At 48.8% G+C, this 243313-nt stretch overlaps 12 protein-coding genes and 3 long non-coding RNA genes across 27 annotated transcripts in view; 7 read left to right on the top strand and 8 right to left on the bottom strand.

Annotated features, from left to right (window-relative positions):
• Window positions 1–8372, bottom strand: part of Acads (acyl-Coenzyme A dehydrogenase, short chain) — a 9048-nt gene extending 676 nt beyond the window's left edge. Inside the window, exons 1-10 of the mRNA NM_007383.3 lie at window positions 8251–8372; window positions 6591–6754; window positions 2090–2239; window positions 1791–1902; window positions 1266–1417; window positions 883–1053; window positions 663–800; window positions 345–440; window positions 120–176; window positions 1–32 (exon numbers count right to left, since the gene is read on the bottom strand). The exon at window positions 1–32 is cut by the window's left edge and continues 676 nt beyond it. Of these exons, the coding sequence (NP_031409.2) occupies window positions 1–32; window positions 120–176; window positions 345–440; window positions 663–800; window positions 883–1053; window positions 1266–1417; window positions 1791–1902; window positions 2090–2239; window positions 6591–6754; window positions 8251–8296 (1118 nt within the window). The 5' untranslated portion in view covers window positions 8297–8372. The remainder of the gene's footprint in view (window positions 33–119; window positions 177–344; window positions 441–662; window positions 801–882; window positions 1054–1265; window positions 1418–1790; window positions 1903–2089; window positions 2240–6590; window positions 6755–8250) is intronic.
• A 3219-nt stretch (window positions 8373–11591) lies between these two features.
• On the bottom strand, window positions 11592–24001 carry Unc119b (unc-119 lipid binding chaperone B). Its single transcript, NM_175352.4, has 5 exons — window positions 23693–24001; window positions 19493–19606; window positions 16328–16439; window positions 16037–16209; window positions 11592–14526 (listed from the first exon to the last, which is right to left on the bottom strand). The coding sequence occupies exons 1-5, from the start codon at window positions 23934–23936 to the stop codon at window positions 14414–14416; spliced, it is 756 nt and encodes a 251-aa protein (NP_780561.1). The 5' UTR covers window positions 23937–24001; the 3' UTR covers window positions 11592–14413.
• Window positions 24002–32006: 8005 nt separating this feature from the next.
• Mlec (malectin) lies at window positions 32007–47202 on the bottom strand. Its single transcript, NM_175403.3, has 5 exons — window positions 46829–47202; window positions 39842–40020; window positions 39234–39410; window positions 39095–39152; window positions 32007–37170 (listed from the first exon to the last, which is right to left on the bottom strand). The coding sequence occupies exons 1-5, from the start codon at window positions 47058–47060 to the stop codon at window positions 36941–36943; spliced, it is 876 nt and encodes a 291-aa protein (NP_780612.2). The 5' UTR covers window positions 47061–47202; the 3' UTR covers window positions 32007–36940.
• Window positions 47203–48524: 1322 nt separating this feature from the next.
• Gm35465 lies at window positions 48525–54481 on the top strand. The gene is made up of 2 exons (XR_387598.3): window positions 48525–49879; window positions 54202–54481. It is a non-coding gene; the product is annotated as a predicted gene, 35465 (long non-coding RNA).
• Window positions 54482–57716: 3235 nt separating this feature from the next.
• Window positions 57717–83407, bottom strand: Cabp1 (calcium binding protein 1). 3 transcript variants are annotated; one of them, NM_013879.2, is made up of 7 exons: window positions 75038–75147; window positions 69818–69997; window positions 65266–65296; window positions 64405–64548; window positions 62141–62250; window positions 61785–61932; window positions 57717–58174 (listed from the first exon to the last, which is right to left on the bottom strand). In NM_013879.2, the coding sequence occupies exons 1-7, from the start codon at window positions 75080–75082 to the stop codon at window positions 58149–58151; spliced, it is 684 nt and encodes a 227-aa protein (NP_038907.1). In that variant the 5' UTR covers window positions 75083–75147; the 3' UTR covers window positions 57717–58148. The 3 variants fall into 3 exon arrangements, with proteins under 3 accessions (NP_038907.1, NP_001297641.1, NP_001297644.1); NM_001310712.1 differs by lacking the exons at window positions 69818–69997; window positions 75038–75147 and adding an exon at window positions 82680–83407; NM_001310715.1 differs by lacking the exon at window positions 69818–69997.
• On the top strand, window positions 83364–94282 carry Gm35515. The gene is made up of 3 exons (XR_387599.4): window positions 83364–83916; window positions 92895–93180; window positions 93715–94282. It is a non-coding gene; the product is annotated as a predicted gene, 35515 (long non-coding RNA).
• A 30331-nt stretch (window positions 94283–124613) lies between these two features.
• On the top strand, window positions 124614–129998 carry Pop5 (processing of precursor 5, ribonuclease P/MRP family (S. cerevisiae)). Of its 3 annotated transcripts, NM_026398.4 has the most exons (6): window positions 124877–124910; window positions 126850–127095; window positions 127161–127303; window positions 129188–129337; window positions 129499–129582; window positions 129665–129998. In NM_026398.4, the coding sequence occupies exons 2-6, from the start codon at window positions 127076–127078 to the stop codon at window positions 129775–129777; spliced, it is 510 nt and encodes a 169-aa protein (NP_080674.1). In that variant the 5' UTR covers window positions 124877–124910; window positions 126850–127075; the 3' UTR covers window positions 129778–129998. The 3 variants fall into 3 exon arrangements, with proteins under 3 accessions (XP_017176108.1, NP_080674.1, XP_030109934.1); XM_017320619.2 differs by lacking the exon at window positions 127161–127303 and having other exon boundaries at window positions 124614–124910; XM_030254074.1 differs by lacking the exon at window positions 124877–124910 and having other exon boundaries at window positions 126397–127095.
• A 797-nt stretch (window positions 129999–130795) lies between these two features.
• Window positions 130796–161947, bottom strand: Rnf10 (ring finger protein 10). 6 transcript variants are annotated; one of them, XM_017320970.2, is made up of 17 exons: window positions 161283–161947; window positions 149145–149341; window positions 146000–146199; window positions 144376–144466; window positions 140303–140487; window positions 140092–140228; window positions 138996–139156; window positions 138423–138548; window positions 137941–138199; window positions 137608–137741; window positions 136195–136312; window positions 135906–136007; window positions 134875–135030; window positions 133047–133147; window positions 131660–131717; window positions 131419–131577; window positions 130796–131084 (listed from the first exon to the last, which is right to left on the bottom strand). In XM_017320970.2, exons 1-17 carry the CDS (start codon window positions 161437–161439, stop codon window positions 131011–131013), a joined length of 2415 nt encoding a protein of 804 aa, XP_017176459.1. In that variant the 5' UTR covers window positions 161440–161947; the 3' UTR covers window positions 130796–131010. The 6 variants fall into 6 exon arrangements, with proteins under 6 accessions (XP_017176459.1, NP_001289378.1, NP_057907.2 ...); NM_001302449.1 differs by having other exon boundaries at window positions 137941–138196; window positions 161283–161921; NM_016698.2 differs by having other exon boundaries at window positions 130796–131087; window positions 137941–138196; window positions 161283–161921.
• A 6744-nt stretch (window positions 161948–168691) lies between these two features.
• Window positions 168692–186000, top strand: Coq5 (coenzyme Q5 methyltransferase). Of its 2 annotated transcripts, NM_026504.2 has the most exons (7): window positions 168728–168940; window positions 172592–172741; window positions 173417–173638; window positions 179960–180066; window positions 183853–183941; window positions 184692–184803; window positions 184891–185998. In NM_026504.2, exons 1-7 carry the CDS (start codon window positions 168739–168741, stop codon window positions 184990–184992), a joined length of 984 nt encoding a protein of 327 aa, NP_080780.1. In that variant the 5' UTR covers window positions 168728–168738; the 3' UTR covers window positions 184993–185998. The 2 variants fall into 2 exon arrangements, 1 of the variants encoding a protein (NP_080780.1); XR_387572.2 differs by lacking the exon at window positions 183853–183941 and having other exon boundaries at window positions 168692–168940; window positions 184891–186000.
• Window positions 186001–186135: 135 nt separating this feature from the next.
• On the bottom strand, window positions 186136–190016 carry Dynll1 (dynein light chain LC8-type 1). Its single transcript, NM_019682.4, has 3 exons — window positions 189858–190016; window positions 189539–189676; window positions 186136–187859 (listed from the first exon to the last, which is right to left on the bottom strand). The coding sequence occupies exons 2-3, from the start codon at window positions 189668–189670 to the stop codon at window positions 187722–187724; spliced, it is 270 nt and encodes an 89-aa protein (NP_062656.3). The 5' UTR covers window positions 189671–189676; window positions 189858–190016; the 3' UTR covers window positions 186136–187721.
• A 129-nt stretch (window positions 190017–190145) lies between these two features.
• Gm13830 (predicted gene 13830) lies at window positions 190146–209108 on the top strand. The gene is made up of 2 exons (NR_131932.1): window positions 190146–190259; window positions 206498–209108. It is a non-coding gene; the product is annotated as a predicted gene 13830 (long non-coding RNA).
• A 7080-nt stretch (window positions 209109–216188) lies between these two features.
• Window positions 216189–222869, top strand: Srsf9 (serine and arginine-rich splicing factor 9). Of its 3 annotated transcripts, none has more exons than XM_011248158.3 (5): window positions 216189–216525; window positions 219524–219684; window positions 221143–221315; window positions 221602–221650; window positions 221684–222869. In XM_011248158.3, the coding sequence occupies exons 1-5, from the start codon at window positions 216335–216337 to the stop codon at window positions 221743–221745; spliced, it is 636 nt and encodes a 211-aa protein (XP_011246460.1). In that variant the 5' UTR covers window positions 216189–216334; the 3' UTR covers window positions 221746–222869. The 3 variants fall into 3 exon arrangements, 2 of the variants coding, with proteins under 2 accessions (XP_011246460.1, NP_079849.1); NR_036616.1 differs by adding an exon at window positions 220476–220565 and having other exon boundaries at window positions 216203–216525; window positions 221602–222106; NM_025573.3 differs by having other exon boundaries at window positions 216203–216525; window positions 221602–222106.
• On the bottom strand, window positions 222268–230187 carry Gatc (glutamyl-tRNA(Gln) amidotransferase, subunit C). The gene is made up of 3 exons (NM_029645.3): window positions 229868–230187; window positions 224493–224596; window positions 222268–223620 (listed from the first exon to the last, which is right to left on the bottom strand). The coding sequence occupies exons 1-3, from the start codon at window positions 230173–230175 to the stop codon at window positions 223565–223567; spliced, it is 468 nt and encodes a 155-aa protein (NP_083921.1). The 5' UTR covers window positions 230176–230187; the 3' UTR covers window positions 222268–223564.
• Window positions 230188–230256: 69 nt separating this feature from the next.
• Window positions 230257–232579, top strand: Triap1 (TP53 regulated inhibitor of apoptosis 1). The gene is made up of 2 exons (NM_026933.3): window positions 230257–230443; window positions 231701–232579. The coding sequence occupies exons 1-2, from the start codon at window positions 230297–230299 to the stop codon at window positions 231782–231784; spliced, it is 231 nt and encodes a 76-aa protein (NP_081209.1). The 5' UTR covers window positions 230257–230296; the 3' UTR covers window positions 231785–232579.
• Window positions 232580–234677: 2098 nt separating this feature from the next.
• Window positions 234678–237984, bottom strand: Cox6a1 (cytochrome c oxidase subunit 6A1). The gene is made up of 3 exons (NM_007748.5): window positions 237865–237984; window positions 237591–237733; window positions 234678–234952 (listed from the first exon to the last, which is right to left on the bottom strand). Exons 1-3 carry the CDS (start codon window positions 237971–237973, stop codon window positions 234869–234871), a joined length of 336 nt encoding a protein of 111 aa, NP_031774.2. The 5' UTR covers window positions 237974–237984; the 3' UTR covers window positions 234678–234868.
• Between the last annotated feature and the right edge of the window lie 5329 nt (window positions 237985–243313).

Consider the following 243313-nt stretch of genomic DNA (forward strand, 5'->3'; position numbering starts at 1 on the left):
ACATACCCCATGCCGCCCAGGATCTGGATGGCCTGAGAGGGGAAAACAGGTACTAAGAGAGAAGCCCCCCACATCCACACTGGGGAAAGGGCTGCAGTGCCCAGGGGCTCAGTGCTCACCTGGTGGCTAATGGCGGTTGCAGCCTCCGATGCAGCCAGTTTGGCCATGGCGGACTCCTACCCGCCCCAAGAACGGCAAAGTCAATGCCTTCACTTTCAGAGGGACCCCCAGGCTCAACACCCTCCGTAAGCAGCATGCACAGCCTTCCCTGTCCCTTCAAAGTCCTGTGCTGCCCACTCCCCCCACCTCAGAGCGGGCCTTGGGAGTCCCCTCCCCACAGGCACCTTGGTGAAAGGTTTCTTGTTGTCTTTCAACATGGCAGCACGCCAGGTCAGCAGGCGGGCACTCTCCAGGGCCAGGGCCATGTCTGCCAGCTTGAACTGCAACAATCCAGCCCCACCCGTCAACCGATGCTCTCCCACCCAATGGTCAGGGATGGGGTAGGAGTGGGGGTGGGAGTGGGATATGTGAGGGTGGGAGTCAGGTGGGGGTGGGGTGGAGGTGGTAAGGTGTGGTAGGGGTGAGATAAGCAAGCCAAAAGCCAGCTTTCCTACCAAGACTCCGGTGCCCAGCTTCTAAAACCCCATCCTCCAAGCCCCTACCTGGATATTTTGGAGCTTGGTGAGCGGTGCCCCAAAGGCATTGCGGTTCTCGGCATACTTCACAGCACAATCCAGGGAGGCCTGGGCGATGCCCAGGGCCTGGGAGGCGATGCCAATGCGACCCATGTCCAGGGTTTGCTGTGGGGACCGCCCAGTCAGTAGCTGTAGGCTGGGCCCAGGGCCCGACCCCGGGTGCTTGCTGCCCTGTCACCAAGCTCACCATGGCTATTTTGAAGCCCATCCCAGGCTCCCCAAGCAGGTTCTCCTTGGGGATCCGGCAGTCCTCAAAGATGAGGTTAGCTGTGGAGGAGGCCCGGATGCCCAGCTTGTCTTCCTTCTTGCCCAGCGTGAGCCCAGGAGTTGGCATGGGAACCAGGAAGGCACTGATACCCTGGAAGGCCCCAAAAGCTAGGATGAGTCTGCAGAGCTGCGCCTATGCAGGCTCCAAGCTCCAGCCCCGCCCCCGCTCCAGCCCCTGTACCCTCTGCTGGCTTTGGGTAGGAGTGCAAACTCCATTGGGGAAAGAAAGACTGCTCATCAGCAGGAGCAGCTCCAGCAAGACCAAGAAATTGCAAGGACCACCCCAGGGGTCTGCTGGCCCACCTTGTTCTGCCGGGACCTGTCTGTGCTGGCAAATACCACCGTGGCGGAAGCCTCCCAGGAGTTGGTGATCCAAGCTTTGGTGCCGTTGAGGACCCATGAGTCACCCTCTTCCCGGGCAGTGGTGGAAGCGGCTCCAGCATCACTGCCATTGCCTGCCAGAAACAACAGACTCGGGACCTACCCCTCAAGCTGCGGGGCATCCAGCTTAGAGCCCTGGCTGCCAAGCATAAAGTCCCTGTGACTTGGGTTCTAAAGCTGGGACCTTGGACCAAACCTTCAAGGACTCGTCCACAAGGACAGGGGCATCAGAACAGGCCCGCATGGGACAGGACACATCTTCAAGCCAAACCTCCCTCTCCCCACGCGTGGCAGCCCATCCCAGCAAGCCACCCCGAGGCCTGCTCAGTGGTTCAAGACTCCAGGACAACAGGTCCGAAGCCTGCCACTTCGTCTGAGGACATGTAGCTTCTGCCTGTCACCCTGATTCTGAGGTAAGGAGACAGGGGATCCTGAACCGTGCAGTACCTGGCTCACTGAGGGCAAAACAGCCGATTTTGTCACCATTGGTGAAAGGGGTGATCCACTGTTGCTTCTGCTGTGCGGATCCAAACTTCAGAATGGGTCCCAAGTAGAGAGACTGACGGGACAGCGGAGAGCAGTTTGAGGCCACCCCAGGTCTTTACTCTCTCCAGAGGCCCTCCCTGAGGACCATAAGGAGACAAGTCCAGGAGCCGGGGCTGGCCGTGCTTGGCTGCAGAGATACATGGCCAACTTCCTCACAGAGCTGCTCCCCCGACCATGTCCCGTGACCCACAGAGACTCACATTGTTGACGCTCATGATAACTCCCGTGGAGGCGCAGGCACGGCTGATCTCCTCCAGGGCGATGGAGTAGGCCAGGTAATCCAAGCCTGCACCACTCAGCTCCTCTGGCACATCCATGGCCAGCAGCCCGAGCTCACCCATCTTCTTAACCTGGCCCCAGGGGGAGAGGTCACATCAGGGACAGCCACTTCCAGCCTACTCTCCGCAGCCCCTGAGGCAGAACCTGCAGGCTCCTGCCACAGACCCTAATCATCCACACAGATCTTACTCCCCCAGCGGGGTCCACGCCAGCCACACTGCATCCACACTTGACAAAGCTTGCATCTCAGCCTGCAGCTGCTGAAGGCAACAGGCAGAGGGTGCCCGCTGGGGAACTTTGAGGTAAGAAGCAGAAAGCTTTCTGCCACGCTAACTTTTCTTCAGTCCCTTACGTGCATATGCGCATGCACGCACGCATGCACGCACGAGTGCACACACGCATGCACACATGTGACCTCCTTCTTACAGCTTGTCTACTAACATGCTAGTTTTTTGGGTTTTTTTTTTGTTTTTTTGTTTTTTGGTTTTTTGAGACAGGGCTTCTCTGTCCTGGAACTCACTCTGTAGACCAGGCTGGCCTCGAACTCAGAAATCCGCCTGCCTCTGCCTCCTAAGTGCTGGGATTAAAGGCGTGCGCCACCACACCCAGCCTAACATGCTAGTTTGACTACTGTCTTTTTCCCTGACCAAGTGGGCAGACACCTTGTGGAGTTTTGTTTTTGTTTTCCCTTCCTGTTGTATACCCAGGGCCAGGGAGCGAAAGAATGCATGACAAGCACATTCTAGTGCGTGAGTGGTAAAGGGCATAAGTGGTCAGGACTGAACGGAACAAAGAGTTTTGTTTGTTTTGTTTTTTGTTTTTTGAGACAGGGTTTCTTTGTATAGCCCTGGTTATCCTGAAACTCACTCTATAGACCAGGCTGGCCTCGAACTCAGAAATCCGCCTGCCTCGGCCTCCCGAGTGCTGGGATTAAAGACGTGCGCCACCACTGCCTGGCTTTTTCCAATCACTCTGCATTAATAGTTTATTTAAAAACTATTTTACAGGCTGGAGAGATGGCTCAGTGGTTAAGAGCACTGACTGCTCTTCCAAAGGTCCTGAATTCAATTCCCAGCAACCACATGGTAGTTCACAACCATCTGCAATGGGGTCTGATGCCCTCTTCTGCTGTGTCTGAAGAGAGCAGTGGTGAAATAAATAAAATATTTTTAAAAAAAAACAACCTATTTTACTGTATTCTTAATAAAGATTTATTTATTATATGTAAGTACACTGTAGCTGCCTTCAGACACTCCAGAAGAGGGCATCAGATCCCATTACAGATGGTTGTGAGGCACCATGTGGACGCTGAGATTTGAACTCAGGACCATCGGAAAAGCAGTCTCCAGCCCCTAAAAAACTATTTTAAAACATTTTTTTCCTTTACTGAGAAGGAGCTGAGAGTGTCGGCCCCTGCAAGGCCTAGGACTGTAAACCCAGCACTGCCTCCACCCCAAAGAAAATTACCATTTCAAGGTTAAGGGCTCTGAAGCTGGCTGTAAACTCTGGTACTGTAAACTCATTTCTTTCTTCCCTTTGTTAGTTTAGGAGTAAAAAGACTGAAGTCCAGTTTGGTTGTGAAACAGCCAAAAGGCAGACATTGGTACCAGCCTTCTTCCTGAGTCTGGCCCACGTTCCTCACAGCGGCCGCCCCTCGGCCTTTCTGTAGATCGGCTGTTATGATCCTGCGAGGATAAAACCATTCCTTAGCGAGAGCTTAGGAATCTAAGCTTTGGGTCCTGCTGAGGTGGCTTGGAAGTGTGTTCCTGAGAATTCTGTCTCACAGAATCTTACCATTCTGTTCAAGCCAACCCCACGGGAGTGCACGAACATCAGCTGCAAGGGCTGCAAGGGCTGCAAGGGCTGTTGCTGGTGTTGTTGTTTTGCTTTTGCTTCTACTGATCTGGGGACTTTGTGGGGGGGTTGACTGTTTATTTTAAAGATTTATTTATTTATTATATGTAAGTACACTGTAGCTGTCTTCAGACACTCCAGAAGAGGGCATCAGATTTCGTTATGGATGGTTGTGAGCCATCATGTGGTTGCTAGGATTTGAACTCCGGACCTTTGGAAGAGCAGTCGGCGCTCTTAACCTCTGAGCCATCTCTCCAGCCCCTTGACTGTTTTTTTACCTCACTATATAGCTCAGGCTGACTTTGAACTTGGGATCTTCCTGCCTCAGCCTCCGTAATACATCACACTTTACCATCTAAATTCTTGTCGCCTTTTGTTTGTTTTCCAGACAGGGTGTTTTTGTGTAGCCCTGGCTAGCCCAGACCTCACTATGTAGACCAGGTTGGCCTCAAACTCTGGAGGCCTCAGCCTCCAGAGCTGTGGAATCAAGGGTGCACACCACCCCGCCCAGCTCTTTGTTCTTAGTAACTGCATCCCTCCTGCGAATACACCATTTTCCCCGCCTTCACTGTTAAAAAGGAAAGCTTATCCGGAATGCGGGAGAACGAGGGGACCCAACCTTGTCAGACATGTCTTCGGGATGGGATCTGAGGGTGACAGAAATACAGCTAGCAGGGGGAAATTATGAGCAGCTCGGGGAGGGACATCGAGGCAGCATCTGTGCCAGTGTAGTCAGCCACCTGAGCTAGGTGCTTGCCTGGTGGTCACAGAGTCTACAGGTCAGGGTTTGTGTCTCTTTGTCTGTGTGTGTGTGTGTGTGTGTGCGTGTGCGTGTTGTGTTTGTGTCTCTTAACTGAGGATGTGGTCTGCTTACTTCTTTAGTTGCTGTATAGCATTCTAAACTTCCAGGTACAGGATGGAATTTAAGGGCAAGGAAGACTCAAAATACTGGCCCATATCACAGTGTGCTGCTCTGTGCTTATAATCCTAGCACTCAGCAGGGAGGTGGGGGCAGGAAGGTCATGAGTTTGAGGCCGGGGCTACCTAGGGAGACCCTCTCTCGAACAACAAAATGCAAAACATTGGAGGGATTATAAAAACAGGAAAACAAATGAATTGTTCTATCAATATAGATTTTAACACATGGCCGGGTGGAGAGGTGGTGGCCTTCACATAGCTTAGACCTCAGAGTCTGAGTCTGACTGGCTCCAACACCCTTCACCATCTGCCATCCATGTAGCTGTCCCTGGTGCGCCACTGAAGCAGGGAAGCCACCATCACCTTGGAATGATATTGTCAAGCTTCCCCTGTCCCCACTCCCAAGACATGTTCCTCTATTTGGTCCAACTTGGAGCTGTGCCTCACATCCCACCACCTCAGTGGAAATGGAAAGACAAAGTGTGTGAGGGTCATGGCAAGCAGGCCCTCAGGGTCCATACACTAGCCAACCCAGGAAGCTGCAGGTCTCCAATCTCTGGCTGTCTTAGCTACAAGGACAAAGGGCTCTGTGGTTAAGAGCTCTGGCTGCTCTACCAGAGGTCCTGAGTTCAATTCCCAGCACCCACATCACAGCTACCTGTAACTCCAGCTCCGGGGGATCTGACGCCCTCTGCTGGCTTCTGAGGGCACCAGCACATACCTGACACTCTCACACACACATATACATAAATGAAACCAACTACAGGGTGATGCACCTGCCAAGCCTGATGACCCGAGGTTGACCCCTGGACTCCATGTAGAAGTGAAGGGGTAGAGAACCCAGTCCCACACAGTCCTACAGTTGTCCCCTGACATCCCCACTCAGGCCATGGCAGACACCATCCACAAGCATATCACACATACACACGCATGATAATGATACAGTTTACAAAAGAACGACCTCGGTATTTGTAAATACCGTAGTGCCAGGTGTGGTAGGGGGTGCCTTTATCAAAACACAAGAGGTGGGCTGGAGAGATGGCTCAGCGGTTAAGAGCACTGACTGCTCTTCCAGGGGTCCTGAGTTCAAATCCCAGCAACCACATGGTGGCTCACAACCATCTGTAATGAGATCTGATGCTATCTTCTTGGTGTGTCTGAAGACAGCTACAATGTACTTATATATAACAAATAAATAAATCTTTAGAAAAAAAACACACACACACAAGAGGCAAGGGCAGGGCGAGTTCAGTGTGTCTGAGGCCGGTCAGGGTTGCACACTCAGAGCCTGTCTCAGGAAAACCAAAGAGGGGCTGCAGAAACGGCGCGGAGGTTAAGAGCACTTGCTGCTTTTGCAGGGGACCAGGGTTCAATTCCCAGCACCCATAACTGCTTGTAACTCCAGTTTCAGGACATATGGTGACAGGCCAGGCATGCACATAAAATCCAGACAAACAGGCACACATAGATGCACTTAGTTAATAAATGCATCTTCTTAAAAAGTTGGCACATCTTGGCTAGGGGCCAGATGCTGAACATTCAGAGTATGTTCTGAGCTTCCTACCAGAGGTCGTGGCGCCCCTGGCTGCCGCCTCTGGACACTGTGAGCCACTCTGAGCCACACACTCACAGTGAGGCTGCTGCACTCACCTGAGCTGTGGGGAAGAGATGCTCCCTGTCCAGCTGGGCCGCAATGGGGACCAACTCCTTCTCGGCAAAGTCACGGCATGTCTGACGCAACATCTGGTGTGTCTCAGGCAGCTCCACAGACTGGTAAACAGTGTGTAACCGTCGCCAGTCCCGAACACCGAGAGCTATCAGAGGATGATCCGAGTTAGGGAAGGACAGTGTGAAAGATCTTAAGACTCCTTTCTCTTTATGTGTCTGTGAGTCTGTGTTTATGTATGTACACATGCATGCAGGTACCCACAGAGGCCAGAGGAGGGCGTCAGATCCCCTGGACCTTACAGGGGATTAGGAGCTGCCCAACATGGGCGCTGGGATCTGAACTCAGATCTTCTGTAAGAAGAACAAACGCTGAGGTAGCCTGGAGTTCAGGCTAGCCTATGCAATAAGTCAAGATTTCATTCATCCCAGGGTCTGGAGGAATGGTTCAGCAGTTAAGAGCACTTGTTGCTCTTTCAGAGGAACCAGGCTACAGAGTGGCTAATTGTCTGTAATGAAAGGTCCAGAGGATCCAACACACTCTTCTGGCCTCTGTGGGACACGGCACACTTATGCAGGCACACATGCAGGCAAAGCACTCATACAAATAAAAATAAAAATAAACTTTTAAGAAAAAAAAAGAGCACCACTCCACCCCCCCACCCCCCACCCCCCCACCCCTGTCTCAATAGAAAAAAAAAAAAATGTATTGATACAATGTCAACAGAGTGTTACAGAAAAGCCCAGGCTAACTGAATGCTTAACTGCTCGCTAAACACTTCCTCCATATAATCCCATTTACAACACCTCGGAAATGGATTTTAAGTTTCACTGGGTCTGGGGTCTGGGAGTTCTATAAAATGTGGACAAGAACAGAACTCAGCTCCCGGCAGTGGAAAGATTAAAGAAGTACTTAATGGCTTATTTAACACTGATCTAATTGTTAATGTGACTCTGGATTAGCCAAAGGAAGCGGTGGCCATAGTGTCAGGGCTGCTGCACAGGAGAGGAAACACTATTAAAAATAAGTATGCCGGGCGTGGTGGCTCACGCCTTTAATCCCAGCACTCAGGAGGCAGAGGCAGGCGGATTTCTGGCTGGTCTACAAAGTGAGTTCCAGGACAGCCAAGGCTATACAGAGAAACCCTGTCTCGAAAAACAAAACAAAAACAAACAAACAAAAAAGTAAATGCTAACGTTAAGAAAACACGTTAGATGCCAACCACGATGCATCCTGTGATTTAATAGAGCTCTGAGGATGGAAACAGTTGACACTTGGACCACTTGATGCAGAGAGGTTGAGAGTTATGTCCAAGGTCATAGGTCGGAGTTAAATGCCAAGCCCCTCCCCCCACCCCCCGCCATGAAGGACCAACTCACCCAGAACCTCAGCTAGGACTGAAATGGCGTAAGGGGTGTGGATAGGGCCGCATAAGGGGAGCTGGCGATGAGGGACCCGCGGGAAAAGCGCCGAGCAGGAGCCCGGATCCCTCAGAGTCTGGGCCTTGCACCGGCCAGAGGCTACCAAACTAGGACAAAGGCCACGCGCAGCCACTGGGTGCTGCCCACTCGTCTGCCCGGGGCCACAGCAGGACCGGCCGCCAGGATCTCCGCCCTGTGACCCGCCCTGGGGCTCCGCACTCACCTCTACGGAGAGGGCCACGGGCCCGGGCGAGCAAGGCGGCAGCCATGGGCACAGACCTCCAGGACCTCCTGCAGCAGCTCTGGAGTTCCGGACGGCAGGGGCAGGGCCTGGGCCACGCCCACACGGCTGCAGGGGCGGGGCCGGCGCCGAGCCCGGGCCACGCCCACCGGGCCGCAGGGGCAGGCCTGAGACAGGCTCACGACCTAGGGTCCGGGCCTCACCCAGGAAGTCAACTTAATTCCAGCGACTTCTGAGCCTGAGGCAGAATTGCAGGTTCTCCCTGTATTACGGAGTAAATTCAAGCCCAGCTTGGGCAACTTTGCAGTATCTTCAAAATGAAAGTTTAAAGAGGGCGTGAGGAGGTCCTCCCTGCCTAGCAGACATAAGGCGCTGGGTTCAGTTTTAGGGAGAGAAGAGAAGAGCTAGCACCTACTCCTGCCCACCCACTTCTGCATCCTGTCAGCTGTCAGCGTAATCCCTGGCTCCCTGACCATCTTTGCTCGGCCACACAAGGCAGGCAGCTTTTGCCCTCTTGCCTGGATTTCATGCTACCATTCCTAGCCCACAGTTTTACATCCAGCCTTTTATTTTACTTATTTATTTACTATTCATCTCTCACACTAGTCTGTGGATTCCAAAAGGGCTGGAAGGGGGCTGGTGAGATGGCTCAGTGGGTAAGAGCACCCGACTGCTCTTCCGAAGGTCCAGAGTTCAAATCCCAGCAACCACATGGTGGCTCACAACCATCCGTAATGAGATCTGACTCCCTCTTCTGGAGTGTATGAAGACAGCTACAGTGTATGTACATAAAATAATAAAATAAATCTTTAAAACAAAACAAAACAAAAAACAAAAAGCCTGGAAGGCTCAGTATCTAGCCCATTGCATGGGGATGCTGGGCAGGAAGATTCCCTCCAGCCCTCAGATGTGAATGTGAAACAGAGCTACTGTCTTCTGCACCTCGTGGGGGGGGGGGGGGCAGAGCCCTGCTGGGAGTAGGGGTACTGCCCATTAACTCCAAGGGTTGAGGGTTGAGTCCTAGCACCCTCAGAACAACTTCGCTCGGTCCCAGAGACTGTCAGTGTCATTAGCTCCCTGGTTTACATGCACCCTACATATCTGCTCACTGAACTTCACAGCCCACCACTACCTAGAAAACAATACACTGAAGAGAGGGTGGTAGTTTAGACTGCAAATGATCCCATCTGTCCATTTCTTCCCCCACCCCCAAAGTCTGGAACTGCCTTTAAAGGGGGGGGGGGGCTTTCAAATAACGTGCTGACTCTTTGCCCAATCCTCTGGTCATCCATCCGTCTTCCCTACCTGGTCACCAGACAGAACCGGATGGAAGACGAAAGAGAGACACTGGAGCCTGAGAGGTGGTGCAGAGGGTAGACTTCACATGTGAGCATGACCTGAGTTGGAACCCCAGCATCCATTTGACCTGGGTGCAGGATTCCATCCGATGGGGACTGCAAAGACAAGGATTCTGGGAGCTCACTGACATCCAGTCTAAAGGGGCTGGTGAGTTCCTGCTTCAGTAAGAAAAAACTGTCTCCAAAAACGAGACAGCTGCCAGGCTCTAATGGTGACATGACTTTAATCCTAGACCTGGAGGCAGAGGCGACTGGGTCTCTGTGAGTTCCAGGCCAGCCTGGTCTACAAAGTAAGTTCCAAAATAGCCAGGGCTACACAGAGAAATCATCTCTCAAAAAAACAAAAACAAAAAAAACCCAAAACAATAGATGACCAGGCCAGGTGGTCCACAGGGCCTGGCTAGCCTGGAACTTGCCATTAAAGACTAGAGACAAGCCTTGAACTCACAGAGTTGAGTGTGGGAATTACAGGCAGGTGCCACCACTCAAACCCATGTCTTTGAAGGTTTGTTTTGGTTTGGTTTGGTTTTGGTTTTGGTTTTTTAAGGGGCCTGGAAAATGGCTCAGTGAGCAAAGGCACTTGCTGCCAAGGCCGATGACGTCAGTTCTATCTCCAGAAGCTGCCTGGGGCCATCTGCAGCCTTCGACATGGTGGCCAGCTCTGACTGGCAGTCAGGCTGCCCCTTTATTTTTATAGGTTTCACAGAACAATGACCGGCTAGCAATTACCCAAGAAGGACAGATTACGTGTTTGATTTTTTTCATTATATGTCCAGGGTTACAAGTGCAGTCACAATTAGAAAGTACAAATAGAAGGGGCTGGAGAGATGGCTCAGCGGTTAAGAGCACTGACTGCTCTTTCAGAGGTCCTGAGTTAAAAATCCCAGCAACCACGTGGGGGCTCACAACCACCCATAATGAGATCTGACACCCTCTTCTGGTGTGTCTGAAGTCAGCTACAGTGTGCTTATTTATAATAATAAATCTTTGGGCCAGAGTGAGCAGGGACTGAGCAAGCAGAGGTCCTGAATTCAATTCTCAACAACCATGAAGGCTCACAACCATCTGCACAGATAGAGTGAGTGTACTCATATGCATAAATCTTTAAAAATAAATCTAAAAAAAAAAAGCTATCTGCCCAGCTTAGGCTTGCAGCTTAAGAAAAACCCAGGATGGGTGGGTGGGTATGGGGGACTTTTGGTATAGCATTGGAAATGTAAATGAGCTAAATACCTAATAAAAAATGGAAAAAAAAAAAAAAAAAAGAAAAACCCAGGTCTCTGTGCCTTTACTCAGGCGCTAACACGGCTAGAGTGGGCACAGGAGCCCTGCAGTTATTTACTCAGGCGCTAACACGGCTAGAGTGGGCACAGGAGCCCTGCAGTTATTTGGGAGCAAAAGGGGTAAATGAATCCCACACACACCCAAAAATCTGCAATGACAATGCAAAGCCACCGCTGCCTGGCTTGTTTTTGCTTTTGGAGACAGGGTCTCACTACGTGACCTTGCCTGTCCTGGAATAGTAAACCAGGCTGGCCTCAGAGACTGGCCTGCCTCTGCCTCCCAAGCCCTAAATTAAAGGTGTGGCACCATGCTTGCTCAGCTCAGACACGTACAGATAATCGAGGTCATTTTGTTATCACACACACACACACACACACACACACACACACACGCTGGTAAGCCTGTCTTAAGGGCTGGGGCAGTGGGGCGTATGCTGTTGGGAACATCCATCCCATAAATGTTCTCCATCCATAAATGTTTAACTCTTAGTCCCTGAGGAAAACCTTCAACAGAAAAACTTAAAAAAGAAACAGGTGACTCTCAGCTGTTCCTCAGTTATAAACCAGTGACACCCAAGTCAACAAAAACAGAAATGCCACAGCCAAGCAAAGGGACTGGGACCCTGCCCACCCTCCAAGCCCTCAAAGGCCCAATCAGGAGGCAAGTCAGAGTGAACATATTGTGAAAAATCTTTATTACTGTCTCTTGTGGTAAAATAATCTTATACAAATAGAATCACCTGATTTGTTTTGGACTGAGGATTTTAAGGACAGAGATGTTTCCTATTTCTGTGAAAAATAGATTTACAGGGAAAATGGACTTTCACAACTTGAGTGACAGCATCGTAAAGGCCATGATCCCTCACGAACAAGAATGCGCCCACCTCGTCCAGACTCCCTGTGGCTATGGTGCTCTGGACATGGAATGTGGATGTTTTCAGAATCTGAGTCTATGGCTCACCCCAGACACAGCAAAATGCTGTCCCTAGGAACTGGAAATCAGATGCCCAGGGCCAGGAGAAGCTTCAGGAGGCTCATATGAGCCAGCGTTGGGCTAACCTGAGACAAGAGCTTATGTCAGCCCAAGTACTGGCCATCTTTATTCCTGTATTTACGGTTCAGAAGGGCAGCTCATCCCCAAGACATGGGGCAAGGATGGAGATGGAGCAGAACTTTGCCTCATACCAGGAAGGGTTCAGCCCAGGGTGGGGACGAGGTCCCCAGGGGCTGCCATCCTCTCAGATTACTGTTATGGGCATGGGGCATGCATGCCCGACCCCCAAGCACTGATTCCCTCTTCCACTGCATCACAGGAAGCCACTGTAGCCACTGGTGTTCCTGGACAGTTTGACTTCTGACTCGGCTTCTGCTTGTTCAGTTATTTACAAAGTATGACTTCCAGTTTACTCAAGTCAGGCACAAAAGTTGGAATTTCAAACTCTCTAGCAAACAGCAAGCTGCTTCCCTAAGCAGTCAGACACGGACCGCTGGCCCTTCAGAAGCTAAAGACTGCTCCATCCTACCAGGATGACTGAGCACCCGGCCTCAGTGTGCTCTGAGAACAGGCTGAAGGGAAAGGGGATGCAGCCCTTCTCCAGCCAGTAGTGTGGGCTCTCCAAGCAAAGCCAGCATGACAGGCAGGAGACAGCGTGCCAGAAAACAGGAGCGTCCCAGGCTGTGAGCTACTGAGCTAAGGCCACGCAGCTCTCGGAAGCACACGCTAGGCAGTATTTACTGATACACCGGGTACCAAACACCTCTCAGACTCTGGAATAGAGCAAAGACTCTGAGGCTTGTCAAGAGCATGGAAAGCTCACCAGAGGAGCCACGTGAGGAAAGGCAGAGAGACACTCATGTCTGTATGCAGGTGAGGGAGATTGGCCCCGCAGCTCCCAGCAGCACATGGGGCAGAGCCACACTTAAGGCACCTAGAGTTGGAATGGACTCCAGTTCTGAGATCCACTGGAATGGTCAGGAGGTGCCCACCATAGGGCACCTGGGCCCCCATCTATCTCAGTGGGTAAACGCAGTGCAGCATGAAGGATAACTAGGTTTCCCAGTCCCGAAGCCTCCGGAGCACAGCATCACTGCACCATCAGGTGCTGGCCCGGTACAGGGCCTGGGTCCAAACCCAGAACCACTAACACCCTAGAAGCCAACAGCGACACGGCCAAAGCACATCCTTTCTCTCAAGTACTCTGGGGCCCTGGTCTCATTACAGGTGACATTACAGGTGACATGGTGCCTCAGAGACACTTCATGCACACCCACCCTTCCAGCACTTCATTCAGTGACAAATGAACCCCAGCCACAGTGTCCTAGAGCTGCCCACAGGGACAACCTAGGGAGCCAGAGAGGTGGGAGTCAGTCAGTGGGGATCTGAGGACCCCTGAGGCGCACCTAAGGACTGCTCTGACAGGCAACCTCGGCCTATGCTGCCCTTCCCAAACACTCACACATGCAGCAGTCTGGGGCAGGACCATGTGACTTTAGCAGAAAGGCAAACAGAGAGGAAAGCACTCCTAAACATCAGACTGCTCTAGAGGCAGTCCCCACCCAGAGCCTCTCTTCCAGGGTCACTGGAAACAGAGTCAGCTCTCTCTAAAGCCCCAACTGTGCCTCTCCCATGAGCCACATTAGCCTGGGAGCCGACCAGTCCTATCACGATCTATCAGCATCCTGGGCTCTAAATACTGACGTAAAAATCCCCGAAGAAGTCTGAGAAGGAAGAGAGCAAAGCACAGGGTGCACACTAAACTCAAGAGACACCGTTCTGTGAACAGAACTGCCCAGGGCCACGGCAGGACATGGTAAAAGTCACGGCCAGGGAAGCAGGAGGGAGGCTCATGGCTTCTAGAGCAAGAACAGAAGATGCCACCAGGCTGAGACCGTGGTCCCCCCAGGCCTGGCTGTGGCTTCTCAAAGGCAGTAAGAAGCCCCCTCAAAACCTTATCTTTGACTCTGGTGCCACCTCCCAACCCAGTGGCTTAGCCCGGGCTCTGCCTACCCCAGTCCCTCTTCAAGTTTCTTCCAGTTGGCCTAACTGCATAGGCGAGGACAGACTGTGCCAGTGGCACGGGACGGGGGAGAAGTGAGCTGCTCTCAGCTGCCCAAAGCACCCAGGAACCTGCAGGGGCTGGGAACCTGCAGCCCAGCCCAGCACAAGCCTTCTGGCAGACAAAGCTGTGCCTGGACAGTCAGGCTTGTCGGGATAAGCAGTGCACAGCTAAGACTATACAGAAATAATCTTTTATCTGGATCCCGGGAAGCTTACCCTAATCTTTTACTTCACTATAATACCTCTGTGAACTAGGGGGCAGGGAACAAACACTGGGAAGAGAAACTGCTGGCTGGCACCTCCTTGGAGCACAAAACCCCGCCGCCGCCGCCCCAGCTGCAGCTTCCTGGACCAGGTTCGAGGTGGGTGTTGACGGGCGACAGCTGCAATTCCTGCTCGGTGCTCGTGGTGGCGGCAGAGGACCTCCCTGTCCACTCCCGCAGCAGTTACTGGCCTCCATTATAGGCATAGTCCGCCTTGTTGTGCATCACCAGCTTGTTGTCAACAAAGTAGAAGCTGTCGGAGCGCGTCTCATAGGGATTTTCAATCATCAGACGAACTGTGAGGGAAGAGCAAGCTCTGTGAGTCTGCCCCACAGCCAGGCGGAAGCCGCTCAGCATCCCTCCAAAGACAGAGCAGCACTTTGCAAAGCTTGAGTGCAAAAGAATCCAGGGAGCCTGGAGGGCGCCAGATGGACTGTGACGTCCAGTCCAGTTCTACACCAGGATGCAATCAACTCTTTAGTCATCCCTAGCCTCATCTGTCTTGCCGTATCCTAGGAAACAAACTTCTCAGTCACGACCACTTCTTTCCTCCACGCTCCTGGCCGGCCCAGCAGTGAGCCCTGCTTTTGGCCTGCTGCCACCTCTGGATATTCCAGCAGAAACCCAGAGTAGCATGCCCCTCTGTACCTGCCTCTCTGGGTTGTCTGGTTTGTGGAGGAAGGATCTCACTGTACCACTCTGGCTGGCTCTGAACTCACAGAGATTTGCTGCCTTCTGCTTCCCAAGGGCCAGGGGGCACCACCATAACCAACTCACTTGTTAATTTTTTTTAAATTACTTATTTTATGTGTACAAGGTTTTGTTTTGTTTTGTTTTGCCTGCCTGTAGACATCTGTACACTACATGTGTGCTACTCTCAGATGCCAGAAGTGAGGCTAAAGCCCTGTGAGCAGCCCCGGTGTAGGCACTGGGAATGGAGCCCAGGTCCTCTGGGAGAAGAACCATGCTCTTCCCCACGTCTCCATCCTCCTACCGCTATGGGCCTGCAAGCCAAAAGAACCTTAGGTGCCCAGTCAGAGGAACAGAGGGAAGCCACTCTCTAGAGAGGCCCATTTGCCTAGGGAACTTCTGTCTGTCTGTCTGTCTAAGCCCTTGCCCTCCCCTCTTTCCACACTGGAAGAAGGTGAATACAATTCCGGTTCCCTCCACTTGGCTCTGATTTAAGAGCCCTGGGCCATCTCCTAGCCATAGGGAAAGGCATCTCAGGTGTAAGCAGTGTCAGCCATGCTCAGCTCTCTGTGCTCAGCCGGGCCACAGCAATGCAGTGTACACTCTGACTCAACTCCACACCCTTGGACGGTTTGCTTTCACCAGTTGATCTAACCCTGCAAGCATCTGCACCTCCAGGTCAGCTCAGGCCAGAATGAGATTCTGTCAGGACGCCCTGCCCGGCTCGAAGGCGCCCCACCTGGGTGCTGTTGTCACAAGAGTGGAGCGCCCACTCCAGAGCATGCAATCGCCAGGGACCTGAGACTGAGAGAACACACGTCATATTGCAGTAAGCAGGGCACAGTGGGGCTGTGAGCAACAGTGAGAGGCCTTAGTGACTCAGCCTGGGTCCTCAGAGGCAGAAGACAGGAACCTGAGGTCACATGACCTGACACACAGCAAGCCACACTTCGCTCTTGTGCAGTGAGGCCACTGGAGCAGGTGGTGGTCAGAATCTAGCTCAGAGGGAGGGAGGGAGGCACGGAGGGGTGTGTGTGTGTGTGTGTGTGTGTGTGTGTGTGTGTGTGTATGTGTGTGTGTGTGTGTGTGTGTGTGTGCGCGCGCGCGCATACGTACTGACGTCCTCGGAGAGCTGCGGGAACTCGTAGATGTGCTCACACGTGTTTCTGCTGCTAGGGATGCAGAAGCCAAAATCAAAGTCAAAGGTCTTCAGCAGCCGCTCCCGGAAGTAGTGCCGCTCGATCATCCGGAAACCTGTCACTGGCCTGTCACCCACAGTGAACTCTACCCTGTAAGAGAATCTCTATGAGATTCTTCATTTCCTCACAGCCAGCCTCAGCCCCACAGAGCGCATTCTTCCTTACGATAAGCCAAATGTTCTGCCCTCAGAAAAATAACAGCACTCACGTGGCACCAACGGTCCGGAGGCGAAGAAACGCCGGTGTGAACTGATATCGAACGAAACGGCCCACACTGATATCCACGTCGACGCTCTCCTCCTCCGCATCCTGGTCTTGGTCTGCAAGAGCACAGAGCTGAGCCGTGAGCACCCACGTACCCACCCAGCACGCCACCGACTGACAGATCACACTAGTTCCAACCCTACAGCCCTGCTTCCTGGGCACAGACTGGCAACAGGCTGTACCAGGCTTCAGGCAGCCCCGTAGGGAGGAGCCGCTCGTTCTGATTTCACAGATGGCTTCACAGAGAAGGACACTGAAGTTCAAAATGCTAAGTCACGCCCAAGCCCAAAGTTCCCAAACAGGTAAGGGATTGAGCAAAGTTCTGAATGCAGGTCCAGCTGACCAAAGTCTGTTCTTAAAACATGATGCGATTTGCCTTATATGATTTGGGGGGATGGGCACGTCCTGGGGTGAAATAATAAGAGGCAGGCTGAACACGGGCTATGACTTGTGTGACTCCAATCCTACAGCCGAGTCCACGCTGACTGGATCAGAGCACCAGACTCTAAGCAGGATGGGAGGCAGAGAGGGCTGGGCATGAGAGGCATCCTGGGAGCACCGTCTGATTTCCAACGACCCTGACTGACCAAACGCAGGACGCTCATGTCTATTGCAGGACACCCTGACCCACTTCTCTGACCACCTGGAACCAGCACGTGGACTGGCATGTGCTCCGTGCCATCCCCTGGTCCAGCCTACTGCTGATTCCACATAAAAGATCTACAATGGTCACAGTATGAACGTGGAGGGGAATTCTCTACACATCTGAGCACCCAGCATCTGTGCCTGTGATGTCCCAGGGGTACTGGCGCGCTGTCCTGGTTTGGGGCTTCTACCTACATGGTAAGGGCCCGGATCCACTGATGTGATTCAAGCCCATCAGAGCAACCCATGCAGGAGGGCACTCTGGTGTGAGCGAGTGCTCACGGACTAGGAGGGATGAAGACCACACACCTACAGCATCTGCAGCAGCCTTTCCGGAGGCTTCGGTGCCTTGAGCAGGACCAGAAGATGACGGGGGGAAATGCAAGGCCCGCTGAGCCAGGCCGGTGATCAAGTTGGGCTAACACTTTCCTAGCAAGTCTGCCTGTGTGTTTTAAGCCAGATAAGTGCTCCGTTCACGAGAGAACCGCAGCTCGGGACTGCCTTTTATTTCTCTGAGATGCTAATACCTATATTCTCAGAGAATCGCTGGCTCATTCTGAGCCACAAATCCAATGAGAAGAACTTTGCAAAGTAAGTTTTATTAGGGGCTGGAAAGATGGCTCAGGGTTAGGAACACCGGTTGTTCTTCCAGTGAACCTGGGTTCAATTCCCACCACCCACTTGGCAGCTCACAACTGTCTGTAACTCCAGGTCCAGGAGACTCAATACAGTCACTCAGACATACATGCAGGGAAAACACCAATTCACATAAAATAAAAATAAATAAATTATTTTTTAAAAAGAGTAAGTTTCATTAGAGATCCCAGTTGAAAGGCCCGTGGATGGCTACCCTGTAAAGGTCGTTGGAGACCAGAGCTCCCTCCTCATTACCCACGCAGAAGGAGAGAACCAACGCCCACAAGCTATCCCCACCTCATTTCTGCTCCAGCATGCACGCACACATGCACCCCATACTCACACAATCACAGTAAAACTTACACCCGCACCTCCACTTAAACAGCAAATGTGAGGCTAGCTCTAGCCACACGCGATTGTCTCAAAATGAGAAAATCAAGCAAACAGAGGGAAGTAAAAGAATCAGTTCTCCTCGTACCTCAGAGGGTGATGGTCACTGAGTCCCCAGGCTCATCTTTTGTCACACAGAGTCACAGAAATGCTCTCGTGGAGTCTGTCGTACACTTAAGAATAATCTTTCTTTCTTTTTTTGTTTTTAAAAATTTATTATTTTTATTTTATGTATGTGAGTGCACTGTAGCTGTCTTCAGACACCCCAGAAGAGGGCATTGGATCCCATTACAGATGGTTGTGAGCCACCATGAGGTTGCTGGGATTTGAACTCAGGACCTCTGGAAGAGCAGTCAGTGCTCTTAACCGCTGAGCCATCTCTCCAGCCCAAGAATAATCTTTTACTTAGAAAGAAAAGAGACAGACAGAGAGACAGGCAGACCACAGGGCTGGAACACTTAGTGTTCTTACAGAGGACTGTCAGGCAGCCGAGGGATCCAACACCCTCTTCTGGCCTCTAGAGGCTACTGTACTCATTGCACAAACCCCGGAGGGACACACTGGGGCACACACAGTTTTGGGGTTTTGTTTTTTGGTTTTTTTTAATCTTTGGAAACAAACAAAACAGAAAAGACAAGCCATTAAAGCAGGGCTTGGAAAGAAACGGAAAGCACTCGTTACAGACAGCTGGGGACGCTGCCTTGCCGCCTGCGGCAAGGGCTCAGGGCGGGCAGGGCTCACTTTCTTCCTACAGTTCAGTCCAGCCGCAGTGGGGTCAGTACACACTGCAGACAGCGTGCAGCACTGAACAAGCACAGAGGCTTAGGGGAGGGTCCCGTGGGAATTCTGGGGCTCAGCTCCCTCTCAGTAAAAAGTGGCTGAGCCACTCACAAGGACAAGATGACATAAGGCAATTCACTAAGGAGCCTGGATGGTGTCACAACACAAGAAATGTCAACTTCCTATGCTGGCTGCTGTGACTGTACCTGTAGCACATGGTGAAAGGCGCATGTCATAGCTCAGGAACATCCTCTGCTACATGGCAAGTTCTGGGCCAACATGGGCTACATAAGAACCCGGCCAGTATCGCTTCTCGGCCTTCTGGCTAAGATCAAGTGTAAGAACCTGGCCAGTGAGATAGCTCAATGCACAGAGGTGCCTGCCACATACTCTCTAGACCCCCCACAGATGTGGAAACAGAACCCCGACTCCACAAAATTGTCCCCTGGCCTCCACCTGGTACATTCTGGCACACACAGGCACTCAAACACACACACACACACACACCAGCCTTTTAACAAAGCCCTAAACTGGTGTGCAACTGGCAGGCATGCTGACAGGAAGTAATCATGAAAGTGGCACACACCAGCGTCCCAGAAACTCTGGGCTTCCCAAGGTCCTTTCCTCCCCGGCTTGTGACCACAATACCCAGGCCCACCTGAGATGCACGGCTTGGCAATCTCAAAGAGAACTGTCCCCGTCTCCAGATCTCGAATCTTGAAGCGGGTAAAGTCGATACTGTAGACATTGTCTTCAGGTTTACACAGGTAGTCTGAAAGGGAGAGACCAGTGTCATTAGGTAATCTTCCAGAGTCACCCTCTATTTCATTCCCTGGCTTTAAAACAAATATGGTCTTCTATGCAATTCACTGAAAATGTTCCCCAAACACCCCCTTGTTGTTTAAGGTTTATTTACTTCATATGTATGGGTGCTTTGCCTGCATGTAAGCACCACACTCATGCAGTGTCTGAAGAGGTCAGAAGGGAGTCAGGTCCTCCGTGTCAGTTACTGTTGGCTGTAGATGCCATTTGAGAGCTGGAACTAAACCAAGTCCCCTGAAAGAGCAGCCAGTGCTCTCAACCAATAAGCCATCTCTCAAGGCCCAAATGTTTTCTTTAAAATTTATTTAACACTAGTTTTTATGGTATGCATGTCTTAGTCACAGTTCTATTGCGGTGAAGAGACACCACGACCAAGGCAACGCTTAGGAAAGTATTAACTGGGAGATGGGTTAGTTTCAGAGGGCTAGCCTGCCCATCATGGCCGAGAGAGAACATGGCAGCACACAGAGGTAGAGTGGTGGTCCTTCCCTTCCTAAGTCTTCAACCTTTAACACAGTCCTCATGGCCTGCTGACCCTAACCAAAATATTGTTTTTGCTACTCCATTACTGTATCTTTGCTACTGTTATGAATCATAATGTAAATATCTGCTTTCTGATGGTCTTAGGTGATCCCTGTGAAAGGGTCGTTAGATACACACCCCACAAAGGAGTCTTGACCCACAGGTTGAGAATCACTGCGCCAGTGCAACAGCTGAGAGTCACATGCTGCCTTGTATGAACTGTTGGAAATCTCCAAGCCAACCCCAGCCACACACTCTCTCCAACAAGGCCACACCACCCAATCCTGTCAAATAGTTCCACCTCTGGTGACCAAACTTTTAAATATAAGAGCCCATGGGGGAGTCTTATTCAAAGCACCCCAATGTGTATGGTGCATGTTTGCCTCTATCGCATGGGTACACTGTCTGCAAGGAGGCCAGAAGAGGATGCCACATCCCCTATGGCAGAGTTATGAGCCACCATGTGATGCTGGGAATTGAACCCAGGTCCTCTGGAAGAGCAGCCAGTGCTCTTAACCATTAAGCCACTTCCACAGCCCCCAAACATCCTCTTGTATTATCAAAATGAGGAAATTCAAGAAAGGGCGAAAGGACAGAGAGAGTTCAGAGATACATTACACATGTATCAGATTGTCAAAGAATCATTTCTGTCATTGTTGCTACTGAAGATAAGGTTTCCCTGTGTGTAGCCCTGACTGTCAGACCAGGCTGGTCTCAACTCACAGAGCTCCACCTGCCTCTACCTCCTAAGTGCTAGGATTAAAGGTGTGCACAATCACTGTATGACATAGTTGGGTTTTGTTTGTTTATTTTAGTTTTTTTTCTTAAACTTGTTTATAACTTGTTTATTTGTATTTCATGTACAATGATGTTTTGCCTACATGTGTGTCTATCTGAGGGTGTTGGATGCCCTGGAACTGCAGTTACAGACAGTTGTGAGCTATCATAGCTGCTGGTATAGACAGGTTCTGGGAAGTGAACCTGGGTCCTCTGGAAGAGCAGTGCTCTTAACCACTGACCCATGTCTCCAGCCTGAAATTTTATTTTATTTTATTTTTTATTTTTTTGGCTTTTGAGACAGGGTTTCTCTGACTGTCCTGGAACTCGCTTTGTAGACCAGGCTGGCCTGGAACTCAGAAATCCGCCTGCCTCTGCCTCCCAAGTGCTGGGATTAAAGGTGTGTGCCATCACCGCCTGGCTCCAGCCTGAAATTTTAAAAAATATTTAACATATATTGACTAAGAAATAATATAGGGGCTGTTTGCCAGCTATATTAAAAACAGACCAACCTCTTCTGGAAAAAGCCAGGTTACAAGTAACTCGCAGGTCACAAGTAACTCGGTTCCTGCAGCCGTACAGCGTATGACGTTGAGTACTCCACTCTCACTGTACCCAAAGGGCTATGGACAGGAAATAAGCAAAGGAGCAGGTCTTTGCAACAGAACTGTCGGTGCGTACAGAGGCTAAGTTGGATAATCACATGTAACAAGGGTTTAACACCTACTTCAACCACTTAAAAGGTTAAACCCATTCTTAGTTTCTCTTCCTGCACAAAAGCATGCATATATTAGCAAGGCCAAAGCAGAGCCTCCAACAACCCAAGAAACCCTAGTCAAACCAAGTCACAAAGCTGCCGCTGGCTGGGCTGCTGGTCCCCACAGCATCTCTCCCAGCCCCTCTGCACCACCTTAGCTTGCTCTGCTGTGTCAGCTGCTTCCTGTTCCACAGGCAGGTTGGTCTCCAGTGAGGTGGCACACAGCTACCTGGCAATAGCCAGGTAGGCCTGGCCCACTATAAAAGGGGCTGCTTGACCCTTCCTCCCTCTCTTGCTCTCTCTTGATTCTTGCTCTAGCTCTCCCCTTCCCCAGTCCCTTCCCTCCCACCTCTCTCCACGTGCTCATGGCCATAGCCAGCCTCTACTTCTCTTCTCTTCTCTTCTCTTTTCCTCTTCTCTCTCTCTCTCTCTCTCTCTCTCTCTCTGCCTTTCTCTGCCTCTACCACCCTCTTAACTCTCCTCCCTATGCCCTGAATAAACTATGTTCTATACTATACCATTGTGTGGCAGGTCCCTCAAGGGGAAGGGATGCCTTGGCACAGGCCCGCTGAGACATCCCCTTCCCCCATACCTCACTACACCCTCAAAGGACCTATTCTATACCTCTTTATCTTTTTATAAACACATCACAGAAGAACTTAAGAATGATAAAATCCAAAGGCCACTAAGCTCTGGCTGTGGCTTTCTCTAAGGACTCTCAGAGATGGGAAAGGGACATACATCAGGGGAGACCCGAGTGTCCTTAGCATGTCTGTAGGGCCAGGCATTTGACAGTCCAAGACACCAGTGAGGCTCACAGGATGTTAGTGGTCAGGTACTAGCCATTTCTATACTTTCAAATCCCCCATGAAAACAGAGAACTGAAGCAGCTTTTTCACTGTTCCGGGACCGCGAGCATGACTATCTACAGTTGTTTTTGGGCAGAGGAAAGAGTGTCCCCACCCCAAACAGTGTTAGGAAACTGGGTCACCAAACATCCCAAATCAAATTGAAACTATTTTAGGAGATGGAGGCTTCCTTTTGCACAGGCTGAGCCAGTTAATAGCCACTTTCCCTCAAACTCCATTTCCATGAGCAACCTGAACTACACCTCACAGCCCCAGGGGCCCCAGTGAAGCAATCCAGCGGATACTCTGACATCCTTCAGGGAAACAGGGTTAGAAGTCTCCAGGGCAGGGAGGTGAAAAGGGCAAGCCAAGGCTAACCAGGTGACTGCAAACTCCTGGGGTGGGGGTGGGTGAGGAAAGGGTGTCAGGTCAGGGCTGGACTGGGCAGCTTCCAAAAGGCAGAGGTAGATCATCAGGGAGCAGACACGTCTCTCTTCCCACCATCCCTTACACCAGTCAAAAAAGACTTAAAAGATGTAAAAAATCGTACTTCTGAAACACCGACCAACTGTAAATTCACTAGAAAAGAAATTTTCAAGAGCAAGAAGATCCCCGTCTCGGTTTCTACAAACGCTCAAACTTTTAAACTTTTTTTTGGGGGGGAGAGTGGGGGGAGATGTGGAAAAAAAATGCAACCAAGTTTAAGTGTGCAAGGAACGCAACAGCCACGTGTTTGACGGAAGCACAAGCTACCTGGACACAAAGGGGTCCCCGACCCCAGAGGGGACCGAAAGCAAAGGTCGAGAGGGGGAGGGGCTGTCAGGAGCCGGGGTCCGCAGGTAGGGGCTCTGTCAGGCTGCGGGAAGCTGGGGTTGGTCAGATCAGCAGGATGGGTGGGCAGGAACCCGGCTAAGGGCTGGGGTCGCAAGGACGGGGACCCAAGGTGGGCAGGGTCGGTCGGACCAGGCCCAGAGACGCTCGCCGGGTCTGGGAAGCGGGGCCCTCAGCAGCACGGCCCGAGCAGACCCCCGGCGTCGGCAGCACTCGACCCGGCCCAGCCCGCCGAGCGCTCCCAGGCCCGGTGCCCAGGGAGGGCGCGGCTCGCCCGCCCGCCCGCCCGCTCGCCACTCACTCTCGGTGACCCGGTTGAGGCGTAGGACGTGCTCGGGGCGGATCGTGTCCAGGGCCAGCAGCTCCTGCTCCGTGACGGCGGCCCCGGAGCCGTCGTCGGGCGTGTGTGGGGGCCCCTGGCGTCGCGCCTTGAGCCGGTTCAGGACGCCGCCGCCGGCCTTCTTCTTCTCCTCCTTGCCAGCCACCAGCCCGCCGGGCCCAGCCTGCGAACCCGCAGTCGCAGCCTTCGGGTTCGACCCGCTCATCGCTCCACCACCAAGATGGCCGCCACCTCAGGGGCGCCGTAACTATGGAGAGCGGGGGCGGGACCCTGGCGCCCAGGGCGGGGCCTGAGCTCCTGGGGGGCGAGGCCCGGGCTCCTGGGGGCGGGGCCTGTGGAGGAGCCGCCTCCTGGAAGGTGCGAGGGTGCTGACCTGAGAATCTTCACACTCCAGTCACTCTGGATATTTAAAACACATGCTTTTTTTTTTTTTTTTTTAAATTATTAGATATTTTCTTTATATACATTTCAAATGCTATCCTGAAAGTTCCCTATACCCTCCCTCCGCCTTGCTCCCCTACCCACCCACTCCCGCTTCTTGGCCCTGCATTCCCCTGTACTGGGGCATATAAAGTTTGCAATACCAAGGGGCCTCTCTTCCCAGTGATGGCCGACTAGGCCATCTTCTGCTTCATATGCAGCTAGAGACATGAGCTCTGGGGGTACTGGTTAGTTCATATTGTGGTTCCACCTATAGGGTTGCAGACCCCTTCAGCTCCTTGGGTACATTCTCTAGCTTCTCCATTGGGGACCCTGTTTTCCATCTTATAGAAGACTGTGAGCATCCACTTCTGTATTTGCCAGGCACTAGCATAGCCTCACAAGAGACAGCTATATCAGGGTCCCTTCAGCAAAAAAAAAAAAAAAGATTTATTTAGTAAACTGTAGCTGTCTTCAGACACACCAGAAGAGGGCATCAGATCCTGTTACAGATGGTTGTGAGCCACCATGTGGTTGCTGGGATTTGAACTCAGGACCTCTGGAAGAGCAGTGCTCTTAACCGCTGAGCCATCTTTCCAGCCCAGGCCTCCTCCTCCTCCTCCTCCTCCTCCTCCTCCTCCTCCTCCTCCTCCTCCTCCTCCTCCTCCTCCTCCTCCTCCTCCTCCTCCTCCTCCTCCTCCTCTTCCTCCTCCTCCTCCTTCTTCTTTTTTTTTTTTCAATCAATTCATTATTTGAACATCCTACCTGCTCCCCAAAAGAGATTTCTGGTATAGTCCAAAGCTACATGGTCCATGATTGGTGAACACAGTTTTCATGGTTTTGTTTGTTTTTGATGTTCTAGTAATTCCTGAAAGCTCTGTATGGGGCTTGGAGTGATGATGTCATATATGTGAATGATAAGGCTCACACATGTGACTTGCTTCCCAGCTGACAGAACTGTTTGGAAAGAACTAGGAGGTGTGGTCTCAGAGGAGGTGTGTCACTGGGAGTGGGTTTCAAGGTAGCAAAAGCCCACATCAGGCCCTGTTAACCCTCTCTGCATCTGGTTTAGTGTCAAGATGTGAGCTCTCAGCTACTGCTCCAGTGTGGACTGCCTGCCTGCTTGCCTGCTACCATGTTCCCTGTCACAATGGTCATCAACTCCAACCCTCTAAAATTGTAAATCCCATTTTAACCCCTGCTTCTATAAGTTACCTTGGTCATGGGGTCTTGTAACAGCAAGATAAAGGTAAGAGAGTTCTCAGGAAAAAAAACACTTGGTGCATATGGGTGTGCAGTCTAGCAATTTGTACTGGCAAAAAAATGGGCTCTCAAGGTTCACAGTTCAATGGAGGTTAGGTAAATCACACAGCAATCTCATAGCTACTGGGCAGCCCTTTAAATGGAAGGCCTATATGCACTAATCTGTCTCTACAAACAGACTAAGAAATGTTTAAAGGAAAACAAAACAAAACAACCCCAAGATGCAGAATGGTGTGCATAGAATATCTACATTTATGTATGAATATGTTATGTTAGGCTTGCAAGATGGCTCAGTGGGTAAAGCCACTTGCCAAATCTGAGCACCTGACTTTAATACCTAGGACCAACATGGTAGGAAGAAAAAGCCATCTCCTGTAAATTGTCCTCTGATTACTGCATACATGCATGCTATGGCTAGTGTGTATGCATGAATGCTCATGTACATGTGTGTGCGCGCACACACATAATACACGCACACTAAGTGTAATTGAAAATTAAAATTAAAAATACTATCCGTGGGGCTGGTGAGATGGCTCAGTGGTTAAGAGCGCTGACTGCTCTTCCAAAGGTCCTGAGCTCAAATTCCAGCAACCACATGGTGGCTCACAGCCATCCGTAACGTAACGAAATCTGATGCTCTCTTCTTGAGTGGCTGAAGACAGCTACAGTGTACTTACATATAATAAATAAATTAAATTTAAAAAATACTATCCGTATACAATTACAAATACATAGCAGATAAGAGATGCTAATGAATCTGTCACCTGTGCTGTACTGTAGCCGTTAAGAGGGAAGGACGTAAATAGTGTTTGCTGGGGGTCGGGTATTGAAGATACAGCAGTGGTAAACACATTGTCTCATATGTGTGAGGTCTAAACACTAGTATCAATCAATCAATCAATCAATAAATCAATCAATCAATTGATTAATTAACTTTTTCTATTTTGTACCAATGTTGTTATAAAGTGGTTATCTGGATTTCTGTCTGTGGAGACCAGAGCTTGAAGCCAGGTAGGTATTTGAAGTGGAAACTTAAGGGTTCTTTGGAAAGTGTTGGGTGCTGTTTTCCTGAAGCGGCACAAGCGAAAGGATGTTTTTTCTAAAGCAAGCACATGAAGGCACGGGTGATGGAGGAGTCTTCGCTAACGCCATGCATACTTGAGCTGCATTTGTTGGGAGTCCATAGAGAGTCCTGCTTCCTCGGACTCCAGGCTGATTGGCAGAGTGATGTCAGCTGAGACAGACTCAGACTCACTGGAGTTTTCCTAAGTCAGACTCACGTGCTACGGCAAGACCCGTGGAGGAGATGTGATGTTTGGAGGAAGTGTAAGTAGGACTCAACGGGCCCTGAAGGAGCTGTGGTTGGCTGGCTTACATAGCTAAACACTTCTCAGTCTCACATCTTCACTGATCTTCCCTTTGCTGAGAGAGGCACAGCTGAGAACTTCCCCTGGCATCCCTCCATCCCTCCGGGTACCTCCTGCAGACTCCTGTGCGGAGACTGAGACCTGGCTGTCTCTGCTAAGTAGTGCCACCGCTGCTGATTTGTGTCTGCTATCCCGACACTACTGAACTGGACTGCTGGTGTATCCATGAAGTGTTTGCAAGTGGACCGAGCTGCTACTGCTGACCCGTGAACTGAATTGCTGATTTCTAGACAACACAGACAGGATTTGCTCCAAAGCACCTTTCTAAACAGGTCCACTTACCCCATATCTTTTCTTTGCCACTACTTCAGGTGGATGGTGGGCAAGAAGAAAGGTTAGAGTGTTTAAGAACCATCGTTAAAAGTGGGTTTTGAAAAAAATTAAAGTTACAGGTATCTTCTTCGATCTTGCTTCAGTTTTTCTGAGATGGGTCTTCCACTGAGCCTAGCTATTTCAGCCAGACTGGCTGACCAGCTCCTCTGGGACCCACCTGCCTGCAGCATGAGCACTGGCATTCCAGATGTGCGTCATCACCCCTGGCTTTTCACAGGGTGCTGGAGAATCTAAATCCAGGACCCTGTGTTCTCACAGGAAACACATTACCCACCGAGCCTTTCTCCCAGGCCCATATTTTGTAGTCTTATATCACTTTGTCTTAAAAGGTTAAGTTCTTTTATGTTTTTACATTTGGCTTACATGTGTGGGTGTTTGCCTACATGTATGTTTGGGGACCAGATCCTGTGGAATTGGAGTTACATATGGCTGTGAACTGCCAAATAGGTGCTGGAAACCAAACTTGTGCCCTCCAGAAGAGCAGCAGGTGCTTTAAACCTCTGAGCCATCTCCTGGCCAAGCTTACTCTCTAGTGGTGTCTTAGGGTTCCTATTGCTGTGAAGGGGCATGACCAAGGCAACTTTTTAAAAAAAGATTTATTTATTTATTATATATAAGTACACTGTAGCTGTCTTGAGACACACCAGAAAAGGGCATCAGATTCCATTACAATGGTTGTGAGCCACCATGTGGTTCCTGGGAATTGAACTCAGGACCTCTGGAAGAGCAGTCAGTGCTCTTAACTGCTGAGCCATCTCTCTAGCCCCCCAAGGCAACTCTTATAAAGGACAACTATAATTGGGGCTGCCTTATGGGGTTAGAGGTTCCATCCATTATCATCATGGTGGGAAGCATAGCAGCATCCAGGCAGACATGGTGCTGAAGAAGCAGAGAATTCTACATTTTTTTTTAATTTATTTATTTTATGAGTACACTGTTGCAGTCTTCAGACACACCAGAAAAGGGCACTGGATTCTATTACAGATGGTTATGAGCCACCATGTGGTTGCTCAGAATTGAACTCAGGACCTCCGAAAGAGCAGTGCTTTTAACCACTGAGGCAACTCTCCAGCTCTCGCTACAAACACACACACACACACACACACACACACACAAAGTCACTCCAGCCCAGCTCACTGTAGCTGTCTTCAGACATCCCAGAAGAGGGCATCAGATTTCATTCCAGATATTTGTGAGCATAGCGCCTCAAAGCCCACCTCCACAGTGACACAACTCCTCCAACAGGGCCACACCTCCTAATAGTGTCACTTCCAAGCCTTTTCACTACATTAGGTGAGAAAGAGAATATTTAGGAGGCTGAGGCAGGATTGCTGAGAATTTGAGGCTAGTTACGGATATAAGGCAAGTCCTAACCAGTTTGTTTAAAGTGTGTGTGTATATGTGTACCTCTCACAGCATGCACATAGAGATCAAAACAAAACTAGGGAAAATTGCTTCTCTCCTCTCATGTGGCTCCCAGGGAAGGTTTTCAGACTTGGAATGACATTAAAAGTACAATCTTGGGGTGGGCATGGTGTTAACACACCTATATAACCTAGCACTTGGGAGGTGAAGGCAGGACTACCACAAGTTCAAAGCCAGTCTGCTACACATTTCTGTCTTAAGAAATTAACAAGTTCAGCTCCCAAGTTCACTTGGCCAGTTAGCAGCTGTGGGAATTTGGGGTAGGCCATTCCTCCCCCAGAATGTGAGTCCCTGGATATGTCAGAAAGTAACAAAACAGAAACAGTAACAAAACAGTGCAGTGTGGACTCCAGCCAGGATCCTGAGAATGGTCCTATGTCAGCACTCATGAGTGGGCCTTCCCCAGGGGCCTCTGCAAGGGCAGAGGAAAGACATGGAGCTGCACGGGAGAACACAGGTACCGCCGTCAGTTAGAGGTAGGCAGGGACCAGGTGGGGTTTTGAAAACACAGCAGATATGACTGGAAGCAATAAAGCTCACTCAGGAATGCATCAGTTCTTTATTGTCTTGGTTTCTTTTTTTTGTTTGTTTTTTTGTTTGTTTGTTTGTTTTTTTTTTTGGTTTTTCGAGACAGGGTTTCTCTGTGTAGGCCTGGCTGTCCTGGAACTCACTCTGTAGACCAGGCTGGCCTCGAACTCAGAAATCCACCTGCCTCTGCCTCCCAAATTCTGGGATTAAAAGGCATGCGCCACCATGCCCGGCTCCGACTGGACTGGTTTCTTTAAAAACAACAACAAAAAAAAACAAACAAAAACAAACAAACAAAAAAAAAAACAATCATAGCCGGGCAGCGGTGGCACACACCTTTAATCCCAGCACTCGGGAGGCAGCGATTTCTGAGTTCGAGGCCAGCCTGGTCTACAGAGTGAGTTCCAGGACAGCCAGGACTACACAGAGAAACCCTGTCTTGAAAATAAAGAAATAAACAAACAAATAAATAAAAAACTAATTTATTTATTGCGGTCTCAATCATATAGCCCTATCTGGCCTAGAACTTGCTATGTGGACGAGGCTGGCCTCAAACCTCAAACTTGCAGAGATCCATCCATTTGCCTCTACCTCCTAGGTGCTGGAATCAAAGCCATCACACAGTCTCTAACATTTTTTTTTAGTACAAGGTCTGAGCCAAAGAGGAAGGGGGTTTGCTTTTTACTAGTCTAGGTGCCTAAGAACAAAGAAAACTAAGACTCTTGGGATTACCAACTCCAGAGCCTCCATGCTCCGCCCCTTTTGCCTTGACCCCCTCACCTTTGCTCCAAGCAGTTTCCAGTAAATGTGAGAATATCACCTCTCCCCCTCTATGGAGGATGGGGTGGGGAATAGGGGGTGGTGTTAAGTATGGAAGAAGATCTGGCACGCAGGCTCCAGCCAACCGGGAGCCTGATTTCCTAAGTAAGATTAATATCTAGACCTACAGAGTGGTCCAACCCAACAGCTGTGCTTGGCCCATCCTCTTCTGTCAGACAATTTCCCTCCCTGTAAGTCCCTAGAGCGGTGCCTTTTCAGGTCCCATCCCCATTTGGCCGGTCCCACTGCTCTGCTAAATAATAGTAACACCTACCTCTAAATTAGTAAAGAATTTTACCTTGGAGAGGGCTCAGCCAGAGTCTCTATGGGCCCTGAGAGCAGACTCCATCAACACTGGGCTTTAGTCTTTTTTTTTTTTTTTTTGGTTTTTCAAGTAGGCTTTATTCTTAAGAGTTAAGTGCTCGCCGGGCAGGGCACTTGGGAGGCAGAAACAGGCAGATTTCTGGGTTCGAGGCCAGCCTGGTCTACAAAGTGAGTTCCGGGACAGCCAGGGCTATACAGAGAAACCCTTTCACCAAAAAGAAAAAGGAAAAGGAAAAAAAAAAAAAAAAGAGTTAAATGCTCAATTCTGCCATTGATAGTGTAACCCAGCAGGCAGGGCAAACATCCATCACACAAAGCCAGAAACTTCCACTGCTGTAACAGTGGGTATGTTCTGGGGACATGGCACAACATTATGGTGGCCATAACTTTTAATCCCAGCATTTAGGAGGTGGAGACAGGCAGAGAGCACCAGGGGTTGGAGACCAGCCTGTTCTACATAAGTGAGTTCCAGGCCAACCAGGTGACTCAGTGAGACCCTGATACTAAAGTAGATGAATAAACCAAGAATCCAGTTTGTTGAGGTTTTTTCTTGCTATGTGGCCATAGGAAAACATGGTGACATCTGTAAAGTGCTTGGCTTTGTGACCAGCCCATTTCAAAGGTTCACTTGAGGATAGCTAGAGTTAGTCTAGCTGGAGGAAGTGTTTGGATACCAATGGCAGAAAAGACCGGCTTTAAGTCATGGCTTGACTATTTACTAACCAGCCCGAGGCAAATAACTGATATCTTGAGCTTCTTGTACCACAGCTTTAAAACAGGGTTGATACATTTTAAGGAGGGGGGAAAAATTCCTTCTTGCATTCTGGACTCCCACCTGCCACGGAAGGGGAAGGCAAGAGAAATATTATTATTATTATTATTATTTGGTTTTTCGAGACAGGGTTTCTGTATAGCCCCGGCTGTCCTGGAATTCACTTTGTAGACCAGGCTGGCCTCGAACTCAGAAATCTGCCTGCCTCTGCCTCCCAAGTGCTGGGATTAAAGGCATGCGCCACCACGCCCGGCAAGAGAAATATTCTATGGCTTCGCTTGCAGGTCGCCTCTCAGTAGAGGGTACAGGACACAAAGACATAGCTGGAGGCCTGGTGTGCCTCTGAACAGAGTCAAGGCTGGGCATTCCAATCAGATCCAAATAACACAGACTTGATTATTCCTGGAGTGCTGGCTGAAGTGGTCAGGCCAAGACTGGGGAGGAAGTGTGTACCCGTTTGTGACTGGACATCAGGTGACAACCATTCCTGTGGGAACGCTGGTTCTCTCCTTCCCCTTAGCTTGGTAGCAAGGACCTTTACTCGCTGAGCCATCTTGCCAGCCCCAAGAGAGACAAGAATGTCATGTCATTAGTCCTCCATGGCCTCTCTTCCCTCCCCTTCTCCTACATTGGTGTCTACTATTATTGTGGGGTGGGGAGGGGACACATTTACTTATCTGTTGGGGAGGGGAGGTACCACAGCATGTGTTAGCGCTTTCTCTCTTTCTCTCTCCACACTCTGGGGGTCAACCTCAGGCTTTGATCAGTTTTGGTAGCAGCTGAGCGACCTCCCTGGTCTTTCTTAGTGGTGGGGGTTGGGAGTCCAGACTGACAGTTTAACTGAGTACTTAATTGGATGTGGTCTTCAATTCCTGATCCTCCCAACCGTTGGAATGACAAGTGAGTGCCACTGCAGCCAGCTCACCATCTCTCTCTCTGAGTTCAATTCACTCTCAACACGGAGTATCACTGCAAATTGTTTATTAAAACACAAAGCAATGGACAGTGAAAAACATCCTGATTTTTTACTTTTTGGTGGGAGTGGGGTGGGGCATGAAAGGGGTATAGATGGATGGAGACAGCCCAGAAGGAACAACAGCTCTACCTACTCCTGCTGCTGCCCTGGCCAGCCAGGTTCAAGGTCCCTCCTACACCTTGCCACACTGCTGTAAATGCACGGTGTGGCCTTGCAGGGAAAGATGGGAAAGCTAAGAGCTACAGAGGCTAAGAACTTGATGCCTGTCCTCCAGGACTGGATCCCACAAGCAGCCAAGTTCAATACTGAGGGACAGGGCTGGTTTCCTCACAAGCCAGGCTGGGCCAACAGTGGTTGAAGAGGCTGCCCTGAGCTTAGACTGGACAGCCATTCTATCCCGGGGGAACTTTGTGAAAAAGCAGTGTTCCTCAGCGCCGACAAAGAAACTAATCCAGGGTCAAATTTCTTTTCATTCCCTGGATCATGGCACACCAGGAAAGAGAAGAGCCAAGAATGTCTCTTTTCCTAGTTTTGCCACGACATCTCTCCTTGCCAAGTCTCCCCTCCCACCTGGCACCTCAACTGTTTCCTGACAGTTGTCCTCTGAAAGGACGGAAAGCACACTTCGGTTTGTTGTTGTTTTTCCTCATACTGAAATAAAGCACTAAGCTCAAAATAGAGGTGAGGATGGAGTTCTGCTTCTCCCGATGCTATGTGCTCCCATCACACATGACTGCCTGGATGCGAGCATGCCAAGGCCTCCTCTGCCAACTTCCGCAGGCACTACTGTCTCCCTGGCTGCCAGCACAATCCTGGCCCCTTGCTTTTACACTCCGAGAGAAGCCCATCCCAAGAGATGCACTCTGTTCTTTTCCTGCCAATCCGATCAGTCCCCAGATCTGCTCTTATCAAGACAATCTGGCCACCTAGGACAACGACGCAAAAGCAGCCCGAGAAAGACAGAGTGGATCGGCAGCAGCCATCTGCATCCAGAGTAAGCGGCCTCCCTGGGCAACTGACCATCAGTGCCATGTCAATCGTCTATCCTTGCCCCTCTCCCGTGTCAGGGAAGCCCAACACAGATAGTTTTAGATAAACCTGGAAGATAAAGCTGCCCTGAGCTCTCTGGTGTAAGCAGTAAGGCTTCTTCGCAATTTTCTTAGCACTCTTTGATCCATAATTACATCTTCCCTATAAGAGAGGCCACGCTCTTCTGCAATCTCTGAGCAGATCCTGCGTGTCTGCGGTTTGTCGGTGTAGCCTCCATCAGTCTTACCTGAAGAGTCACCTTCTTCAGAGGCCACAGCAGGAGGCCTAAAGTCACCTCCCTAGTTCTGCCTTTTTAACAGCAGGAGCATCAGTTAGTCTCTTGTTTGAGAATGCTCACATGCTCTGCTAGGTCTTTATAGAGTCACGGAGAAGAGTCACATGTGGTGGCCACAATGCCATTAAGGTTCCTCAAGGCAAGAAGACACTTGTATTATGTCAGAGTAGGCCAGCAAGGAGGGGGGTGGATAGGGAAACAGCCCACAGTGGACCATCAGACCCCTGCCCAGACCTGGATCTAGAGGGGACGCCCACCTGACTCAGAGCAGGAGAAAAAAAGGCACTGTGCTGCCGGGGTGGGTTGGTCCCCAGTTCCCAGGGAGGAGAGAGAACCTGCTGACTCCCCGCTGACTCCTCCCTGGACTCGAAAGCTGAGCAGTCTCTAAGAGAGAGGGCCCTGTGCGCGAAGAGAAGGGAGTACTGTGGCTGTTTCTCAGCTCCTTAGCTAAGACTCTAGATCAGGGCCAGGCCCTTCCCAGGAAAGGCAGGAATGAGACAAGAAGGAGAAATTCCTTAAAACAGAAGCTTCTCAACAAAATGAAAGTCAAACCAGAGTTGTAACCTGCTCCCAGGCACACAGTGCGGCTCAGCTCTGCCCACTCACCGAGGTGAGGCGTGTGGGACCCTGGGATCTCCCACTCAGCAGGAGAAAAGGTCACACACTTCATCAACAGGCAGCGCCTCTCACACGATGGGCATCTGAAGGCTGCCTTTCAAAGGGCCAGATCTGTGGGTGTCCAGTGAGCAAGCCCTCCTCAGGACTGCAGACTTTCCAAACAATAGATTTAATGGTTTCGGGACATGAATCCCACAAATCGTTTCTTGGCACAATGTTTAAGAGAGTTTGAATACGACCTAAAGCAATGCAGTCAGAGGCCAGCTGGCCCCTGACTGACCTAAACCACACTGGACCTGCAGACTCAACCCAGCTGTCCTTGCTTGCTCCTCTGCTCTGCTCTTGTACCTTTCTCTCTAGTGGCTGGATCAGTGTGCTCTAACATCCTGGGTCAGAGTATAGCTCAAACAGAAAACCCGGGCCTCTCCTGGCCCACTCCCTGACTTGCACCACCCACAGCTCCCAATCCCAGGCAACTCCTTGTTCTAGCTCAAAACACAGCGGGGAACAAACAGTGCAAAAAGCAACACGAACAATGGAGTGATTCTTGACATACACAATACAAAAATAAAAATAAAGCGTGCCCCACCCAGCCCCTTTAACCCAAACCTCAAGTACCTACATCATCTTAGAGGGAGGGGAAAGCTTTCAAGTTCAACGTCAAACAGCTCATTAGCTGGGCAGGCTTGGCTTAGGGAATCCATCCCAGCCTCCGCCACACTCCTTCCCTTCTGCTTCCTCTTCCCTTTTAGTTTTTATTAGCTACAGAAAGATGTTCCTTCCGCTCAGATACAACTAGAGAGGAAAGCACCCGTCCCTATCCCTCCGGGAAGGGGTGGGCTTGGAAACAGAGGCAGAAGCCGAGCCACTTGGCTTACAGTACCATTAGGAAATGGCCCAGGAGTCAGGGTTTCCTTCTGAGAAGGACTCTGAGTCACCAAAGGGGTGAGCTGGGTGAGAAAGCAGGACCCCTCCTTCCTCAGAGACCCAGGCAGACAAGGTGACACGGAGGCAGCTACTCTCCCTCACCTTGTTTAATGTGCTGACAGTGGCCCATAGCTTTGTAAATAGGGATGGACCGGGAACCAGAAGCCAGATTAGTCAGGACATCTGTTGCCCTAGGCAGGCAGTTCCCGAGACCAGGGTAGTAAGTACCTCAGCGTCCTGTAGAAGCAGGACCTTTGCAAGTGCAACTTCAGGCCACAGCCATGCAGCTGCCACCTCAGTACCCTAGGGCTAGCCTAAGTCACAGAGAACACAGAAGACAGTTCTCAAATGACCAAGTGCTGGCCTGGAGTCACCATTAGGAGCCAGTCAAGACATGGCCCCAGAGCTACTTACTTGTCGCACAGCTCAGATATCTGATAAGGCAAACTTAAAATTCAAACACATTCAGAAATAAGGGCCTGGCCTGAGACTCACACGGCTCCAACTCAAGCTGAAGCAAAGCCTGCTGCTTCTGACATAGAAAATCCCTTTTATTGCAGCTGGGCTGTCCCTCACTGTGTCTTAACTGACACACAGATGAAGGTGACCAAAAGGAAGATGGGGGACATGGAAACTTCATCCCCTACAGAGGTGTTTACTGGGAATCTGAGACAGACACTTTGATGCTAAAGTTAGACATTCAGAGCCTCCAGAACTACAGCTGACTAGGAGTCTTTGAGTCCCACGTATTTGGATGGAACTTAACTGCTACTTGGATAGGGGAGGGGAGGGCAGTAGAGCCTACTATTATCATCAATGAGAAACACAGCTGGGCTGCTGCAGCCAGTCTCAGTTCTTTGGGGTGACTCTAGGCATAAGCCTAAACTAGCTGAAAGAGGACAGAAGACACAGGGACAGATGGACATCAGATTCTGGACATTCTAAACAGTGGTCAGTCACTTAGCAGGGCTCAAGTCTCTGAGGTTGCTAACATAAGCCTTTTCTAATCCAAAGACCAGAAGAGACTTTTAAGGTCAAGTGTTCTGTTGCTGCAGGCTGGAAAGCATCCCTGTCCCTGGCAGCAAGACCCTATGGAGGGGCCAGTAAGAGTTGCTGGCTCAGGAATTCAGGGAGGGAGGTACCAACAAGGTGAGGTGGTGGAGGGTCAGACACCCCAGCAGAGACCACTCCAATCTCCTGTCTCCTGCCCAGTTTTGACAATAACTTAGCTCTATGGTTAAGAAGTGAGAAATTTCAAATGAACCAGATTAAGAGAAAAATCAAGAAGAAATCAAGTCCTCAACAGGCACTAAAATCAAAACAATTTGTTGTAGTAACAAGCTGTTGGTGATTTGAGGACCTGACATACACTAGTCGTCTTGGATACCAGACAGTCCTCTAACTGGCACACATCAGGATGAGAGATGACAATGAAGATACATCAACAGATTAACCCAGACGACAGGCTTCCCAGGAAGGAAGCGCTGACTTTCTCTTCCACGCCTTTGTCTTTACCGTCCCACTTATCTACCTCCACACACACACTTGGAATACCATGACTGCTGAAATCACATCTGGACAGAAACTCAGAACACACCCAACTCCAGTGCGGTCTTTCCAGGTTATGTGACATTTTCCTGCTGTTTGTTAATGTCTAACCTAAAAAAACCAAGGAAGTGTGACTGCTCTGAGTTCAGAGTCCTTCCTACTAGGTATATAATGAGGATCCTCGGAGAGGAAGGATCCTCTCCCTAAGTACCCCAGAGAAAGAGAGCTGGGGTGGGGCCAGCTAGGCAGAGCAGGACTGAGCACTCTGCAACCTGTGTTGGTGGGGTGACCCCACTCTCTCTGCTTTTCTTATCTCTTTCCGTGTGTGTGTGAGCACATGTGTGTCTGTGTTTGTGTGTGTGTGTGTGTGTGTGTGTGTGTGTGTGTGTGTGTGCGCTGTTTGATTTGTTTTCTCTTTTCCTAAACACTGTGAAGATTACAGAAACCAAAGTGTCTGGTTTCTCGCACACTCCCTCCACCCTGCTGAGGATGGCCATTTGTCCTCTCACAAGCGGCAGAGGCAGAAGAGGGTTGGAATGAACACTCCGAAGGCCACCAGGATAGGGAACATGAGGCTGCTGTTGTCCGAGGCATAGGGGTTAGGCGTGCGGGGGCCTGACTGCACCCTGTTCTTGTTGGTCTGTCTTTTGAGATTAGACCCCTCATCATATTCCTCCTCCTCCTCCTCCTCTTCTTTCTTTTCCAATCCTGGATGAGGCTGCAGCTTTGGTACATCTAATAGAAAAAAAGAAAAACCCTTTAAGTACACTAAGACCCAGAGCATTTACATGAGAACATTCAGAGCCGTAAATGGGCCACACTAGAGAGACCTCTGTCATCTAACCAGGTCCACAGGGAGGGGTAGAAATGATCTCTAACCTAAACAGCAGGACACAGGAACAGTAGTCAGATTCAGGTTTTACCTAAAAAGCAATACAGGGCCTTCCCCAAAGGAAGGTTCTCTCTCCTTCCTGACTCACTTCTTCAAAGCTCCCAGAGGCCCACAATAGGCAGGGACAGTGATCTGACAGTTAAAACTTATTTCAAAGTCTTCGTCTTCCTTCTGATCCAGATACTGAAGGCTGCCCTACCAGGCTCTGGTTCCCAGCCTCACCACACCTCTGTCCTAACTCCTAAGGAACCCAAGTAGAGCCTGGTGTACAGTGTCACCTTCCTAGAAGATCCATGTCAGCACTGGGCGGGAGGGAAGGTGTTAGGACAAGAGGACGGGCAGAAGGTATGGCCCCACGCTTGAGAGCACTGGCTGCTCTTCCTCTTGGAAGACCTCGGCTCGGTCCCCAGCACCGAGCTGGTGGCTTACAGCCACCATGGCATAACCGCACTTCCAGTTTCTCTTCTGAGTTCTGAGAATACTACACATGTGGTGAATACACAACCCACACACACTAACACACTTGCACAAGTACACGCATACAGACAAAATACTTATACACATAAAATAAGTCTAAAAAAATTAAAGATATGACTTTCCATGTATTCAAGACAAGATGGGAAACAGCACAGAGAGAAGATGGAGGAGAAAACCCAGTAGGATACCAAGTTTTCCCTGCAAAAATCAGCTGGGAGGCTGCAGCAGAGCAATCTAAACCCTGAGCAAGAGATGACCAAGGCTGAACTCCAAGGTCAAGGAGCCACCTGTTATCTCAGGTACTGGAGCTGCACCTAACCAAACCCACAGGGACTCTTTTTTTTTTTTTTTTTTTTTTTTTTAAAGATTTATTTATTTATTATATGTAAGTACACTGTAGCTGTCTTCAGACACTCCAGAAGAGGGCGCCAGATCTTGTTAGGGATGGTTGTGAGCCACCATGTGGTTGCTGGGAATTGAACTCAGGACCTTCAGAAGAACAGTCGGGTGCTCTTATCTGTTGAGCCATCTCACCAGCCCCCCCACAGGGACTCTTATTTTTGTCTTTTTCTCCAAAGGACTAGAGCCCAAACCACAAATGGAACTTAAGACATATTTCAGGTAATTCTAGTACATTTACTGTGCATGCATGTGTGCGTATGTGTGTGCCCATGCATGCACACAAGCCATGGTGGAGGTCAGAGGACAAGTTGTGGGATCAGTTCTCTGTCTATCATGTGGTTCCTGGGATCATATTCAGGTCATCGGTCTTAGCAGCAGAGGTGACTTTCCTGCCAGTCCTCAGGTAATTCTAACTGAGTGAGATAACGGGGAAGGAACCCCAAAAGGGGTCATCACTAATCCCAACTCATAGAGCAGTTTCCACTTTGTCCCAGAGGCAGGGTGTAGGGGTGCACACCTTTACTGCCTGCACTAGGGAGACTGAGGCAGGAGAATCTCTGTGAGTAAAGGACAACAGCTTGGTCTACACAGTGAGTTCCAGGACAGCCAGGACTAGAGAGACTCGATCTCAAGAGGAAAAAAAAAAGATTTTGCCAAAGACTGACTGCTGATTAAACAGTAACAGGCAGGGATGAACACAGACCTGACTTTAACCCTTTGTGGCCAGAACCATGTGATACTTTGTCCTTGTATGTTTGACTGGGAGTTCCCTATGATGTGGCTTTAAATATTTCCCAAACAATGACCAGCTGTATTATCTATCGCAAGCACTCCGCAAGCATACCCTGCAGCACAAGTCACGGAGCAGAAGGTAAAATTCCAACTCACCGTCTACTGTCCCAGCCAGGATGTAGAGTGCACAGACTTTGGGATTGTCATAGTACCCCTAGAAAAGGGAAGGCACAGTCAGGCCACAGGCAGCACATCTTCTCCTCCCTCCCACAGGAGGAGGCCCAGCCGCCGTTACCTTGACAAACTCGATGTATAGCTTCCCTGTGAAGGTGGACACCTCCCCCCGCACACTCAGCTTCCCCTTCCTGATGCTCATCGGGATGATTTCATCATGGGCCGTGCTGTGCCCGACACGGTCAAAGATGTCCAAGTCCTTCACCACCACATGGCCATTCAACCGGACATCAAACACCTTCCCAGAGTAAAAGACAAGACACTGTTAACACCACCAGCTTCAGACCCCTCAAGACATCAGACATGTACCTGCTCGGGCTTCATAACTTAAATTATGACTCTGGACATACTCCAAGGTGACTGTAGTCCTCCACCAGAGCCAACACAGCCATGGCCCTTGGCTGCCAAGGTTTCATGCTGGCCTTACAGGGAGAAAGCAGACAGACTGAACCAGGGACGCCAACGCAGGGGACAAGCTGCTGAGAGTCTGGGAAGGAAGTGAGCAGGAGGTTCCTAAAAGGACCCAAGACAGGTACAGCCAATGGGCAGGGGGAGGACGCTTCTCCAGGGTGGGAGGATCCTCATGGTTTCTACGATGGCTTCAGAGTACTGAACTGTTCAAAAGCAGCAGTGTGCTACTGGCCAAACAGGAACCTCAACACCCCTCACCTTCTGCTGAGACTGTGCAAAGTAGACCTCAGCAAACTTCAACACCAGCACATAGTCGCCCTCCTCCTTGACGGGTACTTCGTAGCCAAAGGTCTCTTCATTGTACCGCTCTGTCTGATATAGGATCTGGTCCTCCGGGGTGGAGCGCAGGATCGGCAGTTTCATGCCATAGTCCGAGGCTAAGGAAAATACAAAGAGAAGGCACATCAGAGGCAGGATGAGGAAGAGTGGAGACCCGGTAGAGGCATTGCCAGGGCAACACTCTAGTAACTCTCCCAGCAGAAGGGGCCACTCCCTCTGCATCTGGTTCTAAAGAGTTCACACAGAGACAAGAATCAGATAGCTGCTGACATGGAAGAGAAACATCAAAGAAACCAAACAGGAATCACGTCAGCAGAACTTTAAATTTAGTTCCTGGGCATGCTGGGAAAGGGTGGGAACGAGCGTAAAGGGAATGAGGTGCTGCAGAGATCATCAAGGAGAGCCTCAGGGAAAACCTCCTGAGACCAGGGACCAACCAGCAACTCTCCTCAGTTGTAATGGGTTTTCGGTCTAAAGCAACCAGGCTATCTGTCAGGGAAGCCGCTTACTCTTACGTTTACTACATTACTCACAACAAAGAATAAACTAGCTGGAGTTTTTGTTGTTTTTCAAAAATTTTATTGAAAAAAGTTCCCAAGCTGGCAAAGAAAAACAGGCTCGTAAAAGAGGGGACGGTGTTCTGCAACTTCCTCCAGCTGCAACTATCTTACATGACTGAGTTCACCTCCGCTGCCCTTTCCACCACCGCCTCGCTCGATTAAACCAACCAGAGAAATGTTCTACCCAGGTTCCGCTCAGTAGCCACTCGGTGCAGCTCCTACTGACACAAGATTAAAGCACTGCACAGTGGTGGGGCCAGCGTGAGGAGCACAGCACCCTGCGTAAGAGTCCACCTTCAGAAGACCGACCAGCTTAAGAGCCGCCTCCCTCGTTTCTAGGACTGACACCAAGGATAAAGGAAGGACTGGAGAGGTGGCTCAGTGGTTAAGAGCACCCTCTGCTCTTCCAGACGTCCTGAGTTCAATTCCCAGCAACCGTATGATGGCTCACAGCTATTTGTAATGAGATCTAATGCCCTCTTCTGGTGTATCTGACAGCTACAGTGTACTCACATACGTAAAATAAATAAATCTTAAAAACAAACAAACAAAAAAAAAAAACAGAGAAATCCTCTACAGCCCCCAGTCTTCTTGGTAACGAGCTGTAAATGTGCTCCCCCCCCCCCCCAAAAAAAAAACCAAACAAACACTAAACTCCGGTCTTCCCAAACATATACCACCCTCCAGTCCCAGGCCATGAGTACTCATGCGTCCTGACAAGAATGTTGGGCTCTCTTTAGCACACACACAATGAGGCTTATCAACATTCCATAAAATCTCCCCTTCCCCCAACTGCTTTCTCAACTCCAACTGAAGATTTTAAGCCTACCTTCCCCCTGAAGATACCTGACACCTGGATCCTTTGACAGACGGGCAGATCAGCCAGGACCACACCACCCTGAACATGTCTGAGCTCATCTGACTCACTCCTAAGAACATAGCCCAAGAGCTCTGTCCTCCAAATCACCATCATTTCAAAGAAAAGGACCCGACAAAAGGTGAAAGATGAGCTAAAAGTTCCAGTGGCTAAGGTCAAGCCCTTAGAAAAATAAACATAACTGTTAACAGTTCCTGTAAGTGACATTAGCCTTGTGATCAGTTGCACAGGGGAGACAATGGGGCAGGAAACTCACTGTAGTTTTGTCTTCAGACTCTCCTCCCTGTATCTCCTCAGGAAATCAAAGACACATGGCTTCCAAAGGATGTGGGGCTAACACACTCTCGATCCTTCCCAAACTCAAAGGCTGCTCAGGACACACACACCTATGCAACCTGAAAGGCTATTTCTCCTCCAGCTGAGTGCTAAGAATTTCCTTCTCCCAGGAGGGCAGAGAGACGCTTGCAAATCTGGAACATCAGCTAGCTGTCGGTTATTGTTCGAGCCACAGAAAATGTTGTGCGTGTGTGGACTCCACCCCCATCCCCTCACTGAAAAGAAAACTTGAGAAACCAGAAGCAGTGTTGCCTGCAGCAGCCTCAGCCCCACAGTTCAGAAAACTGCCAAGTGAGCGAGACTTAAACAATCTGGGATTCACTTTTAAGCCCAAGTGGCTGTCCTAAGAGACCTGCCACAAAGTCCCAGGAGACAGAGTTGCAAAAACAGGATTTTTCTTCCCTTACTAGCCTTTACACACCAACAGCTAAGCAGGTTTCTTTAACATAGAATGAGTGGACAGTCAGCACACTGCTGAAGCCGGCACAGCACAGCTCACTTAACCAGAAGGAAGGAGGCCACAGGGCCTACATTTTATCTGCTCCTAGGGCAGCCAGGCTCACTGGAAAATTCAACCCAGCTCGGAGTAAGACAGGCCTGGATTCGAATCCTGACCCTATCATCTACTAAGTGATGCTGAACTAACTAGTTGTTTCTTTTAGGTCCATTTCCTCAACTGCAGTATGAGGTCATCACCCATCCACAGAACTGCAGAGGCGGTGAGCCACCTGGAAAAATCTTAGCAGATTGTCCCACATGGAGACAGACAAAAGATAAACATGTAGAAATGCCCACTGGGCAGACACAGGCAGTAAAGAAAATACCTCTGCTCTGGGAGTTAGAAACGGGGTAGCTGCGCCAGCAACAGCAGGCAGGCAGGGCAGAGTGCTAGGAGCTACAAGTCAGCCTGCACTGCAGAGCTAGCTTCAGGCAAGCAGGGCTGCACAGTGAGTTCCTGTCCACATACATACATACATACATACATACGAAAGCAGATCGAAAGGAGGCAAAGGAAATGAATTGGAAAGCTGTAGCTGAAATGAAAGTCTGGAACCAGCAGGAACACATGGGCAGGACCCACTATAGAGTGCCAAGTACACCTGTGACCCCAGCACTCAGGAGGCTGAGGTAGGAGGGTGCCACAAATTCAAGGCCAGTCTGGAGTAGAATGAAGCCTGCTTAAAAACAAATAAATGAATTGCTTCCTCTAGGCCCTCTGACCACTAGATTTTTTTTTTTCTCAATCATTTTGTTTGTTTGTTTTCGAGTCAGGGTTTCTCTGTGTAGCCCTGGCTGTCCTCGAACTCAGAGATCCGCCTGCCCCTGCCTCCCAAGTGCTGGGATTAAAGGCGTGTGCCACCGCTGTCCGGCTTCTCAATCATCTTTTTCAAGAGAGGTTAGTTTCTAATAAATTATAATGAACAATGGGGTCAAGGAACCTATGACCTAAATCATCTACCTGTACATTTCCAGTACTTAGGGCTCTCAGAAGCGTTGCCACTAATAGGAAACAACACAGAAACAGAACTCTACACAAACCTCCAGGCCATAAGCAAACCATGGCTCTCCCAACCCCCTTTTCCCTCACTCTCTCTACAAGGCTCTTAGCTCCTCAAGGCTAAATTCTTCCTTAGCCAAATGGCAGCCCCCAATGGGGTCCACTTTAGGGTTAAACAGTAAGTCACTTGACCGGCTCAGGTCTCCAGACAACATCTCTCCCCTCTGGACACACACTCTGACCTACTTTTAATTTCATGTAAAAGGCCATCAAGCAGGGAAGAAAAAAAAAAAAAAAAAAAAAAGACAGCACTCTACCCTGCTCTGGACAGCAGTCCTGTTGGAGGCTCCTAACATATGACAGTGTGACTGTCACGAAGGAAGACAAGGCTCAGGGCAGTAAGCAAGGCCCTCAAGCCATAAATTCTAGAGTGAATCTCCTTAGGAAAAGAAGGAGTGTCCCCCAAAACCAAGCCAAGTCCTCTGTGACCCTGACATACAACATATAGAATGGCAGGGTCTAGTCACCACAGGTCACCAAGTCAAGAACCTGGAAAGCCAGACCTGGGCCAAGCCTGTAATCCCAGCACTTGGGAGGTGAAGGCAGGATAATCAAGAGTTTAAGGTTATCCCAAAGCTACATGCTAAGTTTGGGGCTAACCTGGACAACCTGAAACCTTGTCTCAAAACAAACCAGCCAAGAGCAAAGCCACACCCCCCAGAACTCATGCTGGGCCACAGCACTTTCCACAGCAGTACATCTGTCTGTTGAACCGAGGCACACAGATATAAAATGCCTTTTCCAGGCTGTGACCATTAGTGATCCCAAGGCAGAAACAAGTCAATACACATGTTATCAAGTGCTGTTAGAAGCATAAGCCACTGGGTACCCAGGCCACTCAGTTACAAGAATGCTGAACTTACAAAGAAGGCAGAGAAATGGCAGGCAAGTTCAGAATCAGGCCAAACCCTTAGAAAATGTCCTCAGCACACGTGCTGCAAACAGTATCCCAGCCATGTGGGAAAAGAAATGAAGCACTGCCCTCCTGCAATCAGCATAAATAGCTGCATGAGACAAGGGTCTCCAAATAAGGGGCACACCCTGATCCCGAGAAGGCAAGGCAGCCTGAACAGCTGCTCTTCCCTGGGCAGGGCCGATGCCTCAGAACAGAACAAACTAGAAAGCTGACTGCTCAGTGGACGCTTAAACGTATCTGGGGCCCAGACCCAATGCCAGGGAGCTGCCTAGGGACTTAGTAAGTACTAACACTCGCCGGTCCACGCCACAGCACTATACCCAACTTTTCTTTCTATCCATGCCTTCGTGCCGGCCACACCCAGACAAGCAGACAGTCTGGGGCAGGGGACCTTCGGTTCTACTTCCCCCCAAATGCTATCGTCCAAAATCAGATTCCACGATGAAAGAGTCTGGCAGGTCTCACACACTGTGTATTTGCTACAATTACCCAGCCCAACCCCAACCCCTGACACACACACACACACACACACACACACACACACACACACATGAGTGTTCTGGCCCCCAGGAAACTACAATCCAAGGACGAGAGAGCCTAGCTGGCTACTGACCAGGCCAAAACTAAACCACCTGCACCAGCAACCTAAAAGCAGAGTATCAGAATAAGAGGAATACCAGAGGACTAAAGATGGCAGTCCTAGTTTCATCCTCTGTACCGGGGACCTAACAGGAGGACAATGGAACCAGTGTATAGCTGGATATCTGAATGAAGAAACCAGCTGTACACTGCCCTCACCACCATTATCTCAAGAGGCAAAGTCCACCAACTGTGCGGTTTCCTCAGGAGCTCCTTCCTCTCTGCCCACAAGCATGAAGAAAGAGGAACACCAGCAACAGAGGCAGTAACGACCTGCTGTTACAAAGTCTGGCTTTGGCTGCCACGACCTGGAGCCCTGACTCAGCGGAATCCAGGTTCCTGGGACCTGCATGCCAGGTCTAAATGAATTCCAGGACACAGAACTTCAGAGAACAGCCCCATGTGCCAAGACCCTTACATGTATAAAAGCAAAGAATTCTGGTTTCTTTTGTGAAACAAGCTCTCATAATGTAGCCCTGGATTGCTGGCTGACCTGGATCTCCCTAGATAAACCAGACTGGCTTTCATCAATCAGGGATCCTCCTGCCTCTGCCTTGATGGTACTGAGATTATAGGTGTGTGCCACAACATCCAGATAAGACACACACAATATAACTATCTCGACACAGAAACTGGGAGAAACTAAGTTGAAACCTTCAGTAAAGTTAAAAGAACCACACACAAACACTGAAAAAAGAGATTTCCTGTTGTCTGCAAAGGCAGCCTCTGCGCCCAGCATACAGCATCAATCTTCCAGAACATGAAACAAGAAAAACCTTTTCAAAAAACCTTTTCAAACAGTTTTGTGTAGTGTTCTGCCTGCATGTATGTCTCTCTGTGCACACGTGTGCCTGTGACTGTGGATGTCAGAAAGCCGCACTGGATCCCTGGGAAATGGAGTTATGGACAATCCTGAGCTATCATCTGGATGCTGGGAATCAAACGGGTTCTCTGAGAGAACAATCTGCACTCTTAACCACCGAGCCAGCTCTTCAGTCCCCGACTTTCCTTCTAAACCTGTTTTTCAATCCTACTTATGGAAGAATCTAGAGCGGTTTTCTCCAAAGAATGAATTGGGGGGGGGGGGGGTAAGGTAACCTATAACAGAAGTGCCTAGGGCAGAGACCCGAGTCCCAGCTAGTTAAGTTAAAAAAAAAAAAAAAAGTTTGTCTACTGTGTCTAGAGACTGCCCAGGAACCTGTATTTTTAACCATCTGTTCTCAAAAATTCTCATTTGGCCGTTGTGAACCTGTATTTTTAACCATCTGCCCTCAAAATTCTCATTTGGCCGTTGTGAACTGTGAAACTCTGTAAAACCCACTTTCCCCCTAAGCTGGGATCAAACGTCTTACGATCACCCGGGGGTCACACTCAAACCTTACACAGGTTGACCTCATAGGCAGGATGGGCTGCGATATACCGACACCCGTCGGGTGGCTTTGACTTTTAAGCATACAAATTCCAAAGGAGGGGAGGGGAGGGGTGCCACAGTCAAACTTTCCCGTACTATTCCCCCTTCGAAGACTCCCTGCCGTTCTGGCGAAGAATCAAGCCTCAGTCCCGGGCTTGGAAGGGGCACGGAAAACGGCGGGTGATCTGTAGGGTGGGCAAAGCATCTCCTGGAAACCGTCGCGATGGATGGCAGAGCAGCGGAGTCGATGACCTCCAACCTGCGAGGCCTCCAGGCGCCAGGCAAAAGGCCACCCTTGCCTTTTACATTCCCAGCTTGGGTGGGATGAGGGGCTGGGGCAAGGTAAAATGAGAAAGGGTCTAAATATAAACTTCTCGCCAACTCTATGCCTCGATGGCTCTTGGAAGCTTCCAGTCAGGGCTAGGCCCTGGGTCCTGGCCAGGTCCCTGGAGGGTGGGGGGTTGGGGGGCTGGGGGTAGGTTCACTGCAGAGAGAAACTTCGTTCCAAGGCTGTGGTCTCCCGGCTGGAGAGGAAGGGGTTCGAGGCCCGCAGCTGCGCCCTGCTCCCAGGCTGCGGACCCCCCCAGGCTCGGCCGGAGGGGCTCTCACCTCGGCCCACCCGGCCTTCCAGAGGGTCCTTGCGGAAGTGGATCCCGTGCACGTCCACATGCGCCTCGCCGCCTGCGTTCACTGCCCAGATGACGCTCTCCGGCAGTCCGGCCCCGGCGGCGCCGACCACGCCGAGCCCCGGACCCCGGAGCTTCGGTCCCAGCAGCAGCAGCAACAGAAGCAGCCGGAGAAGCGCCACAGCGGTTCCCTCGGCTCCCCGGGGCCTCAGCATGGCGGCCACCACGGCGGGGGCAGCCCCTGCCGACCCTCGTCCTCGGCCGGCCGCCCCCAACTCAGGAGAACAGCGCAGCGGACCGTTCTGCCTCGGCAACCCGGGACATGTCGCTCTCAGGGCCTCCTCCTCCTCCTCCTCCACCTCCTCGGCCTTGGGGCGCCGCCTCCCACCTCGGGAGCAACCTACCCCGACGCCCAGCCCTCAGCCCGGAGCGCCTCAGCCAATCAGAGGGAGGCCCTCATGAATTACCCACCACCCCGCCGAGAGCGGCCGCGCCATTGGCTGGTGCGTCCGGGGAGGGGAGTGGCCGCGCCTAGGCTCCGGCCCAACCACGGGGCACGAGAAGGAGCGCGCGCCCAGGGAGGGAGTTCGGTTGAAGCGGCGGTTCCATGCGGAAGTGGCGGGTGCAGCGCCCAGGCCGCCCCGGAATCCCACAGTCGACTGGGAAAGGTGGCCTGGGCCGGGGAAGGTTTAGAGAAGGGCGCACTGACACGTCGCCAACACTTCCGGTGCTCTAGAGCTGGGGACCGAGTCAGCTCAGAAGGGGGCGTTGCCGCCTTTTCCATCCCTCCTCCTTCAACTCAGAAAGCAAGAGCCCAGGCTCTTGCAAGCCGAGCGATGGTTTGTCCCCGGGTGGAGCATCGGGGCCCGTCTCTCCCTTGGATGCCATGTGAACAGGTGGCGGGACACGCGAGTCCCGCGAGGATACGGTCCCCACCGTCACCCCTTAGCAGGCGCTTGGTGTGTGGTAGCGTCCAGGAGGCCGTCCAATCAGAATGCTCCAACGCAGCGGAAACGCGTGGCTGTTAGGGGGAGGGGGCTCCAGGGTGCCTGCGTCTCCATGGCGACGGTCCCTGGCGGGCCTGGAAACCTAAGTGGAGCTAGGGGCTTCCTCCTCCTCCTCCTGCTGGGGACCACTGGCACGACCCGAGCTCCCTGCTTTGGCATTTCACACAGCGCTCTTCTGCGTTATTGTCCATGCCCTTGGGTATCTGCCTCAACTCCCATTTTTCCGACCCAGCCAAGCGGGGGAAGTGGAATCATTTGTTCCATAAGTACTTATCCTGTCCATACAGATAATGCGGACAAAACATGGAAAGCCCGGTTGAATTTGATTTTTGAGGTTCAGAAAAAGGAACATAAAACAACTCTGGGCGCGCTGACGCCAGGTGACGCGTGCCTGTATTCTCAGAGGTTAAAGCAGGATGATTACCGGGAGTTTTAAAAGGCCAGCTTGAGCTCCAAGAGTGCGATCCTGTCTCTATAACAATAAATAGGAGGCTGGAAAGATGGCTCGGTGTCTAGAGCGCTAGCTGCTTTGGCAGAGAACATGGGTTTTTTTACCCCCAGTCCCCTTAAGGCTGCTAAGGATGTGGGGGCCCAAAGGCCAGGAGGTCGTGGCACATGCCTTTAATCCCAGCACTTGGGAGGCAGAGGCAGGCGGATTTCTGAGTTCGAGGCCAGCCTGGTCTACAAAGTGAGTTCCAGAACAGCCAGGGCTATACAGAGAAAAACTAAAAAAAAAAGAAGGGGTCGCGGTTTTCTGACCTTCATTGTGTGTCCGTGACACGTAGACATACAGGTATTAAAGCCCCTGCTTGGGACTGCCAAGATCCAGGTCAAAGTTTTCTCTAAATCCGCAAAACTCTCTCAGGACAGGTGACCTTCATAGAGTGACAGGAGCTACAGTCTGGGGCTGAGCCCGAGATGGGCTCCGTTCCCCTCTCAGTGGCTTCCCAGTTCTATCATCCATTAGAGCTTTGAGCCTTTGCTGACCCAAACACCATCCATCTACTCAGAAAATTCTCTCCCTAGCCCTGCACCTCTCTCCTCTGGGAAACCAGGGTTGAGCTGAGCACGGTTCCTTCCTACCCTGGAGGTGCATTCCCAGACTTTGACTCTGTCTCTTGCTAAGTTGTCCAGACTGGCCTCAAATTTGTGATCCTCCTGCCTCAGCTTTCCGAGTAGCTAAAACAGCAGGCTGGTGCTACCTTGCCCAGCGAAAACAATATGCTTGTTATGGAAAAATGCAGGTAACACGGAAGAGAACTTGGAAAAAAAAAAAGAAGAAGAAGCCATCCAAAAGCCAAGCTTAGGACTGTAGCCAAGACAGGGCCCTGACAGCAGGTTCTCCACAGCCATCCGTTCCCACACACTTGAATCTCATATCCACCTCAGAAAGCTAAAAAACAGGAAATGTTCCCCCCGTTTTATGGATGAGAAACTTAAAAAGTTGAAGATGGTGAAGTAACCTGTATAGAACCACACAACAGTATTCAGCTTCCAGCCCACGTATGCTGTGAGGCTGGCTACCTGTGAGTGAGGCCATATTTGATGCAAATGAACGGTGTCTCTTATGTTACCCGGGTAAAGGAATTCACCTCTCTGTGCCTCAGTTTCCCCCTCTCTGATACAAAATATTTGTACATATGTCCTAAGACTGTGTGACATAAAAGAGATAAATTTTAAGGGAAGAGAATTTTTAAAAAAAGCTTTTGGAAAAGTCATTTCTTTGTAAGCAGAAGGTAGGGGGGAGGCACATAGGTACACGCCACAGCTTGGCTGTAGAGGTCAGAGGACAACACTAGTTAATGAGTTTCATCATCACCTTGGGTCGTCAGGCTCAGCAGCAAGCGCTTGTACACCCTAGGCTGTCTTACTGCCTCTTCTTTTTGTTTTAGTTTTAGATGAAGCCAGGCCAGATGAACTCAGGAAGTCTGTAGCTGAGGACGGCAGTCAGTCCCTGTGCCTGCTGGGCTACCGTGCCAGCCCAAGAGCATTCTGGGACTGCGGAGCACATGACTAAATGTCAATAAGTAAGTCTTAAGTGTTTGGGGGGTCACCGAGACTTGGATTCAAAGGCTGATTCTACTTTTTAGAGCTATGTGGAACTTGGGGAGCCCTTTCTCCCCTCGGAGCCCACAGCTTCCTCATCTGATAGATGTAATTAGAATACCCACATGTAGGACTCTCAGAATCCCTTAGCAGAGGGCCTGGCTCATAGATGGTGTTTAGTACACAGTAGCTATTAATCATACAAGAAGAAGTAATTATAACATGTCATGCTGGCAATCTAATAGTAGTGAACACCCCAGGCTAACGAGTTAGGGAAAAACCCTTCTACCCCAGGGAGGGAAAAGCCAACAGGAACCTGAGTTCAAAAGTGGAAAAGCAGAAAGCAGCTGTTCCTGAGTCCCCAGAGGCAACTTCACCTTGACCCACAAACCCGAAAAGAGGCGTGTCTTCCGGTCGAGATAAGAATCCCAAGAACAAAGCATGCTATTAATTAAGCACAGTCTATTTTAAGTTAGTGGCATAATTTCCCGCCGAAGGAATAAGGAATGGCTCACAATAAAAGCTCAAGAAGGAAAACACAGAAGGCTGGGGGGGGGGGCGGCTTTGCCTCCTGCCTGGAGCCCTCTGATGCAGAGGTGGGTGGTCTGCTCCGCTCCCAAAGCCAAGTTTCTTCACCTAGGTTCTCTTCGAGCCAGAGGGATCAGAGCCACCCAGAGAGGCTGAGGACCTGCCCATGGCACCTCAGCTTCCAGTCAGTGGGAAACTACCTGGGTCTTCAGCAGCAGCAGAAAGGAGGCTGGGCTGGCCGGCCTCTGCTGCCCTGCAGAGGATAGAACTCACAGAAGAGGCTGATAGGCCAGTGTGACTAGGGATGGGAACTTGGGCAAGTGGCTTCCCACCATGCCTGGTTTTCCTCTTCTGAGAAGTTAATTATCTCTAAGCTCACCACAGACTTCTGATAACCGATTTTAACTGTGTTAACTGATAAGAATGCATTGGATTTTTTTTTTTTTTTTTTTTTTTAAAGAAAGGATCCTAATTCCAGCACTTGGGAGGCAGAGGCAGATGAATTTCTGAGTTCGAGGCCAGCCTGGTCTACAGAGTGAGTTCCAGGACAGCCAGGACTACACAGAGAAACCCTGTCTCGAAAAACAACAACAACAACAAAAAAAAAAAAAAAAAAAAGAAAGAAAGAAAGAAAGAAAGAAAGAAAAAAAGAAAGGGTCCCATGTATCCCAGGCTGAGCTCAACTTGTTCTGCAGTTGAGGGTGACTTTGAACTCCTGCCTTTCACCTCTGGAGTGCTGGAACTGCAGACACACTCCACCACTGTCAGTTTCCAGAGTGCTGGGGATAGAACCCAGGGCTTTGTGAGTGTGAAGAAAACACCTCAACCTACCTAGCTGGGTCTGTGCACCCAGCACAGAGGGCAAGCTTGCTTGCTTTTTTTTTTTTTTTTTTTGTACTTGGGGGCAGGGTCTTGCCTGTAGCCCAGGCTGGCCTGGAACCTGTGACCTCCTGTCTCACAGCCTCCTATATGCTGAGATCAGAGGAGTTTGCTGTCACCTGTCCCTGTACCACAGGACACTCCCGTTAGGAGAGCTTAAAGCTGTGGTGTGGGCTTCAGTCCTTCTAAGACAAGAGGGAGACCTTTAAGCCTAGCTCAAAGAAAATCTCAGGCAGAGAGAACTGTATGTGTAAAGGTTTTGAGCCACACTCTCTAAGCACCATGCACGGGCTCGCTCTTTCTTTTCTTTTCTTTTCTTTTCTTTTCTTTTCTTTTCTTTTTTTCTTTTTGAGGGTATCACTATAAAGCCTTGGCTGGCTTTGAACTCACAGAGATCTGCCTGCCTCTGCCTCCCTAATGGCCCTTCCTTCCTTCCTTCCTTCCTTCCTTCCTTCCTTCCTTCTATCTGTATGCATAACTGTAGGTACATCATGTTTGCCTGGTGCCTTCAGAAGTCAGAAGAGGGTGTTGGATCCCCTGCAACCGGGGTTACAGACGGTTATGAGCCCTTATGTGGGTGCCAGATAACCCAAGCCCTGGCCCTGTACCCAGGGCCTGTACAAGAGCAGTAAGTGCTCTTAACTGTGGAGTCATCTGTCCAGCCCCTAAAGGAGCTAGTTCCTTGTAACTGCCCACCCATAAACTGGGTATGGCTAATAATCACGAATGAGGCTAAAGGAAGGCCTATTAGTTCTCCTGGCATAGCTGTGACCAAAATGCCAGATGGAGTAACGCCAAGTAGAAAAGGTATAATATAGTCTGGCTCGTGGTGATGGGGGTTAGCCATGGTTGCTTAGCCCCACAAATTTTGGGACACCATCATAGTCTAGGGAACGTGGTGTGTTGACAAGCTTCCTCACCCTGTGGTGGAAGCAGGAAGCAGGGAAAAAGAATACAGAATGGACTATGCGCCCCCCCCGCCCCGCCCCCCGCCCTGAACTACTTTCTATTGCCCCGCCCCCAATTCCCATCACTTCCAGAAGAAGGGCTGCCAGCAGGCAGGACCAAGTGTTGTATATCCTGTGGGGAGCATTTTCTATTCCAACCCAAACTCAGAACCCGGTCCTCATTCTACAAGCGATAGTGGGCCGGAAGCAGGATCAGGTGACAGACACCTCCGCAAGGAGTGCGGGGACAGCGCGCGTGTGCAATCTGAACCTGCCAGGTACCTTGCAGGACCCTGAGGTCTGAACTATTTCCAGACATTTGAGCCAGAGCCCAGATTTGAGTGAAGATGAGTTCGTCACTGCCAACGGGAGGTTCCTGTGCGGGTGTTAATCCCACTGGGGCTGGAGAGATGGGTCAGTGGTGAAAAGTTCTCGAGGCTCTTGCAGGGAGTTTTGGTCCTCAGCACCCAGGACAGACAACTCCCAGACAACTCCCAACCCACTGTTTAACTCCAGCTCCAGGGGATCTGATGCCCTCTTCTGGCCCCTGTGGGCACAGCACTCACAACATGCCCAGACACCCACCCACACCCCCACGCATGCGTGCATGTACACACATACATATAATTTTTGGGGGGAGGGGGTGTTTCGAGACAGGGTTTCTCTGTATAGCCCTGGCTGTCCTGGAAATCACTCTGTAGACCAGGCTGGCCTCGAACTCAGAAATTCACCTGCCTCTACCTCCCAAGTGCTGGGATTAAAGGCGTGCGCCACAACTGCCCGGCTATAATTTTTAAAATTTAAAAGTCGGGGCTGCAGAGGGTGGTTAAGACCTACTCTTGCAAGGTCTTTGGGTTTGCTTCCCAGCATCCACAACCCTCTATTTTCAGTCCCAGGGGATCCAACACCATCTTCTGGCCTCTGACAGTGCCAAGCATGCACGTGCTACTCATATATGCACACGGGCAGGCAAAGATTCATACGCATAAAATAAAATCTTTTTAAAAAAATATTTATTTTTTTTAAAGATTCATTTATTTATTATATGTAAGTACACTGTAGCTGTCTTCAGACACTCCAGAAGAGGGAGCCAGATCTTGTTATGGATGGTTGTGAGCCACCATGTGGTTGCTGGGATTTGAACTCCTGACCTTCGGAAGAGCAGTCGGGTGCTCTTACTCACTGAGCCATCTCACCAGCCCTTATTTATTTATTATATGTAAGTACACTGTAGCTGTCTTCAGATACCCCAGAAGAGAGCATCAGATCTCATTATGGATGAGCCATCATGTGGTTGCTGGGATTTGAACTCACAACCTTCAGAAAAGCAGTCGGCACTCTTAAACACTGAGCCATCTCTCCAGCCCAAATAAAATCTTTTTAAAAGGATAATAAATCTTGGGGGCTGGAGAGGTGACTTGGCGGTTAAGAGCACTGACTGATCTTCCAAAGGTCCCGAGTTCAATTCCCAGCAACCACATGGTGACTCACAATCATCTGTAATGGGATCCAACGTGCTTTTCTGATGTGTCTGAAGACAGCTACAGTGTACTCATATAAATAAAATAAATCTTGAAGAAGGAGAAGGAGGAGGAGGAGGAGGAGGAGGAGGAGGAGGAGGAGGAGGAGGAGGAGGAGAAGAAGAAGAAGAAGAAGAAGAAGAAGAAGAAGAAGAAGAAGAAGAAGAAGAAGAAGAAGAAACCTTTCAAAGTGAATTTCATGACTGTCTTTCCATCCTTTTTTTAAAAAAAGGTTATTTATTTTATTTATATGAGTACACTATTGCTCTCTTTAGACACACCAGAAGAGAGCATAAGATCCCATTACAGATGGTTGTGAGCCACCATGTGGTTGCTGGGGATTTAACTCAGGACCTCTGGAAGAGCAGTCGATGCTCTTAACCACTGAGCCATCTCTCTAGCCCTTTCCCATCCTTTTTCCTGCAACAGGAAATCACACTGAGGCAAGAAGACTCTCCGGAGAAGGCAAACATAACAGGAGGTACAGCATTAATAGTGAACACTGTGACAGGGGCCACCGGGTGTACTTACAGGCACAATCCCAAGGGCGTCCTGTATACATCTTCCCCCAGTACCCACGGGATAAGCTTCAGAACTTGCCGCTCCCATCACAGAATTCATGAAACCTCAAGATCCCCGCAGAAAACGACAACAGTTGCCCACATAACCTACGGACTTTTCCTAAGAGTTTTCAGTTTTGTTGTTTGTTTGTTTGTTTGTTTTTTTCTTCTTCAGCTTTGTGTATGTGTCTCCGTGTTGGTTTGTGCTCATGAATTCAGTGTCTGTGGAGGCCAGCAGGGGGCACCAGATCTCGCGGAGCTGCAGTTACAGGCAGTTGCGAGCCGTTTTTGGAATTTGAACTCAGGTCTTTTAGAAGGACAGTACCGACTCTTAATTACTAAGCAAGCCATCTCTCCAGCTCCTACATCTTTGTTTTAGTTATATTTTTAACCTGTGGTGGTGGTGGTGGTGGTGGTGGTGGTGGTGGTGGTGGTGGTGGTGGTGTGTGTGTGTGTGTGATTATGTAGTTTAGGCTGCCCTCCAATTCACAACCCTCCCTCCCTTCTCCATTTCCTGAGTGCTGGAATTATAAGCGTGTGCCACTAGGCCCAGCTCTAAGGTGACACTTGGAGCTGTCCCAGAAGGGGTATTAGAGGAGTGCCCTGGGTAGCAAAAGGAGCCCTTGCCTAGGAAAATGCATCTTGGTTCTAGAAGTCATGGAATTCTGATCCTTAAAATATCCAGGTGGGTGGGAGGAGCCAAAATGCAAGGGCGGAGCTAAGATGCAAGGGAAGGGCTTAAAGTGCAAGGGAGGGGCTAAAGTACAAGGGCGGAGCTAAAACGCAAGGGAGGAGCCAAAATGCAAAGGAGGAGAGAAGATCCAAGGAGAAGCTACATTGCAAAGGCGGAGCTAAGATGCAAGGGCAGGGCTAAAGTGAAAGGACAGAGCTAAGATGTAAAAGTGGAGCTAAGTGGCAAGGGCATAGCTAAGATGCAAGGGAGGGGCCCCAGGCTTCAGAGAAGAGACCTACTCCCTGGCTTCTTGCCTAAGTACTCAAAAGTCCTTTCAGCAGGACCGGACTGTTTTCTCTAGTCCCTTTGTCACAGCTGCTGTGTTTATGATTTTAAGAGGCCACACACTAGGCATGGAGCTGTCCTAGCTCACTGTGTGCTCTGCTCTCTCCTTGGCCGGTTTCTGGAGGGCTCCCCCTGCCTGCTCAGGGAGCTGTCTACAGAGGCCCTTTCTCTTCAAATCGCCTCACAAAGCCATTACATTTCTGAAATGCACTGATCTGGAGTCCCTGGGCAGAGTTAAGCCAGTACAGGAGAACTGTAGGCCCGAGTGAGGCACAGAGCCAAGGGCTTAGTGTCAGAATTGGATTATTAGAATTTGGAGCTTCCAGCCCTGCTGGCCTCTGGGACGTGGAGATTACCCAGGCGTGTTTGGCTGGGGGCCCACTGGCCTTGCCACGTTTCCTGCCAGGTCTAAGTGTCCTCCCTCAACTGTGACACCTGGGGCACAGAGTGCCCTCTCCCTCCCTCTCCCCACTCTCTCCTTTAGCCCTCCCTCCTGCCTCAGGTGCCTGGAAGCACACCTGTATCTACCTGGCTGGAACTTACCGTGGAGTTCGTGGCCCACGGTTAGCATTGGAATCTTCTGAGATTTGGTTAAGGACGGAAAATGACAGTCCTAACCCCTAGGATGGCATCAGAATCAGGGGTGGATTCCAAATGGGTGACTGAGTGAGTCCTCAGGTAGGCTGGTGAGCTGGCTCATTGGGTGAAGGCTCTTGCTGCCAATCCTAACAACCTGAGGGCCAGGAACCACATGGTAGTAAGAGAGCTGACTCTCAAACGCCATCCTCTGGCCTTCCTGCACACACCCACAGACATGCACACGAGATAAATAAACACATGTAACTAAAAAAACCCTTGCCGTGAGTCTTTAACATGCTGTAGGAGGGAAATAAAGACTTGCAGGACTCTAACTAATCCCCTGTCCACCCAAGTATGCTCCAAGCCTGTCCAAGATCCCAAACAACTCCCAAACATCTCTAAGATCCTTCAACCCATCAGTTGTGGACACTAAACCCACTGATTACAGTGGCTCTCTTTTGCCAGGTCGCAAAAGTCAGGGCACTCTGCAAATGACAGAAGCCAATGGTCCCCCATTGTAGACTCGCCTCATTAAACACAGGAAACAGGTTCCAAGAGGGCACACACTGGCACACGACTACCCAGAGTCACACAGTAAACAAACCCAAGGCCTAACTGCCAACAGAGCGGCTGCCTGTCTTGGATCATCACACACAGTGAGGTTTCCTCCAGGGCAAAGCCCTTGACACCACTTCCTCTCACCTCTCTGGGGCTGGCTAGGCCTCTTCATGCCCTGCTTCCTGTCTGTGCAGGGTCTGCTTCCGGTCTGCTTCCGGTCTGCTTCCCTCCATGCAGGGTCACGCTCTGTAATCAGCTCTGAATGTGTTTCCAGCATGTCTGTCTCCCTGACCAGCCTGGAGTCTCCTGGCACTCAGGAGGAGATATGGCCCCTGCTAGGTGCTTCCTTCCCCAGTACACACCTCCTCCTCAGACCACCTTGTCTTTCCTGCCCTCTGTTAGAAGGAAATAAGGGCGATCTATGGCAGAACGCTTGCTTGATCCACTCCACCGCATAACCAGGTGCCATTTTGCACTCGTGTAACACCAGCCCTCCTGAGATAGGGGCCTGTGTGTGAAGAATCAGAGGATTAAGGTCAAAGCTGGAGAGATGGCTCATAGGCTAAGAGCACTGGCTGCTCTTCCAGAGGACGTAGGTTCAATTCCTAGCACCCACATGGCAGCTTATAAATTATCTGGTAACTCCAGTAACATGGGACCCAGGGCCTCTTCTGGTCCCATGAGCACCAGGAATGTACACAGTGCAGAGTCATACACACAGGCAAAATGCCTGTCCTCATAAATAATAATAGTAGCAATAATAATAATCATAATAATAGTGAAGTTATTCGTTATTCATGGGTTGGTGAGAGGCCAGCTAGAGACTTAGCCAAGAAACAAAGAACTGGATCTTACTGGAAGAGCCGCCCAGCTTAATTGCCACAGCAGTCTTCTTAGAAGAGGCCACGTTTCCAGGGTGGTGGGCCTTTGATCACAGCACCCAGGAGGCAGAGGCAGGTGGATCTCTGAGTTTGAAATCAGCCTGGTCTGCAGAGCAAAATCCAGGACAGCCAGGGCAATGCAGAGAACCCTTATCTCGAAAACCCACCCACCCATACCCACAAAGATGCCACATTTCCAGCCTATGTAATATACTAGAGCGGAAGTCTCTGGATAAAGAGCACTCAGTCAATGTATGTGGCATGTAAGAAAACCCACCCAGTTCTGGGAGTGCAGGAGATTCTGGGAAAAGGTGAATATCGGGCACAAAGCAAGGACCACCCTCTCTGTCATTCTCGGTTTTTTTTTTATTGGTTCTGAGATCAAAGGGCTAGGCGAGCTGGGACGGGCATCAGGAAGGCGCTGAGAGGCTCTGCCCTGGGGCACACATGCTGTGTGGGGTCTGCTGGCCGGCTCCCTGGCCCACCCAGCCAGCCAGCAGCGGCTGGGCACATGGCACTTGGTGCCTTGCATGTCCTCTACCGGCTTGGCACTGTGGCCTCCTCGCCGGCGGGCGCCCCCTTTTTCCAGTTGCAAGAGTTGTGAGTCTTTCACAGTGCGGAGGGGTGGGGGGGTCCGGGGTGGGCACCTCCCCAGGGTGCAGGCAGGCCCCATCCGCCAGTACATCCTGGGCTTTCGGCAGCTACTGCGGGGGTGAGGCGAGCTCAGCTCTTCTCCCCGCCTGTGGGAGTTGGCAGACCTGGAGGAGCCCCTCGGGGGCCTCAGCGAGACATCATCCGGACAAACTCTGGGAGGGGACAGAAACGGGTGTAGAGAGTGGCAGTCAGAGCCAGCAAAGGACATTGGGGCCGGGCCCCTCCTCATCACCCTTGCTTCGAGGCTGCGCTGTCCCCACCTCCACACTCCATCTCTGTAAGGAAGCTCTGGGGGCTTCTGGTCTGCAAGTCTGACCCATGCAGACACCCCCCCGCAGCTCCTCCCTAGTGGGTGGCCTCACAGCCTGATATTTCCAGCACAGTCCCCTGGGTATATCACAGTTTTATGGGTTTTTGTTTATTTGGTTGAGTTTTTGTTTATGTGTGTGTGTGTGTTTTGTTTTGTTAATCCATTCACTTACAGAGGAACATCTTGGCTGTGTCCAGGTTTTGGCAACTGTTAATAAAGCAGCCACGAATATCTATATTCAGGCTTCTACACTGACATATACCTTCAACTCACTGGGATAAATATCCCCTCCTTTATTTTTATTTTTAAGGAGACTTTATTTATTTAATGTATGTGAGTACACTGTTGATCTCTTCAGACACAGCAGAAGAGGGCATCAGATCCCATTACAGATGGTTGTGAGCCACCATGTGGTTGCTGGGAATTGAACTCAGGACCTCTGGAAGAGCAGCCAGTGCTTTTTTAACAACAACAAAACAAAACAAATTGTTTTGTTTTTGTTTTTGTTTTGTTTTTCAAGACAGGGTTTCTCTGTCTAGCCCTGGCTGTTCTGGAACTCACTTTGTAGACCAGGCTGGCCTCTAACTCAGAAATCCGCCTGCCTCTGCCTCCTGAGTGCTGGAATTAAAGGCGCGTGCCACCACTGGCCGACTCAGACAGTGCTCTTAACCGACAAGCTATCCCTCCAGCCCTTATCTTTATTTTTAATTGTGAGTGTGCATGCGTGTGTGGTGGTGGTGGTGGTGGTGGTGTGTGTGTGTGTGTGTGTGTGTGTGTGTGTGTGTGTGTGTGTGTGTTGTGAAGGCAAAGGAGGCCACGAGGTGCCCTAGAGTTGGAGTTGCAGGCACCTGAGGGGCCTGGAATGTGGGTGCAACCTGAACCCTCTTCCAGGGCATCAGGTGCTGTTAAATCCCAGAGCATTTCCCCAGCGCTTAGCAGAGTTTCTAGATCGGACCATAGAGGCTCCTCTCCACCCAGTGTCACTCTCTCTTTCCCTTGACCCCCTGACCCCTGTGTTCTGGGCACGAGCCAGCATGCATCCATCCTGGCTCTCCACCCAGAAGTAAGTTCCTAGAGTATAAGATGAATGCTACTTTTCCGTTCTGTCTTCCACAGTGCCAAGAATGGGGCTGCGCGTGCGCAGCTGACTCCAACCTCTGTCTGCATCCCAACTCTGCTTTCCAACAGCTAGGCAACTGTGTCTGTCGTGAGACAGGGTCTCTCCATGTACCTACCCCACCCCGGTGTCCTGGAACCCTCTGTGTAGATCAAGTTGGCCTGGAGCTCACAGAGAGCCACATCTTTCCGCCTCCCCGGTGTCGGGATCAAAAGGGATCCGTGTGCCACCGCGCCTGGCTTTTATACGATTTTGAGCTTTATTACTAAGCAAGCCTCGGTGTTCTCACTGTTTAATATGAAGTGGTGGAAGTACAGGCCATAGCATTGTGAGAACAGAGAGGTATACACATTAAGCTACCTATGACAAGCGCTCGGTACACATAGGATAAAAGATTGCCAGTTTTATGGATTCCTTAAAAAAAAAAATGCCTGTATGATTAGGCAGGTGTATCGGCTCACATATTTAATCCCAGCACTTGGGAGGCAGAGGCAGGTAGATCTCCGATTCTGAGGCCAGCCTGGTCTATGCCAGTGATTCTCAAACTTCCTAACACCGCAGCCCTTTAAAATGGTTCCTTGTGTTCTGATGATCCCAGACCCTAAAACTATTTTTTGTTGCTACTTCATAATTGTAATTTTGCTACTGCGATGAATCAGAACGTAAATATCTGACCTGCAGGGTTCCTGATGTTCAACCTCTTTGAAAGGATCGTTCCAACCCCAGGCTGGGAGTTCCAGGCCATTTGGGGCTACAGAGTGAAACCCTGTCTCGAAAGAAAGAAAGAAAGAAAGAAAGAAAGAAAGAAAGAAAGAAAGGAAGGAAGGAAGGAAGGAAGGAAGGAAGGAAGGAAGGAAGGAAGGAAGAGCCGGGCAGTGGTGGTGCACACCTTTGATGCCAGCACTTGGGAGGCAGAAGCAGGAGGGTTTCTGAGTTTGAGGCCAGCCTGGTCTACAGAGTGAGTTCCAGGACAGCCTGGGCTACACAGAGAAACCCTGTCTCAAAAAAAAAAAAAAAAAAAAAAAAAAAGAAGGAAGATGTCTAGTGAATCTTATCTATATGTGAGGTGTGAGGTGTTTATTGTGTAAGAAATGTTGAGATAAAGAACACAAAGTTACTCTCCTCTCAAATTTCAAAGTCTATCAGGGCAGCATGGGGTACAGGGATGGACCTGTACAGAGGTCAGAAAAGAGGAGACTCAGTCTGCAGAAGGGGGGTCTACTACCGGGTCCTAGAAGAATAAGGGGGGGTCTACTACTGGGTCCTAGAAGAATAAGGGGGGTCTACTACCGGGTCCTAGAAGAATAAGGGGGGTCTACTACCGGGTCCTAGAAGAATAAGGGGGGGTCTACTACCGGGTCCTAGAAGAATAAGGGGGGGTCTACTACCGGGTCCTAGAAGAATAAGTAGAATTTCACTTAAGGGTGGGTGAGATGGCTCAGGAGGTAAAGGTGATTGCTGCAAAGATCGAAGGCCTAAGTTTGATCCCCAGGAGCCACCTCTTGCAGGTTGTCCTTCACACTCATGCCTTGGAATGTGTGTGGAAGCACACACACTGGATGGATGGATAGATAGATAGATAGATAGATAGATAGATAGATAGATAGATAAAATGCAGTTTAAATGATTCAACCCAAATGCAAAAAGGGCACCAGGCACAAAGGACAGCATATTTCCGGAAAGGTCTCACAGGGTCATTTGTCTTGGGCAGTTCAGAGTGAAGGAACAATAGATAGATGGCTGGAACAGTGACCTGTGGTCAGATGTCAGAGGCCTATGGTCAGGCTGAGGAGCTGTGATGCTCAGAGAACAGCATGAAGGGTGAACAGAGACAGTTGAGGCAGACTGACCACAAGGGTGGACGAATATATGAATGGCTGGATACAAACAGGAAGGGGAAATGACGGGACAGACAGATCAATGGCTGCGAGGAACAAACCAGGGACGCATAGGAGGAGAGATGTGGGTGGGAGCCCAGGTACCGAGACGTATGCATGGCTGGATGTATAGTCAAATGAGAATGGGTGCAGAATAAACCGATCAATGCACGGATCCATGCTGTACCGATGGCTTTTAGAGATGGTAACAAACTGAACAGACACCTGGACGGATGAAGAAATGAACGGGTGAAAAGTATGAATGATAGACAGGTAGATGGATACACGGACTGTGATGGGCATGGATTGGCATATACACAGATACGATGGAAGAAATGCAAGGCAGGGTGGGGAGCAAGGCACAGAAACTTAGGTGGGATTGGTGATTTCCTAGTGCGCCTGCGCTTAGAGGGCTCCGTGGCTGGCTCCCTTCGCACCGGTTTTCAAGCCCCACCTACCTTCAAAGTCCACTCGTCCATCTCCATTGAGGTCCACGTCTCGGATAATTTCCTCTATGTCCCGGTGTCCCACCTGATGACCCAGGAGCTTCCTCATGGCCTCTCGAAGCTCGCTCGTACTTATCTCCCCGTCACCGTTGGTATCAAACTGAAGAGTGTTACAGGGAGAGAATGTTGAATGGATGAGCGGCGGACCCCAACACGGAGCAGGGTTCCCCCCTATGTCAGGGCTCCTTCCCTATCCAAGACCCCCTCCCACGTTCTAGGACTAGGATCCAGGATTTAGAATCCTTTATAGTCATCCCGAGGTTGGGACTGAGCCCGTCTACTCCTGCTTGTCACCACCCATCACTCACCTCCCGAAAGGCGTCTCTCAGCTCCTTTACACCAATCATATCTGCCGTCTCCGCCAGGAGTTTAGGGCCCATCAGTTCCACAAAGTCATCAAAATCCACGTGGCCACCCACTGGAGCCAAAAGAAGAAGGGATTGAGCCACTCTCAACCCAAGAGCTGCCCACCTCTCACTAAGCAGCCTCCTCCATCTCCTCCACCTCCAGGTCCGGGTGTGACCGAGGTCAATGAGGTCAGACCTCAGACAAGGGGCTGGTCAGGAAACGACTCGAGGGGTGGTCAGGGAGCCAGAAAAGGGGAGAGTCACAAAGTGGGCAGGAGGAAGCACAGGAGAAAAAAGCATCGGGCAACAGACTCCGGTGAGGAATGTCAAAGATGAAGAAGCCAAGATGCTCTCAGAGGAAGAAAGGACAGAAGTTCCGTGGACCTGCGCCACACGCTCCAAGCCTTACTTACTCGAGCTGTGCTAATACAAACTCAACTTCCAAGCAACTAACAGCAGGTGGAAGGAAGTAGCGCACCCACCTGTCTGCTGGCTACAACTTTCTTTTCTTTCTTTTTTTAAAGATTTATTTATTATTATACATAACTAGACTGTAGCTGGCCAGACAACCCAGCAGAGGGCATCAGATCTCATTGTGAACCACCATGCGGTTGCTGGGATTTGAACTCAGGACCTCTGGAAGAGCAGTCAGTGCTCTTACCCGCTGAGCCATCTCACCAGCCCCTGGCTACAACTTTCAATGAGGACTGACTGCAGCAGGAGGAAATCCAGCAGGGGGTCTGGAGGGGTGGGGGTGGGGAGACCCCAGCATAGTGTTCATTTGTGTATGTGTGCATGCGCCTATGTGTATGCAGGCATATGTGCATCTATAGAGGCCAGAGGTCAATGTCAGGCACCACGACCCTCCACTGCTCTCCACCTTATTGTTTGAGGCAGGGTCTCTCACTAACCGGAAGTTCACTAACTGAGCTACAGTAGTAGGTCAGCAAACCCTTCCTTTTTCCATTGCCTAGTGCTGGAATCACAGATACATACTGTCGCGCTTGGCTTCCTCCTAGCACCCCACCCTCACGCCCCCGCTATCACCACCACCATCACCATCACCACCACCATCATCATCTTCCTTGAGACAGAGCCTTCTGTAGCCCAGGCTGGCCTCAAACTTGCTATGTATCTGAGGATGACCTTGAACTTGATTTTATGTGCATGGGTTTTTTTTAACCTACATGTTTGTCTGTGTCCCACATGCATGCCTGGTGCCCACAAAGCCAGAAGAAGAGCTCACACCATCCTGGAGATAGAAGTCTCCATGTGGGTGCTGTGAGAATCAGACCCATGTCCTCCTCTGGAAGAACAGCCAGTGCCCTTACCTGGGGACCAACTTGTCAGCCCCAATCTAGAATGTCTGCCCCTCCATCTCCCAGGTGTGCTCTCAGCACGGGGATTGGGGTGTGTGTGTGTGTGTGGTGGAGACAGGAGGGTCCCTGGAGCTTGCTGACCAAACTCCTCTTACCAAATCAGTGAGCTGTAGGCATGTACCACCAAGCCTGGTTTATGCATCTCTTAGGACCAAACCTGGGGCTTTGAGTATGTTAGGCCAGCGCTCAACCAACCAAGCTGTATCCCATCTCCATACCAACTCCATGAGTTGGCTTACACTCCAGTGCCCCCTGCAGGGGCTGCAGGGGTGCAGCAGTTAGTGTGACTCTATCCTGTGTGGGACCCTTCCCTTCCCTTCCCTTCCCTTCCCTTCCCTTCCCTTCCCTTCCCTTCCCTTCCCTTCCCTTCCCTTCCCTTCCCTTCCCTACCCTTCCCTTCCCTTCCCTTCCCTTCCCTTCCCTTCCCTTCCCCTTCCCCTTCCCCTTCCCCTTCCCCTTCCCCTTCCCCTTCCCCTTCCCCTTCCCTTCCCTTCCCTTTCTTTCCCATTTCCCTGTTCCCCCCTGCACTTTCCTTCCCTTATGTGACAAACGCCTCAAACTCAGATCCTCATTTCTGTAGAACCCAGATAAAGACACAGGACCTCGTGATACCAACAGCATCCTCTTTACTTCTTACTGTGAGCCCCGTTTTAGGGTGCTGCTGTTCACCTCACGCCCTAACTTACTCCTACCGTCTCCTTACACTCCTTACAACCCTGATTCACACGGGAAGAAACTGAGGCTCAGAAAAGACAAGCGGGTTTGTGTCGGGAAACACAGAACACGAGATACAAGAGCTGACCCCAGGCCCGTGTGACCAATCGGGAGGGGGCGGCGGCGACTCACGGTTCATGTTGATCTGCTGAGACAGCTCAATGAGCTCCATCTCGGTGGGCATGTAGCCCATGGTGCGCATGCAGTTCCCCAGGTCCCGGCAGTTGATGTAACCATCCTTGTCTTTGTCAAATTCTCGGAAGGCCTCTCGGAGCTCTGGGGGAAGGGAGCAGGGGCAGATGTGGTCGGAGATGGGACCCATCTTTAAAGCAAAGGCAGCCCAGGGCCAGCTCTGAGAGGTAGAGACCCCGGAGTCCCCTAGGCCTCTGGCATTGCCCAAGGCTCTCTACAAAATGATCCCTGTTTTGTGCTAGGGACTGTTCCAAGTGAACCTGCCTCTCTCCCCGCCAACACCTAGAGGCAGGTGGATCTTTTTAAGTTCAAAGCTGGACTATTCTATAAGGAGTAGGTAGCAAAATCCTGTCTCAAAAAAACCACACCACAGCCAGGCAGTGGTGGCAAATGCCCTTAATCCCAGCACCTGGGAGGCAGAGGCAGGTGGATTTCTGAGTTCGAGGCCAGCCTGGTCTACAGAATGAGTTCCAGGACAGCCAGGGCTACACAGAGAAACCCTGTCTTGAAAACACCAACAAAACAAAACAAAACAAACAAACAAACAAAAAAAAAACAGCTGGGTGTGGTGGTGCATATGCCATTAGCCCCAGCACCTGGGAGGCAGAGGCAGGTGGATCTCTAAGTTTGAGGCCAGCCTGGTCTACAGTGTGAGCTCCAGGATAGCCAAGGCTATGAAGAGAAACCCTGTCTAGGAAAACAAAACAAACAACCAAACCAAACCAAACCAAACCAAACCAAACCAAAAACCACACCCCACACAAAGAGTTGAGCAGCCCTTTTCTCTAAGCCTGACTTTACCTTCAATCTCCTCTGGTCGTAACGATCTGTCCTGAAACAAGAGAACATGTCACATTAGCAGCAGCAAGGGACCTAAAACTTGCAATATGCCCATCTAATGGGGGCATCCAAGTGGCAGCAGACAGTAGGGGGGAGGTGATAGGAGGGGAGCAGAGGTCTGTCTGGACCTTGAGGGAAAAATATGAAGTCCCCAAGTCTTAGAACAAGAGTGGCATTGGCAGAGATGTCCCACACCCGATAGTCCCTGCAAAGACTGGGCCACCAAGGAGCTTCTGCCTTCTCCAGACACAAGAATGAGTTGGGAACAGAGCCGGTCCAGAGACAGAAACCTGTAAATAAAATAGGGCCTGGGGAAGTCACCTAGTGACCACAGAGGGAAGAGACCACCCAGTGACACCAGGAGGAGCCTGGCAGCAGAGGCCTGCATGCCATGGGAGATGGGGGTTGCTAGAGGAGGAGAGCAGGCAGGGGCCACTCAGGCAACCCCAAGGGAAGAAAAGGGTCTCAGGGTATGCAAGGAAGAGCTGGAGCTGTGTCCATCTTCCTGGGCACTGCCCTCACCTTCCCTGATGTGATCCCCATGCCTGTACCAGGCCCATTATAAGACTCAGCATAGGACCTGGGGGCTGCCAGTGTCCAGAAGCTGCATGCCTGCAGCTGCCAGCAAGGCACATATCTCCACACGGAGCCAAAGAAACCCTGCACTCAGGCATTAAACCTGCTGCCAGAGAAGTTTCCAAAAAATAAAACAAATTAAGAGGAAGGGTAGGGTAGGCTCCTGGTGATGACGGCCATCACCCAGGCCTGCCTGGTAGGCCTTTGATAATGGCGACCATCACCCCAGGCCTGCCCAGGAACTCCCAGTTCAGCATAGGTATGGGTGCCATTGTTCCTGCTCTCTGCCTTAGGGTGGAGAGAGTATGGGGTAGGTCTGGCTACCCTAAGGAGGCTCCCAGCAGGCATTGGCTCCCATATCATTAACACAGGCAGGCATACTGGGAATGCCATAGTGAGTGTGGGCTATCTCAGCTGTGCACAAAGGTCATTTCAGTCAGTGTGGAGCCAAGAAGGGTGGAGGCCAGGGAGACTGGAGACAAAGGCACCCGGACACAGGCACCCAGTCTGAAGATCATGTCCAAAGGGGAGGTTGATGTTGATGTTCAGAATGGATGCGAGTTTGTAAGGAGCAGGCTACAGATAGCTCAGCTCTTCCCAGGGGGCAGTTCCAGTTGAGGAGCAAGAGTTGCTCTCTGTGATGTGACATGGCTGCAGAGATTTTCCCCTTCAAAGGCTGGCCCACTGTACACAGAACGAGGGTCACTCCTGCTCCCAGACAGAAATACAGGTTCCCGGACATGCCTGGGTGGCCAAAAAAGGTATATTTCCATATATTATATCACCAGTATGTGATAATAATTGTACAGTCATCCCTCATTATCAGCGAGGGATTGATTCCAGAAACCCCAGGCACGCCAGCATCCAGAAATGCTCAAGTCTTTTACATAAAATGGCATGCTGATTTGCATATAATTTACATACCTCCTCCAGTATACTTCAAATCACCTCGAGATGGCTTGTTCTATGTATGCAATGCAAATACTATGCAGATAGTTGGTACATTGTATTATTTGGGAAATGAGGACAAAAATAATAATAATTGTGCGTTTTCAGGGCAGATGCAGGGTTTGATTTTTTTTTTCACTTAAATGTTTTTAAAGACATTTTTATTTGATGTGTATGAGTGTTCTTCCTGCTCACGTGTATGTATGCGCACCACCTGCACATACGTGGTGCTTTAAGAAGCCAGAAGAGGACATCAGGTCCCCTGGGGCCTGAACTCACTGTCATCTGCAAGAACAGCAAGCACTCTTAACATCTGGGCTCTCTTTCCAGCCCCAGATGCAAAGTTTGAAAAAATTTATTGTGCGGTGGTGTGTGTGTGTGTGTGTGTGTGTGTGTAGATCAGAGGATAACTTGCAGGAGTCAGTTCTCCCCTTCCACCACGTGAGTCCTAGGGATTGAACTTAGGTCGTCAGACGTGGCAGCAAGCACCTTTACCTGCCAAGCCACCTCACCAGATTCAGATGCCAGTCTTTTTGATCCACTGTTTCGTGAATCCTCAAAGGTGGGAACACAAGGAAAAGGGGAGCAGACTGTATGCCTGTGTACACAAGTGCACAAAGTATACTCAGTGGGCTCAGCTACGGATATAACGAGAGTTAGTCCTTTCCCGCCCCCAGACCCTGAGCAGCTTGCCGCCCCTCCAGGGCTGAGTTCTGCAGGTCTGGGAAGGATGCGCACACTGCAGACCCTCCCCACAAACCCGTCCACCCCTGTTCCCAGATTCCGAGAAGAGGCAAAGCAACGTACTAAGTCACAGTGAGCCTGCGACAGCAGCCCTGGTGGCTGTTCCCAGGGTCACCCTCTGACCCCTAGCTATCCCCATGCAGGTCAGTGGTCAGGGTTGTGTTCTGGAGTAGTTAGGGTTATACACTGGTATATGTACCATCCCCTGGGGTGGGGGCAGGCAGCCTTGGGTACGTGTATGTTTTCTCCCCAGTTTGTGCAGTTAGGAGAAGCCCTGAGAACCTAGAGTCAGACAGACCCAGGTTTAAAGCTTGTAGCTGCTACCTCCTAGCTGACAGTCATTCCTGCTTCTGAAGTTGAAACGTGGTTGCATGCCAGTATGCACCTCGTAGGGACTTTGCGTGCATCCCTCAAAACATGCATTTAGCATGTGAAATTAAGTCAATGTGATCTACAAATATCTGTAGCCATAACAACCTCAATACTTGCTTCTCTGGGACAATTCGAGACACCTGTTAGAGGCTGTTCAGTACAGAAGCCACTAACCACCCGCAGCTACTTATATTTGAATTGGAGGGCTGGGTGGGGTACATAGTTCAGGATGGATCCCATGCTTAGCATATTCAAGACCCCATTCCAAGCTCAACCCTCAGCCAAAACAGCTTGCAATCAAAATGAAGTAAAATAAATAACTCCATTCATTAGTCACATCCCTAGAGGTCACATGTGATAGGTACCCCTGCACTGGCTATCACAGCGCAGGAGGACCAGGAGACTGTCTGAGAACACAGAGTTGCTCAGAGACCGCAGAATGAGGCTGTCTGCTTCTGACACTTGCTAGCATGACCTCAAATGTGTTACTGCATCAGACTTAGTCTCCCCACCAGGGAATGGAGGACGACCAAAGCCCCTGCCTCTGGGAGGAATCGGGACTTCTGAGAGACAATCCACCAAAACACTTCACATAGTGTTGACTTCCTTGGGTACGCGCATGTTTTCTCAGCCTACCGTGAGCACATTGTAAGGCTCTCACCAAATCGCAGATGCTTGTTGATCTACGCATGCGCAGGTGCGCGTGCAGGGGCGTGCGTGTGTGGAGGATGGGGGTCAGCCTTAGATGTTCCTTAGGGGCCTTCACCTTTTTTTTTTTTTTAATTATGGGTTGTGCGTATATAAGCTCATAAGTGAAGGACCCCTTGGGGCCAGAAGATGGCAGTAAATCTCCATACATAGTGCTGGACTGAGAGTCAAACGTGAGCTATCTGATAGGGGTATTGGGAACTGAACCCAGGTCCTCCCCCGACCCCGAAAGTGCAGTACCACTGAGCCACCTGGCCAGCCCATCCCTTGCCCCATCCACCTATGTTTTAAGACAAGGTGTCTCAGCTGTGGCGCACACCTATGATGCCAGCACTTGGGAGGTAGAGGCAGGTGGATTTCTAAGTTCAAGGCCAGCCTGGTCTACAGAGTGAGTTCCAGGACAGCCAGGGCTACACAGAGAAACCCTGTCTCAAAAAACAATTTATATATATATTCAGTGAGTCTCAGGGATTTTCCTGTCTCTGACTCCTCAGCGCTGGAATAATAAGCACCCGTCGCCATCTTCAGCTTTTTAGTGGGCGTTGGAAGCTAAACTCAGACCCTTTATCAAATACTATCTCTCCAGCCTCTGATTTTATTATTTCATTTTAAAAACTTTTTTAAAAAAGATTTATTTTATTTTGTATGTGTATGAATGTTTTGTCTGCATGAATATATGTGTATGGCATGCATGCCTGATCGCCAAGGAGGTCAAAAGAGACATCGGATCACCCTCCCCCACCCCACCCCCACCCCCGCCTGGTACCCCACCCCCGCCTGGTACCCATAGAGGTCAAAAGAGGGCATCGGCTCCCTGCCCAGACTGGAGTCACAGATGGTTGTTAGCCACCAAGTGTGTGCTAGGAGGCAAACCCAGGTCCTTTACAGGAACAGCCAGTGCCCTTAACCATTAAACCATCTCTCCAGTCCCCTGCTTTAATCATTTCCTGCTAGCTGATACAGACTCACTTTGGAGCCACAAGAAACTTCAAGAATCAGATTCACAAGTTGTGTGTGTGTGTGTGTGTGGGGGGGGTTGAGAGTTGGGGTTGCTAGGTTACAAAACCCCCTTTCTTCCCAGCACCTCCTCACGCCACGCCACGCCACGCCATGCCACGCCACGTGAAGCCAGGTTCGGCCGGCTGCACCGCGTCAACTTACGTACAGGTTGTCTGTTCTCAGCAAAACCCTTTCGGAGAAAAATGCAGGCGGGACCCAGCAGGTTGTGCATGACCGCACAGTTCTGGGCCAGCATCATGAGTGGTCCATGGAGCTCGCCGCCATCCGCCAGCCCGTCCTCGCTTGTCTGCACCGCCATGTAGCTGGTCTTCTCCTCCTGGCGCATCTTCAGCCGGCACCAAGCAAATAAGAGAGAGGTGAGGTGTCACCTCCCTGTCCACCTGGGCCCTCCCAGCCCCAGCCTGGCTGTTGATTCTAGAAGATCCTTGAGAGTCACGTGATGACGTTCTGAGCGCTTTGACACGGACAGGGTTGAATATGTAATTCATCCAACGGATGGAGATGCCAATCCTTGACTGAAGTGTCCCGTGGAGAGCTAGATGTGATTCTTGAGATAGGCTGTGCGCACGCGCAAACACACACACACACACACACACACACACACACACACGTATGCACAGAGAATCACACACTCCTGAGCATGACGCAGAGGGAGAGGCATCCTAATTCAGGAGTGTCACACGGAACCATATCCTTTCCCTAAATGTCCCCCACCCCCACCCCACAGTGTTCCAACTCAACCCTGGTACCTACATCCTGTCTCCCAGCCTTCTGATAGACTCAGGCCCTGCCCTAGCTGGATACACCCCTCCCCCTCCCCCACCGGAAGAGCGGTGCAGAGTTGGGGCGACACAGAGAACAAACAGCTTCCGCAAGTCCCCTAACTGGAGCTCATACACTGGTGTCATTGCTGACCAATAAGGCAGGTGAGTGGTGGGAGGGGGGAGGGGACAAAATGGACGCAGTGTGCTCGCTCTAAATGGGCCGCACTACTCAGTACACACCTGCCAACCGATGCCAAATCTGGTTTAAAAAGCATCAGTGGGTCAGACAAGCCCCACCTGTGCCCAGGCTCCACCTGTTCATGATGGCCTACTTGGGCAGTCTTCCAGCACTTTTCCTTTCCTACCCGCCCTCTTTCCCTGGCTCCATGCCCAGGCTGGCCTCCTTGAACTCCAGAGGCTGAGGCAGGGGCCTTGCCATCTGACCAAATATAGCTGTGCTCTCAGGCCCCGGCCAGCCTGAAGATTCCCACAGAGTTATAAAAAGTCAGCCTTGCCCCCACAGGCCTTCCCCCCTTAGGACAGTAGCACTATTCCAGACACAACATGTGGCCGGCTGGACCCAGGCCTCACAGAATTCCCAGCGCCTCTCCAGGTCCAGCACCATGCCCTGCAAGGGACAGCCTCTCTTCAGGGTGGGAGCCTGTAGCAGAACTTTCCCAAGGACGGCAGGAGAGCTGGACTCCCGAGAGAGCTGTCTGTCTGAGACACACAGAACTATATACTCGATGTCCCAACTGGCTGCCTCTAGCTAAGCACACACACAGGTATAGACAGGAGAAGCCTGTTCTCTTGGAGTCTCCCTCGCCCTGTCCTCTCATGCTCCTCTTCCAAGCCTGAGGGGATGGGGGTGGGATTTCTGTTGATGGAGACTCGATTCCAACCTCTTCCAACACCCTAAACCCCTTCCAGACCTAGAGGAAGAACAGCATATGGGTTCCTCAAAGGAGACACAGTGACTCAGACCAAGGCTGGAGGGTCACTTGTAAGAAATCTCTGAACACAAGGGATGGCCACAGACCAAGGCTCATTCTAGTTTGAAACTCTGCTCCACTTACACCTCTGAACCTGTGCTGGAAATGGCAAAGACCAGAGAGCCCTTCCCTCTAAGAAGGGGTCTGTGAGAAAAGAGCCCGGGACTGGATGCAAGACTAGCTCCAGGAAGTAACCTTACTGGAGATGTTTGTGGGAAAAGCAGACTTTCCGTTTCTGGCCGAATCTCACACGAGTTGGCTCGGGAGAAGCACAGGCCGAGGAGGGGAGGCAGCAGGGAGCACAGAATCCTCAGAGTGTTTAGTGTGCTGGCTCTGGACCCCATCTTGGGAGAAGCTCTGAATCTGCCACTTGCTCTCTGTGTGACCTTGTACAGCTCCCTTCATCCCCTATGTGCCCCAGCATCCTCCCTTACTCTTGGGTGTTAATCATCTGTATCCACAAGGCTCTTGTGAGCCAACGAAGAAAGCTACGGCCTATAGATCGTTTTTGCATAGTGTTTCAAACACATTAAGAGCCAAACAAATGAACTTGCCGTCGTTAAGGCAACAATGCAGACAATGATGTTGGTAGAGCAAGTGAAGAGATGTTGGGAGCCAGAAGGCATTTTTACTTCTGGCTCCAGGGGAAGTGGGGGAACATCTGCCAATCAGCAAAGAAACGAGAAGGATGGAGAGGAATTTGCACCCACGAAGAACGAGCCAGTGGTGGCTGGGAATTTCCACTGCATCTCTTGAGTATAACTCTGCCTGGCACCAAGTTGCCCCAGGAGACAGCCGTTCCTCCCCAGCCAGCGAGGATGGCACCTGACAGGCTGGTCCTGCCCGGCTCAGGGCTGGAAGCAGGGTACCTATCACCCTGTCCATTTTCCCAGCTTCTACTTAAGGAGCAGAGCCAGGGACCAGGAATGCCTGGCCTGGAACCAGGAGAAGCCAGAATATTAGAGAATGTAGTGACCTCCAGCTCTCTAACCAAACAAACTGCCTGAGGGCACACGGGTCAAAACTCCCGATCTACTCAGGCTCAAGGAGAACGTGAAGGGAGATAGGAGGGGGCGAGCTGCTCTACAGGGTAGGGAGTTGAACTCGACAATCTCGAAGGTCGTATTTTGGAATTTATGAATAACATTTCTGGCAGTGGGAGAAAGAAAAGCGTGCGTAGAATGCCAGCCAGCCCCGAGTTTACACAGTGCAGGCTCCAAATCCCAGGCTCTGCTAGCGACCAGATGACCTCAGAAATGCTTATCTCTGGGCCCAGCTTTCTTTCTCTGCAAACCTAGCCAGGGGAAGTGTTCAGAAGAAAAGAGGGAGTGTGATGGCAAATATGCTGTAAATAATCCAAAAGAAGAAATGATTCCTACGAATTATGATCACTTCCACCAGGGGACTAAGAACCTCGCCTGCTGTACTATGGCTTGGTGGTAGAGAGAGGCACAGGGTTCAGCACGCATGAGGCTCTGGGTAATAAAGTCTTCCTGGGTATGGTGGCTCAAGTCTATACTATATTTCTAATATGCAGCAGCTAAGGCAAGAGAATCTTGATTTCCAGGCCAGCCTGGGCTACAAACAGAAACCTCACCACAGAAGCAGCGGTAACGATCACCACTCTCTTCCGCTTTTATACTCCATCCTTTACCTCGGATGATAGTGAGCATCCTAACGCGTGTCTGGTACTGTTTACATCTGGCGCTGTGCACAGCACACGATCATTTTAAGAGTTAAATACTTGGGGCTGGGTGTGGTGATACACCTTTCATCCCAGGACTTTGGAGGCAGAAGCAGGAAAACTATGAGTTTGAGGCCAGTCTGGTCTGCATTGTGAATTCCAGGCCAGTCACGGCTATACGGTAAAACGTTGTCTCAACGCAAAGCAAAACATAACAAAACAACAACAACAAACCAAACCAGCCAGCTGCACTGGCTCATACATATAACCCCGATGCTGAAGGAAGCCCAGGTTTCAGAGTAAGCCCTTGTTTCTAGTAAGCAGAACAGAACAAACAAACAGACAAAGCTACACATCAGGCCTGGGCGGTGTGTAGCTCTGAGCTTGATCCCCATAGATCACAATGTACATAGGCATTAGCATTCCCAGCTGATGGGCAAAGGAACTAAGTCTCAGGACGTTAAGTAATTTGTCCAAAATCGAATGGCCAGAAAGAAGAGGCTCAAGCACTCATGAGAAGAGGGTAGGAGGCAGAGGACAGGCCTCGTTCTTCAATTCATATCCCTCTGCGTTGGCATTTGCCTGGGATCCTCTAATTTAGATCAGCTTCCGCTTCCCCAGATCCTCCCAGGCAGAAGCCTCCCCTAAGAGAATGGCAGACTCTGAGGCACAATGGAAACGTCAGACGCCCCCCCCCCCCCCGAGCCGCCCAAGGAACGGCCGAAGATTAAATGGAATTTGATGTCAACGGCTTAGCCACACGAGGAAGGCGACAGGGCGAAAAAGCCCCAAGTGTCCTAAATTGAGAGGTCAGAAGCAGAATGGGGAAGATGGGACCTGAGTGAAGGCTCCATTAGCCAATCCAAGACCTTCGGTGAGTCACCTGACCCTCCAATCCCCGCCCCCTCGATTGGCAATCCCATTTCTTATTTGGCAAATGAAAACACTGGAGGCAAAAATCTTTATCAGTCTACGACCTGACTCCAGCCAGCCTGCAATATACGCAGAGCCCAAGCAGAACACACTCTAAACATAACCCAGACCTTCCTGGAGAAGCCCGAGGGAGGGAACACTCGCTTTCTCCAAGGAATTCTTGCAAAAAAAAGTCCTAGCGTACAAGCAGTAAATCCACCCTGAAAAGTGACATGTACAATCCTGACCCACATATCTCTCAGGCACCGTGTTTCTCAAAAGAAGCCATCCTGGGTCCTAAGACCATATGGTCCTGACTCCCACCCCTGACTCAAGAGTTATTGTAAATATAATCAAAGGGGGACATTTCCTTGCTTAATACGGTTCCTTCGAAACTTAGATAATTGGTTCTCAACCTGTAGGTCATGACCCCTTTGGCAAACGTCACAAATCATAACAGTAGCAACATTACTGTTAAGGAGAACCAACAAAAATAATGTAATAGTTGGGGGTCACCACAGCACGAGGAGCCACATTAAAGGGCTGCCGCCTTAGGAAGTTTGAGAACCACTGGCTTAGAGATTACCAGTGAGGAGCACAGACCGGCTCAGCCCTGGGGTCTGCTCCTGAAGGGTCTCCGATGCTTTAGACTCTAAATATGTACACTGCCATCCTAAGAATCCACACGTTTCATCTTATAGCCATGAAGCCCCAAAGTCACATGGTTTCTTGCTTACCTCTTTCATGAATCCCAGATATGACCTTCCGGGACCCCATGACCTCTCACCCCTAACCCCAGGCACCTTTAAGCCCTAACTTTAGCTCAGAGCCTCCCTAGAACATAAGAATCTGCTGATGGAGGGTGTCTTGAAGTCAGAATAGGGACACAGTTTTGGACAGACACCCTGGGAAGCCTAATGAACATCAGATGCCCACCCACTTCATCCCCTCTGGGGTAGGCAACAAGATGTCCGCAACCCCAGTACCAAGACTCGGGGGCTCCCAAAACATACCTTTCTTGAGAGGTTTCTTAGTGGCGACTTGACGCAGTTGCCCATCCTACGCTGACACAGCCCCTTTGGCGGTCTCTGGGTCCATGAAGGAGGCTTCTGGGGGCGGGGGGGGGGGGCGCAGAAGACCTCAGTCTGGGTCACTGCCAACCCCAGCGACTCTCTCTGCTCCAGTCGCTCTTCCTCCAGGACAGAGCTGAGCCGGAGCGCGCGTGCTCGTCTGTCTGCCTGCCTGCCTGCCTGCCTGTCTGCTCCTGCTGATTTTTTTTTTTTTCCTGGTGGTTTGTATGTGCGTTTGTGTGTCTAGGTTTAACTTTCTAGTCAGTTTCTTAAGGAGCCGAAGGCAGAAGGAAAAAGTGCATAGCACCGGGGGAAAAAATCCCCTGGAGAGTAGATCACAGAGGGCACTGGCGCTGGGAAGCCTTTAGGATCATCAACAACAGATTACAGCATTAGGCTCAGTCCATTCTCTGTCTATCCCCTTGCCTCAGCCCCTCCTTCTTATGCTACCAAATATGCAGGGAGATTGCCTTGGGGAGGGGGACCCAAGGTGGCAGCTGCAACTGGGAATTAGGCCAGCAGATCCAGAAGGGGAAAGCTGGCTAGGGCCCCCAAAGCCAGGGTGCCTCACAGCCTGCGCACACGCACGCGTGGTTGAACACACAGGCACACACACACACACACACACACACACACACACACACACACTAACCACACACATGCATGCACACGCAGGACCCCAGGGAGATGTAAGCCGGGTCTGGAGAGCACTGAGCCGGGTGAGCATGCCTCATCAGCCACTGGCAATTCCAGCTGACTGAGCAGCAAGGTGGTTCTCAGTTGAGGGCCTGGGAGATCTTGTGACGTCTCTATTACGCTCCATTTTTCACACTTGCCTCATCGCTGACATGGAATGAGGCTCCAGGGCTGGCGGCACAGCTGAAGCCACAGCTGTCATCTGCTTCTTCCTTATGCTCCCTCTGCCGTGGAAAGGCTCTCTGACCCTCGGGAAGCCAAGCGATGGCCTTGAGGAGAGGAGAATGAAGGCAGCGCTGGCACAGAGGACGTGGCCAAGGTCTCTCTGGTCCTTCCCATCCTCTTCCCAATTCTGACCTAAAGGTCTTTTTCACTGGCTTCGCTGGAGTGCAGAACAGGGAGGTTTGCCTTTTAAAAATGGTCCTCCGAGTTCCCACAGTCGGAACTTTACAGATGACTCGGTGTTCCTTGTCCCTCCAAATTCTTGCTTTGGCAAGGGAATTCTCATGCCTCAGATGTCCGGGTCTGAGCGCGGCAGTGGTAGGCGGGTACCCAGAGAAGCATTCCTCTTATCCGTGTATCCAGCTTTTCCCCAGCAGGGGGCGCCAGAGATAGACCAGGAGGTTGACCTACTCCCTGGCCCCTGATGCAATCGCAGACACCAAGCCCAGACTGCTTCCTCTCCCAGGGACTTTTGTCCATTGGGATGTCTGGTCAGGAATTTCATTAGAGAAGATGGCTGGGTTCCTTGCCCAGTGGGTGGCACAGGCTTCCTCCTAGGAGGCTAAAAAGGAGGTCGCTGGCTAGTTCACTATGTCTCTGGTGCTGTGTGTCGCTGCAGACCAGGGAACGGTGTTGCCTAGGCAGTTTCTTGATGCCTTGCTTGGCCCATACTCCTGGAGGAGGGGAAAAGGAAGAAGCCACTCCCCGAACACAAAAGGAGGAGACTGGGTGGGAACAGCTAAAGGGCAGGAAAGAGGGTAAAGATGCCAGAGAGCTGGGGAGGGGCAGACCGCTAACGGAAATGCAAAGCAACTCAGAGGAAGCACTCCGCTGGTCCAGGGGTCTGGGTCAATGGCCTCTGATGAATGGGGAAGGATCTGGGGTCTAAGGTTGAGCCCCAGCTCTGCCTGTGATCACCTTCTATTCCTGAGCTTCAGTTTCCTCCGTTAGAAAATGGGACTTTCCCTGTCTGGCTAATACGGCGCATACAGGAAAGCCTGTGGTACATAATAGGCGCTGATAAGTAATTATTCAAGTGGAAGAAGGAAGTATCGTTTGCCCGGCATTTATGAGCCGGGTGCTGTGCTTGGCTCTGGAAACAATGAAGAGGAACAACAACAACGGGAGTTTACATCCTCGCAGGTGGGCAAGAGAGAGTGAGGAGTACAATTATTTAACTATAGTCCAGAATAACGCTAAGAAAGAGAAATACAGGCGGGCAGTGGTGCCGCATGCCTTTAATCCCAGCACTTGGGAGGCAGAGGCAGGCGGACTTCTGAGTTCGAGGCCAGCCTGGTCTACAAAGTGTGTTCTAGGACAGCCAGGGCTACACAGAGAAACCCTGTCTTGAAAACACACACACACACACACACACACACACACACACACCAAAAAAAAAAAAATGAGGGAGAGAGAGAGAGAGAGAAAAGAAAGAGAAACACAGAAACAGCTGGACCCTGCCCTGAAATCCCTGGTGCAGTGGGCATAGGGCGGCCAAGTGCAGAGTCTGTGGACTCTCTGGGGAGCTCTAACCTGTAGCTGGCATTAAGACCCACTGAGAGTGGCTGGGAAAATGATTCAGTGGTTGTGTGTGCTTGTTGTTTTTGCAGAGGCCCCGGGGTCGGTTCCCAGCACCCACGGGGATGCTCACAACCTTTTGTAACTCCAGTTCCAGAGGATCTAATGTACCACTTCTGAGCTCTGAAGGCATCAGGCACACATGTGGTACACATACAAACAGGGGGAAAACACACTCATACACATAAAATAAAAATAAGTCTTTTTAAAAATATGAAAGACGACGTACCAGGGATAGAATGCCGAGTCAGACGAATTGCGATGATCTGATTCACTTTGGACTTCTGGAGGTTGTCCCTTAGATACTAACAACACCTCCTTTGGGCTCTTATGGGTGGCTAACAAAACAATATCACAAAAGGTGCCGCCCAGTGTCTGGCACCAAAAACCTGTCCCATTCCTCTGCCTCGAACTGAAAGGGCTAAACGCAGCATCCACTCATCCAGTTATTCAGCCCTGGTGACTCCTGCCCCCTGCAGGCCAGTCTCAGGTATAGCAGGTCCTTGTCGACCTTGGCTTTGTATGCCTCTGTCCTTGGAAACTGGAGACAGAAGACAGCAAAACCAATCAAATGCTTAAAGAAAGCCCATCCTGCAACTCAGCAAGATTGTGCAGTTGGTCAAAGTACTTCCTGCTGAGCCTCACTACCTGATCAGGATTCCTGGGATCCAGATGGTACAAGGAGAGAGTCAACTTCTGAAAGCTATCTTCTGGCCTACACACACACACACACACACACACACACACACCCTTGAGCATACATACACACATACACACTTGTGCACATGTACACACACATATACCCATACCCATGTACATGTGCATGCACACACATTTGCATATACATGCACACCCATATACACACATATACATGCACACACACGTATGCCTGCCTCTGCCCACCAAGAGCTTGGATTAAAGGTGTGCACCACCACACTTGGCAAACACACATTTTAAATAAATAAATGTACAAAAATTCAAGGTCTTTTTCTGCTTTGGGGTAAGAATGTGGTGGACATTGTTGAGGCTTAAGGTCAGCTAGGGACCCAGAAGGACCAGATATGGGGGTTTTAAAGTCTCCTTAAACTAAACTGGGCAGGGGCGGGAGGTTTGACCTTCCCTTAAAAACGCAGCAAGGCTGACGCTTGGGAGTTTCCTCTAAGAAGTGAAGAACACTTTGTGACATACACTCTTCTTATTCTCTGCAAGTCCCTGGGCCTCTGGAGCCCTGCTTTGGATTCTGAACAGAATAATAGGATCAGAGGGTGAGAAGGCTGAGCCCATTGCTGGTTATCCCCGCTTAGGAGGGTGGCCGGTCTTAGGTCTCCACCAGATCAACCAACAGCATATGAACTTGGGTGACAACCCAGTGCCGGGACACTCAGGGAGAGGGCTGGGGTACACAGCATGTGAGGTACCCTGTGAACACCTCTGATAACTTCCATTCCTGGCCAGCCCAGTGCCACTCAGATGACAGGTGTTACCCATTTATTTACTATGTGACCTCTGACAGGCACTGCCCTCTCCAGAGCCTGTGTTCTCATTTCGAAAATGGGGGGTGGGGTGGGGATGGTGATGAAGCCAACCCTCCAAGGACAGACTCTGGCAATTTTGGATTCCAGACTGAGGGTTTTTGAGTAGCCCTGCCGATCACCGGGAACAGCCGAAGCCAAACGCAGACATCCAGACATCCCAGATGATGCTCTCGTCCACTGACTCAGCCTCTCCTAACATCATGATTGATGCCAACCACAGGCTGACCTTCTCCTTCCTCGTCCCGGGCCTCAAAGGAAAGGCAACGGAAAAGAGCAAGTAGCACAGGAATGGATATTCACAGTCCTGATCTTCAACTTCACACAGGCTGATGCGGTTGAACCCGCAGGGCCCGAGCCATCATGGCCCTGGCCCATCTCCTCCGTCTGTACCACAGGAACGAGGAAACCCAGGAGTCACTCATGAATACTGTGATGCTTTTTGCGTATTGCATGGACACTGGGCTGGTCCCTCCACATCAAGAGAGATGTTTCTCTAGGATGGTACCAGAGCTGGGGGCGTTACTTGCATTAGTCTCTTCTCAAGCTTTAAAACAAAAGCAGGTGTGTTCATATCATAGTCTTCCAAGGCCCAAGATCTCATATCCATATCGTGCTTATTCAAGGTCGTGTCTCACGCCCCACAGTCTGCCTGGGCACCTGGGTGTCCTTAGCTGGTAGAGCTAGGGACAGGTCGCTGACATTGCGCTCTGAGCCCATTCTTTTAAAAGCCTTTCTAGCCCAGCATGGAGGCAGCATCCCTTACCCTGCGCTTACTCAGACTGCGGCACTCTTTTAATGACTATTAATGAAGGCAGTCACAGGAATGCAGGCTGCTCTTTAGCCAGCGCTCACTATGAACCAGGCCCCTGATATCCTTCATCTCAGGCGAGCCTCATCACAACCCTGCAAGGCAGCTTTTCCCCACTCTCAATTCTGGAAGAAGAAACCACCGCCACAGAGAGAAAAATGATGCCAAGGTCACAGAGATACAAAGTGACAAAGTTGGAAGCTAGGGATCTGGTACCTTTCCCAGCCACCATCCCACACATCAGCCTTGAAGCCACAGTGTCTCCTCCCTACAGGCAGCAGAGACACTCCCGGTTGTCACTGGGGGGTGTGTGGAGGTGGGGGGTCTTACTTCCCATTTCCCCAAGTGTGGAGAGTCTATCTGGATACCTCTAGTGTGCCCAATCCTGGCTCTCTCTGCTGCTATTACAAGCAGAAGAAGTGCAGCCTTATAGTTAATCAGCATCAGCAACAGCAACATAGATGCCACCCTGGCTTGGTGATACCCAGTGGACCAAGCTCTCTATACCTAGGCCTGCAGAAACCATTTAACTTCCCCAATTCACTATAATTGATCTTTTCTCTCTCTCTCTCTCTCTCTCTCTCTCTCTCTCTCTCTCTCAATAAATAAAAGCCCTGATGAGATAAAAGCAATTCACCTAATTCACCTGAGGTTTAAAAAAAAAAAGTTAAAATTTTTGATAAATAAGTTAACGGCGTGAACAAAATACACTTTGCCCTAAGTGGATCCACCTAGAACTTTCTGTTTTCAGGGCTCCATTTTGCCTTCTCTTAGTCTCCACCCTATCTTTAAGGACAGAATGTTCAATGCAGGAGAGAGATAGCAAGGAGAAACTACTTCTTCCTAGTCAAAGGAGACAGGAGGCTCTGACACAAACCTCTTAGATGGGTTTGTGGTCCTGTCCCCACAAATCCCTTAGAGGAGTCGTCACCAGGAAACTCAAACTGAATGTGCTGAGGGGAGGGGGTGGAAGGGGAGAGAGTCTGCTGCTCTGAGAGGCAAGCGCTTCCAGAGAGAGGTAGTAAATATTTCATGGCACCTTCCAGCTCCTTGTGACTCAAGTGACCCCGTGACATTTCAGAACCCGGGGGCTGGAGAATCGTCTCCACTTAATGGCTGAGACATGGAAGAGGTCGTTGAAAGGTTCTGGGGCTTGGACAAAGGCCTCTGCCAGCAAATGTTGCAAATGTAGGGAGCAATGGTCCTTTTGCCAGATCACTGGCAAACTGACTAATCAGCCTGATGACTGGGCACCTTCCAAACGGCTGGGTCGAGAGCTCCAAAACAGCCCCAAATCCTAACTCTTCCCACCACTCGCTTCCTAGTGTACCACCAATGCCCCGGGAAAGTAGGTGTTCAAGAAATGCTTAGTAACTGAGTGAATTGCAGCTCCCCACTCACAACACAGCATTTGAATGACAACCCAGTCCAGACCCACAAATCACTCCTAACACGCTTAGGCTCCTTGGAGCACACAAACCACTGCAGTGAGCATCTCCCTTGGCACGTAGCCAGGCTCTCGCCCTCTCCCTCTCTCTCGCAGGGCCCTGCGTCCAAACCTCTACTCCTGAGCACCGCTAACAGGGCTCCCTGCAGGAACAAAGCCGTGTGCCTGCTGGCCCCGTCACACCATCACAGCGGTCCCGGTGCAACCCGAATCCACGTGCAGCTGCCTTCATGACAGAGCCCCGCCTGCATTAACCACTGCAGAGTAGTATTTTGAAAAGAAGCGAGCAGTTCTGAAGCAAAAAACACACGCGGCCTCCTGATCCCCGCACAGCCAGCGGGAGCTTGAGGTGGTTATCTTTGCGATAGATCCTACCAAAGAAACACTTAGACCCCTGTGTCTGAAACTATGCCAGCCTTTTGATTGCGCCTCTGCAGAACTGACTCCCTGAGTTTGATTCAATTACAGTCTCCCAACTAGAGGAAATCTTGGCTTTGCTCAGAAGTTCACGGGTTCCTGTCTCTCCTGCGACACAATACCACAATGTAGCCTTGAGCTGTTTGTAAATGCCCCGCTGACTGGAATCCTTGCGGGCAAAGGCGTGCGAGGGACAAAAATGAGTCACCAATGACCTCTTAGTGGCCTTCCTAACCCTAAAAGGCACACCAACCCAGGCTTGGATTTTCTGGGTCTTATCCCACAATTGCCTAACTGCCATTCAGATAGCATCCCTGGAATACCATCTTCCTTGAAAACACTCTCAAGTTCTAGATGGAGCCGTAGCTCTGGACAGACCCTTCATGCCTGTCCAGACATCTCTTCTCCTCCCCATTTTTCCAATCCCCTAACTTTCCCAGACCTTTGAGGACACTCTAAGTCACGGCTAGTATAAATCATCCACAAGCAACTCGCTGTACTCCCAGGCCCTCCCCCTTTGCCGCTCAGACTCCAAGCCCTTCGCTCCTCTGGGTCGCCAGAGGCCAGAGAGAGGAGAAGGTTGGCGCCGCCTGCTCCAAGCGCTGCTCACGACCCTGGAAAATCTCCCGGAGGATTGCGGAGGTCGCTCTTGCAGGTGCGAGGCAGGCTCAGCTGAGCGGCGCCCAGGAAGAGGCCCGAAGTGTGGACAGCGCACAGGGTGCTGAATCAGACACGGGGGTGGCGGAGCGCCAGGGCCGCGGGAGGACAGGATGAGCCAAGGTGCACCCCGACTGGGCAGAGCGAGCAGAACCGGGGACGCGCCGCCGCCGTAGGGTCCCGAGCGCCGGTGCCCGGAGCGCGGGCGAGGGGCGCGGCCCTTACCTGGCCGAAGGCGGAGCTGAGCATGGGGCGCAGCCGGTGGAGGAACGGGTCCGCCTCGGGGGTGCCAGCAGGAGCCGGGTCCCCGCGACCCCGCGATCGCAGGGAGCCCCGTAGACCGAGCGCTGGCGCCAGCCCCCGTTCCTCCCCATCGCGCCCGCGGGCCGGCGGTAGCGTCTCCCGGGGCCTGCAGTGCGCCTGGGGCAGCCCACGCCGGCTCCCGCGCGCGCCCTCGTCCCGCGGCACGGGCCGGCACAGGGGCCTCCGCGAGCTGGGGTCCCCGCACGGTGGAGGCGAGCCGGGGCAGGGACCGGGCAGCCGGCGGCCACGCAGCCCGGGGTCCCGCGCAGAGCTGTGGCGGGGAGCCCGGCTGCCCCCGCTCGCCGCCGCCGCCTTGAGCAGCGACGTCTTGGACTCGCTCTTGGCAATGTGCGAGCTCATCGCGGCGGGGCCCGCGCTCGCATGGCCCGGCGGGGGTGGTGCGGGGCCCCCGGAGGGCAGAGAGCGGGGCGCCCGGCGGGAGCCAAGCCCGAGGACGCGCTGCAGGCGGGCGCCGTCCCCTGGCCGCTTAAATGCGGCCCCGTCGCCGCCGCCCATGTGACAGCGCAGCCTCTGCGCCTGGAGCCTCGAGCTCCCGGCGGCCGGCGCTGCAGATCTGGGGGGGCAGCTGGTTGTCCCCCGAGAGCCCACCCCCGGCTCTCCCGCGGCCCAGGTGCCGCCGCGCCCCGCCCCTCGCCCCGCCCAGCGCTCGGGGAGTCCCGCTTCCGGGCGCCTCTGGTGGCCAAGGGGGCGCTGCGGCACTGAATGTGAGCACGAGGGAAGGGGCTGGCTAACCTCCCCCAAGGAGACTGGCGGAGCCCCTTATCACGCCCAGAGGATCCCTCCATGCCCAGGATCGGCCGGTCGCCCCCCCCTCACCCCAAAGTCAAGCAAGGGTGCACTTTCCAGAGAGAACAACTTTGGCAATAGGACCAAAGGGGTGCAGGACGCTAGAGACTCAGCTAGGATGCAGGCACTCTGTGACACCATCCAGACAAACGCAGGAGCCAGATGACCTGGAAGGATAAAGCTAGGAGTGTATCCATGCCTCGTCCATCCACCTTCCATAGAGTACACCGGACTAGGATTGCCCCGAGCAAGTCAGCCACGGAATTTACAGTTGACACAACAGAAGAGGAGCCAGGTGGCATCTGGCTGCAGCTACCTGTCCCGGAAGTGCCTGGTGGTGGTCAAGTTCCAGGTAGGACACGTTGGCTATGCTTGTTTCTCCATCGAACCACCTCCTGCCCTTCTAGTTGTTAGAGAGAGGACTCCTGCCCTTGGTAAGCATCCAGGAAGTCACACTGTGCTGGTTTCAATCTCAAATCCCAGCTCTGCAGCTTGCCATCTGGGAAGCTTGGGCAAGTGTCATCAGCCTCCCTGAGCCGGTTTCCCCTCTTCAGTGAAATGCAAATGATTCTTCCCAAACTGATTTCGTGGCGACACAAGATTTCCTGGTGCTCAAGAAAGACTCCAGCAGGAGGGAGCTGGCACAGGGCACACACTCATTTAGCAGCTTCTCTCCAGTCTGCACCTCCTGAGGCCCCCTTGTACCAAGGTGCTTAGTAGTAGGGACGTTAAGATTTGGAGGCGAGGGCCTCCCTGTTCTCTGCCCATCCTCTGTCCCTTACAACCTGCTCACTGCTTAGCCTCATTAGGATAGATGGGCAGACTCCCAATATCACGGGGCTTCGAGGAGGACCCTCTTTTTTGCATGGTGTATTTCTACCTATGCATGTGCAAAAAAAGAAAGATCTGGACGTGGTGGCATGGGCCTGCAATTCCAGCATGTGGTAGGTGGAGGAACCAGAATTGCTATAAACTTGAGGCTTCAGAGTAAGACTCTGTTTAACTATTCTAACTCGTGTGTGTGTGTGTGTGTGTGTGTGTGTGTGTGTGTGTTTTGGGGGGGGGATCTGGGTGTGGTGGCACATGTCTGAAATCCCTTGGGAGAAGCAAACAGGAGGGTTAGAATAACGAGTTCCAGGCCAGGCTGGGCTACATGAGACCCTGTCATATAAATAAATAAAGCTGGGCAGTAACGGTGCACACCTTTAATCCCAGCACTTGGGAGGCAGAGACAGGCGGATTTCTGAGTTCCAGGACAGCCAGAGCTATACAGAGAAATTCTGTCTCAAAAAACCAAACCCAAAATAAAAGAGTGTTTGCTTTGGGCTGAAGAGATAGCTCAGCCATTAAGAGCACTGACTGCTCTTCTGAAGGTCCTGAGTTCAAATCCCAGCAACCACATGATGGCTCACAACGATCCATAACAAGATCAGATGCCCTCTCTCTTCTGGTGTGTCTGAAAACAGCTACAGTGTACTCATAATAGATAGATAGATAGATAGATAGATAGATAGATAGATAGATAGATGTAACAGGCAAGGTGTCACATGTCTTTAATTCCAGTGCTCAGAAGACAGAGGCAGGCAGACAGATCTCTATGAGGCTGTCATAGTCTACAGAGTTATAGGCCACTCATGGCTACATAGTGAGACATGTCTCAAAGCAAGCAGGCAAGCACATCAACAAACAAAGACCCAGGATGGCCAGGGAAAGCAATTGCACAGAACAAAAATGATCAAGGAAATGAACCAGCATTTGGGGGATTAAAGACAATGTACACGCAACATAAACCTCAGGAGATGAAGACCTGAGCGGAATCCCTCAGGAGCCGATAAGCAGCAAGGGCTGACTGTAAATCCCGGCTGTGCCTGCCGCTCACCAACCTTCCTGAAGCCTACACACCCCTGAGACAAACCTCTGTCTGCCCGGCCGCCCATTTTGGAAACCCAAAGAAGCTGGTTATCTTGCACACAGTTAGTTATTAACGCAAATGAAATAAATCAGAATTACGCTCACAGGCTAAATGGATGAGACATCTGTATTCACATCCCTGATAATCCTGCGTGTGGGCTGGAATTCCTTTTCATTTGTAACTTTTGTATCCAATACATATGCATGCCACCAGGTGTTGTGCCTTGCATCTGCTGTACAAAGATGTGCCCATTCATTCAATAAATAGTTGTTTGTTCGTTAAGCTGTGCAAGGGTTTGAACTTGGGCCTAGCATATTCTGGGCAACCACTCTGCCAGTGCACTATGCCCCAGACCAGACAGTGCCACTGGGCAGCTATTAGAGGAATTATCTTTGCATATGAAGCAAAAGAATGAGTTATGTCTCCATCTGGGAAAAGATGGATCTGACAGAGCAGAGAGATTCAAATATCTAGAGGAGAAGAGAGCTTGCTGTGTTCAAGAGGCCACCAGACAAGGAGGGCTACAGCGAGCTTGGAGGTGGGGGAAGGGAAGGCAGGGGACAGATACTTAAAGACCTTGAGTCACAGGATTGTTCATAACTATACAGCTCCATCACGGTGGGCGCGAGGGTGCAAATACGGCAGCAGGCAGGCAGGTGTTGCCCCAAAGTACAGGTGAGAGGTGATGAGGTTGGGACTGGGGTGACAGTTGGTGGAGGTATCCGGAAGGGGTGAGATTCATGAGATGTTTCAAGAATGAATGGTAGCCAGGCGTGGTGTCGCAAGCCTTTAATCCCAGCACTTGGGAGGCAGAGGCAGGTGAATTTCTGAGTTCGAGGCCAGCCTGGTCTACAAAGTGAGTTCCAGGACAGCCAGGGCTATACAGAGAAACCCTGCCTCCCCGTCTCAAAACAAAAGAATGAATGGTAAGGTCCAGCCAGGCAGGGTGGCAGGTACCCCAAAATCCCAGCACTCTGGAGGCTGACCTTGGAGGACCTGGGGATCAAGGTCATCCTTGGCCACATAGAGTTCAAGACCAGCCTGAGTTAAGAGAAACCCTGACTCAAAGGCAGACAAACAAGATGTAAGACCCATTCTTTGTTCTTCAGGGATATATATATATATATATAATATCTCAAATCGAGGAGAAAGACTACCGTAGTAATATAAGGGAACCAGGCAATTAGAGAATTACAGGCTGGGTTCTGTGGAAGCCCAAAAGAGAACCTTCAGGGAGCCAGAGAAGGCTGCAGAGAGAAGTGACATTTGAAGGGCAATTGACTGAAGAGGGTCACGGGAAGGTCATTGCACATGAGGAGGTCAGGATGTCACCTATACGGATGCTGAGGGTACTTGGGACAGTGCCTGGCCACTGAGGAGGACGGCATAATAAAGGTTGTGACATAGGCCAGGAAAGGGGCTTGGAGTGTGACATTGGAGAGACTACATCATCCCACAAGCCATGGTGAATCCTTGAAGAAGCTGAGTCTGGGGTGGTGGTGGTGGTGGTGGTGGTGGTGGTGGTGGTGGTGGTGGTGGGAATAATGCTAGCAGAACTGCATTTTTTGTTTGTTTGTTGATTTATTTATTTTATCTATATGAATACACCATTGCTCTCTTCAGACACACCAGAAGAGGGCATCAGATCCCATTACAGATGGTTGTGAGCCACCATGTGGTTGCTGGGAATTGAACTCAGGACCTCTGGAAGAGCAATCAGTACCCTTAACCGCTGAGCCATCTCTCCAGCCCCTGGTTTGTTTGTTTTAAGCAGCCATTTGGGGGGAGTTGACTGGAAAGACAAGAAGACCAGGTCAGTTAGATCAACTAGGTTCACGCGACTAATGGGAGTTAAAGGACAGAGCTTCCTGGTCTTTGTCAGGGCTCATTGGGGTGAAAGGGAGAATGGGGGCAGGGATTCTGTATCGGCAGCTCTGCCTCACTGTCTGTGTAAGGGATAGTGGAGACAGACAGACAGACAGGCCCTGGCAGCTCATGGGCCAGACACCCCACCCACCCACAGTGTCCTCCAAAGCTAGATAAACTGGCATCAGGAGTTACATCACACAGAAGTGAGGTGGAGGAGGAAGAAATCCTAGAGGAGGGTCCAAAGGTTTGGAGTATGAGTTAGGAAAGAATAAGACGCGGGAAGCCTTGATTTGGGAGCCCAGGAAGAGGCTGATCTGAGCATCAAGTGTGACCCAAGCATTGGTGCCTATGGCCTGGACTTCAGTGTGGAGCTCAGGAGGCTAGGTTCATTACCACATAGAAGCAATACAGGATAAGCTGCACTGAGGACAAACAGAACCTACAAAGACAGCAATAGGCTGGTTCTGGCATGATAGGATCACTCTTCCCGAGAGGTAAAAAAAAAAAAAAAAAAAAAAAAGTTGTATTCCAAAAGGCCAATAAAGGGCTGGGGAGGTACCTCAGCCATTAAAGGTCAGCTCACACTTCCAAATGTCAAGTGTTTGGTTCCCAAAGAGGGGGGGAAAAATGTTTTCACTGAGATGCCCAAAACCCAGCCACAACAAAGCACTCACCTATGCCCACTGGGCACCAGGCAATAAATAAATATCATGGGCACCAGGAATAAATATCATGCATTTCCTCATAGATATTGTTTTGATTCTTACATTTAAAAACGTCTGGGGCTGGAGAGATGACTCAGTGGGTAAGAGCACTGACTGCTCTTCCGAGGGTCCTGAGTTCAAATCTCAGCAACAACATGGTGGCTCACAACCATCTGTAGTGAGATCTGACTCCCTCTTCTGGTATATCTGAAGACAGCTATAGTGTACTTATATATAATAATTAATAAATCTTTAAGCCGGGTGGTGGTGGCACACGCCTTTAATCCCAGCACTTGAGAGGCAGAGGCAGGTGGATTTCTGAGTTCGAGGCCAGCCTGGCCTACAAAGTGAGTTCCAGGACAGCCAGGGCTACACAGAGAGACCCTGTCTCAAAAAAACAAAATAAATAAATAAATAAATAAATAAATCTTTCAAAACGTCTATTTATTCCGTGTGTGTGCCTGAAGGTGTGTGCACCACATACATTCAGTAGTCTGCACAAGGAGGTCAGAAGTGGCATCAGGTCCCCTTGAATTGGAGTTTATAGGTGGTTGTTGGCCACCATGTGGGTGCTGGGAATCAAATCTGGGTCCCTCTGCAAGAACAAGCGTTCTTCTTCACTGCTAAGTCATCTCTCCAGCCCCCACAGTTTACTTATTTTATTTGAGGGGAGAGAACACAAGCCAGGATAGCCCACATGGAGGTCAAAGATCAAGCTGAAGGTGACCACCCGTGAGTCCTGGCTGTTGAACTCAGTTTTTCAGGATCAGAGGAGAGTGCTTTTATCCACCTGGCCAACTCACCCTTGGCTTACTTGCTTGCCTCCTTCCTTCCTTCCTTCCTTCCTTCCTTTCTTTCTTTCTTTCTTTCTTTCTTCCTTTCTTTCTTTCTTCTTTTCTTCCTTCCTTTCAAGAGATTTATTTATTTATTTATTTATTTATTTATTTATTTATTTTAGTATGTGAGTACACTGTAGCTGTACAGATGGTTGTGAGCCTTCATGTGGTTGCTGGGAATTGAATTTTAGGACCTCTGCTCACTCTGGTTGTCCCCACTCGCTCAGTCCCTGCTCACTCTGGCCCAAAGATTCATTTATTATTATACATAAGCACACTGTAGTTGTCTTCAGACACACCAGAAGAGAGCATCAGATCCCATTACAGGTAGTTGTGAGCCACCATGTGGTTGCTGAGATTTGAACTCAGGACTTTTGGAGGAGTAGTCAGTGCTCTTCCCCGCTGAGCCATCTCGCCAGCCCCCTTCCTTTGTTTCAATACAGCATCTCACCATAGGCAAGTTGGCCTGTTATTCCCTGAATTATAGCCCAGCCTGCTCTCAAACTTGTAGAAACCCCCCTGCCTCAGCCTCCAGAGAGCTGGGATTACAGTCAAGAACCACACTACAGTTAGCTTCTTCATGGATTAAAAAAATATATATATCTAACAGGCAAGTAATGTAGATTTAATAAGAAATTGAGCTCAGATTTAGGGAAGCCGCAGACATATTGTCATGGCATAGGAAAGTGTGGGTGTACAAATAAAGAGAAGATGACTTACCTCACCCATGGGGAGGTGAAATGAAAATGTCGTTACTATGAAGTACCCTACCATGTAGAAATCATTTTCTTTTTTCTTTTTTCTTTCTTTTTTTTGGTTTTTTTTTTTGAGACAGGGTTTCTCTGTGTAGCTCTGGCTGTCCTGGAACTCACTCTGTAGACCAGGCTGGCCTCAAACTCAGAAATCCGCCTGCCTCTGCCTCCCAAGTGCTGGGATTAAAGGCGTATGCAACCATGCCTGGCCCCTCTCCAGCTTTCAAAGTACTTTCCCATGAGGCCTTGCGTACTCCTTTAGGTGTTACCGTGTTATAACTGTTAACTGATTACATGTTGCTCTGCCATTTGACTGTGAGACCCACCAGGTGAGAAATGTGCAGAAGGAAAACTGCTTTAGGACTTCTGGAAAGAAACATCCTCACCATGCAAGGGCACTGAGACAGGGGAGAGAGGGGCAGGACCATGGCATCCATAGAGAAGAATTGCGTTTGGCGACTCAAGAAAACTTGCAAAGGAGTTTGGCAGGGAGAAGGCCCCATTTCCCGATGTGGTCATGTGCCCATCTCTCTTGGAACACCGCTGTGTGATGACCTGCAGCTAGCCAGTTCCTTCAGAGACGACCAGTGGCTGCTGCTATCTTGCAAGGCTGCCCAGCGCTTACACGGTGGGGCCTGGATTAATTCTCTGGGAGGCCTCATCTCTGCTTGCTTCTTTTCTGTTGTCAGAATCAAATTCTGGTCTTAATCTCCCCCTTGTTTTCAGATCACACAAATCTCTCTGTTAGGTTTCAGAAATCTGGGATTACAAACTGTTCTCAGGACTCTAAGTCCTCTGAGGTCATTTGATGAACACAGGACAATTTTCTCCTGGGAGGCGGAGGGGACGGTCGATGTACTAAATAGAGGATTCCTTCCAAAAATCTGCCATTGGCCATCAGCGTTCATTCCTTAAGAGGATTTCAAGATTTTCCAAGTAAAATGAAAAAGAGCGTGAGGCTATAAGAATGCATATTTGGGTCAAAACCAAATGGCGCATTTAAGGCCAAGCACACCACCATATGTAAATAATTCAATAGAAACCACAAAAAAGCAAGAGAGGTTGAGCAAAAATAATCGATACTGACAAGAACAGACTACTGAAACAGCCTAAGAATATAAACTATGATTTTCTCTTTTTAGTCTTTTTTTGAAATAGGAATTCTCTGTATAGCCCTGGCTGTCCTGGAACTCACTTTGTAGACCAGGCTGGCCTCGAACTCAGAAATCCACCTGCCTCTGCCTCCCAAGTGCTGGGATTAAAGGCGTGTGCCACCACTGCCCGGCTCAAACTATGGTTTTCAAAATGGCGGCATTAGAACTCATTTGTTACATGGATGAAGGAGAGAGAAGCCTGTTTTTTGTTTCCATGCTTAAGGAAAAAAGTCTTACTAAAGAGAGAGGAATTCCGTCACATGCTGAGTATTGATTGCTTTGCTTTCATTATATGTGAGTGTTTGTTTCTGCGTTTATTTATTTATCTTAGGGAGCATGGAGGTCTTTGTGTTTATACACACACACTAGAGGAACCCAGAATGTCATGCACCCAGGGTCGTTCCTTTGGTTGTTCCTTCAAGGGAAGGAATGAAAAACCCATTTTCTGCCCAGAGCTAGGGCAGATGTGCTTTGTAACCTGGCGACTTTTGGTGTTGTTGTTGTTGTTTTATACTTTAAAAAAAAAGATTTAGCCAGGCGTGGTGGCACACGCCCTTAATCCCAGCACTCGGGAGGCAGAGGCAGGCAGATTTCCGAGTTCGAGGCCAGCCTGGTCTACAAAGTGAGTTCCAGGACAGCCAGGGCTATACAGAGAAACCCTGTCTCAAAAACCAAAACCAAACCAAAACAACAACATCAAAAAAAGATTTATTTATTGTTATATCTAAGTACACTGTAGCTGTCTTCAGACACACCAGAAGAGGGCATCAGATCCCATTACAGATGGTTGTGAGCCACCACGTGGTTGCTGGGAATTGAACTCAGGACCTCTGGAAGAGCAGTCAGTGCTCTTAACCACTGAGCCATCGCTCCAGCCCCCTGGTGACTTTTGTATTTCATTTGTATTAGTGTTCTGTCTGTATGTGGGCAGGTGTGAGGGTCTCAGATCCCCTGGAGCTGGAGCCATAGACAGCTGTGAGCTGTTGTGAAGGTATTGGGAATTGAACCTGGGTCCTCTGGAAGAGCAGCCAGTGTTCTCAACTCCCAAGCCATTCTCCATCCCTAACACTCATTTTTAAATCTATTACGTTTATTTATTTAGTGTGTATGTGGTACGCACGAGCATGTGCCATGGTGTAGAGCGGTCAGAGGTCAACTTTCGCGGGCCGGTTCTCTCCACCATGAGTGTCTTGGGAATCAAACAGGTTGTTAAGCTTCTCTGCGGGTAGGTTTACTCTCTGAGCTGTCTTATCAGCTCTCACTAAGGAGTGAGAGAGTAACAAATAAAAAGAATCAAAATGAAAGTGGGGGTGGTAGGGCACACCTGTAAGGCCAGCATTTGGGAGGTAGAAGTGGGAGGATTGATAATCCAAGGTCATCCTTGGCTATATAACAAGTTCAAAGTCAGCCTGAGCTACATGAGAGACCCTGGTTTTTTGTTTTGTTTTGTGTTTTGGGGTTTTTTGTTTTTATTTGTTTGTTGTTTGTTTGTTTGTTTTAGAGACAGGGTTTCTCTGTGTAGCCCTGGCTATCCTGGAACTCACTTTATAGACCAGGCTGGCCTCGAACTCAGAAATCTACCTGCCTCTGCCTCCCAAGTGCTAGGATTAAAGGCGTGCGCCACCACGCCCGGCTCTGTTTTTGTTTTGTTTTGTTTTGTTTTGTTTTGTTTTGTTTTGTTTTGTTTAAGAGCTTTATTGAAAATTCTAATTATTCTTAGGGGTTGCAATGTAGCTCAGTAGGTAGAGTGAGTGCCTAGCATGCACTAAATCCTGGTGGGTTCAGCACCAGCCTATGTAAGTCTGGGTGTCATACTGTGCATGCCTGTAACCCCAACGTCCCTTACGAAGAGGCAGCAGGATCAGGAGTTCAAGATTATCCTTAAATGAAAAAGAATTCATCTCCGATGCGCAGATTCAGTAGAGGATGGATGGTCATTCGAAGACCAGCCTGCCTAGCCGTTTTTCTCCCTCAGACAGACCATTTCCTTTGTATACACAGCCAGGACCCTGAGTGGCCTGTAACGATCGATCAATGGACAGATGACCTTCAGGAACCAGCTACGGTTTGGTTTTTTTTTTTTTTTTTTTTTGTCCTGGTCAGGAGAGTTCTATCCTTTAATCACCGGAAGTTTCCGCCCATGATCAGAGTCAGCCAACATTGCGGTCTGGGAACAGGGCGGTTACATCTGTGGCGCTTGGAGCTGTGCCTGGCCCCGCATCAAGCAGTCCTACTTAGCGGTTCTGCATGGCTTGCAAACAAAGTGGGTTTGGTAACAAAGAAGCCCACGGCACCACACGGAAAAGCAGAGAGCCTTTAAATTTCCCAGAACGGGAGCCTCTCACCAGACTGAAGTAGCCACCAGGTGAGGCACCTGGAGTTCTCCAAGGTGGGTTTACCTCTGGGCAAGGACTATTTCGTATTCAAACTCGCACAAAGCTAAGCGCCTTTGCTTCTGAGAGCCGGCATAAACCGCCGTGCCTCTGCAAGAGCATCCAAATACTGTGCTTCCTTCCGTCTGAGGGCCTAGCTGGGGAGGCTCTCCACCCTACAGAGTCATGCATGACATCATTTTTCCCAAGCAAAGGTGACAGAACTGGTCTAAGGGAACCACCCTATCTAGGGAACAATCATTTCTACGAGGATGTGACTTGCTCTGGGGTACACTTTTGAGATACCATGTCACTGGGCAGATCTCCCTACCCTCTGAGTCTGGGCAGTCCCGTTTCCATCCTCGTTCTAATTTAACAATACAGACTACACAGGGTCCAGGCTGGATGTAGAAGTCTGTAGCTAAAACGGAGGAGGGCTCTTGAGGGGTCGGGGTGGGGTGGGGGAGCCCTTTCGACTTCACTTTCTGTTCTCTCTCTCTCTCTCTCTCTCTCTCTCTCTCTCTCTCTCTTTTAATTTTATCGGCTTTCAGCATTTTCAATTAATCTTGGAATGGTCGCTGGAGGCAAGAAGCCAGCGGCGCCTAAAGGAATGAGAAAGTGCAAACTGATCCAGAGGAAACAAAGGGCAGCGAGGGACCCCACAGCTGAGGCAGACGACACTGTGAGCGGCTCTGTCGGGAGGCTGGCGAGGCGTGCGCGCGCGGGTCTCTGCCTTAGCACCATCTGCCGATTCCTCAAGAGGACACAGAACAGACCAGCGAGCCATGAAGATTCGATTATGTAACGCGGGAGGATTGCTTGTTTTCAAAAGGGAGACAAATGGGAACGAATTGATTTGTTTGTCAAAGTCATGGCCCCAAAGGAGACCAGTCCCCTCCTCTTCCTGGAGGATTCATCAAGGAAGGGGAGTGATTTCACAGGCTCAGAAAAAAGGAGCCCAGGACTCACAGAGTCAGCTCAGATGGTAACAGCAGCTCCTGGGCCGCAACGCGGTGAGCCACGTGGTAGAAGAAAAGAACCAACTTCAGCTAACAGTCCTCTGACCTCCATAAGGGCACATACCCACCCGCCGCGAAATAAATCCATGCAAAACCATAATTCACTCCATTCATAAAAACGAGTCTATTTCCAAAATTGTGCTGGCAAACCTTTCTGGCTTCTCTGCTTGAGAAATGACCATTCCGCCGGTACCCAAAGGGCACAGCCATAGAATGGAACATAATTGGCACCCCCAACCCCAGCTTCAGAACCTGCCTGCTCTGTCTGACCTCTCTCGCTTGCTTTTAGGGAAGTAACATCTGATCTCAGAACCAGTGGGGGTCATCTTACTATTTCTATTCTGAACTCTAGAAAGTGCTTTAGAGGCTAGGGGATCTCTCTCTCTCTCTCTCTCTCTCTCTCTGTGTGTGTGTGTGTGTGTGTGTGTGTGTGTGTGTGTGTTAGTGTGTGTTAGTTGGTCCTTCCCTTCTACCATGTGTCAGGGCACCAGCAACCAAACTCTGGTCAGCAATAGCTATCACCTATGGCGACATCTTGGTACCCTCTCACTTTCCTATTCTTCTTCATACTATTCTGTCCTCGGTTTTGCTCCCTTGCCCTCCCTCGCCCTCCGGCTCTTGGGAGCAGCAGAAGACAGAGCAGAGGATAAAGGTAGTGGTTCAGTATCCCCAGCTCCTTCCCTGCCTCGGGTTGGCAGAGTCTTTGGATAGAAGGTTGCCCCCTCTTCAAAGGAGCCTGGCCACTCGGGAGGCAGAGGCAGGCAGATTTCTGAGTTCGAGGCTAGCCTGGTGTACAGAGTGAGTACCAGGACAGCCAGGGCTACACAGAGAAACCCTGTCTCGAAAGAAAGAAAGAAAGAAAGAAAGAAAGAAAGAAAGAAAGAAAGAAAGAAAGAAAGAAAGAAAGAAAGGAAGGAAGGAAGGAAGGAAGGAAGAAAGAAAGAAAGAAAGAAAGAAAGAAAGAAAGAAAGAAAGAAAGAAAGAAAGAAAGAAAGAAAGAAAGAAAGAAAAGAGCCTGGCTCCCAGAATCCTCCCTTTCTGGGTTCTGTAACTTCCTCCTCCGCTGTCACATCTTCGAGCGGTGGCAGGCTCTTTCTACCTCCTTGAACATTGTATCAATCATACGGTTTCCTTGTGCCCTCCCAAAACCTTGTAAATCGTCCCTTTATTAAATCCTCCTCTGATAGTCTAATTTGAGCATGCCATCTGTGTCTTCAATAGACCCTGCGTGACACACCCACCAGGTCACATCAGTATGTGCTAGACCCTGCACCGCGCTAAACAAACAGAACCAACAATACGGCAGGCTACGGCTTCCCGTTGCCAGTCTCTGCATTTACCTTTTCCCAAAGCAATGATAACAACGTAAGGAGAAAGTCTAAATCCTCTTTACAACATAATTGTGCAGTGGAGTTTGTATGAGCTAAATATAATTCTGAGAACAAGCTTTTCCGTGCCATCAGAATTCATGTTAGCACAACTATAAAGAGAAAACTCCAGAACTGATGCCCTGGAGTCGAGAATTAACAGAAAATATATTCCACTATGTAAATCAATCCAGCAAATAATCCTGAGTCCGTGTGGCCAGCGAGTTTTGCGAGGAACAACAGACATGAGCTGAGTAGGACTGGGGTTTTATTTTTATGAAATAAATGTACTTTCAAAAAAGGTGAATTTGGGGGCTGGAGAGATGGCTCAGCGGTTAAGAGCACTGACTGCTCTTCCGAAGGTCCTGAGTTCAAATCCCAGCAGCCACATGGTGGCTCACAATCATCAGTAATGGGATCTGATGCCCTCTTCTGGTGTGTCTGAAGACAGCGACAGTGTACTTACATATAATAATAAATCCTTGGGCCGGAGCAAGCAGGTTTGAGAACTGGTTGGGCAACATAGTGAGAGCCTCTGTTTCAAAAGGTTAGAACCAAAAAATGTTGGGGCTAGAGAGATGGCTCATCGTGAGGAAGCTTGCAGAAGATCCAAGTTCATGTCCCGGCACCTATGTTGGATGGCTCACGATACCCTATACCACCAGCTCCAGAGGTGTCAGCACCTGTACTCACATGCATGCACACTGTCCATGCACGCAATTTAAAAATAATATTTTGAAAAGTTGAATGCAAATTTCACATCTATAAAGCAAAAGGTATGTTTCCTGGTCAGGAGGAGCTTGCTATTTGTATAATAAGTTAGTAAAACAACAACCTTTTTATTATTATTATTATTAAGATTTATTTAACATATATTAGCATTCTGCTGCTGACACACCAGTAGAGGGCGCCAGATCCCATTACAGATGGTTGTGAGCCACCATGTGGCTGCTGGGAATTGAGCTCAGGATGGTCTGGAAGAGCAGACAGTGCTCTTAACCGCTGAACCATCTCTCCGGCCCCAAAGAACCCCCTTTTTGATGCCCCGAACCCATCAAATCACGAGGCACATTGACTCATTGTCCTTCTAGTGAAATTTATCCTCAGTCTGCAGGGAGGATGGCTCGCCTTCCGTGCTCCCGAAATAGCAGAAATTATGAAATGGAATTTAGAGGAAAAGATAAGGGAATTGCCATTTATAGACCACACAGAAAACGCGAGGCAATTTGCATCTGTTGGGCACATTTAACCCTGAGAATAAACACGTATTCCAACGCTTTCTTATTTTCTACATCTGAAGAAAGAAAACACGCACACACACACATATTCTATTGCTTTCTTATTTTCTACATCTGAAGAAAGAAAACACGCACACACACACATATTCTATTGCTTTCTTATTTTCTACATCTGAAAAAAAAAAAAAACCCTACATAGAAAAAAAAAGTCATCATGGCAATCAGCTTTTTTCCAACCAGAAAACGAAGTGAAAACGTTATCCGGTGATGTAGGATTATAGCGCTCACAGCCACAGCTTCGGTGGCTTCCTACTGCTCTTGGGATCGAGTCCAGATTCCTCCACACAGCCGGGCTCCTCTGAGCAGTCTTACTCTCAGTCCTCCCTGCCGCTGCTGCCTGGAAGGCCTTTAGGGGTGCCTGGTCCTGCTGCCAGCTCGCCCCGCCCCCCGCCCGCCGCGCCCCCCCCCCCCCCCCCGCTACCCCTCCCCTCAATGACCTCAAACCCATCCCTAGCATCTACACAAAGTTTACACTTCCCCGGGGGGCGGGGGTGGGGGGTGGGGGATGTCTGTCTCCCCAGCTGGGCCCATAGCACGGGCTTCTTAATGCCAAACATCAGAGAAGGGAGGGCCTGCAGCTTGGCCTGGTGCTGGTCGTTTGCCACCCTTTCCCTTCTTGGTCCTGTTTGTTCCTTCTGGCCCCAGGAGGGCACCCTGCCCTGCCTCTTGTAAATATAGGGGCAGTCTAAACCAGGTAGGGTGGTATACTCATATAATCCCAGCACTGGGGAGAAGGCAGGGATGTCAGATCCAAGGTCACCCTGGGCCACAAGAGTGAATTTAAGGCCAACCTGGGCTACTTAAGAGCCTATCTCAAAACAAAAACAAAAACATTGTTTTAAATAAACCACGGGGAAGTCAACAGAGCTTTCCCAGAGCTTCTGGAAGCTCTGCTCTCTGCCTCTTCCTCCCCCTCACACATATGCTAGCAGTGGATCCAGGGTTGGGAGTTCCCACTGAGGTCCCAAGGACAGTGGGAGGTCCCTCAGGCCTCGTCACCTGCAGATTCGCAGCCTGATGTGAGCACCTGGTCCTGTGACTGCGATCAGGCCCAAGAGCCTTTGTGTTCTTTTGGACTTATCCAAAGGTTGGAGTTAGGATAACGACTCAAATTTCTCAGCTTTTCAAATGTCTATGCACTCTGAGACCCATCTTTTTTTTTAAATTAGGTATTGTCCTCATTTACATTTCAAATGCTATCCCAAAAGTCCCCCATACCCACCCACCCACTCCCACTTTTTGGCCCTGGTGTTCCCCTGTACTGGGGCATACAAAGTTTGCAAGTCCAATGGGCCTCTCTTTCCAGTGATGGCCGACTAGGCCATCTTTTGATACATATGCAGCTAGAGTCAAGAGCTCTGGGGTACTGGTTAGTTCATATTGTTGTTCCATCTATAGGGTTGCAGATCCCTTTAGCTCCTTGGGTACTTTCTCTAGCTCCTCCATTGGGGGTCCTGTGATCCATCCAATAGCTGACTGTGAGCATCCACTATGTGTTTGCTAGGCCCCGGCATAGTCTCACAAGAGACAGCTATATCAGGGTCCTTTCAGCAAAATCTTGCTAGTGTATGCAATGGTGTCAGCATTTGGAAGCTGATTATGGGATGGGTCCCCTGATATGGCAATCACTAGATGATGGTCCATCCTTTCGTCACAGCTCCAAATTTTGTCTCTGTAACTCCTGAGACCCATCTTTATATTTCAAAAGTAGTGTTCCGGTCTCGGGCAATGGCTTAGTTGGTAAAGGGTTTGCCCCAAAAGCACAGGAACCTGACTTGATCCCCCAGGGTTCACATAAAACCAAAAACGAACAAACAAACAAACAAACAAACAAACCCCCCAAACCTGGGTATTGTGCATCCATCCTTGTAACCCCAGTACTGGGAGGTAGAGTCAGGTAGATCCCTGAGGCGCACTGGCCAGTGAGGCCAGCCAAACCAGTGAGCTGCAGGTCACCGAGAGACCCTGCCTCAGAAAACAAGATGGTACCCGAGGAGTCACACCGCCCAAGGAATAGGAGGACCTTTCTCTTCTACACGCATACCTATACACACTTGAGTGTGCACACCTGTACACACACACACACAAACACCCGCACACATACAAACACATGCAAACACCTACACATACAAACACCTGTCTTTAAAAACAAGAAAAGAGAGGAAACTACACCGACTGCCACCAGTTACTTATAAATATTAACTTTTTTCTTTAAATATTAACTTTTAAAAATTATTTTTATTTCACCTGGCAATGGTGCTGCATGCCTTTAATCCCAGCACTCCTGAGGCAGAAGCAGGAGGATATCTGTGAGTTCAAGGCCAGCCTGGTTTACAAAATGGGTTCCAGTACAGCCAGAGATACAGAGAGACCCTGTTTCAAAAATAGTTTTTTAAAAAAATTGATAACAATATTATTATTATTATTATTTATTATTATTATTATTATCATAGTTGAACTGCTATCAAGGAAGACATCAGATGTTGACCTCTATAAGCAGGTTCATCTGTACACACAAACACACACACATACATACATACATACATACACACATATCACAGATATATGCATAAACATGTACATATATTAATATATATTTAATATACATACATGTACATAAAAATTTTTAAAGATAAATAGGGTTTGAAGTGATTGCTCTGTGGTTTCAGAGGACCCCCCATTCAATCCCCAGCTCCCCCAGGGCAGCTCACAATTGGCTATAACTCCAGACCCAGGGGTCCGGTGCCCTCTTTTGGCTGCTGAGGGAACTGCATGCAGGTGAAACCCATAGGCAGTTGTGGAGACTAAGGGAATGGGATCTGGGTACCTTGCATGGTGGAATGTGAGGCAGGATTGGGGGGGGGGGGCTCATGGAAATGCTGCTGACTGCATGAAAGCCTCTGCCTCTGGAGGTGGTGATGTGTTCCTAAGAGAAATGAAGAGTCCATTGAAGAAAAAGATGAGGAGGGGAGTAGAGGGTCCCAGGACAGAAGGAGGCCAAAGAGGCATAGACACCATAAAGACTTTGGCTCCACATCTGGATATAGTAGAGTGCACCTTTAATCCCAGCACTGGGGAAGCAGAGGCAAGAGGATCGCTGTGAGTTCAAGGCCAGCCTGGACTATACTGTGAGAACTTTCCTAAAACAGAAAGCAAGTCTTTGGCTTCAAATAAGATAGAAGGCTGGGATAGAGAACAGACATAACCCAGCCAAGTAAAAAGGGCAGATGCTATTCCAGCCATCCACCCATCCATTCATCCACCCATCCATTCATCCATCTATACCACTTAGAAGCCAACTGCCCTGGTGCACAGGACACCCCAGAGAGACCCTAGGCAGTTGAGTGGTGTGTGTGTGTGTGTGTGTGTGTGTGTGTGTGTGTGTGTGTGCTAACTACAAAGCCCAGAACAGAAACAGAAGGATTCTAAGCCTTGACCTTCCTCTTGCCCACACTTCCCTGAAGCCAGGGAGAATGGCCCCAGGCAGCTGCAGGGCTCTGCACTCGGAAGGCTTTGGATACCTGAGTGTTATAAATAGCATCCCCTGTAGCGGGAAGGAATTGAGAGGCTTGGTGAGTCAGTACAGCAGAAACACACACACACACACATACACACACACATATGCACAGACACATAATGCACATACATGCACACACACATACACACACGTGCACACAGATATACACACACGTACATGTGCACACACACACACACACACACACACACACACACACACGGGCACACACAGCCCTCTCACCTGAGTCTGTCTGCAATACCATTCTTCTTGGGTACCCCATCTGAGACACCCCCTCCTTACAACTTAACTAAGCCAGGGACTCTGCTTCTATGACCCCTCCCCTCCTGCCAGGTCCCATCTTTTGGAGCGCCAGGAAGCCCACTGTCTCATTAGATCAGAGGCACCGGGTTATATAATGTTTCAACTCAGATTCTATAGCTGGTCCTACCTGGGTGTCAGGCCCAACTCTTTGATGTGTGTGTGTGTGTGTGTGTGTGTGTGTGTGTGTGTGTGTGTATCTAATCTATGTGTGTGTGTCTGTGTGCCTGTGTATCAGTATCTAAGTCTATGTGTGTCTGTGTGTGTGTGTATGTCTGTGTGTATCTAATCTATGTGTGTGTGCCTATGTGTCTGTGAGTGTGTGTTATCTAATCTATTGTGTATGCCTCTGTGTGTGTGTGTGTCTGCATGCACATGCATGTATGTGTCTGTGTCTAAGTCTGTGGGTGTGTCTGTGTGTGTATCTCTGTGTGTGTGTGTGTGTGTGTGTATGCGTGTGCATACACTCACATCACAGAGCACGTGTACAGGTAAGAGGATAGTTTTCAGGAGTCAATTCTCTCCTTCTACCATGTATGTTCATGGATCAACCCCAGGCCCTCAGGCTTGGTGGTAAACACCTTTGGTGGCTGAGCCATCCCAGAAGCCCAAGCTCTGCCAATTCCTGTGACCCTATTACCTTCACTCATGAGAGCCTCATTCATAAAATGGAGATGATGATGATGGTGGTGGTGGTGGTGGTGGTGCTGATGGTAACCTTACCTACTCTAAGGAATTGTATGAAGAGTCAGAATCCAGTGCCCAGCTCTAACTATGGCAGCTACAGCCCCTGTGCTCAACGCTCCACTGTCCTATAATCCAGAATGACAAGAAGAATGGCTTCCCTTGGTCTGACCACACCTGCCGTGACCTTGAAGCCTGAAATCCTGACCTCTAATGTCTCCAGCCTTTGCAAATGAGTTTCACCATCCGTCATAAACAGGAACCCCGGAAACACAGTCCGGGAGAGAACCATGTGGCTTGTCCAAGGCCACACTGTACCCCATATGGTAGAATCTGTCTTCGGCAGAAAGACTGTCATTTTGCCAGAGGCCCAAGGACAAAAGCAGATGCTGTGTGTGGAAGCAAAAGAATCGAGCACACAGGGAGCCGGTGTTTTCTGCTTGTCTAGTTAGCTCCTGGGGGGAGATACTACCTGCTACCCTCCTATGCCTGGCAACACAACCCGCCCCCACCTAGCCCCCCAAGATCAGGTTTTCTTGTTTTATTTTTAAACAGGATCTCATGTAGCCCAGGCTGGCCTTGAACTCACTACACAGATGAGGATGACTTACAACCTCTGATCCTCCTGCCTCCACCATCCAGATCCCCGGGGACAGGAATGATGGGTGTGTGCAGCCTTGCTGGGCTTGTGTGGTAACGGGGATAGAAACTTGATAGGCAGGCAAGCACTTTACCAACTGAGCTACACCCCCAGCCTGCTCATAAAGATGACTAATTCAGGCACACTACCTCACGCCTTTAATCCCAGTGCTTAGCAGACAGAATCTGGAGTTTAAGGCACATGGTGAGACCTTGTCTCAAATCAAAAAAAAAAAAAAAAAAAAAGCTTATCGTTTCTTTACATTTTTAGGTTTATGTTTATGATGTGTACAAGTGTGTCTGTGCATGTCTAGGTGAACGCAGATGCCCTCAGAGGCCAGGGGTGGCAGCGTCATTCCCCTGGAACTGGGGTCCTGAGGTGCCGGGTGGGTGCTGGGAACCGAACTGGAGCCTTCTGCAGAAGCTCTGGAAGCTGATTCACCATCTCTCCAGCCCCCATCTCTCTATCTGGTGCACTGCTGTCTTCCTCTTATTAAACTGTGTTCATTATTCATGAGAGTGGGGTGTGCGTGCCCAGGGTGCACATGGAGGTCAGAGGACAGCTGGCAGGAGTGTGTTCTCTCCACGCGTGGCGTCCCAAGGACCTGCCTCAGATCCTTAGATGTGGTAGCAGTGGCTTTACCTGCCGAGCCCCCTCTTGATCATGCATGTTTGTTCTCTCTCTCTTCTTTCTTTCTTCCTTCCTTTCTTTCTTTCTTTCTTTCTTTCTTTCTTTCTTTCTTTCTTCCTTCCTTCCTTCCTTCCTTACTTCCTTCCTTCCCTTCCTTCTTTCTTTTTCTTTCTTTCCTTCTTTCTTTCTCTTTCTTCTTCCTTTCTTTTTCTTCCCTTTTTTCTCTTTTTTCCTTCCTTCCTTCTTCCTCTTTCTTTCTTTCTTTCTTTCTTTCTTTCTTTCTTTCTTTCTTTCTTTCTCTCTTTTTCTTTCTCTTTCTTTCTTTCTTTCTTTCTTTCTTTCTTTCTTTCTTTCTTTCTTTCTTTCTTTCTTTCTTTCTAGACAGAGTGTCTCTCTATGCAGCCCTGGCTGTCCTGGAACTCCCTGTGTAGACCAGGCTGGCCTCCAACTCACAGAGATCTGCCTGCTTCTGACTCCTGAGTGCTGGGATTAAGGTTGTGTGCCACCCAGCCTGCCCCGTGTATATTATTTAAGGAGAAATGTTTAGGTAAGATTTTGGCCTCCCTGGTCCCTACACCCTTTGCTGTTCCAGGGTTGCTCATGGAGCCCCTTAAAATTCCTCCCATGGTATGACAGGCCATGCATTCAGGTTGCCTGACAAACTTGGGTTCTTACCTGGATCTGTCATTTCCTGTGTGACCTTGGGCTAGACCCTTGGTCTCTCTAAATACTAAGTAATCTCTCTTATGTTCCACAGGACCCAGCACTATGTAGTAGGTGACTACAGCCTCTGTCTTTGGGGAACTTTTATTTTGGTGGGGGGGTTGTGGGGTGTGCACAGACATAGTAAGCAAGCAAGTAATTTCCGAAGGGTTAACCAAAAGTCACGGAACAAGGGAATGTGATCCACACTTCAGAGGAGAGAGGTGGTTTCTTTTTGAATAGGGTGATCAGAAAGAAAGTGACATTCCAGGCAGGGCATGGTGGTGTACACCTTCAATCCCGGCATACTGAGGCAGAAGATACTGAGGCAGAAGTGGCTGGATCTCTGTGGATTTGAGGCCAGCCTGGTCTTTATGGCGAGTTCTAGGATAGCCAGGGCTACATAGAGAGAGGCTTTTGCTCAAAAAAAAAAACAAAAACAAAAACAACAACAACAACAACAACAACAAAAAAACCCAAAACCCAAAAAACAAACAAACAAACAAACAAAAAAAAACAAAACCAAAAAAACAACAAAAGAGAAAGTGCCATTTATTCTGAGTCCTGGCTGAGTGAGTTTGGTGCAGGGAGCCGCGCTGCCAAGAGCAGAGAGGGAAGAGGCGAAGTCAGAGCATGGCCGGGGTTACAGCACACAGCTCCGGATGCGGCAGGGGACCAAGCAGAGAGCATCCAGCCGACGCTCAGGATACAGTAACCGTTAGGTCTGGCAACGCTCCCTGCTCTCCTCCTTCGGGGACCCTCCTGGCTCTCCCCTTACCTCTCCGCCCAGTCTTCACCACCACCATTCCCGGATGGCAGGAAAGGGACCGATCCCAGCAGCCAGGAAGCCCCATCCCCCACTCTCTCCTCCCTCCTGTCTTCCTCCGAACCCTCCCACCGCAGCCCAGTGATTTTCCTGACTCTTCACAAGGCGATTTTATTAAACATCTCGAAAAAATATTCTCTCACTCCCTCTCTCTTTATTTATAAAAATCAACTTAGCACCCTGCTCCTTTGTTCTATTTGGATTCTGGAACAGCCTGGTTTATATTTAGCCGAAATCCCGCTCCTTTCCCCACAGATTCCGGCTCAGTCCCAACTACAGGGGCGCGGAGGGTGGAGGGGGGGGGGCTCAGGGGGTTTGCAGGGTTGCTCCCTGCGGGAGCATCTTTTGCATGCTATCTAGTGATCCCAAGTAAGCCCAGGCTGGGCTAGCTTCTCTGTCATCCCATCACTATCCCATACAGATGTCCTCAAGAAAGAGAGGAGCCGGGCAAAGGGCAAAGGGAATAGAAAGACCGAGCCCCAATCCATAGCCAGGCTCTGAGGGGCAGAAGGTATTTGTGTGCGGGTCGGGGTTCAAGTTCAAACTCTCCTCGTCCCCCCTCCCACCAGGCTTGTCCTCGTCACCCCCACCCATTTGGCTGCTGAGCAGAGTCAGAGGGTGTCAACATGCTTATACGCTTGAGATGGCAAACCCGGACTATCCTACAGGATAGAGCGAGCACCAGGAGCTGCTCCACACAGAAGCCGCTTCTTCCGCAAAGCCCTCCCAGATTGAGCCCCATCTATTCAACTGACACTGAGGTTCCAGAGATAATGAGCCAGGGTCTCCCAAGACCCGGGCTTGAGCAGGAATCCGGAGGTGGACAAAGCCCCAATTGTTTTTCTAAGAATACACTAGGCCTGCTCTCCTTCTAGAGCCAAAGAAGCACTTGGCGCATGGGGACCCCACGCAGAGTCGTGCTTACGGCTGTATCTGGGGGTCAGAGGAGAGCTTCCAACACATGCTTACAAGATTATTTGGCAAGGCCTGGGTTCGATCACCAGTACAACACGGGGCGGTGGCAAATAAATTGGACCGGTGGTTATAAAAAAGGGGAGAAGGAAGGAAGGAAGGAAAAAAGGAAGGAAGGAAGGCAGGCTAGATCCAGATGTAAAGTTGGGTTGGAAAGGGGCTGTATTGGGTATTCTGAAGTAGTGGGAGGGGGCAGTACCGAGTAGCTAGAATTGACACACATTAGATAAGTGAGGATGTCAAACAGTCAGTTAAGAATTTTAATAAAAGCAAAGTAATTCTCACAAAAGAAAATACGCAAGTGGCCAATAATAAAAATGCAAAGATGCTCAAATGTCTCGACGTCAAAGCACAAATTAAAACCACCAGATCCTACCAACAACGTAGAATGCCTACACAGAGGGTAAATATCTTCAGGCACACCCATACAGTGATCAAGTCGTATTCAGGGATAAGAAGGAATGGATGCCTATAGACGGTAAAATGCAGACGAACCTCAAAAGCATGTTTTTACCAGGTGTAGTGGCACATGCCTGCAATCCCAGCACTTGGAAGACTAAGGCAGAAGGATCAGGAGTTCAAAGCCAGCCCTACTATATAGTGAGACTCTGTCTCAAGGAGGGGGAGGGGAGGCGAAGATTAGGGCTGGAGAGACTGTAGCAGTTAATTGTACATGCTGCTCTCACAGAGGACCTGAGTTCAGTTCCCAGCACCAACCCCAGGTAGCTCACTACTGTACCTCCAGTCCCCAGGAACACATCATCTCTGGGCTCCACAGGCATCTGAATTCACATGTGCGTGCACGCACACAAACACCACACACACACACACACACACACACACACACACACACACACACGTACACACACATAAATTTAACACTAAAAGTCAGTCTTTTTAAAAAGAAAATACATGCCCGGGGGTGGTGGCACACGCCTTTTATCCAGCACTTGGGAGGCAGAGGCAGGCGGATTTCTGAGTTCAAGGCCAGCCTGGTCTACAGACTGAGTTCCAGGACAGCCAGGGCTATACAGAGAAACCCCCTGTCTCAAAACAAACAAACAAACAAACAAACAAACAAAGGAGTTCTTAATTCTAAGTATATGCTGGCATGCATGTGTATTCATACGTATCTATACATATAATGAATACTTTCTACTAATCTGTATTTTTGGTTTGCTTGTTTTTCGAGACAGGGTTTCTCTGTAGCCCTGGCTGCCTGGAACTCACTCTGTAGACCAGGCTGGCTTCGAACTCAGAAATCTACCTGCCTCTACCTCCCAAGTGCTGGGATTAAAGACGTATGCCACCACCGCCCAGTTGAATTAAGAACTCTTGTTATGGCAACTGGTAGTGGCAGTAGCAGTCCTATGCACTTTTAATCCCAACATTTGGGAGGTAGAGGCAGGGGGATTACTGAGTTGAAGCCCATCCTGGTCTATGGAGTGAGTTCCAGGACAGCCAGGGTCATGTAGAGAAACCCCATCTCAAACACATACACACACACACACACACACACACATACACACACACCACACACACACACACACACACAAAACCCATCCCATCAGGCAGTGCCTGTAAGTTGCTCAAAGGGTAAAGGCACTTGCCACATGAGCTCAGCCCCCTAAGTTCAACTCCTGGAACCTATCTACGTAAAAATGGAAGGAAAAAAACTCACTCCATAAAATTGTTCTCTACCCCTCCCAATTACCCCTCCTTTGTGGTGTGTGCACACACAGGACAATAACCCATTTTTATTTATTATGTTAGGTATAGGAGTGCCTGCACATATATATGTATGTGCACCACATGCATGCCTGGTATTTTAGGACACCAGAAGAGGGTGTCACATCACCTGGAACTGGAATTACCGGACAGCTGGGCTCTACCATGTGGGTGCCAGGAATTGAACCCAGGTCCTCTGGAGGAGCAGCCGGTGCTCTAACCACGGAGCCACCCCTCCAGCGCCACCAATCTTATTTTTATTTTTTTTTAAGTAGGCAAAATGATTGAACAGACGCATTCAGAAAAGACACCGTTATCTTTAGCTAGCAGGGAAGTACAAATTAAAATTGAAACTTAAGACACCCTTGCAGATGTGTTAGGGTGGATTTCTCAGTTGAGCAAGCCATCTAAACAGACAGTATCAGTGAGGGCGTGGAGCGTGAATCGGCAGTTCTGTCGAGAAGGCTGGCTGCTCCTTATATAGCTGAGCACGCACCAATCTCTGCTCATAATTCTCTTTCCTCGCTGTTTACCCGAGAGAACTGAGATGTGTACTTATGCAAAAAGCTTATACATGAATTTCATAGCTTCATTCTTCAAAACAAAAAACAAAACTTAACTTTGTGGGTGTGCCCACCTGAGTGTGTATATGTGTAGGAGCCCAGAGAGGCCAGAAGAGGGCATCAGATCCCTTGGAACTGGAGTTATGGGTAGTTGTGAGCCACCATGTGGGTGCTGGGAATTGAACCTGGGTCATGTGCTCTAACCCCTGAGCCACCTTTCCAGCTCCCTCTGGTCAGTTTTATTGTCAACACAATCCAAAGTCAACATGAAAGAGGGATCCTTGCTGAAGAATCACCATCAGGTCAGCCCAGTGGCCATGGCTGTAAAACTGTTTGATTGTAGAGACAGGGTTTCTCTGTGTAGCCCTGGCTGTCCTGGAACTCACTCTGTAGACCAGGCTAGCCTCAGACTCACATAGATTCACCTGCTTCTGCCTCCCAAGCACTGAGATTAAAAGTGTGCATTACCATGCCCAGTCCTTGCTTTTGAGATGGGATATTGCTCAGCTTGATCTAAGCTCTAAGGATCAAGCAATCTTCCTTCTTCAGCCTCCCAGCTAGCTGGAACTACAGTAGACGTCCCATTGTTCATAAGGTCCTCAGTTGTTCAAAGCAGGTCTTAGGCAGGTCCTGCCTCTTGGTCTTCACGCCCAAGTGCTACACCTTCCTTGCTGATCAGGGCTCCCCCAAACCCCTAGGACATATGAAAGTGACAGTCTAGAGGCTTTGAGATAAGCCCAGGGACTTGATCTCTGATGGATCTTTCTGTAGAAGCCAACATCAGGTCCTGAGGGCACATGCCCAGCCCCAGGAAAAGCCACTAGACTCCAGAACAGCCAATGTCACTCAGTTGTTAGAACACAAGTTGCCATGTGACCACTCATAACCACTTATAACCTCATGCATCACAACACCCAGCCTCGTTACTCCTGACTCCCGACTCAGAGAAACCAAGCAAGGTGTTGATGTTGGTGGTACACACCTTTAATTCTGGCAGTCAGGAAGCAGAGGCAGGTAGATCTCTGGGTTTAAGGACAGCCTGCTCTACCAAGGAAGCCAGGGCTATACAGAGAAACTCTGTCTCAGAAAGAAAACAAAACAAAACAAAAAAAAAGCAAACAATAGATAGATAGATAGATAGATAGATAGATAGATAGATAGATAGATAGATAGATAGATAGGCAGGCAGGCAGGCAGGCAGGCAGGCAGGCAAATAGGGACTATACAAAGTAATAAATGTTCGCACAGAACCACTGTTTGTAACAGATGCTAAGGGAGCCTGAGACAGGGCGATCAATTGTGCTGAGGAAGGAGTTCAAGGCCAGCCAGGGCAGCCATAGCAAGCCCCTGTCTCACAAGTAAATAAATAGATGCTGCTGTTACAAGCTATTACACTTGAGGGTCATTCGTTCTGGAGCAGCAATGACTTCAGCTAGCCTTCACTGAGACTAACCCTGTGATTTCTGTATGCTAGCTGCCTGTTTGTCTGCAACCACTCTCTCCAGGTATGGTGGCACACTCAGGTGCTAGGGCCAGGTTGCTCAGAGTTCTAGGCCAGCCAAGGACACACAGTGAGACCTGACTCCAAATAAATAAGTAAGGACTGGAGAATTGCCTCAATGCTTAAGTGCTAAGAGCATACCCTGTTTTTCTTCAGGACCGAGTTCAGTTCCCCTGCACCCTTGTCAATTGGCTCACAATCACCAGGATCCACAGGGATCCATGGCCCTCCTAGGTTCTGCATTCACAAATGCACACACAGACAGGCCAGCAAGATGACTCAGTGGGTAAAGGGGCTTGACTCCCAAGCCGTCACTTAGAGTTTAATACCTGGGATTTACATGGTGGAAGGAAAGACACTCCTGGAAATTGTCCTTAGACCTCCACATGAGCACCATGTCGGGTGCACACTCACACACTGAGGCAGGAGGATGGTTGTGAGTTCTGGGACAGCCAGGGTTACTTAGGGAGACCTTGTTTCAAAATAAATAGAAGCTTGGCCAACAATAAATCAGTCTTAGGGAGAGGAGAGTTATTTCAAGGAAGGGCATCCTCAGCTATGTACCAAGTCTGGGGCCAGTCTGGGCTACATAATGAGTTCTGGTCACTAGGGTTACATAGTGTCCCAAGGGTGGGGTGGGGAGACCCTGGAATGGAAGAAGATTAAAAACAAAACAACACAACAACAAAAACCCTCCCTACTTAAGACAGAGGTAAATATTTAAGAGTAGCAAGAAAACAGAAGCGGAAGAGACCCAGAGGGCAAGCCCCTGCGCTCTGTGCCCCCCAAGCCCTGCACTGGTGTGAATACACGACCTGTGGACATCGAGGACCAACCGTCTTCTTATTCCTCTCTCACCTAACAGCGGCTATGACAGTGGGTTTAACCCAAGACTTTCTCCAACACGTTCCCTACCACCAGGGTCAAAGCTGGTGAAGTTCCGTGCTGTGGGGATTAACACAGCCCCGGGACACCCAGGAAGCAGCCCTGGTGAGAGACTCCGAGCTATTTTTGAAAAGCAAGCAAGGCCTGCAGGCATCCCTGGCAGAGCCAGGAACTTGGAGCTGGAAGATGGGCGAGCCAGGAGCAGAGGGAAACAGACAGCTAAAGGCAGAGCCCACGTCCTGTCCCTATGACGTCAGCCCCACGCATTGTGACATAAGACTGTGGCGGTGGCTGTGGGCATGAGATTGGGCGGGGCACCCTTGAGCTCCCTTGGATGCACTTTTATAAATTGTGGTAAGATATTCATAACCTAAAACTCATCCTTGGGAATTTTTAACAACTCCCTCTGGGGGCTGAGTGACATTGGGGATCGACCGACTGAGTTCTTGCTGGAACAGGGAGTGTGGATGCCAGCCAAAAGTATTGGTTCACCAAATGGCGCGGAGAGGTTTTGTTCTATTTGGGAAGAATTCTGAGATTGGAGGGCAGGTCATTGCTCTGGGGCAAAGCCGGGGCCAGGGATCAGAAAAGAGCTAAGGGAAACTGTGTGGGGAGGGGAGAGAGGGGAGGGGACAGGGCAGAAGAGCAGGTGCTCTGGCTGGAAACTGACACCCTCGAGGGGACAGAAAGCAGCAGAGGGGCCTAATGAAGCATGTACTGTAAGGAGGAGGTGTTTGCAACTGGGCCGGGGGGGGGGTCATGGGCAGCCAGAGAGAGCCATCAAATCCCCAAAAATAACTCCCTGCTTCTGCAGGAGAAGCTGGAACTAATCAAGGTGGGAATAATCTAAAAATCCAGCAGAGAGACTGCTGAAAGCATTGGAGGCTGAGGGCAGTAAGCAAAAGATGGCTTTGCCCCCACGAGGGGTTGTTGTCCCAGAAAACGGTACCAACTTAATCAGTTCTTCTTCCTAGGGCCTCCATCAGAAGACCCCCACCCCCACCCCCGTGGCTGGCATCTATTCCTACTGTGTTCCCTGTGCTATAGCATCTATTCCTACTGTGTTCCCCTGTGCTATAGCATCTATTCCTACTGTGTTCCCCTGTGCTATAGCATCTATTCCTACTGTGTTCCCCTGTGCTATAGCATCTATTCCTACTATGTTCCCCTGTGCTATATATAGCATATGGCTAAGCCTGTGGGCTCTGAAGTGAGACTTCTGAGCTATGAACTCTGTCTCTCTCCCCCTCTCTCTCTCCCTCTCCCTTTCTCTATTCCTCTTTCCTCTGACCCTTTGCTTTTTTTTTTTTTTTTTTTTTTTTTTTTTGAGACAAGATTTTCTGTGTAGCCCTGGCTGTCCTGGAACTTGCTCTGTAGACCAGACTGGCTTTGAACTCAGATCCTCCTGGCTATGCCTCCTGAGCGCTGGGACCTACGCCTTTGGCTGTGGATCCCTCTTCAGGCTGCTTTCTCATTCTAAGCCTCTTGTTTCTGCAACTGGAAAACTGGAGTTCAATTGATACCTGCCCTACAGGATACTGAGAGCAATCTTCAGTGTTGGCGATTTTTATTATGAATCTGCCCAGTAGTGATGCAGTAAAGAACATTAATTTTCATCTCCTCTCCTCTCCTCTCAGGAGAATGGACCAAGGCATGCAGAGCCACATGACATCGAAACAGAAACCCCAAGTTTCCAGCTAGTTAGATGGCTCAACAGGTAGTGGTGCTTGCTGTATGAGCCTGCGTTTGATCCCCAAAACCTACAGTGGAAAGTTTATCTTCTGACCTCCACATGCATGCTGTGGTAAGCAGCACCTCCTAGTTAGAATGGGGAGGTAGCTGTGCAATTGGCTCAGCACCCACATTAGGAACACACAACTGTAACTTCAGTTCTGGGAGATACAGCGCCCCCTGCTGGCCTTGGTGGCGCCTGCATACATATGGTGCACATAAACTCATGTAGGCACACACAAGTACCTAGAAGGAAAAATAAGCAAATACACATTTAAGAGAAATTTAGATTTTTGATCCATCCCAGCTGTCCTGACCCCTCACCACCTGGGTATAGGAGGAGGATAGTAGCCTGCAAGCAGTTTCCTGCCCCTCACCCATCCCTTCTTTCCAGGCCGATGATCTGTTAAGGACCCTGGTAATGGCCTCAGTGAGGACATGTTCCTTTGGACATGCCTCTATATGCTCTGGTCAACGCCCCTTCCCTTCTCTGAGCCTCAGTGGAAGAAAGGATTCCTACCAGAGGGAGTTAGCCAAGCAAGGGCCCCTGCGGTCTCAAGCCCCCCTTCCCCTTTGGGCTGATTGACAAATTGAGTCTGATCATGAAGTTTGAGCTCCAACTAATGGGATGAGACACAGTCACAGCTGGGGGCTGGAGAGATGGCTCAGCGGTTAAGAGCACTGACTGCTCTTCCAGAGGTCCTGAGTTTGATTCCCAGCAACGACATGGTGGCTCACAACCATCTGTCATGGGATCTGGTGCCTTCTTCTGGTATGCCTGAAGACAGTGACATTGTACTAATTTACATAAAATAAATAAATCTTTAAAAAAAAAGGCACAGTCACTGCATGCGTGAGTATAAAAGAGGTCATCTTGGTCATGTGGTTCCTAGCCCCCCACCTTGGGTTGTGGCACACAGTTTACAAAAAGGGATTGCTTTGTGTGTCCCTTCTGAGATGGTGAGGTTGTTCCACACACTCTGTTTCCCTAGCTGCAGAACTTGGGGCAGTAATAGGAGATTCTTTTTTGTTTTGTTTTGTTTTGTTTTGTTTTTGGTTTTTTCGAGACAGGGTTTCTCTGTATAACCCTGGCCGTCCTGGAACTCACTTTGTAGACGTAATGGGAGATTCTAACCCTGAGGAGTCTATAGAGTTTTGTTCTCTGGCTCTATGGATGTTGGGGGTTGGCATTGGAAGCCAGGATAAAGGTTGAGCCCAACGCTAGCATGCGTTTCCCCTTCCTCCTCCCTCTTCCCTGGGGCAAAGGCCAGGGAATGGGGTCGGTGTGAGGCAGGTGCTGCCCACTGAAGAGGCTGCAAGAGTCACCCACAGCCTGTCTGGCTCCCGTGTGCCAGGCACTGTCCCATATACTGGGGGGAAACAGCATTGTTCAAAACAGAGGACACCAAGTAACAACTCAACAGCCAGAGTAATGTCAGACCTGGTGGCAGGGGTGGGGGGTGGGGGGGTGGGGGGGTGGGGGGTGGGGGGTGGGGGGGTGGGGGGGTAGGGGGGGTGGGGGGGTTGGTGCTTTGTGAGCAAAATTAAACATTGTTGTTGCTGTTGCTGCTACAGTTGCTGCTGCTGCTACTGTTGTTGGACAGGGTCTCCCTTACACCAGGCTAGCTTCAAACTCCTTATCTCATCGCACAGAGTGACCTTTCCCTCCTGATCTCCCTGCTTCCACCTCTTAAGTGTTGGGAATACAGTCATACGCCACAACACTCTGCTCAAAAAAAGCCACATCTTTATAAAGCACGCCCTGTGGGCCAGGCCTTGCTAACAGATGTTAAATCATTTCAAGTCCTTATGACAGCCCTATGTGACTCAAGGTAAAAATCACCAGCCTTATTTCATCCCTGAGGAGATGACAGCAGAGGGAGGTTAGGTGGTTTTTCTAATGTCACACAGCCTTTAGGAGGTAGAGCTGACATTGGTACCCAGGTTCCCACTGCGCTGGCTGGTCAGGGCTGCATTAAGTAGGGCAATTTGTTCAGGGAGGCATCCTGCAAGGAAGTTGACATTTGAGCCGAGATGCAAGAAGACGGGGGGGGGGGGGGGGGGGTAGGTTGAGGAGGCAGAAAGTTCCAGATGGTGAGAACATTGACTCCAAAGGCCCTGCGGCTGAAGCACAAGGTGGCCAGCTCCAGCTGTAGCAGAGGACACATGAGGTCGGAAGGGTGCCAACCCAGACACATGGGGTGACAGGGCACCTCATCCTTCCCCTAGGACTTTCTGGACCTTCCTCGCCATTCTGAGGGACACTCACAAGTGTGGCCGAAAACGTTTTTGACAGGAGCAAGGGCCCTTCTCTCCAGAGTCAGTCCAATTAGCCTGAGGAACAGTGAGCGGATCCTCTGAAGAAACCAGCCTTGGCTGCTTCCGCCTCTTCCCAAGGGCTCCCAGGCGGTGGTCTTGGTGCCTGACGGGGGCGGGGGGGGGTGGCTCCATCTTTCCTTGCTCACACACAGAAACACAGAGGAACACCTAGCTCCTGCTCTTGGGAGTGCAAAGGCCAGAGTCTAGTCATAGTTCAGTGAGGGGGTGCAGTATCCCAAGGCTGGCCTTCAGGGGGAATGTCAGGGGACTACAAAGGGCTCCCTTGTGCTTTAGACTGACTCTGTGTGGTTTGCAATGCAGCTTCCCCTCTGTTGGTATTAGGAATACCATGTACGGTTGTTGTGGATATTAACATGTAAAAGACCCATTCTGGGGGCTAAAAATGTCCTAGATAAAATCTGAGAGATGGTATGTAAGATGTGATGAGCTGTGTATTTTAGAATTGTGTCTTACGCCACATATATATATGTATATATATATATATATATATATATATATATATGTATGTATATATAATATCATTTTTTTCCAGCATGTAAAGCCCCTGGCCCTTGGTTAATACCGTAATGTTCGCTAGCATTAGCATGAATGTTCCATAAATATTTGTTGAGTAGGTCCCAGGACCTTTTCACACAGCGTGGATCATTTATTTGATCCACAGTACTCTTGAGGCCTCAAACTCAACTCTGTCTGGGATTGAGTTCTTACATTCATCTCTGTCTGCCTCCTCCCCCAGGCTGCCCTTAAGTGCCTATGTCTTCACTCAGAAGGGATGGCTCCCAGCTCTCAGGAGGCAGAGGAAGGTGAATCTCTGTGAGTCCGGGCCAGTCTGGTTTATAGCATGAATTCCAGGCCTTCCAGGCTGGCTAAGCCGGTCAGCTGACTACAAAGTGAGACCTGGTCTCAGTCAATCAATCAAATAACACACACACACACACACACACACACACACACACACACACACACACACACAAACAAAACTAAAACACTAAAACCCAGCCCTTAGTGGGCTGAGGAGGCGGGTCCAGTGCTTTTGCTTCCCAGGTGTGGGGAGTAAGGCCTGGGCCACCAGTTCCAGATCCGGCTCTCTTTAAAAATTAAAGATGGGGCTAAGAAGATGGCACATTGGTCAGGATTCCCTCTTCTGGCTTCTAAGGGTACCCCACATCTCACACAGAGACACAGACAATCACAATCACACACACACATTTAAAAGAGGGCTAGCAAGATGGCTCAGTGAGTGAAGCCCTTGTGACCAAGCCTAATGACTCACGTTCCCGGCAGTTATTATCATCACAGGTGATCTTTTGGGGACTTGGGTGGTGGAGGGAACTGCAAGTTGTCCTCTGACTGCCACATGCATGTAAAGCCATGCGAGCCCCCTCTCCCCAAAACACAGATGCACCCAGGCACAGATAAATAAAATGTTAAAAAAAATAGTTCATTGTTATTGTTCATTAGTCTCAAAACTTCAAAAATGGGGGACAGGGTAGTACATGAGGGCTGTCAGGGATGTGGAGAATGGTGCCGGCTGCATCCAATCACCACGGGTTGGGGGGCGGGGCTCTAAACGATGGATTGCTCGATCTGGAAGCGGGGAAGACTGAGGCAGGAAGGGTAGGCTCAGCCAGTTCTGAAGAAGGTGGCCTCCTGAGACAGACCTCTGTCTGTCACTGTAGCCTCACCATGTGGGGAGACAGTAAGAGAGCTCTCTGGTGCCCTGATTTAGTCAGAGGTTCTATAGCACCATGACCCAAAACAACCTGAAGAAAAAAGGGATTGTTTCATCTTACAGTTTAGAGCCCATGATGACAGGAAGTCAGGGCAGGGACCTGGAGGCAGGAGCCGATGGAGGGATGCTGCTTACAGGCTTGCTTCCCCTGGCTTACTCTGCCTGCCTGCTTGTAGAACCTCGGACTGTCAGTCTAGGAATGGCCCCGCCCACAACCCCCCTCCCCCCAGTCAATCTCTAATTAAGACAATGCCCTACAGGCTTGCCCACAGGCCACTCTGATAGGAACATTTTCTCAGCTGAGGCTCCTTCGTCCTAGATGACTGTACTTTGTATAAAGATAAAACTAGCCAGTACAGGCACCCTTAAAAAAAAAAGAATGAAAGAAAAGAAAAATGAAAGTGGGCTGGAGAGACGGCTCAGCGACTGCTCTTCCAGAGGTCCTGAGTTCAAATCTTGACAACCACATGGTGGCTCACAACCATCTGTAATGGGATCTGATGCTCTCTTGTGGTGTGTCTGAAGACATCTACAGTGTACTCATAGACATAAATAAATCAAAAGAAAAGAAGAAGAAGAAGAAGAAGAAGAAGAAGAAGAAGAAGAAGAAGAAGAAGAAGAAGAAGAAGAAGAAGAAGAAGAAGAAGAAGAAGAAGAAGAAGAAGAAGAAGAAGAGGAAGAAGAAGAAGAAGAAGAAGAAAAGCAGGCTGGCCATGGTGGCAAGAGTGGAGACAGCACTCAGGAGACAGAGGCAGGAGGATCATTGTAAGTTCAAGACCAGCCTGGTCTATAGAATCCAGGACAGCCAGAGCTATACAGAGAAACCCTGTCTCAAATAAATAAAGTTAAATTAAAAGCTACTACTGCCAGGCGGTGGTGGCGCACGCCTTTAGTCCCAGCACTCGGGAGGCAGAGGCAGGCAGATTTCTGAGTTTGAGGCCAGTCTGGTCTACAGAGTGAGTTCCAGGACAGCCATGGCTACACAGAGAAACCCTGTGCATGCGTGTGCGTGTATGTGTGTGTATGTGAGACACATGCCACTGCCTGTCTGTAGTGGGCCGAGAACAGTTTTATGAAACTGGTTCTCTCCTTCCAACTTTACCTAGGTTCTGGGGATCGAACTCAGATTTTCATCACAAGCACTTTTACCCTCTGAGCCACCACACCAGCCTTGACGTCTCCTATTCTGTAAACTTTATTTTGTGTTCATGACTCTTCCTGCACGCCCGTCTGTGTGTCATTTGTGTGCCTGACACCCGTGGAGGCTAGAGAGGAGGTCGGATCCTCTGGAATCGAGCTGATACACGATGGTGAGCTGCCATGTGGGAATTGAACCTGTGCCCTCTGCAACAGAAGTTCTTAAGCGCTGAGCCATCTCTCAAGCCCCACTCTTGGTTTGAGACAGGGTTTCTCTGTGTAGCTCTGGCTGTTCTGGAACTCACTCTGTAGACCAGGCTGGCTCGGAACTCACAGAGCTCCAACTGCCTCTGCCTCCTGAGTGCTAGTAGTCACAGGTGTGCCTCCTGAGTGCTAGTAGTCACAGGTGTGTGCCACCAACTCCTCTGGCCACTGAGGTCTTCAGGATACTCAAGGATGCTTGAGAATCAGTTATTCTAAGACACCATCTCCTCAGAGGATCAAGCTGGGTGTTCAGATCTTAACACTCGAGTTCTGTCTGCTGGGTTCGAACACTGACAGTGGAGTGTGGGATGGTACAGGCACCATGAAAAAGTTTGGCGTTGGCTCAAAAGGTTAAACATAGCATTACTTTAAGACAATAATTCATCCCCTAGAAGACCTGAAAATGGGGACTCAGACAGACAAGGTTCACCAGTGCTCATAGGACGATCCACAACAGCCAGTTCTTTACAGACGGCTGGATGAAGAAACGGTCGCGATTAAACCCTTGTGGTGGAACTCGACTCTGATCCCAGCACTCGAGAGGCAGAGGCAGGCAGAACTCTGGGAGTTTGTGGCACCTACATAGCAAGTCCCAGGACAGCCAAGGCTACATAATAGAGAGATCTGTCACATTATAAGATTTATATGAAATGTTCAAATAAGCAAAGCCATAGAGACAGAAATTGGATCCGCGGTTGCTAGGGACTAACCAGAGAGGAAGCTGTGAGAGATTGTGTACATGGCATGATAAAAATGTTTTGAAAATAAAAAGGTGTCTGCTTAATTCCCCAAATATACCACATGCCATTCAGCGGACATGTCTCTCTCTCTCTCTCTCTCTCTCTCTCTCTCTCTCTCTCTCTCCCTCACACACACACACACACACACACACACACACACACACACACACACAGAGAACAGTTGTAATAAAGTTTATTTTCCCTGCCTTCGGTCAGACTGCTTCTGTGGGGGATCAGGCTAAAGTGACTCTCTGAGATGAGATGAGAAGAGACAGAGTTGTTTCTGCTTGGTTTTTTTATTATTAATTTTTTCCGGTGTATGTCTTGGTACATGTTGTAATACATCTATGCATGTGTGCCTGGGTACATATGTAGAGGCCAGAGCAGGATGGCTGGGACCTTCCTCTATCATTCTCTGCTTCATTGCTTTGAGCAGGGTCTCTCACTGAACTGGAAGCTCATTATTTTGACTAGTCTACTAGGCTCTTGAGAGCGGCCCTTGTCTACCCCAAGTGCCGGAACACAGGCACACGCAAGCCACGCCTAGCTTTCTTTTTATTTTTTAAAAATTATTTATTTATTTATATATGTGAGTGCACTGTAGCTGTCTTCAGACACCCCAGAAGAAGAGGGCATCGGATCTCATTACAGATGGATGTGAGCCGCCACGTGGTTGCTGGGATTTGAACTCAGGACCTCTGGAAGCAGTCAGTGCTCTTAACCACTGAGCCATCTCTCCAGCCCCCTGCCCCATGTCTACCTCTCTATGTGAATGCTATGGATTTGAATCCAGGTCTTCATGTTTGCAGTGTTAGAGCTTTCCCACCGAGATATACCTACAGCCCCTGTGTTGTTATAAGATAGGATCTTGCTCTGTAGCTCAGGCTGGCCTTGAACTCTTGATCCTCAACTTCCACCTCCTGGGTACCAGGATTACCAGCATGTGCCAATGTGAAGGGCCCTATTGCTTCTACTCTTTGGAGGTCAGCTGCCATTCTGTGAATGGCCTCAGTGCCAATGAGAGGTTCCATGAAGGAACACTGAGGTCAAACTGTCCCAGCATAAGAGCCCAGCCCACAGGACTGCTACCCACATGAATGGAGTCTTTCTGGCCAGCCCAATGCCCTGCTGAGACAGCGATGGAGATCTGCCCTCCATGAACGAGAAACAGATGTTAAGTCACAAGTTTCAGGGTGACTTATTCTGTAGGAACATGTAACCCGTGCTAGCTTTTAGGGCATAGTGGCATACGCCTTTGATCCCAGCAGAGATCCCAGGTGGATCTTTATCAGTTCTGGGTCAGCCTGGCTACCCTGTCTCAAAATACACCTAGCCTGGTGGCTGGCTCAGAGAAGGCTCCATAATGAGCTGCACTAATTTAGGCTTAGTAATGGCACCTAGCACACAGTAGGTGCTCACCCAATGCCTTGAGATTGAAAATCTTAAGAAAGCAACAATCACGGGGCTGGAGAGATGGCTCAGTGGTTAAGAACACTGACTGCTCTTCTAGAGGTCCTGAGTTCAAATCCCAGCAACCATGTGGTGACTCACAACCACCCAGAATGGGATCTGATGCCCTCTTCTGGCTTGCAGATATACATGCAAATAGAGCACTCAGTGTATAACCGAGTCTTAAAATTAAAAGATAATAATCTTCAAAATGAGCTGGTGAGATGGCTCAGTGGTTAAGAGCACCCACTGCTCTTCCAAGGTCAGGAGTTCAAATCCCAGCAACCACATGGTGGCTCACAACCATCCTTAACGAGATCTGACTCCCTCTTCTGGAGTGTCTGAGGACAGCTACAGTGTAATAATAATAAATAAATAAATAAATAAATAAATAAATAAATAAATAAGTAAATCTTAAAAAAATAATCTTCAAAATGAAACAGTCATCATAATTACATTGAAGGGTCAACTTTGTCTAACCATCATAACCAATAACAGGGGGTGGGTATTTATTCTGCTCAATATTTTAATTATTACCTGGTATGGAGGGGATAGGACCTTGATATATAGCCTGGGTTAGCTATAAACTCCACAATCCTCCTGCCATATCTTCCCATGTACTGGGGTTATTTATAGGCATCCATTACCATAACCAGTTTATTGTGCCCATTTTACAGACCAGGACATTGAGGCCCAAGAGCATGCAAGACACACGATATGGAGGCTGACTGTAGACAGGCAGGCTGAGTTCTCAGCCCTTTACCCACCATTCTGTATTCCATGCCTCCCCTGTTATTCTGGCCTCTGACTGGTCATGTGACTTCCACCATGTGACTCTCTCTGGATCCTAGTCACTATCTGCTGCTGGAGTACAGCAGGAGGCAGTGGTGAAGGTCACTTCAGGCCACTCCAACTAACCAGGCCCTGGCCACTGTCTGGCTGATGCTAGTGACTGACCAGTTCAGGCCGAGGGACGCCTCTGATGCCTGGACTGTCACAGACAGGTTACCACACATAGCCTACTGAACTATTCCCCACACCCCATTCGTACCTCGCTAGGGGCGGGGTCTAGCCTCTGCCTATTCCCAACCCCCAAAGGCCCCGAGGGAGGCTGAGGCAGCCACCCCCAGATGTCTATTCCTGTCTTTGGCCTAGCGCCGGGCTGGGGAAGCAACAGCTATTTTGAGACCCTTCTCCCTCCAAGCGTGAGCGGTGGGAAGGTGCTGGAACATCCCGAACTAGGAGGCTGTCCGTCATAGACTTGCCCTGGATGTTGCCCCACCCCCGGTCCCCCAGGCTTCTGTAGCTCTGTTGCTTTCTCCAGTCACAGTGATGGACCTGCTTGCTCTGAACACAGCCATCACGCTGGGATAACCAGAGAGGACAGATTCCAGGGAACTTTGCAGGAGTCCAGAGCGCAGTGTGATTGACTGGCACTGGCCCTCTGGAGCAAGAATGGGACCTGCAGGCCTCCGAGGCTGATCTGAGCTTATGCAGGAAAGATGGCAGTGGTGAGCCAGGCGCGCTCTCTCAGAAGAAACTGAGACTCGGGGGAAGGAACCAGCATCACGTGTATAACTCCAGCATTTCTTTTTTGCCAGAACAGCTACATCACCTCAGTGGGCTCTGTTTTATTCCCTCGGCTGAGGCAAACATTAGGAATAATATACTTCGGGAGACCGGGTCCAGGAACTTCTTTAAACGACGAAACTATCCTATACGTGCATGTGTCCGGTCATCCGTTCAGTGTTGTAACAAAACACCACCGTGTGGTTTAAACAATGAATTTTTTTTTTTTTTTTTTTTTTTGGTTGTTCACAATCTGGCAAAACCCACAGTAGGGTTCGCTTCTTGGTTTATATACAGCTGTCTTCTTGGGGTATCCCCACATGGCAGGAAGGATGAGAGAGCTCTCTGGGGTCCCTCTCATAGGGGACATCGTTTCCATTCATGGGCATCACAGCCTCATGACTTAATTATCTCCAAGTCACCTTCAAAGTGCCCCCTCTCCTCACATCGTGGTGAGGTTAGAATTTTAACACAGGGATGGGAGGTCACACGACCACACGGTGCCTAACATCAAGAGAAACTGGCATAGGAGGTCGCACAGGAACTGAGCATAACGGCTCTTTTCGGTGATCCTCGGGAGAAGCGGAGAGATCACCCCACGTCTGAGGCGTTTCAGACCAGCCGGGATTGCACCATGAATATTACAACAAGAGTTGTAGGGCAGCCTGAGCTAGTCCCTATGAGACCCTGTTTCCAACTAAGGGGGAGACCACTGAGAGTGGCAGAGACGGATGCAGAGTTCTCAGCGTGCAGAAAGCCTGGGTTCAATCCTTAGCACCACATAAAACAAAGTGCAGTGCCATATACACTGTGATCTCTCCACTCATTGGTCAGGGCTCGACACCATCCCAGCCGCACAGAAAATGCAAGGACAGCCTGGGCTACAGGAGACTGTCTTTAAAAAAAAAAAAAATCACAGGATAAAAAGTGAATCTCTCTTCCTACTTAACACTTCTAATTTCTCTCCCCAGAGGCAGCCACCATCAACAGCTTTCTTGTGTCACCTTCTGGAAATTTCCCATGCAAATAAAGACAAGAAAGCTATGTGGATGGTAGCCCGAATCCACTATCCGCAGTGGGGTGTGTCAGAAACGGCCTTTGATCTCAGAACCCGGGAAGTTGAAGCAGGCAGGTTTCTATGAAGTTGAGGCCACCCAGGACCATGACCCAACTGTTCCCTTAAAACAAAACAAAACAAAACAAAACAAAACAAAACAAAACAAAACAAAACAAAACAAAACAAAGACCTCCACCAGAGTGTCTGGTTCAAATGCTACTCCTGAGCCCTTGCCTGTGTACCTGGGGCAAGCAAATATTTGTAATACAGCACAAATAACACCAAGCACACATCTTATAAGGCTGTGACTCGTGCACGCTCACACACACACACACACACACACACATACACACGCACACACGCACGCACACTTCTGCAGAGTTTTTCAAAGAGACACTGAGGTACCTTTTGCCAGGTCAAATAAAGGTCATCTTTGTTCACCTTGTCCTTGAAGAAAGGAGTGTGTAATTAACAATCACTGTATGGGGGTTGGAGAGACTGCTCAGCAGTTAAGAACGCCAGCTGCTTTTCTATAACTTTTTGTTTTGTTTTGTTTGTTTTTTTCCAAGACAGGGTTTCTCTGTATAGCCTGGCTATCCTGGAACTCACTCTGTAGACCAGGCTGGCCTCAAACTCAGAAATCTGCCTGCCTCTACCTCCTGAGTGCTGGGATTAAAGGTGTGCACCACCACCGCCCGGCGCCAGCTGCTTTTCTAGAGGAACCTGGTTCTCTTCCCAGCACCCACTCAGTGGCTGACCACCATCTGTAATTCCAGTTCCATGGGAACTCACGCTCTCTTCTGGCTTCCACAAGTACTGCATGCAGGCGGTACACAGATACATAAGGCGAAGAAACACACAAACACACAAAACCCAACCAAACAAAAAACCTAAACCAAAGAGTACTGTACTTGGGACTTCTTATTTGAGGAGTGAATGATCCGCAAAGCCAGTGGCCGGGAAAGATGTCCACAAGGCATCCAGAACTATGCGACAAGATTCAGGGCTCCATCTTAGGTTCAGGAGGAAATGTTCTTTAGCATTCTCCCACACAGTGGTTCCCTAGAACCCTGGCCAGGCAAATAGAAACTACAATTTGACTTAAATTGTCTCCATACCCATTTCTTCTTTTCTTTTAAACAACAGCGGGGCTGGAGAAATGGCTCAGCGCTTAAGACCATTGGCTGCGCTTCCAGAGGACGAGGGTTAAACCCCAGCGGCTCACAACTGTGCAATTCCAGTTCTAGGGGACCTGACACTCACTCAGACACACATGGAGAAGGAACACTAATGTAAATAAAAATTGTTTAAAAAAATTAAAAAACAAGGGCTGGAGCGATGGCTCAGCGGTCAAGAGCACTGACTGTTCTTCCAGAGGTCCTGAGTTCAAATCCCAGCAACCACATGGTGGCTCACAACCATCTGTAATTCGATCTGATGCCTCTTCAGGTGTATCTGAAGACAGCTACAGTGTACTTACATATAATAAATAAATAAATCTTTGAGCCGGAGCGAGAAGGAAGCAAAGATTTAAAAAATTTTTTAAAAACAAGACATCATGTATATTTAAGAGGCATTTAACTATACAAATTATTTTAATGACTTAAAAAAATAAAAACAAACAAACAATCCAAAGGGAAAAAGAAACAAGTAACTAGGCTTAAGGATAGACTTAGAGGCGCACAGGGTAGTGGCTGCTTAAGGATAGACTTAGAGGCACACAAGGCACACAGTGGCTGCTGGGAAAACAGCCACGCAGGTTCAAGTGTCCTGGGCCAGCATCCTGTGTGGCTGCAGCATCTAGACTCTTTAAAAGAGACTCCCGCGATGCCAATGTGCCTGAGAAAGCATCAGGGCTGGGGGTGTATCTTGGCAGCAGAACCCTTGCCTAAGCACCCACAACATATTCCCCAGGACCTCAAAATAAAAGCACCCTAAAACTGGGCCTAGTAGTTCATGCCTTTCATCCCAGCCCCCCAGGAGGCAGAGATGGGTGGACCTTCCATGAGTTTTAAGGATAACAGGATCTACATAATGCCACACACACCTCCTGCCTCCTGCCGCTCCCATGTAATTAAATTTATTTAGGAGGAGGCACGTGTACACATACGGAGGTCGGAGAACACCTTTCTAGGGCTTCCTATGCCAGTCCCTGAGATCCAACTCAGATCTTGATCAGGGCTTGACCGCAAGCTCCCTTCCCCATCGTCTCACCTGACCCCTGATTGATCATTTTAGCAACTATCCCAACCTCTTCTTAGACAGTTATCTAAACTTTTAGTCTGATAACGGTTTCGTTAGTTGTTTCAAAGTAGGTTTTTGGAAGGCGTAGCCGGAGCTAACCTTTTGGGCCAGCAACGTAGCAGTGGGGGCCGACAAACCCAAAGTGTGGGGGGGGACCCCCAAACGCCCACTCACCCTGATCCGGCCCACGCACACCTGACCATCTGACCTGGGCTAGGCCCAGTCTTTCCATAACCACGGTAATAAATAGTAAGCGAAACCACCCCAGGATACAGGATGAGGGCGGTGGGTGATGAATGGGCTCGACGACGCACAGGTTTGGGCTCAGCGGGGATTAGGCTCCATCCCCGCGTGAGTCATGCCTGCGTAGGTCCGCCTCTCTAAGCCTCAGCCCCTTCCTCCGCCTGACGCCGGCCCACGACTCCCGCCCCCGCGCGGCGGGGACCCGGGTGATTGCAAACAGCCGCCGGCCTCATTAGGAGACGTGTAATTAGCGGCTGGCGGAGCCGAGGGCGGGGGCTAATTACCACCGGGAGAGGCTGCGACGACACGTCGCCGCCGCCGGCCCACCGGGAGGCGTCTGGCCCGCACTTCCCGGCTGGCCCGGATCAGGGTGCTTCCTCTGGGTGACAGCCGCTCGCCGTTGTTTGTTTATTAGGCACCCGCCCTCCCGTGCCGGTGCAATCCCACCTACACCTCCATCCTAATAATTCTTAATAATCGGAACTAGAAGGGGAAGCTCTGCTTTGGAGACGCGGTGTGGTCCCTGACAGCACCGGGCCGGAGGACGAAGACCGGGGATCCGAACCCACGCCTGTGGCTACGTTACAGCAGGTGGGCAGTGAGCATCGGAGTGGATCCGAGCAGGGAGTTTGGAGACCAATGCTTTCAAGGTTAAATTCTGGGCCTGGGCCCGGACCGCATCTATAAAATGGTCTCAGGGTTAGGATAAAGGCACTGGTGCTATTTTTAGAGAGTGGGGAGTGTGGCGAGCTACACAGTGGGCCTCTGGCACCCCCTACCGGCCGCTGGCTGTGGACGATGATTGCCTCTTGATTGCAATAGTGAATGGCAGTCTGCGAAGGGACATCTGTGGTCCCCTAAAGCTGTGGCTAAGAGAAGACTGAAAACTGATTTCGGATCTTGTAAATAGTCAGCTGTGAAATATAAGTCTTGCTTTACGTTACCACACCTGGCCAGGCGAGGCCATGACAGCTGTACACATAACGGAGGTCCTGAGAACCAACTTCCCAAAGTCGTCCTCTGATCGCCACCTCCGGCCGTGGCAAATACGCACCTCCACATTTCTACAACAAATAAATAAATCTAATTTTCAAAAATGACCCTGCTACAAAGCCAGGCACCAAGAAACCCAGGATAACAAGAAAATCTGTAGACAATGTGTATTAAGGCAATGCTGACCGACTTAGTGGTGCACTTAAAACATGCAATACCGAGCACGTGAGGAATGTCTGTAGCAGCACCGGCGACAGGAAAATAGAGTCAAGCAGCGGACTTACAGGCATGTTGCATGCTTAAAACATATATGTCCAGGCCAAGGCCTGGCAAAACCTATCTCTCCAGAAATGGGGATGATGGCTCCTTCCCACTAAAGGTTTTGGCAAGGGCCTGGGAATTTGGGGAGCACTGAACCTTATCTACATCTTAATAGGGTGGCAGTCACACAAATCCACCTCACTGAGTCACACCATTAAGAATATGCACTTAGGGCTGGTGAGATGGCTCAGTAGGTAGGAGCACCTGACTGCTCTTCTGAAGGTCCGGAGTTCAAATCCCAGCAACCACATGGTGGCTCACAACCATCCGTAATGAGATCTGACTCCATCTTCTGGATTGTCTGAAGACAGCTACACTTACATATAATAATAAATAAATCTTTAAAAAAATATGGACTTAGGGGCTGGAGTGAAGGCTCTTCTGAAGGTCCTGGGTTCAAATCCCACGTGGTGGCTCACAACCATCTGTAATGAGATCTGATGTTCTCTTCTGGTGTGTCTGAAGAAAGCTATAGTGTACTTAGATATAATAATAAATTTTAAAAAAGAATATGCACTTAACATGCAAGATAAATGAAGTGTAGCACACCCCTGTAGTCCTAGTCCTTAGGAGGCTGAGGCAGGATTGCTTTGGGCTCCAAGCTAGCCTTAGGTAGATAGAGTGGGACCCTGTTTTTTTTTTTTTTTTTTTTTTTTGTTTGTTTGTTTTTTAAATGCTGGGCAGTGGTGGCGCAGGCCTTTAATCCCAGCACTCGGGAGGCAGAAGCAGGCGGATTTCTGAGTTCAAGGCCAGCCTGGTCTACAGAGTGAGTTCCAGGACAGCCCGGGCTACAGAAAGAAACGCTGTATCAAAAACCCAACAACAACAATAATAATTTATCATTTATTAATCACACAAAGGTATTCAAGGGAATGGGCTAGAAAAACGCATTAAAAACCTTAACCCTCTGTTCTTCATTTTAAAACATAATCCTCTATTCTTAACAGAAAACAGAGGGCTGGGTGTGGTGGGACGCGTTGGTAATGCCAGCGCTTCGTAGGAAAAGGCAGGGGATCAGAAGTTCGGGGTCGTCTTGGCTACACAGTCAGTCTGGGGTTAGCTTGAGGAAAAAAAGAAACCAGGAAGAGAGGGAGGGAGGATACTATATTGTTTTTGGAAACCACTTGAAAAGAACTCCCCTCCACAAAACTGTCGAAATCCCCTCAAAGAATTCGCGTATTTGGCTGTATGGGAAAACCTGTGCTCTGACTTTTAGGTCCCAGATCGTGCGACACTCTCGGACTTTAAGTGCAGGGCTGACCTTAAACGTTCACTTGGGGGACTCTGAGCGCACAGAACTTGTGTGGAAAATCCCCAGCGCCGGCCGGAGGCGAACGCATGCGCTCTTACGCCCGCCGCGGGAGGCGGAGCGTGGAGATTGACAGGGCACGCTGCCTGTCCGAGCCTAGTGCCGCCTTCCTCCCGCATCCGGCGCGGACGCCATGGTGCGGTTCAAGCACAGGTAAGCAGCGCTGTCCCCGCGCCGTCCCCGCGACCCGGGCCGCGCTCACCCCGCTGTCGCCGCAGGTACCTTCTGTGCGAGCTGGTGTCCGAGGACGCGCGCTGCCGTTTGAGCCTGGACGACCGCGTGCTGGGCGGGCTGGTCCGCGACACGATCGCCCGGGTGCACGGGGCCTTCGGCGCCGCCGCCTGCTCCGTGGGCTTTGCAGGTACGAGGGCGCTGCGGATGCAGTGCGGGGCGCGCTTTGCCAGGGCGAGGCCCGGCCAGTGTGTCGCGTTTTGTACGATAGTGGAGGGTTCTAGAAAATCGGAGTGCGGCGGGTCGAAAACTGAACAGAAGGTGCCGATCGCGCAGTGGGACAAGGCAAAAAGTTCAATACCCAGCCCCCGGTGTGTGTGCCGGGGTGGGTTGAGTTGGGGGATTCCGTTTACTGCCCGTTTTAGTGGAAGATGGGTGTTGAATTCACTAGGCTAAATGAAAGTAGCCATGTAGAATTCCTAAGAGCCATGATTTGACAGGTCACGTTAGCACGTTTTAAAATGTCAAATGTATCCCTCAAAGTTTAAACCCGGCTGCGAGCTCGAACAGACTAGACAGTAATTCTCATATGGAAACGCAGGATGGAAGCTTTGTTTTTCTCAGAATGTCGCTTCTTAGTTTAGCTCCTAATTCCGCAAGCACACTTGAACTATGCAGAATCAAACATACATAAAACCACAAAGTTTTCTTGCTTTCGCTGAGCTCTACAGGAAAACAGGCGTTTCCCCGGCAAGGATTTTTTTTCCCCCTGCAGCGTTAATGTTAATTACGGTGGAGCTGGGCTCTCTCTCCATTCATTGACCTGAGTGGTCAGCGACTTCTTGAGGGCGGAAGGTTTCCCTTAACGTTTCCTTTCAAGCTGGGTGCTGCGGCCCATGCTTTTATCCTAGCAGTCCCCAGGGAGCAAAGGCAGGTTCCAGGCCAGCCAGGAAGTCCTAACTGGACTGTCTAAAAGCAGACAAAAACAAAACAAAAAAGCCACTTTCAAGAATGTTAGGTGGAGATGGAGAGAGGGCTCAGCGGTCTTTGGGAGAGGAAAGATTCCTATCTGAAATAGTCTGAAACTCCAGTTCCAGAGGACAACACCAGGCACAAATGTGTAAATACATGCAAGCAAAACAGCACACGATTACAAATCTTTAGTGTGGTGCATTGCCACACCACCTCTAGTAAGGATCTGTGTGACAAATTCCACAGGCTGAGGCGTTTGATCTCAAAAAGGGGAGACCTCCTGGAACAGGCTGTGGAACTCTTCACAGGAGAAAAATTATTGAGTCGTAGATCTTTTGGCTACTTATCAGTTTTATGTTTTCTATTCCTTTTCCTGTATATGAGGTGTTCCTGATAGCCTAGGTCAAGATCTTAAGCGAGTATTATGACTACAAAACCATCCCTTGAGATGGAGTCACTAAACATGACCTCATCTCCAGGAAAGACAGCACTTCTCTTTATAAATCATGTGTAAGATAGTATTAATAAATATAAACTTTCCCAACAATATTTTATATGGCTGCACCTGCGTCATCAGAAATAGGTTTTGGTATCTTGTTTAAGAAAGTATTATATAGGAAAAATTAAAACAGTTTAAAGAGCTACAGAACAGGGAACTGATCATAAAAATTCATTGGCATGTTTTTGGGAATTTGCCCCAGCCTCAGATGACTTTCGTATGTTTTACTGAGAACACCTTTCTTTGAAGTTGTGACTTGGATGATTTTGTATTTGATGTACCAGGTGGTTGTTATGTCTGTCCTATTTTGCTGTTTCACTGAACACAACTTTTCCGAGCTGAGCTGTAACACCTATTTCTCTAAGTATAAAAACCCTTGACGGAGAGCTGCAAAATACACGCAGATTCAGACTGCCTCTGTTTGTTTATCACCACCGAATCCTTAGCCACCTGACCTCGAGAACCCACATCCCAGGGACCCCTATCCCGGCTGGGGTGGTCCATGCCAGCACATCCTCCCATGTGACGTTTGCCTACGATAGGGTTTTTCTGTATAATTCTGTGAATTTTAATTTCTTTCCCAATTTCCCCTTCCTCCTGTAGTCCGATACCTCAATGCCTACACTGGAGTCGTGCTACTGCGATGCCGGAAGGATTTCTACCAGCTCGTGTGGTCAGCTCTTCCTTTCATCACCTATTTGGAGAACAAAGGCCACCGTTACCCGTGCTTCTTCAACACATTACACGTGGGAGGTACGGGTGGTGTGGATGGTGGCTGTTGTTCAGAGCAGTTGCCAGGTGGGTGGGTCTTGCTTCTATCCACTGAGAACAAGATGTTCCTCCCACCACCCACCCCCTGGAAGACGGTAACCGTTTCACAAGCCATTGTCCACAAAAGCTCTTTCATGTGCCAGGTACCATCAGAACCTGTCAGAAGTTCCTGATCCAGTACAACAGGAGACAGCTGCTGATCTTGTTGCAGAATTGCACTGACGAAGGTAAGCAATGCCAGGCCAGCGTAAGCAGGGACTGAGGCTCAGCGGGGAGGACGATGCCCTAGGACATCTTCCTTTGCTGTAGGAGAGCGGGAAGCCATCAAGAAGTCTGTCTCAAGAAGCTGTCTGCTGGACAGAGAGCCCGTTGAAGAGCTTTCAGACAGTGCTGGTGAGGAGGTTGCAGAAGCAATGGAGTGACCGTTTCCAGGCCCACTTGTGGGAACAGGACATTACAGGAGGTGACAGCAGCATCCCACAGTTCTCCAATGGAAATGACTGATAACCAGCACTCAGGTGACCAGCTTGAAGTGGAGGGCTTGCTGCCTTACCTTGCATCCATGGTTGTGAAGGCTCTGTGCAGACATTTCGGATGTAACTGCTTAGCTCAGGGGTGGAATAAACATTCCTAAACCATAAAATGTGCACTTGCCTTGAATGTGCTCCCCGTGTGGTTCGAGATGAGTTTTAAATGTTCCTAGACCCTTAATATAAGAACACATGTAAATCTGGGCTTGGTGGCATACCTCTGCAATCTTAACACCAGGTAGACAGACCGGCATATCTCTAGAGTTTGAGGCCAGCCAAGGTTCCACAGAGTGTTACAGGTGAGGTGGGTTCAAGCAGAAACACTGGTGAATAACCCCCAGCTATACTTACATAATCTAGCTCAGCACTGTGTCCTAGGACTGCAAATAGCAGGGGATCTCCAGTTTACCATGGCTCAGGTGCCTTTCAGCAGGCCCCAGTGAGGCATGAGTGTACTCCTGGCCTTGGGAGGCGGGCTGCTGTGAATAAGAAGCTCCCATATAGCTAAAGGCTGTGGTCCCAGCTGGAAGGATTGGGAGGTGCAGCCTTGTTGAAAGTGTCCCGGGTAGCTCTCTCTGCCTCCTGCCTGTCAGATGGTTTACAACTGACTCTGTCGCCTTTAAACAACGGGCACTTAAACAAGTTGGGCTCAGCTTCCAGCTCCTACACGGAGGCTCACAATCAAATGTAGAGTGACTCCAGTTGCAGGGGCCAACAGACAGGCATGCAAACACCCTTTCGGAGGCCTTTAAGAAAAAGGGGCTGTGAAAGGGCCAAACCTCTCTTGGTAAGAAGGGGAATCAACAGGCACAGCCTCTTCCCAGGAGAAAAACCTGCAGCAGAGCAGTGCTGTCCCACTGGATGAAGGAACTTAAGGGCTACAAATGAATATGCTTGTCGGGAAGGCGGCTCAAGTTGAGTGTCAATACTTTATTCTGGTGTAAAGAGGGGAAGCTGGAAAATACACTGTATTTAAAATTTTCTTGGTTCCCCCTCACTTTGTGGAAAGCCCCTCCCCCCGCCCCAAGCTAATCAATCTGTTCAAACTCAAATACTTAAAAATTACAGCAGCAAAACAAAAGCACAGAGAGGAAACCCGATGGAGAAGGCGCCTGGGCAATAGTGTCACTTGGTGTGGACGACCGAGGTGCTGAACAGCAGCTTCTGCTTCTGTCTCTTCCTTTTCTTCCCTCCTCTGTCTTCTGAGGGGAAACAGAGAGTGCACTTAGACAAGGGGAGGCACAGTACTGTGGGCACCCAGGTGAAATGGCCCAGGGCTGATTCCCAGCACCCACGGGCAGCTCCACTTCAGGAGATTTGATCCCTTCGAGCTCCAAAACATCAAGCATGCACATGGTACACACACATAATAAAAAAGAGTTCCTCACAAGTCCACTTCTGGACCTTAAGGATTCACATAGGGTGGACAATAAGCCCCGTGCTGACACTTGGTACCTGCCACTGACCCAGGCAGGAACGGCAGCACACGTGGCTAAGCCTGAGCTCTGAGTTGAGTGAGTTTCCCGCCCTTACCAGAGAGGGGGTCTGAAGTAGCTGGTGTGTCCAATTTCATGAAGGCTGCTTCGATAGCTTGGCTGAAGGAATTTTGGAAACTGGGCACAGGAACACGGTCAGAATTGTCACTCTCCCCATCACTGTCCACAGGGGCGGGAGGAACCAAGCTATTGTCATCTGAAAAGGGCAGTGTTAAAATTGTAACCCTTGTATTGAGAGGGGTTGTCCAGATCTGCCCTTGCCGTCTGACCGCTCTCACCTTTCTTTGGAGCAGTTTTGGGCCACCCGTCTGCTTTTGCTTTGCCAACCCTCAGCATCTGCCAAGTGGGACAGAAGGAAGAACGTTAAGTGTCACCACAGCGCTTCACAGGACTGTCTACAGTCTGTCGTGGACATGACAGAGGGCTGTGGAAGAGCTTTCCTCAGCCATGAGTCAGGAACCCCTGCTCTGATGGTCGGTCTTCCCTGCCCTTCTTGGGGCACCTAAGTACATCAGCCAGCTGGGTATGGTGCTTGCTTCACACCAAGAATCACAGAATTGGGGAGGCTGAGGCAGGAGGATTGCCTACAATTCAAAACCAGTCAGGACAATATGAGTTTTAGGGTAATATGGGGCATAGAGACCTTAAGGATATACTGTGTCTCCCAGGGGTTTTGTCTGTTTGACTGATTGATTGTTTTCTTTTAACCCTCTGGGAGTAAGGAAAGAACAGAGTTCCTTGCATAGCCCAGGCTACCAGGAACTCACTCTGTGGACCAGACTGGCTTCAAGATCACAAAAATCTGTCTGGTTCTGCCTCCTGAGTGCTGGGGTTAAAGGTGTTTACCACAAGCAGCATACCTTCCAGTTTAAAAAGCCATGCATATACTGAGCCTCCTACTCTGAAAACCCTACAGTGCTTTTTGCACATGCATGCACGCACATACTGCCTTTCGGGTGCAGTCCTAAGCCGTGGCCCAGTTATTTTCTGTACATATGGTAAATCTGAACAGTCCTCTGCCTTTACAAGAACTGCCTTCATTTCACACAATCAAAGCCAGCTCTACTGTATTTCATTTGCTAATGTGCCCCACAGCACCCACCAGAATTTGTTCTCCTGTTTTTGTAGCCTGGGCAGGCATGGGCTACTACACTAAAAAGTACATGACTTCTCCACCCCACCCCACCCCGCACAGAATTCAAGCAAGCCTGCCTGACCCTGACACCAGTGTCCCAAAGTGAGACACATTATTCGAGATGAAGTGTGCTGTGCTACGAGGTGCTGGCTTCACAGGGTAACCTATTCTGGTTGAAGTTCTTGTATTTTGGGACAGGGTCTTCTGTATCCTGGCTTGGCTTTAATTCCCCATCCTCTGCTCACCACTCAAATGCTGGGATTTCAGGCCTGCACTTACCTTTCTTTATCTTTCACTATAGTCATTTTATAAGATTTTAATGATCTTAAATAATCAAAACTACTTGAATTCTCAACTACTTCCGTGAGCTCTGTCCTGAGCCAATCTCTCAGCACTGTGCATGTGGTGATGATGTGGGTGATGCACTGGCTCTGGCTGCCTCTCCAACATGCAGCCACTCTCACAGCTGCACTAGGTTCCCAGACAGCAGCAGAGCTCCCATGAGCTGCTTTCTCAAGCAAAGGATTTACCTGGGCAAAGGAAAGGAAGGGAGAGTCGTCTTCCAGACTCCCAACGCAGAAGGAAGGACTGCCCTGACTGGCAGTGGGTGACAGAGGGGTCAGCAGAAAGTCTGAAAGGAAATCAGAAACCTGGTTACATGAGTATCCTTTTAATGAGAAACAACCATGAGAGCCAGGCATGCTGGCCCTTGCCTGCGACCACTCTGGCAATATAGTGAGGTGCAGACCAGTCTTCTGAGTGAGCCTTTGCCTCAGAGAGGGAGGGAGGGGGAAGAGATGGGGAGGTGAAGGAATCAGGCATGGATAACTGCCATAACCTCCCCAAAGAAAAAGTAAGCCTTGGTTCAAATATTAATCCTGCCCTGTTCTTATTCCAGAGTACTAGGCATTGCCTACACCAGTGAACGCAGACAAGAGGCTTCTCAAAGCTCCTTTAACACCGGCATGCAACCACAGCAAGACAGCCCTTTCCTTAGGAAATGCTACACCCCTCACAAAGGCTGGGAGGCTGAGGCAGGTGCACCAGTGAGTTCACAGCCAGTGATATAGCAAGACTGTCTAAGAAATAAAAACAGAAAGGCTTGCTAGCTCTCCAAGCTGAGATGGTTGCTGTGGACTGGTTTTCTGTGGATGGACAACTTCAGAAGAAACATCCAGATCACTGTTGTGGCCACGATGCCCTGGCAGTCAGGACTGAAGACACACACCAAGTCAGTCTTCCTCTACAGAGTCCTCGGGAGCAGTCCATCCTCTCTCACCTACAGCTGATGCATCCCACACATCAGGCACTGCTGCAGACACTGCTAGGCGGTGGGCACTGGGCAGTGGGCACCTTGTCTCTCTCTTTCCTAGTAGCAGGTCCTTCCACACCCACCCAATGCTACTTGACACTTTCACTCTGAGAACTAAACTATTCTTGCTTTAGAAATCCACAATTGCCAAACCTGCCAAACTAAACCTAGCACGAGGACTCTGCCCCATAGTGTACCCAGGGCTCCACAGCATCCTTTCACGCAGCAGCTTCCTTCCCAGTTCAGTGGGGAAACATCATGGTTACAGTCTGTAAGAACCATGGTCTAGCCCCCGTTCCTGCCACTGAAGTTCCTGTAGATCATCAGTCTCAGGGTCTGTGCTGACTAGTTTCTTATGTCAACTTTACACAAACGAAGGTCATCTATGAAGAAGGACTCTTAATTCCGTCGGGAGAAGGTCTCCGTAGGACTGGCCTGCCTGTAGGCAAGTCTGCAGGGCTGTTCTTCACTGATGACTGATGTCCAAGGCCCAGCATACCTAAGCAATGGTCCATGCCCAACCTATAAAATTTTAATTAAGCCATTTCCCTACCGTGTACTCAGTAAGTCTGACTTTTACAATCAATATTATGAAAGGACATTATAAACATTAAACATGGGAATAAGAGAAAACAGAACAGATGGGTCAGAAAAATGATGCAGGCTTTACGAAGCCACAAGATCTAAGAAGTCAGAAGCAAACCTAAGAATTTAATGTAGCTTAGGACTAACTCTAAAAGTCTTTCACTTAAATACTGCAATGTGCCAGGTTGGTTAGAGCTGTGAATTCAGACACTAGAGTCTGCTTATGACGGTCAAGGCCCATGGCTAAGAGCACTCATGCTTCTTGCAGACTGACTTGAGTTTGGTTCCCAGCATCCATTAACTCCAATTCCAGACTGGACACTCTTCTGACCTCTAGAGCACCAGGCATGGATGTGGTACACATATGTACATACAGGCAAAAAACTCTTACACATAAAATTTTAAAATTAAATCAAATTAGAGCTCTAAATAGTAGAATCCATCACATATCAACTACTTACCTGCATGGGAGCCTGGACTTCTGCTCAGAGGAGACAGGGATAGGGCCCCATGGCCCTCAGTGCTGGTGGGACCCAAAGCAGAATCAGAGGGACAGGTATAGGAATTGAAGGCCGGAAACTGCTGTAGGTTCTCGAGGGGAATGTGGACCTCGGGATCTGCAAAGCAAAGGCAATGGAGGTCCATGTACACAGCTGGTCAGAGCTGCTCTAAGGGCCTGGGAGACAAATGACTATCAGGCTGTCTCTGCTTTACAGTAATCCAGACAGCAGGAGGCCCAGGCAGTAAGAGTAGCCTAAGATATGTCAGGATCCTCCCCTCCAAAGACTGGATGCTGTGCAAACCTTTGTACCTTCACCTCTGGGGGGTAGGCAGTTCAAGGTCAGCCAGGCCTAACTGAGCTACTATCTCACAAACTTCTCTTGAGACATCTGTTTTTTCAGAGTTAGGGTGTGTGTCGGCCACAAAGTTGTAGAAGCTGAAGCACATCCTCACTCCTCGGTCACCAGAGCAAGCTGTGCCGACCACTCTAATGGAAGGAAGCAGGGAGCCAGGTCCTTCCAGCCAGCACTCACATCCTTGCTGTCTTCTGACTCTCTTCCCATGTCTCCTCAGGCAGCCCACAGTGGGCATGAGCTCGCTCTGAGCCTGGAGTGGCCTCTGACTCTCAGCTGACAGGCCCAGGTTCCAGTCACACTGATCCCCTGGATCTAGTGACTGGTTTGGAGTCAAATCAGAAACTATTCCCAGCTCAGCAGAGCTGTCTCTCTCCCTCCCTCTTTCCCTCTCCCTTTCCCTCTCTCTCTCTCTCTCACGCCCAGATCCTGAATGTGCCCCTGCCCTCCTGTGAGCAGGTCAGGTCTATCTGAGACAGTCAGCAGTTAGAGACTTCCCTACCATGGAACAGTTCATTATCACCTTCACTATCTTACTTACCCCAGGAAGAATGGAAACCACTGGCAGGGCACAGGCAGGCAAGGGGCCACATAGACTCACACAAGGCAAAGTAAGCAACCGTGAGCTCTGAACTTACACCTGCCCTGTCTCTTGTTCTCCTCCATCTCAATTCTGCGCTCTCGGCGACGCTCCTCGCGAGCCTTCTTTTGGCGCTGACGCTTCCTTTTCTCAATGTCATCTGTGGGTTGGTCAAGTTGTAAGAAAGATGGATCAGCCACTGTTAACTCTCCCTAGATGACCACAGCTAAGCCATCGAGACAGCAGACCAGATGGATGGGTGCATCCCGTGCGTGTCTCAGCATACAGCTCAAGCCCCACCTCCCACACTGGGTTCTGAGCAGAGAAGGGCAATGGGGCTTTCTCACCTGAGAACATCTCTAGGGTTTCCTTAGAGACCACAGGAGGCTGCAGAGCCAGTTCACAGATGCTGAACTCACAGGTGAGTGGCAAGTGAGAGAGATACCTATGACGCTGCCGAACATCCTACAAACAGAACCGAAGCTCAACTACTTGAGAACAAAGGATCCCAACACACACACACCCAGCACCAGAACTAAATGGATAGCGCTGCTGCCACTGCTCTATAGAAAGCCAGACCCTACATGCAGCCTGCATTAAGACATCCACCAAACTCAGGCCACAGGGAGTAGACAGCCTGCTAACAGAACAGCCTAAAGCCGACCACTATCTCTCACTGTCTAGACCCACACTCAGAACAGGGAGAGAGGACTTGCTGACACCAAGACAACAAACAGCCCACACTGGGAGCCATGAAGAGAGCCAGCAGTGATGCTCAAGGGAAGGCACAGAGACGGACAGCCCTGCTGAGGGAATCTGGTCCGGAACACTGGAAACCAAAGCCTGCTAACTTAAGTTTCTACCCTTTTTCTGTATTTATTTCATGCAATAAATACAATTTTGTACCAATAGAGGCATATTTACTGAATGGCAAAATTTCACATAGGTAAATCATCATCACATAATTCAAAGTTATTTCCAAACTGAAAACCTATTTCATACCCGTGAAACCTGGCTTAACGCATCCAAGGGCTTTGGGGTTTTTGAACATTCCTTTCCAGAAGTAAAAAGGGAGACAAAGCAAGGTGTAGTGGTGCACACCTTTAACCCTAGAGCTCAGCCAGCCTCATCTACACAGCTAGTTCTAGGGTAGCCAGGGCTTCATACTGAGCTCCTGCCTCAAGAAATAAAATAAATATAAATAAATGTAAAGAGTGTGAGAGTGTGTGTGTGAGTGTGTGTGTGTGTGTGTGTGTGTGTGTGTGTGTGTGCGTGCGCGCGCTCGCAGGCATATAAAACAAGAACAAATTTCATTTGGAATGAAAAGTAAGATATCAGTACCCCAAACTGTAGCACTGACCATGAGACACAGGACAGGACACCCTGCACTGAACCCTAGCACAATCAGAGGGGCATGTGGGGCTATTACTCAGGATTACAATAAGTTTTAAAAAACAAACAAACCAGAAACAGCCCTGAGCACTTCTGAGGTGAAGGTAGGAGGATCAGAAGATCAGGCATCCTTGGCTCACCGATGAGAGCATCACCACAAAAGCCAAGTAATAGTCTGAGGCCACCCTGCCCTACAGAGCGAGTTCCAGGACAGCCAGGGCTACATAAGAGAGACCCAGACTCAAAAACAAAGGAACCACAACAAATGAGCACATTGAGGCCTCAACAGTTGCAGCCTCACTCCGATGAGGCCTACACGAAAGAGATCATGGTAACATCACATACTTCTTTTCTCCAAAAAACCTCACCTCAGACATGGAATACCCAGCAATCTCTACCACGGTTGCTGAGATCTTCTCTGGGCTCTGCTCCAGGCTGCCGTACTCCCGCACAAGGCAGCGCACGTTGACAGGGTGCAGGAACATGTGCTGTCCATCTTCCGCTAAAGACAAGAGCTCTATCACACAAGCCCCGGCCAGCCTCCAGCATGGACCTCTCTCTCCCAGCCAGGCCCACCATTCCTGCTTGCTGCTGGAAAGCAGGGAGCCGACCCCCAGGAAGGCTCTGTTCAGAGTGCCAGGCCATCCCTCTCCTTCAAATACCTGAGGCAGCCCAGCCCTCCCTTTTCCTTGGGGACTCACCCTGGTAGAAGTAGTAACACGGAGAGCTGCTGAGCTGGGTGAAGCCTGGCTTAGTGATGGGCTCCTCCTGGCTCATCTCAGGACCAACAGTCCCCTCTCCCAGACTGTCATCGGCTACCTCTGCGTCCTCACAGGCTTCTGGCTCAGACACTGCTTCCTCCTCTTCTACCAAAGGGAGGGCAAGAGGACCAGGGGGGTCCAGAGAACAAACTTGTGCAGCTTCATCATCAAAAGCAGACAGATACTCCAGCACACCCTGCTGGAACAAACCCTAGGTCAACACGAAGTCCCATGTTCTGTTTCATGAAACAATGCAGCAGAGGCAGCTGTGCTCCCCAGGTGTTGACCCGAGCTCTCCTGTTCAGTACCACCCCTGGAAAAGGTGACAGATCTAGTCATGAGGACACAGCCAAGCTACCATCTCTCCTTCACAACAGTGGGATCTGAAGGACAAGTCACTTCGTTGTGATGGGCACACTGACCTTCCTGGGTTGGAAAGCAGACTCCGTGGCCAGGGGAGCCATCAGCACCAGGTGTTCCAGAGCAGCCACAACACCAGTGACCTCCCCTCCGCCTCCAGCCACTCCTGACAGAGCTTCTTCCCGAATCTAAGGCCACCAGAAAAAAGAAGACCCAAACAGACTCACTCTGAAGGACAAGCAGCGATTCTCATGGCTCGAGCTTAAGAATCCCTGATGCAGAGGACACAGGAGATACTCCTTCCTTGGCCAATTCTACTTACTCCAAAATCTTCAGTAAGTGTTGCTAAGGCCTGATGGGCAAACCATAATACTCTTCCCACAACAACTTGAAAACTAAATATAAGAATTTTTCCTAGACAAGTAGAAAGATCACCTTGCTTAATTAACTAAGAATACAGCTCAACCAGAAACCCCACTGTTACAGTGAGTCAGGACAACCATTCGGGGCTGTGGCTTAGCCCCGGAAAGTTTAAAGCTCTCCACAACATGCCCTCCTTCCCATTCCCACCTAACTGGCCTTTCAGCCCCTCCCTGGAGCTCCGGGAAGCTGGTCTGCAGTTCCCATCTATTTACCTTGACCTCCTGGATAGCAGCCTCAATGAAACAGGACTCAGGAGTGTGCTTCTCCTCTGCCAGCTGCTGCTCCAGCGCTCCTTTCTCCTCCAGAACTACCCGGTGCAGCACCTGCTCCTTCGAGGCCAGCAGCAGCTTGGAATACTGGCTGAGCTGCTCATCTGCAGGAAAGCCACACAGAACACAACCGTCCCACACTTACTTCTTCTGCCCTAGGCAGAAAATGGGACTAACAGTGCAACCTCCTAGAAATATAACAATTACCCTAAACTGGGCTAGCTCAAAGACCTAAGCAGCCAGAAGACATCCCAGCCGCACCGCATGTTTACGAATGAGAACATAATGTTAGCCCATAGGTCTAGCCATTCGGAAATGCTCAGGAAGATGATCTCCTAAGAATGAAGGAGGCACTGGCGACAGGACAAACCTAGATCATCCAGCCATCCTATATTCTAGTTTTTAAAAGAACAATAGGGGCTCTGGCATGGTAGCCTTTAAATCCAGCACTTGGGAGGCAGAGGCAGGCAGATCTCTTGTGAGTTCGAGACCAGCCTGGTCACAAAGCAGGTTCTGGTAGAGGGAAACCTTGTCTCACACAAAACAAAATCCACCAACAGACGTGAGCCAAGCACAGCCAATCCCAGTCTGGGAGGAGCGAGTGAGCTGAGGACACCTGACTACAGTTTAGGGAAGGGTCGTGGGTGATTTATGTCCTCATTGCCTGCCCCAGGACCTTAGTCTTTAAGACAGAATGCCATGAAGCTCAGACTGACTCCAACTTGTTATGTATGCAGCCAAGGGAGAAGATGAACTTGTGATTCTCCTGCCTCAGTCTCCCAAGTGCAGAGATCTCATGTGTGCACTACCATGGCTGGTTTCTTCCTTGTATTCTTGCTCTGTCACCAGTGCTGAGAGCTGCACCTACTGATTTTTGTGTACTCGGCAACCACTTGGTCCTGTGCCACATCCTCTGCCCTTGTTTTCAGACAACTTCTCATGCCGGTGGGTTAAAACTGGCTTAGCCAAGGGCAAATTCTGATATTATCAAGATGCATGCACTGTTCATTAAGGGTCAGTCCCCCCCCCTCGTGCTCACCTCCTAGGTTAATAGGATGGTCTACATTCACCCACTTGGATTTGGGCAGGGCCACCAACACTCCCTTCTCTCTCTTCATCAGCTGCATGGTAATGGTGTCCCCCACAGCATACTGTCGAGACTCTGTGGCAACAACACTGAGACAAAGGCATCTGGATGAAGCAGAGCGGGGAGACAGCAGCCCAGGGTCTCACCTACCCCGCAGTCTTACCTCTTGAGATCCTTCTTATGCACAGAGCTGTAGCAGATGGGACATTTGCTCCAGGTTTTCTCACTGAGTGAAAGATAGTGCAGGATGCATGCCCAGCAGAAAATGTGTCCACAGCGCGTTATCTTGGCCGCAGTAGGTGGATAGAGGCATATTGGGCAAGATGGCACTTCATGGCTACAGATGCGCTGAAACACAATGACACACAGCGTCATGGCTCTCAGACCTGACTCAGGGCCAGCAAAGTCAGATGCCTCTCTCTGCATCTCATCACTTCACCAAACTGGTTAACAGCAGACATGGCTGGAGAGAGCGCTCAGCAGTAAAGAACACTTCCGCCCGTGCAGTCTGAATGAGAATGTCCCCGATTTGGTGGACTGTTTGAAAAGAATTAGGAGGTGTAGCCTCGTGGATGTTGAGGCTTCAAAAGCCTCCCCATTCCTAGTCAGCCCTGTCTCTGTCTGGTGGTTGTTATTAACATGTGAGTTCTGGCACCATGCTTGTCTGCCTACCGGCAAGGTAATCAAGGGTAACTGTCCCTCTGATTCCTGGTTATGACTTCCTCAAAGAGGGGTAGGTAGATCCTTTATTGCTTATACACCTGTACTGGTTGGTTTTGTGTCAACTTGACACAGCTGGAGTTATCACAGAGAAAGGACCTTCAGTTGAGGAAATGCCTTGTATTGGCTAGTTTTGTGTCAACTTGACACAGCTGGAGTTATCACAGAGAAAGGAGCTTCAGTTGAGGAAATGCCTCCATGAGATCCAACTCTAAGGCATTTTCTCAATTAGTGATCAAGGGGGAAAGGCCCCTTGTGGGTGGGACCATCTCTGGGCTGGTAGTCTTGGTTCTATAAGAAAGCAGGCTGAGCAAGCCAGGTGAGGCAAGCCAGTAAAGAACATCCCTCCATGGCCTCTGCATCAGCTCCTGCTTCCTGACCTGCTTGGGTTCCAGTCCTGGCTTCCTTGGTGATGAACAGCAGTATGGAAGTGTAAGCCGAATAAACCCTTTCCTCCCCAACTTGTTTCTTGGTCATGATGTTTGTGCAGGAATAGAAACCCTAACTAAGACAAATTGGTACCAGCAGAGTGTGGTATTCCTGTGACAACCTGACCATGTTTTGGGGAGGACTGTGGAAGGACTTTGGAACTTTGGGCTTGAAGATCCATCCGTTGTTAAGAGCTCTGTTGGATGTTGTGTAGGAGCTTGGAAGATAATGTTGAGAACACTGCAGAAGATGGAGCTCTGGTTTGTGAAATTTCAGAGGGAAAATTAAAGACTCTTTTCAGGGCCATTGCTGTTTTGATTGTGAAGATTCTGTAGTTCTGGTTAGCTGGGGCTGAAGAATCAGCTGTGATTAACAAGATACCAGAACTACCAAAGCAAAAACTTTGCATTACTGGGACTATTGATGCTGGTTAGCTGGAGCTAAGAAATTAGCGGTGATTAAGAAGAGACCAGCATCATTGAGGTGACATTTTCTGGGAAGTGTTTTCTGAAAGCACAAAGAGATGTTCCAGAGATGGCCAAGGTTGTACTTCTGCTGCAGCGGGACTTGGTAATATGTAAGGGTCACCCAGGTGGTACTGGTTTTGAAGGCATGAAGGGGTCACGCAAAGCAGCTGAGGCTCGGTACTGTGAGAGGCCATGGAAGGCCATTGGTGAAGGTGCAGCCTCAGTTGCAATTGAAGGCCCAGGACTGAAGGGGTCATGCAGTGTTTTGGAGATACCAGTACCATGAGATGACCACCAAGAGCAGCAGCAGCAGTGGAGTACAGGCATCTGGAGCCTAGAGGATGATGCGTGTGCTACAAAGGGCATGGCTGGAGAAGTGACCCAAGCCCTTGGAGGAGCCCAGAAGATCGTGAGTTGGATCCCAGACATTGGACAGTTGGAGATTGACTTTTGCTTTTGATTGTGGCTGTGCCCTGATATTTTCCCTCTTGAAGGAAGAAACTGTTTTAGTGGAGCCCACAGTTAAGAGACTTTTAATTGTAAAAAGACTTTGGATTTTTAAAAAGATGGATATTTTAAAGAGATTGAAATTTTAAGAATATGTAAAGACTGTGGGACTTTTAAAGTTATTTAGATCTTGGGGATGAATAAGATTGTAAGGGTTGAGGCTTACTAGTGATGTTTTTGTGTGTCAAGTTGACAAGGGGTCAATTGTATTGGCTAGTTTTGTGTCAACTTGACACAGCTGGAGTTATCACAGAGAAAGGAGCTTCAGTTGAGGAAATGCCTCCATGAGATCCAACTGTAAGGCATTTTCTCAATTAGTGATCAAGGGGGAAAGGCCCCTTGTGGGTGGGACCATCTCTGGGCTGGTAGTCTTGGTTCTATAAGAAAGCAGGCTGAGCAAGCCAGGTGAGGCAAGCCAGTAAAGAACATCCCTCCATGGCCTCTGCATCAGCTCCTGCTTCCTGACCTGCTTGGGTTCCAGTCCTGGCTTCCTTGGTGATGAACAGCAGTATGGAAGTGTAAGCCGAATAAACCCTTTCCTCCCCAACTTGTTTCTTGGTCATGATGTTTGTGCAGGAATAGAAACCCTAACTAAGACATGCCTCCATGAGATCTAGCTGTAAGGCATTTTCTCAATTAGTGATCAAGGGGGAAAGGCCCCTTGTGGGTGGGACCATCTGGGGGCTGGTAGTCTTGGTTCTATAAGAGAGCAGGCTGAGCAAGCCAGGGGAAGAAAGCCAGTAAAGAACATCCCTCCATGGCCTCTGCATCAGCTCCTGCTTCCTGACCTGCTTGAGTTCCAGTCCTGACTTCCTTGGTGATAAACAGCAACATGGAAGTGTAAGCTGAATAAACCCTTTCCTCCCCAACTTGCTTCTTGGTCATGATGTTTGTGCAGGAATAGAAACCCTGACTAAGACACATTGGTACCACCAGAGTGGGGTATTCCTGTGACAACCTGACCATGTTTTGGGGAGGACTGTGGAAGGACTTTGGAACTTTGGGCTAGAAGATCCATTCGTTGTTAAGAGCTCTGTCAGATGTTGTGTAGGAGCTTTGAAGATAATGTTGAGAACAGTGCAGAAAATAGAGGACTGGCTTGTGAAATTTCAGAGGGAAATTAAAGACTCTTTTCAGGGCCATTGCTATTTTGGAGTCTGATTATGTATTTTAGTGGATCCCACACTTAAAAGACTTTTAATTGTAAAAAGACTTTGGATTTTAAAAGATATTGGATATTTTAAAAGGATTGAACTTTTAATATGTAAAGACTGTGGGACTTTTAAAGTTGTTTAGATCTTGGGGATGAATAAGAACTAAGGGTTGAGGCTTACTAGTGATGTGTTTGTGTGTCAAGTTGACAAGGGGTCAATTGTACTGGCTAGTTTTGTGTCAACCTGACACAAGCTGGAGTTATCACAGAGAAAGGAGCTTCAGTTGGGGAAATGCCTCCAGGACATCCAGCTGTAAGGTATTTTCTCAATTAGTGATCAAGGGGGAAAGGCCCCTTGTGGGTGGGACCATCTGGGGGCTGGTAGTCTTGGTTCTATAAGAGAGCAGGCTGAGCAAGCCAGGGGAAGAAAGCCAGTAAAGAACATCCCTCCATGGCCTCTGTATCAGCTCCTGCTTTCTTACCTGCTTGAGTTCCAGTCCTGACTTCCTTGGAGATGAACAGCAGTATGGAAGTGTAAGCTGAATAAACCCTTTCCTCCCCAACTTGCTTCTTGGTCATGATGTTTGTGCAGGAATAGAAACCTTGACTAAGACACACCCTTAGAGAAAAGCCTTCCATATCCTAACTGGTATCAAAGACCAGTCAGGGGGCTGGCAAGATGGCTCAGCGGGTAAGAGCACTGACTGCTCTTCCAAAGGTCCTGAGTTCAAATCCCAGCAACCACATGGTGGCTCACAACCATCCGTAATGAGATCTGACACGTACTCTTCAGAGTCAGCTACAGTGTACTTATGTATAATGATAAATAAAGCTTTTTTTCTTAAAGACCAGTCAGAAAACATAGCCCACGTTTAACAGCGCTAACAGCTGCTGTTCAAAGGCAGCCTTTAGTCAGCTGGCTCCCTCTAATGACTTAGAAAACTTGGTAAAGCCACTCACCACTTGTTCCACAAAGTCCCAGTTGACTAAGGTGTCAGGGTCAGCAAAGTGAGCTGCGTAGTCTTGGTCTTCAGACACCACAAATTGGCAGCTAGAAACAGCAGGAAAGACAGGCAGAAAGCAATCTGTCAAAAATCACCCAAGACCTCATAGGAATTACCCACCTCAGAGTTCAGATGCTGGCCAGGAGCAGCTGTGGCTGCCAGGATGGGGCTGCATAACCCACAGACTTCAGCCTCAGCTCTGCATGGAGTCCAGTCTCAGCAGGCAGACGCCCAAATCCATAAACTATTTCTTCTGCTTCCAAGCCCTAACAAGCTCCCTGTTGTTTTCCCTTGAACTAAAATTAACCCAGACTGATGAGACTCTCTCCCTCAACCCTTGGACCCTATGAACACAGCTCATCATCTTTAAGGCAGGAGAAAGCTGTTACCAATCACTTGAGAGCAATCCCCATCAAAATACACAGTGGTGCTTTAGTTTATACCCAAGGTCCAATCTTACATCTAATGACTCAGCAAAGGGGAAGGGAGGGGTAGAGACCACTTTCCTGCCTACTCCATCTTCTCTGTTTCTGAATGAATCTTCCTAGAACTGTGGACTGTAACTCTTGGCTCTCACATGCACACTAGGGGAACACACAGGAGCAAACAAGTAAATACTAGAGTTGGCAGTTTAAGGAAAAGCATTGCTCTTACAGAGATTGGCAGCACTCATGCCAGGGGGCTTCCAGCTGCTGTAACTGCAGCTCGCAGGGAACTGCAAGTCTGCCCACCTTCAACTCAGGTGCACATAGATAGCCACATACATCCTCTCACACATGCAATTTAATTCTTTAGAAAAACGGAGTGCCTACCTTTTTTTCCTTTTTGGATTTTGTTTAAGTAAAAATAAAGGTTAACAAAAATGTGTGTGTCTGGGTGTTTTGTTTTTGGCTGCATGCGTCTGTCTGTGCACAGCTGCAAAAGAGGGCATCAGATGCCCTGGACCTAAAGCTACAAATGGCTGTGAGCTGCCATGTGGGTGCTAGGAATCAAACCCAGGTTCTCTACAAGAAAAAACAGTGCTCTGAACCTGAGCCAGCCCTGCAGCCCACAGAGTACTAACTTTGTACAACATTTTATCAACACTGCCTGCTAACTAGACTCCAAGTCTTGAGAGAACCAAGGCACCTCCTCCTCCTCTTCACAATGGTGGCCCCAGCTCCAAAAGTCCAAGCCTAAGCAACACCTGTGAGAGCTGCAGAGGGAAGCAGCCCAGTACTTGGAGTCAGCGTGCTCATCTGTCCTACGGAGGCCTGTCCTGAGGGCTCCTGGGAAAACTTTTGTTTGCACCTCAGTTCTTCCTCTGCTAGGCTCAGCACATGAGCACGGGAGTCAGAAACTCTCCTCTCTCATCTCTCCCCTCCCTGCATCCATGACCTCCTCGCAGTCCACTCAACAGCAGCCTGAGTCCACACACCACTCCTGGTCCCAGAAGTCACGGCAAGCACTGAGAATTCTCCCTCAGAAAATGTGACAGGGGGAAGAGAAGGACACTTTCCTTTGTGTTGCTCCCCCCTGACTGGTTAGATGAGGTGTCCTCCTCACAATGTGGTCCCCCTTGCCCTCTATGGGGTACTCACTTGGCCTGTAGAAAGAGCTCCTTGTTGAAAGGCTTGTGTCCCCACTTGTTTCTCTTCCCCCAGCCGCCATGCCCACTGCCTTCAAAGTGACCTGCCTGGCCACGTGGTTCAAAGGTGAAATTTAACAAGTGGTTCAGGTTGATCTTCTTAGGGCCAGAGAACTGGGCAGGGCTAAACTCTGCCCGCTGAGCCTCTGCTACCTAGAAAGAATGACAGCATTTCAGAGTGAAGAATTTACCCACTGACAGCAGAAATCGGCACAGCTCCGCTTCCTTCCTCATGGCTGAGAACTGAACCTCACCTAAGCCGTGTGGCAGTGAGGACAGGAGACGCTCCCCTAGCATCTGCATCCCGACTGTCCCGTCGCCCTGCTCAGCAGCACTACAGTGAGAGCCCTGCCCTGCACAGCCTTCTCTAGTCACCTAGTAGCACCAAGAGGAACTCAGCCAATAAACTCTCCATAGTTCCACCTTCTTTTATTGGTGGTATTTACTATTGAACCTGGAGTCTCAGGAATGCTAGGCAAACCTTTTACCTCTATGTCAAATCCACACCCACAGCTCCACCCCCTCCCCCCAGCATTGGAACACACAGGCAGGTGGATTTAAGTTGGAGGCCAACCTTGGCTACAGTCAGGACTACACAGAAAAACCTTTTCTCAAAAAATTAATTGAAAACTTCAGTGCTTATGCACAAGGAGCATGCATAGCGGTGAGTGAAGGTGTCCACGCACGCAGATGGGGAAAGTCCCCGGAGCTCTTGGAGCCAGGGTTACTGAGTTACAGGTACTTGTGGGCTGCCCTCTGTGGGTGCTGGAAATCAAACTCAGGTCTCTGTAAGAACTCTCTGTTTGGGGCTGGTGAGATGGCTCAGGGTTTAAGAGCGCCAACTGCCCTTCCAAAGGTCCTGAGTTCAAATCCCAGCAACCACATGGTGGCTCACAACCATCTGTAATGAGATCTGACACCCTCTTCTGGAGTGTCTGAAGACAGCTACAGTGTACTTACATATAATAAATAAATAAAAGAACCCTCTGCTCTTAACTCCTGAACCTTCTCGCCAACTCCACACACCTCCGTGCTATAGCTATAATTTTGGGGGTTTCATTCTGGCACAGTGAAGTTGTGGAGGGCAGCGGCTAACTGCCAGAAGACTCCTGTCTAAGACACTATTCTTGACAGTTAATTAAAACTGATGGAGTTAGAGCATGAAGGTAAGAACTAGCTGCAACAAGAAATAAACCTAATCGCTATGCTAATCACAGTTTAAAAGGTAGCAGGAAACCAACGTCCAGACTGAGTCCTCAACAACCCTGCACGGAAACAGTACCGACTGACGTTGCAGAGCAGACAGCCACAACTCCTCCTCACTGCACTCCCACTCCTCTCGAACGTCCGTCTGTCCGTCTGTCCGCTGGGCTGCTCCAGGTCAGCATGCCCTCACTTGAGACACTGATCTGATGAGCACCGTAGTGGGAAGAGCTCAGGAGACCCGGGTCCCGCTTACTCGCTCGCCTCAAACCCCAGCTGTCCAGCTGTGTTCTCCCCAACAGAGCTAGACCTTTAGCACTCCGTGCTGTGTCTCTGTGTAGCCCTGGCTGTCCCTGCTGAATCTGCCTCTGCAGACCATGGTGACTTCCAACTTAGAGATCTGCTTGCCTCTGCTTTAGTGATGGGACTAAAGGTCAGGGCCACCAGCACTGGCTTCTCTTTAACCTGCCGTCTTTTTAAATATTTACTTATTTATTTTATGTATATGAGCACACTGCTGCTGTCTTCAGACAAGGGTATCAGATCTCATTACAGATGGTTGTGAGCCACCATGTGGTTGCTGGGATTTGAACTCAGGACCTCTGGGAGAGCAGTCAGTGCTCTTAACTGCTGAGCCTTCTCTCCAGCCCCTCTTTAACCTGTTTTTTAATGCCATTATTTACTTTAATGTGCAAGCAAAAGAAGAAAAAGAAAAGGAACTCCAGCAAAGGCAAATGTAATACATTCACTGTATAGTCAAAAGTAGAGGTTTTTAGCATGCTCATTCCTGCAATGCCAACACTTGAGAAGAAAAAAGCAAAACAAAACCCCAAAAAGAAACAGTGGCCTGGTGGGTGGTGGCACATTCCTTTAATGTCAGCACTCAGGAGGCAGAGGCAGGTGGATTTCTGAGTTCAAGGTCATCCTGTTCTACAGAGTGAGTTCCAGGACAGCCAGGGCTACACAGAGAAACCCTCACAACATCTGAAGGGATCACCTAGTTGTCTCTGCTGCTTTAAGTCCCAACAGTGTCCCTTCCCTGGCTTCATTCAGATCTCTCCCATCTACCTCTGCAGCCGGGCTGATGGCACAAACCAGTAGTCTCAGCCCTTAGGATGCCAACGCAGCGGCCCAGGCTGCCTATCCAGTGAGACCTCTCAAGAATAAGTAGACAAACAAACAACTAAGAGTTCAGTCGCGTAGGCATGTCATTGCCATTCTTCCTCCCCCTCTCTCCCTGCCTACACTGGTTAATCCAATAAGCACTTACCATCAGGGAAATTACACACTGGTTACTGACACGCCAGACTAGAGAATTAGCCCCTAGAGAACAAAAACAATGAGCACTCTGTTTACTGCTCTGCTTGGACTCCTTGGTTGTTCAGGGTACATCACAGATGAGGAGGATAAGCAATCCTTTTAAGGTTATCTACTCAATCTGTCTTGCTACACACACAGCATGGACTGTCAAACAACAGCACAGCGAACTCGTCTTCTTGATAAGTACTTCGGCTACTTCCTAAATCCAGCAACTAGGATTGAAGGGCAGTGGGCATCCCTCACATCAACCTTTACTCTCAAAACAAACCAGGTAACTCCTAAAGATGGGCGTCTGAGACTAAGGAGTTCAGCATTTTATTCTGCAAGATAGACACCACTACTGTGGCTTTTATTACTCAAGTGCTCCAGAGGGCACATGAAGTGTGAAGTGACAATAAAGTACAACACACCTGCTGTCATGTCTCCTCCCCCAGGGGTGTCACAGACCCCCAGGGAGGAAAGGAGGCAAGGCCCCAGGTCTGGTTCATCCCCAGCTGCACAGCCAGCCTAGTGCCTGCTCTGCACGCACTCACACTTTGACAGGCAGTGCCAGAAAGGCCATTCTCTCTCCATACCTCATCTCGTCTTCCACCATTAGAAGAAGAGCTAAAGGGTTTGCTGCTGCCACCGCCCCTTTGAGGAGGCATCTTGTTAAAAGTTTTGCTTTTCTGTGAATTGGAGCGACGGGACTGGTTGCTAAAATTTTCATTTTTGGGGTAGGAGGGTTCACGCTTGCGATTGTAACGCTTGGATCCATTTGAGTTCTTTCCATCTGAAAACAAAAGAAATAAAAGTAATAAATTTAATGTTTTCCCAGACACGGCCAATTTCTATCTTTCAGCAAAGTTGAACTTATTAAATAAGGGGAAATAGGCCTTTCCACAGCCTGTGAGAAAGCTAAGCTTAGTCCATAGCACTGGTGCTCTGAGGAAGCGCCTCAGGAGGGTAGGCTGTGCCTGGTCAGCAGGCCTGACAGGAAGAGGACGGGCACCGCCCTTAGTGTAATAGAGTGTATACAGAGCTCTACAGAGGAAGGACCTAGGCTTTAGCAGACATACTCACCAGGCATAAAAACAAGCCCAGGCATAGATAACGCCACACCCCCTTAATCCCAGCACTCAGAAGACAGAGGCAGGTGGATCTTGAGGCCAACATGGTATAGAGTAAATTACAGGACAGCCAAGACAGAGAGACATTCTGTCACAGACACGCTATGGAAGCTACAGAGTTAACACATACACGCTGAGCTCCAGGAGCGGTCAGGTCAGTTCAAGCTACTTTAAACATCAGAAGAGCATACACTTGATTATAAAAATAAAAATATAAAACAATTGGCAATAACTGTGAGATAGTATGTTAAGTGCTGTATTTTCTCCCCCTCCCCACCCCTGTCATAAACCTAAACTTTTCCTCCTGTCTCAGGCCCTGAGCACTGAGCCTGCAGGCAGGAGCTCACTAGGCCTGGCTTCTTTTATATGCTTGCTCCATGTCTTATACAAAATATTCTTGCTACGTTATGAGCAGTTTTATATATCCCTAGTCCTCAGCCAGGCACGGGGCTCAGACTTCCAGATCCAGCGCTGGGAAGCTGAGCCAGGAGAACTGCCGACGAACTTAAGATCAGTCCGGGCTGGACTGTGAATTCCAGGACAACTTCATTATAAAAATAAAATCTGTATTTTTTTTATTACATGCTATTTATTTTGCATGTGTGTATGTGTTTATTTACACGAGCCACAGCACACATTTAAAGGGCAAAGGACAACTCTGGATGGGTTCTGTCCTGCCAATGTGCGGGGTCTGGAAAAAAATAAGCTCAGTCACCTGGCTTGGCAGCAGGTTCTTACTCAGTGAGCCGTCTCTCTGGACCATGGGGAAATTCAATGGAGCAGACAATGGAGTTCAGATCCCCCAGAACCCATTTAATGGAAGGCAAGTAAGACAACTGTAATTCCAGAACCAGGAGCCGGGAGCCAGCGCATTAGAGTAACCAGAAATCTGCAAGTTCCAGTTTCAGTGAGAGACCCTACCTCAATCCACAAATAAATAATATATAAATATGAGTCTGTCTCAAATAAAGCTGAAGTCTAAAGAGGTGGATCAGTGTTAAAAGCACTTGTTGCTCTTTTAGAAGACCTAAGTTCAGCTTAGCACCCACATGGTGGTTCATGATGTCTGTAACTCCAGTCCCAAGGGGTCCAATGCCCTCTTCTGACCTCTGCGGGCACCAGGCAAGAATATGGTGCACACATATAAATGCAGGCAAACACACACATAAAATAATTACCTATTCTTCAAAAGCACAATTAATGGCTACCCAATTGCCTGCCGTGAGGATAACATAACCAATACATTTAGTAATGTCTTTTTTCTAATTTCACATAACAGTACTGAAGATTATTTTATAAGGTCTATATAGTATGTCAAATATTCAAAGTGAAACGAGATTATGAAGTACAATCATAAAAGCCCATTACATATCCTGAAGTTGCTTTGTAGAACTTAATGATGACTGATTTCTATCCTAACAGCATCATAAAAGAGAACAGGAAGTTCACCACATCCCTGTTAATAACAGTAGCAATTGAATAAACTTTGTTCACATACAAGGAACAAATGGCTTCTGGTTACTTTACTTAGATTTTTTGATTTTCTTTTTAAACCTGAATTTCTCTTAATTAGCAAAAGATACTTCCAGGCTATCTGTTGACCAAATATCTATACTCTGGGTAAAGAGCCTGCTTGCTCAGTTTCATTGGGAGACCGGGTCTCATGTGGCCCCAGGCCGGCCTCAGGCCCCCTACACTTGTGAGGATGACCTGAAACCCAGTTCTCCTGTCTCTACCTCCCAAGTGCTAGAATTACAGGTGTGCACCACTGGCTCTGGGCTGTCCATTTTCCTTTTCTTACTAAGAAGACAAACTTCAGGAAATTGTTGCCAGTATCCACAAATCACTAATAAGTTTTTTTTTTCCCTTTTTTGAGACAAGGTTTGTGTAGCACTGGCCATTGTCTTGAAAGTCACAAAGATCCACCTGCCTCTGCCTCCCAAGTGCTGGGATTAAAGGCGTGCGCCACTAACATCCAGCATGACTAATGAGCTTTAACAAGGAACATGGGTCCGTACACTATCTAAGCCAGTACTAGCTTAGACAGAGGGGAGGGAGGGGTAAGAGGCTCAGTTGAGTGTAAACTACTTAGTCTGCAAGCAGGAGGCTCTGCCTGAGGACCCGCATTAGGCTAGATGGATCCAGTGCACAGCTCCAGCTCCAGGGGAGGTAGACGCAGTTGATTCCAGGGGCTTCATCAACAGCCAGTTTAGTCAAAAAGGCAACTTCCCAGATCAGTGAGAGATACAGTCTCAAAAAAATAAAGTGGAGACGCTAGAGAGAGTCTCCCGCCCGTCACTGATGTCTATCTTCACATGTACATTCAAGGGTGAGAGCATGCACAAATACATGTGCACACCCAAACACAAGTGAAAGGCAAAACAACGCTTATCAAGAAAGGTGATGTAGGTGCGGCAGGCAGCGGAGGTGTTAGTGGCGGCTGCAGCTGGTACAGTCTACCAAGAGGCCAGAGGGCAGACTTACGCTGACTATGAGTCTGTGAATGAGTGCATAGAAGGTGTTTGTAAAATGGATGAAGAACATCTGAAGAGAATGAATCCCAACAGCCCTTCCATCACATAGGATATCAGTCAGTTGTTTGATTTCATTGACGGTCTGGCAGACCTCAGCTGTCTGGTTTACGGAGCTGATACACAGACATACCAGCTGTATAACAAAGACTGGATCAAAGAGAAGATCTACGTGCTCCTCCGTCGGCAGGCCCAACAGGCTGGGAAGTAATTGAGTCGGAAGCACTGGGGCTGGGGGTGGACTTGGAACAGGTACATACAGCGTGCTGTAGTGAACCTTTTGTATGATAGCGATCCTGTTTCAACTTTGTTATACTCAAGCCAAGATTGAATGTCTGACATGAACCGTGAATGATCTTGTCACCCTGAAGCCACCGTGGCCCCTTTGCTCCTTTACTTTCATTTTTTTACTTAAACATTTTTATGATAATACAAATAGAAAACATTTTTGCCATTTAAGGTTGGTTCCAGTCCTTGAAACTATCTGAGTCTGCTTTATAGCAGTGAGCCCTTCGTAGGGGGTGGGGTGCGGACAAGGTTAGTTATAGCCTCTGGGAAAGTCTCAGTGAAAAATAAAGAAATGGTCTGTAGTTGTTGTAGGAAGGAAGGAAGGAAGGAAGGAAGGAAGGAAGGAAGGAGAAGAGAAGAGAAGAGAAGAGAAGAGAAGAGAAGAGAAGAGAAGAGAAGAGAAGAGAAGAGGACCAACATGCCAGAGTGACTGCTACCAAATCTGAGTTCAAGTCCGAACCCCACAGGGTGGAAGTAGAGAACCTTACCCTGCAGCTGCCTTCTGACTTACACTTATACACACACACACACACACACACACACACACACACACACACACCATGGCATGTTCCTGAGCCCATGAACCTCAGGGCTTCTCTCATCTTTGCTTCCCCAGCATTCTTCCTTGGTCTGTCCTGCTGACCCGAGCCTAGTCTGAGGCCTGACTGTCTCTGCTAGGTAGTGCTACCTCTGCTGATTCGTGTCTGCTAGCTCAACTCTACGGAACTGGACCACTGGTATATCCATGAAGTATCTGTGAGTGGATGGAGCTGCAGCTGCTAACCTGTGAACTGAATTTTGGATTTCCAGACAACAGATGGAAGTTGTTGCAATACCCTTTGTAAACAGGTCCTCTTTTCCCCCTATTCTTTCTTTTCTACTACCTCTGGTGGGTGGTGGGTTGCAAGGGAGGTTATAGTGTTTAAGAAACATTATTAAGGCCGGGTGTGGTGGCACACGCCTTTAATCCCAGCACTCCGGAGGCAGAGGCAGGCGGATTTCTGAGTTTGAGGCCAGCCTGGTCTACAAAGTGAGTTCCAGGACAGCCAGGACTATACAGAGAAACTCTGTCTCGAAAAACCAAAAAAAAAAAAAAAAAAAAAAAAAAAAGAACCATTATTAAAAATAAGGTTTGAAAAAAAGTTACAGGGCATATATATATATAGATATAGATATAGGTGCCATACACCTTTAATCAAAGTATTGTAAGGCAGAGGCAGGAAGATCTTTTGAGTTCCAGAACAGCCAGGACTATACATAGAAACCCTGTCTCAAACAAACAAACAAACATACATGTCTACATGCACAAAATTCTGGCTTTAGGGGCTGGAGAAATGGCTCCGTAATAAACACTTGCTGCTCTCCCTCCCAGAGGATCCAAACTAGTTTCCTTGCACCCATGTGGTGCCTCACAACTCTAAGCCACATTCTTAGTTCTCAGAAATCCAATACTCCTCTCTTCTGGCCTCTGAAGACACCTGGTATATATATGACACATACAAACACACACACACACACACAGGCAAAATGCTCAAGTGTGGAGCTGAAAGGACAGGTCAAAAGTTAAGAGTACTTCTCGCCCTTCCAGGGACCCCAGGTTTGGTTCCTAGCACTTACAAGTAGATCACAACCATCCCTAACATCAGTTCCAAGACACACTCACACACATAAAACTTACCTAACAAAAAAGGTCTGGGCTTGATCATCAGCACACCATAAAATCGGATGCAGACAACAAGCTGGATGTGGTAGCACACACCTGCCATCCCCGCACTTGAGAAATGGAGAATCACAAGTTCCATGGCAGCATGGGCTAGAGTATGACACCTTGTCTCAAAATACACACAAGCACACACTAAAAGAAACACACCCGTAAAGAAAACATATCCAGGCCAGGCAGTGGTGGCGCACGTCTTTAATCCTAGCACCTGGGAGGCAGGGGCAGGCGGATTTCTGAGTTCGAGGCCAGCCTGGTCTACAGAGTGAGTTTCAGGACAGCCAGGGCTACACAGAGAAACCCTGTCTCGGGAAAAAAAAAAAAAAAAAAGAAAGAAAGAAAGGAAAAAAAAAGAAAAACATATCCAGCTACTGACAACAACCTTTTTCTTTTCTGCAAACACCTCTACTTTGTCTGCTTAGAGTTCTTTTTAAAATATAATAAATAAATATGGTGTGCTTCAGGATTTTCATGTGTGGAAATTTTCGTGTGTATACTAATCTCTGTGTCCGTGGAATGTTAGTTCACGCAGGCAACCTGGTGAGCTTTTAGGAGGTTCCTGCACAACCTCACCCTCAAAGATTGTGCCTCTCATATAAAAACATTACTGTTTTAAAAGAGGTAAGCACTTTTTTTTTAAATTAGGCTCTCACTCTACAGTTTAGGCTAGCCGAGAACTCACTACCTCGTAGCTCATACTGGCCTCAAGCCCAAGCCAATCCTTTGAAAGCACAGGCCCAAGCAAGCACACCCAGCTGCTGCTGGAGCAAATAACTACAAAGAGACCGTGTCTACATACAGCACAAGCTTATCATACAGCAGGCTAAAGACCTAAGACAAAAGAGACATGAGTCCAATTTAACTACATCTACTGAGAGAGACAGACAGAGATAGAGACACACCACTACCACCACCACAGTGTGTATGTGGAGGTCAAAGGACAACCTGCAGAGGTTGGTTCTCTCCTTCTACCATGTGGTCTCAGGGACTGACTCAATTTAGGTGGTCAGACTTGGTGGTAACAGCCTTTACCTGCTGAGCCATCTCGCCAGCTCATAAATCCAAACTTTGAAAGCAATCACACCCCCAAGGAAGAATGGAAGCCACACCAGCCACTCCAAACCTAGCCAGCTGCAGCCAAGGAATCAAGCTAACAAGCTACAGAGGATGGCAGCAGGAAGAGAACAGGTTACCACACAAAACTGCCAAGGCACGTTCACTCCTTAACTGCAGACAGTAACTGGAATTGAGAGTTGGAATGGGGGCTGGAGAGCAGCTTACAGGCCTATGGCCACCCAACCTTCACCCAGCACCAAGCCACTGTTGAGCATAGCGCAGCGCCACTGTAGCAGGTGGCAATCTGCATGGTGGCACACCCGTAACCCAGCACCTGGGAAACAAAACCAGTCTCAAAGCCAAGCATGTCTGTGCACCACACAAATGCCAAGTGCCCACGGAGGCCAGAAGAGGGTGATGGAGCTCCTGACACTCCAGAGTTCCTGACAGATGTGAGCTGCCATGCAGATGCTAGGACTTAAACCTGCATTCTTTGGAAGAGGAACTTAATTTTAGAGCCCCCTCTCTCCAGCCTCAGGATAAAAAAGAAAAGAAAAAAGGGGGAAAAAAGCAAAGAAAGGAAGAGAGAAAACACATTCCCCAAATCTTGTTATCTGAAGCTGACAGAACATGACTCTTAACTGTAGCTCTCAAGAGCTATGTCACCCTCAAGTGTAGTTTAGTGGCAGTGCTTGACTAACACACAGGGCCTAGGCTTGATCACCAGCACGGCTTGTGTAGATCTGGATGATCGCGGAGTTCCACACTGACAAGACTGAAGACGAAGCAGCACTCAGGGCAACTGCTGGTTTCTTCATTTTTATTACCACACTCTCTGGGAAATGGTTTCCTAAGACCCGCTGTAATGGACAGTGAACTGAGTATTTCTAAATCAGATTACAACAATTGACCACATAAGGATTTATGATTTCAGGCAAAAAAAAAAAAAAAAAAAAAAATCAACTCCCTTCTCTCTTGGTCTTCCAAATACCACAAAGTCTGAAGGGAGACATCTCAAGTGAGAAACCAACCGGCTCTTATCTCCAAACCCAGCCAACACGCAGCTGAGGACTGATCCTACTGTCCTGCCTGGGACCCAAAGATAAAATTCACAGTGCTATTTTTGAAATGTTTTCTAGACAACTTGCCAGGACACACTAGTGAATAACCAGGGAGAAACGGCCCTCCTCTCTCAGAAGGAACAAGAGGACCCACATCAGATTTTGGAAAATAAGTTTCTAGAAGAATTTTATTTTATGATTTTATTTGTCTTCTCCATTTCTTTGTTTTCATTTTTGTTATGTTGTTTCTGGCCCACTCTTAAACCTCAGACTGGCAGTTCCCAGTTCCAGCTGTGCATCAGGGTCACTTCCAGGGCTTTAAGATTATGAATGCTGCCCGGTGCTGCAGTTCTCGGGAGGTTGAGGACAGGAGAATACAGATGAGAACTCAAGCCCAGCCTGGACTAAGTAGCAAGTTCAAGGCCAGCTTAAACTATGCAGCAAGGCTAAGTCTAAGAAATTAAGGAAAAAGAGAGGTGGGAGAGGGAGGTCAAGCAAGCTGGGCCTAGTAGCACGGGCCTGGGATCTCAGTCACTCAGGAGGCCATTGCCATGAGGTCACAAGCCCAAGGCCTGCCTGCTTGGCTACAAACTCAGTTTAAGCCAATCCCAGCTAATGCTCAAATGATAATTTTTTTTTTTTTTTTTTAAAGATTTATTTATTTATTTATTATATGTAAGTACACTGTAGTTGTCTTCAGACACTCCAGAAGAGGGAGTCAGATCTTGTTACAGATGGCTGTGAGCCACCATGTGGTTGCTGGGATTTGAACTCTGGACCTTCGGAAGAACAGTCGGGTGCTCTTACCCACTGAGCCATCTCACCAGCCCTCAAATGATAATTTTTAAAAGAGGCTGGAGACACAACTCAGTGACCAAGTCCCTGCCTAACTTACACCAGGCTCAGAACCCAGTGTCAAAAATAAATAGATAATAGAGCTAGAGCTAGAGCTAGCTCAGGAGTTAAGAATCCCTGACTTTCCTTTTCCAGAGGACCCTCACTGGGTCCACACAATCATCTGTGACTGTACAGGAATTCAGGTGCCAGCACTCACAGGACACTGGGTGTCCAGCACAACCTTTAACCCTAGCTGTGAGGGGACAGCAACATTTAAGTCTGATTACCCAGTAACCCAGCTTCTGATCCCAGGTGACAGGAACAAAGTCAGCACAGTGGTTCACACTGCCAACCTCAAAATAACTGCTTCATAATACCCGACCTTCCCTTAACCTCCGCCTCGGGAGGAGGAACAAGAGCAGGGTTCCTGGACAGGGACTACAGCTGGCCTACAAATCCCTGACCTGTCTTGTCTATAAATATTTACTTTCTCTGTTCTTTCTCTATGGCATCCCCTGGTCCCTAAATTTCTTCTCTCCTCTGGGCTGTATTGTTGGGACAGTCTCTTGGTAAACTCTTCTAACAGTCTTAGCCCTGCTGGAAGAAAGCTGTAGAAATATAGCCAGAAACGGGATGTTTTGTTAAGTATTCAAGGCAATTAGCCAAGGCTGTAGACTAAAAGATCAAGAAACTCCTGGTAGTCAGATTTACCTATGACAGCATACCAGTGAAGAGCAAGCATAAGCTAGCCACAGAAAACAAACATATCAGATATATTTATGTAGTTAGAAAGCAAAGGACCACTTACAAACTTCCACAGCTTACAGATGCCGAGGGAGGGAGAGGCTAAGCCATGGTGGTGACACACACCTACAGCTCCAACACAGGCCCCTCAGGAACCTCAAGGCAGAATGGGGTCTGGTTCCTGAGACATGAAACTGTCTCCAGAAACCAAACACATTTTGTGTGTTTTTCTTTGTGTTGGCAAAAGAAAGTGAAATGGTATCTTCATTCCACAATCCCATTCTTCCGAGTCAGGACTCTGAAACAGTCCTGACACTACCCACTGCTCCGTGCACATCTTAGTCACATCTCCTTCTCTAGCAGACCTCTCAATGGCAATGCTTTCTCATGTTGTTGGCAACAGAGTCTTACTATGTGACCAGGAAGCCCTGGAACTTGCTCAGTAGCCCAGGGTAGCATCAAACTCTTGATCCTCTGCTTCGGCCAGTGAGTGCTGGGATTACAGGCTGTCCCCACACACTCGGAGCCTTCATTTAGTTTCTTTCTTTTCACTCTTCTTAGTTTTTCTAGACAAGGTTTCTCTGTGTAACCCTAGCTCTGTAGACCAGGCTGGCCTCAAACTCAAAAGATCTGCCTGCCTGGCTTCCCAAGTGCTGGGATTAAAAGTGTGGACCACCACGCCCGGGTTATTTTATTTTTTATGTGTATGGTACTTTGCTTGCAAGTTTGGCTGCACAACACATGTATGTTTATGACTGTGGAGGCAGAAGACAGTATCAAATTCCACAGCACTGTGGAGCTGGGAACTAAACCCAAGCCTTCTGTAGGAGCAACAAGTACCCACTGAGCTAACTCTCTAGCCCCTGCTTCATTCATAGTTCTGTGATTGTTTTACTAGGGTTCTGATGTGTTTCTGAGGATCAATGCCAGGCCCGAAGATGGTGCCTTGCCTGTCTATAGTTCCAGCTGGTCAAGGGGCCTGCCACCAAGCCTGACCACCTACCCAAAATAACACATGTAGGGAAAAATAGATTAAAGAAAAGGTCAGTCAGGAATGTGGTAAAAAGCCTTCATCACATCAGTTCTCTTGCTTAACCTTTTAAATGTATCACCATCCTGTGGGTGCAGGATGTACAGGTGGAAGGGCGTGAAGTCAGGTCTTTCTTCCTTCCTCTCAGAGGGCATGGAAAGGTGGAACACCTACTCTAACTGCTAAGCCATCCTACCTCACTGAACTCTACTACCCTCTCTTATGCTGTCTGATATGTCACAAGCTTTGGCCTACTGCTCACTGAACAATAAATAAAGCATTTATTGCAGCTGACTCATGCAAGAATGTTTTATTGACTTAGGGAGGGCCCTAAAAAATTTAAGTTGAGAACTCTTGGAGAACCAAAGCTTAGCATTACCTCTACAAGCAAGGCTGAAGTCATCCATTACTCTGAGAAACCCTCAGACCTCTCTCCAACAACAGCCAAGATTTACAATAAAACTACACATGTGCAAAACTCCAGAATCAGTTTATACGGTTCAGAGGCGAGTTACACTAACACCTGCTTAGACAGTAAAGCACTGGTACATCACAGCGAAAACTGGTCCCTACCCAAGTTACACAGGCAACTTCTACACATCCTCAGGTAGACCTGGTAATGGAGTTTGTCATACCCTACAGATAAACTCTCAGTCAGTAAGCCTTATAATTTTAGTGCTTTTTTTTTTTTTTTTTGCTCTTTAATTTGAGGGGGGTGGGGGGATGCTAAGGATCAAACCCAGGGCCTTGCATATTCTAGGCAAGGTCTCTACCACTGACCCATACCGTCCAGCTCTTTGAATCTTAGACTGTCAGCTCAAAGCTCCCCATCTGTCACACATGCTCTCTCTCACAAAAACACACTGCGGAATCCAAACAAAGTTACTTGCACATACATCTTTGCACTAAATACATCCAGTGATGTTTGGCACTGGAAAACTACGGGGTGTGCTCTTCCAGGAGACCCCCTCTCCCACTCCCAGTGTTACTAAGTCTCCTGGAGTTCTTTGTGTAGGGTTCAGGTTCCTAGGCTCCTCCCCACGCTCAGGTTCACTGGTGGATATGCATAGAACTCATACACATGCTTGCTGACATGTATATGCACATGCATACAGATGTGTGAAAGAAGGACATGAAGGAGATTAGCGGAAGGTTACACAGGAAGCTTTGGAGGGAGGAAAGAGAAGGAGAAACATTGTAATTAAACCACAATCTGAAACTTGGCTGTGTCTGAGATTTTGGAGGTGCTTGAGAAGCAGAGGCAGGTGGATCTCTGAGTTCAAGGCCAGCCTGGTCTATAGAGTGAGTTTCAGGACAGGCAAGGATGCAAAGAGAAACTTGTCTCGAAAAACCAAAAGACTGATTGAAAAAAAAATTACTATCTCAAAAATACTGCCAACATGGTAAAAGTTTAAAAGAGATTTGTACACAGCTCTGACACAAGATGGAGAATGCTGGACTCGGGATTCTGCCATCTCCTAATCCACAGCCTAGTTTATTCTCTGCGGTGGAATAACTCCTGGCTAGACAGGTTAAACGATTAGAGTAGTGCTATCACACCTAAAAGCCTACCCGTGTGCTTTGTGCATAATCAGTAAGTAGTATTATTATATTATTATAATAATATCATTATTATTATGTTATAGTAATACTAAGAAGCCTGACTACACACATCACTCTCTCTCTCACACACACACACACACACACACACACACACACCATGAAAGCCAAGCCCATATAACCTACCGCACACAAACAGGCATAATATTTAGGCAAAAAGTTGTCAAGTACTCTAAGCGCTTAGCCCATTTACTTAATAGTGTGTATTAGCAAACTCAAGGACTGAACCTAAATGAACTGAATGCAGGGTCTGCATGCTTTACTATCACGCCGAGCAACGCCATCCCAACATGAGTCCTCTTAAACAGAGGAGCAGACCCGGTGCCAGATTTAAGTCTGAAAATCCTCGGGCCTCACCCTCTCTTATTCAAACTTGAATGCCACCCAAAGCTAATCCGACACTAGAAGAGAAAACAAAGTCAATTGTTTTAGAGCCTGGACCGACGGTGAGTCACACAAAGCCAGGTCTTGAGGCCTTCTGTGAGGTGCTTGCCACCTGGATGACCTTAACCCTTTCCAAAATCTCAGATCCCTCATCTGCAAAATGGGGCTAAGAATAGCGCCTACTTCAGCCAGCTGTTTTGAATATGAATGCAAGGGCCCAAATTAACCACGCAGCGCAGATCGGCTTAACCGTAAATACTGGATGTCAGTGCAAGCGGAAGGTGGGTCGTTTGTCCCTCCTCCCCCAAGTGACCCGGCAGACCCGCCGGCTCTTACCACTCTTGGGTTTAGACTCGCCGGCCGGCCCCGCCGAGGCGGAGCGGGGCGGCTGTTGCCCTTTGCTGCTGCCCGAGGAGGCGGAGGAGCTGTTGGAGCCGCTGTTCTTGTCCATGTCGGAGGCGGTGGCGGCGGCGCTGGGGGAGCTCTGCGGCATCAAAGGGGGCCTCGGCGGCGACGGCGGTCGGAGCGGAGCGGGCGCGGCGGGGACCCAGGCTCATGGCGTTCAGGGCCGGCGGGGGTCGGCGGCGGCAGCGGTTCTCGGCCTTCATGGCGACATTTTTCCTTGTTTCCTTCCTCAGCTTCTCAAAATGGAAGGAGAAGCGGCAAGGTGGGGTTGTGGGGCCCAGAGGCGGCGGTGACCGAAGAGGAGGACGAGGACGAGGAGGAGGAGGAGGAGGAGGCCGGGGCTCGGAGGTCCGGGCCGGGCCTGGCGGGGCAGAGGCTGCGGGGGAAAGGGAGGCGCGGGAGGGTCGCGAGCCCCGCCGGCCGGCCGGACACGCTCTCCCGCCGCGGGGCAGGAGAGAGGGCTGGCTGTCTCGGTGCCGGGGACCGGGGTCTCCGACACAGCGACCGACACTCGCCTCTGGGCCGAGGCCGAGCTGCTCCGGGAATGGCGACGAGTCGCCAAACAGCATCTCCAAGAACCCGGATGGACTATTTATATAGTTGCCAGGCGGGCGTGGTGCATTCTGGGAAGTGTAGTCTTTTACCTACATCCGGGTCCTAGGGGAGGGACCGCTTGTGCCTGCCAATGCTTTTTTTCTCTCTTCCCTGTTCGAGGTTTCTTTTCCTTCCCGCCTCCCTAGCGGGTTCCTTCTTTTTGAGACAATGTTTCATTTTGTAGTCCTAACGGGACCTGAACTCTTTGTGTGCAACAGTCTGGCTTCCAATTCACAGATATTCCTCGCCAGTGCTTGGATTTTTTTCTTTTTTTAAAAAAAAGATGTGTGGGTGTCTGGCCTCCTACAATACCAAGCAAACACGTGGTATACAGACATACTCATATAGACAAAACACCCATACACAAAATTTTTTAGAAAACCAAGTGGAGTGTGATGGCCCACCTGCAATTCCGGTGCACCGGAGACAAGAGATCTGGAAATTCCCAGAACAAACTGGCTAGCCAGACTAGCTCAAATGGTGAGTCTACCTAGCCATTCTGTGAAGAATGTGGAGAGTCTTGGAGGAAAACACTCAATGGCAGCCTCAGAACTCCATGTACACCTGTGCATACGTGTAAGATTTTTCATACACGTATGCATGCCACATTCATATATAAAGATCGGTAAGAAGCAACATTCGAAACACCAACAAAGAGAAACAACATAGTACAGTTAAGTAAGGAGATGCTAATCAAACACGTTTCAATAGAAAAGCATCCCAGCTTGAGAGGGATAAAAGAGGACTTCTTAGAAATGCTGTGTCATGTGACACACACAGGACGAATGGAATTTGGGGGGGGGGGGCTGTTAGGGATCAAATCCAGAGCTCCATGCTCACAATCTAGTTTTCTACCTCTAAGCTACTACCTCATCTAGCCGATGAGTGGAATTTTAGCAATCGTGTATGTAGGAGAACTAGAGTGGCTCATGCCTGTATCACTAATACTCAAGAAGCAGAGACAGAAGACGGATGCCAGTGGTGCACATCTTTAATCTCAGCACTCAGGAGGCAGATGCAGGTGGATCTCTGAGTTCAAGGCCAGCCTGGTCTACAGAGCAAGTTTCAGGTCAGCTGGGGCTACACAGAAAAACCTTGTCTCAAAAAAATAAATAAATAAACAGAGACAGGAAGTGCAGAGTGTAAGGCTAGCATGTGCTACATAGTGAGACCATGTTCCTTATAAGAGAGAAAAAGAATAAAAGCAGACAGTGTAGTGTAGTCACAGGGCCCTTGCATGGGCAAAGTTCTGATTTGATCCTCAGTATCATAAATGGGAAAGGAACAAGAATGTGCGGGCCAAGCCAGGCAGTGGTGGCGCACACCTTTAATCCCAGCACTTGGGAGGCAGAGGCAGGGCAAAAAAGAAAGAAAAGAAAAGAAAAAAAGAAAGAAAGAAAAATGAAAAAAGCAGGAGTCAGACTCTTATTTGGTTCCTTATTATCATATAGTATATGAGATATTATTTAGTATGGAAGGAATCAGTTTAAAATGACATGGAGATCCATAGAACTATAACTTGGGGGGGAGGGGTTTGCTAGAGAGATGGCTCGGAGGTTAAGAGCACTGAATGCTTTTCCAGAGGTCCTAAACTCAATTCCAAATCACAAACATGGTGGCTCACAACCATCTGTAAGGTGATCCACTGCCCTCTTCTGGTGTGTCTGAAGATAGCTACAGTGTACTCACATATATAAAATAAATAAATCCATTTTTAAAAAGGAACTATAATTTTTCAGTTTTTTGGTTGTTATTTTATTTTTGTGTTTACACATGTTTTACCAGCTAGTATGTCTGTGCCATGTGTCTCTAGATACCAGAAGAGAGGATTGTATACCCCAGCACTGGAATTAAAGCACCATATAGGCTCTGGGAATCAAACCCAGGTCCTCTGGAAGAGTAGCTAGTGTTCTTAATTGCTGAGCTATCTCACCTGAAAGGACTCTGGCTAGCCTGAGTGTGGTGAGCATGGCTCTGGCAAGCCCTGCCTTCTCTCCCTATTCCTTCTGCCTTTCTAAAAACCATGAAATTATCTTCCTAAAGCTAGCCCCCAAGGTCTGTTTCCTTATTTGGCCACATCCTGCTCCTGAGGCTGACTACCAAGGTCCAGCTATCAAAGTATTGAAGTGAAGAAATCAGAAGCCTCCTTTGGCTCAGCTAATTAACATGCCCACGCCCACTTAAAGTTAAAGGCCTCATCCTAACATGGGGTTTTCCCTTTTACCTTTATAAACTGCTATTTTCTTTTTCTTTTCTTTTTCTTTTTTATTTTTACTTTTTTTTTTTTTTTTTTTTTTTTTGGGTTTTCGACCTAGGGTTTCTTTGTGTAGCCCTGGCTGGCCTGGAACTCACTCTGTAGACCTGGCTGGCCTCAAACTCAGAAATCTGCTTGCCTCTGCCTCCCAAGTGCTGGGATTAAGGCCTGTGCCATCACTGCCAGGCATCTGCTATTTTCCTATGAGCCATGTCTGTCTCCTCTCTATCCAGAGGCAAGGCTTCTTCCTATGGGACAAATGCCCCTCCCCCTCTTTCCTGTTCCCTTCATCTTCTCCCTCTTCCTCTATCTCCTTCCTATCTTTGTCCCTTATCCCTGCCCTCTCTCCCTCTGGAGGAAATAATCTCCTTTGAAAATTGAGAACTTGGTCTTGGGGGTCCTGAGTGATACTTTTCCTTTCATCACTGGCCCCAAGGAGTTTGTTTTTGTTTGTTTTTGACAGGATCTCACTTTTTAGTCCTGGGTGACCTGGAACTCTCTATAGAACCAGTCTAATCTCAGACTTACAAAGATCCACCTGCTTGTGTCTCCTGAATATGCTGTAATTAATGGTGTATACCGCTATAACCAGTAAAAACTTTTTTTATTGTTGCATTTATTTTTTGTTTGTTTCCTCTCTCTCTCTCTCTCTCTCTCTCTCTCTCTCTCTCTCTCTCTCTCTCTCTCTCGTGTGTTTGTGTGTGCGCGTGTGCGTGTGCGCGCGCGCGCACGCGCATATGGGAAGAGTATATACCATGGTTCACATGTACAGTAAGAGGATAACTTGTGGAAGTCAGTTCTCTCCTACCAGGATGAAATTCAGGTTGTTTCAGGTTGGCAGGAAACACTCAGAGCTATCACACGGCGGCCTACAAGTATCCTTTAAAAAGATTCCCCTGTAACGAGGCTGGAGAGAAGCGCAGTGGTCAAGAGCGCTTGTTCCTTTGGCTGTCGGGATTTGGTTACCAGCATCCTCTTCGGGTGGCTCACAACCACTCCTAGTTCCAGTTTCAGGTGTCTGGCGCCCCCTTCTGGCCTCCGAGGGCACCAGATACGCATGGAATCATTTAGCATACATGCAGGCCAAACACTCATACACTAAACTAAAAGTAAACACCCTGGCTGCTGTGCGGGAGCACGCCTTTAATCCCAGCACTAAGGAGGCAGAGATAGGTGGATCTGGATCTCTGAGTTCGAAGCCACCCTGGGTTCCACGACAGCCAGGGATACCCAGAGAAACCCCTGCCTGGAAGAGACACAAAACAAAACAAAACAAAACAAAACAAAACAAAACAAAACGGACAAGGAAGTTGTAGAGGGCACTTCAGGGGGAAAGTTTTTTTGTTTTTTGGATTTTTATTTTATTTGTTGTTGGTTTGGTTCTTTTGGTATTTTTTTTTCTGAGACAGCGTGTCTGCTATGAAGCTCTGACTGTCCTGGAACTCACTCTGTAGATCAGGTTGGCGCCATACGCCACCTGTCTCTGCCTTCTGAGTGCTGGGATCGAAGGTGTGCACCACCACCAAAGCAGACTGCCCTTCTTTTGTTTTGTTTTTAAGACAAAGTCTCGCTATGTAGCCAAGGCTGGCCTCCTACTCTTAATATTCTTGCCTTGGCCTCCCAAATAATGATCTCTAGTAGTTCTTGTTTGGTTTTATGCTTTTGTTTGTATGTGGCGAGGGATAGTAGGTATTGAATCTAGACATGCTTGGACATGCTAGGCAAAGATTATACCTCAGTCTGTTTCCTACTTTTTATTTTGAGACGGGGCTCACTGTGGTGTCAGAGCTAACCTAGAATTTGGAATTATCCCGCCTCAGCATCCCAGCTCAAGTAGCTGGGGCTACAGAGCTTCACCATCAAGTCTAGGACTCGTTATTCTTCACAGTTACACACACACACACACACACACACACACACACACACACTTTTTTGTGTGTCAACTTGACACAAGCTGGAATTATCACAGAGAAAGGAGCCTCCCTTGAGGAAATGCCTCCATGAGATCCAGCTGTAAGGCATTTCTCAATTAGGGATCAAGATTAGTGGAGGGTCCATTGTGGATGGGGCCATCTCTGGGCTGGTGGTCCTGGGTTCTACAAGAAAGCAGGCTGAGGAAGTCATGGGGAGCAAGCCAGTAAGCAGCACCCCTCCATGGCCTCTGCATCAGCTCCTGCCTCCAGATTCCTGCCCTGTGTGAGTTCCTGTCCTGACTTTTTGGTGGTGAACATCTATGTGGAAGTGTAAGCTGAATAAACCCTTTGCTTTCTTGGTCATGATGTTTGTGCAGGAATAAAAACCCTGACTAAGACACACACACACACACACACACACACAGAGAGAGAGAGAGAGAGAGAGAGAGAGAGAGAGAGAGAGAGAGAGAGAGAGAAGAGCATGCTTCAGTTGGAAAATGTAGTGTGATGTCCAGAAGGAACAGCTAAATCCCAAGGTCTACTCTGACACACAACAGAAGTACAGCAAGTTCTAAAATACTGTGGTGAAACTTTATTTCACAGAATGAAGACACGAGAATGCTAAGTGTGTGGATGAATAATTTCTTCCTTCTGTCATTGATAAAAATGGAAGCGAGGGGCAGAGGATCCCAGTGCAGGAGGTGTCCATCTGTCAGGATATACTGAATGGAGAAGACACTCTTCATTTAAAATTTCTTTCTTAGGATCCTTGGCATCTTCTCCTTGTGAAATATTTACAGAAAATATACATTTAAAAGGGATTTAAAACAGAAACATTCAAGCAGAATTCAGCAATCTCTATACTTGCCTTTGGACAAGATGTTCTGTAATATGTTATCTTGACCATAAAAAAAAATCAATTTTTTTTGTTTTGTTTTTTTGAGACAGGGTTTTTCTGTGTAGCCCGAGCTGTCCTGGAACTCACTCCATAGAACAGGCTGGCCTCAAACTCAGAAATCTGCCTACCTCTGCCTCCCAAGTGCTGGGATTAAAGGCATGCGCCACCACTGCCTGGCTTCAGTTTAAAAAAATTTTTAAAGGCCCTGTGTAGTGATACAGGCCTTTAATCCCACCTACCAGGAAGATCAAAAGTTCAAAGCCTGTATCTAGGTGACAAAGTGAGTTCAAGGCCTTGCCAACTTAGTGAAATGCTATCTCAACATAAAAGATAAGAGCTGGCAAGGTGGCTCAGTAGATCACAGTGCTTTAGTTGTAAGCCTGAGGATGTGAGTTCAATTCCCAGGGCCATGGAGAACTGACCCCTGAAAGTCATCTCCTGACCTCCACACATGGATCTTGGCATGTGCACGCCTACGTGTGAGAACACGCGTGCATGCACACACACACATCAAAAAGACACAATTTATTTAATTATTATTTATTTATTTTAAAATTAAATATACTACCAGTTGGTGGTGGCACACACCTTTGATCCCAGCAGTTGGGAGGCAGAGGCAGGCAGATTTCTGAGTTCCAGGTCAGCCTGGCCTACAGAGCAAGTTCCAGGACAGCCAAGGCTACACAGAGAAACCCTGTCTCATAAAACAAACAAACCAAAATTAAATACATTTAAAAGGCACTCGGGTAGAGTTTAGTGTCACAGCACTGTTCAAGTGTGCACTAGAACCTGCACACCATTCCAGATGCCACTAAAACGATGTGGGAGGAGTTCAGGCTTGTGCTGTCTGACTTAACCAGGCATGTTATGAGTTCAAGTACACTCTGGACTAGGTAAACTAGTTCCAGCTTTAAAAAATATATATATTCACATGAGGCACACACAGGGGGGTTGACTCATCAGTTATAATGCTTGTCACCAGCACCCAAATCCTTATGCTCATTCACCTAAAACTACAGTTTTAAGATATCTGACATCTCTGGGTTCCACAGGCAGCTGCACTCACGTTCACATACATCCACAGACACACAAGTGTATATACTTTACTTTAGATGTATGTTTGTATGTGTACATATATGTATACACACACATATGTATACACACACATATACATACATACACATATATGTATGTGTGTATATACATATACATATATACACATATATGTATGTGTGTATATACATATACATATATACACATATATGTGTATACATATATATATATTTTTTTTTCAAATCATGTAATTTTGATCTTTAACTTACAACATGCCTCAATTTCACCCAGTTCCTGCACCAGAAAACAAAAGTTGCAGGGCATGAGGGAGCACACTCCAGCACTTGGGTGGATTTCTGCGAGTTCCGGGCCAGCCTGGTCTATTCAGTTGTCTTTTCCATAGTAGTCTTTAGTCCTAGCTAACAGGATGGAAATATGGCCGCTGAAATATAATTAGGGCCTCTGTCTGAATTCTGCTTATTCCTGCTAAACTCTAGATTCAGTCAGGGAACACAGGAAAGGCTTTCAGGTTTCCAAATCCTAAACCAGGAGGACTCCTTAAAAAAACAGGCGTTTGGGGGTGCGTTCCACTAATGTGTCTCCTGTCGGCCGCCGTCACCCGGCTGGTGACGCAACCCGACGTTCTCCCCGCCCCGCGGTCGCCGGGGTGTCACGATGGCGGCGCCCAGGTGCTGCGTTCTATGGCGCGTCTGCGGCCGCGGGTGGTGGCGAGCCACGGGACACTGCAGGCTCCCCGGGTGTCATAGATCCTGGCCATGGGCCACGCTGGGAACGCGGTCCTTGTCCCAGGAGAAGCGAGCCGCGGAAACGCACTTCGGGTTTGAGACCGTGTCGGAAGGGGAGAAAGGAAGCAAAGGTGACAGAGGGCGCGAGGGTGGATGGAGGGACCTGTCGGGCTCCTGTTCGGGTTCCTTTTCTCACTGAGGGTTGATTGGATGCCCTGTCGGCCCCGGAGCTGTGTTCCTTACTGTCCTGACTTCCCAGACCCAGCTTCCCTTTCGGGGACTCATTTGCTGTCACTGCCACTGCAGCCATTTGAGACGCTGCCCCCGGCGACGCGCCCCCTTTTGTCAGGGTCTCTCTGTGTCACCTTGACTGCCCTGGAGCTGTCCAGGATGGCCTCGAACTCACAGAGATGCACCTGCCTGTGCCTCTGCCTCTGGAGCGCTGCCATTAAAGGCTGTGCGCCACCAAACCCGGCTTTTCCCTCTTTGAAGCACAGCATGACCCTTTACGCTCGTCAACTGCGAGATTGTCCTATACGTATGCCAGGTGCCGTGTACAGATTTTCCCCCCACCCATTTCTCACTTCAGTTTCCCACTAGTGACTGTTGTTACTACTTTTCTGAGGGAATATAGGGTTAAGGTTAAGCTTGCACTATTTAAAATGGTAGCCAGGAGCTGGGACTGTGGCACAATTGGTCGAGTGCTGCTGGCCTGTCACTTCCTGCGGCTCAGTTTCATCCCCAGCACCTCATAATTTGTGTGGTGGTGTAAACTGTGTTCCCAGCACTTGGCAGGTGTGTGGGGGAAGGTTACAAGTACAAGGTAATTCTCTTACTGTACTGTGAATTTGAAGCCAGCCTCAGACAGAGAGATACTGCCTCCACAAAGATAAGTATAAACTTGTAAGTTAGAAGAGTAACTACTTGTCTAACACAGAATTTACATCCTTATTTTCTTACTAAAGAAAGACACTAAAAAAAGAAAAAAAAAAAAAAAAAAAAAGCCGAGCACTTGGGAGGCAGAGGCAGGCGGATTTCTGAGTTTGAAGCCAGCCTGGTCTACAAAGTGAGTTCCAGGACAGCCAGAGCTACACGAGAAACCCTGTCTCAAAAAACCAAAACCAAACCAAAAAAAAAAAAAAAAAGACGCTATCCCCTCCTTTTAAAAACACACGCTCACACATAGTTCAGGGCCATCCTTGCCTACATAGAGAGTTCCAGGACAATCAGAGTTACACTATGAAACCCTGTCTCCAAGAAAAATAAAACATCAGAACTGTCTGACACATACAGTGCCATGCATTCAGGAGGCCTGGGGTAGGATCACAAGTTCAAAACCTTTCCTAAAAAACAAAACCAAAAAACAACAAACAAACTAAACAACGAAAACAACTGCTTAGCAGCTACAAGCACTTCAGTCCTAGCATTCACATGATTGTTCACAATTGTCTATAACAGCAAGACGTTTGACTCCTTTAGGGTAGAGTCACTCTTGCACAGGGATCGCCTAAGACCATCAGAAAATCCAGTTATTTACATTATGACTCACAACAGCAGCAAAACTACTGTTATGTACTTATGAATTAGCAATGAAAATAATTTTGTGATTGTGGGTCCCCACAACATGAAGAACTGAACTAAAGGGTCAGCATTTAGAGGTTGAGAACCACAGACTGTAACCTGTTCCAAGGAATCCGAAGGCCTCTTCTGGCCTCCATGGGCACACATGTGGCACCCAGACATACATGCAGGCAAATACTCAACACGCATAAAATAAAAATTAATATATTTTTAAAAGTCCAACAGATGGGATTTCACTAACATTTTTACAGTTCTTAATTTTGGTTTAAAATTTTAAATCCTAAGAAAAATTACAGTTTTGAGGGGAATCATATTGTTTTATTTTTGTTTTAAAATGTAACAGGAGTGATGTGAACACTTTTTCCCTCATTATGGAGCTTAGGGTAGTGATCAAGCATGCTTCCTGTGGCTTGGCAGATTCACCCCTTTCTAAGCTTTCATTTCGAGTGTGGAGAGGTAGCCTGGTCAGCTTCTAGCCTCGTTGCTTTCAACATCAGGAAATACCTTCAAGAACCTCTTGAATGGAAATTGGAAAAAAATTCTATTCTATTTGTATGTTGTGTGTGTGTGTGTGTGTGTGAGTGTGTGTGTATGTTGTGTGTGTGTGTGTGTGAGTGTGTGTATGTTGTGTGTGTGTGTGAGTGTGTGTGTATGTTGTGTGTGTGTATGTGAGTGTGTATATGTTGTGTGAGTGTGTGTGTGTGAGTGTGTGTATGTTGTGTGAGTGTGTGTGTGGGTGTGTGGGTGTGAGTGTGTGTGTATGTTGTGTGTGTGTGGGTGTGTGTATGTTGTGTGAGTGTGTGTGTGTGTGTGAGTGTGTGTATGCTGTGTGAGTGTGTGTGAGTGTGTGTGTGTGTGTCTGAGGGCTCTGTGAGAGCAGAAGACTACTCGCAGGTGTCAGTTTTCTCCTTTGCCATGTGAGTCCTGTTCCCCCAAACTCACATCTTCAGGCTTGAAGTGCTCTACCCACTGAGCCATTTCTCTGTCCCTATGAGTTTTATTTCCTGCCACTTCTTCCTCTGAAACACCTTGAACCCGACTGGCACAACCCTTCTGCCTCCCCTAGGTCAGAGAGTTCACCCTCACTCACAGGACTCCTCTGCTGCGTCCCCCTCTTCCGCATGCCACCGCACTGGCAGGGGTCAGTGCTCTTTGTGGCTGTTCTCATTTGCTGGGCTCTTATTCGCCGCAGTGCTGGGGATTAAGTCCCGGGCTTCCTCATCCAGTCATGATCTATGCCCTCATTCCCTTGCTCTCTCCCTTCTTGTTGCTCAGTTTCCTCTTTCAGTTCTTTAGTATGCAACCTGGGTTTAGAAGTATTGTGCTGTGGCCTGAGTATAAACTGTCTATAAAGCAGATGACGTAACTGGTCACTGGTTAGTACACACCCCTATGCTTTCCTTTCTGTTTTCTTTTTTTTTTTCTTGACAGGGTTTCTCTGTGTAGCCTTGGCTGTCCTGGGACTCACTCTGTTGTCCAGACTGGCTTCTTACTCAGAGAGCTCCCCCTGCCTCTGCCTACACCATCGTCCCAGTCCTCCTCTTTTCTTTTCCTTTTTCTTTCTTTTTTTTTTTTTTTTTTTCTTTTTTAGTTTTGTTGAGACAGGGTTTCTCTGTGTAGCCCTGGCTGTCCTGGAACTCACTCTGTAGACCAGGCTGGCCTCAAAATCAGAAATCCTCCTGCCTCTGCCTCCGAAGTGCTGGGATTAAAGGCATGTGCCACCACGCCCAGCAATTATTTTTTAATTACAGTTTTTATTTAATGGAGAAAGCGGGGTGAATTATGCTGATGCCGTAGCACTCCTGTGGAGGTCAGAGGTCAGCGGGGGGGGGGGGGGGGATTAAAGGCATGTACCACCACTGCCCAGCGAGGTTGACTTCTTTTGTGGACTTTTAAGCTTTTTGATTCAAGGTGGTGTTGAGGGCTAAGGAAGTCACTCTCTGATAGAGTCCTTGCCTGCTATGTGCAAGGCCCTGGGTTCAGTCCCTCGCACCACAAGAGGGGGAAACGTAATGTTAAGTTGTATCTTGGACATCGAGTATTTTGTCTTAGCGTCACCATGCAAAGACAGACACTTTCAAGAGGCAAAGCTCCCTTTTGTCATCTTCATTTACATTTCCCCAAGTTGATCCTGTTGATCACAGTGTCTGTCCTGCACCCCCAAGTCACTCCTGTTGGTCACAGTTTCTGTCCTGCCCCAGTCTACCAGGTGTTTGAGAACGTGGCCAAGAAGTACGATCTGATGAATGACATGATGAGTCTCGGCATCCATCGAGCTTGGAAGGATTTGCTTATCAGGAAGATGCACCCGCTGCCCGGGACCCAGCTGCTCGACATGGCTGGAGGCACAGGTAATGCTGGCCTTGGTGTCTGTCTGCTGTTGGAGTGGCTGCCTCACCCACATTAGGTAGAAGGTCAGAGAGAGGGCAGACCTGTTGGTCCAAAGCAGCTTGGCACCTGGTGCCTTTCTGTTTGTTTTCAAGACAGGGTTTCTCTGTGTAGCTCTAGCTGTCCTGGGACTCACTGTGTAGACCAGGTTGGCCTCGAACTCACAAAGATTCACTTGCCTCTGCCTCCCAAGTGCTGGGATCAAAGGCGTGTGCCACCAACCCTGGTGTGCCTGGAGCTTTTCTTTTCTTTAAAGATTTATTGTATATATATGAGTGCTGTATCTCCATGCACCTGCGTGGGACAAGAGGGCATCAGATCCCATTACAGATGGTTGTGAGGCACCATGTGGTTGCTGGGAATTGAACTCAGGACCTCTGGAAGAGCAGTCAGTGCTCTTAACCACTGAGTCAGGAATGGGAGCATGCATCTGTAATCAGCTCAGGAGATCATAGCGGGAGGATCAGGAGTTGAAGGCCAGCCTCAAGGACAACATAGACATTGTCAGATGGGAATGAAAGGAGTAGAAACGTCCATCCTCACGTATCCCTTCTTGGCCTCTTATCACTCTTAGGGGCTTGGGAGACCGTTTGCTTGGTTTTGTTTGCATCTTCTTTCCTTCTGTTGGCTTCCCGCAGGTGACATTGCGTTCCGGTTCCTTAGTTACGTTCAGGCACAACATCAGAGGAGACAGAGGAGACAGCTAAGGACTCAGCAAAACCTATCCTGGGAAGAAATTGCCAAAAAGTACCAGAATGAAGAGGATTCCTTGGGAGGTTCACTTGCCACGGTCTGTGACATCAACAGGGAGATGCTAAAGGTTGGGAAGCAGAAGGCCTTGGACCAAGGACACACAGCTGGTGAGTCCCCCGGCAGACACGGGCAGCGTCTGTCTGCGTGTGTGTACAGTAAGAGGTGCCCGTCGGGTGCTGAACTGTCAAGTGCTCCAGCTTGTGGAAGTGTGAGCAGTCAGCAGCAGCTGAAGATGGTGTGTGTGCTTAGCACAGCTCGTAGGTGTGCCCCAGAACTGGAGCCACACGCTGAGCTTGACCAGCAGCCTTGTGTGGCCCCAGAGCTCAAGGATCTTCTTTTCCGTTATGATCTTTTTTTAATGTGTCTGGTGTTTAACCTGCATATGTGTCTCTGCAGCCTGAGGTGCCTGGTGCCTACAGAGGCCAGAAGAGGGCATCAGATCTCCTAGGACTGGAGTGACAGAGGATTGTAAGCCAACTGCATGTTGGGACTCAAACTCAGGTCCTCTAGACCAGCCAGTGCTCTTAACTGCTGGGCCATTTCTCCAGCCATTTTTCATTTTTTTTTTTTTTTTTTTGGTTTTTGGTTTTTGGTCTTTTGAGACAGGGTTTCTCTGTGTAGCCCTGGCTGTCCTGGAACTCACTTTGTAGACCAGGCTGGCCTCGAACTCAGAAATTCGCCTGCCTCTGCCTCCCGAGTGCTGGGATTAAAGGCATGCGCCACCACGCCCGGCAATTATTTTTTAATTACAGTTTTTATTTAATGGAGAAAGGGGACATGAACTATGCTGATGCTGTAGCACTCCTGTGGAGGTCAGAGACAATTTGTGGGAATTAGTTTTGGGGATCAAACTCATATCATCAGGGTTGGCAGCAGTCACCTTTACCCACTGAGCCATCTCACTAGTCCTAAGAATCTTCTTTTTCAAGTTTGTTGTTGTTGTTGTTTTGTTTTATTTTGTGTTGAGACAGTATCTTAACTCTGTGTATAGCCTTGACTAACCTGGAGCTTACTCTGTAGACCAGGCTGGCCTTGAACTCATAGCAGGATCTTCTGAAGTCATACAGTTTTCTCTTTCTTTGTTTGTTTTTAAAATATTTATTTATTATATGTAAGTACACTGTATCTATCTCCAGACACCCCAGAAGAGGGCATCAGATCTCATTAAGGATGGTTGTGAGCCACCATGTGGTTCCTGGTATTTGAACTCAGGACCTAGGCCGAGCATGGTGGCGCAAGCCTTTAATCCCAGCACTCGGGAGGCAGAGGCAGGCGGATTTCTGAGTTCAAGGCCAGCCTGGTCTACATAGTGAGTTCCAGGATAGCCAGGGGTATACAGAGAAATCCTGTCTCAAAAAAACAAAAAACGTGGTTGTAAGATTTAGCTTATGAATCATTCAAATTGAAAGAATTACCAGGTCATTGTTAATGACTTAGTCTATTAAGAATCTTATGTATTTTTGTAAAGGAAAAGCACTTGTAGATATTTAATCAGTACAAGGTCTATGTCTGTTTTGCAGGAAGAAAATGCTGCTTAGAGATTCTCTTTAAATATTTTTTTTACTTTTGTGCTCCTGTATTTTCTGTTGATCTTTTGAATGTTCTGTACAAAATTGTCTGACTGTACTGTTGAGCTGGATACATTTTTTTTTAACTCTGGGCTTAGCTGTGTATATTTGACCATGTTGGAAATAGTATCTTTGTTATTAAATTTTTGATTGTAAAAAAAAAAAAAAAAAAAAAAACAAAAAACAAAACAAAACAAAAAACTGAACTCAGGACCTTTGGAAGAGCAGCCAACCACTCTTAACCACTGAGCCATCTCTCCAGCCCTTCTTTTTTTTCTTTTTTCTTTCTATTTTTCCAGTACCAGGGGATTGAACCCAGGTTCTTGCACATGCGGCCTGTGCTATCCCTGATTTTACATCTAGCCATTAAATATTTCAAAATTCCTTCTCTAGCCTGGTATGGTGGTACATACTTTTAATCCCAGAACTTGGGAGGCAAAACTAGGTAAATCTTTGTGGGTTTGAGGGCTGCCTGGTCTACATCGTATGTTCCAACCTACGCCGGGCTATGTAGTGAGATCATCTTAAACAAGCTCCACAAAAGCTTGCCCTTACTATTTGTAAGATCACCAATGATGCTGGATATAGCGCCCTCTTGACGCAGCTTTCCAGCAGCTGAACTGAGTCTTCCACGCCGGCAAGGCAGTGCAGGCAGCCAGAGAGATGGGCGCATCACAAGAAAGTCCTCTGGGCAGCGTCAGCATCCCCCCCCCCCCCAGGAATGTCTGGTTATTTTAGGCCAACTATTGTCTTCTTCCTCCTCACACACCAAGAAGGAGCTGCCTAGACGGACTACAGCCCACTTGGCCTTCATGATGAAGGACTCTTTGTCAGCCATTCACACTAGTCAGAAGACAGCCAGTCACTAGACAAAGGCACTGTGTCTTACCCCCGCTGAAAAATGTATTTCCCTTCACTGGTGTCGGTAAGAAGTGAGAACAGTAAGCAGCAGGTAACGTTCCCTCTCAGGAACCGTCTCTTCCATAGCGTAGCCATGAACCTGCTTAGGACACTGTTGTTTGAGACAGGGTGTAGCATTGCCCAGGCTAGCAGGCCCTCCCTCGGCCTGCCTCACTATGGAATGATAAAATAAGGCCACTGAATGGTTTTTAAAGAGACCATATTCTGGGGCTGGTGAGATGGCTCAGTGGGTAAGAGCACCCGACTGCTCTTCCGAAGGTCCGAAGTTCAAATCCCAGCAACCACATGGTGGCTCACAACCACCCGTAATGAGATCTGATGCCCTCTTCTGGAGTGTCTGAAGACAGCTACAGTGTACTTACATATAATAAATAAATAAATAAATAAATAAATAAATCTTTAAAAAAAAAAAAAAAAAAGAGACCATATTCTTCTTGCAGTGGGTTCCCAGCATGCGAAAGGGTGGTTTACAGATGCCTAAAACTCCAGCTCCAGGGGCTCCAGACCCTCTCCTGTCCTGTGGCCTCCTCTGCATGTGCAGTGCACTTACACACACTAAGGCTGGCTCACACGCACGCGTGCACATAAAAACCACACTCAGCCAAGCCTCTCAGCTGAGCGGCTGGAGTCTGTCATTTGCCAACATTACTCAACACAGAGCCTCAGTCACAGACTGTGACACGGCTTCCCATTCAAGCATGGTGCTGCATTACTGTCATCAGAGCCCTTGGGGGCAGAGGCAGCTGGGTCTCTGTGAGTTCAAGACCAGCTTGGACTTTCAATGACTGAACAAAGAAGGTTTTATTTATTTTTTTTATTTTATGTGCACTGGTGTTTTACCTGCATGTATGTCTGTGAAGATGCTGCATCCCCTGGAATGAATTGGAGCTATAGACAGTTGTGAGCCACCATGTGGATGCCAGGAATTGAACCCGGGTCCTCTGGAAGAGCAGCCAGTGCTCTTAACCACCAGGCTGTCTCTCCAGCCGATGGAGGTTGGTTTTATAAAAAGGTAAAGCCTAGAGAAAACAGAAAGGGGAGAATCAAGAGCTGACTGGCTGAGGCAGAGTTGCCATCTGCAGACAAGTCTGGAAGGGTGGAGACTGGTCAGCTGCAGGCCTTTCTGGCTGACTTGCCTTTTGTAAGGATTCAAGTCAGAGGAGGCTCGTTAGTACCCAGTTCTCTGTCTGCTTTCACAGGTTATTTTCTGCATGCATGCACAGTGTCCCAGTGCGGAGCTTAGACCAAACAGTAGCCTCCTGGAACACTGTGACAGTTGTGGGGTCTTTTTTTTTTGTTTTGTTTTTTTTCGAGACAGGGTTTCTCTGTATAGCCCTGGCTGTCCTGGAACTCACTTTGTAGACCAGGCTGGCCTTGAACTCAGAAATCCACCTGCCTCTGCCTCCCAAGTGCTGGGATTAAAGGCGTGCGCCACCACTGCCCGGCGTTGTGGGGTCTTTTACATTAATTTGCCTGTTTTGTGTGTCTGTCTGTGCCTCTGTGTGTGTGTGTGTGTCCATGCATGCATGCACAAGTGTGTTTTTGTGGATGTCAGAGAATAGTCAGTGAGAAGCAGCTCTCTCCTTCCACTGTGCTGTTTCCAGGGGCCAGACTCAGTGTCAGGCCTGATGATAACCTTTCTCTGCAGAGCCTCCTGCTGCTCTTAGTTAATCAGTTAGCTGCAAACCCACATCCTTCAGGAACAGTTAAGCTGATAAGAATCTATTGTTTTCTGAACACAGAACCAGGCCGGAATACAGAACGGAATTCTGAACACAGAATACAGGCCTGTAATCCCATATATTTTGGAGGCTGAGGCAAGAGAATCAAAAACTCCAGGGCAGCACTCGGGAGGCAGAGGCAGGCGGATTTCTGAGTTTGAGGCCAGCCTGGTCTACAAAGTGAGTTCCAGGACAGCCAGGGCTACACAGAGAAACCCTGTCTCGAAAAACCAAACCAAACAAAAACAAAAACAAAAACTGCCATGGGCTTAAGTGGGTTTATTCCTGGTCAGCCTTGGACAGTTTCATTTAATTCATCCCAAAATGAAGTTAAAGTTAAAAGAGAGCTGGAGCCGGGGACAGTGGCATCCACTGTTATCTAGCCCCAGCACTCAGGAAGTGGAGGCAGGAGGATTCCTGCAAGCTGGTAGAGACACATGCCCATAACCCTGTGGCCCTGGAAGATCAGAAGTTCAAGGTCATTCTCAGTTGCATTTAAATGTATTCCCCGCACGGGTCTGTCTTACTGACCACTCAGAGAGAAGGGGGCAGAGTGATGCTACGGGCTGAACCCAGGACTGTCTGTGTGTTCTGCCTCTGAGCCTTCAACACTTTAACCTAGTCACGTGTTTTCTTTTTTAATGACTTATTGTTTTATATGTATGTTTTCCTTGCATGTATGTTTGTGCACTGAACTCATGCCTGGTGCCCAAAGAGGACAGAAAAGGGGGTTGGATTTCCTAGAACTGGAGTTACAGATGTTTGTGGCCAAACAGGTGGGTGCTGGGAATTGAACCCAGGTCCCCTGCAAGAGTAACAACTACTCTTTAACAACTGAGTCATCTCTAGGCCTAGCCCCTCTTTAACTATCTCAACATAGATTCCACGGGTAGGGGTCTGGAGATGGGAACAGCAGCTGCAGAAATAGGCACATGCTGAAGTCTGTGCTAGTCACTCATTCAAAACTTCCAGACTGGGGGCTGGAAAGATGGCTCAGGGGTTAAGAGTACTGACTGTTCTTCCAGAGGTCCTGAGCCACATAGTGGCTTACAACCATCTGTAATGGGATCTGAAGGACAGTATATCACATACATAAAATAAATAAACAACTTCCAGTCTGGGCTGGAGAGATGGCTCAGCGTTTAAGAGCACTGACTGCTCTTCCAGAGGTCCTGAGTTCAATTCCCAGCAACCACACAGTGGCTTACAATGTAATGTAATGTAATGGACATACATAAAATAAATAAATCTTTTTTTTTTAAATAGACATCAGATTTGAGTAGGGAGCTCACCAAAGAGACAATAGAGAGAGAAAATAAACATGGAAGATTAACCACGTCATTCGAAATTAAAAAAAACAAAAACAAAAAAACCCCCTCCAGTTTATTTCCATTTTACAGATAAGTTGAAGCAGGGCCTGGAGCAATGGTGCAGTGATTAGGAGTGCTTCCTGCTCCTGCAGAGGACCTGAACCCGGTACCCAGCATCCGTGTGGGCAGTCTGTAAGGAACCAGTGACCTCCTCTGGCCTGTCTGGGCCTAGGCCTCCACCACACATGTGATAGACACATAAATAAATAAGAAACCAAAACCAAGAGTATTTTTGAATCTTCAGACTGTGGCTCAGTGGCAGAATATTTGCATCATGTATGTGAGGCTCTGGGTTTGATGCCCCGCCCCAGTTGAAGGAAAGGACCTAAGTAACAGTGGGTGAAAGTCGTCTCAAAACCTCAGGCCTGGGAGCTCAGCACAGGGCTAACCATGAAGCGCCTGGATGGGGAAATTGCTTAGGGTAGGGCTAGAGGTGTAGCTCAGGGGCAGCCTTTGCCCAGGACCGAGTGCCAGCATTTGTCCCCAGCACTGAAAGAGAAAATGCCAGTAGGTAACTGTCCCCAAATAAGTTAGGTTCTCAAAATTGGAGGACAGGCAGTAAAAACAGCAGGCATACAGTGAAGGTAGGTGTGTCACGCTTTCTGTTGCAATCCAAGATCCCCACAACACCCATGGTCCCCCCAACACCAGGCAGACCTCAAATTCTCCCTCACTTCACTTCTGACCTTGCCCAGACCTGGGATCATGAGCCCCACGTCACTGAACCATCCACACTGGTTCCTTTTATTGGCGCACGTACCACGAAGCCTGAGTCTCACTCCTCAGGTGCATGGGACACAGCTACCCAGTGAACCTCTCTGTACACCAGAGCGGCTTTTGTCTTCCAGGACTGGCGTGGGTGCTGGGAGACGCTGAAGAACTGCCCTTCGATGACGACAGCTTTGATGTTTACACCATTGCATTTGGGATCCGGAATGTCACACACATTGACCAGGTATGAACTGCTGCGTGCTCAGCTTCTGTGACTTTGAGGATAATGGTGTCCCTGGAGTAGACCTACCTCAGCTGAGGAGAGGGGAGAGTCTGTTCTGAGCACAGCACTTAAGAGGATTGACTATCTTAAGCTTAGAGGTCTCTTTCTCCTCCTCCTCAATGTATTTATTAGTGTGTATTGGCATGTATGGGGGTGTTGCATGAGATGTATGGAGATGCTGTGAGCTATCTCCATAGCCCTCTTCTCTTTTAAACATTTTCATTGATGTGCATGTGCCTATCTATGTGCCTGTGTGAGTCTATGTGCACCTTGTATACGAAGTGCCCTTAGAGGCCCAGAGGATATTGGGTCCTCTGTAGCTGGATTATAGGCAATTAAAGGCCATCTGATATGGGTGCTAGGAACTTGAACCTGGGTCCCCTGCATGAGCAGTCAGTGCTTTTAGCCACTGAGCCATCTCTTCAGCCCTAGAGATCAGTTCTTTTTTTCTTTTTTCTTTTCTTTTTTTTTTTTAAAGAATTTTTTTTGTTGTTGTTGTTGTTATAAATAAACATGAATTTTGTTGGGTCACAGGGCATAGGTGTGGGGCTGAACGCCACAGAGATAGTCAGACACAGAGACTGAGTCCTGAGTCCACCCAGCAGGGTAAGCCAGGCGGCATTCTGAGACCTCTAACACTTGGTGGGTGGACAAGAGTCACCTGGGAATCTGGTCCAGGACGTCTTAGAGACTTCAGTGACATCCTCATTGATTTTGCACTGGACTACAGACTCCACAGAGGGGTGCTTCACCACTTCCCATAAGACGCCCCCATCTCCACCCCCGATGATCAGCACCTTCCATGGGTTGGGGTGGCACAAAGCAGCTCTGCCCGATGCCTGTGCCGTCTTAAAGAATTATTTATGTATAGGAGTACACTGTAGCTGTCTTGAGACACACCAGAAGAGAGTATCAGATCCCATTACAAATGGTTGTGAGCCACCATGTAGCTGCTGGGATTTGAACTCAGGACCTCTGGAAGAGCAGCCAGTGCTCTTAACTACTGAGCCATCTCTCCACCTGAGTTCTTTTTTTTTTTTTTTTTTTTGTCTTTTTTCTTTCCTTCCCTCTTCTTCCTTCTCTTCCTCTTCCTCTTCCTCCTCCATCTTCTTTTTTCCCCTCCAGATAGGGTTTCTCTGTGCTGCTCTGGCTGCCCTTCAGCTCAGGTTGGACTTGAACTGTTTTGAACAGAATATTCAGTCAGGTAGAAATAAAGAGCTGAATCCCAATAAGAAAAGAGCATTCCCTCTTGCTCTAGAGGAGCCATGATGTTCCTTCTGCCTGACACCATCTGTGTGCCCTTTCCTGTGTCTGACCATGCCTCTGACCTGCAAACTCACACAGCTTCCCAAGAGGAAGCAGGAAGTGCCACAGCAGGCCCAGCCACCAGAGAATGCAGGCACCAACCTGAGCAACCAAGAATGGGTCTGTGACTCTGGCTCAATGTCCTGACTAAAACAACTGGTAACTTAGAAAGACGAAACCTGAGGGGCAGTGGTGGCACACTTTAATCCCTGGTGTGGGATGTGCAAATAGCTTCTGTGATGTGGACTCCCACTGTCTGACTTTCGGGTAGAACGCCGTTTGTATTGACTGCTCTGGTTTGAATACAGGTAGTACTTAGCTAAGACCTGAAGGTGACACTGTGGAAAGGTTCTGTGGACCTTTAAGTGGAGCCTTGTGGGAACCCCACATGATCAGTTGAGTGTGTGCACACCTCCTGGGAGTGTGGGGGCGTCCCCCTCCCTCCCCCACCCCTTCCTCCCTGTTTCTTTGTTTTGGTTTTCTTTCTCTCCCTTACTTCCCCCTCTCTGACACCTCTTTCCTCTTCTCTATAAGACTTGGAACCCAAGATCAAAAGAGCAGGGTAGCCTTTAATCCCAGCATTTTGGAGGCCGGGGCAGGCAGATTTCTGTGAGCTCCAGGACAGCAAAGGCTACACAGAGAAACTAACCAGAGCAAGCGAGCAGGGTGAATGCACTTGCTACCAAACCTAACAACCTGACTTCCATCCCCAGGACATACAAGGCAGAGAGAAGGAAAGAACCAACTCCTATGTGTAGTGAGAACTTGGTTTCTTTGAAAAACACAAAAATAATACAAGAATGTTTTCATATTAATCCCCGGTGTGGGATATGGGGCTGCTTCATATTGTTAACAGCAGCTGACTGTGGTTTGTTTTGTGCCCTAGGAGGGGTGTGATTTTTGCCAGCTGCATATAATTTCTACAGTGGGTGATGTTGGGAATTCTGGTGACTTTTCAGAGAATATATAAATGCTAGTTCCCCAAAAGGCAGGTTGGGTTGTTGATTGTGAGTTATTAAGTAGTCGTATGCAAAGAAAAAAGAAGAATAAGGAATCAGATATCCTGACTGCGAAGATCAAACTTGTCCCAAGGAACTTGATGCCCCTAATCAGCAGGAAGTAGTCTATTGATAGGGCATGGGACTTACCATCTGACTTACTGTGTAGCCCAGGCTGGCCTCGAATTCAGAGATTCATCTGATTCTGCCTCCCCAGGGCTGGGATCAGAGGTGTGTGACATCACTGCTCAGATATTATCGTGCTAAACATTTCCCCCATCATACTGCTTTTGCTTTTTTGAGGCAGGATCTCATGTACCCAGAGCATACAGTTCAGTCTCCAGCATCTAAAGAAACACACACACACACACACATACACACACACATACACACACACATACACACACACATACATACACACACACACACAACATAAACCAGTGGTTGTGTATGCCTGTGTGCATAAGGTTAAACTTGGGGCTTTTATATATGCTCATTAACAATCTCGTTAAGTTAACCTGGCCTTAAACTCGCTCTGTAACCCAGACTGGCCTTAAACTTACGATCCTCTGTGCTCAGTCTCCCAAGCTGCTGGGGTTACAGGCCTGAGCCATTGGTCAGGCTTATATGGTGATTTCCCTTCATGTTATCACATAAAACTCTTGGTAGTGGTGGTGTACAGCCACCAAGGAGGTAGAGGCAGGTGGATCTCTGTGAGTTGGAATCCAGCTTAGTTTACTGTGTGAGTTTCAGACAGCCAGAGCTACACAAAGAATCCCTATCTCAAAAACAAAAACAAACAAACAAGAAGAATAAAATGAATTGTCAACATACATGTCATTTTCTGTCAGATAGACTCCTTTACTTCAAATTGTTCTGTTGGGGTCTGGAGAGATGGCTCAGTGGCTGCTCTTCCAGAGGACCCAGGCTCCATTCCTGGCACCCATAGCAGCTCACACCTGTCTCTACTGCGGTTCCAGGGGATATGACGCCCTCTTCTGGCCTCTGCAGGTACCACATACAACGGGGTACACAGACATGCTGCCACAACACCCACACATAAAAAAGGTTTTGGGGGGCCGGACGTGGTGGCTCACGCCTTTAATCCCAGCACTCGGGAGGCAGAGGCAGGCGGATTTCTGAGTTCAAGGCCAGCCTGATCTACAAAGTGAGTTCCAGGACAACCAGGGCTATACAGAGAAACCCTGTCTCAAACAAAACAAAACAAAACAAAACAAAACAAAACAAAAAAAAAAGGTTTTGGAAGAGGTGTGACCCATAATTCTAAGCTTTATACTCCTGGAGCTGTGTCCTCTGTCTGTATCAGCAGCTTTCTCTAGTCATTGACTGCAGTGGTCTGTGGTGCACAACCAGCCTTTGCCTCTTGGAATTGAGGAGAGACCCGCTGAGGCTCGTTTTCTCTTTTTCTCGCTCTTTCTCCCAGGCTCTCCAGGAAGCCCATCGGGTCCTAAAGCCAGGAGGCCGGTTTCTCTGTCTGGAATTTGGCCAAGTGAATGACCCTCTCATATCCAGGTTAGCGCTGGTGACAGGGCTGTATAAACTTATCCACCAAAGGCTCCCCACCCCAAAGAGGAGAGGAGGAAGTCAGTGAGCCCCACAGGCGCTGAGTGTGAGCTCAGAGGTCAGCGAGCCCCAAGTGGAGATGCAGAGGCCAGAAGACCCTCAACCAGTACCCACGGGCCTACTCAGGAGCTAAGGCAGGAGGATCACCTCTAGTTCAACACTTGCCTGGTCTGTATAATGAGTTCCAGGCCTGGCTTGTCTGTAGAATGAGACTCTCCCAACCCACTGGCCAACCAAAAACTTAAACTCAGGCAATTGATTTCCAGCTTCCGTGGATAGAGCAGATGTCACAAGCTTGACAGAGCATATTCCCCAGGCAAAGATCAGAGGCAAGGTTAGCCGCCTCTCCTCCAGTTTCCTGGCGCTCTGTCCCACGCTGTGGGCCTCCTGGCCTTCCTCTTTGCTTACTTGCCTTGTCACAGGCACTTGCTTGACCTCTGTAGACACCTGTGTCAGCGACCCCTGCCTACAGTGTCCTGATGGCCATGAAAGGATGGCATCCCACAGGAGGCTCCCTCTCTCCACCCCTCTCTCTTTGAGACAGGGTTTCTCTGTGTAGCCTTGGCTGTCTTGAAACTCACTCTGTACACTAGGCTACCCCACCCACAAACACACTTTTCCTTGTTACTGGTGGAGTAGCCAGGAAATAAGCCCAGATCCTGCTTTAAATCTTTTTGTTTGTTTGTTTTTGTTTTTTAGGCTTTATGATCTGTACAGCTTCCAGGTCATCCCTGTCATTGGTGAGGTCATTGCAGGAGACTGGAAGTCCTACCAATACCTTGTGGAAAGTATTCGGAAGTTCCCAAATCAGGTACAAAGCTTTAAAGCTTTCGTGGCGTACAACAAAGTCCCCGAAGGTGAAGCCCAAGCATCCCATGTGTCTTTTCTTGCATTTCAGGAGGACTTCAAGGACATGATTGAAGACGCAGGCTTTCAGAGGGTGACGTACGAGAACCTGACTACAGGGATTGTGGCCATTCACTCTGGCTTCAAACTCTAGCTCCTTTTCTACTGTGGCACACAGGCCAGTCATTTCTACTGAACCCCGGGGCCAGATCATCTCCCTGATGAGACAGTAGCTGACCATTCGTCTCCTCTTACGGCCGTTAAGACTTTGGATTAGCTCTCATTAGTAGCTGCCCAGGCTGCTGAGGCCTTCTCCCAGAAATGTCTGGCCTGGTTTCTGCTGGACTCCAGCTAGAGGCTTAGCCGTGCAGTGTGGGAGTCAGGTAAAACCAGCACGATTGCAATTCTCAAGTTTGTTCATAGTTTCTTCCATGACAGATGTTTTCTAGAGGGGTAATGGGTCACTGGAACCCAAGGAGAATCTGAACCAGCTCTTCAGACCAGATTGGAATCTAAGGTGGTCCACATCAGAACGCTGACAATGTGGGCACCCAGCGGTGAGCACCTCTGAGATCTGGGGCTAGGGGTACAGCTCAGTGGAGCACATGCCTGGCCCGTGGAGGCCCTGGGTTTGGTGCTCCGCAGAAGCAAACAGAAGTAGGAACCTGTGAAGCAGTGAAGTTTACAATTTGGGTGTGGTTGTTACTCTTTCCTGGAAGAGGTGACACAGATATACGCCACCCTCGGCTCCTGGCACTTACACGGTGTCTTACAACTCTCTGTAACTCTTACTAGGGAACCCAATGCCCCCACACAAACACACACACACAAACACACGCGTTGACATACATAAAAAGTTAAATAAGAATCACAAAAGTGCCATCTCAGCACTGCCACTGCTGAGCCAAGCCCGCAGAGCGAGTTCCAGGCCAGGCGGGACTGCATGTTGAGCTCATACTTCTCTAGAGAAGCTTAAAAGAAAAAAAAAATAAGACTATGCATATAGCCCAGTTCCTCCAGTTCCAAGACCAGCCAGAGCCTGATCTCATTGCCCTCCATTGTGATGTTAAGGGATTTTCTGTGTATCTTGAACCTGACACTAGGCTTTATACAAACATTTGTTTAAAAAAATATATAATAAAGTAGGGTTATCTGAAAGGTCCTCAGATGTCACTTTTTGGCCCAACACACTAGGGGTCATTTATAGATCTCACAAGCCCTCACCTCAGAACAGCAGTAAAGAGCATGAGAAAATGCTAAACCTTAGACAGTGTTGTATTTTGTTTTTGAGCCAGCATTGGGAGAAACTCCATACACCATCAAACCAATTTTATTTCTATAGCAACATGTTCTCACATCTGAACCCGAAAATACAAGTCACCAGCTCCTGACAGCAAACAAAGCCTGATCAAGTTAGACTCTCAGTGTCCAGCCACGCGGTCTCGCGTGGCACTGGGGACTGCTACTGGAGACTTAGCAATTACAGTCTGATGGCCAAAACTAGTCAGGTCACAAGGAGGAAGAGGGACTCCATTCATGCAAACAGTTTTACCTGTTCAAAATAGACAAACTTAACTGCCCTATCTGTGGTCACATGACTCCAAGTACCCCATTGTTTCTGCAGATAGTAGGAGAGGCATGTCTACTGTCACAAAACGGTAAAACAATCAGGAGGGGTGCCCATCTGCAATCCCAGTACTTGGCAGGGACAAAGGAACATTTAAGGTTGCCAGGCAGTGGTGGCGCATACCTTTAATCCCAGCACTCGGGAGGCAGAGGCAGGTGGATTTCTGAGTTCGAGGCTAGCCTGGTCTACAGAGTGAGTTCCAGGACAGCCAGGGCTACACAGAGAAACCCTGCCTCAAAACAAAAACAAAAAGGAACACTAAGGTTATCCCTAACCATGACATAGTTTGAGGCCAGGACTGGATTTCCTAAGACACTTTCACAAAGAAACAGGCTTGCAAGATGGCTTATGGAATAGACTTGCTGCTGAGTCTTAGAATCTACACAGTAGAGAATCACTGACTGCGCACACACCAACAGCAAAGTCTCACACTCCTGGTCCTGACAGAACACAATGTCTGACCAAGTTCAGCTTACAAAGCTGTCCTGAGGCTCTCCGTAAGAAGCATAGTGAAGTGTGGGCTGGCTGCCTGGGCCTCTACCTGCAGGAGTCTCCTATGCAGGCCTCTCCTTGGGTTACAGTAGCTCCAACTGACAACGGGGCAACTTGGTGACTCCGGGCCCATAGCTTTCATTAGGTCCCCAAGTGAAGCTGTGACTCACATGTACTGATGATTTCTGAGCACAGCCAGTGAAAGCAGCAGCCTAGCAAATGAACTCTTGTGGTCGGTCCGCTAATCCAGGGCCGCCTAGAACCTGCTCTACTCCTTCCTTAGCTTCCCAAGTGCTAGGCTGACAGGAACAGGGCCTCAGACCTGTGGCTAATAATCCAAATCATCTGGAAAGACAGGTGTGGCCTGCCAGACATTCCATCAAGAGAACTAAACTAATCCTACAGAACAGGAACACCTCAGACAACAGACCAAGTCACTTACCAACTGCTAAGCCTCATCAACCCTATCTTGAACAAACTAGCAGAGACATACATCTCCAACAGATTTATTTTTAAAGGAATGACCTAAGGGAGAAAAAAATGGGGGTACAGAAGTATGGACTAGAAAATAAATACAAATGTAAGCTGTTTTACTAATTTTATAACCACAGACTTGTACAGAGAATGAAGCCCTGTACACAACACAACAGATTCAAACGAGGTGTTCCCTTAGCAAGGCTGAAGATTCAGTCTCTGGTATTTGGAATTTGGATGCAGTCCTTGTTTTTGGATGGATCACTGGGTGTTTGGCACAGTCCATGCTTTTAACCAGATTTGAACAGAAGAATGGCCACCTGACCCAGGTAGAAGTAGATGAAGTGTTTGGTTTCATGTGTCACATAACTACCGAAGTTTCGGCCCACAATGCAGTGCCAGGTAGGGTTGTACTTCTTGTCAAACTCCTAGGAAGAAGAAACAGAAATTTAGTGGTACACCTGGAGGATTCACTTTCCAGAGCCTGTAGGACCAGAAAGGGCAATCCTGGCATCTGTAATTGTCTCCACACTGGGACTGAATCCAGGGCATGGGCATGCAGGCAAGCGCTCACCACAGCCCCAGCAAATTCTTAAGAGAATGTTCCCTGGCTTTAAATCATCTACCTAATGCAACGTGCTTGCAGTCTGAGGTAAACTGAGAATGGGAGCTAAGAAGATCAAAGGTAGAAGGTCATTTTCAAGGACAGTTCTGTTTCAATGAGGGCACTTCTGGACTACTTTGATTTTTTTGTTTTGTTTTGTTTTCTAAAGACAGGGTCTCTCTGTAGTCCTGACCGCACTAGAACTGGTTTGGTCTCAAAAATCAAAGAGATCTGCCTGCCTCTGCCTTCCTAGTGCTGGGGGGTTAAAAGACCCATCATCTGCACCTCACCTCTGACTCCAGCAATTCGATGGAGGTAGATGACATCAGCATTTGCAGTTCATCAGGCTCCACCACTGTATTTGCCATGCACCCCAAATCAGGAAGACAACCACCACCCCCCCCCCCAAAGACCAAAGGACAAAGTCTCAATTACCACATAAATCAAGCCAGGCTGAAAAATGCAACAGAACCTGACAGTTAAATGCCAGGACTTTATCTTTTAAAATCGCTCTCCTCCACATCTACCCAGTCTTAAAAATTAGCAAGTTAGAGAGCATCTGCTACCTGATTCTCCCATCCCATGGACATTAAAACTAGCAATGTGTTCATTTCTTCACTAGTTGGATAGAACCAGGGCCAGAGATGATGTAAAATTCTTTAGGGCTCCTACTATCTTATCGGGCAATCGGTATGAAAACCTCATTTATTAAGCAGAATGTCTCTCTTACAATCCAGACGCACATACTGCTGCATTTGTCAAAAAAAGATATTCAAGCCGGGCGTGGTCTCGCACGCCTTTAGTCCCAGCACTTGGGAGGCAGAGGCAGGCGGATTTCTGAGTTCGAGGCCAGCCTGGTCTACAAAGTGAGTTCCAGGACAGCCAGGGCTACACAGAGAAACCAAAAAAAAAAAAAAAGTATTCATTTTTGTTCCATGTGAGTCTTTCATCCTCCCGTTCTCCACTGGAACCCTCCCACGGCTTCGGCTTCCAGTTTCCTTCCAGCAAACATAGCTTGAGAAGTTGGCAGTCTTGCGCCAGCTTTCTACAAAACTGCCATTTACCAAGCCTCCACCCAAGCCCCCCAAACCACCACTGCCACCCACTTTCCCTGAACTGTCGACTAACTCCCGACTAGAAGGCTGGCAAGATCTCCTCCTAGCCCGGCTGGAAACACCCACGCAGGCAGGCGCAACCCCCCCCCCTCCCGGAACACCCAGATGGATCCTCGGCGCAGGAATTCTACAGCAGGGGGAACTGCTCGCAACTCCCTGATCTTGGAAACCGTTGCTAGGTGGCGCTTTCCCCCAAGGAGCTGGGGGTTTAAAAAAAAAAAAAAAACTTCTGGCGTTGAGGGTCTGGTCTTCCCCAGAGGAACGCGAAACCCTTGCGTCCTTTCTAGAACTATCCATCCCGAGCCGCCCTGAGTGCTACAGGGAAACTGCCAGGCGCCCAGAGGACGCAGAATCGGGGAGTAGGAACTACGCGGCGCCGGGTCCTCACCTTCTTGATATGGGCCGCAATATCCTTCTCGATGTTGTACTTCTCCAACGCCTGGGTAGCGCACTCCACCGAGTCCTGTTGCATCTCTTCCGACATGTCTGCATTTTTGATCACCGCCTTCCGGTCGCACATGGTTACCTGTGTGGTGACGAAGCGCAGGGAAGAGGGAGAGGGGTCGGGTGCGGGCCGCGCTCGCTGCCCTCCCGACCGGCGCCCCCCTTGAGGACGACGCCCCCACCCGCTTCCGAGGGGCAGCTCCCGAGGTCCGCACCGCAGGCCCGAGGTAGGGGGGACGGGGAGGACCCGAGCCCGGTCTCACCGTGGAGCAGAGGCCAGCCGGCTGCTGCGAGCTCCTAGGGAAGGTGCGGGCGCCGCTCAAGCAGCAGAAGACAGCCGGTCGCTACCGAAGCCGTGGCGCATCTAAGCTGCCCCACGCCAGCCGCCGCCGCCTAATCCCTAGGCCCCGCCCTGCGCCCGCGGCCCCGCCCCCGGCCCGCGTCGCTATTGGCCATCCGCTACCGCCAGCCTCTCCCGATTGGCTAGCGGATTCAATGGTTCCCTCAGGATCTTTCCCCCGCGTTTTGTTGCAGACCACAATGCACCGCGCACAGCGTCGGTTGCCCGGGCGATGCGCGGCACGCGTGCGGAGGCCCACACACCCTGAAGGCGGAGCCCCGGGTCGAGTGGCTGGCTCCCGGACCACCCAGCAGTCTGGAAGGAGGTGAGGGCGGGCATTTTCCTCTCGGGGGCCCCACTGAGGTTAGCGCAGGGTGTGTTCTGGAATCGCAGGTTCTAGAAGGCTGGGAGCTGCCGCCCCAGGTGCCGCCCATTTCCACCATCTCCCCCCACCCACCCGGGGTCCGCACGATTTATGGCCTTTGACAGGTGGCCTCGAGCTTAGCAAGGGTGAGCCATCGATGCAGTTGCACTCAGGGTCTCGTAGGGCTTGGTTCGAAGCTCTGCTGTCACATTCCTGAAGTTTGTAAGTAAGTGCGTGTGTCTGAGGAGGCCCTGGGCTTGAGAGGCAAGTTCTACGTTCTGCCACTGAACCCTGTTTTCTTTCTTTTTCGTTTTTTCTGCCCGTGTCCTCCCCACCCTACCTTAGCATCGTCTCCCTAAGTAGCCCCAGGATGATCTAAAGTTCGCATTTCTTCTTGGCGCCTCCCCCATGCGCCATCACACCGGGTTAAATTCCGAATTTTATAACATGACACTACATGCTTATTTCGTACTGTAGCCCCTGTGTAGCTGGTACTGCCCTAGGAGACCGTATACATACTGATAGCCTAATGATTGAAGGAGAAATTCGGGAAAGGGATCGCGTATCCAGGAGGTAGAGCCTGTCTGCCAGGCAGTGGGGACCTCAAGATCTGGAATGTGGGTGGATGCCCAGTGTGTACAGGTGAGGCTGCTTCCTCGGATAGAATGTCCATTTGGGCAAAGTTTCTTGGCTGAGGATTTATTTATACAAAGGAAGACGTATCTTAAGAAAGTGATCCTAAGATGTGTCTCCTCTGGCATTTATGACTAATCGTACCCACATAATAAATAAATAAATAAAAATAACAAAATACTGGGCTACCCCTCAGTCAGTAGAGCATTTGCTTGGTATGAGTGAGGCCAGAGGCTGCATATTTGATCCCCAGGAGGCTCCAGGAGGGAGTCAGAACACTGGAAGACAGGAACAGAAGGATCAGAAATTCAAGTCCAGCTTTGGATAGATGGCGCCAAGGCTAGCCTGGGCTACATGAGATCCTGTGTAAACTGCCCTCCCCCCCAAAAAAATAAATGAAATAAAACGAGTCAGCAGCAGTGAGTGGGTGCTTGACCTCTGCTCAGCACCGTACCACTCACAACAGCTGTGTCTGAGAGGATCTTCTTTTTCTTGCTCTCTTTAAAAAAAAAAAAAAAAAAAAAAAAAGCTGGGCGTGGTGGCACACGCCTTTAATCCCAGCACTTGGGAGGCAGAGGCAGACGGATTTCTGAGTTCGAGGCCAGCCTGGTCTACAAAGTGAGTTCCAGGACAGCCAGGGCTACACAGAGAAGCCCTGTCTTGAAAAACCAAAAAAAAAAAAAAAAAAAAAAAAAAAGTTTGTGGGTGTTTGGTTGTATGTCCCTGTGCCACATCTATGCCTGGTACTCAGGGAGGACAGGAAAGGGCATTGGGTGGTCTGGCTCTGGGATTTCAGAGAGTTGTAAACTGCCATATGGGTGATGGGAATTGAACCTGGATCCTCAGAAGAACATCTGTAACTGCTGAGCTCTCTTTCCAGCCCCAAGGGGACCCTCTGTTTTTACATTCTCGGCGAAGCTGTGCAGCTGGGGGTTACCTTGAATCCCTGATCTCCTTGCTCCCACATTTCAAGGACTGGAATTTAAGGCACAGGCCACCAAACCTAGTTTTTAAGGGGTTCAAGAACTGAGCCAGGGCCTTGTGAGTCTAGGCAAACGTTCTACCAGCAGAGCCATTTCCCCAACCCTGTCTAATCAGGTATCAGCTGTAGTGGCTCCTTCCCCTGAATTCCTTTTTGCCTCTCACCACCATGCTGTTATGTCCTAGAATACTTAGATCCCCTCCATGAAGTTTGCCTTGTGCTTTCCCCAGAGGGATTAGCTCCTGTGTTGTCCTTCCTGGTGAGTGTCCGTGGGCCCTGCCTCTCCTGTTCCCTATTCCAACTTCAGCATCCACTTCACTGTCTAGGGCTAGGGATGTAGCTCAGGGGTGGGGCCCTAGGTTTCTCCCTATGCCAAGAAAAAGAATGTACTCGGGAAATATGACTGAAAATGTAAAATGTCTAGGTCTTATGACATCCCAGCCCATCTTAGAAGATCAGGAGATTTAAAGGGGCCAGTAAGATGGTTCCAGAGTAAAAGCACTTGCGGTGCACGCTGGAGAACCTGAATGTGATCTACAGGAAGTCCATACAGGCAGAAGGAGAAAACCAACCTCACAGAGTTGTCCTCTGGCTTCCACACGTGAGACATAGCCCACACTGAAAATAAATAATAATAATGTTAGAAAACGGAAGAGGGGAAGGTAAGAAATATGCTGCCGTTTGGATGTATGTTTTGAGACAAAGGTCTAACTGTGGAGCTGCGTATGTAGAGCAGGCTGGCCCTGGACTTACAGACATCCTCCTGCCTGTGCATCCCAAGTGCTGAGGTTGAAGATGATGTACCATCACAGCCCACTTTTCTTTTTCCTTAAAGAAGGCCCTCCCTGCCGGGCAGTGGTGACGCATGCCTTTAATCCCAGCACTTGGGAGGCAGAGACAGGTGGATTTCTGAGTTCCGAGGCCAGCCTGGTCTACAGTGTGAGTTCCAGGACAGCCAGGGCCACACAGAGAAACCCTGTCTCAAAAAAAAAAAAATAAAGATTAAAAATTTAAAAAAAGAAAAGCGCTGAGGCAGTGATGTCCTTTAGTAGGCAGACTGCTGGTCTCACTTCCTTTAGGAAGCTAGGATGGACTGAACTCCCCGATTCTACCTTCCAGGTGTTAAAGAGTACAGGCTGATGCCACCATGTTGGTTCTGGTACATTTTGATTGGGCATTAAGAGGGGCTCCATTTACTGTGGACAGTATGGGGGAAAGGAGAGAGTTGGGGCTCAAATGTCTTCTGGGTTAATTAGAGCATTGTGTCAGACAGACAGATCAAACATAGGTCATTCCTAGATCCTCTGGAACTGCGGCTGGTGCCACAGTAAAGCCCCCGTGAGCCCACCAGGCAGCAGGCAGAGTCCCGCAGATTCCCTAAAGCACCTTCATGCCGTTTTCATCTCTTTGCTATCTCTATTGTCATTGATTCTTTTTACAAGTATGTGTGTCTATTTGTGCACCACATGTGTGTGCATGCCCAAAGAATCCAGAAAAGGGACTCAGACTGAACTTAGAGGCAACTGTGAGCTGCCTGGTATGGGTGCTGGGAATCTAACCCGAATCCTCTGCAGAAGCAGTAGGTACTCTCCTTGCTGGGCAACCTCTCCAGGCCTATTTGCGATTTTTAACTTTCTATCATCTGATTGGACAGAGAAAGGCATAGGACATTAGTACAGGACAACTCAGTGTGCCTGTGAAGGTGTTTCCAGAGAAGAGGAACCAAAGGGACAGAACCTGCTCTGGATCTGGGTGGCACTGTCACACAGACCTCAGGCCTCGGTGGAATTTAAGAGGGGGAGGTGCGGGTAGGGGGGCTGGGGTGTACCTTCATTTAGGTGTAATTCTTGCCTATTATATGAATGGCCTTGTGTAAAAACCCAGTTAACCGGAAAAGAAAACAAAAACAAGAAGGCAGAGATGGAGGCAGACAGCCTGAGTGGGTATCTGTGCTCCCTGCTGCCGAGGTTGAGGCTCCGTGGTGTGGAAAGCTCTGTTCTGCCAACCTTCCCTGGCCAGGAGCTGGTCTGAACTCAGGAGTGAAGACGCTTTCCACCCGGGGACGGTGATGCACAGCTGTGACCCCAGCACGGGAGAGGCCAAGGCAGGAGGAGTCCCTAACGTTTGTACTCAGTCAGAGCTACATAGCAAGACAGGTATCTGCCACCAAGACTGGAACTGAGTTTGATCTCTGGACCCTAAATGGTAGGAGCTGACTCCCAGTTGTTCTCTGACAACCTTACATAATCTCACCATAAAAATAATGTGCATTTCTTTTTCTTTCTTTTTTTTTTAAAGATTTATTTATTTTCTGTATATGAGCACACTGTAGCTGACTTTAGACGCACCAGAAGAGGGCGTCAGATCCCATTACAGATGGTTGTGAGCCACCATGTGGTTGCTGGGAATTGAGCTCAGGACCTCTGGGAGAGGTGCTCTAAACCTCTGAGCCATCTCTCCAGCCCCTAACTGTTTTTCTTTAAAGAAGGTCTCACTACATCGCTTTGGTTAGTAATTTAATAATTACTATTTTCTTTTAAGCTCTCTTTATGTCTTAAGTATATTTACATTACTACCACTACTATTGTTTGGAGTCAGCATCAGTCTGGCTGGCCACAAATGTGTGTGTGTGTGTGGCTGAGGATGACCTAGAAGTCCTTGTCCTCTTGCTCTCTCCTCCTCCCTAGGGCTAGGATTACAGGCAGCTGTCATTATGCTCAGGTTTGTCCTGCTTGCTGGGACTTGAACTCGGGGCTTCATGCATGTCAGACAAGTGCTCTGTCAACTCAGTTGCAGCCCCAACCCCAAATTATTTTAGTTACTTCTATTTAGTAATTCCAGTTTTGGTTTGGTTTGGTTTGGTTTTGGTTTTTTCGAGACAGGGTTTCTCTGTGTAGCCCTGGCTGTCCTGGAACTCACTCTGTAGACCAGGCTGGCCTCAAACTCAGAAATTCGCCTGCCTCTGCCTCCCAAGTGCTGGGATTAAAGGCGTGCGCCACCACCACCGGCGTAATTCCAGTTTTTGTTTTGTGTGTGGTTGCTATAACCCCCAAGGAGGTCAGAGGATGCCCTTCAGGAGTCCTCCCTTCTACAATGTAGGGCCTAAGGGTAGAATTCAGGTCATGGGGATGGCTTTACCCACCAAGCCATCTCCGTAAGAATGTTCAAATCGGGGCATCAGCATACTGAGAGGATATTCTGCCAGTAATCTATATTCCTAATACATTCTCAATAATGTATTTTTATTTTTAAAAACTTTAGCCCAGTGGGATGGCCCACACAGTTTATCCTAGCACTCAGGAGACAGAGGCTGGTGGATCTCTCTAAGTTCAAGGTCAGCTTGGTCTACAGAGTGAGTTCCAGGAGATGTAGGGTTATGAAGAGAGTCTGTAGTGAGAATTTTTTTAACACCTAGTTATGTGTAGCCAGGCATGGTGGCACATGCCTTTAATCCCAGCACTTGGGAGGCAGAGGCAGGCGAATTTCTGAGTTTGAGCCCAGCCTGGTCTACAGAGTAAGTTCCAGGACAGCCAGGGCTACACAGAAAAACCCTGTCTCAAAAACCAACAAAACAAAACAAAACAAAAACCCTAGTTATGTTGGGTGAATATGTTTTCATTTTAATCCCAGGTGGGGGATATGGGGCTGCTTCAGACTGTCCACAGCTGCTGACTGTGGTTGTCTCATGCTCTAGGAGGGGCGTGATTTTGCCAGCTGCGGATAGTTTACTTCTGGGGACTCTAGAGAGAGCCTGGGAAGGCAGCTGCTACTTCTGGTTGCTGCTGTTATGGTTTCTCAAGTGGTCTTGAGTAAAAAGAGGAGAAGTTGTTGATTTCCTGGTGATGAAGCTTGGACTTGCCCCAAATCAGCAGCAAGTAGTCTAAAGAGGTCTATTCTCCCCTAACCTTTCTCTCCTACCTAGTGTGGTGGGGGTGGAAGAGATCAGGGTGGGATAAAGGTTGGAAGGGAGGTATGGATATAAGAACCCAATAACATAGCTTTAAAAAAAGTATGCCAATTGGGCTGGTGAGATGGCTCAGTGGGTTAGAGCACCCGACTGCTCTTCCGAAGGTCCAGAGTTCAAATCCCAGCAACCACATGGTGGCTCACAACCATCCGTAACAAGATCTGACTCCCTCTTCTGGAGTGTCTGAAGACAGCTACAGTGTACTTACATATAATAAATAAATCTTTAAAAAAAAAAAAAAAAAAGTATGCCAACAACCCTGTCAAAAAAAAAAAAAAAAAAAAAAAAAAAAAGGAAAGAAGGAAAAAGGAAGGAAGGAATAACCATTTCTAGAAGGGTTCCATTAGGCAGTTCATGTTTTGAGCCCAAAATTCTCCTCCCTACCCGCCAAGTGCTGGGATTATAGGTGTGTACAAGCACACCTGACATCTGAGTTTTATCTATTTTTTTTAGACATAGTCATTATGTTGCCAGTGGGTTTCAAGCTCTGGGGCTAAAGCCATTCCCAAGCTGCAGATCCCTACGTAACAGGACAGCACGCAGTTAAGTGCATTTATCGTTTATGCTTTCCAGTGTCACTCTCGATTTTCAGGGTGTATTTTTCTTGAGACAGAGTCTCAAGGAGTCTCCAACTTGTGACTCTTCCTGCCAGCACCCTGAAAATGCTGATGCATCAAGAGAGGAAGATTCTTAGATGAAGTGCAAAGCTTTTCAAAGGTTTTGCAAGTGCCTTGAAATTGAGAATGAAAATGTGTGTGGGACTTAGACATTTCTCCAAGGAGAGGAGCCATGGCTCCTCTAAGATTCACAATGGCCTGAACCCAAAGATGACAAATACCGGCCTCAGACACCTGACTGTTGAGATGAGTGTGTGTGTTATTCAGTCGAGTGCATGAAACTGGCCCATCACAGTGTGGTAACTCACTGTCTTCTAAATGCTAAATTCTCCTGAAAACCTTTATTTTTCTTGTCTTACCCCAGCATTTGTAATGAGAGGTCAGTCAGCAAGATTTCCTGGAGGATAGCTTTGGAGTCAGGTCTGAGAAAACCTAAGCTATGACCATTTCCAAGTTAGTCAACTTTGTTTAAGTTGCAAGTTATAAGATTATTTTTTAAATCACATTTTGTGTGTGTGTGTGTGTGTGTGTGTGTGTGTGTGTGTGTGGGCACTCTCGTGCACTGAGCCATCTTGCCAGCTCAGCCTCTAATTCTTCAGTGAAGAAAAACAGCTTCCTCATATTCTGTGGCAAGGATTATATTAAAGTCTCTAAAGACCTGCTCCAGGACCAATAAATAATAGTTGCTACCACTGCACACCGAGACCTCACCCCGTGCCAAGCATTCTAGACATGTGAGCCTGCTCACTGCACTGAGGTAAGAATTGTTTCCTCATACACAGAGGAGGAACGTGAAGGTCAGAGAAGTGAAGTCTCTCACCTAAAGTCCCACACTAGGAAGTGACAGATCTCAGCCCTGAAACTGTGAGCTACCCACATTTCTAAACGTTCAGACACAGAAGACAATGGCGTCCTTGAAGATTCAAAGCATCCTGAGTCCTGGCAACCAGTCCCTAAATAGACTGTTAGATAGATAGGTCATCTTCTGGTGTCTCCATCCATCTATCTGCTCTTCTGTTGGGGAGGTGGTGGTGACCGGAACCGGAGCATGCTAAGCTAGGGCTGGAATGGTGAGCTACACGCTGGTCTCAGAATGGATCCTTCTAAAGGATTCAGGATCATCTCCTTAGCTGTGAGTGCCTTCCACTTGCCTCAGTCCTTGACTGTCCTGATCTTCCCTGGACAGGAATGCCTTTCAGCCTTGGCCACCAGGCTTTCCAAGGACCTGGAAAGCCATCTCAGGTTGCCAAATCAGGTAAAGGAGCGGTTCTCAGCCTTCCCGATGCGACCCTTTAACACAGCTTCTCATGATGTGCCGACTCCAGAAGATTGTCTCTTTGCTACTTCATAACTAATTTTGCTACTGTTATGAACTGTAATGTAAATATCTGATAGGCAGGGTATTTGATCTGTGACCCCTAAGAAAGGGCCATTTGACCCCTAAAGGGGTGGAGACACACAGCTAACAGCCACCGAGGCAAACGGATTCCTCATTTCCTCAGGTAACAGCAGCTATTGCTGTCCTCAGACACACCAGAGGACAGCAGCCTGTCCCGACCTTCACCCACTGCTGGCCCAGAGGCACTGTTGCCAGCCCTCAGCAGCCAGTTCCCTTCAAGCTTGTGAGACATGGAGCCCTTTGTTGGGTCATGAATTCCTTGACCAACCTGACCGCTTACTCCTCCCTCACCTGAAGAAAGTATAAAGTGACCTTGTGGTTCCAGAGTTGATTCAGAGACACTTTCCAGAAAGGACTGGCCTCTTGGGAGAGATTGCAATGTCTGGGTATGAGGAAGGTGTGTTGGTATGTAGAGGCTGGCACTGGCCTGGGGCTGGCATGGGAGCTGAGCTTCGGAGCCGAGGACTAGGCTGTAGTGCAGGAGGATTGAGGCTAAGACAACTCAGGAGGACTAGCCTCCCCACTAGCCACTAGCTAAGCATCAGCCTCGTAAGTGTAAGAGGACACACTGCTGTTCATGGGGAAGTCAGGCATATGCAGAGATACCTAATAGCCCCTCAGTTCCTGTCAGTGGGCAAAGCAGCCCACAGTAGGTGAAAAGGATGGGCTGAGAACAGCCTTGTGTGTATATCCCAACTTGGCTTCCTCTGCTATTTTCTACAGCAAGCTAGTCTGCCCCTCTGCCTCTCACATCTTTTTTTTTTTTTTTGTTTGTTTGTTTTTGTTTTTGTTTTTCAAGACAGGTTATCTCTGTGTAGCCCTAGCTGTCCTTGAACTCAGGAAGTTACCTGCCTCTGCCTCCCAAGTGCTGGGATTAAAGGCCTGTGCCACCACTGCCCAGCTCCCATCATTCTTTAAAGGAACCATGATGGAAAAGGGAGATTGCCCATTTGGCCATCATGAGGACCTGCATTCAGATCCTCCAGCACCTTCATAAAATCAGACAAAAGTAAACCCAGCACTGCGGAGGTAGAGCTGTGCAGGTCCCTGGAGCCCGTTGATCAGCTAATCTAGTAAAATTGATCAACTACAAGTTCAGTGAGAGGTCTCGTCTCAAAGGCTGGAGAAGGGCCAGGGCTTTAGCTCAGCGGTAGAACACTTGCCTAGCAAGTGCTAGGCCCTGGGTTTGGTCCTCAGCTCAAAAGCAAAACATGTGCACACAAATAGGATTTCATTTCTGTGAGTTTGACTGTGTAGCTCTGTCCTGGAACTCACTGTTTAGACCAGGCTGGCCTCGAACTCAGAAGATCCACCTGCCTCTACTCACCTGGTGCTGGAAGTAAAGGTGTATGCCTCTCTGCCTGGCTAGGAAAGAAAAGTCTTAAAGCCAAGCATGGTGGTAGCATGATAGAAACCCTAGCACTGAAGAGGCAGAGAGAGAAGGATCAGGAGTTCAAGGACAGTCTGAGCTATGTGAAACCTTGTCTCCAAAATCACTCTGCAGGATGTGGACTGAGTGTGAATGTCTCTGGACGTTAGCGATCTCACACTCTGTGCCCCAGTTTAATTTCTGTTGCTGAGGTGAAGTAACAGGTATTCATCTTACAATTCCAGGGAATCAGGCAGAATTTGAAGCGGCCACATCAAATCTACAGTCAAGAGCAGAGAAAAGTGTGTACACATTTGCTTGGGTAACTGTGGGGAGTTGCAGGCTGGTATCCAGTCAAGCTGAGGTCTGAACCCCAACAGTTGTAATTCACCTTCATGACACGGTAGGCGTTCCCTTATGCTCCTGGAACTCTGGCCCCTGCCTAAGTTACTGCCCACCACAGCCCCCACAAGAGAAGCATGGTCAGTAGTCACATAAGCAATGGCTCAAGCTTCTGACCTTCAGGCTAAACTCCTCCCCAGTTACCTAGCAACAGTGAAGACCATAAAAAGGGGTGCTCAGCCCCCACCTCGCTCTTACTCTCTTACTCTTACTCCTTTGTCCTCTCACTCTCACTTCTTTTTCCTCTTCCCTTTCTCTTTGTCCTCTCCTCTCCTCCTCTCTCTCTCTATCTAGCCTTTCCTCTCCCCCCTTATCTCCTTCCCTTGCATTTCTATAATAAATCTCTAAAACCATAGAGTGTCTCTGCTCCATCAAGGCCCGCTGCACACTCTGGTCAGTGTTGGGAACTTCTTCCCTCATCCCTCTCTCCTACAACCCTGGGGCTTTAGCAAGGTAGCTCCAGGGTCCACGGTTGGGGGCTGCCCCCTTTCCCTTCCCTGCTGCGTGGGTCAGGCATGCTCACCCGAGTGGAAAAGCGTCTAGCAGCTCTGCCTTCGTCTGCCTGCCCAGAGCACAGGAACTCTGGCCGGACGTTAGGCCCCTTTTCCTCCCCCACTTTTTCCCAGGCCCCCCCCTTTATTTTGTTCCCAACAGGTAACTGTTTCAGCTTGAAACCTCGGGGCTCAGCTCAAGACCCCTGTGTAGGGAATGGTGTTGCCCAGAGTAGGCTGGGTCTTCTCACTTAAGACAACACCTAGATCATAATAACTCCAGTACTGACTATGGAAGAAAGGACCTGTAATCTCCCCTGAGTGCCTGGGGACCCAGATGACCTAATAGATGACCTCAGTATTACTCTGTAATTATATGCAAAGTGGTCTTTAATCAACCTAATTATTCTAGAACTCTAAACAAAAGAATAAATACTTGGAGTTTGATTCCAGCATCTTCATTCTGACTCACTGAGACAATCTGACTCTAGAATGTAATAGTTCCTAAGACCTTCTATCAGGATGACTGGGATGTGTCTAGAGAGAGCTTGGTACCTGGCGCTATCCTCTGTGCTGCAGAAATGCAAGAGAGCTGCTGGACATGGTGGCTGGTGCCATCATTGCAGGACCTGGGAAGCCAAGGCAGGAAGGGTATCTATAACTCTGAAGTACACTTGGACTGCAGAGTAGACCCTTAAATCAACAAAGGGGAAATAAATCAAGTGATAGCCTGTGTTACCGTTGTCCTACGTATGAGGCCCGGGAAGCAAAAACTCTCTCCTCCAGCCTGTAGTCTAGTAGGAGAATAGACAATAAAAACATACAGACTTGGAGCTAGAGAGACGACTCAGCTGCTCTTCTGGAGGTCCTGAGTTCAATTCCCAGCACACACATGGTTGTTCACAACCATCTATAATGGGGTCTAATAGCCTCTTCTGGCAGTCAAGCATATATACAGATAGAGCATATAAAATAAATTTAAAGAAAACAAAACGGACTCAGGGCTGGAGAGAGATCGATGGTTAAAATCACATACTCCTCCTGTAGGAGATCTGGGTTCAGTTCCTGGCACTTTATCAGGTGGCTCATCACCGCCTATATCTCCAGCTCTCAGGGATACCCTCTTGTAGCCTCTGCCAGCACCTGTACATGCAGATACCCTCCCCAACCCCAAACAGGTACAGAACTCTAAAAAACATTAATAAACAGACTTGGATAATATAAAGTAGAAAGAGTGAGGGTGTGTCTGTAATTCTGGTACTTGGAGAGGTTGAGGCAAGAGATCAGGGTCAACTGTCCAGCCTTTGGGGACAGCCAGCCTGAGCTAACAAAACAAGAGGTAATGAAGCCCTGGACCAGAACAGCAGTGACTATGGGGATGAGAGGCGGTTACACTTTGCCTGTCCTCTGAAGGTGGGGCTGGTAGCTGATAAGCTGTGGTGTGTGCAGAATACAAGGGAAACAGACATCAAAAATTCCACTGGGCATGCCGGTTCACATAGTCCCAGCTGCTAAAGCCGGCAAGAGGCTCACTTGTGCCCACCATGAGTTTGAGACTAGCCTGGGTACCCTAGTAAAAGCCCATCTCAAAATGGCTTCAGGCTCGTGGCCTCAGCAATAAGGAAGGAACCAAGATGGGGAGGGCTGGCAGAGGAAACCCTTTTGCTGTGCTAAGTCTAAGATGCTTCCTAGAGCTCTGCAGTAAGTGTCAAGTGTGTAGTTGGAAGTGTGAGTCCTGGGAAGACCTGCATGCTAGAGCTGCAATCTAGGGAGTCACCAGTTTACAGGTGACATTTAAAGCCACGAGCTTGGATGAGGTCACAACCAAGGGAGGGGTCCTTGTAGACAGAGGACGTACTGCTGAGTCAGTAGTCCCTGATAGCTCAGACAAGGCCCCTGAGGAAGTGAGCGAAGGAGCACACAATATGGCTGAACTTCACTTGGAACCCATCCAAAAGAAACCTCACTCCTTTCTGGTTCCTCCCTGCCTGCCTAAGTGCCATCTTATCTAGATGACGAACCTTCAGAGTGGTCCTGCCACTTAGTCCTTCCACTCCTTGAATTCCTGCCAGCGCTTCTGGAAATTGGACCCAGGGCTTCCTGCAGGAAGGCAAGTGTTGAACGCTGGGCTCTCTACTCCCCAGTAACTCAAACTGGCCTGAACTCTGTGAACCCTCCACATAGAGCAGCACTGATCTTTTAACTCTTTATTTTTGAGATGGTTTCACTAGGTAACTCTGGTTAGTCTCAACTCACCCTACAGACTAGGCTGGCTTTGAACTCACAGACATTCTCCTGTCTCTGCATGAATGTGTTACAGCGCATGTTAAGAGGTCAGACAACTTGGGTTCGATTTTCTTTCTACCACATTGGGGATGAAACTCCAGACATCAGGCCTGGTAGCAGGTACCTTTACAGCTGAGGTGTGTCTCTCAGCCCATGCCCTTTAACTCTTTATCTCCCTGCCTCCACCCCCTAACTGCTGCAATTACGCACCGGAGACACCACACCCAGCTCTATGAATTCTTTCCAACATCTCTTAAGCACTTACTGGGTTATAAGCTTCCCACCTAGGCATCCAGAGCGTGAAGGGACAAGACAGGACAGTTCCTTCAGTAGGGAGGGAGCAGCAACTGAACGTAGGTGTGACCGGATGTGGTCAGGCTCTGAGGGAGGCAGTGAAGGCGAGAACAGGCCAGAGGAAAGCTCCACCCTGGGAGGTAAGGGAGGTTGCTGTAGGAAATCCCTCCTGAGAAGCAATCAAAGGCTGACGGGGCTGAAGGGGAGTACAGAGAGTCTCCAGTACTGAACAGCACACTCCAAGGCCTGAAGGGAAAGGAGGGGGAGGGAGAGCCAAATAATATGAATTAACTCCCTTGGGGCGGGGGTTGAGAGAGATGAAGGCAGAGGGGAAGACATCAGTGAGACCCTGGGGTCTTGCAAGCCTGGATAAGAGATGTGGCCTCCATCCTGAACTACCAACCGCCCTAAGAGGCCACAGCTGTGAGGAGAGGAGACTGTGCCATCAGAGTCCAGGTGGGCAGCCACCATGCCACGGAAGGTCTCTCTCCGTTCATATTTATTTTATTTAAAATTTTTTTTAAAAACGGTCTTGCTTGTCTGGTGAGTAATACTGGGTGGCAATAAGGTCTTTAAGACATAGGATGTTTTAGGGGGAGGTGAGCTATTCCATCCTGCAGGGAACTCCTTAAACTCAAATCTTCAGGAAATCCTTAAAACGGACAGATTCATTGGGTCATATGTTTCCCAAGCATATGAAAGCTGTGAGAGGCGGGCAGTGGTGGCACAGGCCTTTAATCCCAGCACTCGGGAGGCAGAGGCAGAGGCAAGCAAATCTCTGAGTTCAAGACCGGCCCGGTTCACAGAGTGAGTTCCAGGACAGCTAAAGCTACGCAGAGAAACCCCATCTTGGAGAAACTAATAAAATAAAAAATAAAAGCTGTAAGGACAGCCAAGATACTCTCTCAGGTGAGCTGAGCTCAGCTGTGTGTAACAGGCTGAAAACAACTGGGCTACCTGGAAAACAAACAAAAAACCACCCACTGACTTGCCAAGCTGCCCACAGGGTGTGTATGCACACCGGGTGGGTTCCCAGCTTTGACCGGTTGTCTCAGCCCTTGCTGGAAGGGGCTTCGGTGGTGCAGCTATCTGAGTTGGTTCCACTCCTGTAAATACCCCTCACCAGTATTTTTGTGAGTAAAGCTTACTTTACAGTAAAGTAACCCCAAGTTGGGTTTTGGTGAAGGTCTTCCTTTGGTCTGGGGTTGGCTCCCAATGGGGCGGTTGCTTGTACCTCCCCAGCAGCAGTGTCACAAACCACCTCCAGCCCGAGGACCCCCTGCTTTATCAAGATTGAGTTCGTCCATCTTGAGCATCTGTCTATAGAGTCCCAGTTCTCTTCAAGAGGTAAGAAAGGGGGTACGTGAAATTGTCCTGTTAAAATTGTAGTCTCCTGTGGTACCCTCAAAATGTCACCTGGCCAAACCAAACGTCAGGGTCTCACCCGAGAAAGGAACCCGTAGTTAGGAGCGTGAAGTAGAAACCATGGAGGAACACTGCTACCTCACTCTCTTTTTTGTTTTGTTTTGTTTTTAAGACAGGGTTTCTCTGTGTAGCCCTGGCTGTCCTGGAACTCACTCTGTAGACCAGGCTGGCCTCGAACTCAGAAATCTGCCTGCCTCTGCCTCCTGAGTGCTGGGATTAAAGACAGCTACCTCACTCTTTAACGCTTAGCTAACTTCCATATACAACCCAGGGCTACCTGCCAGGGGAATGACGCCGCCAACAGTGGGCAGGATCCTCCTATTAAAGACAACCAAGACATACCTGGGGCTAACAAGGCCCAGTGGTTAAGGGGCATGAACTTGGGTTCGATTCTGTAACTCACACGTGGCTCTAAGTTCAGTTCCACTGCAGGATCTTGTGCTCATGTAATGCTTATATACACATTCAGGCACATAGGCATATAAAATTAACAGATACCCCTTTTATAAATTTATTTTTATTTTATATATGTATTGGTGTTTTACCTACATGTATGTGTGTGAGGTGATCAGATCCTGGAGTTACAGATAGTTGTGAGTTGCTATGTAGGTGTTGGGAATTGAGCATGGGTCCTCTGAAAGAGCAACTGCTGAGCCATCTTTCCAAAGAGTTTCTTGGTTTTTTGTTGTTGTTGTTGTTGTTTTTTGGGTTTTTTTTCTTTCTTTCTTTCTTTTTTCTGAAACAGGGTCTCTCTGTATAGCCCTGGCTGTCCTGGAACTCACTTTGTAGACCAGGCTGGCCTCGAACTCAGAAATCTGCCTGCCTCTGCTTCCCAAGTGCTGGGATTTAAGGCACGCGCAACCATTGCCTGGCAAGTTACAGGTTTTACACGTGTACAAGAACATACACGTACATCTCTGCTCACGTATGCCGTGTCTGTGTGCAGCTAGTATGTGGAGGTCAGAGGACGACCTTGAGTGTTGTCCTTCGGGCTTTCCCACAGGCCTGGATCATCCACAAGCACACTGGGGCCAACAGGGCTGGCACCTAGGGTTTAAAAGTTTGTTTGTAATTATGTGTTCAGTGGATGTGAGTGTAGGCTACCCACAGAGGCTCAGAGGGAGTTGTGAGCTGTCTGATGAGGGTGCTAGGAATCTAATCAGGTCCTCCAGAGAAACAGTAAGCATTTGGAACCACTGAGTGAGCTCTCCAGCCTCCTCATTTGGCTCACTCTTATGGCTCCAGGACATCATGGGAGGTACTCACTGAGCAATCCTGGCAACCTATAATTCAGAGTGTTTGTTAGTTTGTTTTTGCAGTGTTAGGCATTGAACCCATGGCTTTAGGCATTGCTGAGTAAGCCCTCTATTCCAACCTATGTCTGCACCTCTAATTTAAGATAGGGTCTCATCTAGCCCAGGTTATATAATCTAGGCTGGTTTTAAATCCTGGTCTCTAGCCTCCAATGTGCTGGGATTACAAGCTTATGCCATTAACCCTGGCTTTCTTGCTTGTTTTTTTTTTGTTTGTTTGTTTGTTTTTTTAAAGAGACAAGGCTTTGCCTTGAAGTCACCATGGTCCTGCCATAGCCTCCGAAGTGGCAGGAATACTCCCCACCACTACCACTGTGCCCAACTCGAAGTTTGTATATTTAACATAATATCAACAAAATGCCACAGAGAACCCTGTTAGGATAGAGTGTTTCCAGCGGGCAGAAATACTCAGGGCAGTAAAGGTACAGAGCCTCCGGAGGGCGAGCTTAAAGGGAAATTACGCAGGTCTGCTCCCCTCTAACCTCACAAAGAGAGCTCAGGTAGATAGGGAAGCGGGAGGCCTGGGAGCAGAGAGAGAAAGCAGCCCAAGCAGAGGCCCAGAAGGAAGGCCCAGGCTCCAGCAGTCGCCTGGAGTAGCCAAGAGGGAGGGGCAGGCAAGGAGGGGAAAGCTGCTAGAGGCAACTCCTGAATCCCAAGGCAAAAACGCCTGGAGGTAGATGGGGCCCTCAGCAGGCAGCAGGCCCTCCATCTCCTCTACTGGGTCTCTAGCAGCTAGCACAGTGGCATGAGACGTCCATAAATACAAGGAGCATCTTTTCACGTGCGAGTGCGTGTGTGTGGCGTGTGTGTGGCCTGGGTCCTTTGGAGGAGCACACCCCTCCCGTTGATCAAGCCCTCTCCTGAGGTTTCTTTCAGTTTGGAGTACATCACAGTTATTAATATGACTACCGACCACCGACAGCACGGAGCTCCTACAGCCTAGACTTTTGGTCGGTCTGATCTTGCTAGCTTTCTGGCTTCTAACAATTCTCTTGCTATTCTGCTCTCTCCCTTTCTGCAGACTCTCTGAGACCAGACTCCCGACCGACTGGCTCCTCCCACCTCCACACCTCCAGCCTGGTATCAAGGCTGCTTTACAATCATCCTATTCAGAGACACACAATAAACATTTGTATGGTAAAGGAAACTGATGCTGACTTCTGCAGAAAGATTTACAAATGTATTCTAACCCAGCGGGGTTCTCAGTTACCTTAAGCATTGCACCCTAAATTATGTGTGTCTCTTAAGTAACCATCATTACCCCACCTCCACCCTGCAACTGTGTAGTGCCTTAGGGCATCAGGCTATCTCCCCAGTCTCCTCTGGAGTCTTCCTTTGTGTCTGTTTTCTTTCTCTCTGGAAAGCCTTTTCCCTCTCCCCTCATTTCCTGCCTGACACCATCTGGTTGTTCTGGTCTCCATTTAGAAGCCACGCCCTCTGAGAAGTCTTTCCCTGACAGCTGCCTGCAGCCCTGAGGCGGAAGACCTGCAGACCCTGTGTTTCTTGTAATCACTACCTGCTCCAGTTGACTTTCTAATGTACTGCATGTGAGTTCGGAGCGGCCAGCTGTTTAGCAAAGGAGCCACTTCTCGGTGTTACCTCCCTTTGAAATGTTGGATTACCCATGACGACTATACAGAGCTCAGAACACTTCAGCCATTGGGAAGTTCTAGGCTGGGGATGCAGGGATGCAGTTCACTCTGTAGGGGGCTTGCCGAGCAGGTGCAAAACGTGGGGTTCAATCCCTAGCCCCTCATAACCCAGGCGTGGTGACACACACCTGCAATCCCAGCCCTTGGGAGGTGGAGACTCCAGGATCAGGGGGTTCAAATTCAACCTCAAGTATCTATGGAGTTGGAGGCCAGCCTGAGTTACAAGAGGACCTGTACAGCTATAACGGAGTCAATGAGGTGGCTCAGCAAGTAAAGGCTCTGGAGGCCCCTGCTGCGTAGGCATGGGGCTATAAATTCAATCCTTAGAACCCACAAAAAGGCGGAGGGAGGGAGACAAGAGACTGCATAAAGCTGTCCTCTGAACGCCACGTGTGTTTATTTTAAATAATTAAAATAATTTAAAATAAATAAGGCTGGGCGCAGCGGCAGCACACAGGCTTTTAACCTCAGTACTCCGGGAGGCTGATGTATCCTGTAGGTGAAGCCACAGCTATTTATTGTCTGTATCTGATCTGTCTAATGAGTTCCAGGCCAGCCAGAGTTACATAGTAAGTCTCTGTCTAATAAGTAAATGAAAGATGCCTGGGAAGATGGGGGGGAAGGGTTAAGGGGGGAGGAAAGGTGACAGAAGGGGGGGGGGGAAACACCTTTAATCACAACATTTGGGAGGCAGAGGCAGATGGATCTTTGTGAGTTTAAGGCCAGCCTGGTCTGTAGAATGAGTTCCAGGACAGCCAGGACTACACAGAGAAACTGTCTTGAAACAACTAACTAACTAACTAACTAACTAACAGGCATGGTGACCTATACCTTTAATCCAGGCACTCCTGAGGCAGGAGCTGGTAGGTGAGCTACAAGCCAGGCTGGTCAACATATTGAATTCCAGTCAAGGCTACATAGTGAGGCCCTATCTCAAATAAACCTTAGGTATATTAAGGACCCTATCTGCTTATAACAAATTAGCAAACACAAGGCTCAGGGCTGCTACAAACCTTGCTTTAAATAACCTCATACAAAACCAGGCTCTCTCCCCACCTGTTTGGCCACATGCAAAGAAACTGCAGTTCCTTCCTTTGCTATCCTGTAATAATAGAAAACCATGGTCTCTCTCTCTCTCTCTCTCTCTCTCTCTCTGTGCTGTCTCTCTCTCTCTCTCTCTCTCTCTCTCTCTCTCTCTCTCTCTCTCTCTCTCTCTCTCTCTCTCTCTCTCTGTGCTGTCTCTTTAGAAAACACCAGAGGAGAATTATGTTCACAACAGACTGCAAACCTTCTTGAATTTTCTCCCCCTTCTGTCTTCTTGTCTTCCCACGCTTGGCACTTGCATTCCTCAAACTGCCGGCTCCCCCCGCCCCCCTCCCCGTTCCTATCTCTCTCTAAAATCTCCTAATTTAGCTGCGCTGCAGGCTCTTCCCAGCCTCCCCTGCGTGGCTCACGGCTCACAAGCACACAGCTCTCCAGAAATCAACACTTCCATCCCCCCTACACCTCATTAAACCCCTGGCTTCACGCATGTTTGGCGAGTGCTCTAGCGCCGAGTGAGCGACAGTCAAGGACCCATCTCACAAACATACTTGACCGGGTCGTGACGGACAGCAAGCTCCAGGCTGTCCAGACCAACAACACATTCCAGTGACCCAGCCCACAACTCCAGCGGAGCGCTAGCCGAGTCCGAGTCCGAGTCCCAGTCTCGGGATGACTCATTTTCCCACCAACTGTCTCCTTATCTCTCGCTCCCCCTCCTGCCTACTGGGAGAAGTTCATGACTGAGAGCTTTCACACAGAAGGAAACATTTTACTGAAATGCCAGAGGCTGGCCTCAAACATGAGCTCCTCTTGCCGCGTGAAAGGGCTCTGCCAACTTAGCTGCGTCCCATCCATTTGGTTCTGTTTTTTGTTTTTTTTTTTTTTTTCCAGACTAGGTCTCAGTGGGCCTGGAACTGGCTACGTGGTCCGAGTTGGCATCAAACAAGAGATCTTCTCGTCTTGGCATCCTGGGATGCCAAGTTGTTGGAGTGCTGGGATTACAGGCGTGTGCCTTGAATCATAACATTTATTTATTTATTTATTTATTTATTTATTTATTTATTATATGTAAGTACACTGTAGCTGTCTTCAGACACTCCAGAAGAGGGTGTCAGATCTTGTTACAGATGGTTGTGAGCCACCATGTGGTTGCTGGGATTTGAACTTCAGACCTTCGGAAGAGCAGTCGGATGCTCTTACCCACTGAGCCATCTCACCAGCCCGAGTCATAACATCTTTATTATCATCACTGTCTTAGGGTTTTACTGCTGTGAACAGACACCATGACCAAGGAAAGTCTTATCAAGGACAACATTTAATTGGAGCTGGGTTACAGGTTCAGAGGTTCAGTCCATTGTTATCATCAAAGCGGGAACATGACAGCATCCTGGCAGGCATGGTGCAGGAGGAGCTAAGAGTTCTACTTCTTCCTCTGAAGGCTGCTAGGAGAAGACTGGCTTCCATGGAGCTAGGAGGAGGGTCTTAAAGCCCACTCCCATAGAGACACACCTACTCCAACAAGGACACGCCCACTCCAACAAGGCCACACCTCCAAATAGTACCACACTCTGGGCCAAGCATGTTCAAACCATGACAATTATAACCATGACAATTATAATATTGCAATGAGTATTTATCAAACTACCCTTTTATTTATTTATTTTTTTTAGTGTGTGTATGTGTGATGTGTGCTTGTCATGATGCATATGGATTGGGGGGTGTACTGGCTAGTTTTGTGTCAACTTGACACAGCTGGAGTTATCACAGAGAAAGGAGCTTCAGTTGAGGAAATGCCTCCATGAGATCCAACTGTAAGGCATTTTCTCAATTAAGGGGAAAATCAAGGGGGAAAGGCCCCTTGTGGGTGGGACCATCTCTGGGCTGGTAGTCTTGGTTCACTAAGAAAGCAGGCTGAGCAAGCCAGGTGAGGCAAGCCAGTAAAGAGCATCCCTCCATGACTCTGCATCAGCTCCTGCTTCCTTACCTGCTTGAGTTCCAGTCCTGACTTCCTTGGTGATAAACAGCAGTATGGAAGTGTAAGCCGAATAAACCCTTTCCTCCCCAACTTGCTTCTTGGTCGATGTTTGTGCAGGAATAGAAACCCTGACTAAGACAAATTGGTACCAGGAGTGGGGTATTCCTGTGACAACCTGACTATGTTTTGGGGAGGACTGTGGAAGGACTTTGGAACTTTGGGCTTGAAGATCCATCCGTTGTTAAGAGCTCTGTCAGATGTTGTATAGGAGCTTGGAAGATAATGTTGAGAACATTGCAGAAGATGGAGGTCTGGTTTGTGAAATTTCAGAGGGAAAATTAAATATTCTTTTCAGGGCCATTGCTGTTTTGATTGTGAAGATTCTGTAGTTCTGGTTAGCTGGGACTGAAGAATCAGCTGTGATTAACAAGATACCAGAACTACCAAAGCAAAAACTTTGCATTACTGGGACTATTGATGCTGGTTAGCTGGAGCTAAGAAATTAGCGGTGATTAAGAAGAGACCAGCATCATTGAGGTGACATCTTCTGGGAAGTGTTTTCTGAAAGCACAAAGAGGCTGTGTTCCAGAGATGGCCAAGGTTGTACTCCTGCTGCAGCGGGACTTGGTAATATGTAAGGGTCACCCAGGTGGTACTGGTTTTGAAGGCATGAAGGGGTCACGCAAAGCAGCTGAGGCTCGGCACTGTGAGAGGCCATGGAAGGCCATTGGTGAAGGTGCAGCCTCAGTTGCAATTGAAGGCCCAGGACTGAAGGGGTCATGCAGCGTTTTGGAGGTGCCAGTACCATGAGATGACCACCAAGAGCAGCAGGAGCAGTGGAGTACAGGTATCTGGATCCTAGAGGATGACGCGTGTGCTACAAAGGGCCTGGCTGGAGAAGTGACCCAAGCCCTTGGAGGAGCCCAGAAGATCGTGAGTTGGATCCCAGACATTGGACAGTTGGAGATTGACTTTTGCTTTTGATTGTGACTGTGCCCTGATATTTTCCCTCTTGAAGGAAGAAACTGTTTTAGTGGAGCCCACAGTTGAGACTTTTAATTGTAAAAAGACTTTGAATTTTAAAAGAGATGGATATTTTAAAGAGATTGAAATTTTAAGAATATGTAAAGACTGTGGGACTTTTAAAGTTATTTAGATCTTGGGGATGAATAAGATTGTAAGGGTTGAGGCTTACTAGTGATGTTTTTGTGTGTCAAGTTGACAAGGGGTCAATTGTACTGGCTAGTTTTGTGTTAACTTGACACAGCTGGAGTTATCACAGAGAAAGGAGCTTCAGTTGAGGAAATGCCTCCATGAGATCCAACTGTAAGGCATTTTCTCAATTAAGGGGAAAATCGGGCTGGTGAATTGGCTCAGTGGGTAAGAGCACCCGACTGCTCTTCCGAAGGTCCGGAGTTCAAATCCCAGCAACCACATGGTGGCTCACAACCATCCGTAACGAGATCTGACTCCCTCTTCTGGAGTGTCTGAAGATGGATACAGTGTACTTACATATAATAAGTAAATCAATCTTAAAAAAAAAATTTTAAAAAAAGTTAAAAAAAAAAAGGAGAAAATCAAGGGGGAAAGGCCCCTTGTGGGTGGGACCATCTCTGGGCTGGTAGTCTTGGTTCACTAAGAAAGCAGGCTGAGCAAGCCAGGTGAGGCAAGCCAGTAAAGAGCATCCCTCCATGACTCTGCATCAGCTCCTGCTTCCTTACCTGCTTGAGTTCCAGTCCTGACTTCCTTGGTGATCAACAGCAGTATGGAAGTGTAAGCTGAATAAACCCTTTCCTCCCCAACTTGCTTCTTGGTCATGATGTTTGTGCAGGAATAGAAACCCTGACTAAGACACGGAGCTTTTAGGGTCCCACTTGAGGTTTAATAATAAAGACACAGAGACATCTATATAGTTTGGAGCTGTTGGCCTGTTTGCTGGGGCAGTTTCTCAGGTTCCCCAGATAACGGAACACGACTTCTCTGTCCCTGAGTCTCTCCACGTGGTTCTCAGTGTCCTACATCCTTCCCACCAGCTTCTCTCCTCCTGGTCTTCATGGTCCTCCTGCCCCAGCCTCAGCCAACAGCTCCTTATTCTACAAAAAGCCATATTTATTCATCCTTATTCACCCAGTCTGAACCGACCGGCAACAGGACATCACCTGGTGCTTCTCTCTGTGTTGCCCTTTGGCATAGCGGGTTACTCAACCTTTACCGCCATGGCTGCTTGCTTTTTTAACATGATTATTTGCAGGGGATTGTCCTCTGAACAGGTGAGGAAGGACAAGCATTTACTTATAGAAAGCAGGTGATGGGTCAGAGAAATGATAATACCAAATATCCTGCCGGCACATGGCTCTGCCTGCATAGCAATTAACAACTGAAAACACCGGGGCAGACCTACATAGTCATGTGATTAAATGTGTGTGTATGTAGGGGGGTAGATTACCCCAACATCCAGGGTAGGTCAGGCCAGAAACTGGTGGGGCCTGGTTCTTTCCTTTCACCATGTGGGTCCGGGGGAATAAATTCAAGTTGTTGGAGCTGGCAGCAAGCGACTCCACCCCGAGCCATCTTGGTAGCCTAAGATCTATTTTTTTTAAAAAGCTTATGCCTGTGTACTGTGCATGTGTGTACATGTTTCTATGCATGTGCACATGCGTGTGTGTACATGTATGACTGGCTGCTGGGAGCCCTTGGCCCACCTGTCTCGCCTCTCCACCCCTACCCCCCTACCCCCTCTGTCGCTTTCACTGTAGCTCTTCACTTAAGGCTCTAGAAGCTGAGCCTGGGTTTTATGCTTGCATGGCAAGCATTTTACCACTTAAGCCAACTCTCCGGAGCCTCCCCTCAGGGGTTCTTAAACATGGGAGGCAGCACCCCAAGGTGGTCTCAAGGGTCTTACCCTTCACTAAACTACTTTACCTGACTGCTTCAGAGCAACTGCCTGGTCAGAAAACACGGCCTAATTTAAATCCAAAGATGGTGACTAATGAGATCAATAGATGTTTCCCTGTCTACAATCTGTGCCTTAGCAGAGTGTGAACAGGAAGCCAGGTTTTGGTCTGATTTGTGTTGGAATCTACAAAAAGTCAGGATCTGGCTTTACAGGAACAAAATCCTCCACCTTTAAGTTCCACACCGGGTCCTAACTGTCTCCTAACAATTTAGCCAATCCTAAGTTTTTCCATCTGGAGTCCTTCCTATCAGCTGACTCCTCTCTCTCTCTCTCTAGGATACTACCAAGTTTTCTCCAATAGCAAAACCAGAAATCTTTGCAATACTACATGGAAATGATAATTGAGAAACATTAATACATCTAAGTATACTCTGAAAAATTTAGATTTTTTTTAAACAATGTTTTGTTTTTAAAGATTTATTTATTTATTATATGTAAGTACACTGTAGCTGTCCTCAGACACTCCAGAAGAGGGCATCAGATTTCATTACGGATGGTTGTGAGCCACCATGTGGTTGCTGGGATTTGAACTCAGGACCTTCAGAAGAGCAGTCGGCGCTCTTAACCACTGAGCCATCTTGCCAGCCCAAATTTAGATTTTTTAATGCCTTTTTTTTTTTTTTTTGAGACAGTATCTCACTCACTATATAGCCTCAGCTGGCCTTGAACTCACTATGTAGAGCATCCTGCCTCTGCTTCCCAAGTACAGAAATTAAGGGTGTGTGTCACCATGCCCTCTGGGGAGAGCTTTAAAAACATACACTTAGATTCGAGATTCCATCTGGCCAGGGGTCTTCCCAGTTTGCCTTTGGGGCCTGGTAAGAGCAGTCAGAAGCGTTGCATATCCCAGACGCAAGACGCAGTCATATCTGAGAGGCCATTTATTGCACTTTATTCTACTTATAAAACCGAGTACAGGCTAATTACAATTTGGTAAACACAGAAAAGTACAAAAATAGAGGATTGTTGCCATCAGCAGATGTCTTACCCAAATATAGGAGAGGCAAAAATATAGGAGAGGTGAACGCAAGGAGGTAGCTCCACAGACGGAAGATTTTACTTTTACGCTGACATCTTAGCATTTAGTTAGGTTTTTGTTTTGTTTTGCTTTTCTGATGTAGGCTGGGTTGCCCTCAAACTCCATGTATTGCTGAAGGTGACCTTCTCCACCCACATCCTTTGAAAAGTTTCTATGCTTTTGGGTAATAAGCAATACCTAGTTATATGTATCTTTGTTTTGTTTTGTTTTTTCCAGACAGGGTTTCTCTGTGTAGCCCTGGCTGTCCTGGAACTCACTCTGTAGACCAGGCTGGCCTCGAACTCAGAAATCTGCCTGCCTCTGCCTCCCGAGTGCTGGGATTAAAGGTGTGCACCACCACCGCCTGGCTTTTTTTTTTTTTCTTGTATATTTTCTTCATTTATATTTCAAATGCTATCCCAAAAGTCCCCTATACACCACCCCACCCCCCTGCTTTTTTTTTTTTAAGACAGTTTTTCTCTGTGCCTCCTTGGCTGTCTTGGGATTAGCTCTGCACACTTGGCTGGCCTTAAATTCACAGAGATCCACCTGCCTTTTTTTTTTTCTCTAACTACACAGAATACAAGGATAAACATAAAGATATGTAATTTGAGGCTTTTGGGTTTTTTGTTTCTAAAGATTTATTGTATGTTCATTGGTGTTTTTGCCTGTATGTCTGTCTGTGTGAGGGTGGCAATCTCCTGGAACTGGAGTTACAGACAGCTGTGAGCTGCCATGTAGGTACTGGGTATTGAACTCAGGTCCTTTGGAAGAGCAGTCAAGGCTCTTAATCACTGGCACCATCTCTCCAGCCCCTGGACATATTGTTTTATGGTGTAGCCTTAGGCTGGGATCCAAAAATCTTACAGAGAACAAATGAAACAACAACCGAGCTGCCTAGGGTTACAGCTCTCTATCATCTTGCTATCTTTGCCTTATATCCCTCCAGGCATCTAGGTTTGAATAGTTTTTCAGGGTAGGATCTCAGTAAGTTGTTGTCAAGGCTAGCCTAGAATTTTAAAGTCTCTCACCTTAGCCTCAGGAGAGTGAGATTTACTGGCATGCATTCCCACTCACTGTTTTGTTTGGTGAGGTTGTTCTATAGTTTAGAATGCACAAATAGGCAAACTCTACAGTGATGCTTGTGGTGATATGAAATAATACATGCGTATCCTCCACAGATTCTCTTTTCTCTCTCTTTCTTGGAGACAGGGTAGCTGTGAAGTTTCAAACCCGGGATGATCCGCTGAGGTGCCTATATAAGATACCAAAGCAGACCTGGTCTCCAGCTTCTGGCATCCTCCAGTCCTTATCTGTTACAGGGTTTGGCTGACATACCCCGCCCTCCAGGCCAGGGGCTAGGCTGCCCTTCCCCTAGAGGCTCTTCCCTATATAATCCAGACATCTTGACTACCTTCCTCTTTTTACACCTTTTGACCTTCTGACTGCAGGATCTGTTTCCCCTCTCCTTCCCGCCTCTCCTCACAGGGCCCAGTTCTGCCTGGTCTCGTCCCCTTCTGGACTCTCCTAGATGGCCTCCCTCTGAGTATAGTATGCTCTCCCACATACCTACAATAAACCTTCTTCTCCACTATACCTTTTATTTCTCTATGTAAACCAGGCTGGCCTTGAACTCATGGAGATAGTTGCTCCTGCCTCTGTCCGGGTTCGGAGTGTTGGAACGAAAGGTTTGCGCATCCACTCTCCATTCTCCAGAAACTCGGACAACCAAGCTTTGGCGACCATCTCAGGCTTACACCTCGGGTCTAAGGGACGACTACAGACCTGAGACCGAGGGCCAGGATAGCCCAGCGCTGGGCAGTCTGAGGGCTTCTGTGGGGTCCGCGTCCTTCTCCTCAGAAGGACAGCCCCAAGCTTAGTGACCTACCAGCTTAGGAGGCGCTCGGGTCCCACCTCCGGGAACCTTCCGCTCGCATCTCTAGGGAGAGACCCCGCCCTCTGCGCAAGCGCACCTCGCGGCGGCGGCTACCCCTTTAAGATCGCTTTAAAAATCCTCCGACCGCCGCCCCCTCCCGCCCCCGCTTCCTCACGGCTTCCGCGCCGCGTTCCCACAATGCAGTGCGGCTGAGCGCCTCGGGAGCCCGCGGGGGAGGCTGCGGCGGGGGGCCCCGGGCTGAGGAGGCGGCGTCGGCGGCGGAGGCGGCTGCGACGGGACGTGGGCTGCGGCGGGCCCGCGGCGTCGGCCGGTGCGGATGTCGTCGGGCTGGGCGGACGAGCGCGGCGGCGAGGGCGACGGGCGCATCTACGTGGGCAACCTTCCGTCCGACGTGCGCGAGAAGGACCTCGAGGACTTGTTCTACAAGTACGGCCGCATCCGCGAGATCGAGCTCAAGAACCGGCACGGCCTCGTGCCCTTCGCCTTCGTGCGCTTCGAGGACCCGCGGTGAGGATTCCGCCGGCGGCTCGCCCCATCTCCGCCGGGCCCGGCCTCCCCTCCCCTCCCCCAGCGCCTTCCCCTCCCCCTCCCCGCCGTGCTGACCCCTCGCGGCGCCCCCCCCCCACCCCCGGCTGGAGGCGGCTTTGCCTGGTGTCACTTCCTTCAATCGGAAGGCTCCAGCCCGCCCGACTTGCCCCCGAGGAGGGTAAAAACCAGCGCGCTCTGCCCAGCCCTCGAGTTTGGGAAAAGCACCCTAACGGGAAGCACCCCGAAATGAGGGAAGCGCGGGGCTCGGGTCCCCCGAACCGACCCTGCAGAGGACTCGGCCGAAGGCGACAGTCGCCCATCCCGCCCCCTCCTCCCGAGTCCGGGTTCGGGTCTGTGGGTGGGGGTGGCCCTCGCCGTTACCGGGGAACAGACGGCGTTGGCGGGGACCACAGGTTGCCTTGGGCGGCTGAAAAGCGGGGTGTCTGGAGCCAGCCCTCACTTGGGCGCCCCACCGAGCCTAGTTCTAGTAAAGGGGGATCAGATTAAACAGCGGGAGAGAGAGACGGGTGGGGGGTTAGCATCTCTGATTTCATTCCCCTCTAATGAGGGAAGTTAATTCCCCGCCAGAAGCCAGAAGTTAATTGTAGCAGGGATGTGGAAAAGCTAGGCTCCCCCAAAACCCGCGCCGAAGGATCTTTGATTTTTTTTTTAATTATTATTTTTATTTTTTTTGTGTGTGTGTGCAAATGTCGTGAGCCCTGGGTCAGGAAGAGGCCGGAAAGTATGCTTTAGTTTAGAGATCTCTGCGCCGTTGGCGGTCGTCCCCTTGGGAGGGTCAGTAAGGACCTGTTCCCTGTCTTCTCAGCCTCGTTGGGAGGAGAGCTTCATCTCTGCCTGCCGACCCGGTGTCTCGCCGGCCTGGGTTGGAGATTACGGATTCACAGTAGAAGTACTCCGGACTTCGATGGTTGAAGACTAACCCAGCTTATCCCCTAAGTGTCTTGCAGTTTGCCTCAAAAAATAGACTGAAGCTTTTTTTTTTTTTTTTAAATACAAATGAACGTGAGAAAAATTATGGCCCTAATGAACAGTGCCATTGTGTCTTTAATAGTCAAGTTCTGTGTCAAGTGCCACGCCTCGTGTAGTTAGCGTTTTTCAATAGCCCATGAAGCAGAGGATGCTGACCGTATTTCACACAAAATGCGGATTGTTTAATGCAAGAGGTTAGTAAAGGGATAACAATTGGTAGGTGTTTGGAGAGGATCTAGGTAGGATTTGCACCCCGTAACTACTGTGTGGTGTGACAAAAGACCTATATTCTGCTCTATTTGGGAAGTTTCAAAGAAAGCACTTAAGATTTGATAACTGTTGGATAGGCAGTTATAAATTAACTATAATTTCTCAATTAGAGTTATAAAAGCTTCAAGAGGTAACTTAGATCCTTTACCTACAAATTCTGCTTTTAATCCCTAATACGCCTGACCCTTCCAGTCCATTGTAATTCACTCCAGCAATCAAGGTGCCATGGTCGTGTTCCTTGATGCCTTTTGTGTGTGTGTGTGTGTGTTTTAGACAGGGTCTTATACTATAGCTCTGACTGGCCTGAACTTGAACTCACAGAGATCCGCTTGCCTCTGGCTCCTGTAGCTGGTGTTAAAGACGTGAGTCACAGAACCTAGACCTCTTATCTTTTTTTTTCTTTTTTTTAATTTATGTATTATTTATTAAGATGACTTATGTGTGTGTGTTACCTGGCTATATTTGCTCCATGTGCATGCCTGTTGCCCAAGGAAGTCAGAAGAGGTGGTTGGCTCCCCTGGGACTGGAGTTACTGATGGTTGGGAACTGTCCTGTGGATGCTGATGGGCCCTCCTCTCATTTGTCTTTAATTTAATTTTGCAGTGACTTTTTGAGGCAGTCTTTCTTTGTCCACCACGGTGGTCTCAGAACTCCCTGCCTCAGCCTCCCGGGTGCCTGGTTTTTGAAACACTTTTAATGTGTCTCCTGCTCCGTGAGCTCTGTCTTGTGGAAGACTATTACAAGGCCTATTGTAGGATGTTTCCAAGCTGTCAGTGGGCGTTCTCAACCTTTCTGTAATACAGTTAGTTCTCCATGTTGTAGTGACCTCCAATCATAGAATTATTTCCCTTGCTACTTCATAGCTAATTTTGCTACTGCTATGGATAGCCATATAGATATTTTGAGACATAAAGGTTTGCCAGAGGGGTGGCGACAGGTTGAGAACCTCTGCTTTAGAGAATATGCTTGCCATGTTTTGATAAATTTGGTTTATTGACAAAATGAGTTATCTGTCAACAATTATTTTAATCCTACGGATCAGCCTCCCCCCCAAAACTGATTTGTGTGTGTATATGCACCCAGTATGTCAGATACATAGTGGGGGTCATAGGACAAAAGAAACACAGGATCCCCTTGAACTGGAGTTGCAGACTGTTACGAGCTTCTGTGTGGGTGCTGAGGACCGAAGCCCTGTCCCACGGAAGAACAGTGAGCTCTCTTAGCGGTGGAGCCGTCTCCAGTCCCTGAGTCAGCACCGTCTAAGTACTCTGTTTATCTGCATTTCTCATCCCTGGAGAACCATGTGCTTGACAACTGTAGCTGTGCGTTCAGAATAATGAGTTTGTTGTGCTGCCTTCATGCATACATGTCACATCTTGAGCTCATATTCAAACCCCTCCATTAATTGTCAAGTTGGTTTTGGTTGGTTTGTGTGTATTTTTCAGTTTCTGGGTATATTTTGCACTTTCAGTTTCTTAACATATTTTGCACTTCAGAGTGTGTGCATGCCCTGGCTGAGCCATCTTGCTGTCCCAGCTGTCAAACTTTGAGTAATGTGAACGGCCCTCCACCTGAGCGCAAGTGTGGCAAGCTTGTGTCTGGTGTCCATCTCCCTGTTCCCTCTGGCTGACTTCCCTCCCTGCTCAGTGACTCTCGCCCTCCATGGAGAAGTCACCCAGGCTGTGGGGTAGCACTGATCTCAGTCTTTGCCTTGCAGAGATGCTGAGGATGCGATCTATGGAAGAAACGGTTACGATTATGGCCAGTGTCGACTCCGTGTGGAGTTCCCCAGGACTTACGGAGGTCGGGGTGGGTGGCCCCGTGGTGCAAGGAACGGGCCTCCTACAAGACGGTCAGATTTCCGAGTTCTTGTTTCAGGTATGTTCTCACCACTTTGCTGAACGAGAGTCTAGCCTTCAAGGAAGTGTGTGGCTTAGTGTTGAGGACGTGGGACATGCTGGCTTCTCAGGAGCCAGTGCACCCGGGCAGCGGAAAGCTCTGCCCTGGTTAGTCAGGGAGGCAGACATTGTACGGATGAAACCGTGCAAGTAATGCAGCCTATGTGGGACGGAAACCTACTGCTCTTTTTGTTCTGAACCAGTCTCTGTGTAGTCTTAGAACTCACTCTGTAGACCAGGCTGTCCTCGAACTCACAGAGATCCCCCTGCCTCTGCCTCCTGAGCGCTGTGATTAAAGGCGTGTGCCACCATGGTCTGAGAAACACGTTTCTTAGAGTGCTTTCTTACTGGTGAGAGGCCAAGATGGTGGGAGAGCACTTGCTCCAGAGTTCTTTCCTCTGGGAATGTTCCTTCCTAGACATCACAGGAGCCAGCTGCACGCAATGTACAATCGTGGGCATGGCATTGGAAGGCATAGAGCTTTTATTTATAACTGGTGTCACCAGATGACGTGCCAAGTGCTCAGCTCAGCTGTGTCTTTAAAATATCAGTGCAGTGCCAAGACCCCGGGCAGGGCCCTCTGCACGTCACAGGGCAGTTGAGGGGCCCTTCTAGAGTGTGACAGTCCCACAATCATAGTCATGTGTACGAGTGATGGAATCTGTCTCCCTGTGTTCCTCTGTAGTTTTTAACCCTAGGACTCCACTCCCTCCTTCAAGATGTCATACATTATCTTTTTTTCTCTCCATGCTGCTCTGAACTCCTGCTTAGAAAACTATTAGGAAATGGCTGCAGTCCCGAGCTGTGCGCAGCAAACACAGCCTTTGAGAGCAGGAGCACATTTCCCTTTCATGACACCAGGTAGGGTCGTATGACTCCCAACTAGCTTTAGCGTCTGAGTGTCCCCTTCCCCACTGTAGTGAGGAGTGTTGTTCTCTTAAGGAGGTATTCTGTGCTCTGTCAGCCAGTCATGCTGTAAAGAAACAAACAAAACACGGACTCTTGTGCTGTTCCCTTGGCTGCACTTGGCTTTTTTCAAAACTCTCATGTCTTGGGAAAAATAAGTTCAGCAAGAAATACTTGGTACTAATAAGTTTCCTAATGGATAAAACCTGGAACTAGGTTTGGGGAGTGTCACATTGATTGTGAAGCACAGAGTGGTAAATTCTCAGAGGTTGAAAGCCTGTGATAGGCGGATTTGTTTGCTTAGTTGGGAGCTTTTTTGGTCTCTGGACAGTTAACTTAGACCAGCTTCTCACAGTGGCTTACCATATATACTTCAGTATATTTCTCTGGTTCTCTGCCCCATATGCTTTGTGACTTGGGAACCCTTAAGAATTAAGTGACCACAGAGCGTAGACCACCGTAGGCATAGCCAGCTCTCATAGGGCATTTAGCACGGCTGAGGTTGTGGTCTTCTCTTCCATTCTCTGCCTAGGACTTCCTCCATCAGGCAGCTGGCAGGACCTGAAAGATCACATGCGAGAAGCTGGGGATGTCTGTTATGCAGACGTACAGAAGGACGGAATGGGGATGGTTGAATATTTGAGAAAAGAGGACATGGAATATGCTCTGCGTAAACTGGATGACACCAAATTCCGCTCTCACGAGGTGGGTTCCTGCCTTCCATTAAGTCTAATTGACCAGCAATAATAGCGGGTCGTACTTTTTTCATTTGATGATGTCACTCTACCTTAAAGCCTGTCTAGAGTGAACAGAGCTACGGGGGTTGCTCTGCTTATAGCCTCCGTTTGAAACGGAGAGGACGGGTACCCACCTCCGTGTGACAGTGAACGTTGAGGGAGGTGACAATGCCAGGCACACAGTGAGTGCCAGGGCTGGGCTTTGCTCGTGCCTCTGGGTCTTCACTCTTCCCTTCTGTTTGTTTGGATTTCAGGGTGAGACTTCCTACATCCGAGTGTATCCTGAGAGAAGCACCAGCTATGGCTACTCACGGTCGCGGTCTGGGTCCAGGGGCCGCGACTCGCCATACCAAAGCCGGGGCTCGCCACACTACTTCTCTCCTTTCAGGCCCTACTGAGGGGGTGGGAAGGAAGGGTCTCTTCAGTTTTTTAGATGAGCTGGGCTACTTTGTGCTCAGAGTCTACATTCCAGATTGATTAGAGTCTTAGGACATTTTTTTTCTTTTCTTTCCTTTTATTTTTATTTTATTTTATTTTTTTTATTTTAAGGAACTACATAATTTCGGCTAGAGCCACCATACTAGCAGTGACCTGTTAGGCTGCAGAGAGAAGGTGTGTCTGTGGTTCAGGAACAAGCTGTACATTTTTCACCCTGACTATGGGACGGAAATCAGTGCTGCATCTTCATGGGCTGCTCTGCTCGGAGATGGGGCCCGAGGGGCCCGTTTTGTTCAGAAATATATTTTAAATGTTTAGTAATTGGCGTGCAGTTGTCTTTGATTGAGTATGTAGGTTTCATCTGATAGGTACTGACCAAAGAGAACCATCATTTGAGTTGTCATGGAAGTTTGTAAGGAACAGAAACTTCATCACTCTGCCAGAGTAATGGTGGCGATTGTAAAAAATCAGCACCAAAGGCAGACTCTGTTTTTTTTATTTTAAAGGTTGGTTTTTATTTACATGTTTATGCCGCGTGTGTGTTAGTGCCTACAGAGGCCAGAAAGACAGCATCAACCCCTGTGGAGCTGGAATTGCAGGAGGTCATGGGTCACCTTGAGTTGAGGTGGGCACCAGAGCCCGACTCAGCTCAGGATGAAGAACAGGAGGGTTTGTTTCTTTGGTTTGATGTTTTTCTTTCTTTCCATTTTCTTTTCCAGAGAGGGTTTCTCAGAATAATTCTGGCTCTGTAGACCAGGCTAGCCTTGAACTCAGGGATCTGTTGGCTTTTGCCTCCCAAGTGTTGGAATGAAATGAAAGACACGGAGCCACCATACCTGGGATAGGAAGGTCTCTGAATGACTGAGGGATCTCTGACCCAGACTCGGAGTTCTTACAATTCAGATCTGGCATTGTAAACTGAACTCTCCATAATAGGAGTTCACTGAGGTGGCTCAGGCCTCCAACCCCTGTGCTTGGGAGGCTGTAGCAGGAAGATAGCTGTGTGCTCAAGGCCAGCCTGATGTACAGAGAGGCCTATCTGAGCAACAAGAAAAGGGTGTGTGTGTGGGACACAGACATTGCAGATAAAGGGAAGAGAAAGAATGAAGACGGGCCTAGGGCTATTTTTAACAAGTTCTCTTTTCAGAAAGGAACTATTTGGCTGGTGTTCATATTGCATGGTATGTGTGTGGGGGTTGGGTGTTCACGTATACTGTGTGTGTGTGTGTGTGTGTGTGTGTGTGTATGTGTGTATGTTGTTCATGGACTGAGTGCAAGGTGGAGGTTGGATGGCCTTCTGAGAAAGAAAGATGGTTCTGAATTAGGAGTTCCCGGCTGTAGTTTACTTTGATACTACTCAAACATATCCATAAAACGAGCCCTCTGGTAGGCATAAGGTAGGTACCCAGAAACAGATGGTGATGTGCTGGCTCTGAAGCCAGTGGGAAAGCAACTAAAAAGAACTGATTTGTCTCTTCATCTCAGGTCATCTGTCTCTTACACCTAAACAGAAAAGTCCACATAGATATTTTGACAAGGTAGTGTTTTTTAGGGGCAGAGGAGGGAGGAAGTTGTTTTTCAGACAGAATGAGTCTGAGTATTTGATCCATTTCCTTGGAAGCAGGCTTGTGGTTTTCTGCTAGCTGGGTGTTGTCCAGTTGTCTTCGGATCAATTACCAAGAAACTGTAAATCCAGTTTATACTAGATAGAGTTCACAGTAGCAAATGACCACCCTTGTGAGTCCACCATGTTGACAGGGTGCCCCTTCCCCAGAATAGCTACTCTGCTGTGGAAGAAGGAATCTTGTTTACCATGTCTGGCAAGGAAATATTACCTGTTTGAAAAATAAGAAGAACATTAGAGTTGAGCCTGATGTCCAGCTGGCTCTCCTAAACTAACTGGTCACTTGGATTTCACGGAGAACTGGAAGTAAGTATTGGTGCCGTCCTTCTTCCTAACTCTCAAGCATCAGTTAACGGTTCAGAGTGAAGCCAGATCCCTGCTGTTCAGTGCAAGGAACAGATGCAGGTAAGAGTGAAAGACAGACTAAACCTCTGTCAGGAGCAAGGTCCTGTCTGCAGTGTGATCCGTTGGTACACATGATGAAGTAGGAGGAACTACTGGCCCTGCCATGGCAGGGTTGTAAGGATCTTTAGCCAGCCAAGGCAGACAGCATGGTTAGCATAGAGTTCCGTCCTCCCGCTCACAGGGTTTATTGCTGACTGCTGGCAGCTCTGAGAACTCATGCACAGGAGACAAGAAGTTCTAAACTGTGTACAGTGAGCCTGGAAATGCAAGTTGCTATATCAGGGATTACAAACCATGGCTGGCTGGCATACTTACAGGTATGTTTCTGCTGGCCTGTGTGGCACTGTTAAGTCTTATTTGAATTGATTGCCAATAAAGTTGAGGAAATGCCAGACAGATGTCATATACTTAATTTCCCAAGCAAATAGGCTTGGGTTACTCTGTATGGAGGAGCCAGCTGTGCCTGTAGACAGGCTTCCAGGCACAGAGATGTACAGTCTGCTGCGCACACCCCTTAATCCTGCACTTCTCTTTCAGTGTGACTGGACCCTAAAGGTGAATATGACTCCTGGACACTTGTCATTTACAATGCCACCACTTGCGTGCAGTTTGTCCTTTTGCATTCAGATAGTACTTGTCTCCAGCAAGAATGTCTGAGCCACTCTGGGTATCACATACCTGGGGGGGCCACAAAGTATTCCTCCACAACGTGATTGGAATTCTGTAGTAGTTCTTCAGCACAGCTGCCTTCTGCAACATTGTCAGATCTCAAGTAGAGACATCTGCAAAACGCAAATGCCAGAGTTACAGTGTGAGAGACTTGAAGCTTCTAGAGTACAGAGAGACAGGACCCCTAAGGAGGCTGTAGGGGGCAGAACAGTCCTTGCTGTGGTTGCTGTCCCTAGTTAGGAGTGCTGTAGTAAAAGACCAGAGAGCTGGGACAGTAGGTCAGTAGTTCAATGACTGCTGCTTGTATGTGAGGCTCCGAATTAAATCCCTAACACAGAAGGGAGAGAAAAAAAAAAACCCAACAAAAACTGCAGTTGCACCACGCAAAGGTGGCTACTGGTCTTTCTGGGACTTAGGGTTCTGTTGGAGGATCCCTAAGAGCATAGATCTTAAATCAGCTGACTTCAAGCCCTAATACAACAAGGTACTTATCACCTCTGTATTTTAAGTTTTCTTTATAAACATCAAATGTACTTTAAGTTTTTATTATTTATGTATGTGTATGTCTCTGTGGGTATGTGCACATGAGTACAGGTGCTCGTGGAAGCCAAAGGCATCAGATCCTCTGGAGTCAGAGTGAGAGGCAGTTGTGACCTGCCTGGCTGGTTTGGGTGCTGGGTGCTCTGCAGGAACAGTTCTCATTCTTAACCACTGAGCCATCTATTCAGCCTCTAAGTGTTTGTTTGATGAAAGAAAACAAAGTGGAGTAGTGGAAAAGGGTCCAGCAAAGGTGATGGTTGGTTCTTAGGATGCAAATGAGAGAGATGCAGTTCCCCTCCATACATGCGCTGTGACACTCTCATACCTATCTTCAATAAATGCAATACAAACAGAAGCATCAGGCAGGTTTGGTGGCACATAATGACATGAGGCTAAGGCAGGTGCACCACAGTGAAAGGCAGACAACTGCTGAATGAAAATGTCCCAGGAAGACTAACATCTATTCACTGACAGATCCAAGTCTAGCTTGGTGAAGCAATGGGTTACTTGTAGGAGCACGAACTTTATGGGCAGTTACAACACTGGAAAGAAAAATACCTCTCCCACCAACTGTTAACTGGTGGTAAATCTTGGGGAAGGGGTAGGGCCTTTTGAACTCCTTCCTTCAAAACAGTCAAGGAGCCTGTGGTGGGCAAGTCTCCTTTGGATAGTTTGACCTGCTGATAGTTCAGGACAGCAGCAGCCACATCATACTGTTAGTGTTCCACAACAAACACAGTGAAATTCTGTCTTAAAAAGGGAAATGCAGCCCGGTGGTGGTGGCGCACGCTTTTAATCCCAGCACTTAGGAGGCAGAGGCAGGTGGATTTCTGAGTTAGAGGCCAGCCTGGTCTACAGAGTGAGTTTTAGGACAGCCAGGGCTACACACAGAAACCCTGTCTCGAAAAAGCAAAAAAAAAAAAAAAAAAAAAAAGGGAAATGCAAACACTGGCGCCACAGTCCTGGGCCAGCGTTTTTGCAGCAACTTCACAATCTAAAGTGCTAAACAGGCCTGGCTGGGCTTGAGGAAGGGACAGTTTTGTTTGGCTTTGGTAGTGCCGAGGAACCAGCCAAGGACTTCATGCTTACTGGCCTTGGGGCATTCATCTATGAGATTTTTATTTTACATGATTGGAGGTTTCCCCTGTGTGCTTGTACCCATAGAGGCCAGAAGAAGGCATTGGATTCCCTTGTAGTTAGAATTACAGAGAATTGTTAGCTACCATGTGGGTGCTGGGAATTGAACCTAGGTCCTCTGGAAAGGCAGTCAGTGCTCCTAACCCCTGAGCCATCTTCTCCAGCCCCAGAAGGTTTTTCAAAAATAGTTTTTAGTTGGGTATATGTGAGGGGGTCTGAGCGCCCTTGCCTTGGGAGACGCTGGAATTGTGGGTGGCTGTGAGCCACCTAACGTGGGTGTTGGGACTCAATCTGGGGGTCCTCGTTGCAAGAGCTGCAGCATATGTTCTTAACTAAGTCATCTCCAGCCTCTATCTGTTTTTTGGGAAACGTGGTCTCCTTTAATCATTGACGAAACTCAAAGCTTGCATCAGTCTTGCTGGAGCATCCCAAGTCCTACAATTATGGGTTTGAGCCACCATGGGCAGTTTCAGGCCAGTTGTTTACTAAGTACCTGTCGTCTTTACCAGGATTCTTCACAGTGAGTTTTAATGCTCTTTAAGATATCCATTTCCATAACCTTGGCATCTAGGCTAACATAAGCTATGCACTTTCCTGTGAGGAATGAAAACTAATTCTTTCTGCATCCTAGTCCCAATGAGGAATCCTGGTTGAAAAGGGGTTACGAACTACTTATCTCCACCTATAACTGTGGACAGCGATTTACCCCAGTAACAGGAAGTTCTTAGCAGCAGAGAGGAGGGGGGCTTTGCTTCTGATCTTGAACTGTACAACAGTTGGATCACTTTGCTTCGGTGACTCCCTGGTTGCTTTGCACTACAACTTGTATCTGCAAAACTTTCCCCTCCCATTTCTGTTTTCACTTTGCTACAGACTTAGAATGAGAGCTTGGCTGACTTATTCCAGATATTAGGAAGCTAGAGTTACAGCTCAAAGGTAGAATACTTCCTTTGCAAAAGGCTTGATGAGGCTGGAGAGATGGCTCAGCGGTTAAGAGCACTGACTGCTCTTCCAGAGGTCCTGAGTTCAATTCCCAGCAACCACATGGTGGCTCACAACCATCTGTAACAGGATCCGATGCCCTCTTCTGGTGTGTCTGAAGACAGTTACAGTGTACTTACATAAAATAAAAAATTTTTTTTAAAAAAGAAAAACTTGTTTTTAAAATTTGTGTGTGTGTGTGCACACGCGCAACAGTGCATATATGGGGATCTGGACAACTTGGAGGAGTCGGTTCTCTCCTTCCACCATGTGACGTGGGACTCGGGGTTTGAGCTACGATCATCAGGCTTGGCAGCAGGTGCCTTTATCCACAGAGCCATCTAGTTTTTGTTTTAATAAAGTGTTGAAGTATTTGGCTGCAGTGAGATGTTAGTGAAGCTGGTCTCTGGATTTGCTAAGACGGCAAAAGGGGTATTTAGGAGTTACTACATGGCCTGTCACAGCATTACTTGAGAGTTACAGGGTTGAGTCCCAGGTCCTGGCTTTTCTTGTGAAATTCTAAGCCTGCTTCTTGTATGAAACTGGCACTCTACCTCAGAAGTCATATAAGTTGTATAAGATAACTGGACACAAACTCCTAGCCCAAGGCACTGCCACACTAAGGCTTTGTAGATCAACCCAAATAATACATTGTAAATGTGTAGACAGACTTCTACTAGCCAGTCGGGGCTTTGGCTGCAATCATGGCTGTTGCCTAAGACTGCTGATCACCTATGGATCACTAGGATGTTTTGAGTTCAGACAAGCATTTAAAACACTCAAGTCACCAGGCGTGGTGGCGCACACCTTTAATCCCAGCACTCGGGAGGCAGAGGCAGGCGGATTTCTGAGTTCGAGGACAGCCTGGTCTACAAAGTGAGTTCCAGGACAGCCAGGGCTACACAGAGAAACCCTGTCTCCAAACAAACAAAAAACAAGTCAGGGGCTCAAGAGATGGCTCATGAGCTAAGAGCATTTAGCTATTACAGAGGGTCTGGGTTTCGTTCCTTGTACCAACATGGAAGTTCACACTTCCTGAAACTGCTCTGGGAGCTCTCACAGGCACCCCCTTCCAACCTGTGGATTCCTGCACACATAGGCATAGACTTGCAGGCACATACATTTAAAGATTAAAAGCACATTCAAGTCTGGCCTGAGATGCTGGGATTCATGAGGCCTATTTTTTTGAAGTCCTATAAATGTCATATTAAAATGACTTGTCGGGTTCATTAACCTAAAACGACATAATTTATGGTAAGAAATTCAGGCCACTGAATGACAAGCTCAAATTTGATCCACACCATGACAAAAATACTTCTTGTCTTTTTTTTTTGTTTGTTTGTTTTTGACTCCTCCCTTTGTAGCAACTGCATTTCTTTAGTTTCTCCTAGAAGACAGGAAATCCTGACTCTTGAAAAAAATTACAATTCTAAAATTTTGTATGTGGCAGAGGTATGTACTATAGTGTGCCTGGGGAGGTCAGAGGAAAACTTGTTAGAGTCTATTTTCTGCCTCCACCATGTGGGTCTTAAGGAGCAGACTAAGATCATCAGAATTGGTAGCAATTGCCCTTACCCGCTGAACCCACTACCACCACCACCACTGCTGGCTCTTTAATTCTATTCTCTCCCCCAAATAAATTAATGAGATGTTTATTTGAGCATTTCCCAAGTATTTACTCAGTGCTAGACAAAAGAAAAAAAAATCCAAACATGATTCATGCTATTTGGATAAACAGAAGGGGGAAGGCAGAGAACTAACATTTAAGTAGATATGCTGTGATTAGCAGCGCTTTTGAATACCAGTAGAACCATATATTTTTTACTGTATAAAGGAATAAAAGAATTAATGGCAGTCGACAACTTAAGAGAGGAGAAGTAGGTGGGATAAGGAGCTGGTAAAAAGCAAGGACTGAAAATTGTGGGGAAAAAAGTAACAGGGAGGGAGAAGTCAAGAAGCTGAAAGAACTTGACAGTGTTAGCTTGGAGAGATGGGGAGGGGCTGTGACAGCCGAGGACCTGAGGACCTGAAGACCACGAGCACGTGTCGTGAAGATCTTGGGTGGGAAAATGACATCAGGTATCTGATGTGAATTACTGGGTAATATTAGGCAAATAGTGTTAACCTCTCTGGATCTGAGCATCAGATCAAAGACCCGAAGGTGAGAAGGACAGGAGACTAACAAGATTTAAACTTTGCAAAGCATTTCAGTGACTTCATGAAACCAATGCAATGGGTGGTAACACAGCAAGATAACCTTGGGTTCAAAGCCATTCCGCGAAATTTTAGCCAGATTCTGTCTTAAAAAAAAAAAAAAAGCCATAACTTGTTATTTGGATATCTCGTAATTAGCATATGAACTGACTTGAGGTTATACATATAAATAGTGTTTGACTTCTTCAGATATTTAATCAGATGCTCAGGAAGGCAAGTGAAAACACTTTAAGGAAATAAACCTGGTTTGTAAGCCAGTCTAGGCTGGAGGGTACTGAGGGGACAGCACCCCCGAGAGGGCGGGTAAAGGGCTCTTTGAAGTAAGGGATTCTCGGACTTGGTTCCTATTTACATCGAGACTGAGAAGACTAGAGGGTTGTAAACGAGAGTGACAGGATCAATAATGAACTAGGGGAAGAGTGAAGCCATCCTCGCGGAGACTGGACAAATTTCCAATTATGCAAAGGACCTGAAACAGCCTCAAAGGTCCGAGACCGCAGCCGGGAGTTTACCTGTCCTCCAGTACCGACTCTAGGGGCTCCACACCGTCAGTGTCCACGGCGTGCAGCTGATCCGCAAAGGCGATGGCTTTCTCTAGCCGGTCCACCGCCTCGCGGCTGCCGAAGTTCACCAGCGCCAGTCGCTCCAGATGCTCGATTACCGCGGGGGACACGCGACCGCTGCCCTGGGGGACGAGACGTGGAGCCTGGGTCCCCAGCCCCGCCGCCTGGACCTTTCCCTGTGGATTCGCTTTGGAAGCAAAGCTTCGGCCCGCGTCCAGCGGGGCCCGAAATCGCACACTCGCGGCCCGTGACCACATTTCTTTTGCTTCTCGGCCCCCGTAGGGACAGACGGTAGGGCGGCGCGCGCGCGGGGTGGGGGTGAGGGGGTGTGTGACGACATCAGAATGCGTCGCCGTCACCGCAGCTGCCATCACCGCCATGAACAGCGTCGGGGAGGCTTGCACTGACATGAAGCGCGAGTACGACCAGTGCTTCAACCGCTGGTTTGCTGAGAAGTTCCTCAAAGGGGACGGCTCCGGGGACCCGTGCACCGACCTCTTCAAACGCTACCAGCAGTGCGTGCAGGTGAGTCTCGCCCGGCCTCGCCGCAGCAGCCTGCCCTCCTCGGCCATCCCCCGAAACCGCCAGGCTGTCTCCACTTGACACACCGGGATGCCTTTGCGGTACTTTGCTTTATACAGAGTACATTAGTATTTTGTTGTTATTGCTCATTTATTTGGGATTCATTCCAAACGTGCAAGTAGCTATCATCCGTATCTTTAAAAAATTGGCGTGGCCGGGCGGAGGTGGCGCACACCTTTAATGTCCTAGCGCACGGGAGGCAGGGGCAGGCGGATCTCTGAGCTCGGGGCCAGCCTGGTCTACAGAGTGAGTTCCAGGACAGCCAGGGATATACAGAAAAACCCGGTCTCCAGAAAAAAAAAAAAAAATGTGTTCGCGTCTGCAATAAGGGTGGAGACAACTTCCGGGAGTCAGATTACTCCTTTCACATTTATATGGGTTCTGGGAATAAAGTTCAGGTCACTAGTCTTGGTGACAAGGCGTTCTATTATCTATCTATCTATCTATCTATTTTTTTCTATTATCTATATTTTACACATGGAAAAACTAGCAGTCAGAAATAGGAAGTGAATGGTTCAAAGGAACTAGAGTCTGATGACCTTGCTTATTTTGGTGGTGCGTCATTTCATTGTTATTAGGAGTGGATGGTGTTCACAGTTTTCTAGACCTAAGGTAAGGCATTGCAGAGGTCGCCTGTTTTGTTGCGATCTTTTCATTGCTCTGTTTTCCTCCGCCAATTACCTGTTGTAGCCAGTAAGATTTGATTTCAGACCAGCACTTCAAACTTAACCTAAAACTACCTCTCCATTCCAGAAGCTACCTTTAGTCAGTTCTCAGACAGGGATGGTAACTCAAGGTCACAGAGCCGATTCGGAGTGAACACTGTCACTAAGATAGAGATAGGCACCTGAACTGACCTTCAGGCCTCACCTCCCAAGAGCAGGTGTTCATACCACACAGGACTTACATTACAGTCTGTACAGTGGCACTGTTTTGTTAAAACAGGACTAAGCCGTACTCACTTTTAATCCTAGGATTCAGAGGCAGGCAGGGTGTGTGGGTCCCAGAATAGCCAGGGTTACAGAATGAGACCTTGCCTCAAAAAAAGGGTGCCCAGCTGGGCAGTGGTGGTGCATGCCTTGAATGGTGGGTTTCAAGCCCGTCCAGTTCAGTCTGGTTTACCTCTGTACCATTACACCTGTCACAAAACATGGACTGCAAGCTATCATGGACTGATAGTGCATTTTCTTCCTCCTTTAGAAAGCAATCAAGGAGAAAGAGATTCCTATTGAAGGCCTGGAGTTCATGGGCCATGGCAAAGAAAAGCCTGAAAACTCCTCTTGACCTGCCTGCCACTTGGAAGACATCAGTAAAGTGAGAGGCTTCTGGATTCTGTCAGGGAAGGCTGTGAAGCTGGCATGGGATTCCAAGATGTTAAAGGTGTTCTCCTCCATTCTGAAGCTGTCATTCCTGCTTTGAGGCAACTTCACCTTTGCTGGCATCCTGAAGAACCCCTCGTGCCACAGCGGACCAGCTTCTTGGGGTTATGGTTGCAAACTATGGTCTGGCATCAGCTTTAACTGGTCCTTGGATATGAGTATGGTAAACTGGTCAGGATTAAGGATGGCAGCATTTGCTGCGGAGGACCTGGGTGAACTATGGGAGGCATTGCTCATGGGGCTCGGTCGGGACCTCTTTTTCCTCTCAGGGATGCTCTGAAAAGGGATGCGGACACAACCCATTCAATCACTGCTTGGAAACATGATTGTAGTTTTATAATAACACTTCCAACTGCTGGTGGCCTGGGTTATGGAAAAAGACAGCTTTGCGGAGCTCTTGCCTTAATGAGGTGTCAGCTTACCATTCAGAATCTTCAGAAATGACATAAACACCAACTTTGGAGCTCACAAGCCTTGCTGCTCACAGCTCCAACCCCTGGGGTGGCCGTGCAAGAGTCACCTGCGTCCCAGGTTTGCTGTGGCTAACTTTCAACTCCACGAGTTCAAGTCAGTGTGCAGATCACATAAAAGGGGGGTGCGCCTGGCTAAGTGGGGGAAAGGTGCTTACTGATTTTTGTTTGCTTACCATGCCCTAAGGCTGTAATCATGAAATGAAATAAATCTTAAAATTCAAACTTTACTCTTTGCTCCCAAAACCCTGCACTTTATTGAGCATTTATGTCCCGTTGCCCCAGGCATCTCATTTCGTTGCAGAGCCGGCTTGCCCTGTAACTTGATTTGTTTAATTAAGTCTAGGTCAGCACTTAGATTAGAAATCTGACTTTCAGGCCTGCCTCTGCGGACAACCTGCCGGATCACACATGCTCACCTGTATAAATGGCTCCTTTAAATGTTATGTATTGTGGTCTCAGAACAACGGTAGGTGGTCCTCACAGCAGCCTACCTTGACCAGGACTTAGTATATCCATAAAGAGGTGAGAGCTGTTGGACAAAAGGTTTGCACTCTGGGTTGCTAAGTACTACTTCATCTTCATTTGGCCAACCCTAATGCCATTTCAAAACATTTTAATTTTTAGAAAAATGTGGCTATCAAAAAATATCCATATTTTTCAACTGGTTAAGGGTCATTGTCTAAAAGATCACAAGAGATTTCTTAGCCTTCTATGAGAGTCCTTGGAATGTAGCTCAGGTCACCCGTCATACCTGATTTCTGTGCTACTGAGGTCAAACCCAGGATTTCCTGCACTCCAGCGTTTATCACCTGAGCTACATCCCAGGACCATTTTTGTTCAAGGCAAGGTTTCATATAGGCCGGGCTGATGAACTCTTGATCCTCTGCCTCCACCTCCCAAGATTATAGGTGTGTGAGGCCACACTGTGGGGGGTCTCAGTTACTTTTCTATTGCTATGAAGACACCGTCACTAAGGCCACTTGTAAAAGTTTGAGACTCACAGCTCCATGATCATGTCAGGGAAATGGCAGCAGATAGGCAGGCATGAAGCTGGAGCAGTAGCTGAGGACTTCAGTGCTGATCCATAGACACAAGGCGAGCGAGCGAGCAGATTGAAAATGGACTGATTAAAACTTCAGGGCCTGCCTGCCTGCCCCCAGTGACTTATCTCCAACAAGCCCATGCTTCCCAGATAGTCCTACCAACCAGGGATTTAAACCTATGTACTGATGAGGCCATTCTCATTCCAATCACACTGGGGTAGCAGTCATTATTCATGTGTGCTCACATCAGTCCCTCCCCTCCTTCCAGCGTGCACTTCCTGGGCATCAAACTCTGGCCATCAGGCTCAGCAGCTAGCACTACCACGGGCTGAGCCAGGGTGGCTTTGAACTGTGGCCCTCCTCTGGCATCCTCTGGCCTCAGATTACTCTTCTCAAGTACCAGAGGTCTTTTGTGGGGGTGGTGGGGGCTAGCAATCATTTTCCACTATGGTGAGAAAGACTTAACCTTTCAGAATAGACTTGAGAGTCACTGAAATAATGGCACTGCACACACCTTAACATGGCTACTATCCATGGTGAAGGTGGGGCGACAGCCTAGGAGTTCAAGAGCAGCTACTCAGACTCCTTGCTTTACACCGTATCCGACACTAGAACTGCTCAGAGTAGCATGATCACTCATCCTGACTTCAGCCTCTTAAAGGTCTTCCATTTGATGGGCAACTGATGGCGATGCTGTTGTCTGGTAACTACCACTGCTGTGTTGTTGGTTTTCCTAGACAGGGTTTCCCTTGTAGCCCTGGCTGGCCTGGAATTCGCTGTGTAGACCATGCTGTCCTTGATCTTGGAGCTCTGCCTGCCTCTGCCTAAGTGCTGGGATTAAAGCACGCACCATCGCTGTCTGCCTGAGAAATTCTTTTCCTAAAGGTAAGAACTCAGCTCCTTTTGTAGATTGCAACAGGAGCTGCTGTGACGAGAAGAGCTGACTAAAGCTCATGTACTTTGTTCAGGGTCTGTGCAGCCTGGACTGACCTGAAACCTGCAATGCAGCCCAGTCTTTGAAGTTGTCACGCATGTGTTACAGATGGTAATCAGCGGCAATTCTATTGATCATCCACTGTCTGTCAGGGAGCCCATCCCAATGGTAACTCTACCTCTCTCTGCTCTTAGTCATTTAGCTCTCTACCCATGCTAAGCACAAGAAACCAGCAGGGAGCCAGCTAGAAACGGTATTCGGTCAGCTAAACCAGATCTGAACCACTGCAAAACAGCAAAGCAATGTCAGTGTCTGAGAATAAAATCGTACCGTCCAGCTCACGGACCATCTGAGTTTAAGTTATTTATTTAAGGCATCTCCTCTTACAAGCAGAAGGGATGGAAGATCAGAGTAATGGTCGCCATCTGAGGAAAGGAGACACGAGCTTAGCATCCAAAGGGTTTTCGTGGTCCACACAGAGTAAGGGTCCAAAACCAGTGCTGTGGTCCCTTTGTTGCCTGGGGGAGGCCAGGTTCTCTTTACTCATCTTCATAGCCGGTCGGAAGTGGGTTCACATGAGGGTTGTGGAAGAGGGTATGGTTACCGTCTCCCCAGGGGAAGGGCTGCGGAGCGAAGATGTCAATTAGTTATTTCCAGAAAATGCTCAGAATCGAAAGAGGTAATACATAAAATCAAAATGGAAATGTGCCTTTACTGGCATAGATTTACTGACATAAAAATGTCAACTTTCCCAGAGCTTTTTCTTATTTTTTTTAATGTAACTTTAATTTATTTCTGTAATTATGTATAAGTACTCTGTCTTCACAAAAGAAGGATTCAGATCCCATTACAGATGGTTATGAGCTGCCATGTGGTTGCTGGGAATTGAACTCAGGACCCCTGGAGAAGCAGCCAGTGCTCTAACACCACTGAGCCATCTCTCCTTCGAAGTAGATGGTAAGACAAGCAAGCGCAAGGTAGCTCCCCGAGGAAGGGGATGGCTCAGCAGGTAAGAGCATCTGTTGTTCTGCACGTGACTATCACCCATCCACGGCTGGCAGCTCACATCTGCTACTACTCCAGCTCTAGGGGATCTGAAGCCCTCTTCTCATGTGCACACACACACAAATAATTTAAAAGAAAATAAATCTTAACATAAGATGTTGGAAAGGTGGCTCAGTGGATAAGATCTGTTCCTTCAAAATTCTCCCAAACTTCAGATGAGGTGACTCACAACTGTGACACAAACACCTGCACTCACGTGCACATATGCGTGTGCACACACACTGACTGCTATTCCAGAGCTCCTAGAAGAACAGAGGTTGCAGAAGGACTAGAAAACTGCGACCTAAATTCAATCCTTTTGCTCACTACCTTTTTAAAAAAAGACTAACTCAGGCTAGAGAGATGACTCAGCAGCTAAGAGCACTGACTGCTCTTCCAAAGGTCCTGAGTTCAATTCCCATCAACCACATGGTGGCTCACAACCATCTGTGATGGGATCTGATGCCCTCTTCCTGTGTGTCTGAAGACAGCTACAGTGCACTCATAAAAATAAATCTCAGCCAGGCAGTGGTGGCACACGCCTTTAATCCCAGCACTTGGGAGGCAGAGGCAGGCAAATTTCTGAGTTCGAGGCCAGCCTGGTCTACAGAGTGAGTTCCAGGACAGCCGGGGCTACACAGAGAAACCCCGTTTCAAAAAACAAAACAAAACAAAACCAACCCCCCCCCCCCCGCAAAAAAAAAAAAAAACCAAAAAAACAAAAGAAGAAGTTCTGTCCTCCTATAGAGTGGATCCCAAGAGACTAGCCCTCACTGGCAGACTTGGCAAGGTTGCTGAAACAGGGTTTCCTTATCTAGCTAACCTGGAACACTAAATAGAACAGTCTAATCAAAAACTTACAACGCTCCTCTTGCCTCTGCCTGCAGTGCTGGGGTTACAGCATGTATGACTCTGCCAATCATAGTTTTGTCTGATTTTGAGACGGGTCTCTTTATGTAGCCCTGGATGTCCTAGAATGTGCTATGTTGACCACCTGCCTCTGCCAGCATGAATATTATTCTGTGTACATCTCTGTGGGTATATGCACGAGTGTAGGTGTACACAGAGACCAAAGATATCATCCCTGCCTGCAGCTGGGGCTAAAGAATGTTGTGAGCCACCCACTGGAAACTAGGCTCTTCTGTAAGAGCAGCAGCACTCTACACCACTGAGCCCTCTCTCCTGTCCCTTCCCCTCCATGTTTGAAAAGCATTGCTCTTGGTCAATAGCTCACAACCATTTTTGGCTTTCTGTGGTAACCCCATTTAGCCCAAGCTAATCTCCATTTCATAACGTGGCAGAGAATAACCAGCAACTACTACTGATAGAAACTTCCTGATAGCTACTACTGAGAAAACGCTTGTTTTCTGACCCCAAGTGCCAGGGGCGGGATATGGGAGCATTATCTAGAGGCCTTAGGAGGGGGGTGCTACTGCCACCTAGTGGGCAGAGCCCCAAGGCAAGGCTGCTGTCAAACACCTTTTCTTTTTCTGAGAAAGTCTCCCCCCTGGCTGTCCTGGAGCTCACTTTGTAGACCAGACTGGCCTTGAACAAGACATTGGCTCTCTTTGGCCTCTCAAGTGCTGAGGCTGTACGGGAACGGCATGGAGCCTTCTGGGTTGTAAAATTGAAGTCTAGAATAAGTTTCTGCAAGGCCAGTCTTAGGTGAATTAGGTGATACAGTGGAAGACGGGCTTGTTAAAATACATCATGAGACATTATAACTGTCTTTTTTTTTTTTTTTTTTTTTTTTTTGGTTTTTCGAGACAGGGTTTCTACACGAACAGCCAAGGCAAAGAACTGATAAAACGACAGGCACTGTGAGAACCAACGGGCAGTCTGTGCTTAAGCCTACGCCAATCGCCCGGATCCCGGATCACCTTCAGGATTTGCGGCTATAAAGGGACACCCCAAACCTCCAAACTTTCCCGCAGGAAGCTAATAAAGTGCACCATTGGACAAAAGGTGACAAGTTGGAGGAGCTGAAAGCCCGCAGGCATTTACTGGGTGGCCTTTTAAGAAAACCGAGCCACGACCTACAAACTGGCTTCCCTTCCGTCAAACGAAGAGTAAATAAAATATTCTATCTGCACGGACGGACAGGCAGCCAAGATCCTAAAACTCCCCCAAGGGCTGGGCCAGGGGAGTGGACAACCCCGCAATAACGGATGCCTGGAGGACGGACGGACAGACGGACAGTAAAGGCGCAGCGCCTACCTTGGTCCTGATGCGCAGGTGAGGGTAGGCAACGAACGGGGGTCTCTCGTGCTCTTCGTGCCGCGACTTGAGGAACACGTTGAGCATGCTCACTCCCACCCCGGGCAGCGCCACGAAGTAGGTGAGGGCCTTCCACATCCGAGCTGCGGCGGGGGCCACAACGTCAGCCTCGGCCGCTCCCTCCCGCCAAGGTCACCGCCCCGGGCTCCGGCCCCGCCACGCCGCCGCACGCCACCCGCCGAGACCCCACGCCCATCCGAGAGCCCCCGGGTACCTGAACCCTCCTCGCCGTGGGCGCCACTCGACATGGGCCGCCTCAACCCGGGGAGGGCCCGGCCCAGCGGCCGAGAGACCCGAGACGCTGACAGCACCGCCGACGCCATCATGGAACTACACCGGCGCGCCGGAAGCGGAAATGGGGACGGGCGAAGGGGGCGGGACAAAGACGCCGAACGACGTTCCTATTGGGCAACGCCTTCTCAGACCTGGCTAGGAACTCCAGCGCCTGCGCACTTTATCCGTCCCTGGGGCGGCTGGAGCGAGAGCGCGCATGCGCCCCGTTCCTGTGCCCCATCTCCCTGCTTGTCAGCGCCTAGGTGAGGATGTCCGCGGAACTGAACTTTTGCGAGCTTTTCTGGTTTTAATCGCTCCCTTCTTTGGAGTCCCTGGACAGGATCTGAAGTGCGGAGAACAAGTCACGTTAGCGGAGGCGCCATTCTCTTTCCTCGCTCGCTGCCTTCTAATTCCGCGATTTCCCAGGCCCTCGACAGCCCTGTCCTTGTCGTTATCATTGTCCCTATCGCTCTTAAAGACCGTTGTTATTCTCTTCCGTTGTGCCCTACATAGACTGTAAAGTCCGCAGTGCTTAGATTTTTGCCAGCGCTGCATCCCGAGAGTTACCCGAAATCTTTCATGGCAAGTAGCAGGTGCTTTATGCAATTTAATGAATGAATGTATGAAACCGTGTATTAATGAGTCAAGGAACAGACCCAGGAACCAGTAAGGACCCTGCAATTGCCAGCAAATCTGGACTTTGTTTAGCTCCATATCCTCAGCGTTTGTTCAATGTTCCTGCTCCCGCTTTGAATACTACACACATCTGTTAAATTTTGTCTGTAGAACTTTACAAATATCTCCTTTTTCCCTTTTTATTTATTTATTTGTTTATTTATTTATTTATTTATTTTGGTCTAAAAGCCTCGCATCTTTAATGCTAGTATCTGCGAGGAAGACGCAGATGGAACTGACCCCAGGCCAGCCTCCTCTACAGAGTTCTAGGCTATCCAGAGGCTGCATAGTGAGACCCTGTCTCCATAAAAACAAAAACAACAAAACACGCTGTACTGGTTAGTTTTGTGTCAACTTGACACAGCTGGAGTTATCACAGAGAAAGGACCTTCAGTTGAGGAAATGCCTCCATGAGATCCATCTGTAAGGCATCTCAATTAGTGATCAAGGGGGAAAGGCCCCTTGTGGGTGGGACCATCTCTGGGCTGGTAGTCTTGGGTTCTATAAGAGAGCAGGCTGAGCAAGCCAGAGGAGGCAAGCCAGTAAAGAACATCCCTCCATGGCCTCTGCATCAGCTCCTGCTTTCTGACCTGCTTGAGTTCCAGTCCTGACTTCCTTTGGTGATGAACAGCAGGGTGGAAGTGTAAGCTGAATAAACCCTTTCCTCCCCAACTTGCTTCTTGGTCATCATGTTTGTGCAGGAATAGAAACCCTGACTAAGACACACGCCAAGTGAGGTGGCTCATAAGAGTGAGATGGGGTAGGAAGATTGCTGTGAGTTAGAGACTAGCCTGGGCTGTAGAATGAGACCCTGTCTCCGCTCACACACCCCTAAGTTTAAAATGTTTGTGTATATGGTACTGTTTTGAGAGACGGAGGTAGGGAATCTCTAGTTAGAGGCCAGCCTGGACCACGTCTATAGTCTGAGATTAGCCTTGCCTATATTGTAAGAGCCTATCTCAAAATAACAAAAGGAGGAAGAGGCAGCAGCAGACTCATGCATTTTAAAACATCCTTAACTGCTTGATGGATTCAAGACCAGACTGAACTATGTGAGCAATTAAAAAAAAAAAGCCGGGTGTGGTGGCGCACACCTTTAGTCCCAGCACTTGGAAGGCAGAGGCAGGCAAATTTCTGATTTCGAGGCCAGCCTGGTCTACAGAGTGAGTTCCAGGAGAGCCAGGGCTATACAAAGAAACCCTGTCTCAAAAAAAAAAAAAAAAAAAAAAGGTATATTGTTGCTGGATGGTGGTGGTACACACCTTTAATCCCAGCACTCGGGAGGCAGAGGCAGGTGAATTGGAGACCAGCCTGATCTACAAAGTGAGTTCCAGGACAGCCAGGGCTACACAGAAAAACCCTGTCTCAAAAAAAAAAAAAATCACACATGCACACAGCAAAAAGATGTATCATTTAACTATGTACTGGATTGTGTGTGTTTGTGTGTGTGTGTTCTCAGAGGCAGAAGATACCAGATCCCCTAGAGCTGGTGTTACAAAGGAATGTAAGTTGCCACACTTGGGTGCTGGGTACCAAACTGGATCTCTGCAAGAGCAGCAAGGTCCCTTCACCCCTGGCCATCGCTCCAGTTGCAAGTATTTAATAGTTTAGAATAGTTTCAGTTCTAGCACCTTTTAGGAATATAGTGATATCTTTGAACTAGTTTTTTTTATTATTTATTTATTATTATATATGAGTACACTGTAGCTGTCTTCAGACACACCAGAAGAGGGCATCAGATCTCATTGCAGATGGTTGTGAGCCACCATGTGGTTGCTGGGATTTGAACTCCGGACCTTTGGAAGAGCAGTCAGTGCTCTTAACCGCTGAGCCATCTCTCCAGCCCATGAACTAGTTTTTTAAAAAAAGATTTAACTGAGTATTTATGTGTATTATTACTGGCTCATCCTATCTGCAAGAATGGGCATCGTGTGTGTGCAGTACCCTTAGAGGCCAAAAGAGGGTGACAGAACTTCTGAAACGGATACATGAGCGGTCATGTGGGTGCTGGGAACCAAACTCCTCCTGTCTCTAATTCCCACTGGGATCAAAGGCATGCACCACCAACAACTGGCTGCTGCTGTTCTATTGAGTGTCTTACTATGTAGCCCTGTTTGGCCTGGGACTCACTACATAAACCAGGCTGGCCTCAAAGTCACAATAACCAACTGTGTCTGCCTCAAGGGTTGGGATTAAAGGAGTGATTCATCACACTTATTGATTGTGTAATATTTTGAGCACTCATCTTGTGCTTAAACCTATAGTAAGCATTTAAAATTTTTATTTTGTTTTAGGCAGGGTCTCAAGTATCCCAGGCCAGCATCAAATTCTCTGTCGCTAGCCTCGGATGCTCCTGCTCTGCCTGCTCTCCTCTGACAACCCTATTCCTGTCACCCTCCATGTAATCCTTGTCACTCCATCACTCACTCCATATATATTTAAAATCATATTTATTTGTGTGTGTGTGTCCACATCTATTAAACTCAGATTTGCCTCATCGTGAGATTTGTGGATTGATCTCAGCAGGTCAGCCCTGCACATAAATGCCTCTACTATTCAGTCTGCCAATGAATACAGCCAGCTTTGCCTTCAGCTGTGCATGGAGTCAGATCTCTTCTCTATACTACACTCGATCCTTTATGTCTCTGTTGATATTCCAGGGAGGATTTTTGCCTAGGGACCTTTACATATGCTTATCCCTCTGCCTGCAAGAGCTCTGCCCTTAGATAATCTTATTAATTGGTCCCTATTAAACTCAGGATTTAGGGGACGGGGCATGAGTGGAGATCAGAGGTCAAGGTTTCTTCTATGGCTCTCCACCTTATTTATTATCAAGAGAGGGTCTTACTGATGCTTGGTGTTTCAGCTAGCTCACTATCCAGCCCCTGGATCTTCTTACCAGTGTCTCTTCGCTCTGGGGTTATAATGGCTTGAAGTGGAAACTCAGTTGTGTCACATGATGTCTTCTTTCTGGAAGCTGACTTGTGAGAGAATGACAGATGCTTGAGAGAACATGTGACGTTTGGGAGGGCCTCCCAATGTCTTTTGGGGGGAATGGAACCCCATAAACAGTGAGAGGTCACTCTTCTTTTTTTCTTTTAAGACTTATTTATTTTATGTTTGTCCATTACAGATGGTTGTGTGGTTGCTGGGAATTGAACTCAGGACCTCTAGAAGAACAGTCAGTACTCTTAACCTCTGAGCCATCTCTCCAGCCCAAGAGATCACTCTTGCATTGTGACACCATGCAATGCTTCCGTGGCCTCTCCTGGTCTTCACTTCACAGAGAAATGCACCAAAGAACTTCTTGTAGTATTCTGGCTGAATCCTGCCGCTTCTGGTTCTTGCCAATTCCGCAGAATCGTACGTTCCTGCTGGATCCAGCGCTGCTACTGATTCCCGTGTGGTGTTTGCTATTGGACTGGACCGCTGGTATCCTGACAACGAAGAGCTGAGTTGCCCAAAAAACTAAAATGTCTACAACTCCCTTTTCCTATTAACCTTCTTCCCCACCCCACCCCCAACCTCTAGTCGGTGGGTTAGAAGGGAGGTTGACGTGTTCAAGAACCCTAAATAAAGTAGGATTAAAAAAAAAATCTAGGGCTGGTGAGATGGCTCAGTGGGTTAGAGCACCCGACTGCTCTTCCGAAGGTCCAGAGTTCAAATCCCAGCAACCACATGGTGGCTCACAACCATCCGTAACAAGATCTGACTCCCTCTTCTGGAGTGTCTGAAGACAGCTACAGTGTACTTACATATAATAAATAAATAAATCTTTAAAAAAAAAAAAAAAATCTAAAAGCCAGGCGTGGTGGCGCATGCCTTTAATCCCAGCACTCAGGAGGCAGAGGCAGGCGGATTTCCGAGTTCGAGGCCAGCCTGGTCTACAGAGTGAGTTCCAGGACAACTAGGACTACACATAGAAACCCTGTCTCAAAATAAAAATAGATATGGATATACACATACATAATATATATATATATATATACATATATATATATATACACATAATATACACTACATATGTGTGTTTATATATGTATTTATGTATATACATACACACACACATATACATAGACACACACACACACACACATATATTTTGTTACTGACTTTGCATTTGAGACAGGGTCACACACTACAGCCTCCATAGTGCTCAGTCTCCCAAGTGCAGGGATTATATGTGTGTGCTACCCACCTTCCCTGTTCTTGCAAGCATCTTATCAGAGAGGCCTTCCTTGACCATCCCTAAGCAAAACAACTCCTTCCTACCCTGACACTCTGTCTTTCAGCGCCTCACCTACTCTGTCACCCTTACCACCATCTGTTATATTAAATATTCATACAATTAGTGTCTGCCTTCCTCCATTAAACACCATGGGAACCAGGACTTGGAGTTCTTTACTGGTGTGACCCCTGCACTTGTCACATGACGGGTGCTCGCTGATTATGTTAATCCCCACCTGGTAGATGCTGCTCTCATAAACGGAGACCTGAGACTTTCAGAGAATCACCCCAGACCTCAGTCTTAGCTAAGCGGTGGACCCAGGGAGGCTGGGTCCCACCTGTTCTCTTAGCCTCAGAGCCACACAGGGTTTGCTTTGGGGAACACAGTATCAATTTGACTTGTCCAAGCTTTTGCTGAGCTGATGTGCACATCAGAACAGGGAGGGATTAGCTAAATCAGTCACAGTAGCATGCGCCTATATAGCTGC

Source organism: Mus musculus, chromosome 5, assembly GCF_000001635.26.
Source record: "Mus musculus strain C57BL/6J chromosome 5, GRCm38.p6 C57BL/6J".
NCBI lineage: Eukaryota > Metazoa > Chordata > Mammalia > Rodentia > Muridae > Mus > Mus musculus.

Excerpts from the sequence above, each read along its gene's own strand:
- Unc119b (NM_175352.4), bottom strand. The coding sequence starts at position 23,936 with ATGAGCGGGTCGAACCCGAAGGCTGCGACTGCGGGTTCGCAGGCTGGG. Across the intron at positions 19,607-23,692 it reads CCTCAACCGGGTCACCGAGA|ACTACCTGTGTAAACCTGAA; the intron begins GTGAGTGGCGAG and ends TCTCCCTTTCAG. Across the intron at positions 14,527-16,036 it reads GCAGCTCTCCGAGGACGTCA|TTCGTCTGATGATTGAAAAT; the intron begins GTACGTATGCGC and ends CTTCCCTCACAG.
- Srsf9 (NM_025573.3), top strand. The coding sequence starts at position 216,335 with ATGTCGTCGGGCTGGGCGGACGAGCGCGGCGGCGAGGGCGACGGGCGC. Across the intron at positions 216,526-219,523 it reads GTGCGCTTCGAGGACCCGCG|AGATGCTGAGGATGCGATCT; the intron begins GTGAGGATTCCG and ends TTTGCCTTGCAG. Across the intron at positions 219,685-221,142 it reads TTTCCGAGTTCTTGTTTCAG|GACTTCCTCCATCAGGCAGC; the intron begins GTATGTTCTCAC and ends TTCTCTGCCTAG.
- Cox6a1 (NM_007748.5), bottom strand. The coding sequence starts at position 237,973 with ATGGCGTCGGCGGTGCTGTCAGCGTCTCGGGTCTCTCGGCCGCTGGGC. Across the intron at positions 237,734-237,864 it reads CCACGGCGAGGAGGGTTCAG|CTCGGATGTGGAAGGCCCTC; the intron begins GTACCCGGGGGC and ends CCCCCGCCGCAG. Across the intron at positions 234,953-237,590 it reads ACCTGCGCATCAGGACCAAG|CCCTTCCCCTGGGGAGACGG; the intron begins GTAGGCGCTGCG and ends TTCGCTCCGCAG.
- Gatc (NM_029645.3), bottom strand. The coding sequence starts at position 230,175 with ATGTGGTCACGGGCCGCGAGTGTGCGATTTCGGGCCCCGCTGGACGCG. Across the intron at positions 224,597-229,867 it reads GAGTCGGTACTGGAGGACAG|ATGTCTCTACTTGAGATCTG; the intron begins GTAAACTCCCGG and ends TGCGTTTTGCAG. Across the intron at positions 223,621-224,492 it reads ATACTTTGTGGCCCCCCCAG|GTAATATTTCCTTGCCAGAC; the intron begins GTATGTGATACC and ends TTTTTCAAACAG.
- Triap1 (NM_026933.3), top strand. The coding sequence starts at position 230,297 with ATGAACAGCGTCGGGGAGGCTTGCACTGACATGAAGCGCGAGTACGAC. Across the intron at positions 230,444-231,700 it reads GCTACCAGCAGTGCGTGCAG|AAAGCAATCAAGGAGAAAGA; the intron begins GTGAGTCTCGCC and ends TTCCTCCTTTAG.
- Pop5 (NM_026398.4), top strand. The coding sequence starts at position 127,076 with ATGGTGCGGTTCAAGCACAG. Across the intron at positions 127,096-127,160 it reads ATGGTGCGGTTCAAGCACAG|GTACCTTCTGTGCGAGCTGG; the intron begins GTAAGCAGCGCT and ends CTGTCGCCGCAG. Across the intron at positions 127,304-129,187 it reads CTGCTCCGTGGGCTTTGCAG|TCCGATACCTCAATGCCTAC; the intron begins GTACGAGGGCGC and ends TTCCTCCTGTAG.
- Coq5 (NM_026504.2), top strand. The coding sequence starts at position 168,739 with ATGGCGGCGCCCAGGTGCTGCGTTCTATGGCGCGTCTGCGGCCGCGGG. Across the intron at positions 168,941-172,591 it reads AGGGGAGAAAGGAAGCAAAG|TCTACCAGGTGTTTGAGAAC; the intron begins GTGACAGAGGGC and ends GTCCTGCCCCAG. Across the intron at positions 172,742-173,416 it reads CGACATGGCTGGAGGCACAG|GTGACATTGCGTTCCGGTTC; the intron begins GTAATGCTGGCC and ends GGCTTCCCGCAG.
- Mlec (NM_175403.3), bottom strand. The coding sequence starts at position 47,060 with ATGCTGAGGCCCCGGGGAGCCGAGGGAACCGCTGTGGCGCTTCTCCGG. Across the intron at positions 39,153-39,233 it reads TATACATCGAGTTTGTCAAG|GGGTACTATGACAATCCCAA; the intron begins GTAACGGCGGCT and ends TCCCTTTTCTAG. Across the intron at positions 37,171-39,094 it reads CCTGGCTGGGACAGTAGACG|ATGTACCAAAGCTGCAGCCT; the intron begins GTGAGTTGGAAT and ends TTTTTCTATTAG.
- Rnf10 (NM_001302448.1), bottom strand. The coding sequence starts at position 161,439 with ATGCCGCAGAGCTCCCCCAGCGCCGCCGCCACCGCCTCCGACATGGAC. Across the intron at positions 140,229-140,302 it reads CATAAGAAGGATCTCAAGAG|TGTTGTTGCCACAGAGTCTC; the intron begins GTAAGACTGCGG and ends CCTTTGTCTCAG. Across the intron at positions 131,578-131,659 it reads CAAAACTGCTCCAAAGAAAG|ATGACAATAGCTTGGTTCCT; the intron begins GTGAGAGCGGTC and ends TGCCCTTTTCAG.
- Cabp1 (NM_001310712.1), bottom strand. The coding sequence starts at position 83,273 with ATGGGCGGCGGCGACGGGGCCGCATTTAAGCGGCCAGGGGACGGCGCC. Across the intron at positions 64,549-65,265 it reads ACGACCAGAGGAGATTGAAG|AGCTCCGAGAGGCCTTCCGA; the intron begins GTAAAGTCAGGC and ends CCCTTCCCCCAG. Across the intron at positions 58,175-61,784 it reads TGGACGAGTGGACTTTGAAG|AGTTTGTCCGGATGATGTCT; the intron begins GTAGGTGGGGCT and ends GTCCCCTCCCAG.
- Dynll1 (NM_019682.4), bottom strand. The coding sequence starts at position 189,670 with ATGTGCGACCGGAAGGCGGTGATCAAAAATGCAGACATGTCGGAAGAG. Across the intron at positions 187,860-189,538 it reads TTGCGGCCCATATCAAGAAG|GAGTTTGACAAGAAGTACAA; the intron begins GTGAGGACCCGG and ends TCTTCTTCCTAG.